Consider the following 265871-nt stretch of genomic DNA (forward strand, 5'->3'; position numbering starts at 1 on the left):
ACTGAGCTACTAGCTGTATGGCTGAGAATCCTAATTATCCATTACCAACAAGCTATCAGTACTCTATTGGAAATGCCATCAATTCCGTGCTAGCTTTTACTTCTGACTGAACTTATCATTCTCCTAATTTCAGTAAGAGAGGTGGGTTGAATTTCAGTTTTATCAGATTGTATGGTTATTGCCTCTTTCATACACAGCCTTGCATTTTCTAACGAACAGCTGGATCGTATTTTCTCTCCAACACTTCAAAAATTATTACTAATAATAGTTTCAACCTCTGACTTTTTGTTGAGCTCAGTAGAAATACGGTCTCTCTGCACTCTCCGTTGTCCTGTTTCCCTTTTAATACTATTCCAAGTTATTTTAATTGTATCATCAAAGGCGCTAACCCTCAGACATAATGTACATATTTCTGGACTTTCTATTAACTTTTCTTAATACAATGCAGTAATTTTTATAATGTTTGTTCAGAAATATTACTCCCTCTTGTTATAACATACATTTCCCATTTCTGTTTACAAAACGCCATGGCTTTTTAGATGACATCTTACAATTATATTACACTGTTTTCTTAGAGAAACTGCTTTCAAGTATAATCACAAAGGTGTCATGAAAGAGGTTAAATTTTAAATTAGCATAAGTTTCCCTGTACACTTCATCTGAGGCTTAACTGTTGCAGGCTCTCTATAAAATTGCTGTTTTGCATTGCTGTCTGGAACTATTCACATACTGTAACTACACCGAAGAGCCAATGAAACTGGTACAGCTGCTGTAAAACTATGTGGCATGGACTCAACTAATGTATGAAGTAGTGCTGGAGGGAATTGACACCATGAATCCTGCAGGGCTGTCCATAAATCCGTAAGAGTACAAGGGGGTCAAGATCTCTTCTGAACAGCAAGTTGCAAGGAATCCCAGATATGCTCAGTATGTTCATGTCTGAGGAGTTTGGTGGCCAGCGGAAGTGTTTAAGCTCAGAAGATTGTTCCTGGAGCCACTCTGTAGCAATTCTGGACATGTGGGGTGTTGCATTGTCCCACTGGAATTGCCCAAATCTATTAGAATGCACAATAGACATGAATGGATTCAGATGATCAGATAGAATGCTTGATACCTGTCACCTGTCAGAATAGTATCTAGATGTATCGGAGGTCCCATATCACTCCAACTGCACATGCCCCACACAATTACAGAGCCTCCACCAGCTTGAATAGTCCTCTGCTGATACGCATGGTCCATGGAGTCATGAGGTTGTCTCCATACCCATACACGTCTATCCACTAGATACAATTTCCAACGAGATTCGTCCAACCAGACAACACGTTTCCAGTCATCAACAGTCCAAAGTCGGTCTTGACAGGCCCAGGCGAAACGTAAAGCTTTGTGTCATGCCGTCATCAAGGGTACATGAGTGGGCCTTCAGCTCCAAAAGCCCATATCGATGAAGTATCGTTGAATGGTTCGCACACTAATACTTGCTGATGGCCCAGCATTGAAATCTGCAGCAATTTGCAGATGGCTTGCAATTCTGTCACACTGAATGATTCTCTTCCGTCGTCATTGGTCCCGTTCTTGCAGGATCTTTCTCCAGCCACAGCGATGTCGATTCCTGATATTCATGGTACATTTGTGAAATGGTCGCATGGCAAAATCCCCATTTCATCGATACCTAAGAGATGCTGTGTGCCATCTCTCATGTGCCAACTATAACACCATGTTCAGACTCATTTAAATCTTGATAACCTGCCATTGTAATAGCAGTAACCAAACTAACAACTGCATGAGACACTTTTTGTCTTATATAGGCATTGCCAACCACAGCACCATATTCTGCCTGTTTACATATCTTTGTATTTGAATGCACATACCTACACCAGTTTCTTTGGGGCTTCAGTGTAGCCATGCAATATGATCAGAAAGACCATTCTTCACAGGTAAAGTTTTACTTTGATTAAATTTATCTTGGTCTATAAAAAATTATATATCAGTGTGCTGCTTTCCTCTACTACCTGAGTAGGAAAATCAATAACTGGTATCAAATAAATTGAAAGAACTAAGTAATACTTCAGGGTCACACATTTTATCAGATTTCATCAAAAAATCCCCACCAACAATTTGCTTCCCTCTGTCTGTCAGATAGCACAAAACAGTCTCCCAGTTTCTCAGAAATAGCTGAAAATTTCCCAATGTGGATCTACACATAGCTACAATTATAATAGTACAATTATTTCTGTTTAAGCTCACACGTTCTGTATGCTGCTCTACACTTTTTTTTTTTTACTTTCTAAATTTTTCATTCTATGATAAGTTTAAACATATGTGGCAACTACTCCTCTCTCCATACTGTCTCTACTTCCATGTGCTCAAAGCTTATATCCACCTACATTTACCTTTTCCAATCTGGGACTATATGGTGTTCAGAGAGGCACAGTACATCTATTCCACCCTCAGTTTCTAAACAAAGAAGAAGCTCCTCTACTTAATTTTTTAATCCTCTGATATTCTGGTGCAATATAGCAACATTATTTCTCACTGAGCTTTTATGATAATTTTGTGATGTACTACCACTATTTTTTACAGCACTTTAATGAGAATATTGCTATATTTTAACATCTCTAGTACCGCCTCTCTGAGCTTCTCATTAAGCTTAATTTCATTCAATTTCGAATCATTGGACACTGATCTTAGCCTAAAAAACAGATACTCTTACGAGTTTCAGTCTCCATCCCCCCCCCCCTTAAATATTTTGCCATCATCCTGGCCAGTTTACCATTCCCTTTCCCATTGAGATGCTTGCCATGCCTTGTGAAGTCCCACCTACCAACAGCACCAACAGAAACCAAATCTATGCCTGAAGAAGCAGCCCCCCCCCCCCCCAACGTTACTGATCTAACTCCATGTTGACCATCCTGACAGAGCTGTTAAATTGGGGCCAATAACACTCCATGGAAGCAGGAATGAAGCCAACTTTTGTATGGTTCACTGCACATGCTATTTTTACCAGGTCACACTCAATATTGTGCCCCTTATCCCTGTCAGTACTGTTTCCAGCTGCATCCACTACCATAACATGATCCTGCTTTGTAAAACTCTTGCACAATGATCCTACAGCCTCTATCACTTGACGTGCACTGGGCTTGTTAAAACTTATGATCTGGTCCTGTCATCCACAGTGAAGCGCCAAAGAATCTGGTGTAGGCAAGCGTATTCAAATACAGAGTTATGTAAATAAGCATAATATGGCACTGCAGTCAGCAGCGCCTATATACAAGGGTGAGTCAAATGAAAACCTTAAATATTTTTTAAATATTATTTATTGTGCAGAAGTGGCACAAAGCTGTATCGCTTTTCAACATAATCTCCCCCACGCTCAATGCAAGTCCTCCAGTGCTTACAAAGTGCATAAATTCCTATAGAAAAAAATTCTTTTGGTAGTCCGCACAACCACTCATGCACAGTGTGGCGTACATCTTCATCAGAATGGAACTTCTTCCCTCCCATTGCGTCTTTGAGTGGTCCATACATATGAAAATCATTTGAGGCAAGGTCTGGTGAGTATGGTGGATGAGGAAGACACTCAAAATGCAGGTCTGTGTTTGTTGCAACTGTTGTACGGGCAGTGTGGGGCCTTGCATTGTCATGTTGCAAAAGGACACCTGCTGACAGCAATCCACGTTGCTTTGATTTGATTGCAGGATCAGATGATTTTTTAGGAGATCTGTGTATGATGCACTGGTGACAGTGGTCCCTCTAGGCATGTAATACTCCAAAATGACGCCTTTTCCATCCCAAAAGAGAGTCAGCATAACCTTCCCTGCTGATGGCTCTGTTCGAAACTTCTTTGGTTTTGGTGATGAGGAATGGCGCCATTCCTTGCTCGCTCTCTTCGTTTCCGTTTGGTGGAAGTGAACCCAGGCTTCGTCTCCAGTAACAACTGTTGCAAGGAAGCCATCAACTTCTCGTTCAAAGGGCCAAAGAAGCACAAGCATCAACACGTCGTTCTCTCATTTCAGGAGTCAGCTGGCGTGGCACACATCTTGCAGACACTTTGTGAAGCTGGAGCACATTACGCACAATGTGGTGTGCTGACTTATGGCTAATCTGTAAAAATGCTGAAAAGTCATTCAGTGTCACTCGGTGGTTTTCCTTCTCTGTGGCTTCAACTGCAGCAATGTTCTGTGGAGTCACAACTCGTTGTGCCTGACCTGGACGAGGAGCATTTTCCACTGAAGTCACACCATTTGCGAACTTCCTACTCCATTCGTAGACTTGCTACTGCGACAAACATGCATAACCGTACTGAACCTTCATTCGTCAACGAATTTCAATAGGTTTCACAGCTTCACTACGCAAAAACCGAATAACAGAACGCTGTTCTTCCCTGGTGCAAGTCGCAAGTGAGGCGGCCATCTTTATATTGGAACTGCGACGGTATGTGTGCATCTGCACTATGCTGCCACCTACAGGCCATTCTGCACGCTGTTTGTAGCACGCTTACCAACTTACAGGATAACAACGCGAAATTTCGATTTGTTATTACAAATTTAAGGTTTTCATTTGACTCACCCTCATAAGACAAGTGTCTGGTGCAGTTGTTAGATCGGTTACTGCTGCTACAATGGCAGGTTATCAAGATTTAAGTGAGTTTGAACGTGGTGTTATAGTCGGCGCACGAGCCACGGGACACAACATCTTGGAGGTAGCGATAAAGTGGGAATTTTTCCGTGCGACCATTTCATGAGCGTACTGTGAATATCAGCAATCCGGTAAAACATTAGATCTCTGACATCACTGCAGCTAGAAAAAGATCCTGCAAGAATGGAACCAGCAACAACCAAAGAGAATCGTTCAATGTTGACAGAAGTCCAATTTTTCTGCAAATCACTGGATTTTTCGTCCGCCCCCGGTAGCTGAGTGGTCAGCCCGACAGAATGTCAATCCTAAGGGCCCAGGTTCGAGTCCCGGCGGGGTCGGAGATTTTCTCCGCTCAGGGACTGGGTGTTGTGTTGTCCTAATCATCATCATTTCATCCCCATCGACTCGCAAGTCGCCGAGGTGCCGTCAAATCGAGAGACTTGCACCAGGGGAACGGTCTACCCAACGGTAGGCCCTCGTCACACGACAGTATTATTATTACTGGATTTTTAATGGTTGGACATCAAAAAGTGTCAGTGTGTGAACCATCATCGATATGGGCTTTCGGAGCTGAAGCCCCATTCATGTAACCTTGATGACTGCACGATACAAAGCTTTATGTCTCGCCTACGTCTGTCAGCGCCGACCATAGACTGTTGATGACTGGAAACGTGTTGTCTGGTTGGACGAATCTCGTTGCAAATTATATCTAGTGGATGGATGTGAATGGGTATGAAGACAGCCTCATGATTCCATGAACCCTGCGTATCAGCAGGGGACTGTTCAAGCTGGTGGAGGCTCTGTAATTGTGTGGGGCATGTGCAGTTGGAGTGATATGGGACCCCCAATACAGCTTGATACAATTCTGACAGGTGACACGTAAGCAAGCATTCTATCTGATCACCTGCAACCATTCATGTCCATTGTGCATTCCGATGGACTTGGGCAATTCCAGCAGGACAATGCAACACCCCACACGTCCAGAATTGCTACAGAGTAACTCCAGGAACACTCTTCTGAGTTTAAACACTTCCGTTGGCCACCAGATTCCCCAGACATCAACGTTATTGAGCGTATATGGGGTGTCTTGCAATGTGTGTAGTGCCTCAAGAATTTCGGTCTAAATTCTAGAAACACTCGGCCTTCAACCGTCTCGAACACCCAATATTTTAGGTACGAGTGCGGGAGAGTGAGAACGTTTCTACCGATCCACCTGTTTTTATGTGCAGGTCGGAAGTTAAATTAGAAAACTGTAATAGGGGCGTGTTACTGACGACGACAAGTGTTTGCCGCCAGCGTACAGAAGACATGAGGAGAACTCAAAGAATAATTATGTCATATTCTTTGATGTGTTAGTGTCTGTGGTGATTGTAAAAGAGACTATTGAACAGTTGAATATAGAGTGCTATGCACATTCATGTATTGCACTCGCTTGAGACTAGAGGCTTTTAAATTATTTCATGTCTTGCACTCGGAGAAGTCAAGACGCATGTTTATATTTTCATATGGTTTTTAAACCAACTCTTTTGCCTCAATGTACTTAATTATTTCTAGAGCTCGATATACAAGTGAGACGACGAAGATATGTATATGTCTATGAAGAGAATTTTGTTCTGCATAACAGTTACAGTACATCGTTAATCAATAAGTACGTTGACACTAAATTTCACATATGTGATCTACAGACTACATAAATAAGAAGACATTATTTTCTGTTGTCCGAAAACGTTAGAACATGGAGACCTAAGTGACAGGATCCGAAGAAAACGGGGATTTAAAAACAGAAACGGAATGAAGATATAACGATATTGCCATAGCAACCAGGCCTAACAAGATACAAGAACTGTTTACAGAAATCGTATTGAGTCCAATAAACAACTGGAAGAAAGTTGCGAGTGCAACATTGTAAAAGATATGAGAAAGTAATGGCAAAGAAAACTGGAGATAAGACCTCAAATTTTCGAATAAGAAGATCGAGTGTGGAGAGTAAGCAGTCTTCACACACATACATCGCTCCGACGCCGGCGTAGAAACCAGTCACCGACACCGACTGTACCACCCGTTCGCCGACGACGACGCTGAAGCCAACGTCCGATGCTGCCGACGCCAGTGCTGCCGTCCAGCGCTGAATACACGTTCGCTCACCAACGTACCTAAAACTCTACGCCGGTTGAACGAAAAACAATAATTTTTTGATAAAAGTTGAGGAGACGAGTGAATAATAAACTTTTAGTGTATTTATCATACTCAAAGGGTGAATTTTCTTTTAGATGATTACTAGGTCTAAAATCAATAAAATTGTGGATCAAGAACAACAGCAAACTTGAGGACTAATCATGGCCATGACAGTGAATAGAGACACGCCAGACTGGACTTAAGTAGCAAATTTAATCAAAGGACTAAGTCCAAAGTTAGACTCAGTAAATATTCAACTAAATGCTAGATTAGATGACCAAAGTGCTAAGTTGGATGACCAGAAGGCTGTTTCAGCCACTCTACGTGAAAAATTAAATGCTGAGAATGAAGCCCTAAGGAGAGAAATAAAGTTAGTAAAATTTATTTTAAATGCTCAGAGTGAAACCTTGAACAGTAGCAGCGAATGTAGCTCTATTAAAGATTGAATTTGACTCTTTAAATGATAAGGTAGAACATCTGAAGTTAGATTGAAAGAGTGAACTCACTAGTTCTTTGAATACTTATATTTAATTAACTATGTACTGAATTTAATCAGAGACAGAATGAAACTTTAAATATTCAAATGACAAGAATTGGTTTGTTGCCTGTCAAAACAGAAGCTCAAAGCAAAGACTCTTGTAATCGATGCAGAGGCATAGTTCTTTGGAGACTGAATGCGGTGTCAAATATAATAACAAAGAACCCAATCTTAATGAAACATTAAAATCTTGTGAAAATGTATTTAATGTTAAATTTAATTCTGTAAGACAGGAAATGAATACTTTGGGAGAGAGTACAGACCAGCTTAAGGAATTAATATCGATTATTCAATCGAAAATTCCATGTGTCAGTATATGAGCTGTTGCAAACACAGACCACAACAGAACTTCCTCCATTTCTATATTTCAAAATAACTGAATTAAGTTTCTGACGTTTGCGGGGAGCGTAGTCGCTTGCCACTGATATTTCTTTTCTACACCGACAGATGGCGGGCGAGTAGTAGATTGGGGTTTGTGTCGTGTGAACACACCACATTTGCAGCGATCTTTTGCGCCAATGTCTGCGCAGACAGATCGTTGCGTGTGGACCGGGCTTAAAAGTTGTTAACCGTTTGACAGATGGAGCGACGCTAGCGCTCCAAGCAGCGAGTTAGGTGAACGTCAGACGCGTCGTAAGCATAATGTTTGTTTTGCATCAATTTCCTAAGTATTTTACAAAATATTTGAGTTATTTTCTTGCCGCCGAGTGTTTGTATAATATCAGAAGACATACATGTTTCTAAGAATGATTCTAAAATAAGCGCAAGTATGGACAAAAATCATGAATCGTGTGGCAAGCTACAACGCATTCGTGAATAAACACTTGTGACTTTGGATGGAATTGCAGAATATAAACACACAGGTTCACACATAAGAAACACAGACATGTACCTCTACACGCAAAAGCGATCGACAGCTCGTTTATCTTTCTGTAGGCCTAATGTGTTTGTCATTCTCGCCTGTTGCCACAAGTACGACCTTCATCTTTATCTTATTCCAATTGGGACAAGCAACTGCCAAACAGTGGGAGAAATATGTTGAAAACATTATAATGAGCTGATTACATTACATTTCACACAAAACCAAATATTTGAATAATTTTCAAACAATCTGTTAGTTTAAGTTACTGGCCGCTTGGGGCGCTGCTGGCAACAAAATCGAGGCGAAGTGTCGCGACCGTTGCGTTAGACTGTGGTTCATTCTGGCATGTGAGGTGAATAGCATAACTTCCAATTAACGAGTTTATTCTATAAACTAAAGTACCACTGTGCGGGAATGTGCGCCTGAGATGTATACCGCTGTAGCCATCTTGTAATGCTCCATGGTTCACTTTGGAATATCCCTTGCTACTGCAACGAAACGAGGCGAGTTGTCAGATAGTACGTTTTGTCATAAGACAAAATGAAACCCTATCATTTTAAAACGGTGAAGAACTAAGTTTTTTTTTTTTTAATGTCGCTTTGTTCATTCTGGTATAAGACCACTCAAGTGTTTGCCGTTAGCGCCACAGAAGACGTAAGGAGAACTGAACAAATAATTATGTCGTATTCTTTGATATGTTAGTGACTGTCGTGATTTTTAAAGACTATTGAACAGCTGAATATAGAGTGCCATATTCATGTATTCATGTATTGGACTCGCTTGAGACTTTTATTTCATGTCTTGGCTACGAACAAAACACACATGTATGCCATTTGAGTATGTGTAAATGACGTGTAAGGAACAAGTTAGGTTGCAGAAGTGATTTTTTTTTTTCCTTTATTGGGTTTCGATTCCCCCTAAAGGGGGCGGGCTGGCAGCAGCTTATTACGCCGCTCTTCAGCCTACAGAATTTGTTTTAAAAAGACGAAGATAATAAAAAATAATAACAGTTGGCGATAAAATCGGTGACTTAAAGGTAAAAATGGCAGAAAATTCTGGAGTGTAAAACATAAAACACACAGGAAGCAGAAAAACAACAGACAGACAATTAAAAAAACACGGCGACAGTCTGGGTTCTGTTCGCAAGAGATATAAAAAGCACACCCAGCGACAGCATGATTTCTGTTCGCAACACTGTGGAAGGACGCACAACACCGAACACTCACTTAATTAAACACTGCGCTAAAAGTTGGCACAAATACGACATACCACACCCGAGAGCAGGTGGGGGAAACTGGTCAGACGACGGGAAAAAGGGGGGGGGGGGAAGGAGAGGAAAAGTGAAGGGGGAGGGGGGAAATGAGCCAATGGAAGAGGAGGATCCATAAGAGGGGTGGGGGGTGCTGAGCAGACGGGCCAGGGATTGGGGAAGGCAGAGGAGGGGAGTACAAAAGGACTTGGGGGGAGGGGGAGAGAAAGGAGATGATAGGCGGGGAGAAAACACAGGATGGAAGGGGGGAGGAAGAGGGAGCCCAGGGAAAGGACGGAGGAAAGGAGAGGGGGTTAAGGATCAAAGTTGATAGGAAGGATAAATGGAGGGAGAGAGGGTATCTTCCGGGAGGGGGAGCTGATGGAGGCCACCTTGTGAAAGGATATATAGGGTGTAGAGATGGAGGGTAGGGGAACTGATTATCTGTGAAATCTGAAAAATAAAGTGATGGAACAGAAAAGTATTATACGAGTACGAAAATTATTTCACGGATTTACAAGTATTTTAATAAATTCCCTTAACCAGCTATGATCTTTGGAGAAGCAGCTTGTGGGAGATCGACGTAGTTGATTAACCAGAGAAGAGGATCGGCTACACACAAACAGGCGTCAAAGCTAGCGAAATGAGGGATGCTCAACTACCAGACCTACCGATAGATGGCTCTAGCACGTGCCGGCTAACGATCATATCATGAGTGTCCGCCAGAGATCACTGGTTTCAGCCGTATCTGAATTTGGCAAAAAACGAAGTGTCAAAACACGGATGAAAATGTTTTTCGTTCTGAGTCCTCATAAGTCTTTTATATTAGATGTTCTAGATATCTACACATCAACATAATGAAGTGTTTCTAATCTAGCGAGAAAAAACAGTAACAGTTCTGCTATGAAATTCCTAAATTCGAGTGTGTTTTGGAAGTTTGACAAGCTGACCTATAAATTGTTTACTATTAATTTTATGAGTGCTTTACTTATTTGCCCGTTTTAAAACACTGTTTAAGATTCAGTGGGGTCAACAAATTACCTTACTTGCCAAAGCTTTTAACAACAGGTATAATTCGGAAAATCAAGTGTGGAAAACGTGTCTTGAAAAAAAGGTGACATCGTTTGCTTAGGGGGTATCTTTACTGGCAACCGCAATTACAACTTAACTATTAAAGTATTACTCACGTATAAACGGAACAAATTGTTATTTTTCTTTATCTGAAGTGATGCATTACCGATCTGCATATATGCTGACACTGTAATTGTAACATGCACTAACGAATTTGGCTCTCTCTTTGATCAGAAATTAAAATGCTAAGATTTTATTAACGCCTGTACGTGGTATGGTGTATTTTATTTAAGTGATATGATTGAAGCACCAGGTTTTGACAGTACTTCAGTCTTTTATACAAGACAAGAAATACATTTAAATGAGACAAATACAAAGGCCAACGTCAAGGCTCCTGTTAAAAGCATGACTTGTATCATTTGGAAGTCAAGTCTAGTAATAACATTATATTGGAATGATCCATGATGATGTAGGAAGTGAAGGAACTTGTTGAAAATAACATCGATCACAGCTGTTAGTTTTAAGGTTGGGGTGTCTTAAAACTGTAATTTTCCAGTCTGACATCCAAACAATGACTGGTACCATGGTTTTATTTTAAAATTGAATTCAAAACATGCCAATGAGCAAAATTAATTACACTATGAATTACAACCATGGAATTTTATTTCTGTGAATCTTGGTTCCAGTCTTTGACATGGTGTCAATCACTGGAATGACTGGTTGTCAGTATAGGGCCCAAGCAAAAAACAAACCTGAAAGTGAAAGATGCAGAAGCTGGCCAGACAGGCACCTCAATGGCTGCTACAATCTGTGTGAGACAAGAGTGACATTATATTGCAAATTTAGTGTAAAAAGTTCCATATTGTGTGAATTTGTCCTATACCGACAGGACATTCTAGTCCAGGTCATTTTCTTATCTGCAAAAGTACACTAGTCAATACCAGAGGCACAAAGGTAGTGCCAAATTACAAACTATCCGGTAACAACAGAAGTATGGTTGGACAATGTACAGTATTTGGAAAGAGAATAACATTTTGAAAATAACAGAGGACGCAAGTAGAGTTTTCAGTTCTTATGAAAACTTGCTTAATTATTTTTTCCCCTCTTTTTTCCATTCTCAAGGGAAAAATGTGATAACATAAAAGTGCATATGCTGCTGTAAAGCTTGCTGCTCCTACATTTTTTTGATGCCTTCAGGTATAGGCTGCCAGCCATTGTTAGTCAACACATTACAGAATATTCCTAATTTATGATACCTGTAAAGCACATGCAGGTCAAAACAAAAGCCCACTAAAAATTGTTTTACTTTTTCTGAAAAGTTAACATTTCAAAACGTATACAAAATGTGTGTGTTCTCGATATTCTTATCTCAAAAGTGCAATTCTTTTTTTAAAAAAAGTTAGTGTTACAACTGTATAGCACAGAATTGAGTGTTTCCAAAAATTTGTAGTTTTACTTAAGTAATATGTAAGTTTATTAACTATTTGAATTACAAAATCTCAATTTCGAGAAAATTCTTGGTATCTTTATAAGTCCCCACACACACTAACCCTTTGCTTTCCAGGTTTTTTTTGTCGCTCTTTTGTTCTAGGTGCAGTCTAACAGACTGCTATATTTAAATAGCCGTAAGATTACATTCAGCAATTTGAATGAAACAACAGTTTTTTATTTAAAAGGTTACTTTAATACCACACAAAAATAAATTTTAAAGTTTATTTTTACGAACATGGCGCATTTAAATAGAAAACTGCAGTAAATAAACATTAATATGATAATGCTATAAAAACTCAAAACACTCTGAAATCTAATTTTTTTGCTCTATTTTTATTGTTTATTACACATATAATAATAAAAACCACAAGAAACTCTTATAAAACATTAAAAAAATAATTACACTAGTGCTTTTTAGGTTTTTGACTTCATTCTTAAAGTTTTTTTGCACTCGCTGCAAATTTTTTTTCTAGTATTTGCAGCAGATTGGCTTCTTGCAACAATGGCAAACATACAGTGTCTTCCTCCTCTTTTTTTGTATCACATGTGGGGCATATTTTCCATTATCTAATCAGTTTGCAATGACTTCTGCTCTTGCTTCCGCTACACCCAAAACACGGCGGATGGATGCACGAAAAATATTTTCAGTTCACATAAATCAGATCCACACTAAACATCTGGATCATTCTAAGGCATTTCTTTGTTTATTTTTACACTAGTCCATTTCAGTTGATATTCAAACATCGTCAGCCACGAACAAATTCCAAACAGTAAGAGGATCTGGATTACTACCTACTTGAACAGGTAGCTGCGCTGTTGGCAAATGTGAATGATATTATGCTACCAAAAATGAAACTGCTTGGAAGCTTCTATGACCAGTGATATTTTTTTCGAGCAAATACATTTCAAGCGGAATCTTTAGCTAACGATTCAGTCTCTACAAGTCTTCATAACTTTGAGTACTTATTTCATTCAAGGAATTCACAAGTGGAAACAAATTCATCTTCACTTTCACACTGTTCCGACTCTGCATTATGTTCACTTTCAATTTTGTTGTAACCATAGCATAGAACATTACTTCATAAACTGTCTTCAAACCACTTTAAAACAGTATCCTCAAAGCAGGGTCTGTAACAGACACAGTAGTCGAATACCTGGCTACTGAATCCATTACACGAAGTCCCAGGTGCGGTCTCAGATACTGTTAGCACAAAAGAAGTGGTAATTGTATCAGTCCATATTATACACGCAAGTGGTTACTGACGGACACCATGGCAGCTCCAAGACAGAACAACAAGACAATGCCATATCTCCTATCCCACACCTAAACATTAGCAATGGAGTAACAATAAATGCCATAAAAATTTTAATAGAAGTTTCTCACATTCAGTAATCACAAAAAGATGATTAAAGAAAAATACCCAGGAGGTTTAAGAGGCGCGCGCGCGCGCGCACACACACACACACACACACACACACACACACACACACACAGGTCAGTAAAGTTACAGAGTTAGTACTGTCCTAATGGTGTCATTTTTACCAGTTCTTTGTCCAAGGAGAAAATGGATTATCAGGAGCATTCCATGCCATCACAAGTAAAAGAGGACAATGTGTAATGGGCTGTAAGACCACGGGATGATTGCCACATATTAATTTGTCTTATCTCTATCTGTGCAATATCAGTTGGACAGTATTATGAAAAGGATAGATTGCTACTCATCATATAGTGTAAATGTCGAGTTGCAGTCAGGGACTACAAAAAGACTGCTAAACAAGGAAGCTTACTTTTTTTAGCAGTATTTTTGTTGTGCCTGTGTGCGACTCAACATTTCCACTATATGGTGAACAGCTCTCTGTCATTATTCCATCCTGAATACTCAGTACCATCCGGGACTGGAGCAACTGAATTACATTCTCCGCCAGGGTTTCGATTATCCCTCGTCGTGCCCTGAAATGAGAAATGTCCTACCCACTATCCTTCCCACCCCTCCTACTGTGGTATTCTGCCGTCCACCGAACTTACACAATATACTCATCCATCCTTACACAACCCCTGCTCTCTATCCCTTATAGCTCATGGCTCATACCCCTGTAATAGACCTAGATGCAAGACGTGTCCCATAAATCTTCCTACCACCACCTACTCCAGTCCAGTCACTAACATCACCTATCCCATCAAAGGCAGGGCTACCTGTGAAACCAGTCATGTGATATACGAGCTCAGCTGCAACCACTGTGCTGCATTCTATGTAGGCATGACAACCAACAAGCTGTCTGTCCGCATGAACGGCCACCAACAAACTGTGGCCAGAAAACAAGTAGACCACACTGTAGCTAAACACGCTGCCAAATATGAGACCCCTCATCTCAATGACTGCTTCATAGCCTGTGCCATATGGATCCTTCCCACTAACACCATCTTTTCTGAATTGCGCAGGTGGGAACTTTCCCTGCAATACATCCTACGTTCCCGTAACCCTCCTGGCCTCAACCTTCGTTAGTCATTGTCTTCACCCATCCAGCCCCCTCCCTGTTCCCATTCCAGCACTGCACAGCCGTCATTTCACCGCCACACCCAGTCTTTTAATTTCTTTAATTTTTATTTTTATTTCTCTCTTTTCAGCTACTTACCCCCTCCGCCCTCCGCACCTTCCCTCTGTCTAAACTGCAACACTTCACTGTCCGCCACTCCCACCATACTATCCCTCCCCGCCCCAGGCTCCTCCTTACCCCCACCCAGTCGCCACTCCCATCATGCACTGATGCTGCCGCTCGCAGTGTAGTTTCAGCTCTCTGAGACTGCAGATGTGTGTGCAAGTTGCACTTTGTGTGTGTGTGTGTGTGTGTGTGTGTGTGTGTGTGTGTGTGTGTACTGCTGACAAAGTCCTTAATGGCCGAAAGCTATGATTGTGTGAATCTTTTTATTGTGCCTATCGCGACTCAGCACCTCCGCTATATGGTGTTTCATTCTTTTTTGGGATCAAGTAATTTAACAACACTGCAATAACAACATGTAACTGACACACAAAAAACAATCCTGTTTCAAACCAATTGCAAACTGCCCTTGATGATAAGCGTATTCAATTCACAGTTGTAGGCAGAAGTCAATGTAACTAATTCCAAATAACTCTTTAATATGCTTCATTCTACCTGGGAGTCCAACTAAGTGTTTGATGTAAGCATGACTAATCAATCAGATTGTTTTGTTCTTCCCGTTTGTTTTAATCTCTGATCACATAGGTGATCCGATACACAGTTTGTTTAACTTTACATTCTACTACGTCAGAAATGTTTGTGATACATGAGTATCCAGAAAGATAGTGATATGTTTTCAGAATCTAGGATGTATTATATCTTTTAGCCGTAATGGCTAACCAAAATCTTACATATGAATATAATAGAGGGAAACATTCCACGTAGGAAAAATATATCTAAAAACAAAGATGATGAGACTTACCAAACAAAAGCGCTGGCAGGTCAATAGACACACAAACAAACACAAACATACACACAAAATTCTAGCTTTCGCAACCAACGGCTGCTTCTTTCCTGATGAAGCAGCCGTTGGTTGCGAAAGTTAGAATTTTGTGTGTATGTTTGTGTTTGTTTGTGTGTCTATCGACCTGCCAGTTTTTGTTTGGTAATTCTCATCATCTTTGTTTTTAGATATACAAAATCATACATATTATATAAGCAGTTCTTTCCTTCAAATCTGGTAGCTCTACACAAAATTACTGCAACATTATCTGGCATACAAGTTGTACCCATAAAAAACTGGGACTTCATATTCTGTACATCACGGAGAGCACCCAAAAAAGATTGCAAGTAATTGAAGTGGAAACTAACAAATACACACAGCTACAATGTTAATATCACATGTCACAAAAATAAAATGTACCAGAAACATGTGTAGCTCATAACAACATTACAGCATCGATGCCAGATGAGGTGCATGATTTGCTGGGAGATGTTTCAACACAAATGATTAAATCTGGAGTAAGAGTAATGCGAAAAGAACTTGCAAATTATTTACAGAATGTTTGTGAAGTAAATAATTCCCCAAAACAGAAACAATGTTATAATTACTCAGCTTCACAAGAAAGGACAAAACCAAAAAATCTAGGCCAATTAATATCTTAATTGTTCCAAAAATTTACTATAATTATCACAATCGTGTAAAAATAAACTTTAGATTGTAACTGAGCAAAGTGACAAGCTGGCCTACAATCAGTAGGAATTAATATTTGCCTAGAATGCATCGATTTTGAGATAGCTTTCGATTCCTTGTATTACAACACTGAAAACTAGTTCTGGCTATTTCCATAAGTTTGTTAAAACGTAAATTGAAAACAGATCGTTAGAAACAAAGTACATCATTTTTGAAAAACTACTGGGTATGTACAGTACAACATACTGCTTTTATATATGTTTCTTTGGATGTGCTTTATTCAGTCAGGTGTACAGGGTTCAGCAGAATGATAGGATTTGAGTCATGTAGTACGGTGACATTGTCAATGCACTTGTATGAAATAAGTACATGTGCCTTGCATTGAGGAAAAAAGGCAATTTGTAATTACTGCCTTGAGGAGTTCAGAGCATTGATTATTCACCGTCGAGGCATATTTAAAAAATAACGAGTCTCCCACCACAGTTCTATGATATGACAAAGTCTGGGATCATCAGGTGATTGTACAGTAGGTACAACAGTTCAAGGCTACAGCACCTTGTGCAAAGAAGAAAAGTCCAGAGTGACAAAGGGCACAGCAGACCCCGGAGCGAGTGAACGGCTGTCAAGCTCTCATCTGAAGTCCTTGCCACTGCTGAAACACCTGCCTCAGTGGCAACAATGTCAAATTGTTCGCTGTGACATGACAATTCATGATAATCTGCAGTTCCACCCATACAAATCACAGGTCATAAAGAAGCTAAACACACAAGATAAAGTTTCCCAACAACCTTCACATTGCACTTCCTGCATGTTTTAGTAACCAACCCTCAAATGAGAAATAACATATTAATGTTGGCCATGGCCCATTTTCAACTAGACAATGGTATATATAAACAGAATTGCCATGTAACAAACATAATGCTCGTCAGCTGTGTGATAAATCCATGCACTCTGAAAACATGACATGCTTCATCCAGTATAACCAGTTCATATTTTTTAAGGACCTTCATGGCAATCTAGGAATGGTTCCTAGCAATCATTATATCCAAGTGTTAAGTGGCTCCCTCCTTCCAAGGCTGGACGACGACATATGGTTCCATCATGATGGAGCAGCTGATCATATGACCCCCGGCAGTCCATGAATGTCATTTTCCTAGTTGAATGGTTTCCAGATTTGAAGAAATTCATTGACCTGTATGGTAGCCCAATTTGACTGTCCCTGACTACTTTCTGTGGGAAAACTTGAAGCATCAAGTATACAATGTATGTCCTCATACAACAGCTAGACTCAAAGCAAGCATACATACAGCTGCGTAGGACATCCCATTGAACACTGAACATTCTGATTTTGGTGATAGAAACTTTCATTCACCACCTGGTGGAATGCATGGAATCTGATGGCGACCATCTCTACGGTGTTCTATTCAAAACCAAGTAATGGATGTATATGATAAGTAATGGCAAAAATTTTTCTTTGTTTTCAATCTATGTTTCAATAAATTTGCCAGTTATGTTCAAAGTGTTGTCCTCCTCCTGTCCCACTACACATTCTTCAACGTGGCATACACAAGTGCTATGTGAGGCGTAGTAGAAGTGAAACTTAAAAAGCTAATAGCTGCCATTCTTCGATGGCACTGGTGGTTAAGATTACAATTCTCCTTTGTGTATGATTAAAACACATATGTGGTTGCTGTGATATCTAATGATGTATAACAGGAATATTAAAATAATCTGTTGCACTTTATACATGCACAGTAGTGAGTGTCAGATAGTAAAAACATTCAGCAAAGTGTAAAGCAAGCAGATGAAGTTATACATCAATTTTGCTATAATTTTGTTTACTTCTGAATCTGGCCGACTATGACCACAAAGAACTTAAGATTTCTCCTCCCAGAACCTCTTCATCCTTTCACTTTTTTCCTCTCCTCAGAAATGATCTGTTTGGTGGTTTCTCTTGAAATGGCTTTATACTCTTAATTCTGCTGCTGAACTCTCCTATTGTGGACCATCTGTGACATAATTAAAACTTCTGTTGCATCACTCTTCACCTCACCTACCACTCAGATCTGACTTTAACTCCACATTGTAGTTGAAGATCCTTTTGGTGAGTCTGCATTTATCCATCCATAAGGCATGTTTACACCCGTGCGCCTTGTGGCTAGTTGGCGTACAGCTGTGCTTGCCCTGCACAGAAGTAGAGGCACACATATAGGTGCATAGCTCTTCCTCAATGTGTGTGTGTGTGTGTGTCGATTCCATTCACACCTGTGTTCACACTGGGCGCACCTACTTGTGTGTTGGAGAAGCTACAGCTGCACAGCGACAAGCGACAAGGTGTGATCTTTTCAGTGTTCTTATAAAGTTCCTTGTTTGTCTTCTTAAAAGTCCTGCGGTATCGATAGCTACGATGCCACAATGTAGGTCCGCTCTGCTAGGTTGGCACTACAAGAGACACCGACGACAGCACCCTCTAGCTGATGCTGTCGAGGTCTACGAGCTCCGCGACTGCTTCAGCTAATTTGTTCAGGTGCAGCCAGCCAGGACACTTCGCTTCAGCATCGCATCTACGTACAAAGTTATGTAATCATTTATCACCTTGTTTTTGCACCAGTAAACCATGTTCTTGCAGTACCAACTTGTATTACCTTTTCCCGTTCCTACCCACGCGCTGCCTCCCAGGCGGGATACAAAAAGTCCCATCAGTAGTCTTCTATGGTCTGAGTATTGTCCTCAGAATCTTTCGTCCTGAGTGCTTGAAATTCCACTTTTTTTATTTAACCCTTTGAACGGAACATCGGTCTGAGATACCGCCATAGTTGACATTAACAATGCTAACGGCGCTGCATTGTTCGTGAGGGTGGGGAGAAGCCCAGTAATCTTCAGTCGGGTCCCGAACCGCAGCTGGCCAACAACGTATTGTCGGCGCATGCATTGTTTTCAAGTAAGTAGAATTTTTGTTACGTATTGTCGGTCTGTGAGACCGTGTTCCGAAAAAATGCATTCCCCTCCCGGTCTGACAGACCGGGTGTTCCTAAAAGTGTCAAATTTTTGCCGGTCTCCCAGACCGGTGTTCCTAAAGTATCACGCATTTGTCGGTCTGTATGACCGATGTTCCACTCTTTGAACTCTTCTGTTTTCTGTGTAGCAACATTTCATCTATTTGATTGAAATTTTTGCCACCACACGATGCTTAATACTTTTGTGTTCATAGAAGAACGAGAAAAAAGTGTAACAACTCGTATTTAACGTTTTAATTTTTCCTCTTTCCGTTTTTCACACACATTCTCCAATTTACCGCGCAAACTTATTACAGCGATAGAATTATCCCCATTAAATTTCGTTAAAACTCATTTTTCCCTTTTTCCTTGCAGGTTTACAATGGAAGGTCCGAAATATGTTTCAAATCGGTCGAAAAGAATTGTAGCCCTTGCACGCTCTCAAAATTACCTTGAAGAATCAGACTCGGAAGTGGATTCAGATGAATCATGCATTCCAGATGAGGACCTTACTATCCAAGATCTTCGCAATGAAACAGATAATGACGATGACTCTCCCAATGATGATGATCGCGATGATGAAACTATTCGAGAAATATTTGAAGTCGAAAATACCGCAGTTCGCGAAGAAACTGGAGAGCAACCACAGTCTGACATAACTTCTGGTGGAAGCAGACTAATCACTCCACAGAAGCCTGCTGATGTTGCTAGCTCATCTACGCGTTCTGATGACACTCTAGATGAGAGTCGTCTTCCAGTTTCTTACTACGGAAGAAACAAGTGTTTCACATGGTCATCAACTCCTGTTCGCTCTAAGACGCGAACAGCAGCATCCAATATAATAAAGGTACGGCTATCAAAGATACAAGGGCCTGCTCTTACCGTGGGGAAAAACCCACTCCCAGGTGAAGTGTGGCGCCTTTTGTTTACTGACGACATGATTGAGACGATTGTAAAGCATACTAATGAAAAGTTGGCCAAAATTCGTTCTGTTATTGAACTAAAAGAAAGTGTAGCTTACAGAGACACTACTGTGCAGGAAGTGAACGCTGTGATTGGAGTCACAGTTCTTTGCAGCATATTCAAATCTGCGAGGGAGCCTATGACCTCGCTGTTTTCCACTTCGGTCTTGGGGAGGCCAATTTTTCGATCAATAATAACAGAAAAGCGATTAGGAATATTGCTTAGGGCATTTAGATTCGATGACTCGAGCACGAGGGAACAGAGGGAAAAATATGACCCAGCTGCTGCCATTACAGACATATTTAATAAGTTTATTTGGAACTGCCAACAAATTTATAGCCCTGGAGCGCATTTGACAGTTGATGAAACTTTGGTGCCTTTCAGAGGGAGGGTTAAATTTCGTATATATATGCCGAATAAACCGGCTAAATATGGCATTAAGGTCATGGGTCTGGCAGATGCACACAATGCATATATTTACAATGCCTACATCTACTCCGGCAAAGGCTGTGATGGAGCCACACTTTCTACAGCAGAAAAGAAAAAGAGCATTCCCACGCAGTCTGTAATCCGCCTATCTAAAGGGCTGTATGGCACAAACAGAAATATTAGTTGCGACAATTGGTTTTGTTCTGTGGAACTTGCCCAGGAGCTACTAGCTCACAATTTGACATTAGTTGGGACACTAAAAAGAAACAGACCCCAGATACCAGCAGAATTTCAAGCAAGAAGCGATCGTGAAATTGGGTCCAGCCTTTATGGCTTTACGAAAGAAATGACTCTGCTTTCTTATGTCCCAAAAAGGAATAAGGCAGTCCTACTTCTTTCGTCAATGCATCATTCCAATTACACTGACGTTTCAAATGATAAACCTGAAATCATATCTTTTTATAACGCCACAAAAAGTGGAATAGACACGCTAGATATGAAGTGCAGTGTTTATTCTACTAATCGCAAAACAAGAAGGTGGCCGTTGGCTATTTTTTACCACATGGTGGCCATGGCTGGATCAAACGCAAGTATACTTTATGGACTTTTTGGAGAGAAGAAAACCGTATCACGTTTTGATTTCCTGAAAAGAGTTTCTCTATATTTGGTCTACGATTTCGTAAAATCCCGACTGGCAATCTCCAATCTGCCTCAAGAGCTACAAAGTATTATTTCATCTTTAGAAGAAGAGGCAGCAAAAGAAAAGCAAATCGTTAGCCAACGGAATAAATTTGTTGTTCGAGTTGATGAGTGTCCGACGGACACACTTGGTAAAAGAAAAACCTGTCGATTTTGTCCATATCAAAAAAAGAGGAAAACTGCCTACAAGTGTATTTCTTGCGAAGAACCAACGTGCTTGGAGTGTTCACGAAAAGTGTGCAAGACTTGTGCAATTAAAAATAAAAGTTAAATTTTTTCTTTGCATTACATTTTAGTATTCATTTTCTTTGTGTTGTAACTATAATAATGTAAAAAAAAGTATTTCTAAAGGAGTAATGTGTAAACAACAAAACACTGCAAATTAAAGTTTTTCCTAGTAATAAACTTGAATTTACTGGTATTTTAACAAATATTATGGTTCAAAAACCTATTATTATGTTTAATTACACCTTAAAGAGAGAGAGAAGCAACGTAGAAGTGCGGAAAAGTCATAAAAATAGAGAAAAATACACTTTAAATGTCCTAGCGGTCTAGCAGACCGATGTTCCATCTTACCGCCGAGTAAACGATGTTCCGGTTAGAGGGTTAAAATAAGACAGTCTGAAGAATACAGTACTTCAGTTTGTAACACCGAGTTGCGGTGTCCAAGTTTGGCCTTGGAGAACAATGCCCATTGTTGTACTTATTCTGTGTTAGCTTGTAGGCCAGGTCTAGTTTTCTGGTTCTTCCTTTGCCTCCCTATCCAGTCCACTGCCCCAGGTATTTGAAATTCTCTGTCCTCTTAATCATCCCACAATTTACTTCCATATGTCTCTCATTTCAGTGCCTGTACTCCATATATACTTCCTTTTCATGGGAGATTTGAAGACCCGTTTTTTTGCAATTTCATGAAGACTCTCAAACATCATCTGAGTATTTTCTTAGTTGTTGGCTAAGATAGCAAGGTCGTTGGCAAAAGCTAAAAGTTTGATTTCTAGGTTCTGTCTTTCCCTCCCGAGGTGTATTTCTATTATTCTTCCAAATTTAGAGCCTATTCCCAGATTTTAACTATTTTCTCCAGTACAATGTCGAAGAGGATTGAGGATAATCCATCTTCTTGTCTGACCCATCTTAATTTCAAAGAGATCAGAAATTTCTCCAAATTTCATAATAATAATAATAAATTAAAGTGCAAGCCTAAAACTGTTAATCATCAATATGAAATTAGCTGTTGGTGACTGCTTCTTCTTGGAGGGCCCCAATGTCATGCTATTATCTTCAAGACTGTTTACTTGTGACGTTGCCAGAGCCGCACCATGAATTTGTTACATCGCCTGCAGCTCTAGTGCTTGGCGCCGGGGTCCAGCAGCAGTTCCTCACCACTCATTTACGCAAGTAAGTTTCTGAATATATTAAAATAACCACTATGATTTAATTTGCTTTGTTCATCAAGCTGTAAGTTTGACTGCCGGCTTGGGTGGCCGAGTGGTTCTAAGCGCTACAGTCTGGAACCGCGCAACAGCTACGGTCGCAGGTTCGAATCCTGCCTCAGGCATGGATGTGTGTGATATCTTTAGGTTAGTTAGGTTTAAGTAGTTCTAAGTTCTAGGGGACTGATGACCTCAGAAGCTAAGTCCTATAGTGCTCAGAGTCATTTGAACCATTTGTAAATTTGACTGTGTATTCCTATGATTAAAGATATTCATTTCCTCTAAGATATACAACAAATATCCTTTTTATGTCTTGTGTAAAATCTTGAAGCTGTTTAGGATTTCATCCTTAAAGCAAACTGCAAAATTATTTCCTGTCTGACCAGATCATAAGACCTTATTTCGTTTACTGCCAATTTTATGCTGTAATCTTGAACTAATGGTACATATAATTTGAAAATCTACAATTACCTTAGTTTTCTTAAAACACTGTGCCATCTTGTCACATATCTTGTCTTAGTATTACATAGCAATGTACATTATTTCTTACTGCTACGACTAACATAATTTTCTTTTCCCATTTAGTTTGATGTTGTTTTACATTTTTATTACTTTTTTCAGCATTCTGTTAAACATTTTAGGACTCCAACAACTACTGATATGATCATTAACGGAAGTCCTTGCCATTGTTAAAAACATAAATTGGTGTACTTCAGAGCAATATTTAACAGAGTGTTGAAATAACCTCTGGATGAAGACAAAGTTGGAAGAGAGCTAATTATTATTCCAAAAGTGGCAAAAGCTGACAGTTATAAAAGAGAATATTACTAAAGGTACAACATGAGGTGCTGATGGAAGTAGAGCTGCGAGGACAGGCTGTGAGTGGTGCTTGGATAGCTCAGCTGATAGAACACTTTGACCGTGAAAGGCAAAGGTACTGATTTCGAGTCTTGTTTTGGCATACGGTTTTAATCTTCCAGGAAGTTTCTATCAGTGCACAGTCCACTGGGGAATGAAAATTCCATTCTGTGAAATATCAGAAGCCAATAGCACAATGCTGGCAGCCTGCAGGAAGAGCATTCACCAACAGTACTTTGCCTATTGCTGTATATTTTTTTTTGTGGCTCATATGCTAAGGACAATCGTGATTTTACCACCAATGGCAGCTACTTGCTTTTTAAAATACTTGTATGCTACCTGTCACACAGTGCTTGTATATGGTACGTACATCTGACTGGATAGAAAGTATCTGAAAAAACATGGAGGTGGGAGGTTGTAATGTATATATCTAAAAGTTTTTTTTTTTTTTAAGTTATGTAGTTTGTATCGTAATTTCCAAGTAAATTATTATGTTGGAGATAAGCCTCTGTAATGAGGAAAAGCTCAAAAATAAAAAATAAAAGTTTATGTCTAATGTTTTATTTTCATATTGTTGTTTTTAGAGAATCTGGATTATGGCTATAGACAAAAGTAGTAATTAAGAAAATTAAAATTGCTGTTTTGATGGGACATTATACTAATTAAAAAAAAAAAGTGATGGACTCTTACTCAGACTGTATTTCTTCAATTGCTTTTGATCCAGTTTTAACTAAATCAGTAGTAACAGACCTTGAGCAATAAGGAATCAATTCAATTTACATCACTATTCTGAAAAATATACATGTCAATGTTACAGCTTCCATTAGACTGCAGGGAGATACTGAGAATTTCAAAATTGAAGGAAGAGTGACACAATGACATTGCATTACCACAAAAATATTCTCAATAGGCCTGGAGGAATGGATAAAAGAAGTGCTTTGCTAGATTGCAAAAATTTAGAAGAGACAGAGCTGAAACCAAGAGGAAGGTGTGTGGATGACTAAAACACTCAGGAGCAATGTGGGTATATATTGCTGAAGAGCGTAATGTATGGCAAAATGTAGAGGCAGCCTTTATCCAGCAGAGGATCTGAAATGGCTGGAACATTGTCTCATGAAAAATGTAGTGGCTTGTAAATGGCACAATTGCTCTTATTGCACTGAACTATTATGGAATCTGAAAAGTTGGTGCATAACGCAGTTTCAAAATTTGTTCAAAGTCTTCCACATTCAGATAATTGTGCCTAAATACAAAGGCATAACATACTTACCTGCCAATCAGCAACATTGAAACTTATCCATTTCTGACAAAAAAAAAGAAGGAAGTTTCAATCTCAAGCTTTTGGAATGAACGATTTCATCACTTAAAACAAAAACAGAGACAAAGGGAAAGGCACAAATTTAGTGTGCAAGTACTGCAGCACAGATCACTCATACAAAAGCTTCACAGCTACACAAAGAACAAGAAGATATTCTGAAGCAGAAATGGAATATTTCAACATGCCTTTCTCATACAATAGGTCTGTGTGGTGCTTCACTTTACTCTCCCAACAACTTACTAATGTCTAGAGTTGCCAATGCTCATGATTAATCTCTTCTCTTTGCGATTCTATCAGCATTACTCCAGATGTCATTTTTAGCATTACTCCAGATATCATTTTTTTTAAACTTAAAACAACTATGATCAAATGGAGTGGTTTCACTTTAAAACGTTAGGCCTGTATTAGCCAACAAACTCAGCAAACGTGCTGACTATTATTTCCATTTACCTCCTTCCAAAATAAGCAATTTTGCAGGATGCACAGATTCCATGATTTATTCAATATTTGATCATATTTCCAGCATGGTAACTGAAATGGAAATAATTTCCTCTGTGAATGAAGGAAATAAATATGAAAACAGTAGTAGTTTCGGCTACTTTCTCCAGAAAAATTAATGCAACTTTCAACTGAAACCCCATCCACTGACCAGTGCTCAGTTGTAATGGAACAAATAATTGATAACTGCATAGTAATGGCTGTGGACTGCAATTGCAAAGTATAAGTTGGTTAAATATTAAAAATTTTAATGTGCAGTTACAAGTAAGGACATAATTACTTTATTCAGTTTATCAGCTTAATAATTAACATATATACAAAAAGAACAAAACCATTTTTTGCTACTGTTGCTAAATTTGAGGTGTCAGCTACAAACGAATTTGTAATAGTTTGGCACACCCTACTTATATGGGTCCTTCTAGCTTAAGAGCTGTGCCTCCCACAGGAGCTTGAATGAGGCATCAAATTAAATTTCGATTTATTTACAAAAGTTTTTCCACACTAATAAAAGTCTCTCTCTCTCTCTCTCTCTTAAACAGATAGTTATATGCTACACAATACTTATAATTAAGTTTAGCACCTATACTGAGAACAAAATCAAAAGAGCCAGTAAATGATTCGGAACCATCTAATTTATTACAGTTTATAAAATTTTACTAATTCTTTCCATGTCCAAAATTACAACAATGAAATATATACATCACTTTTTAAAAGTGGTTTACGTATATACAAGGTAAATATCTTACCACATCTGTGACCAACACAAAACGAATGGAAGAGGATGACAGTAAATTTTATTTATTTTTTTACTTTCAGCACAGCTGAACAATGAAAACTGCATCTTTCTCCAGAACAATGCGCAACTGCTGAGGAGTCAACAAAAATAAAATTAAAAATCAATTGAGACCACGATAAAAGTAAGACCTACGACAGCCTACAAACTCGTAAAAGATCCTGGCAAATAAGTGTTTTTTTTATTATTTTTCTGTGAAGTAGTAATTACAGCACAAGAAAATAATTCAAAAAGTCACAGCATTGATTCAAAGTGCAGCCACTGCCTTATATCCACTGGAACTAACACTGCCTACACTGTTTGGAGGAACCTCATACATTCAAAAAGGAAAACAAAGTGCATTCAATTTTTGCAAAGGAACAGCACAGTACAACATTACAACCTGGAATGTCTTATGTCATGGGAGAAGGGATTTCGTGGCTCCCTGTTATTTTTGTACTTACCATTTGTTGTCAGTGCAGTCAAGATTGCTCGTCGATAAAACGAACAAAACAGTATGTCTATAATCTCCTGGGCCCGTCATGATATTTAAATTTCCTACATTTGAGTAGCCTATTAAGTAATAGTCCACAATCAAGCTAACAGTCAACATCATCTTTTGTACAATGGATTTATTCACACACAGAAGATATCTGAACATTATCACATTCAGTGTGCAATGTCTCAAACATCACTATGCCTCTTCATGTCAGATCGGCTGAAATATCAGCTACAAGATCCTGTACAAGAACAAACACATTGAACACTGGCCCACTGATTAAGTACAGGATATTTGTAGCCAAATGGCAGTAACAAACACTTTCACTCATAGGCAATAAATCTGTGAAGTAATTCAATGTTCAACTGGGTTCTGCTTGTTCTTGCTCTGTGAGTTCCTGGTAACGTGCAAACATCATCTTCTTAACACGGTCTTTGTATTTTTCTCCAGGTAAAACAGGAACAGCAGCAGCTTCACGTGAGCCAAGTCCTGCTGTTGGATTTCTAACATCAGTCTGCACTATAGAAGTGCGCCCCTGGTTACTTTTGCCCAGACCCATACCTTCTTGCCATCCCATTTTCTGAAGTAGACGATTTCCTACATTTTCTGATCCAATGCCAGCACGTGTTGGTTCTTCATACATTGAACGAGCCGCTTCTTCACGTGCTTTGAGGAATTTCTCTTTCAGTCGATTGGGATGAGGTGCAGCAGCTGTAGGATCTGTAGTGCCAAACTTTGAACGGCGTTCTTTAGCGCGGTCACGGTAACGGCTATTACGTTGCTGGGGATCATTCTGATCAAGACCACGAACCCTGTACCAAGCTTCCAAATTCTGCCTATGCAAATCAGACAGTTGGTTATGGCGTTGCAGGGTTTCTTTGCTTGGGAATTGCCTTTTACAAAGTAAGCATGCAAGTTTAGTCCAATCTGTGTGCAATCTTTCCTCTTGAAGTACGTCATCAATGTCATCATCTGACTCAGAGCCACCACCATATGCAGCCACCAATCCTCCAGGTCCTCCAGTAGCAGCTGGTGATGCGGGTCCAGGACCCTCTTCTCCCATGCGTGCAACGAACTGAGACACCTGTTGGATTTAAAAAAAGGTTAAAACATGTATGTGCAGTGTGCCAAAGAATATGCAACCAATGTCAAACAATTCCTTAATTGACAACATTTGATAGAAAGCTTTTTTAAAAACAAACAAATAAATAAATGAATAAATAAATACTGCAGTTTAAAAATGTTTGAGAGGATAATGCAAGCATTTTACAAACTGCATTTTTTGTTCTCTGCAAAACAGAATACCATCATTTTTAAAATCAAATACATCTCCACTAGTTCTGAAATGCGTTCAAAGTTCAAAAGTGTTCAATTTTTCTTTCACAGGCCTGGGAGTAGACAGAAACACAAAGTTTGGCTCAACATACCTGATATACACTGTGTCAGCAAGGCACATGGTAGCATGTGTGGCCGACAGAACTCTAGCGGGTGCAGTGAGAGCAAGGAATGATTTTGACACTACAAAAACAGCACATAACCATTCAGTTTCTCCACTTGCCCAGTGACACACATTAAATTCTTTGCCAGATGAGTTAGATCTGTGTGATCCTGTGAAAGTTGTGAAGAATGTGCACTTGTGAGTACAACTGTTCAAAGAAGCTGATCATCAATGTGACTAGAAACCAAAAAAATCTTTGTTTTACAGCAGAAAGTCTGGCAACATGATGATGCATGGAGTCAGTTGTTTTGCAATATCACCAATTAATGTGAAAGATATTGCCTCCATAGCTGGCATTTCCATGGCATCACAATCCTGCACGATGACTTGAAAATGTGGGAAGTAACCTCCAGATGGATACCAAAAATGTTAACTGATGACCTCAAAGTTTCAACTATGACAATTTTACCAGGCAGTGATGGTGCACGATGATGGCACGGTGTGGCTTTCTTTTCACACTCACTCTTTGCACCACATTTTTGGACAGTGAAGGCATAATCCTTATACACTGTGCTCCAATGGCCACTATGGCGAGAGTTACAAACTAAAAATATGTTTTTAAGAACAGTTTACTTGCCAGCATAGTGTGGAGAGTACCACGAAAAATCTACACATGTGCTCTTTCACTTATGACAGTGCAGCAGTGCATCGGGTGAACCGTAACACAGGAGTTTCTTCGTGTTAACACCTTTGATGAAGTCACTCAAGCACTTGCTCATCTGACCAATGTTCTATATAGCCACACATTTTCCAGTAGTGCTGCTATTCCCGCAGCTATTTTTCACTGGTCAAAATAGACTCCTAAGGAAACATCTGCAGTGGTCATGGAGTCACAGCATCAACATTGTGAAAAGTTGTGTACAATTGCACAGAGATTATACTGAAAGGTGAAAGAAGTTTCAAACTTTTTGTGTGTCAGTTCACATAGGAGACCTTAGAGCTGGAACCTACTTCAGAGCAATTTCACAGCAGGTGAACTACTATTATCATACTCTTTTTAAAAATGTTTTGTGTGTGTGTGGGGGGGGGGGGGCAGGTGCACACGTGTGTGAGCTACCACTTAAAAGCACACTACATGTAACGTTGAAGACAAACATCTGTAGACTGGCCCACCAATGACTTAAGCGCATGTATGTTGATTCAAGGTTAAATTCAAATGGGAATGCTCTACTGAAGACAGGCAGGCCAACAGATTCATGTGAAATCCAAATAGGCAACTTGGTGACATTTAAACAGGAGGATTACATTTGTAATTGGTAAAAATTCCAACACCAATCACCATATTGTCTCATTGATTTCTTCATCAGCGTAATTAGTAACAAAAACAGTACTGATGTACTTCATTTATGATGTGCACTCAAAGTTTACCTGAATTTAGATAGCCTAACACAGTCTATTCATCCTCATGAAGACAAACAAAGAGCTGTCTTCAATCAGAAGTATTCACAACATGAAAGTTGACAATCAAATCACATGACATTCACTGGGCAGTGGTCCACATAGGTTTATGTTTTACCACATACATATTCTTGTGTATTTTGTACTCTCTCATCTTAAATAAGTCACCAAATCTGTCAATGATAATTACCAACACTACAGAATACAAAGGAAAAACACACACTTACCGTTAGATTACTTTTACAGCTGGTAATATGAGGAGCTGCAATACTGAATACTAAGGAAGACACTGCAAAAGTCACTACACAGTTTTGATGCACTGTTTTTATTATCTGATTTCAGTAAAAATTAGAATTTCTTGAACACAGCCAGAAATTTATGCTGAATGTGGTCAGTGCACACAAATAAATTAATCAAATTCAAGAATAATGTCATCACATTACTGGAGAAAAGGTACTTTGTGACAACACCACATGCTGATCAAAAGCACCTTCATTCGATTGCAAGTCACAGAGTGATGTTTTGTGTTTCTGGCTTATTTCCTGCTATGCTATTTCCACTGAAGTACATAATTTTTCAATTCTGATTTCTATAAAATGGATCACCAGCCAAGTGACCATGTGTTTTAAATACTGACATTCAAGATAACGGCAGGTGAGAAAAGCAGTGATATATGCTGTGCTGTGAAGATTTTGATAGTTCAGTAGTGAGTGGTAGATGTGACTACAGCTGTTGCCAATCAATCTACTTGGAAAAGAAATAATGTATCAAGTGCTCATTATAATCCAAAGAACTGACAGTTGCATTACAGTGTGTTTTTCGCAGAACTGCACTGAACAAGTAGCATGCAAGCTGCACCAACATTGTCAGTTAACAATCATTTTAACTATGGAATTGTTAGTGGTGTGGTTATATAGGGGCGGGGGTTGCAGCTGCTCTCAGTGCTTATTAGAGATTACAAAAGGAGCCAAAAATCATGTGAAAGGAAAAGGAAATTGATTTAAATACTCAGGGCAAACAGAAAAATTAAACAAGAAATACTGCACTGTCTTAAGGCAACAGATATATGTAAAATGTTTGAAAGCAATAATTATAATAATGGTGTGTGACGAGGGCCTCCCGTTGGGTAGACCGCTCGCCTGGTGCAAGTTTTCGATTTGACGCCACTTCGGCGACTTGCGCGTCGATGGGGACGAAATGATGATGATTAGGACAACACAACTCCCAGTCCCTGAGCGGAGAAAATCTCCGACCCAGCCGGGAATCGAACCCGGGCCCTTAGGATTGACAGTCTGTCGCGCTGACCACTCAGCTACCAGGGGCGGACAAAGTATTAATTAAAATAATAAAACTGAAGCAATATGGGCAGTACTGCCATATAACAAATGGTAGCAGTCAGCTAGCTAACCTATTTAATGAATACTTCCTTGAAATAGTCAGCAAATAAACATGAATACTTGAAGGGATAAAGCAATAGGCTACAAGTGAAAAGTACTGCCACAAACACAGGCAATTACTTCATGTTCCACTACAGAAATTGCAAATTTAATTAACTCCCTCAAAACTAAAAACTCTTAGAGCTCAAATACCTCTAGTAAAGTATTAAAATTCTGTTCTCCACATATATGAAATTTTTCACTCACGGATGACATCACATCACCATCAGAGGGGATATTTCTAACCAGACTGAAACATGCCATCTTCAGCCCCCTCTACACGAAAAGAAGTAATACAGATATTAATCGAGGGTTATTCAGAAGGTACCTTTCATCCCCCCTACCTCCCCTCCTTATTTTTCCGCTTAGTTTCTAGTCACAATGAATCATTTATTGTAGCACATGAAATTTCGCAGTCATAAAATTCTGCTGCCTGCGACTGAAGCCAATCTTTGACATTGGTTTCCACACTCTGTCATTGCCAAAGTGCTTTGAGCCAAGACATCTTTTCATATGCATGAAGAGATGATAACCACTGTGTATCAAACCAGAGCTGTAAGGAGGGTGATCTAATACATCCCATTTGAACTCTCGCAGTTTGGTCGTAGTATGTTGCGCTGTATGTGTAGAGTGCTGTGATCCTACAGAACTCAAAATGCAATAACATTTGTTTGAAAGGCCCTTCTCAAGTTCATTAGTGTGTTACAATAACTTTCAATGTTAATTGTTGCATTTCTCTCCAAGAACTCCACTAGCAAAATTCCTTTTCTGACCCAAAAGACGTTTGCCATGAGTTTCCTGCTGGAAAGTGTTTGACGATACTTTGTGCATTTTTCTGGTGACGGCCCCACTGCAATGCCTGAGGTTTTGTTTCTACATTCACATACTGCATCTATGTCCTTCTCCAGTCAAAATCTGGTCAAGAAAAGCTTCAGTTTCTTTCTTGTAACACACAAAAAAGGACAGTGCTACTGCCATATATTGAGCCTTTTGTTCTTCAGAAAAGAGTTCAGGTACTCATCCAACATTAAATTTCCCGCAGCTCAAATCTTCGGTAGTCACTCTGTACTCTTTTGTACAGAAGAGTACAACTAATCTGTGGAAAATTAACACACAGCTCCAAGATGGTGACTCTGCAGTTTTCTCTACCTCTTTTGTCCACCAAATGAATCAGATATGCATTCACCTTTTCTCTTCATCACTGACATTGGTCACCCGTTTCTGAATGTGTAACACCACTCTTTTACACCATCTTCACTCATTATGTTTGACCTACATACTTCACAACATTCACGATGGATTTCACTAGCTTTACAGTTTCTTTGTCACAACTAAACTTATTACAGAATGCACCTCACAACTGGCAGGACTTGCGAGTACAGCACACGTTATGAAAGTACTTGGCTTGGAAAGGAACCAAGACATGATCTTGATTCTCCGTTGCTCACAGTGTACTGGTTTCAGGTGCATTCTACCACAAAAGCTGCGCCATTATCTCTACGCAGCATACTACAGGAAAATGGAGGTTACTTTAAGAACAGCCCTTGTAATACTAACCAGTAGCACTGTTCTTGAAGTTACTCGAGTATTAAGTATGCAAGAACCATAAAATGCCCCTCTCACAATAGAATATTTTAATAGAGTCTCTCCACAGAACACTACTTTTCAATTCGCAACTCAGATATTACTTGAGATGTGAAGAATTCACATTTTGCGATAAATATGAATAAAGATCCAGGTTCTGCTTCAAAATGAGAAAAAAGGCATTATTAAATAGATGTTGTTCATAGAGAATTCTATCCAGATAGCTTTATTTTTAGCATATAAATATTGAAACGGTAACCAGTTTCCAGTTAGTGGTATAGCACATTATCTGGTAAAGCCCAGTCTGCAAAGATAATGTGCATTACGAATGTGTCTGCCACATAAAAAGTGCAGGAATGCAACGATGTATCAGTGTGCTTGACACTTTGGTGCCATGCCAATTGTGGGCAGTTGAATGGTCTGTATAAAATACATGCTGCAGAATGCAACATACTACTTCAGCCAAGGGACCTAGTATCTTACAAGAAAGAGAAGCGTACATTACTAATTTAAGTTCAAAAATTGGTATAAAGCAGACACATTTAATGTGGCAGCTTTAGGGAGCTAGGGTTTAGAACTGTGGATGCATCAAATACAGACAAAGGTCCGGCCTGAACTACCTCATTTTCAGCACTGCCAACCTCAACAAGTAATTGCACAGCAGCTGTTACCGAATCTGTGTGTTGTGGGTTGCTCATTGTTTTCTTTTCTTATTTTGGAATAAGGGAAGAGACTAATCCTGGACTGCCATGGCTTTTGATTATGACCCTCACAACAGCAGAAGGGATTGGAGATCCCTGCGATCATGTGTCAGTTCCGCTTTTGCAGGACATCAGAACGTGGGTGCAGGATGTTTCCCTGTGAGGGGGAGGTGTGGCTTGTTTTCCCGCACTAGTCCTCACTCCTCTGGCAGTCCTAATTCTCACCTGTTTACCTTAGCAGCTGACTGCCAGTTTACACTGCCTGCACTCTGCACTATAGCGACTGAAAAACAAAAACCTTTAAACATATTTTGACATTGTCGAAATTTTTCCACTAATGTGCAAATAGGAGTTATTTTTGGTTCTATTTCTACAAGGAGAGCACTCAGTTCAACATCACGAAAACTTCGCTGCTTCTCAAAAGAAATGATCATTTGTTGAAAGAAATAACAAAAATAACAAGCAGATAACATTTTAGAAAAAGAACCACATTAGAAGTTTTCAAAAAGCAAACACTCCCACCAGAAACTTATATCAAAACATCAAGACATTGAATTCAGGCAGATGGTGTGACCACCCTTTAAATTCATACCCTACTCATTCACAAGAGTAGTAGTAGTAGTAGTATTAGAAGAAGAAGAAGAAGAAGAAGAAGAAGGAGGAGCAAATTTCACCAAATATAGATGCTACATTTTCAGGTTCCTAGCTATTATAAAATTTGAATCACAAAGTATTGTCAGTTGGTATTTTTTGTGACGTGTCAAAAGCATTTTATTGTGCAGTTCACATTATTCTCTTAGAGAAGCTCAAATATTACGGTTTCAGATCTGCTGGGTTTTCATTCTGTGAAACTAAAAGAATGCAATGTGTTTTAGTATGAAACTCAGGGAATGTACACAACAAAACAGTATCATCAGAATAGGGACTAATTTACTCTTGTTCTATATCAGTGAAAAATATTCCATCAACATAGTAAGGAAAGTTCTGACTGAATGTAAAACTCAAACAAACCTGTGCACCTACGGTGAGTCAGCTAGACACACAATCCAGCCAGTGCAACGTAAGAGAGAGAGAGAGAGAGAGAGAGAGAGAGAGAGAGAGAGAGAGAGAGTGTGTGTGTGTGTGTGTGTGTGTGTGTGTGTGGTGTGGTGGTGGGGGGGGGGGGGGGGGTTGCACGCACACATGTGTGTGTTGTTGTACTCTAACTTGTCACAGGATTTCGTCCAAAAGCTGTCAAAGTTTTCATTCTCCTTTTTTGTGTACCTGTCGATCACTCAATGCTTCTGCTATTCTGTGAGTGACCTTCCATCACCTATCCAACACTCAGAAACAGATATTTTTACAGACAACGCAAGTAACACAACCAAGCTAATGGATTACCTACAACATTTGGAGATATAAACCACATTTTCTTGAAATTTAGTGCGTGCAAAGTGCCACTGAATTGAGATAGAACACAGCACATGTCATTCAGTACTGCATTAAGTATGACTATACCACTAGAAATAATGCACAAGGTTAAATCAATAAACTTATGATCATGATCCCATCCCAGAAGTCCACCATGATCTCAGACAGCTTCTCATGGCCTTACGTCCACCCCAAAACCTGACACCTGAAGCCAACTTCCTCCACACACCAGAAATCCTACACCTTTCTACCTTTTGCCTACTTCCCAACTTCACATATCCAACTCCACAGGTCTGCCTACTTGTCATCCATTGTGGCTGGGTGCAACACTCTCACAGAACAAACTTCTGTCTTTGTTGACAAACACTCTGAACTATTATCCATAGCCTCCCATCCTACAGTCAAGAGACTGCTCGCTTCCTTCACTACCTCTACACAATTCCTCTCCCATCACCACCAGACTCCTTGTCGGCCACTGTGGATGCGACGTCCTTATACACCAACATCCTCCATGCCCATGGCCTTGCAGCCATCGAGCACTATCTTTCCCAACACCCTCCTGATACCAAACTCATCGCCTCTTTCCTAATCCTCCTAGCCAACACACCTTGACCTACAATTAACTTTTGAAGGCCAAATCTAAAAACAAATCCGTGGTACTGGCACAGATACCCTTAAAGCCTCACCACCCATAGATGCCATATGCACACTGGAAAGCAAGCTGTTGATCCAGAGCCTTTACTGACAGACAATTTACTATCTACGTCATCCATAAACGAGTCTCCTGTGCCATCTACTCATCTGACTCCAGTAAACCTGTTAACCAGCCATCAACCATACTCCTACGCAATCACCCAGGCCCTGGAAAGTTCAATCACATCCTCCGCCTAGGCTTCAACTACTTCATATCATGTCCTGACATGAGGGATACCATGCCTAAAACTCTACCCACATCCCTCAAAGTAGTGTTCCGCTGCCCACCCAACCCACAGAATACCCTTGTCCATGCCTATTCCAACCCTACTCCCAGTCATGCGCCCCATGAGTCATTCCCTTGTAGCCAGTCCAGGTGTGAGACTGGTCCCATACACTCACCCACCACCTCCTACCACAGTCCAGTCACAGGAATTTCCTATCAAATAAAGGGCAGGGGCATGTGTGTAAGCATTCTATGTGGGCCTGACAAGTAATCAACTCTCTACTTGATGAATGGCCATCACCAAACTGTGGCAAACCACAAACATGAAAATGCTGTTGCCGAGCGTGCTGCATACCACAACAGAAATGACTTCAACGGCCGCTTCACTACAAGTGCCATTTCGATACTCCCTTCCAGCACAAGTTACTTTGAACTACACATCTTGAACTCTCCCAAACGCCCTGGCCTAAGCCTCCACTAAACTGTTCCCATTGCTTCATCTCGCCTTTTCCATTGTCTCTTTTGTCTTTACCAGTCCTCCTCAATCCAGATCATGCACTGCCTTCTCCCACCCTTCTTTCTTCCACTGCCCCCACAAGCAGATATTTTCCTTCTCTCCCCTTTTCAACCCATCTCTCTTACATTCCTCTCCCCCTCTTCATCTTCCTCTCCTTCCACCCCCTCTCCCTCTTCCAACATCTCTTTCTGTTGTACTCCTCTGTGCTTTTTTTTGTCTTCTTGTGGAACTGTGGAGTCATCTGTCGATAGACCTGCCTCTTTCCTGTACCCCTTCCTTGTATCTTTCCCTATCCCCCATCTCTCTTACATTCCTCTCCCCCTCTTCATCTTCCTCTCCTTCCACCCCCTCTCCCTCTTCCAACATCTCTTTCTGTTGTACTCCTCTGTGCTTTTTTTTGTCTTCTTGTGGAACTGTGGAGTCATCTGTCGATAGACCTGCCTCTTTCCTGTACCCCTTCCTTGTATCTTTCCCTATCCCGTCCCCACCTGCATCAGCTCAAGCAACTACTTTCAATGATCAAGTATCAATAATGGGACTCTGTAGCACAGGAGTGTGCATTTGTGTGGCTGTGTGTGTGAATGGGTGTACTATTGCTGGAAAAAGAGCTAGTGCTCGAAAGCTATGTGAATGCTGTGTTCTGTTGTGTGTTACTGTGCTCCATAAATCAATCTACTATAGGCAAGTGGTTGCCTTTCCCTTATTTTATGCAATAAATGAAACACAATATTAAATTTTTGTATAATGATAAGAACCTGAACTGGAAGTCATATGTTACAAATCATCTTAAAAGTCTAAGTTCTGCAACTTTTGCATTGTGCATAGAAACAGATTTTGGAGATGAAAACTTCCAAAAAGTTGAGTTACTTTTGTTGATTTCATTCACTAATGTCTAGTAGCGTGATATCCTAGAGTAAGTTGTCATTGAGCAAATAAGTGAGTAATAAGGATAATGTGTGGTGTCCACTTTAGAATTCCTTGTAGAAACTTATTTAAACAGTTGGGCATACTGACAACAGCATCATAGTACATTTTCTTCCATACGAAGTATCTTTTCAACAATTAATAATGTTTGAAAAAAACAGTAACATTCGTAATAGTAGATGGTCTACATCTACATACATACTCTGCTAGCCACCAAGTGGTGTGTGGAGGAGGGCACAATTCGCACAGAAATCTTATTTCCCACCGTCTGTTCCACTCATGGATTGCGCGAGGGAAATACGACTGTCCAAACACCACAGTATGAGCTCTAATTTCTCTTATCTTTGAACGGTGATCATTGCGCGATTTGAAAGATGGTGGTAATAATATATGCTCTACATCCTTGGCGAAGATTGGATTTCGGAATTTTGTGAGCAGCCCCTTCCGTTTCGTGCGTTTCGTAAGCTATTTCCTTTGTTGAAGGACTGCATCGCTTCAGGATTCTACCAGTAAACCACAATCTAGAGTTCGCCTTGCCCGTTACTTGTGTAATCTGATCATTCCATTTGAGATCATTTTGAATAGTCACACCCAGATACTTGACGGATGTTACCGCTTCCAAAGACTGGGCATTTACTTTGTACTCGTACATTAATGGAGATTTTTGCCTTATTATATGCAGTAGGTTACACTTACTAATACTGAGAGATAACTACCAGTCATTACACCATGCATTTATTTTCTGCAAATCCTCATTGATTTGTTCACAACTTTCGTGTGATACTACTTTCCTGTAGACTACAGCATCATCAGCAAACAGTGGAGACTACAGCATCATCAGCAAACAGTCTAATGCCACTGTCAACATCATCAACCAGATCGTTTATGTAAATCATAAAAAGCAGCAGCCCTGTGGCACATGTGAAGTTATGCTTATTTCTGTTGAAGTCACCCCGTACAGGATGACACACTGCTCCTTGTCTGTTAGAAAACTTTCTATCCAACCACATATGTCATCGAAAGACCATAAGCACACACTTTTTGGAGCAAGCGCCAGTGCGGAACTGAGTTGAATGCCTTTCGAAAGTTGAGAAATATTGCATCAACCTGGGAGCCGGTACCTAGGGCCTGTTGTAAATCATGCACAAAGAGGGCCAGCTGTGTCCCGCATGATTGCTGTTTTCTAACACCATGTTGGTTTCTGCAGGTGAGGTTCTGAGAGTCTAGAAAGGTCATTATGTCTGAATACAAAATATGTTCCATGATTCTACAACAAATCGATGTCAGTGAAATTGGCCGGTAATTATGTGCATCTGATTTTCTACCCTTTTTATATACTGTTATGACCTGGGCCTTCTTCCAGTCCCGTGGAACTTTCCGCTGTTCCAATGATCTCTGATAGATGATGGATTAGTCAACATATAATCTTACGGGGATACCGTCTGGGCCAGATGCCTTCCTGGTGTATAAGGACCTTAACTGTTTTACAATCCTAGATAAACTAAACACTATGTATGCCATCCTCGTGTTCATTTGATAATTGAAAGGGGGAATGGTGCTGCAGTCCTCTACCTTAAATGAGTTTTTAAAAGCTAGGTTTAGAATTTCGGTCTTCTATTTATCATCATCCGTTACATTACCTGTACTGTCAGCAAGAAAAGGTATTGAATTATTTGTAGCGTTCACAGATTTTACGTATGACCAAAATTTTTTGGGGTTACTTTTAGAATCTGCAGATAAAATATTGCTTTCAAATTCAGAAAAAGAATCTCTCATTGACCTTTTGACAGCTACTTTTATTTCGCTTAATTCTGTTTGTCAGCGGGACAGTGACTACGTTTAAAATGACTGTGCAAAATTCTTTGCTTTCTCAGCAATTTCTTAATATGTTTGTTGTACGAAGGTGGATCCTTTCCCTCACCTATATTTTTGCTAGGCACATACTTCTGTAGCACATGGTGGACAATGCCTTTAAATTCTGACCAAAGATGCTCAATATATTTGTGTCCCGTTGTGAATGCTTGGAGCTGACTATGAAGATATTTATTAACGACACTTTTATTTGCTTTCCCAACAAGAAAACTCTAAGCTTTTTTTGACTTCCACTGACATAGAAACCACAACAACATTATGGTCGCTAATACCTTATTCTAGATTGACTTCCTCAAAACAATCAGGTCTGTTTGTCACCAAGATGTCTAATATGTTTCCATCTCGAGTTGGTTTTCTAACCAACTGATCAAGGTTGTATGTTGAGAGCGCTACTGGAATAGTTTCACATGAATCTTTGCTTCTGCCCCCTGTGATAACGTGTAATTTTCCCAGTCAATGGATGCCAGATTAAAGTCTCCACCTATAACTAATGGATAATTTGGATATTTACTTCCTATGTACTCAAGACTTTCCCTGGAACGCTCTGCGACATTTGTTGGGGATGCTGGTGGTCTATAAAAACACCCTAATACAATGGTCAATCCTTGTCTGATTGACAGCTTTATCCAGACTATTTCACAGTCCAACCCAGTATCGATCTCAACTGCGTTTAAACAGCTTTTAACTGCAATGAACACACCACCTCCCAAAAGCATCATCAGTCCTATCCTTCCTAAACATTGTGCAATTCGAGTTCAAAATTTCATTGCTATTTATGTCTGGTTCCAACCATCTTTCGGTATTTAATACAATATTGGCATTGCTACTGTTTATTTCGGAGAGTAACTCGGGGATCTTGCTACAGACACTTCAACAATTTACTTACATGAGATTTAGCATATTTGAATCCTTTGGAATGACCTGTTTAGGCAAACTAACTATTTTTACAGTTGGCACACCCACATAAGTGTCACGAACTGGTAATTTTTCAGGCCAATGGTTTGTTTCCCGTGGGGAGGAATCTAATCTAAAAAACTCCCATGTGCACGCCAGAGTACTGTGCTAGCCACGTAGGTGCTTCCTGTGTGTAGTGCACCCCTGATCTATTGAGGGACGTCCTACAACCTTCCTTCCCATAGCACAGGTCGAGGAATCTACAACCATTTTCATCACAGAGTTGACACAGCCTCTGGTTTAGATTCTCCACTGGACTCCAAACCAGAGGACCCCAGTCCACCCTGGGTACGATGCTGCAGATTGTCAGCTTGGCTTCCACGCCTTGAGAGATGGAGGTCGCCTTCACCAATTTAGCCAGCTGTCGAAAGGACCCAAGGACTTCCTCGGAACCCCGATGACAGGGATTGTTGGTGCCGACTTGTGCAACAATCTGCAGCTCGCTGCATCCCGCTCGCTCAATAGCCACTGGAAGAGCATCTTCCACATCCCGGACAAAGCCCCATGGCAAGTGCACTGCGTGAACATTGGACTTAATGGTGAAATGCTTTACACTAACCATCACTTAAGCCTTAATGTGACCAAGAAAGGAGTGAGAGAGCCAGCCATAAAAGTCTTTGCTCATCTACCAAGTAATGTAAAAGCATTTCACGGATAATACAATTAACTACAAATGCAAACTGCAGATCATATATGCTTGACAACAGAACTCCTAGGTCACAGAAGAATTTCTCAATATGAAGTAGTACACTTATGCGTGTCTTTAAGAGAGGGAGAAACTCAACATAGTTAAATATAATCACTGTATGCATGTAAAAATATGTACTACCACCATGTTGCCCAATTTTCTTGTAGAACTGAATAGTTCCACATCATAGTGAAAGATCTCAATTATGAACTAAGGACCACAATAACAACCTAACTTTGGGGAAAGGAAGTCGAGACAGAAAAAACAATTTTCTCTCTGCATCGTGTATTAGTACCTGTGCATCTAATGACCGCTCCTTGCGTTCCAGGATGGCATAACCAGCATCTGCTGCTCCAACAGATTTCCCAAGAGCCACAGCTGATGTCGCCACTGCAGTTGCTTGTGGATTGTCCTTCTTTTGGTTTAAGGTTTTTGCCCAGCGTTCCATGTCTTTTGCTATTTTCTTTGCTACTTTCACCTTAAACAAACAAAGTATGCAAATTTGTAATTATAACTGTATACTTCACCTTCCTCTTATACTAGCTTAGTTGTTAGCTCTTTTACATGTTATTCTTAACAGCCAACTACATTGCTTATCTCCCTGCCAACCCAATTTCTAGTGTGTGTCCCAAACCACTAGGTTCAAAACTATGCAGATGTTAGTGAATCTTAAACTAAGTAGTCTGAGATAAGGAATTAATGTTTGGAAATGAATATACAGTTTTTTTATTGATATAAACAACTTGAACCTCATAACAACAACATAAGTCTATAGCAATCTCACAGAAACAATGATTGAGACAAGCAGCTAGGATGCTCTTCAATTTCTATGGACATTTCATACACCAAGCATTTCATGACACCGCATGGGAAAAAAAGCACAATGGGCATATATAGGATACTGGATATTGTTTTTCACTGTCGCACCACCAATATCAATGTGGAAGTCAATGCACAAACAAGAGCTTCATACACAATTGTTCATTCAGGAAACATTAATTTCAGACTTCCGATTCCTCATCCCCATACACTGTGTCCCAGAAATGTTGCGACAAACTTCCACGGGAGGTGGAGCACATTAAAAGGATTATAACTGCATAGTAACCCATGGCCGCAAATGTCAGGGATAAGTGGTAGCAAATCGGAAATGAAACAAGTGTGAGATTCATTTGAAACATTTATTGAACATAATGAGTACACATAGTGTATGACATGAATTAGCTCTAAATGTTACGACAGATGTTTGAAATTTGAATCAGACACCAAGCCTGCATAACGAAGTCAGAGCACTGACTGCCACGCATACTCCAACACACCAAGAGTTTCTTCTACTGCAGGAGCTGCACAGACAATTCTTGTGATGAGATCCATTTCAGATGCCACAGGATTGGGATACATGAGATATTTCATGGTCCCCCATAGAAATGCATCACGGCTCGATAAATCTGATGAGTGTGGGGGCAATACTCTCTTGTACAGCACCATCTAGTGGTGCAAGACTATGTTTGTGGCCATGTATTGCTATGCAATTCTCAATCCTTATGATGTGCCCCTCCTTCCCTAGAATTCTGCTGCAACATTTCTAGTCACCATGAGCACTAAGTTTAGGACCAACTACCATCTATATACTCTTGACTCAAGAGGTTTGGTGACAACCGGAATAAATTCTGTAAGCACTGAACCCTGTCATTTTTCTGAAATTTCTCTTCAGTTTATTCAAACAATGGAAACTCCAGGTTGAAATATCAACAATATATGGAAAAGATAGATTGTTATCACCTGTAAAGATGACATGCTGAGCTACAGACAAGCATAATGGAAGGACACTTAAAACATTAGCTTTTGACCAAAGCATTCATCAGGAAAGGAAACACATACACACATATTCATTCACACAAACAAGTAGATCTCAAATATGTGACTGCACTCTCCTGCAACTTGGACCAGAATGCAACTGTCACGTTGAATGGAAACAACAAACTGGAGGGGATGGTGTAACGCTGAAAATGCAGGTAAATTATCTTCTGCACTATCCAAAATATTTTGCCGTTTAATATCCACTGACAACTTGTACTGTACTTCTGGTTCTGAATTTGTAAGCATCATTACAGAATCTATATTTAATACATAATGGACATAATAGTGTATTTATTTCTGAATGTATGTAATTGATTGTAATTATAATGTAAATACTGTAAATTGCTGGGTAGTGGCCAAGGGAACTGCATTTTAATGTATCGATAGTAACAACAAATGTGTGTGGAGAGTCTCGTCACGCTGCAAGCAGAGCAGCTTGAGTCACGAAAGAGGGTGAAAGTGTCAGTTGGGCACTCCCACAGATACAGTGTGCAGCTATGATCACGCCTGCGTATATGCACCAAAGTCGTTACGCCACGAGTATTGAGAACATGGTACAAGTCGAGAACATGGTACAAGTGGACAGGCAGACTGATGGTAGCAGCTGTGTTGCTGCAGGTCTTGGTCTTAAGTGACCTCGCGGCTGCCATTATATTTCCATGGAATATTTTATACAGCTGACAAACATGTTACATTTTAGTTTTTATTCTTGTGACTTTTCTATTTGACGAGAGCATTTTTGCTCTGATATTTTTCACACATGGTGTGATTATACGTAATCCTATGTAATTTTTTATTCTGATGAAGACTGCCTTAATGCATTCGAAACCATGGCCAATTTGACAATAATTTTGTGCAACCGAGTTGGCCGTACATATATCCTGTAACTAAATAACGTATGGTTGCTGGATCTCGGCCAATAAAAACGTTTAAAATTTCATATGCTACTCTAGTAATTCAAGCAATGAGGCTAATGGAACTCTGTGTCTTCCATTGTTGTATCATCCGGAAACAAAGTTCTGACTAGATATTGCACTATAGGACGCGACTCTGGGGAATTTTAAACTCTTCTGAATTTCTGACAAATGTTGGGATCGCCTTGTCTTGCGTCATCTGCAGTACTCACACCTATTCGGTCGCTTTGGCTTCAACATCGTATTCGCTTGCTTGCAGTGGATGTATATTGAATTCTGCCTTTAAAAGTTCCCAATCCACTATGTGTAGATTGTATAGTCACTCAGGCTGAATGTTAAGTGTCTACGTCGTTATGTGGATTTGTAATTGTGAAGTAAGTGGGATTATGGTCACTTCTTGTAAATCCATCACAGACCTTCCAGTTGGCAACATGGTCACTGACTTCTGAGTCCGCAAGGGTGAGACCTATGTTTGTTGCCACACCTGTGCAATTTTGTAAAGTAGGTGGGTTCACTGGCCTATTCGTGACATGAAGGTAATGTTCTTGTATAGTGTTCTGAAGGCAGAGTCTCTTTCGTCCGTTACTCTGCTATGCCACAAAGTTCTATGATAGTGTATTTTTTGTGGTCTTCCACCATTAGCTGTTGCATGCTATCACACTCTGCTACTACAACGAGTTGCTTGCTACCACACTTTGAATTTATTGAACTTTCCACTTTTTCTGAAGTTGACAGTATGTCCTCCTTTAAGTCTTCCTTGTCTAGAGATAGGCATGCCATCTGTTCCTTGTTTTCCTTTCTTTTTAGCCACTTCCAGAAACTCCACCCCTTCTCTCAATTACCATTATTATTATTATTATTATTATTATTTATTATTATTACTCGCCTTTTTATTATCGATCTCGCTGTCACCCTTGTCTGTACCTTCTTGTTCTACTCGTCACACTAGACCAGAATATTTTGGCTCTTTCTGCTGCTCATTTTCTTTTCGACCCAGATTTCTTTTTCTTACAAAGATGACAGGTAATCCTTTCCGCATGTGAAATGCACACTGGAACTCACTTGGTATCTGTACAGTTCATTTTTTGATGGCCACACACTTCACAGTGGGAGTATGTCTGGCTGTTATCCTTACAGTGCTCTTCAATGTGCCCATAGTTGTGGCAGTTATAGCATTTGGTGGCAGCAAAGTAGTCCCTCACAGTGGTTGATCGAAATACAATGTATGTTCTTCTCTGTGTAATCAACTGTGCCTGACTTTTGGATGTACCTCCAGTAAATAATTCACTATCAGCTTCTTCTGAGAGCCTGTTCTGAACCTGACTTTTGTACCTTCTAAGCATTGCTTTCTATCTGTTGTTCCCTCCAAGTTCTGTTCATACAGTGTCTCAACTAATTTGCTTTCTGGCATGGTAACTTGGACATCATAAGCTACCACTTTCAGCTTACGCTTCATAGGTGGCTCGCAAATCATTTCTTTATTTGGCTCCATATTTTGTTTCAGCTTTCTGGTTTCCTCCTCTGTTTCTGTTTCAATTATGACTACACTGCTATCTTCATTTTCTTGGGTCTTACCTTTTCTTTCTTTCAGTCAATTAGCTCTGTCAGATGTGTATGTATTTCCTCTGTGTCTTTCTTGTCCTTGGATTTCATGAACAGTGTGTGCTACCGGCCTTGGCTTGTATGGTCTCAATCCTTGATTTTGTGGCAGTTGCCTGAACAAGTGGAGCAGTGGCTGCACATTAGCAAACGAATGGACCGTCTTGTTTTTGTTTTCTTCTCTAAGCCTGGAATTTCCTTTTTCCAATTGTCTTATACGGCCAGTCGGTTTTACATGTGGTTTTGCCCAATGAGTGAGTTTGCACTTTTAACTCCAGTACTTTTGTGGCTCTATCCTTTGTAGTTGTGTGGAATTCCTCATCAATGTATTGCATTATGTACTCCAGTTTGTCTGACAATATTATTTGGTTCTGAGTGCTCGGAAGTTTTCGTGGAGGACTTTGTTGCACACACTGTGTCGCTTTTTGCCTCATCCATGTTTCGTATGTGTAGGTGGGATACCTAGGCCTTGCTATGTTGGTACTTGCACATACATACAGACTCCACTATTGCCAACACCTCTGTTGTCCCACAGTCGCCAACATCACATGCCTCCACCACCGCCAAAAACAACGTCCCTGGTGGTTGGCAGTGTGACAATTGGTACCAATGTAAGCTGTGCTCCACTTGGCCTGAATACTGACACTTCACAATCTCATGTGGCCCGGGCCACAGACAATGACTGTTACATGTAGACGAATACACTCTTATTATCACAGTAACGTCCACACAGATTACAGTCACTTACAATGAAACTGATGCCATTACATGCACTTGCTAACTAAACCCGAAAATTTGTGGATTCCAGTTTCCACCGCAAATACGTAATACAAATGGAGCATGCATTGACCAACTACCAAAACAGCGGCCACCCTGCTGTGTAACTAGCAACCAGTTGTTCGCCAGAGTGAACAGCCACTGCCAAACTGTGGCCAAGGTCAGAGTAGACCACACTGTGGCACAACATATAGCTGAATATAACAAGCTCGATTTCAAAGGCTGCTTCACTATCCAAACCATCTGGATACTACCCTCCACAGCCAGCTTTCCTGAGTTGCGGAGATGGGAGTTATAACACATTATCCACTCCGGAAATTATCCTGGCCTCAACCTACAGTAACCCACTGTCCCCACACACTCCACCCAACCGTTTCCAGCCCCTCTGTCCTATTACATCTTCCCTATTCTTGTACCTTCTCTCTCTTTGTGTGCCACCCTCTGCCAATGCACCTGACTGTCTTTCCCCCTTTTCTCTTACTCTGCTTCCTGTCCTCCAGCCCCCCCCCCCCCCCCCCTCCCTGTCCCACAGCCTTCCAATGCTGTACATTTTGGCAGTCTAGTGCCCTCATGTGCTGTCAGATGCCTCTCTTCTCTCCCCTCACCTGTACCCTGCTATCCCTTCCCCTTCCCTGCCCCCTCCAGTTTGCTGCTTCCAGTCTACATGATAGCTGCACCCTGATCTGAGCTGCAGGAGATGACTGTCATGTGTGAGCAATGTGTGAATGAATGGTATGTGTGTTTCCATTACTGATGAAGGCTTTGGCCAAAAGCTAATGTGTGTCTTTCTGGCTGCAATACAATGTGTCATCTTTATGGCAAGCAGCAATCTATCTCTTCAGTATACTCCACAGATAGCTTTCTGAATCACAGTTGCAGTACATGTGACAGTAAGTTATACCAATGATTTCAGTTCTTTACCACAAAATCAAGCTTACCTTGTCTTGTTTGTTGTCCTTTGACTTTTTGTTGGGGTCATCCTTGCCACCAGCACCAGACTCCTCTGTCGTGGTGGCACCTGCTGTTGCAGCAACACCTGAAGCTGCTGCACCCTGCACTGGAGTCGGTACATATGTCTGCCGTTCTGCATCCCAGTACAGAAACTGCTGAGTTTGCGGGTTATAGTAGTACTGTGACCCAGCATCATAATAAAGCCCAGTTGATGAGTCATAATAATAACCAGAAGTCTCATCATAGCGATATGTGGCCACATCCGGGACTGCATAACGTGGGAGTGTCGTTGAACCTGCAGCCACATATGGCATTGCTGGTGCCCCTTGTATACTGGTTGGTAGTGTACCAGCAGCCAAGCTAGCTACAGTAGCACTACCTTTGCGTCCACCTTCGGCCTTGCCAGCAGGACCTTCTACCTGCTTTTTAATTTCACGTGCTGCCTGCACTTGCTGTATTGCAGAAAGAGCGACAGCTGCTGCAGCATTTACTGAATCAGTCTGTGTCTGAGTTGCACCACCTGCCACTGAAGAGGGTGGTGCTGATACAGTTGCAGACTGTGAAGCTGCACCAACCTGGAACAATGTGCGAGACTACCTTGTTATGATTGAGCTTATTAAGAACTGAAAAAAACTATACATTTCCTTCTAACAATAAACAAAAACTAAGCATGAGCAACCAATTTCAAGTGTCATAGGTAAATGGCTAAATGTAACATAACAGTACATGAAAGACTTAAAAGTTACTTTTAAGAAAAGCAGTATTGTCAAGTTAGTTCAGAAAAATGCCAACAGAGGCACCAAGGATTATACTTGCTGAAAACAGCAGACCAAGCACAGAAAGCATTTTGTGTGCCAAAATTCACCCAGTGCCAAATGGTACCAAGTGTGCAAAGAGATTCGAGTCAAAACTATTGTCTTGCTGCGATTTCTACACTTCCATTGCCAGTTTTCTCTGTAATGCAATAGGTTACACGATGTCTTCGAAAGCGACTGAAGATATAACTTCAAATGGATTAGCCATTACAAATGCTTCAAATCAGTATGGAATTCCACAAACAACATTGCAAGACCATATAATGGGAAGACAAACAGGAAAGTGCAGAAAGGAAACTGTGTTTAATGTAGAGGAAGAAAACACCACTGCAGAATGCCAGATTACAGTTTCAAGGTAGGTATTTCCATTTTCAAAATTCAACATTCGTGTATCAGAAAAACATTATCTTGACAAAAATGTACAGAATGCAAAGGCATTGAAAAACAGTTTCCCTGTAGAAGAGTGGGTGGATGGTTTCCATTTGTTGAAATGCCATGCTGTCAAAGTGAATTTCATGAAACTTCACTGCTAAGGAAGCAAAGGTTCCTTGGTTTTGAATAGTTAGCAGCAACTGATTTTATGTTGTTTTCTGCTTAAGAAGGAATTTTTATTTTCTCTGTTCAAAATTATCACTTTTTTATTAATTATGTTTTAAATTGATGCCAACACAGCTAAGAACTATTTTGCAAACCTTGAAAAGACTCTTAGCGATCATCAGCCCTTCTAACATCCTAATGACTTTGGTGGGAAAGTTTGTATTTTCAAATGAGGAACTAAGCATCCGGAGAGAATAATGAAATCTTCTAAATCAGCAATCAGTATGATGTTTGCTGGTACAGCCAATGGTGAACTCCTGCCTGCATATGTTGTTTATAAATCCCAACATATGTGATATACTTAAGACACAATGAGAGCCTCGAAGAACCAGATAAACATGCTGAAGTCTGGATGGTTCGATGAAGTCATTTTCAAAGACTGTTTCCAGATTATTGTAAAAACCCTGGGCCAGGAAACAATGAGTAGTGAAAGCAGTGCTGAATGAAAATCTGTCTTACAATTTTTCATCAAAGGTGTTGAAAACATGTAAGGGATACAAACTTAAATTCATCTGTCTCCCTATGATTGCCAAACATTTGCTATAAATTCTAGATGTGGCATTTTATAGACCACTTAAAATGGACTGGAGGTCAGTATTAACAAAATGGTGAAGGAAAGCAAACAGAAGACTGACTTCAATTACAAAGGACACTTTCCCTGCTCTTCCTAGCGAATTAATGGAAACCAGCAATCCTAATGCAGCTGCAAACGTCGTCTGGGTTCTTTGCCTTTGGAATTCGAGCCACAGAAGTCCTTAATAAACCATCTTCACCACAATCTGGTATGACAGTCTCCAAAATCTCAATCCAGATTGGCACTGGTGGGAGAAGCAGTCATAAAACTGCTCCATGGCATGAGATACGGGAAAAGGAAAAATAGAAAGTGAACCAAGAAAGAGTGTTGCCAATACCAGCACTGAAGGCAGAACATCTCTCCCAAATGGACTCTCTCACCCTGTGTCAATTGAGAAACAAATAAAAAGAGAAGTCACAAAAATGAAAAAGTAAAGAAAACAGTAAGCATTCCAGGGTTTCAGTGACAGTGATGATAGAAAGTAATCCAACAGAGATTTGTCAGATGAATCGGTTGAAGAGGCAGATAACAATGACGGCAATTTTGATAACCCTAACTCCAGGCGAATGGCTTTTAGTGACATTACCAACTTTTCTTCAAAAAAATTAAAAATTATGTTTGTTGTATTGAGGAACTGATTCCTGGAGAAGGGCTCAAAGTTCATGCCATCAGAAAATGTGGCAGAGTCCAATTCAAATATCAGGAGAGAGGATGTGAATCTCACTGACTGTGATCGAATTGAAAGAAGTGCTTCTGTTTATATGGAGAAAAGGAGAGTTCTAAAATTTGCTGCAAATTTCCAGACTATGATACTAATTAGAAAACTTTCAGAGGTGTAAACCAAATTTACTATATTTCTCAGGAGTACTGTGTTAATTATTTTATTAATGAGTGCACTAATGTTTTGTGTAGGTTGACATAATTTTATGCCTGGGAATTCATTAAATATTTTCTATTTAATTCATGAACATGAACCTCCATAATGTAGGTCTTAAAATTCCTTTTAAAAATTAATAAAGAAGTAAATACAATTAAAAACAAAATAATCCAACAGAGACACCAATTATCAACCAGAATATGTGCTTTTTTGTTCATTTAACTGTACTTTTAATATGGTGGTAGAGTTAACACTGAGTAATCGGTTGAATCGACTGGTGTTTTCCTCAGTGACCATGGATGTTAATAAAAAGAACACAAAAGGAAACAATCTCTTAGGTGTGTATTGTAAGATACTATTTTCAGTGAAAATGCACACCACTTTGTTAGTCGCATCAAAAATTAGAAAAAAACAGTTGACTCTAGGCAGGTTGATTGCATCCATCACATTGCCATTGGCCATTTATCAGGACCGATTTTTGAAATTTTTCAGGCTTTATAACTGTCTTCTAACATGTTCAATCATCTTTTGGGCAAACGTTCCGGATTGCATTTCTTACTCTGATATTTCGGGTGATAACCTTACATCCACCTTCAAGGTGAGTTAATGGCACAATTTAAACCCTTGGCACAAAACTGTGGAGTAAATCTGTGTATGTCAGAGATAAAACTTCTGACAACAAGAGACAACAGTCTACATGTATAACAATGGAAGTGCCATCAGCAAATCCACAGCACTTATGAATTATATGGTGGATTATTAAAACAGGTGGTATGTGTTGATATGCCATGCATTGTTATTGTAGTCATTACGTTTAAGGGCTTGCACTACCTGAATTTTGTATGGATGATAGTGAAGGTCACTCTTCAAAATCCGTCTTACTGATCGATTGCTGAGACCAAGTTCTGCGCTGTGCCGTCTCGCGGATTTTCGCGGACTTCGTCCCAACGCTTTGCGCACACGATTAATGTTCTCGGGTGTCCGGATTGTTTTTGTGCTGCCGCCTCTTTTCTTTGTTGTGCTAGCAGTAGCTTCAAAGGTTTTAACCCAAAGGAGAATGGCTTTCCTTGATGGCACGGGAGCCCGTGGCGGCAGGTTGAATTAACGACGAAAGGCACGTTGAGCACCAACCACACTATCCGCGTTTTTGTAATATGCCTTTACGGCATATGCACGTTGCGCACTCGACCAACGCTCCATGGCTACTGAAACTTCCACCACTCTAGACGCCCAAGGTCACTTCCCCCACTCTCGAAACCCCCCTCCGCGCCTGACAACCACTATCGAAATCGTGCCGTTTCACTGCCTCACCCTGTACAATAATAAGTCCTCTGAGAGTGCATATGTAAACTGAGTGATTTCCATGATTCACTGAGCTGAAAACTCTTGCCGCAGTTGAGCAAATTGTCTGCTAATTGTAGTATCTTGACTTTTCTATAACCCATGGAATGGCCAGTGGAAATAAAATGTTCAGCCACTGCAGATTCGATAGGCTGTAGAAGGTGGGTGTGACAATATTACTCAATGTACCTTTCTTGTACAGTGTGTATTTTTTGTCCCATTCATCTTTTACCATAATGACAAGGAATTTCATATATGCAAGCCTTTCATAACAGTGGACCACCTTTAATAGATCTCAGAAGAGCTGTTAACTTGGTTGGTGGAAGCACTTTATACTTCATTATTCTGGCAAATTTTGAAGAAACATTTCCCAAACACAGTGGAAAGGTCTTAGACTAACACCTCGTTCTTCTTGCTCTTCCCTTGGTTGGTCTGGTGCTTTTGTTTGCAGAGCTATCTTAATTTGACTTTTTAAATGAATACCTCTTCCAAGTGTAACAAGTCATCATGTAGGCTGTTAGCATCATACACTACATGAGCTCTATGTAATAAACTTTTCAGTATGATAATAGGATGGTGGCAGCTAGGTGCCTGCACGTATAAATCGGTACGGATGGACTTACGGTACATACAATATCCCAAAAACCCATTTTCCTCATGTCCAACTAACATATCAACACATGGTAGACAGCCATTCATTTCCTGTGGTAAAGGTGAATGCTGTTTAAATGCTCTAAACTCCAGCAATTAGTCCTCCCCTTGGGGGCCAAACGATAAACATGTCAGCAACAAACCTCCAGAACACTTTTGGTTTTAAAACTGCAGATGACAGATAACCGTAAAGCAGTAAAATAGCTATAAATGAAAGTCTCTGGTTCACCCTGTACGCAGTTTTTGACAAACTAATCTTGTCCAATTCAAAACAGAGGAACATTGTTAGAACACCCCTTCACTACTTCCTTTTCTTGCACAGAACACCCATTCTTGAAAGACCGAGTCCCAATTTTATTAAATGCATAATAAAACGATTTGTTCATTTGTTTTTCCTCATCATGTGGCATGTTCAAATTTGGCAGTATCAATACTGTTCAGCCATTGCATCTTTTGTCGCCAAGAGTTCTGAGAGTGGTGGAAATATGGCATTTGTGAGTGCATGGTGAGGAAACATGCAGGGAGACAGTGCTGTGTAGCACTACATGCCACGCAAATCGTTTGCTATGGTAGAATAATATGTGTAAGCAGTTTGCATAGGTTAATCTGGCATTTTTCAACTTCTGTAGCGATCAAACAACAAACCGGATATTTATTAGTGTGTAACTCAGTCACTGGTGTTCTTTGTTCATGTTGTAGTGTGACTGACTCAGACCACGATTTTTTGTGCCTAACAGTGTACCGATACTTCATGGACAAAAAGACAGTCCCAAAGAGAAACATTTTTTAGGAAAGGAATAAAAATTCACACCTGAAGCGAGTTGATATTGCACAAAAACTGAATATTCCTCCATCAACATAAATACAATAGTGATCTAATGAAAATGATTGAGTCAGCATGTTTGAAAGGAGGAAACGGCAAACAAAAATGAGTGCGTAACTATCAGTTTCCAGAACTGAAAACTGTGCTACTGAAGTGGATAGAACAAACTTGTGCTCTGAATATTCCAATTGATGCTACTGCGGTTTGCGCTAATACATTTGGCATGAAAGTTCGGACACACAGATTTCAAAACATCCAACAGTTGGCTCAAAAGGTTCAAGAACAAATATAATTTAGTGTAGAAATGTGTTCAAGGTGAGACTGGATGTGTGTACATTGTCACTGTTAAGTCAGTGAAAAATACTCACCTAACAATGATACAAAGGCGCAATCAAAACAATGTTTTTAATGCTGGTGAAATGGGCTCATTTTTTCAGCTTCTGCCTAACAAAATTTAAGAGGGGGAGAGAAATACCATGGCAGATAATTTAGTAAAGAGAAGCCAATAATTGGGAATGTGAGAAGTCCATGAAGCTTTAAAAATGTGTGGACTTTTCCACATAAACAAGTGTCTAATGCAAGGATGGTGTTGGAAATAGGAAAATCTGCCTGCGACCAGAGTACAGCGCATCCTCAAGATATATACTACCTACACAATACAAATGTAGTTTTTTCCTCCCAACTGTACAAGCCACCTTCGGCCAATCAACCAAAGTATTGTAAGATGCCTAAAATAAAAATAACAGAGGGTTCTTATACAGAAGAGGATGGCCTGTCTTCATATTAGAGTGAGAAGTGCCTGGGTTTTCGAGCAAGAAAGCACAATCTGAAATTGCTTCAAGAAGGCTAATTTCCACTGGATACTTACAAAAGACATTAAACCAAAAAATGAAGGAATTGCAGCTGAACAACACCTACAATATCAATCTCTTGAAGCAATGGACACCGTTATGTGTTACGTACCAAGTTTAGAACTTGACGAAGATAGTTTGTTGAAATCACTATCCTTATTCAATTACCAGCAGTGATTCTCTAATGGAGTTGCTAAATGAATGACATTTTATTTGTACTTAGAAGTGTAATAAAAATTACAATTTCAGCATAATTTTATGTTGGTTACATCACACATCAGGTTCATATTGTGGATGCCGTATTTAACACATTTCTGTTTTCAATAATGTGAATTTTGAATTCTAATTTATTGAGATAGTATGTTAGGAACTGTGATGTTAAACATATTGAATATTACCCTAAATATGGTACCATTAATTCTGCATTTTCACCAACAAAATACGTGAATCATTGCAAAACCAGTGGAAAAATGTTATTGGAGCACAAATGAGGTGAATGTGCTCCTGTTAAAATGACTCTAGCTGAAAAGTGGGGCACTACCTGCTCATTCCTTCCTCAGCACCTTTGAAGATTTCGGCATGCATATATATTCACATTCTTGTTAACAAGCAACTAACTCACTTCTCACTCTCACAAGCTACCCTGACTATAACTTGCTCACACGGACTAGTCCAGAATTGTAAGTCTTTCGTTGTCATTACCTCTCAGTGTCTCTCTAACTGTCACAGTCTCCTATCTCACAGCCACAGTCTCCTTCACTCTATCCTACTACCATTGTCCCCCCTCATTTGTCATGGTCCGCTCCCTCTTACTGCTACTACCTCACTCATTTCTTCCCACTGCTGCGCTCTCTCTTCTCACTGTCTCTTTCTCGCTGTCATTGTCATAGATTCTGTCTCTCATTATCACTCACTCTAACTCACTTCCACTTTCTCTTCATTCCTCCTCCACTGGCACTGTCTTCTTCACTTTTTTTCTAGCACTGTTACGTCACTATCGACAATATTCCTCTGCCACTGTGTCCCTATTCCTCACAATGCCATTGTGTCCTGTGTGCTTTTAATATCACAACCGCTGTCTACTATCATTCAGTATTTATTACTTTTCCACCTCTTCATCATAAAAGAGAGTGAATATGTTCTCATGCCCAAATTTTTGACGGTGTTGAAGAAGGTAGAATGCAACAGCTGGTACCCCACTTTTCTGTCAAGGGTCTTAAAACAGGAGCATATTATCTATTTTTTTTCTTCTTCTTTGATAGGGGCATTTTTCCACTGGTTCCCTTCTTTTTCCTGCCATACCAGGGATGTCATTCATATGGAAAGAACTATATGGGTCTGTAAAATTCTGATAGTTTATTTACGTGAAATTGAAATAACACAAAACTCATTTTACCCTCAGACCAAATTTGCGTGCATAAAAATTCTGTAAATACTTCAGTACTACAACATGGGGTTACCAGAACCATTCTGATTATAACAGACACAATTTACATCTTATTTCTCCATGCTACATCACTTTACAAATTACAGTTTCACCTCACATCAAATTTTACATGCACAAGTAGGGTAATTTTGAACTGCTATACCTTGGAAACAAATAAAGATTCAAGAAAATTTCCTAGCTTGTTCGAGATCAAGCTCTTAGAAACACATCTTAAAACTTTCAGCCACTTGCTGTGTATAGCTGTCTTGAACTTCACAGCTTGATTTTGGCAGAAAAAAATGGTAAAAAAACGTTTTTTTGGAGGTTTTCTAAGGAACCGTCCATGAACTAATGATGGCTCCATGAACACCCCCCGCCCCCCAATTCGAACCGTAGACCACATCGAACGCAAAAAGAACCAACCAATTTGCTCCATTTGCCTAAGCGAGAGATATGTAATATTCGTATTTTGACCCTGTAGTGTAGGATAGTGGCACTAAGACAATCCTTCTGTTGGGAATACAAATGGTCCCTAGCCCAAGAGCTATCCCAAAGACTTGACTCCAAACTCTTGAGCTTACTTTTCTATCACCAACAGTACCGAAGTAGGAGCCCTGGAACAGTCCCGTTTTTATGCACTGATATTAGGTAGCACATACTAACACATGCGTACCGATTAGGTATTTTTCGGTAGTACATTTTTCCACTTATGATGTTCAAAATCTGCACTCCCTTCAAAAATGTTCTAGTGAGATTCCACTGTATCATATCTCTTTCACTGTCTTCATCCCTTTAGTATCACATTTTCCCCAAGTCTTTTAAATCGTGGTAAACTTTTTTTTTTCAAAATCGTCAGTTCTGACACACAACATTTAACTTCCCATCATTAAGCTTTTTAAAAACCTAATTCAATCTCGTCTACCCTGAACTCTTAAACCCTGAACTCTTAAAACTAGCACAAAGAAAATAATAAAATATTTTCATCCATTTTTCCATGTATAATATGCAGCTGCACAAAAAACAATTTTCACAAGGGAGAAACTAATGAAGAAAGGCGCTCTAGTTTTTTGGGCACTAAAATGTAAGAATTTGACAACTTTGCCTAATAACCAAACAAACATGGTTTGATTAAATAATTACACACCATCTCAGCCACTATCTTTAATGTATCATACTTCCTTATTGATATCCATTGGAATTTCGCTTCTGCTAGTTTATTGCTACACAGGAAAATGTCCTGCATTTTGTGACCTAAATTTTTCTTAATTCCATTGTTTAATATGGCCTAACAGTTCATACACGCTCACTTTATTTCCTATAGTGACATGTGAATATTAATGTATAGCACCAATGTGTATAAATGTGAATATTTATTGACATCAGCTAGATATTGGGAATTAAAAAATAAAAACAATATTTGGAGCAGAAAAATATAATTAACAAGGGAATGGTCACATTTGTCAAAACCTGTAGTGATTTTTTCAATGGACCTAATATCAGCTACAGATGCACAATGGGAGTTATCCAATAAAATTACATAAGAAACGGATACTCCTGGATTTGCTATCAACTGTTACAGCAAGTGTACAGCAAATGATTGGGGAATGTGGCTGTCTTATCATTGCATTGCTCATACAAGAGAAATTTTGCTTTATTCTTTTGTTAAAATGTGAGCTAACATTCATTTTTTGAATAAAAAATGAAAAACGTTTAATTTATGGCAAACATGTAGAAACATGCCATTCTGACCATAAATCACACTCCAAAATTTGTTCTGTACATTTAATCTCACAGCGCAGGTCATGTGGAAACTTGGAAGTCTTACTATTTGCTACTGAGATAGACAATGCACACCAACTGAACCCACAAACAGGAACACATGTGAAGATTAAGTGATGCACGAAACAGTGAATGGAAACTGAAGATAGTTGTTCCCATGAAGAATCTGGCAGTAATAGTGACATTTGCCTGACAACAGCCTCTGAAAGAAATGTTGGAAAGCTAAAATTTACTTCTCAGACAACAAAAATAAGGTGGTGTATTGGATGACAAAAGTGAGAAGAAATGTATGTATCCGCAGGCCTATTGTTGAAAAGAGATTTTGCTTTACAGGGCAGTTGTAATTAAACTTTCACTACCCAAGCCAGTGTAGAGGAAAACTCTTTACCATATGGGTACCAAACTTTACAGGAATTATGTTCAGGCCGTGTGTTGCATGATTTGCGTTGTTAGTATCATGACACGTAGTTGGATACCAGTACTGGCACAGCAACATAGGCCCGAAATCATCAATGTGAGCAGGGCTTTACTTGTAAAGCTGTTTTATCAAAACAACAGCAATAGTGTTGCTGCTCTTCGCAAGTATCAACGCATTACAGGAATATAGAGAGATCTTCTTCCTGCACTGGGTTTAAAGAACAAGATTCAGAAGTTTGAATTAACTGCTGATTTGGGAATTGCTGCTAGGAAAGGCCAATGTCCAACAGCACCACAAATTGTCAAGTGCTTGAAGCTTTTGTTACAAGTACAGTGCATATCAATCTAATTTTTATAGACAAATGCGCACTAAAAGGATGTTTTCACTCACAGAGGAGGGACAGGGATACTAAAATACTGTCTGTCCTCACACATTTGCACAATAATGACCGTCATCATTGTGGATGGTTCATCATTACCTGCGTGAATCAACCAGAAACTGGATTGTATGTTAAAAGATCAATGTTGAGCACAGAACAACAAGTAGTAGATTTTTCAAAAACTGGATAGTAATATGTTTTCCATGTGTCATACTTTTCTTCTGTTTTGTGGACACAAATCCTTTCTTCTTCAAGAGTCATGCTCAAGTCATTCATAATCAGCGGCTTTCTGAAATCATGCTAAGAAATACAGATATGTCAGATTCTATCTGTAATGATTCATGTCCACTGTTAAGACAGAGAATTTTTCTGTCATTGAAAAATATTTTACAGATCATTAACTGAGAAATTTATTTTGAATAGATCATGGCAGTTTTCATTCCATCACCATGACAACACCCTTAAGCTGCAATCACAAGTATTAGTCTTCCTCTCCTTAAGTCTCAAAATTCGATTAAATATGCATGGCACTCCTCAAAATACAAGGACAATATGGTGGTCTCTTTCCTAACTCTCATCCAGTTTTGTATGATGTGTTGAAGTCAGTCTGTGACTTGTATGACTATCAAATGCAGCCCGTGATGTGTAAATTACGGACAAACAAATATAAGAGGGCTGTTCAAAAAGTAAGGTGACTTTTCAAATTGTGCAGCCAATGTACATTCAATTATCGATCTTTTTTCTTGTTACGTTGGTACACATGCCCCGAACAGATGTTTACAGTTTCAAATGTACAGCATACTTTGTTTGTTTGTGACAGATAAGAAGGTTAGATGTGTTTCAGTGTGCTCGGCGATTTTCAATTATTATAAAAATGGAGTAAAGGATTTGCAAGTGCTCTAAAATGCTTGAAATGTTGACAGTGTCATGCGGTGAGTCTGCTCTAAAAAAGTTTAAAAGTGGTACAACCCCTTCCAAGATGGCTAAGAAGATGCCAATGATGAACCTCACTCTGGATGCCCCTGCATGTCAGAAACATGATAATGTCGAAGCGGTGATGAAAATTGTTTTGGAAAATCGCCACATTATGCTAAGAGAAGTTCCTGAGGATGTTGGCATATTTTTTCGGATGTTTTGGGCACGATACGTGTGTCAGCGAAGTTTGTTCCAAAACGTCTCAATTTTGAACAGAAGAACCGGCGTATGGCCATCGCTCAGGAGCTCTTGAATGACGTCAATGATTATCCTGATTTGCTCAAAAGGATCATAACTGGTTACAAAACAAGGGTTTACAGTTACGACGTTGAAACAAAAGCCCAATCGCGCATCCCAGGGAGCCAAGATGAAAAAGGCACACCAAGTTCAATCAAGTGCCAAAGTTTTGCTCACTGTTTTTTCCAATCACTGTGGCGTGGTGCATCATGAATTTTTGCCTCAAGGTCCCACAGTCAATAAGAAATATTACCTTGACATTATGCGCTGTTTGCAAAAAGCAATATGCAAAAAACATCTGGAATTGTGGAAAACAATTCGTGTCTTTAGCATCACGACAGTGCACCTGCTCATTTTTTGTTGCTTGTGAGAGATCTTTTGGCAAAAAACAACACGACAATCATGCCTCAGCCACCATATTTGCTGGATTTAGCCCCCTGCGGTTTCTACCTGCTCCCAAAACTGAAGAGACCTATGAAAGGATGAAGGAAATAAAAACTGCATCACTGGAAGTACTAAAGACTGTACCAAAAAGTGCTTCGAGGATTGAAAGAAGCATTGGCACAAGTGTATTGTATATGAGGGTGGTTACTTTGAAGGGGACAACATGAATGTTGATGAACAAATAAATATTTTTTCATAAAAATATTGAGTCATCTTATGAAGAAAACACTATGGATAAAAGAAGAAGTTGTATTTCTCTGGGAATATTAAATTATGTTTTGACTGTTTTCAAACAGTTGTTCAGCATTCATTTCTCAAACCAAAGCCAAGAAGGGCTTATCACACAGTACATGAATTTAAGGCTGTATACCAAGCACTTTCAAGTGTAGAAACCATGCAAAAATGTCATGATTATTTTGGAGTAAGAAATAACTCATTTTATTAATGTACAAATAATTTGGAACACACTGTTGATGAAATTCTGAAGAAGATAATGTGTTAGACAACATTCCTCAACCAATTGTCCTTTACCTAAAATGTGTGGTTTTTGCAAAAGTCCACAAAAATTCAGGAGCCTATCCGGAAACTATATAAATGAGCTAACAGCTGAATGTCTGCTAAGCTAAGTTCTGTAAATCAATATATTTATCCATTTGTTACAAAAATTCCTATTTGTGAACTGTGAGCACCATAATAATGTATGTTTTCAAGTGTCTCAAATGCATTTACTTACATTTCGTGACTGAACCTGTGAACTAGAAGTTCAGCATGCTTCATCAGTGTATTTTATTTGTTTTTATCTCTTGTATGATTTGTGAGTGACTAGACGGGTAATTTTGCCACATTTATCTACATCTACTTCTACATCCATACTCCACAAGCCACTTGACAGTGTGTGGCAGAGGGTACTTTGAGTACCTCTATTGGTTCTCCCTTCCATTCCAGTCTCTTATTGTTCGTGGAAAGCAAGATTGCCTGTATGCCTCTGTGTGGGCTCTAATCTCTCTGATTTTATCCTCATGGTCTCTTCGCAAGATATACGTAGGAGGGAGCAATATACTGCTTGACTCGTTGGTGAAGGTATGTTCTCGAAACTTCAACAGAAGCCCGTACCGAGCTACTGGGTGTCTCTCCTGCAGAGTCTTCCACTGGAGTTTATCTATCATCTCTGTATGGCTTTCACAATTATTAAATGATCCTGTGACGAAGTGTGCTGCTCTCCATTGGATCTTTTCTATCTCTTCTATCAACCCTATCTGGTACAGATCCCACACTGGTGAGCAATATTCAGTGGGCGAACAAGTGTACTGTAACCTACTTCCTTTGTTTTAAGATTGCATTTCCTTAGGATTCTTGCAATGAAATTCAGTCTGGCATCTGCATTACTGATGATCAACTCTATATGGCCATCCCATTTTAAAACACTCCTAATGCCTACTCCCAGATAATTTATGGAATTAACTGCTTCCAGTTGCTGCCCTACTATATTGTAGCTAAATGATAAAGGATCTTTATTTCTGTGTGTTCGCAGCACATTACAGTTGTCTACATTGAGATTCAATTGTCATTCCCTGCACCATGCGTCAATTCGTTGCAGATCCTCCTACATTTCAGTGCAATTTTCCATTGTTATAACCTCTCGATATACTACAGCACCATCTGCAAAAAGCCTCAGTGAACTTCCGATGTTATCCACAAGATCATTTATGTACGAGGGCCGTTCAGAAAGTAACCTCCGGTTGATTTAAAAAAATACACCAAGTTAAATAAAAATATTTTAATATATACATCTTACAACTACATCTTTGCACTATTTTTCTACATAGTCTCCATAGCGATTGAGGCACTTATCGTATCTCTTCACAAGCTTTGAAATTCCTTCTGCATAAAAATCACCCGCTTGTGCCTGGAGCCAGCCTGTGACCGCATCTTTGAGCTCTTCGTCGTCATCAAACCGCTGTGACCCGAGCCATTTCTTCAAATGCATGAAGAGGTGATAATCACTTGGCGCCAGGTCTGGGCTGTAAGGTGGATGGTTGATAACATCCCACTTGAAGGACTCAAGAAGGGCCGTTGTTCTGCGAGCAGAGTGAGGACGGGCGTTATCGTGCAAAAAAACGATACCGGAAGTCAGCATACCACGGCGTTTGTTCTGTATAGCCCGTCGTAACTTTTTTATTGTTTCACAGTACACGTCTTGATTAATGGTCGTACCACGTTCCATGAATTCAACCAACAACACCCCTTTGGCATCCCAAAACACCGTTGCCATCAGTTTTCTGGCAGAAAAATCTTGCGAGGCTTTTCTTGGTTTGGTAGGCGAATTTGAATGTGCCCACATCTTTGATTGTTCTTTTGTCTCAGGGTTCACGTACTTAATCCAGGTTTCGTCACCGGTCACGATTCTGTTTAACAATGGTTCTCCTTCGTCCTCATAACGCGACAGAAAGTCTAACGCAGAGGCCATTCTTTGAGTTTTGTGGTGGTCGGTAAGAATTTTGGGCACCCATCGTGCACAGAACTTACGGTAACCCAATCTTGCTGTCACTATCTCGTACAAGAGAGTCTTAGAAATCTGTGGAAAACCAGTAGACAACTCCGACATTGAGAAACGTCGATTTTCACGAACTTTTGCATCAACTGTCTGAACGAGTTCGTCAGTCACCAATGATGGTCTACCACTCTTCTCTTCATCATGAACGTTTTCTCGTCCACTTTTAAATAAACGTACCCATTCACGGACAACTCCTTCACTCATAACTCTTGGGCCGTACACGGCACAAAGCTCACGATGAATAGCTGCTGCAGAATATCCTTTGGCTGTAAAAAACCTTATGACAGCACGCACTTCACATTTGGCGGGGTTTTCTATTGCAGCACACATTTCAAACTGCTACAAAAACTAAACTAGCGCAGGTACGACGTTCACTCGACCACGGCTTGATGCCGACTGACCTGCTGAGTGCGTGAACGCACAGATGGCGTCGCTACTCCCCCCACAACCCGCACTGTGACCGATCGGAGGTTACTTTCTGAACCGCCCTCGTATATTGTGAATAGCAACGGTCCTACGACACTCCCCTGCAGCGGCCCTGAAATCACTCTTACTTCGGAAGACTACTCCCCATTGAGAATGGCATGCTGCATTCTGTTATCTAGGAACTTTTCAATACAATCATACAGTTGGTTTGATAGTCCATATGCTCTTACTTTGTTCATTAAACGATTGTGGGGAACTGTATCGAATGCCTTGAGGAAGTCAAGAAACACGGCATCTACCTGGGAACCCGTGTCTATGGCTCTCTGAGTCTCATGGATGAATAGCGCGAGCTGGGTTTCACAAGATCGTCTTTTTTGAAACCCATGCTGATTCCTACAGAGTAGATTTCTAGTCACCAGAAAAGTCATTATACTCTAACATAATACATGTTCCAAAATTCTACAACTGATCAACATTAGAGATATAGGTCTATAGTTCTGCACATCTGTTCGACATCCCTTCTTGAAAACGGGGATGAGCTGTGCCCTTTTCCAATCCTTTGGAACCCTACGCTCTTCTAGAGACCTACGGTACACCACTGCAAGAAGGGGGGCAAGATCCTTCACATGCTCTGTACTTAATCGATATATGATCGTACTGTCCTGGGAAATTTTTAACAATTCAGAAAATAAAATTTTGTTTTTAAATTGAATGAATGCTTCTCTCTTAACTTTCTTTCGCTCTCATGATACACATGTACTTTCATTCATCACAAATTTATTTCTCCTAGCACCAAGTAAAGTTAAAGATCATGTGTCCCCTAAAGATGTGCTACCTGTTTAGACAAATAGTTTGACTTACAAAGTTAATTTGGAGGAAAGCCATATAACAGAAACATTGACGAAAGTTTGCCTACCTGTACCACCATATCAGGGGAAATCTTACACTGTAATGGATGCGCAATTCTGCATAATTATCCCCCCCCCGCCCCTCCCCACCACCACAGAGTGCACACTACACACTGCAGTTGAATAAAATTTTCTTTGGGGGAAAAAAAAAGAGGAGATAGTATGTAATATTTAATGAGGTAGGACAGGCTGTATAACATCAATTCTTTGTAACATTTTAAATAAAGCCAGATGTTTATTCCCTTTAAACAAAGCAATTATTATACTGAATACATTAAAATTTTAATTCATTACTTACCTGCGCTTCATAATACTGAGTGTAATATGCAACGTAAGCTGCGTGCTCTTGTGGTGAAGTAGCGTACATAGAGGCACTGTATTCAGCTAATCTGGGGATATCCTCAGGTCCATACGCCGCAAGACCTGCAGCCTGTGCCTGCCGCCTGTCTTCATGTTGTTGTGATGGCAGTTTGCAGTACGAAACAAGAGCTTTTCGACCATCCACCTACCTTACAAAAAACAATCTCTCTCAGACTGTTTGTTATAACTTACTAAATTTTATGCAAGTACAAAATGAGTTGTTCTATAAAATATTATAACAGAAATGAAGGTCATATATTCTCAATGCAAGATTTTAATTGGCAATCATTGGTTTTTGGAAAAACTGAACATTAAATCTAACAAAATCTAGACATATCAATAAAAGGAAAAAAAAAAAAGCTCCAGCAGTTTTGCCATATTTTCATTCAGATTCCTTGGTTACGCACAATTAAAGCCAATCGTGTATGGAGAAGATTGGGATATACATGCATGGATCCAACCTCTGAATTAACCTAAGGACATTATCTGTGGACTCATGAGATATTACTTTTGAGGTAATACTTTGTAAAAGTCTTATAAATTCTAAAACAGAGAGAACTGACTGTTGGTTCTATTGTTATGCGACAGGTCTACTAGCTCAAGTTGGGATACACATCAGCAGTTAAACTGAGATATGCCTGAAAAACTTAGACAAAATATGACCTGATGTTTTCCCAGCATATTTCTAACTTGTAGAACTTTTAAGGTGACCACTTTGGTAAAATTGTAAGTTCTCAATAATATTGAAGTAAACATACTAGTTGCCGTATTCAGGGGGTTCCTGGTGAGTGCTGCTCTGTTCAACTAAGAAGAGCAGCAGTCATCAGGAACAACTTGAAGACGGTAAAAAATGTGTTCACTGAAATAGTGTGGAGAACTTATGATGTGACCTGGCAAGTACCCCAATATTCTAAAAGATAATTAAAATGCCTTGATGTGAAGTCTTGGAACATCTTTTAAATCTCTTTGTGCAATATTTCAATTAGTGAAATGTAAACAGCCTTGTATGTTCCAGCAGGAATTACTTCGTGTCATGATTATGAAGCGAATTTTAGCAGAGGTTCAATTTTTGTTTGAAATCATAAATCTCTTCCACTATACCAGGGATCAAATATATCTCTTGCTGCACTGAGAGGTTTAAAGAATTCTAACTGTGGTGTCACTGCCAGACACCACACTTGCTAGGTGGTAGCTTTAAATCGGCCGCGGTCCATTAGTACATGTCGGACCCGCGTGTCGCCACTGTCAGTGATCGCAGACCGAGCGCCACCACACGGCAGGTCTTGAGATACGTACTAGCACTCACCCCAGTTGTGCGGACGACTTTGCTAGCGACTACACTGACGAAGCCTTTCCCTCATTTGCCGAGAGATAGTTAGAATAGCCTTCAGCTAAGTCCATGGCTACGACCTAGCAAGGCGCCATTAACCATTTCTAGAGAGAGTCTCACTTGTATCATCAAGAACGCTGTATACAAATGATGGATTAAAGTTAAGTATTCCAGCAGCTACGTACTTTTCTTTATAGCATTCATTACATATCCTGTTTCAGACCTCACGCCCGCCTGCTTGAGTTTAACGCGTGCATTTCGGCCTTCTCTAGCTATACAACACTAACAATAAATGTTGATCTAAAGTGAGGTGAACAATCCACTGAGAGTTCACTGGGGGTTCTTGTTTTCTTTTTTCCCTCATCTCTTGGTATGTTGCAATCTCATACTGGTCATCTATGCAGCTGCTGCCCTAATGACATTCCAAAAAGTAATTTCCTTCCCTCCCAACCCAACCCAAAAGACTGTGGTCAAAATTTAAGCCCTTTGTGTCATTTCCAAATGATACGAAAAAGTAAACTAGCTCCCACTTCTGACTGAATTATGTGGCTTCTCCAATTGTCAGCTTTTTGGATATCTGCATATACATCAGCATACAGAATGTTCCTCCTAAGAGTTACCACAGGCATTTACTCTGCAATGTGTAAATGGAGTCGGGCCAAATAATTATAGCTCATCGTGTCTTTCTTGCAATGCTCAGCATTGACAGAAAGTGTCAGTTTCTTTCCCACTGCAAGATAGACGATTTTTAAAGTGGAATTTTACATGCCCAATTGATAGAGTGGACCCAAATTAGTCTTACACGATATCTGTTTTATCATGACAGTATTAATAGGGACAGTAAAACAAGTAGAATAACCAACAATCCAGCAGCAACCGAGCAGCACTGCTGCATAGGTAGCAGTCAGCAACAGGGCATGGTGGTACTGCCACTGCTAAGAACGGGTTTTTCTCTGTGTTTTATTGTTCCTGCAAATATATATATATCAATAAAAAAGTATCACAATCAGTGGGCACTGAGACTAAGAAAAATACCAAATTTCACCTTCCTGAAATATGGATATGTAAACTTTTCAAAAACTGGCCAAAAATGTGTGAACGGACTCTTTTTAAATTGTCCTAGGAGCTGCCCTAATTGAGCTAGAGAACTGGGAAAGGTGTCATTTTGCAGCATTTTGCATGCTCTTTCCAGGGATATACAACAAAACATAGCTTCTAATTAATAACCTTTTTCAAAATGCCAATTAATATTTTGATTTAATTTTAATTTTTTTTTTACAAAAAGTACATAATTGAAAATTTTCAAAATATTTTCATAACTACTTCATACAGTTGTAAATCACATGGCAAAATGTAAATCTGGGATGATGATGGGTTCATTGTTAAAAAAAATTATTCCGCACTCTTGTTTTTCATTAACGGCCCGAGTATGACCAAATTGACCTTTAACAAACAGGAATCTCTTTAAAATATACTGAAAGGTAAGTAAAAAAAGTATTAGAAATATCAAAACATCACCTTATTAAACCAAAACTAATCAGCATATTTTATAATTAAGTTGATTGCTTATTTTAATTTCATACAACTTCACTAACAATATATTAACCGATATAACAAAAACAAGAAATTGAGCATTTAACTACAAACTGAAATAAAGTATGAATAAGTACAAGTATTTACATAATAGCTCTGGTCCATGATGTTTGAAATGGAACTATTAAACAAATTAAATACGTAATGCTTGTTTTTGAGTAACAGGCATCTGTACATAGCTAAATTTAACACAATAGGTACTAACAATAATTTTGAAACAACTTTCTATAAAATATACATTAACATTAACCTGAGACAAAAATTAAGTTTTGAGTTGAAAGCAGTTTCCCAATAAATTGTCTTGCAACTTCACATATTACATTTTAATAAAGCTGACTGGGTTTGGTTTACATCACTTTCATTAAGAATGTATGTTCTCCCTGTCAGAGTAAATGGATTCACTTTTGTGAGAACATCCACAACTGACACCCACAGGACATCTGCATGTGGAGGATAAGAGAATGACTTAGCTGGTCCACATGGATGAAGAAAAGTTATTTTCACTTCATCAAGTTGTTGTTCTTTTTTTCTAAAATGTACCCAACCAACCAGTTTCTGCCGTATACAGTGGTGACATAGCCTGATACATCTTGTAACTTCAGTTTGTCTGGTGATGTAGTTACTTCCCTCTCCCAACTCTGCATATCACCTGAGAAGTATTTGACTATTAATTTTGATGTAGTGTTGGGAATGAAAGCGTGAAATTGCTGTGTTCCTTTGATTGTCAATGCCTCTTCAAGTCGACTTTTTAAGAATATTTCTGAAGCAGCGTAGTCTTCTTGAGTGGAATATGCAAAATCAACATTTGTGATATTATCTACTGCCCACTCAAATAGATCTCGTGCGGTTTGGATCTGATTTTGGTATGGCCTTTGCAAACTTGCACGAGCTGCCAGTCTCTTTACTGAACCCACTACTCCATCACAAGGCTCTTTCCCATGTGCTGTGGCTGAAAAGTGCCACTCAGCTTTTATGTTGAAGTCTTCCTCATGAAGGCAAAGGTTCAGGAAGTTTTTCTTATTTTTATACCGAGCGGCAGAACTGTCAGAATAATAGTATATCTTTTTTGGAATCTTTTGAAATTTATTTGTTAGATATGAAATTAGCTTCTTTTGAAAGGTGTAAACCGCAGTTGTATTGTGCTCCAGGCAATCAGAAACAATGACAAAGGTCATATGCTCAATTTTGTCTTCCTGTTTATAATATATAACGTAAGGATGAATGGTAATCTGTTGTCTTGTCCAGTGGAAACTCTGAGCTTCATCTTGTAGAACTATACTATTATTTTCTGAAAAATCACATATGGCAACAAATTCAGATTCCATAAGGTTTTCTCTTGTGGAGTTAACAAATGTTCGTCGTTGCTTGGCAATGAAGTCATGCCAATTCAAAGTCGACATCTTACTACAAAATAAATCTATGAATTCTTCAGAAGTTTTCTGAACAATTTCCACATTACATCGGTCAACTGACATCCACTGTCAGAACTGAACTTGTTCAATTAAGTTTTCATGAAAAGAGTCTTTTAAAATTTTACGTATGACAGTTTCTCCTGGGCAGTATTCATAGTTTCCCATGTTGCAATCAACTGCTGATGGGTTGCAAAGCATATTTGCAATGCACTGCTTATAATTGTTTAAGCTGCTGTTTGTTACTGTATTTAGTTTGGCATTTTCTATCATTAATTTTTGGTGAGATGTGCACACGCACACAGTGTGTGTGCCACTCCAGCCAGCTAATACACAATGTTTTGGTCTCAACTCAGAAAATTTAGAGAAACCTATTTTTATGTTAGGAAACTTGTCTTTAAAATGCTTGTAAGCTTCTTTAAGGTTACACAAAATAAGTCTTTTTGATATTTTTGTTTTATTTCAATTTGTTTCTGTAATTGTCACACAATCTTTAATACCTGGCATTGCCCTACTAACTTCATCATTTTCATAAAATGAATGTACAGTTTTGACAGTTTCTGTTGGTAAACACTTCCCTGGTTTTGGGTTTGGACCTTCCATGAATCCTTTCTCTTTCAAAATTATTTTGGACTGCCGAACAATGTAATTGGGAACATTAAATTCCCTCATTATTTTCCTGACACTCAACTTTTCAGGTAAACTTGTAAGAATCATTAGTTTTTTTGCTCTACTTATAGAATTTTTAAAGTTTCTTTTAAGATTTTCAAGAACAGATTCATCAGTATCAGTTTCAGGAGCAACAAAAAGTTTACGTGTCATTGATGAGATTTTCTTCACTTTTGATTTGGCGTAATGCCTAGATGTTAGTTTTTTCTTGTCAATTGGGGACTCACCTAGTTCTTGAAGTGTTGTGTTAAATGTTTTAACAGCTACTGAAGTTGGAGTGAAGTCAGGATCTTGGTCGCGAATGATTGTCTCTGATCCAGAAGATTCTTCTTCAACACTTTCATCACTGATGGGCTCTGGTGTATTTTTCAATTTGGTTACATCTTTCCTGCATTTATCACAAATCTTGGCACCACTCGATATTTGAGGAAATAATTTGGGCATCGATGTTGTGACATTTCTCAGATTTTTCTGTCTCTAATAAAATGATTTGACTTCTTCAATGGATTACAACATTGCACTCTTACAGCATTGCACTTTTTACTTGGTTCCATATTTATACAAAAACCACTTATAAACTGCCCTTCAATGTATAGATTCACTTGAAAATGAACTATTAAATATAATAGATACAGACTGGTCAACACAGAGATAACAATTGATTTGCACTAAAACTACAGTGCACAATAATGCTGTAGACACACAAAGCCTTAGAAGATAACAATGCAGACTACATCATCTGAACAATGGCTCCAGTCTCTGAATTATTGTGTGTGTGGATATCTCAAGCCCTATGTATACGGGCCTCTACTGATGTACTACCTTAAAGGTCAGTTTGGTCAAACTAGGGCCGTTAGTGAAAAACAAGAGTCCGGAATAATTTTTTTTTTTTAACAATGAACCCATCATCATCCCACATTTATATTTTGCCATGTAATGTACAACAGTATGAAGTAGTTATGGAAATATTTTGAAAATTTTCAATTATGTACTTATTGTAAAAAAAATTAAATCAAAATATTAATTGGCATTTTGAAAAAGGTTATTAATTAGAAGCTATGTTTTTTTGTCTATCACAGGAAAGAGCATGAAAAATGCTGCAAAATGACACCTTTCCCAGTTCTCTAGCTCAATTAGGGCAGCTCCTAGGGCAATTTAAAAAAAGTCCGTTCACACATTTTTGGCCGGTTTTTGAAAAGTTTACACGACCCTATTTCAGGAATGGTTTGAGGTAAAAAATTGAAATTTTGTATTTTTCTTAGTTTCAGCGCCCACTATAAGTATACCAACTTTCAGCAAAATCTAAGAGGGTGAGGTAAAATTTTTATTTAAAGTGTGTTGATTTGACGTGGAATGACTCACATTGCAAAAACAAAACTGCAAATATCTAATGGAACATCACAGAAGATGTGCCTGGTGACTCTTAAGAGAGACACCTTGTATACGCACTTGCATGAATATTAAGAGCTCAGATGGTAGTAAGCCCACACTAAGCAAAGAAGGCAAGGCTGAAAAGCAGAAGACCTGCATACGGTAAACGGAGAAGAGGGAGTAAATGAAGATGACATGGGAGATACAATGCTGTGAGAAGAATTTGATGACTGGAATTTGTAAATCAAAACAAGGCCTCAGGAGTAGATCATATTCCCTCAGAATTACTGTCTGGAGAACCAGCCATCACAAAACTGCTTGCCTGGTATGCTACATATTTCCTTTCCAAGTGCTGAAAGATGTGAATACACTAGTGAACAGCCATTTTGCATCTGGGATGTGATACAGCAACTAGTACGTATTTTGGTGTGTAGAATCCGAAAAACCTTTCAAAATGTTCTAGCATGTGCCATTTTTGAGTTTTTAAAGGTTTCTTATTTTTCATATTCAATATTTCGCTTTTTGCTGTTTTCTGTTTTGATATTTAATTGTTTGTTTTTGATTTGCAGAGAAGAGCTGGCAGAGTTACAAATCGTCAATAATGGATGGTGTGGTAACCCAGTGGTGTGAAAGAGGTCTTTAGTGAGTGTTTCCTGTGTTTAAAACTTACACTAAGGAAAATGGTAGCTAGTAAATCTCGTTCCTGTCTATAAAACACCCCGACAACTTTTGTTATATGTGAGGGAACTTCACTCCAAAAGCCCAAAGAAAACCAGACACTGATTTGGTTAAGGAGACATATAAATTGTGTTTTGATTGTCCTGTTGGTGATCAAGATAAAATTTTTGCACCTCATGTAACTGGTTGAAAGGAAAATGTTGAGCCATGCCATTCACTGTTCCAATGGTGTGGTGTGAGCCTAACGACCATTATTCAGACTGTTACTTCTGTCTTACAAATATTTTGGGACATTCAAGCAAAACTAGACATAAAATAAAGTATCCAAATGTATCTTCAGTGCATTTGCCTGTGCCCCATGATGAGGGGTTGCCTGATCCTGTCTGTAACTTGAAAGCCACAGAACCAGACACCATGTCAAGTGAATCAGAAAGTATTGAACACACAGAAGAGTACTGCCCTCAAACTCATGACATTTCACCTCAGCTCTTTAATCAACTATTTGGTTCGCGATCTAAAACTTTCGAAACAGCAAGCTGAACTCTTGGGGTCGAGATTGCAACAATGGAACCTTCTACCTCCAGGGACAAAAATCCCCCATTTCACTTCAAGAGGTGCTTCCTTCATTCAGTATTTCGATATGCAGAATTTAATGTTTGTATGTAAAGATGTCAATGGTCTCCTGAAGCAGCTTGGTGTACAATGTAATACACAGGAGTGGTGACTAATGACTCCAGTAAAACCAGTACTACTGCATAATGGCAATACATTTCCATCGGAACCTTTGGCTTATGCAGTAGACACAAAACAAAACTTACGAAACCGTGGTTTTGCTGCTAGAGGCGATCAAATATAAGGATCGTGTATGGCAGCTTTGCTGTGATTTGAAAGTTGTTGCACTCCTTACAGGTTTACAAGCTGGATTCACAAAGTGCTGCCGCTTTTTGTGCCTTTGGGACAGCTGTGACACCAAGAACCACTATACAGTCAAGGAATGGCCTATGAGGAAGTCATATTTTCCTGGAAATGTAAATGTGAACATTACCCCATTGGTTGAGCCTGATAAAATCATTTTGCATCCCCTTCATATCAAGTTGAGCCTTATCAATAACTTTGTAAAAGCTCTGGATTAAGAAGGTGAGGCTTTCAATCACTTACAAGAAAAGTTTCCCAAATTAAGTGAGGCAAAGCTGAAAGAGAGTATATTTGTTGGACCACAAATAAGAAAATTTACGAAAGATGCAACATTTGATACAAAACTCACAGATATCAAGTTAGCTGCTTGGTCTTCTTTTAAAGCAATTTTGAAAGGCTTTTTGGGTAACAGAAAAGACAAAAATGTGTGAATGATCTGTTGGACAACTATAAGAACATGGGGTGCAGAGTGTTGTTTAAAATTCACTTTTTACATTCTCACCTTGATTTCTTCCTGGAAAATTTGGGAGCCGTAAGTGATGAGCATGATGAATGCTTTCACCAAGACATTTTTACCATGGAACATCATTACCAAGGCCATTGGAACCCTTCAATGACAGGTGACTACTGCTGGAGTTTTGTAAGGGAGAGTGATGAAACGGCACAAAAGAAGAGCTCCATCGTCACATTTTTCAAAAACCAAAGATGATTAAAGGTGAAAATATATTCTGGGCCTTTTATTGGCATCATGCCCATATACACATACAAAATAGTACTGATTTCAACGTTCTGAATGTGTATTTTTGTTTCAATTAATAGTGTCAATTTTCGCTATTACCATTTTTATTCTGCTGTGTATCTAGGAAATGTGAAGTCACAGAGAAAAACTGATTTTAGCAAGTAAATCCACCCATTTACAAACCAGATGCAGAAAAAATTTAAATTTCTTAACTAGTGATATTATTAACCATCAGTTTAAAAAGTCATGGTTGCAAAACACTTAAATGAATTATTTACAATACAATGGATAAGCTGGTAGAAGCTGACCTTGAGGAAGATCAGTTTGGATTCCAGAGAGATATAGGAACACGGGAGGCAATAATGGCCCTAGATTTATCTTAGAAGATATGTTAAAGGAAGGCAAATCTATGTCTGTAGCATTTGTAGAGTTAGAGAAAGCTTTTGACAATGTTACAAATACACTCTATGAAATTCTGAAGATAGTGAGGGATGAAATGAGCAAAACGTTGTCTACAACCATAGGAATCAGACTGCAGTTATAAAAGTAAAGGGACAAAAAAAGTAGGTGGTGGTTGAGAAGGGAGTGAGACATGGCTGCAGCTTCTTCATGATGTTATTCAATCAATACACTGAAAAATCAGAAAAGGAAGCCTATGACAAATTTGGAAAGGGAATCACAGTCCAGGGAGAAGAAATAAAATCTTTAAGGTTTCTTGATGACATTGTAATTCTGCCAGAGACAACAAAGGATTTGCAAGAGCAGTTGATTGTAATGGGTAGTATTTTGAGTGGAGGTTGTAAGATGAATATCAGCAAAAGTAAAACAAGGTTAATGGACTGCATTGAAATTACATCAGCCGATGCTTAAGGAATTACTACTGGGAAATGGGGCATTAAAACTACACGAGTTTCCCTTTTTAGGTAACAAAATAATTGACGATAGCCAAAATATCGAGGATATAATATGCAGACTGGCTATAGGAAGGACGGAAGGAAGGAAGGAAGGAAGGAAGGAAGGAAGGAAGGAATTTCTGAAAACGATCAATTTGTTAACACTGAATATGTTTTATGAATGTGATGTGAAATTTGGATGATAAACAGTTCAGACAAGAACAGGAAAGAAGCTTCTGAAATATGGTGCTACTGAAGAATGCTCAAGATTAGATGGGTAGAGCAAATAACTAATGAGGTAGCACCGAATCAAAGTGGGAAGAAAAGAAATTTATGGCACAGTTTAACTGAAATACAGGATCGTGTAATGGGACACACCTTGAGGCATTAAGGAATGGACAATATGGTAACCGAAGGAAGTATGGAGAAGGCGGGGAGAGGGGGGGGGGGGGGAGAATTTGTTAAGGGAGACCAAGGCTAACTTGGTGATCAGACTCAAATGGAAGTAGGTTGCAGCAGTTATACTGAGATGAAGACTCTTGCTCAGGATGGACTATTGTGGATAGCTGCATCAAACCCCTGTTTGACCAAAGACCACAATACACCACTAATTCAGAACATAAATCTTATGCAAGACAATTAATACCGTGACCATACTGGTGAGCACATGATAAAGCTGGACAGTTTAGCTGACATGCTGATAAGGCAAATGACTTCTCTAGTGGTGTCCAGCTACAATCTTGCTTTTCCTCCTCAGCACTCTGCCCATTCCCCTCAGTGTTCAGAGTGTTGGGCAAGGACATAGCAGAAATGCACAAGCCACAGAGCATTAAGTATTGCTATCCACCTACCCTTCCTAGTTAAAGTTATCTCATTTAACAGCAGATATTTTCACTTATGACATGCCTAAGGTCAATAAGAGAATCATAAGGTCAATAAGAGAATCATAAGGTCAATAAGAGAATCATAAGGGCAATAAGAGAATCATAAGGGCAATAAGAGAATCATAAGGTCAATAAGAGAATCATAAGGGCAATAAGAGAATCATAAGGGCAATAAGAGAATCATAAGGGCAATAAGAGAATCATAAGGGCAATAAGAGAATCATAAGGGCAATAAGAGAATCATAAGGGCAATAAGAGAATCATAAGGGCAATAAGAGAATCATAAGGGCAATAAGAGAATCATAAGGGCAATAAGAGAATCATAAGGGCAATAAGAGAATCATAAGGGCAATAAGAGAATAAATTACATGCATATCAATGGCAGACTATTAGAATATTAAAAGATGCTGAAAGAGAAAGAAAAACCATGTAGAAACCCACAACATAAGAGACAATAAAATACATTATGTAACAGTATAGTAAGGAGGAGGAAAAGGTACAGCATTCAACAAGAGGTAGAAAGCACAAATTCATTTTTCTATACCTCTCATTTGTTCACTGAACATTAAGCAGCAGCATTCTACTTTGTATGACTGTTAATTTTTATCTGCTGCCATTAACTTTATGATCATTACTTTTCAAGTGTGTCCAATGTATATCTATTTATGTTGAAGCTATTTTAACTTAAGCTGTAAAATACTTCTGGTATTCACCATACAAACAGCTTAAAACAACCTCACAAATACATGCTAACAAAGAATTTTAATACACACAGACTGATAAATTTACGAATATGCCAGTAACAACCAGTAGATCTCTTCCTGTGAGACAACTACTGCTTAGAGATAACAATGGGGAGAATTTCACAACATGGCTCCTTTGTTTGATAACCATTACGGAACCAGTACAATTCTCAGTCTAATCTATTGAAGGTCAGATATATTCTGTCGCTGAACAGTCTGGTATGTTTAGACGGAGTGGATAAATATTAGCACATCCCTGAAAAGAATACACAGTGATTCTAACTTTCTGACAATTTCCAAATAAAATGTGTCACAATAATAACAAACTGAATGGACACAAGTGTGTGTTCCACGAACAGTTTCTACTACTTCTTACAACTTATAATAAAGTTTATAGCACAATGTACATGGATCTCAAAAACATGGGAGCAGATCACTCTCCAGTTTATGACATACTACTGCCCTCACACCATTAATGTCAGCTGTGGACATATCCATTTGCTTAACACAATGAAATGGTGACCTATAAATATCTTTAGGTCAGAGATATTGTTGTTTGGATGACATGCACATTGTTCTACAACACTGAAATCAGATTCAGTATGTAGTACACTGAGTGATTGTTGTGAACATATGTTAATGATTTACGCAGAACTGCTTGGTCAGGTGTGCCGCTGAAGGACCAGTGTCGAGAAATCAGACATGACAACCTAGGTGCACATTATTGGGCTGGACCAACCACACTATGTCTCTTGGCATACTACTGCTTTTTAGCAGTACATGAAATGTCAATAAATGTGGCGAAGACCCAAATAAAAAAGTGGATCAATAAGGAGTATATAAATTAGCCAATGCTAATAATGCAACAGTATTGCCTCAAAGTTAAAATCCTGAAATATCATTTTCTCAATAGCATCTTTCTACACTCTTGTTTTTAATACATTTTGCCTATCTAAGTAACATCTAAAATAATATGTACCACTTATTCTACACATGATCAATTCCTAAACTCATCCCCACCCCCACCAGCCAGTTAATTTTAGGAAACATTGCTAATCTTGCATTGTAACAATTTACTTCTTTTTCAGCTCGAGCATCAACAAATATTCACAATCACGCTAAGAAGCAACAAATCCAACTTTTGAATCTATCAATTACCAATTATATGAATTAGTTAAAGGCAGACTGGACCCAAATAAACCCAATTGACTATTAACACTGTAAAATTGCAAAGACATCCATGAAGTACGTTAACATAACTGGGTTTCAAGGTTTGTATAGTAAAGAGTTGCTTTCAATATAGTACCATTATTATGTGGCCCAATTTGCAAAGACTTCAACTCCCCCCCCCCCCCTCTCTTAATCACTATTTGTAAATAAGCTATGCTATATGAATAAATCATATACATGTGACGATGTAAATAGCATACTGAAAGTTTAATTGTGAGGTGAGCTGGGATGTGAATCAAGACATCTGCCTTTCATGAACAATACTCCTTCAACTTTTCAATCTGGTTACACTTGATAGAGCAACACACTGTTTCAGTCAATCGAAACCTGTCTCTCTTCAACTACACCACACTAGCATACGGTTTCACTGTATCACAAATGTTTAAAAGTTCAAGTAAAAAATGAACTATAATTTTTGTTTCAATATTTTTTATGCATAATATTGGACAATACTGTCTACACACTTCATGCAAGGAGGAAAAAATAGACATGGAATACAGATTAGAAAAAAAGATTCTCATAAATAAAAGTAAATGATAATTTGAACAGAGTATTTAATCACCATCAGGATCACAATATAAAATGTTGGTACTACTGGTTACCTTTAATGAGATCATTCTTAATGAATAGACATATGATCGTAATGGAAGACATAATCTGACCCAAAGGTGGTATTCTAAAAGCCAGACATCATTAACACAAACAATTTACGCTGTGATCCTCAAAATGAAAAAAAAACAGTTAAAATAAAAAGTGTTCATGGGTCTTTTTGGATAGAAAATTATGTCTAATTACACAGTACATACCGTAAGTCGACCTTGTAAAGCACCATGAAGTTGCACAGAATCAAGGACAGAGTTCAGCTCAATGTAGCATACACCTCTTGATGTGTTGGTTAATGGATCACGCCCCATCCGGATACTCCGAATTGCTGTTGAGGACAGACCTTTGATGGCACCAAGAACTGCTTCTTCAGTTGACAAAACATCAAGATTTCGTAACAACACTGTGTTTGTTGGATGTGGGCTCACCTGTAAAATTTGACATCATTTTTGTAACAAACATTTTTTGAAGTCATGATATATATAACCTGAAAATTCATTTCATAAAAGAATTTAAACTTACTGGCTGTTAACAATTGGTTTCTGTAGTTAATAACTTTACTCAGCAGCTACCAACTCAAAGAGAACTGTCAGCCCAAACAGACTGCTAAAAATGTGTTTATGAATCATAAAAAACCCATTGTCAATTACACTTAGAAAAATTTCACAAGAGTGTTCTGAACACAATACTGTTTTACCAGGAATCACTGTATTGGGCCGCTGTCTACTGAACTTTTTCACCAGCAATGTTGTAAATGGTGCTACAGTTTGACATGAAACGAAGTTCAGATACCTACGAAACCAGATATAAATATTGGTGCCTTGTCTTCTATATGCATGAGTGGTACTTGGTGTTATTAATTTCACAGGCCTGAAGATTATGTGATTGGAACATTTAAACTGGTTGCCCAATAAAACAACATCAAAACAACAGCTGTTGGTGCAGTATTATTACATTTCATTTTAAAAATGGATTAAAAACAGTCTCAACCACAATAAAACATTTATTTACAACTGTTACCTGTTTCGGTCGGAATGCAAACATCTTCAGACCATTTCTACCATGATGGTACGCAGCAGCAGTGAACAGAGCTGGCATTATACTCCACAAATGTCAACTGCTGTGTTTGTTGACGTTTGTGCAGCCATAACACCGTTCACTGCCACTGTCTACCCTCAAAGTAGAAATGGTCTGAAGATGGTAACATTCTGACAGAAACTGCATTTTTAAAGTAATTTTAGCCAGACTGCTGTTTCTCCACGAGAAATGTTCTCAAAAGTTACATATAAAGTATTGCCAGAGGAAAAAAGCATATTACTTGTGATTAAAAGACCCTTCTAGCAACAGATGATGAAACTTTCCACATTTGAAACATAATTCAATGATCAATATCTTAGTAACTACATAAAAATAAGACTGAAAGCTGAAGATGTAATGCTCTTACAACAATGGAAAGTATAGGATCAATATTAACAATGACAGAGAGGGCCATGCAGCTCATCATTCCAAGATTTTAATTATTGTGGCATAACCCCCCCCCCCCCCCCCCCCCCCGAACAGCACCTTTCAATTGCACAGGTGGCAAGTGCCCTTCTCTCAACTTTACTGTCCTCTCCTGCCTTGTATCTTCCAGCCTTCTCCGTTAACGTTACAATATTACATGAGGATGGGCCCTAACCTTTCTAATTGCTCTGTTCTAGGATTGTTGGTAATTTTTTACAGTTTATTCTTTCCTCAGGACACATTCTGTTGTGCTTTGGGTCAACTCCTTCCCTTGATAAAATACGAGAAGGAACACTTACAGCAACGTAGGGGAAGAAAGATTGCTACTTACCCTAAAGAATTTGCAGACAGGCATAATTAAATGACACTTACACAAAGCTTTTAGCTACAGCCTTTATCAGCAAAATAGAAACACATCACCACTCATACACAAAAGCAAACACACACAAGATCTTGCACCCACAGCCTTCATCACCAAAATGGAAACACATTACCAATCACACACAAAAGCAAGCACACCTCACGTCCACACGACCACCAACTCTGGAAACTTGGGAAGGAATGCAACACTCACGTGGGATGGAGGCAGTAATCTGAAGGGGTCGGGGAAGTGTTAATAGTGAATAGGTTGAGGCAGGGGAATACTGTCTGGTGGAGTGCGTAGGAACTAGAATGCCAATAGGCGCAGCGCCAGGAGGTCGTGGGGCAGGGAGGTGAGAAAAAGAGGAGCAAAAAAGGAGAGGAGCAGGGAAAGATGGGCACGTGCATTGGCAGAGAATGGCAAACAAAGAGGGTAGAAGATGTGAATGGGGAGGAGATGATAGGACAGAGGCAGTGGAAACTATTGGGTGACAGATGTGGGTACAGTATGTTGTCAGGACAACTCCAATGTAAACAGTTCAGAAAAGCTGGTGGTGGAGGGGAGGGGAGGGGAGGGGAGGGGAGGAACCAGATGGCTCGATTTCAGTGGCTGCTTCACTATTTGAACCATACGAATCCTCCCCCTCCACCACCACCTTTTCTGAACTGCGCAGGTAGGAGTTATGCTTACAACACATTTCCTGCTCCGATAATTATCCCGGGCTCAACCTACATTAACATACTGTCCCCACACCCTCCACCAACAGTTTCCACCTCCTCTGTCCTATCAGCTGCTCCCTATTCTCGTCTCCCATGCTCTTTGTTTCTCTGCAAACGCACCTGCCTATCTTTCTCACTCCTCTCTTTTTTCGCTCCTTTTTTCCCCACCTCCCTGCCCCACAACCTCCTGACACTGCACCTGTTGGCATTCTAGTACTTGCAAACTCTGCCCCCCCCCCCCCTGTACACTACTATCCCTTCCCTTTCCCTGCCCCCTCCAGACTGCTGCTTCCATCCCACGTGATTCATGTGCGCATGAGATGTGCTTGCCTGTGTGTATGAATGGCATATGTTTCTCTTTTGCTGCACTTATGCAAAGCTTTTGGCCACAGCCTAAGTGTCTTATTGTGCCTGTCTGCACCTTAACATATCTTTATGGTAAGCAGCAATCTAACTTTTCCTACATTGGTAATATTCCAATCTGAGTTTCCATTTTCCAGAAGGAAAACTTAAGTAGAAAAGGATTTCTGAAATAACAATGTCTAACTTTAACACAACATTTAATATTAAATTAAGTAGACATGATCCCCCAAACCTTAGCTTTAAGAACAAAGAAGGAACATAGTATATGGTGACGTGGAAAACTGTCTGGTCTTGGCCAAGTACTGGATGATCAAAAAGTCAATATAAATTTGAAAACTTAATAAACCACGGAATAATGTAGATAGAGAGGTAAAAATTGACACACATGCTTGGAATGACATGGGGTCTTATTAGGGAAAAAAAAGTTCACAAAAAGTCCGACAGATGGTGCTGGACAGCAAAACATCAGAGACAATTATGTATAAAAAGAGCTGTAATGAGACAGAGAACCAGATGCGCCAGCAGTCGCGGCATGTTGACGTTACCTGAAAAGGCGCTTTCAGTGAAACTGTATTATCAGAATGGGGAAAGTGCTAGTTCAGCGTTACGATCCTATCGCCATAGGAAGGGGATTCGAACGGGTAAAGGTCCATTGACAAATGCAGCTGTGGCGAGAATGATTTCGAAGTTTGAAGCCACAGGTAGTTTAGACAATAGACCCCATAGTGACCGACTGAGCACAAGTAGTAATGCTGCTGAGACAGTTCAGGAAGAAATGGAGACTGTAGCAGGTTCGTCTACGCATGGGCAAGTCAGCGCTTGTGCAGTCGCACGGGCATTCCACACACTACTGTTTGGTTGGCACTGAGGCGTACCCTCCGATGCTATCGGTACAAAATCCATTGGCATCATGAACTGTTGTTGTTGTGGTCTTCAGTCCTGAGACTGGTTTGATGCAGCTCTCCATGCTAATCTATCCTGTGCACGCTCCTTCATTTCCAAGTACCTACTGCAACCTACATCCTTCTGAAACTGCTTAGTGTATTCATCTCTTGGTCTCCCTCTACGATTTTTACCCTCCATGCTGCCCTCCAATGCTACATTTGTGATCCCTTGATGCCTCAGGACATGTCCTACCAACCGATACCTTCTTCTAGTCAAGTTGTGCCACAAACTTCTCCTCTCCCCAATTCTATTCAATACCTCCTCATTAGTTATGTGATCTACCCATCTAATCTTCAGCATTCTTCTGTAGCACCACATTTCGAAAGCTTCTACTCTCTTCTTGTCCAAACTATTTATCGTCCATGTTTCACTTCCATACATGGCTACACTCCATACAAATACTTTCAGAAACGACTTCCTGACACTTAAATCTATACTCGATGTTAACAAATTTCTCTTCTTCCAGAAACACTTTCTTTGCCATTGCCAGTCTACAGTTTATATCCTCTCTACTTCGACCATCATCAGTTATTTTGCTCCCCAAATAGCAAAACTCCTTTACTACTTTAAGTGTCTTATTTCCTAATCTAATTCCCTCAGCATCACCCGACTTAATTCGACTACATTCCATTATCCTTGTTTTGCTTTTGTTGATGTTCATCTTATATCCTCCTTTCAAGACACTGTCCATTCCATTCAACTGCTCTTCCAAGTCCTTTGCTGTCTCTGACAGAATTACAATGTCATCGGTGAACCTCAAAGTTGTTATTTCTTCTCCATGGATTTTAATACCTACTCCAAAATTTACTTTTGTTTCCTTTACTGCTTGCTCAATATACAGATTGAATAACATCGGGGAGAGGCTACAACCCTGTCTCAATCCCTTTCCAACCACTGCTTCCCTTTCATGCCCCTCGACTCTTATAACTGCCATCTGGTTTCTGTACAAATTGTAAATAGCCTTTTGCTCCCTGTATTTTACCCCAGCCACCTTTAGAATTTGAAAGAGAGTATTCCAGTCAACATTGTCAAAAGCTTTCTCTAAGTTTACAAATGCTAGAAACGTAGGTTTGCCTTCCTTAATCTTAAGGTCAGTATTGACTCACGTGTTCCAACATTTCTAAGGAATCCAAACTGATCTTCCCTGAGGTCGGCTCCAACCAGTTTTTCCATTCGTTTGTACAGAATTCGCGTTAGTATTTTGCAGCCGTGACTTATTAAACTGACAGTTAGGTAATTTTCACATCTGTCAACACCTGCTTTCTTTGGGATTGGAATTATTATATTCTTCTTGAAGTCTGAGGGTATTTCGTCTGTCTCGTACATCTTTCTCACCAGATGGTAGAGTTTTGTCAGGACTGGCTCTCCCAAGGCCGTCAGTAGTTCTAATGGAATGTTATCTATTCCCGGGGCCTAATTTCGACTCAGGTCTTTCAGTGCTCTGTCAAATTCTTCACGTAGTATCGTATCTCCCATTTCATCCTCATCTACAGCCTCTTCCATTTCCATAATATTGTCCCCAAGTATACTGCCCTTCTATAGACCCTCTATATTCTCCTTCCACCTTTCTGCTTTTCCCTCTTTGCTTAGAACTGGGTTTCCATCTGAGCTCTTGATATTCATACAAGTGGCTCTCTTTTCTCCAAAGGTCACTTTAATTTTCTTGTAGGCTGTATCTATCTTACCCCTAGTGAGATAACCCTCCACATCCTTACATTTGTCCTCTAGCCATGCCTGCTTAGCCATTTTGCACTTCCTGTCGATCTCATTTTTGAGACTTTTGTATTCCTGTTTGCCTGCTTCATTTACTGCATTTTTATATTTTCTCCTTTCATCAATTAAATTCAATATTTCTTCTGTTACCCAAGGATTTCTACTAGCCCTCATCTTTTTACCTACTTGATCCTCTGCTGCCTTCACTACTTCATCCTCAGAGCTACCCATTCGTCTTCTACTGTATTTCTTTCCCCCATTCCTGTCAATTGTTCCCTTATGCTCTCCCTGAAACTCTGTACAACCTCTGGTTTAGTCAGTTTATCCAGGCCCCGTCTCCTTAAATTCCCACCTTTTTGCAATTTCTTCAGTTTTAATCTACAGTTCATAATCAATAGATTGTGGTCAGAGTCCACATCTGCCCCTGGAAATGTCTTACAATTTAAAACCTGGTTCCTAAATCTCTGTCTTACCATTATATAATCTATCTGATACCTTTTAGTATCTCCAGGATTCTTCCATGTATACAACCTTCTTTTATGATTCTTGAACCAAGTGTTAGCTATGATTAAGTTATGCTTGGTGCAAAATTCTACCAGGCAGCTTCCTCTTTCATTTCTTAGCCCCAATCCATATTCACCTACTACGTTCCCTTACCCTCCTTTTCCTACTACTGATTTCCAGTCACCCATGACTATTAAATTTTCGTCTCCCTTCACTATCTGAGTAATTTCTGTTATTTCATCATACATTTCTTCAATTTCTTCGTCATCTGCAGAGATAGTCAGCATATAAACTTGTACTACTGTAGTAGGCATGGGCTTTGTGTCTGTCTTGTCCACTGTAATACATTCACTATGCTGTTTGTAGTAGCTTACCCGCACTCCTATTTTTTATTCATTATTAAACCTACTCCTGCATTACCCCTATTTGATTTTGCATTTATAACTCTGTATTCGCCTGACCAGAAGTCTTGTTCCTCCTGCCACCGAACTTCACTACTTCCCATTATATCTAACTTTAACCTATCCATTTCCCTTTTTAAATTTTCTAACCTACCTGCCCGATTAAGGGATCTGACATTCCACGCTCCGATCCCTAGAATGCCAGTTTTCTTTCACCTGATAACGACGTCCTCTTGAATAGTCCCCGCCCAGAGATCCGAATGGGGGACTATTTTACCTCCGGAATATTTTACCCAAGAGGATGCCATCATCATTTAACCATACAGTAAAGCTGCATGCCCTCGGGAAAAATTACGGCTGTAGTTTCCCCTTGCTTTCAGCCGTTCGCAGTACCACAACAGCAAGGCCGTTTTGGTTAATGTTACAAGGCCACATCAGTCAATCATACAGACTGTTGCCCCTGCAACTACTGAAAAGGCTGCTGCCCCTCTTCAGGAACCACACGTTTGTCTGGCCTCTCAACAAATACCCCTCCGTTGTGGTTGCACCTATGGTACAAATATCTGTATCGTTGAGGCACGCAAGCCTCCCCACCAACGGCAAGGTCCATGGTTCATGGGGGGAGGCATGAACTGTTACCTGGCGATTTAGTGAAGCGGAGGGCATTTGCGGTGTGGGCGTTTCAAAAGATGGCGGAAGATGACGATTGGTTGAGCAACGTGTTGTGGACCAACGAAGCTCATTTCATGCTCCGAGGGTCTGTCAACGCCCACAACTGCAGAAATTGGGCTCCCGAAAATCCTAGAAGTGTCATGGAAACTCCATTGCACGACATGAAAGTCACGGTATGGGTTGGATTTACCACATCTACCATTATCAGGACTTGTTTCTTTGAGGAAATGCGTGATTCTGGTTTTGGAACTGCTACCGTGACGGGTGAGAGGTACCAGTACGCCGATATGTTACAGAATCGCATCATCCCCAGCCTGGCTGATAAACACCTGCTGGAACGTACGGTGTTTATGCAGGATGGCGCTCCACCCCATATTGCTAGACGCGTGAAAGATCTCTTGCGCGCGTCGTTTGGTGATGATCGTGTGCTCAGCCGCCACTTTCGTCATGCTTGGTCTCCGAGGTCCCCAGACCTCAGTCCGTGCGAATATTGGCTTTGGGGCTACCTGACGTCGCAAGTGTATCGTGATCGACTGACATCTCTAGGGATGCTGAAAGACAACATCAGACGCCAATGCCTCACCATAACTCCGGATATGCTTTACAGTGCTGTTCACAACATTATTCGTCGACTACAGTTATTGTTGAGGAATGATGGTGGACATATTGAGTATTTCCTGTAAAGAACGTCATCTTCGCTTTGTCTTACTTTGTTATGCTAATTATTGCTATTCTGATCAGATGAAGCGCCATCTGTCGGACATTTTTTGAACTTTTGTATTTTTTTGGTTCTAATAAAACCCCATGTCATTCCAAGCATGTGTGTCGATTTGTACCTCTCTATCAACATTATTCCGTGATTTATTCAGTTTTCAAATTTATACTGACTTTTTGATCACCTGGTACTATGAAGAGCTCCTAAACTGAGAAGTGCCATCTGAGACAGTCAATTAAAATCGAAAAGAACAAACTGCAGAAGAGGCCGGGACAGGACATTCACAAATATCCTGGTGAAGCTGGGATCATTGCAGAACTCTAAGTATGCTAATGAGAATAAAATCATCGAAATGACACATATTACACATAAAATTTGGGAAGACGAGCAGCTTCCAGAAGTATGGATGTTAGCACTACATGCAAAAAAGGAGCCGAGAAGCTGGAACATGGGAAACACAGAAGAATATCGTTAATGCCAGTGACCTATACAACATTCTCATAAGAAGTACTGAACAGAGATGAGAAGCAACTACTTTCACAAATTTGTGAATAAGGAGGAAGCTTCAGAACTGGAAGATCATGTGCAGAACAAATACCTAATCTGAAACTGGTAACTGCATATCAAAAATAGAGAAGTAAGAATTTTATGCTAACATTCATAGACTTCAAGTAAGCTTATGGTTTTGGACATACACCAACACTGTTCCAAATTTTGGAAGAGATGAGTTTGACAAAAAATTGAGTGGACTGATTAAAAAGACCTTATGCAAAACATCCAAGATCATGTCCTGAAGGAAGATTCATACTACTTCAAGATCAAAACCAGAGTCAGACATGGGAGCAGACTGTCCCCTATGCTTTTTAACTGCACCCTTGATTAAGTTGACCAGGGAAAAGCGACAGAAATGAAAGGAGTGGAACACGAATGGGATGCAAGAAAAAAGGAATATGAGGAAATTGTCTCGCATTTGCAGACGATATTGTGATAATGTCAGAATCATTAGATGATCAAACCACACAACACAGAGACAGACAGTTAAAGCAGGTCGCTAGTTCTCCATCGAGAAGATACAATATATGACTAACATCAAGATACTTCCACGATGGATAACAAGAGGAGGAGGTAAATTCAGAATGAGGAGAAATTCAAACTACTTATGAACATCTACAACAGGAACACTCTTTCGATCAATGCAAAATTAACATTTTTACCAGACAGTAAACCACACGGAATCCTCATATGCAGCAGAAAGTCTGTATCTTGTAAAACATGATTAAATTTGAGGGTAGAATGTGTGGAATGAAGGATTCTCAGTAGTATATTGGGACTTTGAAGAACAGGAGATGGTCAGTGTAGAAGACCAAGAACTGTGTACCAAGAAAAGGAGGAGCATATTCTTTGGACACGTCCTTAGAATGACCCAGGGGAAGTTGTCACATCAGATAATATACTTTCAATTATGCAAATTAAAAGCAAGAGGAGGATAAAGGAAAGGAAAGGAAAGGAAAGGAAAGGAAAGGAAAGGAAAGGAACTCATGATATAAGCTGCATCAGGACTTCATGTGGTATCAGTGGTGATGAGTAAAAATGTGTGCTGGGCAGATGATTAACCACTGCAATAACCCAGACACAGTGTTAATCGCAAATGCGCAGACTATCTTGGTATGTTCCTCAGTTGAGCCATATTCCCACCTAGCACCACCATATACCTGCAGTTCTTGTACGTGTCCTCCATGCTCACTAATTTTAGATTCCCACTGGAGGTTGAATGTAAATGTGCATCTGCACTGGCAGTAGTTGATTCATAGCCGATTGAGATGTCCAAAAGAACAGACACTCCATTCATATAATTGATATGCCTCAATGGGATATGAATCCACAACAATGAGTGATGCACATTTATTTCCAACCTCCAGCAGGTATGTAAAATTAGAGAGCACGGACACTGAGGGGGCTGTGGATACGTGGTGGCACTAGGTGGAAATTTGGGTCAGCCGAGGAGCATGACAAGATAGCCTGAGCATTAAGAAACGTCCTGGCACATTACAACTGTGTGCCGGACTGAAACTCGAACTAGGGACCTTCGCCTTTCGCAAGGCAAGTGCTTTACCATCTGAGTTACCCAAGCATGATTGATGGCCCATCCCCACAGCTTCATTTCTGCCAGTACTTAGTCTCCTACCTTCCAAACTTCACAGTAGCTCTCCTGTGAACCTTGCACAACTAGCACTCCTGAAGCTGTGGGAACAGGCTGTGAGTCATGCTTGGGTAGCTTAGATGGTAGGGCACTTGCCCGCAAAAGGCAAAGGTCCCGATTGAGTCTCGGTCCAGCACACAGTTTTAATCTGCCAGGAAGTTTCATACCAGCGCACACTCCCTTGCAGAGTTAAAATCTCAGCCTGAACAATTGCAATTAACATTGTGTCCAGATGGTGCAGCGGTGAATGCAGCTGCCTAATAAGCAACAGATTCCGGGTTCGAACCCCAGTCCGGCATGTATTTTCACTCATCACTAATGATTCAGCATAAAGTCTTGATGCAGATGACATCAGTTCATTCCCTTCCCTTACCTTACCTCTCCTCTCCCCCCCCCCCCCCCCCCCCCACCTTCAATTTACATAGTATATATCACAGCTGTGGATTCAGTGTGGTGTCTGTTCTTTCAAACATGTCTGAAAATACAGACACCACACCTTCATATAATACAGTTTCTTGTGAACAGGATGTAACACATTATACATTCCTAAGTCTGCCACACGGCAAGAAACACACATTTGACAGCATAAGGCCAAAAACAAAGAAAAGTCGAGTAGGAATTAATGGGTAATCAATCAAGTGCAGACTCGGAACCTTTGGTAATGAACAACCCAATGGTGTATTCATAACTTCCCAACCAATTTTATGTAGAATTATTTGAAAATTTGGAGGCAGTAGAAGCTTCTGCAGTTAGTTTTAAATGTTGGATCTTTAAACTTTCTCAGCAGCATTTTGTGAAAAGAATGTAGTCTTCCCTCCAGGGATTCCCTTTTGAGTCCACAAAGCTTCTCCATAATACTTACATGGTGATCAAACCTACCAGTAACAAATCTACATCTACTGAAATTTATAATATCAATGGTTTTTGTTTTTGCATTTTTTGGATGTGCTGGGTGTTTAGAATCATGTGTGCTTCATTTTTGGTATCATGTTTGTTTTAGAATGGTGTCATTATTCTTATTGTAACATACATACTTTGTCCCAGCCCAAACGCCACTAGTACCCATGTGGACATCCCATTACTTTAATTTTATTGCTGGGGTTAAATATTCTATTCCCCCCCCCCCCCCCCCCCCCAAAGGTGTAATGATTGACTCATGGTCACCATGTTGTATACACTTGAAACAGGGGTGTCCAGTATCTTGATGACCTCATGGATCAAAGCAGACATTGCAATTGCAACTTTCAGTAATCCCAAAATTTTATGACATAAAAAAAAACATATGCTTCATGTACCAATTGGCTTTCATGTGTCCTGTGATGATGGATTTAGCAATTGGAGTAGGAATGATATCATGGAGAATTGATAGCAATAGACTCTTCTCTACAGAATAAAAGACTCAATCTCAAAATAACACACTGGCTGTGGTCAGGCCATTCTCTGTGGTACTGTCACACTGTAACCAGAATCTAGATCAAAACAGAAGGCAGAGTTGTCAAGTGAAGTACTATTCTCAGCACAGCCAGAACAGAAGAGAACTGACTCCTGGAGGGAGATATCTGTTATTTATAAATACAGCGAATACTCCAGAATATACAAACATATGCAATTTCAAGAACCTTCCAAAAATGATAAGCATCAAATAACTACTAGTGATAGGATTTGAACTGGAAACCTCCAGCACAGCAACCAATGACTTTATCCAATATACCTCACTGTATGCAGTACAGCTTGCAGCACTGCTTCCTCTGTGAAGTTCTCATTGGAGCCAACTACAGCACCCTGGATGTAGAACTTGTCAATGGGCCCTGTATATGGCAGCACTAGAGGATCCTCACATTCTGGTCAGGTTGTCACATCATCTTCACTATTAAGAAGCATTGAAACTAGCACCCTTATCAAAGCTTCACGTTCATCATTTCCTTGAACGAGAAGCCCCCACAATCAATCTGTGCCTCAGGACTGTAATCACAGATCAAACTTCTGATAATCCCAAAATTTCTCATTATTACATCAAGTAACACATTTGGAGGACACAGATAATGTGCCTGCACTTTTGTCTTCTTGATGAAGGGTCATAATCCTCAACTTCGTATGTGACATCTGACAACTGAAATGATATGGCCCAAAGTATCACTTTAGGGACTTTACCAATCCTTGTGATGAAATGTTTCACATAGTCATCCTGTCTATCATCAAGTTAAAACAGTAACAGTGTATCCATTGTCAATTCAGTCTCACAACCATGGAGCAAAAACAACTGTATGAAATCGGTATTGTCTAGCTTTGCTGTCTTGAATGTGAATGTCATGATGGGCAATACTGTATCCTCTCTCTGCCCGATATCAAGCATACATCGAGAGCATACCTGCAAATGCGTTATTAAAGTGTTCCGTGAGATCATTTGTCTGTGGGTGGTAGGCAGTTGTCATCCTGTGGATGAAGCCAGTGTGATGTTACCTTTGACATTTGTCTCGACATGTAAACTTTTCCACAATCAGAGACCATCACAAAGGGTGCTCCATGCTTCAAAATGGTAACTTCTACAAAGAACATTGTAATTTCCACAGCTTCATTAGTGGTCACAGGTCTGAAGACAGTGTAGCAGATAAGGTAGTCAGTGCCGACTACAGTCTATTGATTCCCATTTGTCGACTACAGGAAACTCTCCAAGAGGTGAATGCTGCAGGTGGAATTAGTACAAGGTGCCCCAGAGGTAACTGTGGCAAGCATTTCCGCCATTCGCATTTCCTGCAGTGCTCACATAGTATTTAACAGATAGAAACCTGACCAGTGACACTCAAGTCTGATTCTATCAAGAGACTTCACGAATCCCCAGTGCCTAGATGCTGGAGCATTGCAAAAATACTTCAGTATAGTTTTAGACAAGCTGGGATGAAGAGCAACTTCTCTCACTCCATCACATCATAGTTCTGTTTATTCACACTTTCATTGCTATAGATGTGTTTTCTGCATTCTGTGGTAAGCGCAGCTTTGTTGTCGATGTAATGCTCACCAAACGAGGCTACCAGTGTTGAGAGGTGGTGTTCAGGCCACTACGAAATATTTATCACCGATTTTAAGAAAACTGTTCAGTGAAAAAAAAATTTGATTTTCGCACATCTTTCAGTCTGGTATCTTCCATTGGAACTGAATTTCTTTCCATTATTCATCATAGTTACTGTGCTGCATCAAATTAAGTAAAACAATACACAATATTTTCAAGAGTTTGCAGACATAAAAACACTTGCATAAACTTTGCGTACGGTTGATTTTAGCTCATACATTTTTGGGTATGAAATGTAGATAAGATATCGCAATTTTATTTAGAGCTGAAAGCAGAATGATATTTCATTTAATTCTCTAGTTACTTGGTTTTTATATGCCCTGGATGGTCACGCATGATGTGTCTACTTCCATTCCCAAGCATCAGGAATCATATGGTCATAACAATTATCGTATTTCTTAAATTGTTGAAGATATCAAAACGAGGTTTTTTGCAAATGATTGCATACAAAAAGGCACATATATTCTATGATAAATACTCAAATCTTTTAATTCAATGAGATATGGAAGAAGCTTGTCTACAGCAGTGAGAGGTTGGCAGAATGGGATGCGCAAACACATCTATACAGCTTAAAGTAAATTTCAGAAGCTGTGTTTAAACTCATCCTCAGGGCCTAGGGAGTGGCGAAATGTGACAAGTGAACTCTCCCACAACATTTGGAATTCTGCCTTAAACAGTTCATTTTCTGTTCAAAACTTCTATAGTTTTCAGCAATGATGGATCTTCCTTCCCTTCAGTACCAATATCATTTAATGCAGCAATAACTTAAACTTCATTCAAGCTGCTGTGTTCTGCTGTAATATTCCTTAAAAGGTAGTTGGCATCCTTGTGTTTGCTTCCATTTTTGTATACTATCTTGCCAGCTGACCCAACAGGTCCTTCAGGCTTTTCAGCCAGAAAGAGAATTCTGATCTGTCACAACAGTGAATTGTTCAGCAAACATATACAGCTGGAATTTGCTGATGGCCCAAGCAACTGCAAGACACTCCTCCTCGGACTTTGAGAGTACTCTGGAAGCATAAGCTACCACCTTTTCACAATCTTCCTGGATTTGTGATCAAACTGTTCTTATTCCATAACTGCTAGCATCAGTGTGAAATTCTCTCAGCATTCATGTCAAGTCTCAACGAGAAGGGAAGATCTTTCTTGCATTTTATTCCAGGAAAATCTGGTGCCTCCCTGCAGCAGTTCTTGCAAGAGGTAGCCCTTAATACAGAATCATTAGTAGTATGGGCACATTACAAGAAAACTTCTCACATTACAAACGTGCCATTGAATAGGAAAATGTGTAACTGCTCTTATCATCTTTGGATCGGGGAGACAGACTCCACCGCCATTTACTTAGTGTACCAATACTAATGTCTTGGGCAGTAAAGAGGCACTTTTTCAGATTCCAGCAGTGTAATAACTTCAAGTTGAACAAATATATTTCAAGGAAGACACAATACATGAAAGTAACAGATCAAGTGAACAGAGTAAGACGTGTGTACACTTTAACAGTCAAATTATAACTGACTCAAAGGCCAGCGGCTGCTGGCTGGCTGGCCGCTTAGGTGGCGCTGCTGCTGCATGGCTGGCAGACAGCGCCACATGTAGAGGACATGCGTAACTGCGCAGCGGCACTTTGAAAGATCGGCGAGTCACAACACTTTTCCTCCTTTTGAATTTTTTGCACAGGTCTTGATGGAGGTGGCCTGTAGATTGCTAACGTCCATAGGTGTTGTTTGACTGGGCGTAAATTCTCGAGGAGGCAGCTTCCCCTATGGACGGAAGTGTTCCCGATGATAACGGGTCGAGATGACAGGAGACGTGGTGGTCCAATCTGCTGGGGGCCTGTGCACCAATCTGACCGTTGCGGCAAGTCCGGTTGTTATAACAGGAGACATGGGCAATGTGTCCACGTCCGTAGGAGAAGGAGGCGAGTAGAGTTGCTCCGACATGATGGTCATCTGGTTCCTGCATGGGCACATCTGCTGGTGGTGACAGTTCTTGTGCTGGCACCGATATGATGGTGAGAGGACTGCGTCGTGAGTAATGAGAGATTCCAGTATCCCGAGAGTCAGGTAGAGCCGAAGGTGGTGTAGAGGCATCTGGAACAGGCGTTGCTGGCACACGAGGCCGAAGCTGGTCCGAATGATGCACTGCAACACGTGTGTCCATCAGAATTTCATACAGGCGTTGGCCACAGTGTCGTAAGATGCGGCCAGGACTCCATTTTGGTCGCCTGCCATATCTCCGTACCCATACAAGGTCGCTGGCGGTGAACCGGCCAAGCGAAGGCACCCGCAGCCATGAGGTGGAAGGCCGCAGAAGATGAAGTAGCGTGCGGGGCTGTCGACCATGTAAGAGCTCAGCCGGGCTGTGGTCGCCCATAGGGGTGGAACGGTAACAAGCCAGAATTTAGAGAAGCGCATCATCAGCAGAAGTCAGGAGTTTCCTCATCTGAGCCTTAAATGTGCAGACCAGTTGTTCAGCCTCACCGTTTGACTGTGGATGGAACGGAGGGGCCGTGACATGCATGACGCCATGGCGGGCACAAAAATCCGCAAAATCGGAAGAGGCAAATTGCAGACCATTATCAGTAACAAGAGTAGAGGGAAGGCCTTCCAAATAGAAAATGCGAGCTAGAGTATTGGTGGTTGCCACGGTGGTAGGCGACGTGCAACGGACAATGAAAGGAAAGTTAGAGTAGGCATCAATAACAAGAAGCCAATAAGCACCGAAAAAAGGTCCTGCAAAGTCATCATGAATACGCTCCCAGGGCTTCTCAGGCGAAGGCTACGGTGACAAAGATGACTTCGGGGCGGCGGCCTGTGACGCAAAAGGGCTGCCAGCAGCGATTATGTGTGTGATTTCAGAGTCGATGCCGGGCCAGTACACATGACAACATGCCAGAGATTTTGTGCGAGAGACACCCCAGTGCCCTTGGTGAAGGAGGCGCAAGATCGAAGGACGCAAAGACGCAGGTACAACAACACACGGCGAAGCATTGTCGGTGGAAAGGAGGATAACACCATCTAAATACAGCGTAAAACCCGGGAGAGGGTAGGGTCAGAACCCGTAGCAGCCGCCAGCCGATACCCAGTGATGGGGAACCCGTCCACAACCCGCTGCTCGGCAACATCCAGGTGGAAACACAAAAGTTCATCCCTATCGAATGCCAGATCAGGACCCATGGGAAGGCGAGACTGTGCATCAGCATTCGCATGTTGAGCAATCGGCCGGAAATGAATCTAATAATTGAAACGAGACAAGTGAAGAGCCAAATGCTGGAGGCGGTGTGCAGCCTTGTCAGGAAGTGATGTCGATGGATGAAACAAGGAAACAAGTGGTTTGTGATCCATAACAAGATGAAATTTGGATCCATAGTGAAAAAACACCAAACTTATGAAGAGCATAAATAATGGTCAAAGCTTCTTTATCAATTTGGAACACTTTTGTTGGGCATCCGTGAGCGTTTTGGAGGCATAAGCAATGGGTTGTTCAGAACAGTCAGAAAAACGGTGCGCAAGGACTGCACCGAACACGTATTGAAAGGCATCCGTGGCAAGAACAAGATGTTGGCCAGGTTGATAAGTAGCCAGGCACGGGGCCTGTTTCAGCATAGTCTTCAATTTCTGGAAAGCCACATCGCATGACGCGGACCAGTGAAAAGGCACGTTTTTATGCAACAGGCAATGCAACAGCTGAGCCACCGAAGCAGCAGACGGTAAAAACTTGTGATAGTATGCTATTTTCCCCAAGAACGCCTGCAGTTCCTTAACAGATGTAGGGCGAGGAAGGGCATCGATCGCAGTGACAGTTCTGAAGCAGACAAATACCATCCCGAGAGAGTTGAAGCCCCAAGTACGTGATAGATGCCAGAAAAAATTTTGATTTCTGAAGATTACACTTAAGACCGGCAGTCTGTAAGACATGAAAAAGTGTGTGGAGATTTTGAAGATGTTCGTCAGTGGCGGAGCCAGTGACAACAATTTCGTCCTGGTAATCTATACACCCAGGGACAGTGAGCAATAATTGTTCCAAGAATCGCTGAAAGAGAGCAGGAGCCCTGGCAACCCCGAATGGCAATCGTTGGGTAATTGATAGAGGCCGGAAGGTGTGTTAAGGACCAGAAACTGCCGGGAAGCAGCGTCGAAAGGAAGTTGATGATGAGCTTCTGACAGGTCAAGTTTAGAAAAATACTGGCCTCCAGCAGGTTTAGTGAACAATTCTTCAGGTCGAGGCATAGGGTAAGTGTCGATAAGGCATTGAGCATTTACAGTGGCTTTGAAATCACCACAGAGACGAATATCACCATTTGGCTTAGCAACGACAACGGCAGGAGAGGACCACTCACTGGAAGTGACAGGAAGCAAGACCCCTGAAGTAGTGAGACGATCCAGCTCCCGTTTGACCTGATCACGAAGGGCCACAGGAATGGGCTGAGGCCGAAAAAACTTAGGCCGAGCAGAGGGTTTGAGCGTGATATGAGCTTCAAAGTCGTTTGCACGGCCTAACCCAGGAGAAAAAAGGGACGAAAATGTCGTCGACAAAGGATCCAATTGAGCATAAGGAATAGCAACAGAGACAATATTGACAGAGTCATCTATGGAGAACCCAAAAACGCGAAAGGCATCGAAACCAAAAAGATTCTCCACGTTACTATGGTAGACCACAAATATGGGAACAGTGCGAACGACAGTTTTGTAAGATATCTCAGCATCAAATTGTCCCAAGAGAGAAAGCTGCTCTCAGCATCAAATTGTCCCAAGAGAGAAAGCTGCTGTTTATTGTAAGTCTGTAATTGTCTAGTGACAGATGACAGGATTGGAGAACCCAACTGAAGATATGTCTGAGAATTGATGATAGTGGCAGCAGAACCAGTATCCACCTGCATGCGAACATTTCGACCAAGTATTTGGACAGTGAGGAATAACTTCCCTAAAAGGGAAGTAGTACAATTGACAGACAACACAGAATCAGAATCAGTGACACATTCATGAACATCATGTATGCGGTTGGATTTGCAAACGGATGACACGTGACCCTTTTATTTGCATTTGTGACACACGGCCCAACGTTGTGGACAATCTTCTCGTGAATGTTTCGTAAAACACCGCGGACGTGAAGGAAGTTGCCGTGGGTTTTGCTGCAGTTTCTTAGAGGTTTGTTTACGGTTAGGCCGAGGCTGCGCTTGGGAGCATACAGTGACCACGTCGGCCAGCGGGGACACGCCACACACTTCGTCAACATCGCACAGAGGTTGTATTTCCCTGATGTCGCCCCATGCCTCGATTTGTGCTCCAGCGGCGCGAGAAATTTCAAAAGACTGAGCGATGGATAGGACTTCATCAAGAGTCGGATTTGCCAACTGAAGGGCACGTTGCCTAACTTCTTTGTCGGGCGCCGATCGGGTAATAGCATCCAGTACCATGGAATCGGCGTAGGATTCTTTGTGAACTTCAGTAACAAATTTACACATTCTACTGAGGCCGTGAAGTTCAGCAGCCCAAGCGCAATAGGATCGATTCAGTTGTTTCTGACAACGATAAAAGGCAACACAAGAGGCTACCACATGCGTTTGCTTTTGAAAATAGACGGACTGAAGTGAGCACATCTCAGCAACGGACAAAGACACAGGATCTTTCAAAGGAGCCAATTGCGACAACAACCAATACATTTGAGGTGAAATCCATGAAAGGAACATAGACTTACATGTTTGTTCGTCCGCGACACGAAATGCCAAGAAGTGCTGTCGAAGACTTTTTCGTAATCAGACCAGTCTTCCGCCATCTCTTTGTAAGGAGGAAAAGTAGGTAGACAATGACGAGAGACGCCCCGCATTTGATGCTGCGACAAAATCACGAATCACATTTGTGAGAAGCGTCTGCTGTTCTATGAGGCCTTGCAATAGTTGCTCTAAAGTAGCCATGGAAACATGTAGGTCAACGATAGAAAAGAAAAACCCCATCCTCGTTGCCAATTGTAATAACTTCAAGTTGAACAAGTATATTTCAAGGAAGACGGTATACATGAAAGTCACAGATCAAGTAAACAGAGTAAGACGTGTGTACACTTTGAGAGTCAAATCATAAGTGAGTCCAAGTCTAGCGGCCGTTGGCTGGCTGGCCGCTTAGGTGGCACTGCTGCTGCATGGCTGGCAGACAGCGCCGCATGTAGAGGACGCGCGTAACTGCTACTTTGAAAGATCGGCAAGTCGCAACAGGCAGATGCCTGGAATCTGAACACTTTAACATGGTTGTCAGAACCTCTACCCACACACAAATGTGCATGAGCATAACTTTTAACTCAGAGAGACCACCAATAGTTATGAAGTCAAGTCTTTTCGCAGTAGGCCTTGTGAATCTCAATTCAGCAGTAGCCTGTCTGCGTGACCATACTTGCTTTGCTCCTCTCAAGCAGTCTAGGGTATCATCAATGCGTGGTATTGGGTAAACATCTTTTTTTGTGATTTTGTTCAGTCAGTGGTAGTTTACCACAAAAACCTTGTACCATCCTCCTCCTTCAAAGGACCAAAGGAGAGTACCAAGGAATCTTTGAAGGTTCCATGACATCTTGGCAGTATCTTCTTTATTCCCTCCCAGATTGTGTGCCGTTAACCAGTGATACTCTACACAAGTGCTTGCTAACTGGTGGTGTTCCCCAGTGTTGATTCAGTGTTTGACCTTGGGGTACTTGGTCTTCCTTTTTTCCAGTCTGGATCTGACAGCATCTGAAGTTACCACAGAACTACTAACACTTACATATGTTGTTCCTTGGTCAGGCTGAATCATACTGGCAGGCTGACAGTAGCTTCCTCCCCTACTTTGTCTGTAGTGGCAGTGGAGCACAATTCTTTGTTGATGATACTAAGCTGCCATTCCTGAACTGCTTCAGCAGTCCCTAGGCACGTATCTTAAGGGATGATTTGTGGCTACACATGACAATCAGTGATACAAAGTTTTCATCAGTCACCTACAATACTTACAATTGTTGCTGGCAAGCGGATTTCTTTTGCAAGAATGAGCAGCAAAGCTGCTTCACAGGTAAAATAAGCATCTCAATTAATGACTGGAACTCTTTTTGTTGATGACACTGGGATAACAACATCTTCAACGACAAACAACCCCCTCACCAGACTACATTACAATAAAATGTTGAATCTGAAGGGTGCCTATGCACTATCATTGATAGCTGCAATACATGTTCCTATCAGCTGTACTTCTTTTCCATTTGTGACTTTCAGCATAATCGCTTTCATAACAGTCTTCTTTAGTTGGTGGTGATAACCATTCAGTATTACAGAACATAAAGCCCCCCCAGGGCCCACTAAAGGCTGGAGAGGCTGTCCGTCGATAATGACATTAATGTGACTTCCCGACAATGACTGTTGCCTGTGAAGGATTAGTATCTGTAGCACCCTCACCTCCTTAGATGGTCTCCATGCTTAGTTTTCCTGAATTCGTTAGCTACGTGAGTAGCTAGTCTACAGTAGGGGGACTGGCCTTGTCCAATGACCTAGTCCACAGGTCAACTATAATCGTCTGCAGTTTTATTTACTTACATTTATTCAGTCATAGAATGTCTCATAATAAAATAGGACTTGTCAAAGTAATACAATGCCCACCAATAGCCAAAATACACTGAAGTGCAAAAAGGAATTGGTATAGGCTTGTATATTCAAATACAGAGATATGTAAACAGGCAGAATATGGCACTGTGGTCGGCAACGTCTATGTAAGACAACAAGTGTCTGAGCAGCTGTTAGATCGGTTACTGCTGCTACAATGGCAGGTTATCAAGATTTTGAGTGAGTTTGAATGTGGTATTATAGACAGTGCACAAGTGATGGGACACAATCTCCAAGGCAGTGATGAAGTGGAGATTTTCCTGTATGACCATTTCACGAGTGTACTGAGAATATCAGAAATCCAGTAAAACATCAAATCTCAGACATCACTGAGGCTAGAAAAAGATCCTGCAAGAACGGAACCAGCAACAACCAAAGAGAATCGTTCAATATGACGGAAGTGCAACCATTCTGCAAATTGCTGCAGATTTCAATGCTGGGCCACCAACAAGTGTCAGCGCGGAAACCATTCAATGAAACAGCATCAATATGGGCTTTCGGAGCTGAAGGCCCACTTGTGTACCCTTGATGACTGCATGACACAAAGCTTTAAGCCTCCCCTGGGCCCATCAACACCGATATTGGACTGCTGATGACTGGAAACATGTTGCCTGGTTGGATGAATCTTGTTTCAAATTGTATTGAGCAGATGGACTTGTATGGGTATGGAGACAACCTCGTGAATCCATGGACCCTGCATGTCAGTAGGGCACTGTTCAAACTGGTGGAGGCTCTGCAATAGTATGGGGCATGTTCAGTTGGAGTGATTTGGTGCCCATGAGATGTCTAGATACAGCTCTGACAGCTGACACGTATGCAAGCATCCTGTCTGATCACCTACATTCATTCATGTCCATTGTGTATTCCAACAGACTTGGACAAGCTCAGCAAGATAATGTAACACCCCACACGTCCATAACTGCTCCAGAAACACACTTATGAGTTAACATTCACTGTCCACCAAACTCCCCAGACATGAACATTATTGAGCATATCTGGGATGCCTTGCAACTTGCTGTTCAGAAGAGTTCTCAACCCCCTCGTAGTCTTACAGATTTACAGCACTATTCACATGGTGTCAATTTCCTCCAGCACTACTTCACACATTAGTTGAGTCCCTGCCACTTCGCATTGCTGCACTTCTACGTGCTTGCGGAGGCCCTGCATGATATTAGGCAGGTGTATCAGTTAATTTGGCTCTTCAGTGTGTAACACACAGCACGAATAACATGCTTTAAGAGAATAGGACAGGAGCCTATGCAGACAGGACAGGTGTCAGACGTGGCCTTGATTTACAGATCTGCCCTGGCATTTGCCTTAACTATCTAAGAAAACATGGAAAACCCAAATCAGTATCGTCAGACAGTTGCATTGTCTCGAATATGAAGTCCGTGCTCTAAAAACAGCAGCGCTGCTTCACTCTGTAACTCTCTATCATAGAGGCATGAATAGAACTGTTGTGATGGCAGACATCTGGTGGTATAGTTGTTCTGAAAATCATCATCATCTCTCTCTATGCAGTAGTGTACAATTTGTCCAGAGTATCCACAATGCTTGGTTGATTGCTGCAGCGCATGCCCGTGTTGGTGGAGTCCATTCTTCTTTGCACATTTGATGGTGGCAGAGATTCTTATGAAAGATTGATACACATCTTCGTCAACATCCTCTAATACCACTTGATGTATGGGGTATCTCTATAACCACCTGATGTATGAGATCAATATAAATGGCTGCTATCTCTTGCTTACTTGGTCTGACTGTTCTGGCTACCATAAAATGCTGTACTACTTCTCTTACATGGCATATGCGAGAAGCAACATCATGGTGGTCTTCCACAATTGCTATAGAAATCACTTTTACGAGTGGATCACACCTCTTCTGTCCAAATCATTTCTGTTACACTTCCTCAATGTACTAGTCCTGCTTGAATTCCTCAACTGTTGTGACATCCTTTACCAGAAGAGTTAGTTACACATCTTCTGCAATTCCTTTCATCAAAGTGTGTGTTTTTATCAGCTTAAGTCATATTCGGATTTAAAATGTGGCATACAGCTAAAACTTTCTGTATATAAAACTGTGGCACTTCCCTGTGACTGTTCTTTGATTGTTCTTCTCCTAAACGAACTTGGCATCGACAGTTGACGAAGGTTGTCGTCATTTTGACCAACAATTTTTTCCAGCTATCAGGCTGCTCTTCATTGTTCTTTAACCACCGTGGGGGCTGTGTCACCCAAGTAAAAACAGACATTTGCCAAACATCATGTCATCTCACCACTTGTATTTGGTGATTCAGTCTAATCCTTTCAGCCATTTCGACCAGCATCACCCGAATACACTGATGGGTGCCTGATGTCCCGCTGAATTACTGATGTTTTGGAATCCATTGATCTACTGAATATGCAGGTCACAAGAACAATGAACTGCTTGTAATCTGGTTCCTGCCCATGTAGATGACGGCTTTCACACTTCCTAATTGGAGCCATGCTGGTGTAGAGGTTTGAAAGTAACTGACATCTCCACCAAACAGTTTCACATCGAAACCAGAATCAAATCTAAATCTGAAATTAGAGTTGTCAATGAATACAACACTTAGCACAAAAAGCATGTGTTTTACGAATACCTATGTACCACTAGAACAGATAGGCCTGAACTCCTGGACAGTGTGCGCTGCTTTTTATATAAACACCGAATATTCTAGAATATATAATCATTACAAATGTAAGAAATTCAGAGAACCTTCCAAAAATAATATGTACCAAATAAAAAAATACCTTGGTGGTCATGTTTGAACCTACAGCCCACTAGCCAATGACAGCTATGCCATGCTGCATGTACTTGCAAAGATTTTTTTCTACCAGGTGTGCGTGACTCCTAGGCAACTATGAGAACTTTTGCTGTTCGAAAAAGAAACTTGAAGACTAAAGCTGCGAAGCGGATCACCAAAGACAAAAGGTCATGATAACCCAATCTGGGGCACACAGATTTAATGTCTTAGGAATAAGTTAAACAACATATTTAATGCTGACAAGCTCAAGTTGAGTGCTAGTGATAATCGTAGAATTGGGAAAAGCACAAATGACTCTTGTCTATAACAAGAGTAAAAGAATGGACCCACAAAATTACAGACCAACACCCCCAATGCTGTTTTGCTGGAGAATTTTTGAACATATTCTCAGTTTGAATATAATAAATTTCTTTGAGACGGAAAAACTTCTGACAACAAACTAGCACAAATTTAGAAAGCATCGCTCATGTGAAACTTGGCTTGCCCTTCTCTCACACAATATTTGTGAACCACATGTGAAGGGTAACAGGCAGATTCCATATTCCTAGATTTCCGGAAATCATTTGACACGGTGTCCCACTGCACACTGATAACAAAGGTAGGTACGAGCATACGGAGTAGGTTCTCAGATAAGAGAGTGGCCCAAACTTCTGAAGTAATGAAACTCAGTACATTGTCCTGATGGCAAATGTTCATCAGAGTGTGATATGATGACTTTTATTATCTATATACATAAATGACCTGATGGACAGGGTGAACAGAAATCTGTTGATGCGGTGGTGTACCGAATGGTGTCGTCATTGAGCGAATGTAGGAATGAACAAGATGAATAGACAACATTTCTAATTAGTGTGATGAGTATTGAACCAATTCTATGATGACTGACTTTGTTGTTTGTTGTTTGACACAGTCATATTGATTAAATACATGTAACACTGCAAAATAATATGAAAAGGAACGAGCACGTAAGGACAGTAGTAGGGAAGGCGAATTGTCAACTTCGGTTTACTGGGAGAATTTTAGGAAAATATGGTTCATCTGTTAAGGACACCTTGTATAGTGCACCATTGGGATCCTCATCAGATGGGATTAAAGGAGGGCATCAAAGCAATTTGGAGATAGGCTGGTAGATTTGTTACTGATAGGTTTGATCAATACACAAGTATTACGGAGATGCTCAAATGGGAATTCCTGGAGTGAAGATGACCTCCTTTTCAAGAAACACTGTTGAGAAAATTTAGAGAACCAGCATATGCAGTTTCTGTGGATGATTCTACTACTGACAAGATACATTTCACCTAAGGACCATACAGATAAGAGCAATTAAGATCCTACAAAGGCATATAGACAGTCTTTTTCCCTCCCTCCATTTATGAGTGAACCAGGAAAGGAATTGGCTCCTGGTGGTACAAGGTACCATCCACCATGCACAATATGGTGGCTTGCACAGTATGTACGTAGATGTAGATGGAACACCAAAGAACTGACACACACACCTTTGAATTACAAGTATGTCACTGAATTAAATTGCCTAGCAAGCAATCTTACCTTAAAACGTGTATGTGAAACAAGTTCTAAAACAGTGAACAACAATAATAAAATTAAAGGCATAAAACATCTCCTGTTACACTAATATTGCTGAAATAGCCACTAGATCACTGCAAATATTTTTTGTACTCACCTCATCACTACCTTCACCTCCCTCTTCACTCTCCTTGCGGGATGCGCCACATTTGAAGCAGGCATCTCGTCTTTTGAAATTATTCGCGCCGCATTTCACACAGTGCCAGTCCTTTAATTGCACAGCACCTCTGTCTCCAAAACCAGGTGGGTCCTTTGGGATACTGTAGTACATTTCTGCTCGATATTGGTCTTGAAGAACTAATGTCCCACCCTTTCGTTGCATCCATTGGGTTGCTTCAGCTACTGTATTAAATTCAACAAAAGCAAATCCCCGTGACTGACCAGTGTCTTTCTTACGGATGAGACGGATGTCCCTTGGCATTAAATTGCACTGAAGGATGTCCTTCCGGATATCATTTTCAGTTATATGGTATGCCAGGCCCTTAATCATCACAGTGTTGTTGGGAGCTTGGTTTCGGTATGCGTCCGAATCACGACTGCTTCCACCTCCCCTGCAAACAGGCAGATTTACTTGTTATGTGCTGTAATTACTCAACACAAAATATACAAATATTCAACTATGCAAGTACCGCAGGGAGACACACTAATATGAATGTTTAATACTATACTTGCTTAACATAATGTCAAGCACGGCTCGTGGTTTCGATCCTGGGGAAGACTGGGACATTTAAGGATTGGAACTAACCTAGAACTTGGGCTACGCTACAGATCAGTCTGTCACAACCAAGATTTTTCATGAGGGAGGGGGATGGGACAGTAATATCACACTCTAGTAAAATATTTATGCACTTTATCTTCTTTCCATTTAACAACAAACTCCTAAATAACATCAAAAGCTAACTCCTAGATAAAATCTAGAGGCAGCTTATTTAACCCCCAACATTGTATTTCCTGACAGTTTACTACTACAAATTGTATTAGAGATGTGTTTTGGAGAGATCTTTAGTGCCGTGTGTGTTAGCTTTCCTACATGCCAAATGTTTTTGGTATTTTCATTTCTAAACTTTATTAAGCAATGTTTTGTGTGCTCTAACTGCAGCTTTTACGATCTCATGTGACGAAGTGATGCTTCCATGATGATATGGATCTTGTGCTGTGACTGGCTGACCTGAACGATCTGATCACTGTGGTGTTTACGAGGTCATGTGATGAAAGTGATGTTTCCATGATGTCATGGATCTTATGCTGTGACTGGCTGACGTGAGTGACCCAAGCAACAACCATGCCAATTTAAACCACAATTCCTACTCACCATTGTTCATTATTCTGTTAAAATTGTGTGTATACCTTTGCTTGGATTTACTCTGGGCCTTTTTTTATAAAAAAAAAAGGAAAAAAAATATGTTTACATTGGGTCTGGATGCACTAAGTTCATGTTCATCCTAACCGCATGTTCCAAAATTTTACCTTATAAATTGCACACTGAACTCATATTGTGTTGTTTTCAAACTTAGGGTATACTGCTGTTATCTGCAAGAGAGCAAAACTCACTAAACTCATGCGTAATATACTCACAAAAAGAAACTTGGCAATAGAGCACATTACCAGCATTCAGCAAGCCAGGAAACGAAAATAACGGGACATATTTTGCACACAGGGTATATTTTGTGCGCTTTTTCCTCCATTCATTTGTGAAACTCTTACTCGGTGGTGATACTTATGTTACCATACTGTAGTGCACTCTGATGAGACATTTGCAAACTCATCCAAACGGTGGACGGAATAACCAATGGCAGAAAAAAAATAGTCTAAAACACTATCAAAACGATAATACTGAATGTAGATTAATGACACAATAATGCCTAATGGAGACATACATAGACATAGATTTGATTGCAAAGTTTCAGCAACTTTGTTCATTTTTCTTTTGATGTAAGCAGTGGAACATGAAAATTGTGTACAGGTTGATAGGACATGCTTAGATTGAAGCATAAGAGCCATCAGGACACCCACAAGAGATTTACTCGGTGGAAGCCATGCCCCAAAAGCTCTGAGCTGAGTTTCATTTCAAGGTGCAACCTTAAGGTTGGCTACTATCTGTTTATTTATTTATTTATTTATTTATTTATTTTTGGGGGGGGGGGGGGGGGGGGGGACATGATATCATATATCAACAGTTCCAAAAATGTTGATCGGCATTACTTAAATTCACATGAGAAATTAAAAAAATGTAATTTCAATTCTGTGTTATGTTACTGAGGAATTTATTTTAACATATATTTTGGGCAGTCACATGGGGAAAGTTTAGGACTATAGGCAGGTGCCTATGATATGGTGACAAGTGTTATAATGAAGAATGTTTGGTTTGGTTTGTGGGATTAAAGGGACCAGACTGCAACGGTCATCTGTCCCTTGTTCCAAAATGTAAAAACACCCACACAGAGTAAAAAACGGATAATGGACACAACAGACGACACAGGACAAGAAAACCTCAGACAAAGAAAAGACAAAACGAATTAAAAGCTCACAGAGTGTGACAGTGGTTGGCCGACCAGAGAGACAAAAAAGGAAAAGCCAACCACTGAGAACACATTAAAAATTCAGACTACAAACGTAGGCCAAAGGCCAGACTCGACACAAAATATAGACAAAATGTTAAAAGGGCAGGAAGCGTATCAGGCAGCGCTAACGTATGCCTGAGCACAGCTAAAAGGCGACACTCCAACAAAATGTGGACCAGTGACATAGAGGGGGGTCCTCATGGCACAATAAGTGGCCGTGCGTCAGCCAAGTGTGCCCAATGTGCAGCCGGCAGAGGACAAGACTCCTTGCGAGAGACTCGCATGGATGACCGCCACACAGTCATCATCTCCTTGATAGGACGGAGTTTGTTTGGCACGGGCAGGTTGCGCCATTCTGTGTCCCATAAATAGAAAATTTTGCGGAGTAAGATTGCCCACAAATCAGTCGCCGGGAGGCCAATCTCCAGAGATGGTTTACTGGTGGCCTCTTTCACCAGGCGGTCAACAATTTCATTGCCAGGTATCTCAACATGGCCAGGGGTCCACATAAAGACCACAGATCGGCCGCAACGGGCAAGAGTATGCAGGGACTCCTGGACAGCCATCACAACATGAGAGCGAGGGAAGCACTGGTCGATAGCTCATTAACTGCCCAGGGAGTCGCTACAGATAACGAAGGACTCACCTGAGCAGGAGCGGATATACTCTAGGGCACGAAAGATGGCGACCAGCTCAGCAGTGAAAACGCTGCAGCCAGCCAGCAATGAACGTTGTTCGGAATGGTCCTCTAGAGTTAGAGCATAACCAACATGACCAGCACCCATCGAACCGTCAGTGTAAACAACGCCAGAGCCCTGATACGTGGCGAGGATGGAATAAAAGCGGCGGCAGAAGGCCTCCGGAGGGACTGAGTCCTTCGGGCCCTGTGCCAAGTCGAGCCGAAGGCAAGGGCGGGGCACACACCATGGGGGTGTACGCAGAGGATAATGAAGAAGCAGCACCTCTTGGCACACCATTCCACTATGGAGGTTTTCTACAGTTATGCTACCCATACACATTCTTTATTCTCAGACGGATGTCTACCAGTGTTTGTCCTTTGATAGCCAAGAACAGAACATCACATCACATCACATTGGTCTTGTTTGGACACATTTGGTAATCATGTTGCCGTACGCCACCTCTCCAAATTTACTGCAAGCACCTGTCAGAAACACACAAATGCCACACCAATCCCTTGCCTAAATGTATGGTTGGATCGGAATCGCAGAACATTGCAGCAATGCTCTCAAACAGAAACTTTTTGATCCTTCCTTATAACTAGAGTATTTTGGTAGACAAATCTACTCATAAAAGAGATGAACTGAACTCAACAGAAATAAATTGGGGACAATATATACTACAAAGCAACTGATACTCATTAAAAGGCAACTGGTACACTCTAAAATTATCACATCACACACAGAAAAAATTAGATGCAAAACAGGCAAAGGAATGAGTTATCCATGATTTTAGAAGTGGATAGGTCACAGTGGACTATTTTGAAGATGTGAATGAAATCAAACAACAATGTAATGAATGTGAATAGCCGCTCTGACTACGGTACATACTTTCTGAGAAAGATTTTCACTCAGTTTCAACAAAATATGTACAAACAGAACTTGAGAAACATGGCTTTGATTCAACATACGTTAGCATACTAAAAAACATATATATCATTAGTGTAAATTTTATTGGACTAGATCCACACAGTGAGAAATTTTGAACTAAAAAGAGGGGTCAGGTAGCACATTATGTTTACGTATGAAAGAAAATTTAATTATAAAAAACTGAAGAGGGCATTAGGCAATGAAAAATGGAACCCAGTTTACAATGCAACAAATGTGAATGACAATTGGAAAATTTCTATTAACTGTTCAATAAAAATTTAAATGCAACATGCCCTTTAGTAAAACAAGTAAACAAATCTATTAACACAAAGCTGAGAATTTCCCACCAAAAATCCTTAAACTGAGAGAGAATATGAAAGCCTGTTATATACTCTCAACAGATACTAAATTACAATACTAACTAACAAAATAAAAACTGCTCAGGACAAAAAGAGACATTCCTTGACTAACCTTAAAGGTCATAAATGTGCCTATCGAATAAGCAATTCAACCTGTGTTAGTTAATGAGTATGGAAAATACTGCATAAATAATGTGGGAAACAGCAATCTCATGAACGTATCAGCATAATGTTGACAGAAAATGATGGTATAACAAATGATCCAAAAGAAAAGTGTGAGAAATTCATACAGATGTTTAATACAACTGGCATAAAGAACATGACTGGGTGGCCAACTTAAATGTTACAAAGACTAGCCAATCTCTTCTCATCCACGGCATTACTGAGAGGGACATTCCAGCAATCATTTCAAAACTTTTAGTTAAAATGTCTTGAGGCTGGGATGACATTTCAACTGCACTGCTAAAGGAATGTAGAGGAGAATTAGTAAAGCCTCTGACACATCTAATTAGATATCTCCCTCTGCCATGGAGAATTCCCTGATCTTTTGGAAATCACTGAAATCCTACCAATGTATAAGAAGGGAATAAAAACTGGTACAGACTATAAGCCAATATCATTAACTTCAAAGCTTGGGAAATAATTAGAGAAGGTAATATTAAATCACTATGAGGAATATTTCACCAAACATAATCTATTTAACAATCTACAACATAGTTTTAGAAAAGGAAGATCTACTGTAACAGCAGTAGGAATTCTTATACAGTAACTAGTAAACAAGCTAGATGAAAGAAAAAGTAACAGGCACCTTCCTGCATATGAATAAAGCTTCTGATCCTGCGAATCATAGAATTCTATTGCATAAATTAGAAGCATAATATGGGACGAGAGGGACAGCATTTCCAACTACTTACCTTCTATTTGAAAGACAGGAAACAGCGTGTCAAGCTAACTTATAAAAGAATAAACAGTTGACAACAACCAAATCAACCCACAAGATACTTCAATGTGCTGTGTCCCAAGCAAGTATATTGGGGCCTTTTCTGTTTTATGTGAACGTTAACAATTCAATTGAACCCCAAAACTGCAACATTGTAAGGTACGATGATGACACATCTTTTTTCAGCTTGGCCAATATAAGCAAGATTCTACAAACAGTAGTGAAACGAATTATAATTTTCTGTCTAGTTATCTTTCTGCAAATAAGCTACTTGTAAATAAATATAATACAGTGACAATGCAATTTATGCTTAGCTACAATCAGAACATAAATAGAACTCTATTTACATCTACAATGGCCCTTTGCTACACAAACAAACACAAATTTTGATGGACACCTGTCATGGAAAAAACACATAGACCATACTTGTAAGAAAATCATTACCAATGCATATCTACTGAAACTTCATAGACCATGGTAGCCTGAGACAAATATACTCCGAAGTGATATTTCCGCATTTTCAGTACATTATTGAGCTATGGGGTGGGGCACCAGCTGTTTATACAGTCAGGCTCCAGCGAACGGGACCGGGAGGGGGGGGGGGGGGGGGGGGGGCAGTAAGAGTGGTAGCTAAGGTAAACAGAAGAGGGCCTTTTAGAGAAATCTTCAGAAAATATAAAATACTAACAATCCACTCTATGTACATCCTGCAGGTTGATAATCATTGTGAAACAAAATTCACAATATAATGTAGCAAACAGTAATGTAGATAGGTATAATACAACGGGAAGGAAAAGATTTCACAGAATCACAAGTAAAAAGAAGGCTGCAGACTGTAGTCCACATACAATAAGAACCATCTTTTATAAGACTTCCATCTGACCTCAAGACTGCTAATTTACACACTACAAACAATAAACTTAAGCATTTATTAATAGAGAAAAGCTGATTTTCAGTGTAAGATTTCAAGTTGTAATATCCCTTTGTAAACCAGTGTATACAGTGTAAGCTTTGTCTTTCAACACAAAAACTGCGACCAAAAAATGATAATTTCTGACCTTAACTGTTACTGTTATTGTTATTGTTGTGGTCTTCAGTTCTGAGACTGGTTTGATGCAGCTCTCCATGCTACTCTATCCTGTGCAAGCTTCTTCATCTCCCAATACGTACTGCAGCCTACATCCTTCTGAATCTGCTTAGTGTATTCATCTCTTGGTCTCCCTCTACGATTTTTACCCTCCAATACTAAATTGGCGATCCCTTGGTGCCTCAGAACATGTCCTACCAACCGATCCCTTCTTCTAGTCAACTTGTGCCACAAACTCTTCTTCTAACCAATCCTATTCAATACTTCCTCCTTAGATACGTGATCTACCCATCTAATCTTCAGCATTCTTCTGTAGCACCACATTTCAAAGGCTTCTCTTCTCTTCTTGTCCAAATTATTTATCGTCCATGTTTCACTTCCATACATGGCTACACTCCATACAAATACTTTCAGAAACGACTTCCTGACATTTAAATCTATACTCGAAGTTAACAAATTTCTCTTCTTCAGAAACGCTTTCCTTGCCATTGCCAGTCTACATTTTACATCCTCTCTACTTCACCCATCATCAGTTACTTTGCTCCCCAAATAGCAAAACTCCTTTACTACTTTAAGTGTCTCATTTCCTAATCTAATTCCCTCAGCATTGCCCGACTTAATTCGACTACATCCCATTATCCTCGTTTTGCTTTTGTTGATGTTCATCTTATATCCTCCCTTCAAGACACTGTCCATTCTGTTCAACTGCTCTTCCAAGTCCTTTGCTGTCTCTGACAGAATTACAATGTCATCGGCGAACCTTAAGGGGCTCCGGAAAGGCTCAAAATCATGAAAAGTTCAATTTTTACTTTTTAGCGGTTTCTGAATCAGCAGACTATTACCTTTTAATAGATATATAATCTATCCTCTGAAGGCTTTTAAGAAAAGAAGAAATGTTGGAAAGCCAAAGGTATGTGTTATTACTGTAAACAATAAAGACGATAACCAAGTGAGTGAACCTAACCTCTCAAGTACACCTGCCCATAGCAGTCAAAGTGGGAAAGAAAATACTTCACAGAAGAAGCTCGGTTCAATGGGTGAAAACTATGAATGTTTTATGGGCGAATCGGATGTGAATGAAGTATTTGATATGTCGGTTCTCCCGGGATTGGAATGACTCCTTACCCTCTCCCTTAAAACCCAAATCCTTTTGTCTTTCCCTCTCCTTCCCTCTTTCCTGACGAGGCAACCATTGGTTGCGAAAGCTAGATTTTGTGTGTATGTTTGTGACAGTTTGGTAATTTTCACATCTGTCAACACCTGCTTTCTTTGGGATTGGAACTATTATATTCTTCCTGAAGTCTGAGGATATTTCGCCTGTCTCATACATTTTGCTCACCAGATGGTAGAGTTTTGTCAGGACTGGCTCTCCCAAGGCTGTCAGTAGTTCTAATGGAATATTGTCTACTCCCGGGGCCTTGTTAGGTCTTTCAGTACTCTATCAAATTCTTCACGCAGTATCATATCTCCCATTCCATCTTCATCTACATCCTCTTCCATTTCTATAATATTGTCCTCAAGATCACCACCCTTGTATAGTCCCTCTATATACTTCTTTGCTTAGAACTGGGTTTCCATCTGAGCCCTTGATATTCATACAAGTGGTTCTCTTTTCTCCAAAGGTCTCTTTAATTTTCCTGTAGGCAGTATCTATCTTACCCCTAGTGAGGTAAGCCTCTACATCCTTACATTTGTCCTCTAGCCATGCCTGCTTAGCCATTTTGCACTTCCTGTCGATCTCATTTTTGAGATGTTTGTATTCCTTTTTGCCTGCTTCATTTACTGCATTTTTGTATTTTCTCCTTTCATCAATTAAATTCAGTATATCTTCTGTCACCCAAGGATTTCTACTAGCCCTCATCTTTTTACCTACTTGATCCTCTGCTGCCTTCACTACTTCATCCCTCAAAGCTATCCATTCTTCTTCTACTGTATTTCTTTCCCCCCATTCTTGTCAACTGTTCCTTTATGCTCTTCCTGAAACTCTCTACAACCTCTGGTTCTTTCAGTTTATCCAGGTCCCATCTCCTCAAATTCCCACCTTTTTGCAGTTTCTTCAGTTTTAATCTACATTTCATAACCAATAGATTGTGGTCAGAGTCCACATCTGCCCCTGGAAATGTCTTACGATTTAAAACCTGGTTCCTAAATCTCTGTCTTACCATTATATAATCTATCTGATATCTTCTAGTATCTCCAGGGTTCTTCCATGTTATCAACCTTCTTTCATGATTCTTGAACCAAGTGTTAGCTATGATTAAGTTATGCTCTGCGCTAAATTCTACCAGGCGGCTTCCTCTTTCATTTCTTAGCCCCAATCTATATTCACCTACTATGTTTCCTTCTCTCCCTTTCCTACTCTCGAATTCCAATCACCCATGAATATTAAATTTTCATCTCCCTTCACTACCTGAATAATTTCTTTTATCTCATCATACATTTCATCAATTTATTCGTCATCTGCAGAGCTAGTTAGCATATAAACTTGTACTACTGTTGTAGGTGTGGGCTTCGTGTCTATCTTGGCCAAAGTAATGCGTTCACTATGTTGTTTGTAGTAGCTTACCCGAACTATTTTTTTTATTCATTATTAAACCTTCTCCTGCATTACCCCTATTTGATTTTGTATTTATAACCCTGTATTCACCTGACCAAAAGTCTTGTTCCTCCTGCCACCGAATTCCCACTATATCTAATTTTAACCTATCCATTTCCCTTTCTAAATTTTCTAATCTACCTGCCCGATTAAGGGATCTGACATTCCACACTCCGATCCGTAGAACACCAGTTTTCTTTCTCCTGATAACGATGTCCTCCTGAGTAGTCCCCGCCCAGAGATCCGAATGGGGGACTATTTTACCTCAGGAATATTTTACCCAAGAGGACGCCATCATCATTTATCCATACAGCTGCATGCCCTCGGGAAAAATTAAGGCAGTAGTTTCCCCTTGCTTTCAGCCGTTCGCAGTACCAGCACAGCAGGGCCGTTTTGGTTAATGTTACAAGGCCAGATCAGTCAATCATCCAGGCTGTTGCCCCTGCAACTACTGAAAAGGCTGCTGCCTCTCTTCAGGAACCATACGTTTGACCTTAACTATTTATAACAATGTGTGAACGGACTTATGTATGTTAACAAGACATTTGTACATGTGAACTAAAATCTATGACAATATCTGAAAACTGATTGTTATATGTAAAAAAACCATACATTCCAATTCACCTAAACTATTTTCAGAAGTACCAGAGGAAGTATACAAATTGTTAAGCTGGTAAAGCAGAGAAGAAGTGCATTGTTAATGAAATGTATCTGAATCACCATTGTTTTGCTGATGACATGTATTGTTTGTCCCTAGTGAAAATAAACTTCAACAATGAAGGGAATAAGTTAAGAGCAAGAGAAAGTAAGCCTGAACACAAGAAAACCGCAAAGTATAATGAGTGCATGAAAAAGACAATAGAAAAAACTAAAAAGGAACCAGTTGATAAGCTTTTGTATTCAGGGCAATTAAGAACAACCTGATGGTCAGTAAAAGAAATAAACAGAAGATTAAAAATGGCATGGTATACTTTTAAGCTATTCAATAGGTTTTCAAAATTAAGCTCAAGTTTGTCTATAAGGACTCCACAATAAAAGTGTATTACCAGTTTTAATGTATGACTGTGAGAGACAAATTTTAATGCAAAAATAATTCAGTAACTGAAGGTTGCTCAGCAAGCAATGGAGAGATGCATATTGGGAATTACCAGAAGAGACAGGAAAACTATCAAATTGATCATGGAATTCCTTCATACAAGAATTTTGAATGAAGAGGAAGGCACAATTTATTATGGCTGTAAATGAAAATTACATGTAGGTGGACAGAAAATGTAATAGATGAGCCAAAGAACTTCTTTACTGGGACCCCAGGCATACAGCTGAAGACCACAATATGTGTGTGTGTGTGTGTGTGTGTGTGTGTGTGTGTATTACCCATCATCTATGTTCTGCTCTACCTCCCCTTTATTGCAAATGTAGCAATAGCCATGACTAGTGGTTGTGTAATCTTCTTTACACAAAAACAGTAAAATACTATTAAGACTGCTTATCTTATTAAGAAAATTTGGCATGTAAGTTGCTAAGGCAGTCTGCTTCTAATCAACAAAGTCTTGTATTTCACTACAACTGAAGCATCAACTATTCTCCATTCAAAGGAAAATGAACAGAAATAATCTATTTTTGTCGTATCTTAAACAGAATATTGTATTTTTCGACACAAATCTTATACAATTTTAAATGATAAGAGAGAGAAGTTTGAAAGCTTCACAAAGCTTTTATGTCACATAGTAAAAGTGTACTACCATTATAATAAAAGTAAATATGAAACATGGAACTGGTACACCAGAAGGGCATGGATATCGAAGAGAGATACTATAATCATCAAGTCTTATAGAACAAATCGGAGCATCTGACCCACAAAATTCTATTAAGATAGACGAGACTGGCAGCTACTTCAACTTTAGTATGTTAGACTGTGAGTGTGACGAAGGGAAGAATAAAACCAGTTACAAAAGATGAGTAAAATATTATAGGATGGGAGAATATATACAGGACAAAAACAGCCAGTGGCCCACTGAAGTTGTCATGGGGCTGGAGGCATACCTTCCACATCGGATAAGGAGGCCCTCTCAGTCACTGTAAAAACTGGTAAGAAAGTTATGTTCACAAAATGGTAGGAAGAGGCAAGATGAAACTTTTGGATTCTGGCTATGAGAAATCTACAAGTACAAATTAAAATGTTAGGGGATTACACCTCCCACCAAGCAGGGGCAGTTGGGAGCCTAGCCACATTTGTCCAGAGGCCAGCAAGCAGAGCAAATAGGACGCCTTGGAATGATTAATGGAAATGAATTGAATAACTTACCACAAACAAATTATATAACGTAAGTTGTAACTAAATTAATGCTCTTCATTCATTTTGAAATGTGACCATGCTGAGGACCATCATCACTTAAACATTAGTCTACAAATAGTAGGAATATCGAAGGATGTCCTTGCTGATTATTTGTCACCCAACTGTCACCGACTCTATTTGAACATAAATTAATCCATGACCTCTTATCTTAGTATATTTTTCTAGGTTCAGAATATTCCACTGATATATTCGTATGTCCCTACAAACAGAAATCGGTCTTGTTTTTGTCTAGAATTTGAGATCAGCAGATACTGGGCAATTCAGTGGTTGTTTTTGTGAGTTCTCCATTCATTATTATCTCCTCTACAGTTTTCATATGATCAAAAGGAATTACATACAAACAGTTGTTTGTAAATTTCAAACATGTTAGAAAGTAATGATTGTTCTAGCAACTCAAAATATCTACTTAAGCCTTTAAAATAAAACCTGTTGTGCAGATATTTAGTTCTGCCATATTTTGAATTGCATTTATCAATTCACCTATCCTTGTCACCGTATGAATGATGCAGTCTTATCCATTATGATGGAAGAAAAATTAACACAACAACAAATTCAGTAACTATCATATGGATACTACATGTCAATGATTGGATCTAAAAACTGCAAACACACACAGAAACACTAAAACATTATGATAAACATTTACCTTCCATATCCATCACTGCTTCCACCTCCGCCACGCCCACTATAGTAATCATCAAATGAATCCAGGCTTTCTGGGCTATGATCACGTCGATAACGTCCTTCTTCATCAAAATCTACCCCTCTGCGATCATACCGACTGCGTCGATCACGGTCACCAGATGAACGTCGATCTCGGTAATCACGACGAGGTGGTGGTGGATCATCCCGATCATAACCTCCTCCTCCACCACCATAATAGTGGCGATCCCAATCACCACCACGGCGAGATGACTTGTAGTCAGGTGGGCTGCCTCGATGCTTTCCCCCACTCTTGTATCCATTCTCATCGGCATATCGTGATCGTCTGCGATCCCAGTCACGCTCTTCCTGACGTTTGTAGTCCTCATGATCAGAACCATCCCCATCCCCCCAATCCTCCTGCCACGCCTCACCATCATAGTCAGAGTTACGGTGTTTCGATCGACCACCGCCGTACCCTGAACCGTCCATGCTGGCACGTGTCCTGTGGGCAGTACGCAAAAATTAACATATATGACAACAATGCACATTATTCTCAAGGTGGTACGCAGGTAGTATGGTCACAGTGGTAACCCTTCAAATTTTCTTCTGCCTGTGTCAATTTTCACAATAGCACTATCATGCTTGAAGTCTCCTAAATTAATGTTCAGAAACTGAAATCTTTTTATGTGTATGAGATATAAAATCATAGTTAATTCCGAGAAGCAAAATATTTTAAAATATTTTTTAGAAAGAAAAAAAAAGTCTAATCTGAGTAACTTCAAATAACAAATTTCATTTGAAAACCATTTCTCAAAATTAAGTTCTTTCACACCTACTTCTTCTGATAAAAGAGCCTGTATACTGCACTTCATTAAAATCAAACCATCACAAATGCTACTTTACTTAATATTGCAGAGTTTTGTTCAGCTTATCCTTGTGATACTGATATTTCTTGTTTCAATAAATTACACATTTTAAGGTGCCTCAAATAGCTCAAACTTTCAACAATGCATCTAGCAAAACAAAAAAATTCCAGCTAAGAGATCAATCTTAATGCCTGACTTTTTTCCTTGGCAATTATTAAGTAAACAAACCTGGACACCCAAATAACAGCTATTTTAAAACTGTGAAAATCTCTGCAAGTCTTTTGAGTGATCTAAGGTAGCTTTATTGTCATGCTTCAATGACTACCAGCAAAGCTTTATCCATGCAAAACGTGGCTCCATATTCAGGTTTCAAAATTTTTTTATGCTAGAAAAATTACATAATATGCAACTACAACAGCCACAGATATATTGGGCTGCTGCAGTAGGTTACCTGTGTGTCTTTTGAGTCAATGTAGCCTGCAGACTGTTCTTTTTTAAAATCAAAAGATCTCATCATTAACGACTGTATGGCACTAGCCACAGAAAGTTCGCAGACTCTGTCTGCCATCTGTAGGTAACTACAGCATTTTGATCCTCCTTTTCTGCTTATAACTGTGTCTTGCAGTATGTTACTCTGCCCAAATAATAAAATAAAAATATTCTTTGCAACAATCTCCTACATTCATTGAGTATAGTTTAGACAAATTAGCAGCATTTTATGAACTGAATCATCAATTGGTTGAAGATTACAAGTCAGCTTGGGGGTACAAGCATGAACCTTAATTATGTCAATTTTTTACACAAATCCAACTCTTCAACATTTTCTGATTTGCTAACGATCTTCTTCAATTTCAAACAATCATTTTCAGATACCCTGTTGCAGGAGAGGCAGTGACTGAGATACAATTTAATCAAGATGCATTACACATCTAAAATGTATGTATGTGCACAAAGTAAAAGTGAATGTAACTGAATGTCAGGTCCATGATACTGGTGCAACTAGGCTCTGAGCTGCAGTGAACAGTGATAGGAATGACACACACATTTGTCCTGTAGATGGTGACACCTGTAGGACCTTACACGGCTATTTTTTCTCTATTTAACGGTCTGAGGAAAGAGTAAAACTGAAGGGATAGAAGAAGTGAAGTTTTCATGTGATTTTTCCACTTTCACCTTTATGTAAAATACTGAATTGAGGATACATACTTACTATAAAGACATTCAGTTTATGCCATTTCGGAAGCATTTTTCATTAACATTTGCCTACATTACTTCAAACATAACAATTTATTCAATACCACCTACAGTCCTATGAACACTTATGAAACCTTACATATGCCAAGCAGAATTCCTAAAAGTTGCCAAGGAATTATGATTGGAACTAGAACCACGCCATCATGTTCCTCAACATCCAGAATTTTTTTAAAAGAAAACCTTTCAGAAAGATTAAAAATGCATTCTGAACTGGGCTGCAAGCTCAGACAAAGAGTTGCTTTTGGAAGAAAAGAATCAAAGTTTGAGTTTCAGTTTAGTGCCCAATTTCCGCACAAGAGCTGGCTAAGACCCCTTATTACAATGTTAACTACATAAAAATAAAAAAAGTTACTTTCCAATTTAATCACAAATCCCTATCAACAAGAGCAACTGTAGAGAATAATTCAATGAAAAGGTTTCACCCTCCAAGGATGACGTTTAATGCATGCACTGGCACATTTGTTAAGTACTAGTTACTGCAGTACCAACCGTAGTTACTATTAGACTTGGAAATAAAACCAGCCAACTAGTTGCTTTCAAGTATTGTCCATTTATTATATATTTACCTCTAGGATTGATTTTGAATGGTTATTTCCTTACCATTAGATGCCAATGGAATGCCGCAGTCTTTAAAATCATACCTTTTAGATCTCCACATCTTTCTGTGTGTATCCAAGAACTGAGAGGTTCACTTATTTGTCTCTCTCTCTCTCTCTCTCACTCCAACTTGATGCCTAAATTGCAGCAGTGCTGGCGTCAGACTGGAGACACACAAGACAGTGAAGCGTATAAATGGACAACACTTAAAAGTAAATAATGGACAAAGTTTTGTTTTTAAGCCTAATAACATTTAGATTCAATTTGGAACATAATGAGTAAATGTTTGCACAATGAGGTATAGGCAAACACTATGCATAGGTCACTGTAAAATTTATGTTTCCTTTCTCCCTGTGAGGTGAAAGTCTGTGACCTAAGAAAATAACAACTTCTTTAACATCGTATTTATATTATTTTATCATATTACTATGCCATCAGATACAAGCAATATAAATTCATAACATTAATGCTGAAGAGTAGGTGTAACAATCACAATTACTTGAATTACATAGCAGATATCTCACAGGATACCATACTAATGTAATCTGGTACTTGTGAAAGTTGTGGCACTATGAAGAAATCACCACAAGCATTAAATTTATGCCACATACAAGTAGAGGAATTAACTACCACTCAAAAATCAAGACACTGAATAGCAGAGACATATTTACAAAAAGCAAATTTGCAGTTGGACTTCTTGATAAAGTTCTTTGCCAGAATGTGCTCTCTCTCTCTCTGAATTTAACAATTCTCAAGTACTTATGGAAACAGGACACTTGTGTTCCACATGCTTATAACACAAACACGTTAAAACAGCATAGTGACTAGCAATGGACAGGCCATAGCACAAAGAACATTTGAAATTATGTAGGTAATATGGCTCTTTTTGGAACATGATGCCTAAGAGGTGAAAGAAAGGGCATGACTCTGGCTTCACTAACTCCCTCATATAACTGTTAACGAGTGTCCTTTTTTCTCAAATTAAGAATAAAACAATGGAAAATCCAGGATGGAGGGCAGCCAGAGACAGTGGTCATGCATGTGCTAGTTTGTGTGTGTGTGTTTTTTGTTTACTGTAGAAGAAGGCCTTTTGGCTGAAAGCTCACTTGTTTAGTGGTCTTTCAGTTGTACCTGTCTGCAACTCAATATCTGCACTATACAGTAAATTGTCAATTTAAGAATACACATTTATACTTCGCATTGTCATTGACGTCACTCATTTAATATGATGTTTAAAAATGTTACTAAATATTAAATTAACAGAGACACACCTGTAACTATAAACTGTAAGCAACCCACATGCAATTTCTTCAGATAAAACCCTCATTGTGGATTGAGGGCTCCATGCATCAACTAACATGCATTAGGAGCACAACAGCAAACATGTGACATAAGTGTTGGGTTTGTACTGGTGTAAGAGAGATGATATAACGTCTGGGTTATAATTACTATATTATACTGACATGATCACTTTTATTTTCATAGACTACACAATTTAATAGGTTTTGGGTCATGCCATTATTGAAAATCTGTTAGATACAAAAGAAACAAATAAGGATTTTTTTGTACACAAAGTATATAATTTTACTCATGTATAAAAAGAAAACATGTCACATTAAAAAGACATAAATATGTAATATCTCTGAAGATTTCTAGATACCAACAAACACCATGGATTAGTGCTGTCTGTTTATTCATGTAGCCTATCTATATAAAACAAATTTTCTGATTACAGTAGTGCTAGTGCAATACTCCAGTCATCTTAAAATAAATAACATGGCATTTAGCCACACCACACAAAAAAGTAATGAAATTTAGTTTGTGCTATAGTGAGAATGGAACCATTTTAACAAAAGCTGTAATATTATACAATTAGAAAGCATAACATTTAAATTATCTTCCGCTTCCACTGAAAAAATAATATACACTAATTAAAAAAAAGGGGATTATAAAAGATTTAATATAGAAACATATAATTAGGGTATTAAAATACTGACATTAAAATAGAACGTAGGTCATTATCATCATTATTATCTTTTGGTTCTTTGCTTACAATGGATGCTGACATGGGTCTTGTGCTCATACATGATGGGGCTTGCAGTCAATTCTCACATCCTATGGGACACGGTCTGCCATACTTCCTATACTGTTACAGCAATACTTCTCGGAATACGTCAAAACGTCAGTTTAAACCAAAATCATTTAATTCATTTAGCACGAGTTGTGGCACCCTATTACCATAAATAAAGATTTTCATTTCTTTTTAGTTCATTTTGAAACCTCTGAAGACTTATTGGTGTAGCAATACAGCAAGTGCAGTCAGCCATGTCAGAGTTAAATCTTACCTGTCCTCTAGAATGTGTACATTGAGTACACTGTGGACATACAGTGCATATTGCCACAACCATAATATAAACTCCACAAGTGGCTTTGAGACGGCAACAATACCAATTTAACACACCACTCAACCTGACCCACTCACATTTCTTTAAAATTTAGTAAAAGATGGAAATCTATCAATTTGAAAAGGTCTATGGGAATTGTGAAGAAATTTACAGGTCTACAAAGTTGAACTTTTTGTGAAATTTAAACGCATCTGTTGCTATGTGAATGACTATAATTCTGGTTTTAATACATATACAGCAATGAAACTTGTATCATTCAAAAGCTACTGATACGCAACATCAGGTTTCTAAGGATTTTGACATGAAAGGTCACTGACTTTAAGCTTTTACCTTGAATATCTCAGAACACCCGACCCTCAATTTTTTTGAATGAAATGTATTGTACTGCTCCAGTATGTTACTATAAACATGGAAAATATCAAGATGGCAGACCGAAGGAGTCATGTCCACAAATTTATTTCATCAGAAGCAGTACAATAACAAAATAAAGTAAGCGACTGTGTGTTCAGTTTTTTCCTGAACAGCAGCCAATACCAGTCACTATTATTCTGACCAAATATTACATCTATTACTACCAATTATTATTATTATTATTGATTATTACATTTATTGCTGTGAACAGCCAGAGAGACATTTATTTCAACCTATCATTAGCTTGTTTCATGGGCGTGGCTGGTTTACTCAAACTGCAGTGCACATGTGTTAAAAAGAGACTTCAGCAAGAGAGAAAGTACCCACAGCAAAAACTGAAAAAATGCTGGCTCGGCACTGCCACATACTGACAGGGCACAACTGGAAAAGGAAGTGAATGAAAAAAGGTGGAGGCCAAGAAATCATTGCCCAGCTGGAACTAAAGTTTCGTGATTCAGACAAAATGTGTGGCAAAATATAAATTTTGCTTTTACTTCCATAAAACATGAATATCAGGACAAACAAGAAAAATTACATGCTATGAAGAGCAACACGGTAAGCAGCAGAACATGATATATTAGTGACATCCAGTCCAAAACCAGGTAAAACATTGTGTGAGAGAACCGTTACAATGCGTGCAAGATTTCTACTGTGATCAAAATGCAAGCTGGGTGATGACAGGAAGAAAATACTATGTATCAGTGAAAGAAACTGGAATTAGAGCATATACGCTGAAGCAACTAGTGTTGCACAGTTTTAAGGAAGTTTATACATATTTCAAAGATACATGCCGAGAAATAAACATTGAATTCTCAATATTTTGTAAGTTGCAATCATAGCACTCTCTTTGTGTGTGTGTTCCAAATGCCCAAGAGTATTAAAACTAACTGACTGGTATGAACAGTACTGACAAAACTGCTTACAAGTGTTTCTTAACTACAGGCATAGTATTTATACAGACCATAAAAAAATCAAAAGACAATTTCATTAAGATGTTTGCACCAAGTTTACAACAGCTCGTACAACACCAACAGCTCCTACAACACTCATTATCACCCTGCAGCAGTCACTGTTCTTTAATATCAATAAAGAAAAACTCAAGAGTAAATGAATATTTTGTTATTTGTGATTTTATAGAGAATTACTCTTTTACCATTCAGGGTGAAGTACTGGGAATGCACTGCAATATACCACAACTCACAATTCTCCCATCTGAAGCTTACTAAAGAGATGCAAATACTAATGAAATACATCTTGTGTCGTATGTGGAAATATATTGCTGCTTTCAACGTGTGTATTCTTCCCAGCATAATTTCACCAATTTCTTAAAATGCTACTTTCCAAGTCCAAAGCACATTTATTATATTACAGATGGATGAGATTTTAATGTTACAGCAAAATGTTATTTTTTGCTACAGCACATGATAAAGTAATCTTGTGATAGGGTTTTGGAGACTGTAAAGAGATTAACCACATCTGCTAGCCTCAAGTGACCTCACAAAAACCATATTTTGACACTATGACAGTTGTTTCAGTGGTGCAAAGAAAATATTCATTCATGTGCTTCTCACTGTAGATTGGCTTCCCGTCGTGGTAAAGAAAAATTGTCAACCTGAAACAATGTATCAAGAATACAAGGACATTGCCAGGTACCCATGAGCTTCACTGTTTAATACCTATTAACAAAGGTATACTGGACAGGGGGGGGGGAGATGGGGAGGAGGAGGGGGAGGAGAGGGTGAGGAGGGAGGGGGAGAGGGGGCAAGGGTGGAGAGGGATATGAGGGGGAGGGGGACGAGGGGGAGGGAGAGAGATGGGGAGAGAGAGATATGGGGAGATGGGGGGAGAGAGAGATATGGGGAGATGGGGGGAGAGAGAGATATGGGGAGATGGGGGGAGAGAGAGATATGGGGAGATGGGGGGAGAGAGAGATATGGGGAGATGGGGGGAGAGAGAGAGAGAGAGAGAGAGAGAGAGAGAGAGAGAGAGAGAGAGAGAGAGAGAGAAAGAGAGATATGGGGAGATGGGGGGAGAGAGAGAGATGGGGAGAGAGAGAGAGAGAGAGAGAGAGAGAGAGAGAGAGAGAGAGAGAGAGAGAGATGGGGAGATGGGGGGAGAGAGAGAGAGAGATGGGGAGATGGGGGGAGAGAGAGAGAGAGAGATGGGGAGATGGGGGGAGAGAGAGAGAGAGAGATGGGGAGATGGGGGGAGAGAGAGAGAGAGAGATGGGAGATGGGGGGAGAGAGAGAGAGATGGGGAGATAGAGAGAGAGAGAGAGAGATGGGGAGATAGAGAGAGAGAGAGAGATGGGGAGATAGAGAGAGAGAGAGAGAGAGAGAGAGATGGGGAGATGGGGAGGGGGAGAGACAGATGGGGGAGGGGGAGAGACAGATGGGGAGGGGGAGAGACAGATGGGGAGGGGGAGAGACAGATGGGGAGGGGGAGAGACAGATGGGGAGGGGGAGAGACAGATGGGGAGGGGGAGAGACAGATGGGGAGGGGGAGAGACAGATGGGGAGGGGGAGAGACAGATGGGGAGGGGGGGGAGGTGGGGGGATGGGGAGGTGGGGGAATGGGCAGGTGGAGGTTGGGGAGGGGGAGGGGCAGGGGGAGGCGGGGGAAGGGGATTCCACTTCTTTAGCTAGCTGAGAGGAGTCGGTGATTGCTATGGTGAAGAAAATGCTGTTAAAAGACATATGTGGATTTGTTGCCAGTGTGTATAGCAGCTCTTGGTGGATGCATATGTATTAATAATTTTTGGAAAAAAAAAAGGATTAAGTACAGATCGGCTCCTTGCTTCTTCATCGACCGCCTCTGTCATCAGTGTTTCCAGCCAAACGAGAAACTTGTGTCATCATCAAAAGAGAGACATTTTAATAAGACTGAATCCAATTACACCAAGTGGAAGGACAAACAATTTAATTGGAGACTTGGATGACACATTGCAACAACATTCCCCCCCCCCCCCCCCCTCATTGAAGCTACACTGTAAATAGTTGGTTATACCAATAAAACTATATAAACTACATTTTCGTACAATTTTACTTAGGAATTGTGCTTTTTAATAATTTTTGTTTCACATTTATGCACTATCTTCTGCATTTTCAGAGTTTACTGATGCTGACAAAATAAATTTTTGGGCAGGATGACTTTGGTCTGCCATCTTGATATTTACCACGAGAGTGTTCCGAGATATTCAAGGTATAAGGTCAAGTCAATGATGTTTCATGTGCACTCATTATATTTTCATTGATATTGTGGTCATTTATGTTGGGGCAGATGCACATAAATGTCACACAGTTTCCAAAATGCTAGATTGTTACTCACTGTAAAGCTGTAATGTTGAGATACAGACAGGGACAAAGGAAAATCTGTTACACATTCAGCTTTTGGCCAATGACTTCTTCAGAAATAAACACACACACACACACACACACACACACACACACACACACACACACCAGCGCGCGTGTGCCCCCCCCCCCCCCCCCCCCCCCACACACACACACGCACGCACGCACACACCCTTCTTCTCATGCATACACAATTGCCCTCTCTGGCAGCTCGGCCGAAAGCTAAATGTCTGACAGTATTTTCATCGAGCCTGTCTGTGACTCAACATGTTTCCTTCACAGTGAGTAGCAACCTATCCTTTTCCTAATACTGTTGATATCCAAGCTGGAGTTTCAACAGTTTGACACAATTTCTAAACTTAGATGGCCCCAGTGACTTTCTTTACAACTGTCATATGTGTCTGCAAATTGATAGTGATCTGGTTCACTGACTGCACCAAATTTGAAATAAATCTGAGGTGGTCAGGTTACAGTTATTTTCCAGGTTTAGCACCTTTGCCACATGACGTGTTATCAAAAAATGCAGTGAATAATTTTATTAGAAGAAAATGCTTGCACGAAATTTGATTTTATGTCCTTCAAAGTACTGTCCTTCGCTAGCAATGCACTTATCCTAACACTGAATCCATGACTGGAAAACATTTCCGGAGTGCTTCTTCTAGATGGGCGTCTCTCACTGTCAGGAATGGTGTGAAAATGTTTTCCATTAAGCACTGTTTTAATTTCTGGGAAGAGCAAGGAGTGTTTTGTGCTGAATCTGGTGAGTAATGTAGATATGGACAGACTGAAAAACTTTTTCCAGCCAAAAGCTTGGGAATCAAAAGTGGGGATTGTCATGATGGAGAAGGAAGCCATAGGCCCATTATTCTGGTCTCTTTCTCTGTACAGTTTCGCTAACATTGCAGTATGCACTAGTAAAATTCAGCATTTACAGTTGTTCCCCTTGTAATGAACTCTGATTGCACTATGCCCCCAAAATTGGGAAATGGGCATGACTTGGATATCGATTTTGACTGACATGCCTTTTCAGGATGAAAAGATGCACTCGTTTTCCATTGGGAACACTGAATTTTCATCTCATCTCAGATTCATACCCATAGACCCAAATTTCATCTCCAGTTACAATTTTGGACATGAAGTCCGGATTTGAATGAAGGCAATCCTTTGATTCATTTCTGCTTTTAAATCGCTCATACCAGTTGTAAACAGTCTTTGGAGTTACACCATTATCGACATACACCAATTTCCACATTTCATGAGTTTTTTGGCACTTTTTTGCAACTTGAAGCAGAATTTAATGTTCACATGATTTTCAAAATCCATGATGAATGACAGACATGGTAAACACAACCTCAGTGTAGTGTCTCTGGATGCTGACTGACAAGTCAGAACATGTTTCAACTTGACACTGCCTGGTCCCAGTGGATCAAGCTACTGGACATTATCGTAAATGGTTGTAGCATCAGCAGCTGCTGCTAAAAAATTCATTCATCATGTTTTTTAATAACACCTGCTATTTTGTAAGAATTAATGTTGTGTGTTTTAGAATCCCTATTTTTATTTATGTATTTCTTTTTTTTTTTTAATTTACCATGTAAATTCTACATACTTTCACACCAGAAGAAGAGAGAAAATTGAATGTCATATTCTCTCACGTAATATTACGACTAATGTTAAATCAGTTCCATCATCACACTAATCAATACTTTTTGTGTAACTTATGTGCAAATTTTAATGTGGAAGGAGTATTGCACATTCACTGCCTATCAGCAATTTGTTTTATTTAAAGCAGGCTATCTACTGAGGCAGCCTGAATAGTTCACAGCATTTTTTTTTTTTTTTAGTATGCAGATATATGAATGAATACTGTGTGCTGATTCTTTTATAGCCAGAATGCATTAAATTGTGTAGTCTACGAAAACAAAAATCAATCAATACTAATTGGTGCTATTATGATCACATATCATATCGTGATTTTTTGTCAATCAATGACAAAATTACCATCTAACACCTACTGCTGACAAGGTTCATCACATTTTCTGGTCATTATTAGTATCCTTTAGAAAAGGACTGACTTTTCATAGGTGCAGTAATTTAGACAAACAACACTGAATCAAATTTCTATCAGGTTCCCCTAAATACAAGTCCAATAATGTTTTGTAACGGACTACTACAATTCCTTAATCTCATGAATACTTTAAATACATCATTGGGAAAAAAATCGCAACACCAAGAAGGAATTGTGTGACACAAATAAAAGTTAGTACGCGTGTTTGTATATATGGAAGATGACGTCCAACCAAATTTCATTCCACCCACATAAGAGTGGCATTACCAGTATCACTATGAGGATGCAAATCAGGTTTGGTTTAAATACTCGCTGTAACAATCACGAATGTGTGTTAGGGGGGTATTATATTATCATATTTCTTTGTCAAAGCTGATATGTCTAATATTTATGTCAAATAAATTTGATGGTGTAACAGGGAACTTTGTCGAATCTCGCCTGTCGTCAAATAAGTGTGATCAAATCTAGGGCCTCACTGTAGATTTGATCATAGAAGTCACTTGTCTCCTGTTCACTGCAATGTGAAATGTTACCACTTTAAGCACTTGCATCGTTGCAGTGTTCTGTCACCAGTAGTGTGTTTGTAAACATGGCTGCGTTAATTTTTGTGTGCCGTCAACTACAAAATTAATAGAAATGTATGAAGTTGATGAGGCACTTTACAACCTGAGGCACCCTGAGTACAAAAATAGATTATGAAAACAGCGCGGGGCAAGGGTGCCCCCCTGCTGGCGACATAAAAGGAAAATTAATGGCCGCGCCTCAAGCTAATCTCACGAGAAAGAAAAAGTAAGTAGACACACACACACACACACACACACACACACACACACACACACACACACACTCTCTCTCTCTCTCTCTCTCTCTCTCTCTCTCTCTCTCTCTCTCTCTCTCAAGAATGGATGAGCATACATTTCAGTATTTGCTCAGTGAAGTGTGTCACAAATCACGAAGCTCAATACTCACTTTAGAACTGCTGTATCTGCAGAAGACAGGCTCACAGTAACACTTCGATTTCTTGCTATAGGAGAGAGTTACACTAGCTTACAGTACAGCACTTGAATACCACAGTGCACTTTAACTAAAATAATACCTGCAATGAGTGAAGCAGTTTATAAATCAATAAAAGACCAATATCTGAAAGTAAATAAATAAATGTTCAATACATTTTATGTGCATTAAGAACTATTTTTATTGTAGATCAAAGTAAGAATTACATTTTGTGTCCCACAACTACAAAATTAATAGAAATGTATGAAGCTGATTATATACACAAAGATGATGTGACTTACCAAACGAAAGCACTGGCAGATCGATAGACACACAAACAAACACAAACATACACACAAAATTCAAGCTTTCGCAACCCACGGTTGCGTCATCAGGAAAGAGGGAAGGAGGGAAGGAGAGGAAAAGATGAAACGATGTGGGTTTTAAGGGAGAGGGTAAGGAGTCATTCCAATCCCGGGAGCGGAAACACTTACCTTAGGGGGCAAAAAGGACAGGCATACACTCGCACACACACACATATCCATCCACACATATACAGACACAAGCAGACATTTTGTTTTTAGATATATTTTTCCCACGCGGATTGTTAAGCAGAGGGAAAGACGAAAGGATGTGGGTTTTAAGGGAGAGGGTAATGAATCATTCCAATCCCGGGAGCGGAAAGACTTACCTTAGGGGGAAAAAAGGACAGGTATACACTCGCACACACAACCATATCCAACTGCACATACACAGACACAAGAGGACATTTGTAAAGGCAAAGAGTTTCGGCAGCGATGTCAGTCGAGGCAGAAGTACAGAGGCAAAGATGTTGTTGAAAGACAGATAAGGTATGAGCGGCAGCAACTTGAAATTAGCGGAGGTTGAGGCCTGGCGGATAACGAGAAGAGAGGATATACTGAAGGGCAAGTTCCCATCTCCGGAGTTCTGACAGGTTGGTGTCAGTGGGAAGTATCCAGATAACCCGCACGGTGTAACACTGTGTCAAGATGTGCTGGCCGTGCACCAAGGCATGTTTAGCCAGAGGGTGATCCTCATTACCAACAAACACTGTCTGCCTGTGTCCATTCATGCGAATGGACAGTTTGTTGCTGGTCATTCCCACATAGAAGGCTTCACAGTGTAGGCAGGTCAGTTGGTAAATCACGTGGGTACTTTCACACGTGGCTCTGCCTTTGATTGTGTACACCTTCCGAGTTACAGGACTGGAGTAGGTGGTGGTGGGAGGGTGCATGGGACAGGTCTTACACAGGGGGCGGTTACAAGGGTAGGAGCCAGAGGGTACGGAAGGTGGTTTGAGGATTTCATAGGGATGAACTAAGAGGTTACAAAGGTTAGGTGGACGGCGGAAAGACACTCTTGGTGGAGTGGGGAGGATTTCATGAAGGATGGATCTCATTTCAGGGCAGGATTTGAGGAAGTTGTATACCTGCTGGAGAGCCACATTCAGAGTCTGATCCAGTCCCGGAAAGTATCCTGTCACAAGTGGGGCACTTTTGTGGTTGTTCTGTGGGAGGTTCTGGGCTTGAGGGGATGAGGAAGTGGCTCTGGTTATTTGCTTCTGTACCAGGTCGGGAGGGTAGTTGCGGGATGCGAAAGCTGTTTTCAGATTGTTGGTGTAATGGTTCAGGGATTCCGGACTGGAGCAGATTCGTTTGCCACGAAGACCTAGGCTGTAGGGAAGGGACCATTTCGTAACCTGTTAGTTCACCCCTATGAAATCCCCAAACCACCTTCCCTACCCTCTGGCTCCCACCCTTGTAACCACCCACGGTGTAAAACCTATCCCATGCACCCTCCCACCACCACCTACTCCAGTCCTGTAACCCGGAAGGTGTACATGATCAAAGACAGAGCCACGTGTGAAAGCACCCACGTGATTTACCAACTGACCTGCCTACACTGTGACGCATTCTATGTGGGAATGACTAGCAACAAACTGTCCATTCACACGAATGGACACAGGCAGACAGTGTTTGTTGGTAATGAGGATCACCCTGTGGCTAAACATGCCTAGGTGCACGGCCAGCACATCTTGACACAGTGTTACACAGTGCGGGTTATCTGGATACTTCCCACTAACACCAACCTATCCGAACTCCGGAGATGGGAACTTGCTCTTCAATATATCCTCTCTTCCCGTTATCCACCAGGCCTCAATCTCCGCTAATTTCAAGTTGCCGCCACTCATACCTCACCTGTCATTCAACAACATCTTTGCCTCTTTACTTCCACCTCGACTGACATACCTGCCCAAACTCCTTGCCTTTACAAATGTCTGCTTGTGTCTGTATGTGCGGATGGATATGTGTGTGTGTGTGTGCGCGAGTATATACCTGTCCTTCCCCCCCCCCCCCCCCCCCTAGGGTAGGTCTTTCTGCTCCTGGGATTGGAATGACTCCTTACCCTCTCCCTTAAAACCCACATCCTTTCGTCTTTCCCTCTCCTTCCCTCTTTCCTGATGAAGCAACCGTTTGTTGCGAAAGCTTGAATTTTGTGTGTATGTTTGTGTGTCTATCGACCTGCCAGCGCTTTTGTTTGGTAAGTCTCATCATCTTTGTTTATATATATATATATATATATATATATATATATATATATATACCTAAAAACAAAGATGACGTGACTTACCAAATGAAAGTGCTGGCAGGTCGACAGACACACAAACATACACACAAAATTCAAGTTTTCGCAACCAATGGTTGCCTCGTCAGAAAAGAGGGAAGGAGAGGGAAAGACAAAAGGATGTTGGTTTTAAGGGAGAGGGTAAGGAGTCATTCCAGTCCCGGGAGCGGAAAGACTTACCTTAGGGGGAAAAAAGGACGGGTATACACTCGCACACACACACATATCCATCCACACATATACAGACACAAGCAGACATATTTAAAGATCTATATATATATATATATAAAAAAACAAAGATGATGTGACTTACCAAATGAAAGTGCTGGCAGGTCGACAGACACACAAACGAACACAAACATACACACAAAATTCTAGCTTTCGCAACAAACTGTTGCCTCATCAGGAAACAGGGAAGGAGAGGGAAAGACGAAAGGATGTGGGTTTTAAGGGAGAGGGTAAGGAGTCATTCCAGTCCCGGGAGCGGAAAGACTTACCTTAGGGGGAAAAAAGGACGGGTATACACTTGCACACACACACATATCAATCCACACATATACAGACACAAGCAGACGTATTTAAAGACAAAGAGTTTGGGCAGAGATGTCAGTCGAGGCAGAAGTGCAGAGGCAAAGATGTTGTTGAATGACAGGTAAGGTATGAGTGGCGGCAACTTGAAATTAGCGGAGATTGAGGCCTGGTGGATAACGGGAAGAGAGGATATATTGAAGAGCAAGTTCCCATCTCCGGAGTTTGGATAGGTTGGTGTTAGTGGGAAGTATCCAGATAACCCGGACGGTGTAACACTGCGACAAGATGTGCTGGCCGTGCACCAAGGCATGTTTAGCCACAGGATGATCCTCATTACCAACAAACACTGTCTGCCTGTGTCCATTCACGCGAATGGACAGTTTGTTGCTGGTCATTCCCACATAGAATGCATCACAGTGTAGGCAGGTCAGTTGGTAGATCACATGGGTGCTTTCACACGTGGCTCTTCCTTTGATTGTGTACACCTTCCGGGTTACAGGACTGGAGTAGGTGGTGGTGGGAGGGTGCATGGGACAGGTTTTACACTGGGGGCGGTTACAGGGGTAGGAGCCAGAGGGTAGGGAAGGTGGTTTGGGGATTTCATAGGGATGAACTAAGAGGTTACAAAGGTTAGGTGGACGGCGGAAAGACACTCTTGGTGGAGTGGGGAGGATTTCATGAAGGATGGATCTCATTTCAGGGCAGGATTTGAGGAAGTCTTATCCCTGCTGGGGAGCCACATTCAGAATCTGATCCAGTCCCGGAAAGTATCCTGTCACAAGTGGGGCACTTTCGTGGTTCTTCTGTGGGAGGTTCTGGGTTTGAGAGGATGAGCAAGTGGCTCTGGTTATTTGCTTCTGTACCAGGTCAGGAGGGTAGTTGCGGGATGCGAAAGCTGTTGTCAGGTTGTTGGTGTAATGCTTCAGGGATTCCGGACTGGAGCAGATTCGTTTGCCACGAAGACCTAGGCTGTAGGGAAGGGACCGTTTGATGTGGAATGGGTGGCAGTTGTCGTAATGGAGGTACTGTTGCTTCTTGGTGGGTTTGATGTGGACGGACGTGTGAAGCTGGCCATTGGACAGGTGAAGGTCAACATCAAGGACAGTGGCATGGGATTTGGAGTAGGACCAGGTGAATCTGATGGAACCAAAGGAGTTGAGGTTGGAGAGGAAATTCTGGAGTTCTTCTTCACTGTGAGTACAGATCATGAAGATGTCATCAATAAATCTGTACCAAACTTTGGGTTGGCAGGCCTGGGTAACCAAGAAGGCTTCCTCTAAGCGACCCATGAATAGGTTGGCGTACGAAGGGGCCATCCTGGTACCCATAGCTGTTCCCTTAAATTGTTGGTATGTCTGGTCTTCGAAAGTGAAGAAGTTGTGGGTCAGGAGGAAGCTGGCTAAGGTAATGAGGAAAGAGGTTTTAGGTAGGGTGGCAGGTGATCGGCGTGTTAGGAAGTGCTCCATCGCAGCGAGGCCCTGGACGTGCGGGATATTTGTGTATAAGGAAGTGGCATCAATGGTTACAAGGATGGTTTCTGGGGGTAACGGATTGGGTAAGGATTCCAGGCGTTCGAGAAAGTGGTTGGTGTCTTTGATGAAGGATGGGAGACTGCATGTAATGGGTTGAAGGTGTTGATCTACGTAGGCAGAGATACGTTCTGTGGGGGCTTGGTAACCAGCTACAATGGGGCGACCGGGATGATTGGGTTTGTGAATTTTAGGAAGAAGGTAGAAGGTCGGGGTGCAGGCTGTCGGTGAGGTCAGGAGGTTGATGGAGTCAGGTGAAAGGTTTTGTAGGGGGCCTAAGGTTCTGAGGATTCCTTGAAGCTCTGCCTGGACATCAGGAATGGGATTACCTTGGCAAACTTTGTATGTGGTGTTGTCTGAAAGCTTATGCAGTCCCTCAGCCACATACTCCCGACGATCAAGTACCACGGTCGTGGAACCCTTGTCCGCCAGAAGAATGACGATGGACCGGTCAGCCTTCAGATCACGGATAGCCTGGGCATCAGCAGTGGTGATGTTGGGAGTAGGATTAAGGTTTTTTAAGAAGGATTGAGAGGCAAGGCTGGAAGTCAGAAATTCCTGGAAGGTTTGGAGAGGGTGATTTTGAGGAAGAGGAGGTGGGTCCCGCTGTGACAGAGGACGGAACTGTTCCAGGCAGGATTCAATTTGGATAGTGTCTTGGGGAGCTGGATCATTAGGGGTAGGATTAGGATCATTTTTCTTCGTGGCAAAGTGATACTTCCAGCAGAGAGTACGAGTGTAGGACAGTAAATCTTTGACGAGGGCTGTTTGGTTGAATCGGGGAGTGGGGCTGAAGGTGAGGCCTTTGGATAGGACAGAGGTTTCGGAGTGGGAGAGAGGTTTGGAGGAAAGGTTAACTACTGAATTAGGGTGTTGTGGTACCAGATTGTGTTGATTGGAATTTTGAGGTTTAGGAGGGAGTGGAGCTGGAAGTGGGAGATTGAGTAAATGGGAGAGACTGGGTTTGTGTGCAATGAGAGGTGGTTGAGATTTGCTGGAAAGGTTGTGAAGGGTGAACGAGTTGCCTTTCCGGAGGTGGGAAACCAGGAGATTGGGTAGTTTTTTGAGGTGAAGGGTGGCATGCTGTTCTAATTTGCGGTTGGCCTGTAGGAGGATGCTCTGAATAGCCGGTGTAGATGTGGGAGAGTAAAGATTGAGGACTTTTATTAAGGATAGGAGTTGACGGGTGTGTTCATTGGCTGAGTTGATGTGTAGGTGAAGGATTAGGTGGGTGAGGGCAATGGATTGTTCAGTTTGGAACTGGTATAGGGACTGATGGAAAGAAGGGTTGCAGCCAGAGATGGGAACTTTAAGTGTGAGGCCTTTGGGGGTTATGCCAAATGTCAGACAAGCCTGAGAAAATAAAATATGCGAGCGTAATCTGGCTAGGGTGAAGGCATGTTTGCGGAGGGAATGTAAATAAAACTTAATGGGGTCGTTGTGGGGGTGTTGTGAGGGTGACATGGTATTAGAAGGTGGAAAGTTTAGCATGAGGTTGAAATGAAAATGAAAGATAGAAATATATGGGGAGAGATAAAGGTGAACTAGAAAGCAACTGGAGATCTGGTATCGAAAAAGTGTTGGTTAAGTAGATCCTGTGGTGAACTTGGGTTGGTAGACAGCGATGTGCATAAAGGTTAGGAGGTTGTGTTGCCGCTAAATCACGTTAGAGGACGGAGAAATTCGGGAAAATTTCGAAAAAACGTATTAAAAGGAGTAGTGTTGTGGTGAAAGATTACGAAAATGGGGCTAACAATTGTCTGACGAAGAAATAATGACGTTAAAACCTGTGGGGAGCAGCTAAAATGATCAGTGATGTGCGAAAAACAGAAGTGGAAATAAAGTGAAAGTTATTAGAACTGGCCGAAATGGTTGTTTAATACGTGAAAGCAACTGTAATTGAACTAGAAACGGTGGATTTTATAGCAGCGGTAGTGTTGAAAGCGGAAAATAAAAATTTTTTGGTTATGGTTTGGAAGTGGGTTACGTATTATTGAGCATATATAGGCGGGATAAAATTGTATAGTAGATTACGGTAAAAGGGGAAGGTGAATACAAAGTGAGACTACTGGTAAAAACAGAGAGAGAAAATAAAGAGAAAATAAGACGACAGGAAAGATTTCGAAATGCAACAGCGACAATAACAAACGTAATTGTTGGGTTCAAATTAATGATATGGTTATAATAGAAGGAAACATTCCACGTAGGAAAAATATACCTAAAAACAAAGATGATGTGACTTACCAAATGAAGGTGCTGGCAGGTCGACAGACACACAAACGAACACAAACATACACACAAAATTCAAGCTTTCGCAACAAACTGTTGCCTCATCAGGAAAGAGGGAAGGAGAGGGAAAGACGAAAGGATGTGGGTTTTAAGGGAGAGGGTAAGGAGTCATTCCAGTCCCGGGAGCGGGGAGGGGGGGGGGTATACACTCGCGCGCGCAAACACAAACATACACACAAAATTCTAGCTTTCGCAACCAATGGCTGCTTCGTCAGTAAAGAGGGAAGGAGAGGGAAAGACGGAAGGATGTGGGTTTTAAGGGAGAGGGTAAGGAGTCATTCCAATCCCGGGAGCAGAAAGATTTACCTTAGGGGGAAAAAAGGACAGGTATACACTCGCGCCGGTAGTGCAAACAATATTCGTATTTACATGTACACTGCCACTTGTGCTTCTCAGTTTCCAACTTGTTGACAAGCCTATACTTTGGTTTACCCTGAATAGGAGACCTCTTGATTGGTTACGTTGGCGTCCTTTTGCGTCTATTCTTAAACGTATTGTGGAAGGTAGGCCAGTTACCGTTAATGTAAAGAACAAACCTGGAATGACAATTAAACATCGTGGACTTGTTATTTTTGTTGCACACACACACACACACACACACACACACACACACACACACACACATATCCATCCACACAGCTTCATACATTTCTATTAATTTTGTAGTTGTGGGACACAAAATGTAATTCTTACTTTGATCTACAATAAAAATAGTTCTTAATGCACATAAAATGTATTGAACATTTATTTATTTACTTTCAGATATTGGTCTTTTATTGATTTATAAACTGCTTCACACATTTCAGGTATTATTTTAGTTAAAGTGCACTGTGGTATTCAAGTGCTGTACCGTAAGCCAGTGTAACTCTCTCCTATAGCAAGAAATCGAAGTGTTACTGTGAGCCTGTCTTCTACAGGTATAGCAGTTCTTAATTGAGTATTGAGCTTTGTGATTCGTGACACACTTCACTGAGCAAATACTGAAATGTATGCTCATCCATTCTTGAGTAATTTATGTATCACTTCACGTCCTTCACGTCCTTCACTAGAAGCTCATGTTGAGCTGATGTTAGTCATGAATGCCTTTAAGGTGACAAATACTCCATTATGAACACCTCACTGAGTTTGAATGAGATCATGTAGTATAGCTACAAGAAGCTGGATGTTCTTTCTGTGATACGGCAAAAAGACTTGGCAGCAATCTAGTCACTGTACTTGGTTGCTAGCAGCAGTGGACACGTGAACGTAAGGCTGCAAGAAGACCAGGCTGCAGACAGCCACATGGCACTACCGAGAGGGAAGACCATCATGTTCAGCATATGGCTCCCGTGCATCGTACTGCATGTACAGCAGCAATATGAGCGGCAGTTGACTCCACAGTGACACAATGGACTGTTACAAACTGGTTACTTGGGACAGCTCTGAGGCAGATGCTCTGTAGCATGCATTCCACTGATCCCAAACCAATGCCACTTACGACTTCAGTGGTGTCAAGCAACAGCTCTTTAGAAGGCGGAGTGAAGGTCTGTTGTGTTTTCTGATGAAAGCCAGTTTTGCCTCGGTGCCAGTGATGGCCGTGTATTGGTTAGGAGGCGGCCAGTTGAGGGCCCGCAACCAAGTCTGCAAGCTAAACACAATGGACCTGGGATTATGGTGTGGGGTGCAATATCATATGACAGCAGGGGCACTCTCATGGTTATCCCATGGACAGACTGTAAATTTCTTCATCAATCTGGCGATTTGAATGGTTGTGCTGCCATTCATAAACAACATACCTGGGGCTATTTTCCAACAGAATAACACCCACCTACTGCTGTTGTAATCCAACATGCTCTACAGAGTGTTAACATATTGCCTTGGCCTCTCAATCACCAAATATATCTTCCATTGAGCACATATGGGAAATCACGGACAGAAACTCCATGGTCACCCACAAACAGCATTAACCATCCCTTTATTGACAGGCCAACTGCAACACACATGGAACTCCATCCCACAAACTGACAAATGACACCTGTACAATGCAATGCATACATATTTGCATGCTTGCATTCAACATTTTGGTGGTTACACCAGTTTTTAATTTACCAGCATTTCACATTTGCAATGGCTATCTTGCGTGTATATTAACATGTGATCTTGCAATGTTTATCAGTGAAATATGTTACTTAGACAAGTGTATTCCCAAAATTTCATTACTCTAGACTGATTATTTTTTGGTGCTCCAACTCTTTTCCGCCAGTGGCAATTAAAAAAGAAATCAATTTTTGAAGAAAATGTAAAAACACAGACTGTCTATGATGTTAAGGTGTTTGTCATAGTGCATTGAAATGGTGTCTGTCTTCAGAAATTAAGTTGACTGAACTATTGTTGATGATCACTCACTTCTGCAGCAATGGGTATCAAAGAGCTGTAGAGTCTGTTTGAAGCACTTGGTGTGTCAACACCTCTGGGGAATATGTTGTTCCTCACAGATGTGTTCTTGATTATTTAGAATTTTATATTATTTTGTCATTTTACTCTACGTGTCCAAAAAAGGTAGAATTAAAGTAGTAAAGATTTGAGCCTTTGAGTTATTAATTTTTAGAATTTCCAAAACTGTGCAACTTTTTTTTGCATTCTAACACCTTAGAACGTTCATATCTCTTGTGAACTATTTTACTTACAGACTTCAAATTTGCTTCATTTTATTCATTTCTTACCAGCTTTGAAAGTATATACTACTTGATCACAGTCCTAAAAATGCTAAGTTTTTCCAAACCAATATCTTTTAAATATTTAAAATTTAAAATTGAAATTTTTATGTTGAAAAACATCTATGTTTTTCATACACTGTTTATTAACGCGTGTGCCAAATTTCATAATGGTATTCCTAAACAATGAAATTAATTTGATTTTACTGCAATTTGCTACGATAACTGTACCGCAATCGCCAATGGCTTGCAAGCTGAATCATAAAAGCACAGCTAAAATGAAATAATTGTGCACTAATTAAGCACACTTCAAATTCTCATCTTAAAAATGTAGTAAATCGTGCCAAACAATGACACGTCTAATTAATGGTCGGGATATTACGTATTTTTCATTTTATATAACATTTCATTTAAGTTTATAGTGCTACCAGTATGTAAAAAAAATCTTCATGTTCACTTTCACTGAATCAGTAGAGATGATGATGATGACGAAAAAGTTTTGTGGGTACGACAGCAGCAAGATCTTTAGCACCTGCTCAGAAGTATAATGAGACAAGTGTATAGGAAAACTGTAAAATTACTGAAATGAGAACTGCAAATAAAAAAAGTCCTGAAAAAACACACACACACACACACACACACACACACACACACACAGGAACAAAAATCATGACGGCTGATCAAAAACACAGTAAAAGGAAAAAACTGTAAAGAATTAAAAGAAGACAGCAGACACCTACAATTGACTGATCACTGGAATTAAAGGGGAAGAGAAAGCCACTCTGCAACACAATAACACCTCCACAGCCTAAAAGCTTAGGGCAGGGTCCACACGTATTGCAAAATTCATACTTGTCTCATCATCAGATATAATAAATAGATCCCCACCTAGATTCACCTCTGCTGGCTTGTCTCAAAATAAAATGCACTCAGTTAAAATGTGGCATACACTGACTTGCACACCACAGACAGGGAGGTCTTCTCGCTGGAGTAAAAAGGGGACAGAGCCCAATTCTGAGGCACGTCAGGTCAGGGTCACCTCATCTCGCCACAGCGACTGGCCTGATGATATCCACAGCTAGGCAGTTGACTTCACTAAGTGCAGCTTATTGTCCATCACTGCCAGCCACTCCTCCCATAACAGTATGGATCTGTGACTCGTGTGTAAAATGACAGCCTGCAGGGGAATGGCGTATTCTGTAACATATTATGTTCCCTGAACGCCTCCTTGGCAGATTCACTGGCTTTTTCATATCCCAAATCCCCACATGCTCTGGTACACAGCACAGTGATACCTTCTTCACCCACCACTGTGGGAAGTACAGATGGTCATATATGAGTTGGACCAATATCTCTTCTGGGTAAACGTGCTGCAACAATTGTACTGTACTAGGGGAATTGGAGCAGAAGAGAAACTGTATCCCCTAAAGACACCTCACCCACTCCAATGCCTCCAGCACAGCGTGGAGCTCTACAGAAAAGACAGTATACATATGAAGAAGGCGAATCCTGAAGATACAGTCAGGGAATATGACTTAACAGCCAAAGCACTCCCCTTGTGAATCATCTGTGTACACAACAGTACAACTGTGACACCTATCATTTGGTTAAAAAACAGAGACTGAGTCTCGACATTCAGAGTGCAATCTATCTAAAAATCTGTCAAAACTAAAATTTGACTCTAAACTTACATAGCTGCCACAAATGTGGATAAAAAGTGGGCAGGATATTGTTGCAATCCTTTAAAAATAAACATGTACTGACCGAGTGAGGATGTTAGGAAGGAACTTTTCAGATTGACATAACCATGTAATAAAGAATGCAAGAATATCTGCACTTTATGTAAATTAAAATTATCTACAGAAAGGAAACCAGGCTGTTGAAAAATGAAAGCAAAGAATCTAATAGAAAAGTAAAGTAAGTTTTAGCAAGTGATAAGCTTGTCTAAAATGGCTTGCGTTTGCTGAACGCCTCCGATTCCAAGAGGGAATCCATAGTAATAAAAGGAAACCTTGTACCAGTATAGAAAAAGAGTTTAGAATAAGCAACTACACTGCAAGAAAAACAAAACAGAAAACAGAGGAGGAAAAGGGCGCACACTCGACTTCTGATCCTAAGTGTGGTCAGAACTTGTCTTCAAGAAACAGTTCTGTTAGTGATGAAAGAGTCTTACTGTAATGATGAGACAAATGCTTGGCAAAAACGATTACATTTCTATGGGAAAAAAAGAGGGTCTGTGCATGCCTGCACTTGTTCGAAATGGATTAATTCTAGGGAACCTGAGAGAAGTGTACAAACTTTAAGTAATATATTCATGGTCTTTATTGAGCATGTGTTGTTATGGTATACATTAAAATATTTTCACAGGTAACAGGAGGAATTCAAATCTGAATTCAAACTGAAATGTATAATAACTAATAATGTTATGAACTGACTGTCACCAAATAAAAATAACCATGATTTGACATTCGCATGTGTTTTTTTTCTTTTCTTTTCTTAACTTATTGCTAAGGCTAAAATACTAGGGACTAAGTGCAGGATGCTTTGCTTACTAGCAAAATAAAATTTATGTTAATATGTTCCCACTGGAATACCATCACGGTATTAGCACATAAATTAGCAAATAGTGTAGGACTAACATAATTTTTGCTCATAAAAAAAAGAAACCTGATTTTGATATTTTAAAAATTAAAAAAAAAAATGGTTTCAGAAAATTTAGCATTTTATGTATTTGTTCAAGACATAAATATTTTCAAAGCTTATATAAACTGAATAGAATGGCACAAAATACAGGTTTTGAGATATGGCCATTTTAAAGTTTCAAAACGAGGAAAAAAAATAGCAATTTTCTAAATTCAAAAATTAATATCTCAAAAATGAAAGGTCCAAAAATTATTTAATTTGGGATTTTTCATGCAAACGACTACAACCACAACTTCACAAAAAATCTGAGATGTCATGAACCAGACCATTGGCTGATTTTGTGCATCTTTGTGGCACTTTGTAGTGGCATAAATTTTATACTTTTATGACAAATCCTTTGTGATGTTATGATGTTCACAAAAGTATTTCATGCAGTAAAAAGATGAGGAAACGGTGGATAGATGTGAATTACATACTAGATCAATTATTTATATTTTTGTAGTTATCACACTTACTATTCTTATCATATTTTAAAATAAATGTCGCACAATTTCACACAAATATTGCTCGTCAAGTTGCTAATTAAGAGCACAGTGTTATCAATAAACAACATAAAATAATTTTAATGTTTCTCAAAGCGGGTTTACCTCCACTGAAAATTTTAGTGTGTATACAGAACTGTCACACTACTGCAACAATCTGATAAATTAAAAAAAAAAAGAAGTTACTCAATAAGAGCCAGCAGTGTGATGGGCATACACATTACTGATTCATTAGCTTCCTGAATGTCATATTTCTGGGCAAAATGTGTATGAAAGATCTTGAGAAATCGACTTCCATATGAGACATAGTTCAACCAGGTCTACTGTTCAATGTCCTGCACAAATTTCCTACACCAGTTTTAGAACATCTTAATTCCTTGTGTGTGTGTGTGTGTGTGTGTGTGTGTGTGTGTGTGTGTGTGTGTGTGTGTCAACTTAAATGCCAGTGTATTGTGTTGCAAACTTTATGCTACCTGTATTTCAGTATAGAAAAAAATCGATATGCAATTTTCCTTTGCAACTGAACTATGTTGCAATTCTCTAGCACCCAAATAATGAGCATATGAAATGAGCAAGTCTTGTATGCTCTCTGGAAACAAAAGCTTTTTCTGTAAGGCTATATACCTAATCCACAGAACCATTGTTACAAAATTTCAGTGCAGTCATTCAACAGTTTTACTAATAAACTGCATACATTTAAAACTTAGAAGCCTGTTTCTGAATATGCTGGGCTTGATAATGAAAGTGAGACTTGTCATACACAAAGTCCATCATTGTAACACTAGAGTTGCATAAAATATGAATGCACAGACAAGAGTATAGACCTGACCAGGAATTTACCAAACTGATCTAATTTTCCCCCATATTATGTGCACACGATACCAATGTTTTATTCATAAAAGAAAATACACGCAAAAAAAGAAAAAGGAAAAAATGGAATAAAATATAATTAAATAAAAGGCTGACATCACGGAAAGGCAAATTAAGAGCTTATATAGAATCTTAAATTAAAAAAAACCTAAATAAATTACACAGTTAAATCTGTGAATACCCAACTTTCACAGTAACATACGGCACACTATTATTAGACATCAACTTTCCAGAAGCCCTAGTTTCAGTGTAGTATTTCAGAACAGCTTAAAATTGTATTTGTTATTGTCCTACTACACATCCTCAATTACAAGATAATTTTTTGAAGTTGTATGTAACTGTGATTTCCTTACATGACTTGCAAAAAGGACCTATATTAAAATGTTACTAATGTTCTGAAGCTAAAGCAATAAATACTTCATTTTTTACTTACGTACTGGAAACAGTAGTGACAATGTCTTCTGTCCAAAGTTCTCTGACAGTCAAATTATTTATGCTGAGTATGTGCGGTGCAACAATCCTGTATGAATGTTAATTGTTAACACTAGTATAATTGCAAACAAAGCTTCACATATATAAGAACTGACTCAGTAGAAAATCTGTCTCAAACGGCATACAGTATAGAATATGGACTACAGGATAAATCGTCAGTGTTATCACACACCACCACCATCACCAGCCACTAAAACTGCAACTGAAGTTCACAGTCATGGTTAAAATTAGCTATCTGAAACTCTACTGGCCCAATATTTGATTTAAGAGTCATTTTGAGTTAAAGAAAGGATACAAATTTAAAAATTTAGCTTATGCTGAGATAAGGGCCTTGACTTCAATTCACTGATGACATTACAGTTCTTTTGTTTTTATGATTTTGAAACAGGGCACCAGCATTTTAAAAACCTATGCAGCACTACACTGTGTGTCAGTGACAGCAACATACAGCTGCATGGGTAATTTTCCTCTTCTACTAAAGGCAACTGTACATAACACATTAATCACATGTGAAGGGTTATGAGAAGAATGCACATTGCATTTCAACCCTGCAATCTGAGCTTATTCCCTATCTCTCTTAATAATAAATGATGGTGCCTTTTACTGTATCCAAGAAAAATGGCTTAAAAATAAGCAATAAAATTAACATCTAAGGAGAGAGAACTGGGTGCAGAAAGTGTGGGATCAAAGTCTGTCAACTCTATACAGGAAAGTAGGCTGATCCATGCAACACTAAAACCGATCAATTCTTACCATATGGCAAGTTTCCTGTTTAGTGGAAATAAAGAATGAGACTATTTCCAACACATTTCTGAAAACTGTGCAGTGCATCCATTAGCACAAATATTATGTAATGTGTTTGTACATTTTCAGGAGTTGCACACTCTGTACACATGGTTGGGATGTTTTCAATTTGTAATATTATTTTTTTACATAATTTCATCCATTCAAAATCTGAAAAAGTTGTACCATCCTAAATTCTACTAATGGTATCCATCTTACCTTCCAGATTTACTTGAATAATTTATAAATTATGGGTATCCAGGTGAGAATATCTTCACAAAGCTACCCATAACAATATGCACAAACTGAGGAGTTTCTTTCACGTCAGCCCTGTATCACCAAAAGGTTAACTGCAACCGAAAAAGTTATTATTTGTTTCAGTTCAAAATGGGAAACAAATGTCCTTATATCCAAAACAACAACAAGAGGGATGAAATTAAACTGCATAAACACCCAAGAAATGCACTGGCATGTAACAAATGTCCACTTTAATCAGAAAGCTGGCACACCCAATTGTGGATTGAAAGTCTTGTATAAGTTTCCTGCCCTTTCACCATAGATACTGGTAACTCAATTTAAGGTCCACTTCTCTTTCTCTCAGATTATGCACAGGCATTCATAACATAGGTTTCTTTATTTTCTCACTGTCTCTTGTTTCCATTTAAAACATCCATGTCTTTTCCACATGTACTGTTATTAATTAAAGAGACCACAATACAGAACTTCAATGAGGTTTCAAGAAATTAGTCTTCCATTCACCGCTGTCCACACTTGTTTTAGCTAGCAATTGACCCATTACAAGTTCCAGTGCTTCTAGCACATATGTGCGACTTCTTGCAGAATGTCACCATTTGCTTATAGCATAAGTAGTCATAGCATGTGTGTTCCCATGAGGTCCAACTGTTGAGGCAGTGATGATGTACAGGAAGGCCAACTTTGTAAGCTGCAAGATGCATTGAGCTACTGAAGTCAAAACTCTGCATAATAAAAGAAGCATACTCTTGCAGTAATACCTGTAAAACTATTTCACTTCCCTGTGATGAGCAAAAACAATTTGGTTTATGAACTCTGGATGTATATCTTGTTTTACCTTAAAATACACAGATGTAAAGACACTACCAAATGACTGCACACCATGGGTCTGTTTAAATGTTATACAGTAATTAAGTTTTCTTATGAAAATATCTAAATGTTACAAACATCATTGCTGTAACCATTTATTATAAAATAAAATATTTACACATTAGAAAAACAGAATTATAAATAACAATTGTAAATCACATTACTGTTTCTAATAATATCATTTGCAAAATACTTTTACTACCTTTATGTTATTTGTGAACAACAACAACAAAGAATCACTAAAACAAAACTAAAAATGATGGTTGCACAACAGTACTGTATCATATTTGACAATGTTTTCTATCATAGTTCAGAACTGCTATTGTTCTGCCTGCAGCAATTACGATAAAAATATTTCATGGTTTCTCATGTCTGTGCACTCAACAAAAATTAAAAGCCAATAATAAAGAATATTTCATAGACATAGATTACTCATGCAATCTGCTGAACAGACAGGCAAAATGCCGATCTCAAATTTAATACACACAACTTAAAATCTGCAGATAACTCCTATACCATCGTGCTTCGTAATGAGAGGCCATGTGGCGAGGACTAACACAATGGCATGAATTGCTGCCTTCATCTTTTTTTATGGTACCCACTACAAACTGACTATGGTAATCATGTTGCTAATTGACAAAAAAATCTCTAGTGAAATATCAATGACAGACATGCAGAGATCAGGAAACAAGCAAAATCGTAAATAGTAGATGTAGAATCATATATTATGAATGACTTCTGAAAAAAAAAAAAAATAAATAAATAAATAAATTTCATAGTGTTTCTGTTCTGAGACACAGTAATATATTGCTTAAGTGTTTCACCCCCCCCCCCCCCCCCCAAAGATCTAGTGACTCCGCTATCTAGAACAACAGCTTTGTTTTGTAGAACAAAGGGATATGCAGAATACTCACTGCAGTATTCATTTGGCACTTTTGCCATTGTTTTAATAACTGTTGGGAAATATTTGTTTATGATCTCACATCTGGGATACTCAGCTAATTTTGTGTGTCTTATAATGCAGAATGTACAGAATTAACAAAGATAACTCCATATTTCTCATTAAACACTGTACTTATCAAATATGCCACTAGATTTCATAAGGCAATGATTTTCGACTGTGAAGTACAATGCATCATTAAACTACCATATGTAAAGGATATATTGATACTCATCATCATACAAAGGGGCCACTGAGCCACAGACATGTTCGATAAAAAAAATACTTTTTTTTTCTATTTTCACTGTGCCCTATCTGCATCTCAACACCACCTCTATATGGTGAAGAGCAATCTATTCTTTGCATATTGTTATTATTCCAACTTGAACTTTACGTATTTACTTAGTCACAGATCTCAATTACCATTTTAATGTAATCACAAACCACAACAGATAAATAAAGAATGTCAGCTTGTTGTCTGCTGAAGTGTAAGTCTCTCTCCCCCCCTCTCTCGCTGCCACACTGAAAATATTTTTTCCTTATTCTGGTAACAAAACTGAAACTTTGTTGTAGTTACTAAGCATTCAATTTATTTGAATATATATTAGCCCAGACTCAGTTAATTTGTTTTGACAATGACAGGTAGGCGTGTTTATTAATGTACTTTGGATCAACTATTTCATACTTAGATAAAACAGACAATAGAGTGTAAAGAAATTGATAAACATGAAGAAGAGAAGTCTTAGTACCAACTCATGGTCTACATAATGCTCGTGTCATGCTCATTATATGGGTGCCAGACCTATCAAAGTTGTTTACAACGGTTAAAAATACATCGCAGCAAGTGTTCTGCCAAAAACAGAACAGAAAACATTATATTTTATTAAAAAAGAAATGTAGCTCACTTAACCCAATACGTGCAATCATCAACCCCAGAAACAGAATAATTTTAAAAATAAGCACTGTAGTAGTTCCCTTCGACAAGTGCTCTAGCGAAACATGTAAAGCAGTCATTAACCCCAAAATGGTTTTGAGTGCCACAGTATTTTGATTTTGCAATTCTTACGTACCTCCACTCTTACTACTTAATCCATTAATGACTTGTAGAAGGGGTGGGAGCTAAGTTTAACACGAAACAGAAATAAACCGTGGCTACGCAGTTTTCACATACAATCTTGTAAAAAGTAAATGTCACTTAAGTGTCACAAAAATGCTTGGTCTGACAGATTACTGTATGCCAGGAAATCAGATCGCTAAACTAGCATTTACACGACTGAATCCTTTCTGTTTTTAATGTAGCATTCAATACACTGTCAACAATGAATATGGTATAGACGGACCACTATCTCACTGAATCACAAACAGAGTAGGAGTGAACAGTGGTCTTATAGAAATTATTTTGAAATTCACTTGAACCATTGAAAGGATGAATGAAATAAGTATCAGTGTCACTGGTACTGAGAAGAGGCTAAAAGTGTTAAAACTGAACAAAGTCCCAGGGCCCGAAGAAATCCTTGTCAGATTCTATGTTAAGCTAGTCCCTCTTTTAGCTATAATTATCGTAGACCCCTCGAACAACAAACCATATCCAGTTCTTTGAAAAAAGCACAGATCCAATATCCTTGACATTAATTTGTTATAGAATTCTGAGCTCAAAAATAATGAGGTATCTTGAACAGAATACGACCACCTCAATGCCAATCAGCAGGGATTCGATAAGGTGAAACCTAGCTCACACTTTCCTCACATGACAAGTTATTTTGCTTTGGATCAAAGCATTCAGGTAGATGCCATATTTCTTGGTCTCCAAACAGCATTTGACCAGTATCATACCTATGCTTATTGCCAAAAGTATGATCATATGCGACTGGAATGACGACTATTTGGCAGGGAGGATGCAACATGTTGTCTTGGATGGAAAGTCATTGTCAGATGTAAAAGTAACTTCAGGCGTGCCCGAGGGAGGCACACACCTCGCTTGCTGTTCATGTAGTATATCAATGACATTGCAGACAATAAAAACAGTAACCTCAGACTTTCTGTAGATGATGCAGTTACTTATAATGAAATACTGTCAGAAAGAAGCTACATAAATATTCAGTAAGATCTTCAGTAAGCTCTTGATAAGATTTCAAAGTGGTGTAAAGATTGGCAACTTACTTTAAATGTTCACAACTGTAAAACTGTGCACTTCACAAAATGAAAAAACATAATATCGTATGACCATTATTATCAATGAGTCACAGTTGGAATAGACCCACTCACACAAATACCTGAAAACACTTTTTAAGGATATGAAAGGAAACATTCTCAAAGGCTGTCATTGATAAAGCAAGTTGTAGAGTTTGGTTTGTTGGTTGAATATTGATGAAGTGCAATCTACAAAGAAGACTGCTTGCAAATCACTAGTGTGACAGGTTTTAGAATATTGCTCAAGTGTGTGGGATCTGTACCAAATAGGACTTACAGGGGATATTGAGCATATACAGAGAAGGACGGCACAAATGGTCACAGGTTTGTTTGATACGTGGGAGCAGAGGTAATGAAGAAACTGAATTGGAACACTCTTTAAGATAGATGTAAGCTATCCTGAGAAAGTCTATTAACAAAGTTTCAAGAAATGGCTTTAAATGAAGACTCTAGGAATATGCTACAACCCCCTATGCATCGCTCACCTAGAGATCGTGAGGATAAGATTACAATGATTACTGCATGCATAGAGACATTCAAACGATCTTTCTTACCACACTCCATACATAAATGGAATAGGAAGAAATCCTAATAACTGGTACAGTGGGACATAGTCTCTGCCAAATGCTTCATGGTGATTTGAAGAGTATAGATGTATATCTGCTTTTACGAGATTGTAGAAATCTTCTTCACAGACTCTCAAAAATATACATCAGTGTTACCTCTTACTATATCACAACTTTGAGATGGAGTGTACATGGAATGCTTTCAATGATTTTTTTTTCTGCTGTTTGTTGCACTCTCTCCCTCTGTACTGTCCTTTTCGTTTATATTCAGCTAAAATATATAAGTTTCTGCAAGTACTATAAATTATACAATTACACATTTTTGCTAGAAGCAGGTTGCTTATTTAGTTTCCTCAGTCACTGCAGCTTTTCTTAGGTTGAGCTACACAAGTACTGTGAAAGCCACATATTTTACTTGAAAGTTACACAGTTTCGTATTTCTCCTACGACGCAATGCCTCGGCATTTGTAACAACTGAACTGATATGGCCACTCCACCTTGCACAACTTTGAAAACTCAGATAAATGAATTTGAATAACACTAATGACTGTAGTGCCTTTTCATCTGATACAACAGTGAATCTCTATTGAAGGTTTTCTTCTGCGAGTACATTATATTATATTTGTTTGTATTGAAGTTTCCAAAAAGGAACATGATGCCGAGTACTTTCTTGAACTATAATTCTAATCTGAAGTGTTTATTGTGTGAAGCAACCTCAATCATACATTATTTTCTTTAATTTAAAAATGTTAAAAAGAATTTAGTATAGCTCAACGTCTTTCTTGGACACTACTTCGGCAACTTGTGCCACAAACCTACCCCAGAAACCCTACTGGGTAACAGGAAGGAGTCATTAAAGTTGAAGGTGGGATCAGGACCAGATGTAATTCCTGGGGAATATTCACATCACTGAGAGGTGAAGGCTAGGTTAAACGCAGACTGAAAAAATCTATGGCGTGACTGCAATTCAATTCCACAAACTTTCGGTTTCCAGGCACGCGCTTTAGTGCCTGGACACCAGACCAAACATTAAAAAGTGGTGAAATTGCTGCTAATATGATTTGTCTCAATATGTAAACCCTGACAATTGGAACCATTACATCCACTGACTGATAGTTGTATTGCATGTTGAAGAAGTAGTCACGCTGAGAAAGGTCAGAATTTTGTTCCATAAGTAATCTCCAAAAATATTTACAAGAAACACGGCAAACAACTTCCGATTTATCTTGGTCTTACCGCAGATATCTGATATAAAAATTTTAAAGTACCTTTCATTGTTATTTTCTTTTATTTATTATTTTTTTTCAGAAGGGGGAGGGTGGTGAAGAGTGAAGAAAAACTGTGAAGTCTATTTTTGTACAAACTTCATCAATTTCCTCAGCACCACAGAACCATTGGTGGACTGTACACAAAAATGTTTCATTGTTTGACATTTCTTGTGTTTGCATATTCATGATATGGACTGAACTCCAATGGCTCCTGTTCCATGAGAAACCCTAATAGCATTTATTTCAACAGAGCATAAAAACTAGATCAGTCTACATTATGTCAGGACAGCTGCTGCAAAAGGAGAATTGTCTGGCCTGAAACTATAAAGTCATTAAAAATAAATAAATAAATAAATAATAATAATAATAATAATTAATAGTAATAGTATTTATAGCAACTAGCATTAAGATTCTACAATAATTCTACACTGATATTTTCAAAACTGAGGCATTTACAAGAAAAATGTCACATAGGTAACTCAATCTTTGGTAGATGAATAATTTTTATGTTCAAAATTATTATAATCTAGATCTTGCCATAACATTGCAAACATCATTTCAGTTCCAGGTAACCAAGGCACCTCATTATGCGGCAGTTTCAATTCCACTGGCAATTTCCTTTTTTTCCCAGGATTCATTAGCTCTTTGTTCTGAAAGCTTTATCTCTGTTCTTGTACATCAACTTGTACCAATTTGGCATACAGAAGTGTTTCCAAATCTTAATTTTTTGTATGATGTCCTTTCTTTATACATTTTATTAATAAATCTGTACTAGACTTTTTTACAAAATTCAAAAACATTTTTCTGAGTTGTAAAAGCGCACTCCCAATAAGAGAGAGAATTTTCTTGCATAATATGTCACTGCTCCAGTCAAATTATATTTACACCCACTCCTCCTTATTTACATACAGATGGGCAATTTCAATAATCCTGTTGTTTGATACTGATATATGGTAGATCTGCAAAAGCAATATTTCTATAAACCTAGGCACAGTGCGCATTTGTCAGAAACTACTTCAGAAATAGGTACAAAAGCTATCACAGAAGATTGACTAAGTTTTGAACCCAGAAAGTACAATACATACTATCTGTAATTTCTACCTGACTATAGTTGAGAAATTTGATACATTCAAACACTTTCTTGCCGTAACTGATAGTTATTATATTTCATAGACATGTCACTCATATCTGGTTTTTTTTTTTTTTTTTTTTTTTTTTTTTTTTTACTGCAATTTTGCATCAAATTGCTTAATTTTTATTGCGTACTCACCTGTGTTACAGAAAAATCTATAATCATCACACTGTATTGGATATACCCAAATATTACACTAAGGGCATCAAGGTATTACAGAGATACAGAAACTACATTGATGATAAAAATAATTACAGCTAAGTTCTGTTATCATCTTTCATCATCAGATTTCATTCTGCTAAAGTACAAAAATTAAAATGTGTGTTGTCATAAAACTATAGGAAAAGAAATATTTAGATGTCAATTAAAAAAACATCTTAAGGGCTCTTTGAAATAGACGACTGAATGTAAAATTGATTATCCGATTCCCATGTCAACAAAAGTATAAATCTATAAGGGTTGGGACATGAACTATCTTAATCGCAACATTCATTTGTGAAACAAGACTTTTGGCATAGCTACCTTTCGTATGTTAAACAAACCCCTCTGACAATACATGTCTGGTTTACAGGAGTACATTGTGCAACTGTATTTGTTATTATCTCCCTAGTGGCTCCGTAGTCCAGTTACCCTATGTACTGCAATGATAAACATATTTTATAGCTCTTCAAACTCTTTCAGTTACAGTTATGAATGGGGGCAACCATGGTGCATTCTATCTACTTCATTGAGGTTGACAATGCATGTTGCACATAGCCAATGGAACGCACAGGTAACCAATGACAGCACAACATGCTTTTCCTCTATGGTACACCTAATGTCAACGCATCTGCTTTGTATAATAAATGGAAAGATAGTTTCAGATGGCCAATGACCTGCAAGAAGAAGCTTTAGACCACACGCGATTGAAACCATTCAATTACTCATCACAGAGTAGGTAGTGTAAGATGGCCTTAATGCTTTCCCCTTAATTCCCTTGTCCCCAGGAGCACTGCCCCATTATAATCCTCATACTGCTGAAAAGATGAATGAAATCAGTATTAGTGTCAGTGGTGTTGAGAAACAGCTGAAATTGGTAAAACTGAACGAAGCTCCAGGGACAGATAGAATCCCTGTCAGATTCTATACTGAATTTGCAGCTAAGTTAGGCTCTTTTCTAACAACAATCTATTGTAGATCACTAGTGGAAAAAAAGACAAGAAAAAAGAAATGTCCCCTGTTCTTGGAAAAGAGCTCAGGTAACATCTGTCTACAAGAAGGGTGGTAGAAGTGATCTACAAAACTACCATCCAATATCCTTGACACTGATTTGTTGTAGAACCTACAACATATTCTGATCTCAAACGTAATGCGGTATCTTGAACAGAATGACCTCCTCAATATCAACCAGCGTGGATTACGAGAACACTGGTCATGTGAAACCCAACTTGCACTTTCCACATGCGACATACTGAAAGCTGTGGGTCGAGGCAATCAGGTAGATGCAGTATTTCTTGATTTCTGAAAAGCATTTGACTCGATCCCAAATCTACACCTATTGTCAAAAGATCGATTATATAGGGTATCAAGTAAAACTTGTGACTTGACTGAGGAGTTTTTTGTTGGAGGACAAAGCATATCATCATGGATGGGGAGTTATCGTCACATGTAGAAGTAAATGCAGGTGTACCACATGGAAGTGTATTAGGACCCTTGATGTTCATGCTGTTTATTAATGTAATAGCAGACAACATTAACACTAACATCAGGCTTTCTGCAGATGATGCAGTTATCTATAATTAAGTACAATCTGAAACAAGGTGCATAAATATTCAGTCAAATCTTGATAAGATTTCGAAGTGATGCAGAGATTGGCAACTTGCTTTAAATGCTCACAACTGTAAAACTGTGCATGTCACAAAATGAAAAGCATGGTATCCTATGACTAAATCATGGTTGGAATTGGCTAGCTTATACAAATACGCGAGTGTAACACACTGTGGGTATATGAAATGGAATGATCAAACTGGCTCAGTCTTGGATAAAGCAGGTGGTAGACTTTGGTTTATTGGTGGAATACTGGGGAAGTGCAATCAGTCTACAAAGGAGATTGCTTACAAATTATTTGCATGACCCATTCTAGAATACTGCTCAAGTGCGTGGGAACCGTACCAAAAAGGACTAATTGGGGGTACTAACATGCAGAGAAGGGCAGCACAAATAGTCACTGGTTTGTTTAATCCATGGAAGAGTGTCACAGAGGTACTCATAGAATTGTATTGGAAGACCCTGAAGATAGACATAAACTATCCCGAGAAATTCTATTAACAAACATTCAAATGGTGACTTTGGGAATATACTACAATTCTTTAGTTATCAGTCACATAGGGATCGTGTGAAAAAGATTAGAATAATTACTGCACACACAAAGGTATTCAAACAATCATTCATCGAGTGCTCCATACATGAATGGAACAGGAAGAAATCTTGGGTTAACGGAAACGTCCGATTCCACCTGTCTGCTTTGACCAATGACATCACCAATATGGCAGAAACAACCACTCACAACTCCCATATCACAATTGTCATTACGTAAACATGACAACAAACACAAAAATAGATCGAAAAATCATCAAACACATATTCCTCCAAAAATATAATGAAACTAAAGGGACAAGCAGGGGAAATTGGGGGGTTTTGGGTAGGGACAAACTAAAAATAAACACACGCCACTAAACCAAATGACAAAAACGATAAAATAAAACAACCAGAACCTTCCCAAAATCAACTAAATACAATCCACTGGAATCGAACACTTCCCTTGACCTATATAGATCAACAGAAACTACCGATACCATATCAAGAAACCCAAACGACAACTATGTCTACAATCATAACTACTTCAAAAAGCACAACAAACCAACACAATTGGAATCAAACACTTCCATTGACCTACATACGTCAACAGCAACTACTGATACCAAATCCACATCCACAATCATCACTGCTTCAAAAAGCACAACAAACCAACAAAATTGGAATAGAACACTTCCCTTGACCTATATAGATCTACCGATGCCACACTATAAGTCTCAAAACTTTCACCACCACTGCACTAAATCCTACCACAAAAGAAAACACCTACGAAATCAAAATTGGAATCGAACGATTCCCTTGACAAGTTATCCATATGACATCTCTACATATAGCCGTCCCTAACCCAAGCCGCCAGAACTTTAGCAAGCCTCATTTCTTCATGACACACTGAATACTTCACGACTTCAGCCAACAGGCCGAATAGCTGAAGAAATTTTATTAGAGACAACGCACTGTCTCCCATCATCGCCGACAACCGAAAACTGTTGGCCTTGTCAGTCATATTTATACCTGCCAAAGACATGAACAAAGAGATTTACCAAAATTCACTCACGACAAACAGAAAAAAACTACAATAACGTTGACATAACAAAACCAAAATCGTTAACTCACTGAAAAATATTCCACTGAAAGCACAGTCACCACCAATACCATACACGTACAACGCTAGCACGCAAGTGAACCCCATATGCCACATAACACGCTAACCATAAAACACACCACTAGAGAGAACCACCGACCGCAACAATACCCTACCTATGAACATGCCACACAAGCAAACTAAACCAAAAACATCACCCATCACACAGCACGTAGACACACCACCAGAGAGCACCACCGATCACATCAAAACGACACCTACAAACATGCCACTCTCACAAACTAAACTCCGTGCCGTCGTGACGTCACACAACACAACAGCCTTATGTCATGGGTCAAAGCCGACGGGTGGAATTGGATGCTTCGGTTGACCTGAAATCCTAATAAATGGTACAATGGTACACACCCTCTGCCCTGCACTTCACTGTGATTTGCAGAGTATTGATATAGATTTTTTTTTTTTTAAAGGATGTTTTGATGACTGATGATATATTTCTAAATTCAGTCAGTCAGTGACAATCTGATGGAATGAACTGAAACTTTCAATCCACAGTTTTACCAACTCAAAACCAAACCGTCACCTTTCACCCTAACCCAGGCATCATGCTATAGTACAGTACTTTCAGACAATTAAGATTTCATATTCATGTTCATTTTTCAGTGATCTGGTCTCTCTCTGTTTGTGCACGTAATATGCCACACAACACATCATCATTACATTTTGGGCAACACCAATGTTCGAAGGTTTCATTAACCCATTTCATGAGATGGAGAAGCACCAAATGTTATATTGTGAGATACAGCTCAGCAACAGTAAATAAACTGTTCCAAGTAAGGATTTCAGCTATATACTGTGTTTCACATATTTATTTTTATTGTTCTGGCAAATACCTTGCAAACTTGCAGGATTGCAACCACCTTTTTTCCCCCCAAATACACAGTTATCTCATGGTTATCATCACATCGTGATTTAGGACACTACCTTCAACTCGTTGCTGATAAACACACTGCCTGTCTGTTGCTCTCTCATTCCTCCCTTGCAAGCAGTAGTTGACACATACAGTTTCAATCCAGTCACTCCTTGTAGCGAGTACTGTGACACTGATCTGCTCAAGCATGCAAATAACACCACTATTCCTTTCAATGGTGCCCGCAGTTTATTCTACACCATCTATCACTTTTTGAAATATATAGTACTCAGCAAGACTGGGAATACATTGAGAGACAATACCTCAGTTTAAGCTGTTGCCACCAAAGTTAACATGCTAATTTCTGCAGGTTGCCTACCACAGATTTTTCAAATTCAATTCACAACCTGAGGTAGTGGTTAAGTTGATGGTAACCATCACAGCAGATGTATAACCATCCTGAAATAACTGTCACGTCTCCGATTTCCTAAATTTCAATCAGGACATGAGAGATTATAAGAATTCACTGCAACCAAATGTGTTGTCCATTTATTATTTCCTCACTGGTTACTCAAAACTCCCTTGCTTTCCCAACACACTTTATAGCAAGAGCTTGCAACACTGCTACATGAAACATTTAAGTAACAGCATTGTCCGTAATTGTAATTTTAACATTTAACAGTAACCTTTATGTCTTATTCATCATTATTTCAACAAGACACAATTCAAATATGAACCATCTCCAAGGCTTTGCTTCTTGTATGATACAAGAAAATCTGTGAGAATAAGTTTGAGCAACAAGATGTTTGTAAAATAGATGTGAAAAAAAGATGAGAACATTTAATAAAAACCATCGGTTCTACATGAAATGGGGGAAGGGGAGATGCCAAAGCCGCAAAAAATGACAAGTAGAAATCAGAAATAAAATATGAATGAAAAATCAACACTTTGCTATGCTACAAGCATCAATATGAGAGATGTTTCAATTAACCATACCTCTGAAGATTGTATCTGTGACTGTGAAACTGTTAAAAGAAGAACAACACTCCATACCAGTCTCTAAAATTCATCTTCATTAGTCACAGCACATACTGTACAATTGTTTATCTTCTAGTGACAATGTTGGACTTCAGATCACACAGCTTCCATGAGCAAGAAATTATTTAAATTCTTGGCAAATAACACAGAATAAAATTAATCTGACAATGCAAATAGACTGCATGATATTTTCCCCCCTTTACTCCTTCATAAAGCAAACAGAATAATGGAAGAAACTTTCACAAACTGTTTGTAGCAGCAGCAGTAAGTGCTTTTATTTTGTCATAAACTATTAATAATCATGCATGCCTTTGCCTCTGAAAATTTTCTTCTTAAATTTAAGAAAGAATACAGCCTTTAAAAAAAGAATGATATATGACAACATAGCCATTCCTCAAACAGCAAGTAATAATATCAAGAAGACTTCGCACTATATTCAGATAACTGCAATGCAGAATTTGTGTATGTTGTTCTTCAAGCTTGATGAACTGTGACTCGATTTTTGTGCAAGGTTTTTTGACCATATGGGCACTCAACAGCAAGGTTATCTGCACGCTGACACATTTTAAAAGGAATGAATGTGCTGGATTTTCATTACAAATTGTTCTCAAAGATAACATAAGGATAGCTGATGCCAAAAATTTTAGATGGGGTTCAGGTCAAAGTGCTCAGAAGAATTGTGCAGCAAAACCACTTTCTACTGCTCCATGGATAAATGGCAGTACTATTTGCATCATTCTAAGTGATACTGCGCATGTTCTGATAAGTGGTTCCACACAGCAGTACGACCAAAATACAAACACAATCTTTGTTTTAAGAACAAGCTTATGCAATAGCAGATACAGATGACAGACAACTGGTTTCTATAGTACATTTGGTTTTGTACTATATGAACATCTTCACATCTCAGTAACAATGGATGTGGATATGAAAGTCCAATCTTTGAATGAAAACTTTTGAGCCTCTTCAAATTCAATTCTCATTGTAGACTGTTACTGAAATTACACTGATACATTATGCCTGCCATTATTATACCTGGATGAATAACCTGATACCACACAGCAGGGGGGCTTAAGTCTAGAACAGGGCCTGTGGGAACCAAGGCCGTGCTTCTCTACTGCTCACAGGTTGACAATTCATCAGCTTTGCGTACTCAATGACAGGCGAGAAAGTGTCTAGCACCAAAATAGAAACCAATCTCTTCTTCGCTGTTATCATGAACATTTGACCATTTTTCTCCAAATATGTCACAAATTAAGAGAGTGTGGTTAGGGTGGAACATGCCAGTTTGGTTATGAGTTGACAAAGTCAATGAATGTAAACAAACTGGTTATGGTGATATATTAATCTGTGGCTTAGCCCAAGGTTAAGGTTGGATAGGATTGGAATGTGACAGTTTGGTCATGAGTTGGCGAAGCCAATGGATGTGAAAACTAAAATACCTGGTTGCGATGACTGGCTGAACTTTATTGAACCCGAGGCCTAGGTTAGGTTGGGATATGATAGTTTTACTTGCAAAAAATACATTAATAATCTTTATTGTCATATTTGTTTTTATACTGGTTAGGTTGGGATCTGACAGCATCACTTCAATTAAATTAATAATCATTATTAATCAAATTGTGTGCAGGGACTGAACATAGACAATCAGGAAAAGAACAGCAATTGATTGCAACATCCATCGTTTTATTACAGCAGATCTAGATTTCAACTGACAGTCATCTGCAGTGAATAAAACAACAGGTGAAATTTGTCCAAACATTGGCAGGTGTACAGTGTACAGGAGTCTAGCCTGTATGCTCTACACCAACCAATATTATTCACTATGTAACAGTTTGGAACAATGTCAGCTGTTATGTATATTGAAATGTAATATGTAATAAAACAACAGATTCTGAGATCAACAGTTGTTGTTGTTTTCGCCATTGTCAATAATCTTTAATGTCAAATACTTGCCGGTTTCTTCCGAATGTGTTACAGTTTTGTAGGTAGTATGTCTTTGAAAGCAGTTGTGTGTCCACTGCTGTCTCACTGGCTGCATAGATCGAGCAGCTGACACATTCTTTTTCCTTCCCATTACACCTCACGGCAAGAGCCGACAGAACTGCTGCATGAGATGCACAGAATAAGTACACAAATGGCCATGATGTAGGCTTTTACAGCGGAGTGTAGTGAAGTTTGTGATACTGCAGTTCTGCTTGGATGAGTGGCTTCAGTCAGAACAAGTGTATCGAAATAAATGATTGGCAATAGATTGATCTGTAGTGGAAGCCGAAGTCTAGGTAAGTCACAAGAAGGTCGAATAGCTTAGTTGTAACTTGGCAAACCCAATGAATGTGTCATGCCAATATAATAAATTTTTTTACAGTGATCTGTAATAATATTAATGTTCCCATTTTAAATTATTTTTCTACTGCAGTGTGCCATTTACGGGCTTTACGCGTTTCAAGAAGCAAAGACCAAGTACATTTCTGTCCAAAATTTCTTTAACAATAAGAGGATCTTAATAGTTTCATATTTAAACTATTTGATCAAGATGGCACCAATAGGAAAGTGTAGTGGCACTTCTCTCTCGTTAAAAAGGTAAAAAATGAACAGTTCTTCGTGGACAGAATGTGAAAAGCATGTGATGCAGGGTATACTGTGTATCAAATGCAAACACTGCGCGAAAGTAAATCTAAAATTCGTCAGCGATGATTTTCCGTTGACATGTCACGGCTGTTTACGTGATAAAACGGCTGATCTGTAAGTGCAGTTGATACAAAAAACGAAATTATAAAGTTACTACAAAGTGACATTGAGGCATTAAAATACGAACTTTCGGTCATCAAAAAAGAAAACTATACATTAATACAAGAAAAGAAGTCCTGTGTGTGTAAAAACCATCAAATGGAAAAGCAAGAAGATCCGAATGAGTGAATGATCAGACTTTAAAAACAACAACATTTCAAGTGTTCCCGCTGATGTGTCGGTAAACTCAGTAAGCCAAAAACTGGAAGATAAATATAAATGGAAGTGGTGACATACAGCAAAAGGAAAAACAAGGCGACTGATATGCAACAAAAGGAAAATGACTTTTTAATAATTGGTGATTCGCTGCTGAAGAATATCGCTGTCTCCAATTGCAAGATCAGCGAATGACCTGGAATTAGAACGCAACAACTCGGTAAATATTTTAAAATATAGTAAATACAAGACATGCTACTACAGAACCAGATTCTGAAACCAGACATAAATATTAAGAGGTGTTTATACATGTTGGAAGGAATTCGTTAAGGAGCAGCAGTGAGGAAGAAATGGCAAACGAAACAAGAAACGTGATTCATTCTGCAAGAAATATGTATGTAGGATCTCGGCTGATACTTGGCGGAATCATAAACAGATGGTCAGTAAGTGAAAAATATATCGCTAAAATAAACTGTGCTCTTAAAGAACAATGTGATCAATTAGGGGCAGTTTTTATAGACTCAAACAAATTCCTGTGTGAAAACCCACTAGCGAAGGATGGCTTGCATTTAAATGGACTGGGGTCTGTAACATTCAGCAGAATGTTTGCAGATGTCTGCAAAATCATTAGAAGCAAAGGAAACTAATATGGCCTGAAGGAGGTGAAAAATTGTACACTCTAGCTGGAAAAGAAAAATATAAGCACCATACAAAAAAAGATGATGCTAAAGAATCTGCCTCAGAATACAGCTCACAACATGTAAACCAACGAAAAAAAAATTAAATAAAAGTACTTCATCAAAATACTCAATACTTTGGTAACAAAAAATTAGAAGCAGAAGTACTCCTGAGTGAAGTAAGACCAGACATATTATGCATCAGTGAACATGGACTAACTGAAAGTAAAATAGGTAATGTTGCAATAAAGGACTACAAACTAGCTAGTTACTTCTGCACATGTAAATATAAGGGTGGTGGTGGTGGTGGTGGTGGTGTGGTGTGTGTGTGTGTGTGTGTGTGTGTGTGTGTGTAATATTAAAACAGGTACTTTCCTAAAGAATGTAAACAGTGAAACTGCTACATTGCCCGTAGCTAGATAAAAAGACTGAAGTTTCTGGTCAAGTGACAGAGGATTCTAGTGTGTACAGATCTCCATGTGGCAATATTAGTATCTTTCTGGAGGGGGGGGGGGGGGGGGGGGAAGCTAGCTTATTGAAAATGAATATGAAGAAAATCCTTATTATATGTGGAGACTCCAACACTGACATGGGAAAAAGACACAAAAATAAGACAGGATTATGAAGAATTGTTGATACAGTATAACATGAAAGTAACAATAACTGCACCAACAAGAGCGACTTCACAAAGTGAGACAGTTATTGACAACATAATTACTCATATGTGTAACCATGAGTCACATGTAGTTCAGACAGAAATATCGTATCATCATGGACAACTAATTAGCTTTTGCAGAAGTAATGATACAGTATCAGATACAGTACAGTATCAGTATCAGAAGATGAACTATGGGAAACTATACAGAAACTGAAGTCCAAGAAATCAGCTGGTGGTGGTGAAATATCAAATCATGTAATAAAGCTGGTAGGCCTAAGTGAGCAGATAATAACACCACTGCTGAACACAGCAAACTGCTGTTTCAGAGATGGAATTTTTCCAGAAAAACTGAATATAACGAAGGTGGTGCCAGTGTACAACAAAGGGGATAAGGATGACCCCAACAACTTCAGACCAGTTTCACTTTATCAGTTTTCTCAAAAATCCTAGAAATGCTTATGTATACCAGATTAGTTAATTATTCGGACAAACATAACATTCTCATACCCTCACAACACTGTTACAGAAAGGGTAAATCTACAGAATCAGCAATTGCCAGTCTAACAGAATACATTTTATAGTTCTTAGATGAAAAAAAGTTTTCTCTGCAATGTTTCTGCATCTTTCAAAATCATTTGTCACCACTGACCATGAAATGATGATACAAAAATTAGGCAACTATAGCATTCAAGGGCAACCAAGTGAATGGATAAAATCATACTTATGGAACCGCAAGCAGTATGTATCATTAGGAAACTCATACCAATCAGAAACCAAACCCATCAAATATGGAGTGCCCCAGGGTTCGGTACTGGGGCCATTGTTATTTAATGTGTTTGTTAATGATATAGCTCTTGAGAAGGAAGAAAAGGAAATACTGTATGCTGATGACATAACACTAAATAGTGACCAAAATACGGAACAGCTTGAGAGAAGAGCATACATATTTGCAAATGTTACAGCTCAAGAAGTACGGAGCATACCCCACCGACTGGCAATGCTAGAAAAAGGACCCCAGTACTCTGGTATCAGACTACTTGACAATGACTTTCCAAAGAAAACTTAAAGACTATCTCATTGAAAAAGAGTTTCAAAGTGCTGCAGAATACTTACGCCATTAAATTTGTATATATTGTTATTCATTACCAATTATGTAAAAATGTAAGCTATAGGGGTAGAAATATAAGTGATAATTAATGTTACTACTTTGACATGTCCTATATTACACGTACATTTACTGTATAAAATGTAATCTTACAGGATCAAATAAAATTCAATTCAATACAATTCAATTCAAAATGTGAACAACTGTGTGTTGTCATAGCTGACAGTGGTTATGTAGTGCTATGTCGATAATGTCATTAGTAAAAGATGAAGGGTGGTTGTCATATTCTTCATTACGCCAACACAGAGTACGTTCAGTGTGTATTGTCCGCAGACTTCGGGCATAATAGTCTCTCACATATGGCCTGTTAAAGGCCTATAAACCCTCTACACTGATCCACATCTCTCTGAATATGTGGTTGTAGAATAATCCACACCATTCCATTAAAAGTAGGATGGCAAAGGTGTAACACACAGACTGGACGTAACAGGAAATCTGCTCATCCAGGGATGGATATAAGAACTGACAAATTGTGTGTACAACAAACTCAGGAGAATTTCACGTTCTCGTTAAGGTGTCCTATTGATATCTGGGCACAATGCCCTTAAAACATTTAATGCATTGCAATAATTACGCACTTCACATAAGAAGCTACAGCAGGCAACACCCACACCTTGACATTCACCACATAAGCAATTTCAGTGACTGGTTCTTCACTTCTGCTGAATACGGGATATATGTAAATAACTACCTCCTAATCAAAATAGTTCAATGAAATTCAAATACACAACAAAAACCAACCTCCTACCCATTTTGTGAAAATTTATATGCTATTCCTACAATTCTCAGTTAAACCTAACACTAGCGGTTTCCACAGATTGTAAAGTAAATTTTACTTTACATGACAGAAGCTTGCCCATGTCGATAATATGTTTTCAAAACAAAATAAAAATCATATTTGGAACGAAACTGGCAAAATGGAGTCCTAGCGACGCACGGCGCGCATAGGAACCATTTTTAACACCGCCAAGAGAATAGTCCTTCAAAATAAACAGAGATTGTTGCGCACAGGTTAACAATAATTACGTAAGGAATTTATATGTAAAGTACCTTCATATTTCGAAGACATAATACGCCCTTTTATTCGTCCAAAACACAAATATTACGCTTCTTCAACTCGCTGAACCACAATTCGTCCGCTTAAGATACAGTGACGTCACATGGTAGATGTATATTCTTTGCTTCGATTACATGATAACCAATAATATCGAATGGTTGCGATTTTATTTTATTTTTTGTGTTGCATTTCGCGAAGAAAAGCATCCGAAGGCTTTCATTACACAGCAGTAAAGGGCTATTCCATGACAGGATCACAATTTCTGTGCAGATTCCCAGACTAGAGATCTGCAGTGAGCTCATCTTTGCTTGCACATTGATCTCTGGAATCGAATTATTATTATTATTTTTTTTTTTCTCTTTGACCAATGTGTATTATTGAGCACTGTACGAGTCTGTTGTTGACCACCGTGTTTTGTTACGTACAAAGACGCAATCGTCAGTGACAGAGGAAGTGTGCTATAAGTTTCAGTATGTCAGCAACTAATAACAAACAGTAAGTATTTAAAAAATAGCAACTTGTGTCATCTAGTTGTAATTATAATTTAATTAGGATTGTACGTTCTTCACCATATCTGTAAACAGAAACAAATAGTGAACTTGAAGAGTGCCATTCAAAATAAATACCTTGTACAGTTGTCATTGTAAGTAATATAACGCGCTCTCTAATTGACAGGTATGGCCTAATAGTTCCAAAAAAGCCAGGTCAGTCTGGATTACAACCTCGACTCTCGGTATTTAATGACAATAGTGATTCTGGAGATGAAGGAGGTGACTGGGTAAAACGAGCCTTGAAGGTAACAAGATGGCATATATATCAGGGCGAGAATACGATTTTATACACATTCGCATCCCTTGTTGCTGTTATTTCCGAATCATAAATTAAATATACGTTCCATGTAATTTTACTGTTCACAGCGAGATTCTCAGAAGAGTTTACAGAAGAAACAAACAAAACTTGAAATGGAAAGAGCATTGGCCGTGGATCCTACTGTTTATCAGTACGATGAGATATACGATAAAATGGAGGAAAAGAAAGCAGAGGAAAAAAAACTGAAATCAACTGATAAGAAGGTAAGAGTTTCAGGACCAAATAGGCCCCGTGCAGATATCATTCCTGTATCATTGTGTGTTTCTACATGATAATACATGCAGCTAAGTCTTCTTCTTACCCTAGTAGCCTGTTCACCCAAGAGACTCGGTACATTTTTATTAAAAAAAAAAAAAAAAAAGGGAGGGAGGGAGTGTTTTAAGTTTCTTTAGAATTCTTATTACTTAAAATCACTTAAGGTCAGTATGAAAGTGACTGAATATTTTCATTTTACCGATTCTGTATGTCAGGTTAAATAGTAGACCAATGTAATTTCATTCCTGATGTTATATTTATGACTAGTTGTAAATTGCAATTGTACTTAATCATGACTTTATGATTCAGTTGTTTTCAGTTAGTATTCCAAGTTGGGGTCAGTTCACGCATTCAATATCACTTGTCTGCTTTGATCCGTGACATAACTGTGTGGTGTTGTTTGACATAGTGGTGGTGTGGCTTATTTAATTTTGGGAAATACAGAAGCGTCCGATCCTACCCGTCGGCTTTGACCCATGACGTCACAAATATGGCGGAAACGACCATAAACGACAATTCCAATATGGCGGATATATAAACGTCGCATACGTATCATAAAGACGAAAATACATAGAAAAACAACACACACACAGGTTTCACAAAAAGCCTAATGACTCTAACGGGACAAGTGTGGGAAATTGGGGTTTTTGGGTGGGGAGAAACTAAATATACACAAATTTAGCCACCCACCGCCATACAAAACCACGCAAGACGACGAAAAAAATCGACATCACAAAACTCACCAAATACCACAAAACACATTCTTATCCGGAATCGGACACTTCTCTTGACCTATATAGCTCAACAGCATCTCCCGATCCCATCCCCCAATACAAAAATCTAAATACACCGCAAAACATTGCGAACAAACACTTCCCTTCACCTACATATATCTACAGCAGCTCCCGACCCCATAAATTGGGATCGAACACTTCCCTTAACCTATATAGCTCAACAGCAACTCCCGATCCCATCTCCCATTACAAAAATCAACATACTCCACCAAACATTGAGATTGAACACTTCCCTCCAACTATATAGCTCAACAGCAGCTACCAATCCCATAACTTAGGATCGACCACTACCCTTGACCTATGTAACTCAAAAACATCTCCCAATACGAATACCAAATATGGCGGATATAAAAACGTCGCATACGTATCATAAAGACGAAAATAGCCCTCAACCGAGAACTATTAATCCGGTCTTTCATATCCATTCCTGAACAAAAAACCACAACCGAATACACTTAATAACAAACTCAGCTGACGTACAGCAATCATCATTACATTAACCATCACACAAAACCGTTAACTCACTAATACAAATTCCGCTTCAAAAAGACGCACGCAGCACTCACAACTGACCAACAGCAAACTGAGCCCAACACACCAAACAAACGAAAACCATGAACATACCACCAGAGGGCACAACAAACAACAACACATCTACAAACACGCCACACTCACAAACCAAACTCCGCGCCGTAATGACGTCACACACCACAACACCCTTACGTCACGGGTCAAAGCCGACGCGTGAGATTGGATGTTTCTGTTGACCCTAATTTTGTATTGTTTGCAGAGGATGTGCTGGAGTATGAAATGGTACACTTTAGTGTGGTTTGTTTGTGTTTCTAAATTGTTTGCGAATCTTGTTAGTGATATTAGACTCTTGACTACAGTTGTGGTGAAAATAATGTTGGGAGAGTTTTTGGCAATTTGTTATAGGGTGGTTATAATTTAACTTGAGTGCAGCACCCCCCCCCCCCTTAAAATATAACACAAAAACATTAAAAGAAAACAAAACAATAAAACCCATCTGTTAATTAAATAACATACAGTATGTTACATAGTTAGCCTTACACAAAAAGAGCCATCTTATTAAACTAATGCAGCTATTTACTATTACAGTAATTTGTTTTTTGATACTAGAAAAGCAGTCATATAACATTTACACATCCAGAAAACAAACTTATGTAAGATTGTAATAACTGTAAAGTACAATATAGATTAAATACAGAAATCTGTAGGTAGCTACTAATTCGTGGATCTTTTCCTTTTTTAATTATTTCTTAGTTTTGACCAAACAAGCCTGTAGGTGAAGGAGGTTCACTCAGTGGATGCTTCGCTGGCAGGGCAAGAAATGAGGCACTAATGAAATAGTTGTATAAATGGGTTTGTCTTGTATAAATTAATCATAGCAATTTAAATTGAACTTCTTAGTTGTTAATAAAGAAAAAAATGCAAAAAGCAATAAAAAGGAGCTTTTTTACTGGGTTTTTCTCAATCCTGGTTTATTAGTGGATTATTTTAATGTTGGAAAGCTTGTGCAATAGATTAGTTTTTTGGGTTTTGAATTATTAGTTCAGTGTGTTGTTTATGGTTGGAGATTTAATGTTTTGTTTTGTTTTATGTTAGTTACAGATGTAGCATTAGAGTTCATAAGTAGATCCCTGCATTTCACAATGGTGGATGATGTGTTGAGCATAACTGATTTCCTGTAGGTATTCAGTTTAATTGGCAACTAGGTTAAGTGTTAAGTTTGTGAAGAAGGTATGAGACCAACCAAAGTCGCTGCATCTCTGACTGGGGAGTAGTATATGTGGCTAGTCGACAGGACAACATATGACATTCTATCTAGAGGGATTCCTGGTTTGAGAAGCCTAGGCTTGCTATTTGAGAGGTTGTATTGATGTTGCCATTACCAGAAGCATCTGATTCCATCTGTCTACTTTGACCCATGATATCACTATATACGCACGACAACAAACCCAAACAAAAATAAAAATGACACACTAACTTCTCACTCCAAAAATAAAATGAAACTAATGGGCCAACCACAGAAAATTGGGTTTTAGGGCGGGGACAAGCTAACTATAGAACAATATATAAAATAAAAAAACACTGCACAATCCCAAAGCAAATAATATAAAAAAATTTAAATTACAACCCTTGGCAACACCAGCAAAACTGCAGGAATTGAACATTTCCCTTTACTTAGGTAGCTCAACTGCAGCTGTCGATACCAAAAAACCAACACAGACAACTCCAAAAAGTGAAACCAAAATCCCCAACAACTCAAACACTCTAATAACCCATATTCACTCATAAATGAACAACACACAAAACATCACCGTTATTATAAAATAAAACCAAAACAAAAATTATTTACCAACAAAAGCCCCCAGTCACACGCACACACACAAACCCTCAGCTCACCACCCTCAGCCTATGCATCCTGCCCACAGCCCTCAAAAAATACAGAAATGCTCTGGGATGCTCTTCTGTTGGCAGTGCTCATGTAAATGATAGTGCTCATGTAAATGAGAGTGCAGGTTGGAAGAGCAGTTCTTCCCCTTCTCTATAACTGATTTAATTGCCTCCCAAAATCACTCTACAGTGTTAATAAAAGCCCTAGTTTCATAATCATTAAACTCAGTACTGTGAGTAACTGCTAAATTATTATAATCCCTCTCCCTACAAGACAAAAACGCATCAGAAATTATAGTACTACCCTCCTCACTATGTTCCTCAATCAGACCTGCTAATTCCCTCTTACTATGACCCTGCAAAACCCTAAAAATGCAATCAGCACCCCCCCCCCCCCCCCTCTGTAATAACAACCCCACAAACTAACCCGAGAACTGCCCCTCCTTTACTTCCTCTTACCAAACTGTGTTTCATCAATTTCAACAATCACCCCTGGCCCACCCAACTTCCCCAAGTACTTCACATACTCAAACAACCTTCTTGATAAAAGGGACCAATAACAAAAATAAGTGAACAAGGGAATCTCCCTCATGGCCAACCCACATTTCTCAAACTGGGTACCACATCTTGTTGCCAGATATTATCGTGCCAACTACACCACATAGACATGTCCCTGGACCGAGCTGCCATAACTCTTCTCAACCTCATGTTTGTTGCATATTCAGCAGTAAGACCAAACATCTCCAAGAACTATTTGACAGACATCATAACATCACCCATCTCAGAACACCCACAATGATATACTCGTGAACTTCACTGTCATACCCATACCTAACAAAAACGCAATTGAAAAACACCGTACTAATCAAGTTTAACAAAAATGCCAAACACACAAAAAAAACCTTAATAACTTGGTGAAAACACTTCCACAATCTACGTTACCACACTAACTACTTAAACTCAAAACCACGTTAGCATGATGACAACCAAAATTTAAATGAAATACCACACATTAACCCCCTGTGCCCCCCCCCCCCCAACCATCAGGGATATCAGTCCCCACTTCTGCGCCCCCGGAGCAGTTTAAGTCTTCTTCGGCTCCTCTTGCCAGGAAGGGGTCCCTTGGATCACTTCCTTCCCAGGTTTCTGCTAATGGGAAAGATGACACCCACCAGTGGCTGAAGAGCCCAAAAGCAGCTGGTCGTAGGGCTTCACGCTCATCCTCAGTTCCGGAGACTGAATGAGTGAAGTCCTCCCAGCTAGGGAAACCCAAGGAGCAGTGAGAGAAATCCAAAAAGAAGATCCTCAAGACCAAGGGAATTGCAGTGGCGCCCACACTACCGCCACATACAAGCTCTGTGTCTGCAGATGAGGTGGAGATTCTGGCGTCCGCTGAGGACCAAGATATCGCCAGACCCTCGGACACAATGGATATAGACTGCTCAGGCACTCTGTGGCAGCAGGTTATCCTGAGGTGTAAACTGACTCATTGAATGTTCCATGCCTTTCCAGTCTCACAATGATGTCATCCTCCAATGGGATTGAGGCGGTTTTTTCCACCACCTGGCTGAGCTACGGCAATTGTTAAGCTTTACACCTGTTATCTGCATTGCTCTCCAGGAAACCTGGTTCCCGGCAATGTGGACCACTGTCCTTTGTGGCTGTAAGTGATATTACAGGAACTGTAGCAACTATAATTGCGTGTCAGGTGGAGTTTGCGTTTATGTCCTAAGCTCAGTCTGTAGTGAAACTGTGCCCCTTCAAACCCTTCGGAAGCTGTGGCTGTCAGAATAAGGACAATGCAGGAAATAACAGTCTGCAATGTATATCTTCCTCCAGATGGTACAGTACCCCTGAATGTATTGGCTGCACTGATTGATCAACTCCATAAACGTTTCCTACTTTTAGGAGATTTTAAAGCCCATAATCCGTTGTGGGGTGGCACTGTGCTTACTGGCCGAGGCAGAGATGTTGAAACTTGACTGTGTCAGATCGTCCTCTGCCTCTTAAAGAGTGGGGCCGCCACACATTTCAGTGTGGCTCATGGTAGTTACTCGGCCATTGATTTATCAATTTGCAGTCCAGGACTTCCCCCATCCACTGGAGAGCGCATGACGACCTGTGTGGTAGTGATCACTTCCCCATCTTCCTATCACTGTCCCGGCGTCAGGCCCACGGACGCCTGCCCTGATGAGCTTTAAACAAGGCGGACATTGAATCTCCCCCACACGGGAACATTGATGTGATGGTTGAGCATGTGTCTACAACAATCCTTTCTGTGGCAGAAAACATGATCTCTCGCTCTTTAGGGTGTCCCCGGCGAAAGGTAGTCCCTTGGTGGTCGCCGAAAGTCGCTGAAGCAATTAAAGGAGCGTCGATGAGCTGTACAGCAGCATAAGCAGCACCCTTCCCTGGAGCACCTCATAGCCTTTAAATGGCTCTGTGCCTGCGTTCGCCTACATATCAAACGATGGAAGCGGGAGATTTGGGAGAGATACATGTTTACCATTGGGTGCCATATGTCACCTTCCCAAATCTGGGCAAGGACCAAACATGTTTTTGGACACCAGACCCCAACAGATGTTCCCATTGTTAACATAAATGGCATGTTATCTACCAATGCTATCATGATTGCTGAGCACTTTGCTGAGCTCTATGCTCGAACCTCTGCATCAGAGAATTACCCCACAGCCTTTCACACTCACAAATGGTGACTAGAAGGGAAAGTCCTCTCATTCACTACAAGCCACAGTAAATCCTATAACGCCCCATTTACAGAGTGGGAGCTCTTTAGTGCCCTTGCACATTGCCCCGACACTGCTTCTGGGCCAAATCGGGTCCACAGTCAGATGATTAAACATCTCCTCGCCATCTTCAACCAGATCTGGTGCGATGGCGTCTTTCCATCGCAGTGGCAGGAGAGCACCATCATTCTGGTGCTCAAACCCGGTAAAAAACTGCTTGATGTGGGTAGCTATTGTTCCATCAGCCTCACCAATGTTCTTTGTAAGCTGCTGGAACGTATGGTGTTGGGTTGGGTCCTGGAGTCACGTTGCCTACTGGCTCCATGCCAAGGCAGCTTCCGCCAGGGTCGCTCTACCACTGATAATCTTGTGTCCCTCAAGTCTGCCAAACAAACAACCTTTTCCAGACATCAACACCTGGTTGCCATCTTTTTTAATTTACAAAGAGTGTATGACACGTCATATCCTTGCCACATTATACAGGTGGGGTCTCCGAGGCCCACTATCTATTTTCTCCGCTGCCTGAGCAACACCAACTTTGATGCAGATCACTCTACGTTGCTGCAGCTCTATAGAACCCATGTTCAATCCCACCTTGACTATGGGAGTCTGGTGTATGGTTCATTGGCGCCCTCTGCGTTGCGTTTAGTCAACTCAGTGCACCATTGTGGTGTTCCCCTAGCGAAAGGAGCTTTTAGGACGAGTCCGGTAACCAGCGTCCTGGTGGAGGCTAGAGTCCCTCTATTGCAGGTTAGGCATGCACAACTACTGGCCAGTTACGTTGCACATGTTCGTAGTTCTCCTGCGCATCCGAATTTCCATCTCTGTTTCCCACCCACGGCATTTCATCTCCCGCATCAGCAGCCCAGTTCAGGGCTTCAATTGCAGTTTGTGTCTGATCCCTTCTTTCCGAACTGGAGTCGTTGCCTTTACCACCTATACTTGAGGTCCTTTCACGTACACCTCCAGGGTGTACATCCAGACCGAGGCTTTGCCTGGACCTTTCACATGGCCCTAAGGACCCAGTTAACGCCGCAGCTCTCCATTACCAATTGCTTTTCATTCTGCGCCAAGGGCAGGAAGTAGTTTACATCGACGGCTCATTGGCTGATGATCACGTCAGCTTCGCGTTATGTTCATGGAGGACATTCCTTGCCTGATGGCTGCAGTGTTTTCACTGCCGAGCTGGCGGCTATATCTCGTGCTCTTGAGCACCTCTGTTCTTGCCCTGGGGAGTCGTTTCTCCTGTATACTGACTCCTTGAGCAGCCTACAAGCTATTGACCAGTGCTACCCTCGTCATCCTTTGGTAGCGACCATCTAGGAGTCCATCTATGCCCTGGAACGGTCCACTCATTCAGTGTTGTTTGTCTGGACCCCAGGTCATGTCAGAATCCCAGGCAGCGAACTTGCGGGCAGGCTGGCCAAACAGGATAAATGGAAACTGCTTATGGAGATTGGCTTCTCTGCAGCTGTCCTGCGTTCAGTACTACGCCGCAAGGTTTCGTGGCTTTGGTAGACAGAATAGCATAACCACAGTACGCACAACAAACTGCGTGCCATTAAGGAGACTACGAATGTGTGGAAGACCTCCACGCGGGCCTCTTGCAGGGATTCTGTGGTTCTCAGTCAGCTCTGCATTGGGCACGCTTGGGTGACTCACAGCTACCTGCTGCGCAGTGATGACGCACATCAGTGTCGATGCGGTGCCATGCTGACAGTGGCCCATATCTTGGTGAGCTGTCCTTTGGATGCCCTGCGATGGACTCTTCAGTTACCGGACTCATTGCCGTTAATTTTAGCTGACAACGCTTCATCAGGTAATTTAGTTTTACGTTTTATACATGACGGTGGGTTTTATCGTTCTATATAAGTTTTCGCACATGTACTTTGTCCATTTGTGTTCTCCACTCTAATGATTTTAGGCGGTATGTTTTAATGTGTCGCAGAGTGGCTGGCTTTTCCTTTTTATTCTCGTGGTCGACCAGCCACGCTCATCTGCTCTCCAAAACAAGGGACCAATGACCTTGCAGTTTGGTCCCTTCCCCCCCCCCCCCCCCCCCACCCCCCCCCCCCCCCCCCCCCCCCCCCCCTTCCATTAAACCAACCACACATTAAAGTCAGCACATCCACATCCACCACCAGAGGGCACCGTCAAATACAGCAATATGACATCTACAACCAAAATCAACTCAAACTCTACGCCATAGTGATGTCACACACCAAACCACCATTACATCACAGGGTCACAACAGATGGGTGGAATCGGACACTTACGTTGACCTGTTGATATGGCATTGCTTTTGCACTCACAAAATTGATAGATTTATAATTATGTCGGCCAACTGTTGGTACGTATGTACTTATTGTTTTATTTTTTTTATTATTCAAGTAAGTGTGGTATGCGTGTTTATGTGCATAATTGTGTGTGTCTCATGTATCGAAATCAAAATTGGGGTTAGTACAGTTGTGTGTGTGTGTGTGTGTGTGTGTGTGTGTGTGTGTGTGCTGCGCGCGCGCATGCGTATGAGAGAGAGAGCGAAAGAGAGAGAGAGAGAGAGAGAATGAATGTTGTTAGAAATTATCTTGGATTGTAAGTGATAGGTATCGTGAAGTTTGTTCTGCCTACATTGGTGAGGTTTGGTTTTTGATGGTAGTTATATGAGCAAGTTTTGGGTTTTGTGGCACTGTGGAGAGGTTGACTGATGTTGTCGATACTGCGTTTTGTTAATGTTCATGATTTTTTGGCTTTCTGTCCCATGTCTATTGGCCATTTTATTGCAATTTGTTTTTTTTTTAAAATTGGGATTGGTCTTCTGAGTTGATGTGTAGGTCAATAACTATTGTCAAAACCACTTTTCTTTAGTTTTTACAAATTTTTGCTGCGTGTTTTGGCTTTGCTTTTTGGCTTTGTTCAGTACTACATGTTTTAGTGTTTTTGTAGTGCTGTTGGTGTTTCAAGTTGAGCTCAAATGCTGTTTTCAATACCAGTTACAATTTGCTTCCCTTTATTGTACATTTTTTTTACTTTTTTGAAACTGTTGTTTTGTCTTATTCTTTATTGCATTTTGTATGTTTTAATATTAATGTGATTTGCCATTACGTTGGATTTTATTTGGATCCTGCTTAAAGCGCCACTTTCCTATGGTAGTCTGTTAGCTTCAATATTTATTATTAAGAACTTGTAATACCCTGTACATGATGTGCATATTTTCATACTACAGAAACACTTAAGGTTGTTGGTCATTGCCTTGAGATCATGTTTGTGTTGCATCTAGGGACTTGGTATGACATCATTGATCAAATCAAGCTGGTGATACTGTACTGGCACCATGGTTTACCCACAAGTTGCTTCAGCAGGTTTCTGTACAGGACACTTAAAAATGTTTTTTTGTTTGTTTTTGTACCAGACAACATTGTAGAATTTATGCAAAATATTTTTTCGCATGGCATAGACAAGAGACTGTAACCTATACAAATTAAACTAATTTCTTGACATTTGGATCACCAAAATCACAACAACTCACCCCAAATATTGTTAAATTCAAGTGTTCAACAAGATTTAGAATGAGCAATGAACTACTAACATTTGAAGCACTAGACCTTTTGTGCTTGCACTGTTCAGTCAATTTGATAGTTTTTGGATTTTCATGTTGCAGGAGTGATAAAAAAGATGATAAATGATAAAGACAGTTAGGTTTGTGGATGATAAAGCAGTTCAGACTGAATCAGAGAATGAAGTTCGATTTATACTGGAGAGGATCATAGAAGTGGGAAAAGAGTATGAAATGAGAAAGAATGTAGACCAGATAGAAGTGATCAGAATCAGCAAATGTGAAGATTTCGTCAAAGTATAATTGGAAGGAAAGACATCAAATAAAATCTTATAGGTACTTATGAATTTTGGTAATAAAAAATTGAATCTGTGTGGGGCAAATGAGGAGAATATCTAAGGGCGAAATGATTCCAAAAGGTGGAAAAAGAAAGTTTTTGGATGGTTTTGAAATGTGATTTTGGAGGAATGCTTGAAGTGAAATGGACTGACAGAATGACAAACGAAGAAGTACCTCTGAAGAGTAGGAGAAGAAAGAAAATTGGTTAACCTTATCTTTTATCCCCCCCCCTTGAACCACAGACCATCCAGTCAGTGGGGTTGCTTGTGTGCCTCAGCGACACAAATAGTTGTATCATACGTGCAACCACAATGGAAGGTCATATGTTGAGAGGCCGGATAAATGTGTGGTTCCTGAAAAGGGGCAGCAACCCTTTCAGAAGTTGCAGGGGCAACAGTCTGGATGATTGACTGATCTGGCCTTGTAACAGCAACCAAAACGACCTTGCTGTGCTTCTAACTGTGAATGGCTGAAAGCAAGGGGGGAAATACAGCTTTATTTTTCCTGATGGCATGCAACTGTACTCTAAGGTTAGCATGGAGAGCTGCATCAGACCAGTCTTCAGACTGAAGACCACGACAATGTCATCTTCTTTTTGTGAGTATTATAGAACACATTACTGTTTATTGTTTGAGTGTAATTACAGATAACAAAAAATTGAAGCTGTGTGGTGGATATTAACATCAATACTGTCCACACTGCCACAGTAAATACAGAAATTTATTTTCCATCACAGCTTCTAGTAAAACTTTATATGGGGGCCACCCACACTCTAACGTTGAACTGTGTGTTGGTAATGCCCTGCATAAACGGTCAAGGGATGTTACGGAAGCAGAAAGGCTGACTGTATTGCCAGTCATGTAACAATGTTTTTGTTGTGATTGCAGGAAAATATTATGTATTTAATGTAACAACTGCTTTAATGTATTAGATGCCAGAGTGCAAACAACCTGTAATTTCAGGGAACAACACTTAGTTTTCATAGGAAAATACAAACAAACATATTATAAACAACTTAACAAAGAGTGTTCATTATCTGTTTTTGCCACACCATGGTGCTGCAGTTATATTGCCGCAGGTTGTGGAATGTGCATGTAATGTTTATGATTTCTGCAAGTTTCTTAAAATATCTTATATATTCTGGAATATTTGATGTTTGTATAAATAGCTGCACTCTCCATCCATTCAGGTAGATGCAGTATTCCTTGATTTCTGAAAAGCATTTGACTCTGTACCACACCTGTGCATATGTTCAAAAGTTAGATCATATGGAGTATCAAGTAAAACTCGTGACTGGATTGAAGACTTGCTGGTAGAGAGGACATATCATGTTATCTTGGATGGAAGTCATCAGCAGATATAGAAGTAACTTGGGGTGTGCCCCAGGGAAGTGTGTCAGGACCCTTGATGTTCATTAATTTGGTACAAAAGCTGTGTTTATTAATGACATTGCAGTCAATATTAATAGTAAGATCAGGCTTTTTGCAAATGATGCAGTTATTTATAATGAAGTACTATCTGAAACAAGGCTGCATAAGTATTCAGTCAGATCTTGAAAAATTTCAAATTGGTACACAGATTGGCAACTTGCTTTAAATGTTCAGAAATGTAAAACTGTGCATTTCAAAAAATGAAAAAATGTAATATCCTATGACTGTAATATGAATAAGTCACTGTTGGAATCGGTCAGCTCATACAAATACCTACCTGTAGCACTTTGTAAGGACTTGAAATGAAATAGAATGATCACATAGGCTCAGTTGTGGGTAAAGGAGGTAGTAGGCTTTGGTTTATTGAGAAAATATTGCGAAAATGCAATCAATCTACAAAGAAGATTGCTGACAGATCACTTGGGTGATTGATTCTAGAATATTGGTCAAGCGCATGGGGCCCATACTGAATAGGACTAACAGTGATTATTGAACACATATAGAGAAGAATAGAATGAATGGTCACAGGTTTGTTTGACCCATGGGAAAGTGTTACAGTGATGCTCAAGAAACTGAACTGGCAGACTCTTGAAGATAGACGTAAACTACACTGAGAAAATCTACTAACAAAGTTTCAAGAACCAGCTTTAAATGATGATTCTGCAAACATACTACAACCCTCTATGGATCACTTACATATGGATTGTGAGGAAAAGATTAGAATAACTCCAACAAGCTCAGAGGCATTCATACTATCATTGTTCCTATGCTCCATACATGAACGGGAAGAAACCGTAATAACTGGTACAGTAGGATGCACGCTGTGCCATGCGCTTCACTGTGGATTGCAGAGTATGGATGTAGATGAAGAGATAAAGAACTGGAGTACAAGTAGTCAATCATTCCTGAGATCCATATATTCAGTAGGCATGCAGATTCCAAAACAGCAGTAAATCAATGACACATCAGGCATTCATCAGTGCTTGTGGGAGAAATTGTTCAAGCCCTAACAAAATGTCAAAAAGGATTCAACTGGGTCACCAAATACAACAGAATGGATGATATGATTTGTTTGGCAAATCTGTGCTTTTACTAGGGCAGCACACAGCAGCACATGATAACAACAGTGAGAAGCTCAGTAGCTGGGACATATTCAACGCCAAACTGAATGACAATTGGTGACAATCGACGGCAAGTCTGCTTAGCAAAAAAACAAGTGTAGAACAGGACCCAGCATCAAGATAAAATGGCTGTCATACAGAAATTTTTGCCCTTTACAACATTGTGATCCTAGTATGACAGACATTGACAAAATCTCACATTTGATGAAAGGAGCTTTTGTACCAAGCTCTTCTGGTAGAAGGACAACAACTGAGGACTTCATCAAGTTGTGCCAGGGCTTTGAGGAAGTGCAAGAGTAAAAGAATCTGAAGAAAGAGCAGCGATCGACCCTGGAATGTAGACAAGCCGTTAGCACTAGGATTTCACCTGGAACAAGTCCTGCCCTTTAACCTCCTCCTTGCATATCCATAGTTTAAGCCCCGCCCCAACTAGCCACCAATTCCACCCACTGGAAGTTACATCAGAATTCTTAGTGTCACAGATATGTCAGTCAAAGACACTTCCTTGAAGGATTCTTTTTTTCCCCTCCACTTCACCCCACTCTTAAAAATCTTCACCAGAACTGCTCAATGAATAACATACAAAAACAGCTTGTATCGATCTAGCAAGACCAAAGTAATCTGGCTGCCTTTTCGAATTACAGTCAAAATTGGTTTGTTTCACACATACTGTCTGAATTCTTGACTTAACTTTCAACTATGCTGTGGTTCTACTTTCTCTAAGTTCAAATTAATGTTTGAGGGTATGTTTTTTGATTTTAGCATTGGATGACTTTTCTCGCACTGAAGTCTGTTTCTTCGTATGATATTCACCTAAACACTGAGTAAGGAATTGAGTGCTAAGCTGTCTTCACCTGCGATTGCCATAGAAGTACCTGGCACAGGTGGACCATTTCAGCAGGTGCTTAGTGATTTAGCAAAATTTATCACCTAGTAAGATACTAATTTAACATTCACTCCCAAAAGTATTAAAATTCCGCTGTACACTTGAATAACTTTGAAATATATTGTAATTTCAAAAGTATAGCCTAAAACCAATGTTTTATAAATTGAAAAAGTACTGAACTGTACGTGTATACTTCACTGCAGTGTGACTAAAGAAGCATTTTCCTTATTTTATTGTTTGCTGTGATATGTTAGCTGCTGCCACTGTGTGCTCTGGCATTGGATACTCACAACTTAAGTATAAAATTAGTTTCACTGACCAAGTGCTGATGACAAGGTGTGAGGGCATTTAGGTGGTATAATTTAAAATTTCTACAACATCTATACACATTTCCACTCTTATGGACATAACATTTGTACAATTGAAGTTGAAGAATTAACACGAAAATAAAATCTGAGAGCTATTAATTTTTGTATAGATAGAGCTTCACATGAACAACATAAATCAATATTTAATGATGCAGTCCATGTTCATTTTCTATTAAAGAAATTAAAAGTTAGTGTTAATATAAGACATTTAACTCATACTGCTGGCTCTGCTGTGGCATTGTGGCAGTCAATGTGTTAAATGTTACAAATGTAAATTTTAATGTCACAGGCATAACACTTCCACTATCTTACCGTGAGGGACTGTACTTAAAAATTATAAAATAATTGTGCAGTGTCAAATTTATGAACGTATGAAGAGCATTAAGATAACAGTGAGAAACATTTAATTTCAGTACAGAAAAAATTAGGCTTTCGCAAGTTTCCGTGATGGGTTCTTGCCAACTTTACTTGTATCATCCCTTTCTGGCCATACAAATTTATTCCCTTTGCTGTCAAGCAATTGAACTAAATTTTTCACCTTGTTTCCAGGCAACTTGTACAATAAATTAGTTCAAATGTCCGCATTCAGAATCTAGTCTAACAATAACACACTGCACATTAAATGACGAAAAGTTTTCACTACTGGAAGAGCCAATCAAAGACTCTATGAGTATTTTTTCTTGAACACACTGGTTTGCATTAGGTATTAACTGGAATTGTGTGCCATTCCCAGACAACAATCTCGTTTAAACTGTATATCTCCTGATCGTGTGGAGATTGTGCACTTGAATGTTTGAGGAGATCTGACATTACTCCAGTGCATCTGTACCTGGCCAGCATGGCTTTGTCACTTCCTCCACTGAAATTTATTGTTACAATAACTTTCATGTAGGGATTTTGTACATTGTAGAAAAGATGTGCCATCAGTAATCAGGGTTTGTCTAGCTTTCACATACTGCCAGACATTATGCTTTCGTTCCATCAGATAGTATTTCCACCACTTTATGATTTTTTCTCATGAAGTATTTTTTTCTGATTAAAAGCATGAACACCTAGTTTATCATGTTGCAGTTAATTAGATACTCTGGTACTGAAACTGGAGTGGTAACTATGTAAACCACTGCTATGTAAATAGTGATTTGTTCTCACTCCTCGTCTCATTCTGTTGATCAATAAAAATCTCAGTGAAATTAATTTGGAAAGGAAATATTACTTTCTTTCACAACAGATTCAGTGATGCGTTTTCACTACCGCACTGGTGGGCAAACAGCTTCAGGCTCTGCTGTGGCTGTTGGCAGTCACCATGTTAAATATAAAATTATAGGAGTAAATGAGGTAAATGAATTATTTTGTTCTTTTGTTTCTAAAATAGAAAGAGGTGTTTCCAAATATTGTATGAAACTTTTTGGAGGACTCTAAATGATTTACTCAAACAATGAAACAGTGAGGTAACATTTCATACCAAATACAATGTACCAAAAGTCATGATTTTTTATCAACTTTTAGTAAATTTTCATCAGTCCATTTTCAGTAAAAATTAAATTATATATCATTATGGAATGACATATTTCCAGCTTCAGAAATTGTACATTATGACTTTCGAATTGATATACAGGAAGACAAAATCTATTGCATTTCAGAATTCAGCATTCTGATTTGACTTTTCATAGAATTGGATGTGTAAATTAACATTGAAACCACACAAATCGGTAGCTATATCCATTATGTATTTAAGAAAATAAATTGATGAAAAGACAGTTACTTATTGTACTGATGAAAATGGAAGTGAAAGATTTCATATACTCTTACGTGTTATACTTATTGTACTGATGAAAATGGAAGTGAAAGATATCATATACTCTTAAGTGTTATTCTATTAAAGGAAACCAGGGCACAACAAACTGAAATTAACAGAGGTTCCACTGCATTCCTGACCATCTTGATTGTTGGCTGGTAATGGCGTGGGGTTGGGAGGGAAAGAGTGAGAGTAAACTGGAGAAAGTAATGCCATGTAAAAAAACCCTGCAAATTTATTTTTCTATAATAAGAGTTCCATTGCTGTGCATGGATTGGAATAATAATAGTCATTTATCCAGAGATGTGTTAATTTGTTTCCAAACTTTGCAGACTAGTAACTTTCCACAAAGTTGTCATATACTTCTACAGACTTTCAGTTTTTCATCTCTAACTACGTCACTGAATGTAGCAGATGTGAAAGAAATCAAATGTTTTAATTGAAAATGTATACCTTTTTTGTTGTTTATACAGAATGAACCATTAATATGTGTGTTCATTACATTGACCAAATACCCACTTCCAACCCATCTGATCTAAAATAATCCTCTGGAAGTTAAATAAGTTGTATCAACATTTGCTCTTGTAGAAGCTACCACTTTTGGAACAGCTGCTGACTTTCAAGGTATTAATGAATTATTGGAAGGTGCTCTATAGTGATATACATATACCAGTAAATGCACAAGTTAATACATACAGTGGGAATATACTCTTCCTCTGACATGTACATTGAAACTGGGGCTTAACAATGTTTTCTACAGACCGATAACTTTGTAGGGTGGCTACCAATTTATGACATTAGGCCTGTTTTAAATGTATATGGGTTCAAAATTCTAATATTTATGTGTACTGGAAGTTTATTCTCACACAATATAAACACCAGCCTGGAATTTGAATATGAGTGGGAAGTCTATGTGAATCACATGATTGTCAGGATTATATATTTCATAATTTATCTGAAATTTACTGTAACTAACAGACACAAACATCACAAATATTGCCATTTCCCTTCGGCTTTTTCATGATGTTCCAAGTGCCAAAACAGTGTTGCTTGTTAGTGCTAAAGTGTAAGATATGTATATTGTAGTAGATTTAGTACATTTGCAGTTAGTAAAAGATTTCAGGAATATCTAAATCTTTAGTAATCAGGATTACATCAAGCACCACCTAGATCATAAAAAATGGGGTCTTGTGTAGCACCCCCATTTCTATGTAGCCAGTGAGACTACCATGTGGATAAGTATTTGGAAAGAAAATTTTTAATTCTATATAGCAGTATACTTCTGGTGAGCAGTATACTTCCAGTGCAAGAATACAAACACATCTCATAATTCATGAGTACATGAACAAAAGCTCTAACATCCATTTATTATTATTTTACTGCACATTGTGTCATGCTAATCATATGACACTGACTGACGGAAAGAAATAGTTATGAGATTTTTTTGTTGCCCAGAATGACAGTACTTACAAAAATAAGTGTCTTCGGATACTACTGTCTTTTTATGCAGAACAAAATCACAAAGCTGTTACATTATTGCAGAAGTAAATGATTGCATCCAAGAGATCTTTCTCACCTGGTATAATAAAGCATATCTGAATTTGTGTAATCTTATATGAGAATTCATAATATTACAGTTCAATATGAAAAGTTTACCAAGAGAATAATAAACCAATAGTTAAGTAAAACAATAAACTGGTAACTAAGATTTGTTTTACAAGCATCTAGATCACTCCCACATTAGCACAATGTGCTCCCTAAATAATATTTAAGTGTTGACAGAGTCCCCTTGAAAAAGAAAAGATAGACTGCTTTTACTGTATCAACACAAAATTAAATTGAAATTTCAATAGCTCCACCTCAAATCTCCAGCACAGTGACTCATTTGCAAGAATGTGAAATGAGCAAGATAATAAATATAACAAATTCTATAATGACCTACTTTTATTGACTCAGTAAAATTCTTGTAACTACTTAACACACCAGAATGAAACAAATTTGGGAAAAAGTTGTAGGTGACATACAGGTGGATAGCTGATAGGTCAGATTGTCAGTTGGCTTTGGAAGTGTGATATGCTCAATGGTAATGATAAAGTTCAGTGGTTATGGGTGATTTCATCCTGCTAACTGTATTATAAATGATTAAAAGACCTTCAGTGTTTACTATAGTGAAACAAACTCTATCTCAAGGAGACAAAAACATGTGTCCCAGCGTCATACAAAATTTAAATCTTCCTTGAATGTTTTGAAATAAGTTATAAACCCAATTTAATGATTACTGTTGTTTCAGGGAGCCAACTATTATGATTGGTGCACTTTCCAAAAATTCAGTGAGATTAGTGGGGTTTAAGCAATGAATGGAATGTGTAGCACATTCTATTTCTCTTTCCAACTTAAAAATTTGTCTTCACTGGAGAAGTCTAGGTCTGATTTCACACATAATTCATGTGGGAACTGGAAAGGATCCATCCAGCACATTTCATAATCAGTTTCAAATGCACACAATGTACGTTTCAAACTTTTCTGTTGCCTCTCCCTACAAATATTTTATTGCTGGTATCATAAACTACCTTAAGTAAAATCCTTATCACATAAAGTAGCACTAGTAAGGAGATGAACGTTCGTTATCTGTGGCAGGAGGCGTTATTTCACTCAGCTTCTATCTGTTGCCTCTCCCTACAAATATTATATTGCTGGTATCATAAACTACCTTAAGTAAAATCCTTATCACGTAAGTAGCACTAGTAAGGGGATGAACGTTCATTATCTGTGACAGGAGGCATTATTTCACTCAGCTTCTATAGGTTCGCTGTGGAAATATCCCACTTCAGAGGTCTGTGGTAATTGTACTCGTTTCCTCAAGTTTCACATTTAAAAGCACATATTCCAAAACACTGTTGCAACGTGGAATGAGAAGCGGTAAAACAGTATTACATAAAGCAGCAAACACTGTAAAAGTCACAAAGGAAACACAAATACTGCTACAATGCACAAGTAGAAGCAATAAAGCACTGCTAAACGTCCAATGAAATGCGTTGAAAATACAGATATTGCAAAGCAGTAAAACACTGATCGCTACTGTTATGTGCGAACAAATGCAGTAAACCACGTGGGTCTACTGAAAACCTGTGATGAAGACCAAAGAATACGCATTCTATGGGAAGATCCCAAAGAACATATTTGGGTGCACTTAGTCGCTGTGGAGAGGGTGAAAGGGTGGGACTTGTTCCGGTACTTGTCCCTTTCTGTAGAGGAGTGCGAATGGGCGGGATCTGTTCTGGCTGAAATCCTGGTGCTAATGATTCCTCAAATGTAGCCCATATGGCAATTGTGGAAGACCACAATGGCTATGCTTCTTTCATACGCCAGGTTGTAAGGGAAGAGATACAACATTTTATGGCTATCGTAACTGGTGGACTGAGTACACAAGAGATAGTGGCTGTTTTTTTTTTAAATATGTACTATTTTGAAATAAAAATAAAACAAGTAGACTTTTCTTGACAGTTTTATTTCTTCATGAAAGCCTGTATTTTAACCTACTTTCCTACAAAATTCCCACAAATATTAAGGCACTTATTGTAACATACAGCCAGCTTGTGAATGCTACCGTTGTAAAAATCTGCTACCTGATTATGTAAGCATTGCAGCACGCTCGTTTTGACATACCTTGGATGGGGACACTCCTCAACTCACCATAGCCGTTCGAGACCATACAGAGGTACCAGCCGCTTGCATAGCCACAGAATTCAGGAAGACTGAGTAAGATGACCATCTATGGAGGTGAGGCTGCCACAGATGAAAATCCTCCACAGATAACAGTTACCAAGATGACAGGAAATCTCAGTGACTTTGTTATCGATGTCTAACCAGTCCAGGTGCTAGTAAATGTGGGCATATTGTCACCCATTATAGAAGACTATGTTCTGTGATGCAAAAGCGATTCTATTGCAAGTTGCTAATGGGAAATATGTCCAGCCAACTGTAACATGCGTTGCAAGAATAACTATCAGCAACAGAATACAGACTTTGAACTTGTCACTTTAACAGAATGTAGTCATGATTTTATTCTCGGATGTGACTTTGTGCATGCATCTCAAGCACTCACAGACTGTAGAAGATCTGAGCTGCAGACTGAAGATGCTGTTCCAACTGTTGTTGTTGTTGTTGTTGTTGTGGTCTTCCAGTCTTGAGACTGGTTTGATGCAGCTCTCCATGCTGCTCTATCCTGTGCAAGCCTCTTCATCTCCCAGTACCTACTGCAGCCTACATCCTTCTGAATCTGCTTAGTGTATTCATCTCTTGGTCTCCCTCTACGATTTTTACCCTCCACGCTGCCCTCCAGTACTAAATTGGTGATCCCTTGATGTCTCGGAACATGTCCTACCAACCGATCCCTTCTTCTAGTCAAGTTGTGCCACAAACTCCTTTTCTCCCCAATTCTATTCAATACCTCCTCATTAGTTATGTGATCTACCCATCTAATCTTCAGCATTCTTCTGTAGCACCACATTTCGAAAGCTTCTATTCTCTTCTTGTCCATACTAGTTATCGTCCACGTTTCACTTCCATACATGGCTACACTCCATACAAATACTTTCAGAAACGACTTCCTGATACTGAAATCAATACTGGATGTTAACAAATTTCTCTTCTTCAGAAACGCTTTCCTTGCCATTGCCAGTCTACATTTTATATCCTCTCTACTTCGACCATCATCAGTTATTTTACTCCCTAAATAGCAAAACTCCTTTACTACTTTAAGTGTCTCATTTCCTAATCTAATTGCCTCAGCATCACCAGACGTAATTCGACGGCATTCCATTATCCTCGTTTTGCTTTTGTTGATGTTCATCTTATATCCTCCTTTCAAGACACTGTCCATTCCATTCAGCTGCTCTTTCAAGTCCTGTGCTGTCTCTGACAGAATTACAATGTCATCAGCGAACCTCAAAGTTTTTATTTTTTCTCCATGGATTTTAATACCTACTCTGAACTTTTCTTTTGTTTCCTTTACTGCTTGCTCAATATACAGATTGAATGGCAATGGGGAGAGGCTACAACCCTGTCTCACTCCCTTCCCAACCACTGCTTCCCTTTCATGTCCCTCGACTCTTATAACTGCCATCTGCTTTCTGTACAAATTGTAAATAGCCTTTTTTTCCCCTGTATTTTACCCCTGCCACCTTCAGAATTTGAAAGAGAGTATTCCAGTCAACATTGTCAAAAGCTTTCTCTAAGTCTGTTCCAACTAGCGCACAACAAAGATTGCTCTGGGTGGCTGTTTGCTGTTGAAGTGTTGTTTTCCCAGCACCATCAATGAGGCAAGTTTAAGTAATAAACCAAGATACACAGTTAAATTGTAAAGCTTTTGTTGATTGCAAAAAGCTACTCAGGCTCACAAAAGAAATATGCATTTCATTGTTGATTGTATGTATAGCAGGTGATAAAGGAGAATGTTGGATTGCTGATCGTCACGAGCAGCCCCAACTCATTCCTAAAGATGGACATAGGGATGTCTAAATGAGTCCTAGTAGGGCAGCTTAGTGTCATCAACAAAGATTCGTGCTCTACTGTCACTACACAGTGCAGGGGAGAAGCTATTATTGAACTGTCAGTAAGATTCAGCCTGGCCAAGGAACAATGTCGAAGAGTGTTAGCCGTTCTGCGCCAATTTTTTTATGCTGTCATATCTGTAGTGGAGAAAGGAAAGACCAACTGTTCCAGATAATATACTGTTTCAGAACTGGGGAATGTCCACCAATTAGCCAGCAATCATATAGGATGTCACTGCCTGAATGATGGGTAATCTGTGAGGAAGTGGAGAAGATGACATCATTGAACCATCAGAGATTGCTCGGTCTTCTCTGGTGACCCTTTTGAAGGAGGATGGCACATTGGAGTTCTGTGTTGACTACCACCAACTCAACAAAATCATGAAGAAAGGTGTCTGTCCATTGCCGCGCATTAACGACACTCTGGACTTGTGAAAGAAGCAAAGTACTTCTCAATTATGGACATGCAGATAGGCTACTGGAAAATACATGGTTGACAATGTTACCTGGAAAGAGTCTGCCTTCATAATTCCTAATGGCATCTGTGAGCTCAAAGCCACTTTCAAACATATGATGGACAACATGCTTCACACCAGATCTTGAAGTTTGTTCAGACTGCAGCTATCAGCCTGAAACTGAAAAAATGTTTCTTCATGGCCTAAGATGTAAAAATCTTGGACCCTCTATCTAGTGTATTATGATGGAGCTCTTCCCGATCCAGAGAAAATAAGAGCTTTCACAGATTTTCCAATTACTCAGCACATTCATGATGTGAAAAGATTTCCAGAAGGTGCTATACTACCAGTGATTCATAAAGGACTTCTGTACCAAGCCACTGCAAAACTTATGCAGGCAGATGCTATATTTTCCTGGAACAAGGAGCAAGAAATGTCTTTCCTTGTCCTTTAGGTGGTGCTAATATCCACTCCAGTTCTAGCATTGTGAGACAATAATGCAAAGATATAATTTCATGCTGACATTAGCAGTTTTGGGATAGGGACAATTCTGGCACAATTTCAGATATATGCTGAAAAGGTGATAAATTATGCTTCCAGAGTACTTCCCAAGTCCAAGAAGAATTGCTCTAGAATCAATAAGGAGTGCCTTGCATTTGTTAGGTCATCAGCAAGTTCTGAACATATTTATTTGGCAAAATATTCACCATTGTTATGGATCACCATTCATTATGCTGGCCAGCTAGCATGAAGGGTCTGTCTGGTCAGATGGTCAGGTTTCAGGAGTCACAACAATATACAAAAATGGTGCAAACACAAGGACACTGACTGCCTTTCAGGGACTCCTTTGTCGGAACACAGCAATGTGAATGAAATCTCAGTCATTGGTGCATTAAATTATATTGCTGCTGTACAGAGTAAGGAGCCATTGTTGCTGAAAACCATAGAAGTCTTGAAAAATGAGAAGCCTGCCAAAGGAGGATTCCAGTTACGAGGAACCATGATCCGTGGGACGAAAATGGATCCTCGTCATCCCAGTTCATCAGTGACCAACTATCCTTAAACGTTTCTACAATGCTCCACTATCTTATAACCAGGGATTCATGAAGACTAGACAGAATCAGATGTACGTATCACTGACTAGGTCTCCACCAATCTGTTGGACACTATGTGAGCCACTGTAAGGAATACCATGCCACAATTATGGCGACTAACTGAAAGAGCCATAGAGTACTTTCCTTAGAAAATGGCCTATTTTAAATCAAAATCTGGGTGGTTATGACCTTAGCTGTTTTGCATTCAAAAACTTGCCAAGGTGGTTTATATAACTGTTACACCCAATTCTGCTAGTTCATGACTGCCAATGGTTGATGGTTGGGACCCTGCCACTATGTTAATGCAGCTGGTAACATTTAAAAGGGAAACATTGTTAGCATAAATCTCGAAAAGTTCTTGATTGATTTAATTCAAATTTTTACTCAATCTCCTAATAAACATTGGGATGAACTTAGGCTATGCTCTTTAAAAGTTAGTCAAGAAATATAGACATAGGCTATATATTTTGTAATAAATGTTTGAAACCAGTTATTGAGAAAATTATTTAATTGAATAGATAAAAAATCTACTCATCAAGTGGCGGCAAAACACACACATAAAAGACGGGTGTAATTGGGAAGCTTTCAGAGCCAGTGGCCCCTGCTTCAGGCAGAAGGGTTGTAGGGGAAGGGAAAGGACTGGAGAGGTCTAGGAAAAGGGGTGGTTTTCGAGAAAGTCACCCTGACCCGTGGTTCTGGGTGACTTTCCCAAAAACTACCCCTTTTCCTAGACCTCTCCAGTCCTTTCCCTTCACCCCTTTTCCTTCCCCTTCAACCCTTTTGCCTGAAGAAGGAGCCACTGGCTCCGAAAGCTTGCGAATGACAACCGTCTTTTATTTCTATGTTCTGCCACTGCTTGGTGAGTAGTAAATGTTTGGATAGACATGTTGTTGTTGTTGTGGTCTTCAGTCCTGAGACTGGTTTGATGCAGCTCTCCATGCTACTCTATCCTGTGCAAGCTTCTTCATCTCCCAGTACCTACTGCAACCTACATCCTTCTGAATCTGCTTAGTGTATTCACCTCTTGGTCTCCCTCTACGATTTTTACCCTCCACGCTGCCCTCCAATGCTAAATTTGTGATCCCTTGATGCCTCAAAACATGTCCTACCAACCGATCCCTTCTTCTAGTCAAGTTGTGCCACAAACTTCTCTTCTCCCCAATCCTATTCAATACCTCCTCATTAGTTACGTGATCTACCCACCTTATCTTCAGCATTCTTCTGTAGCACCACATTTCGAAAGCTTCTATTCTCTTCTTGTCCATACTAGTTATCGTCCACGTTTCACTTCCATACATGGCTACACTCCATACAAATACTTTCAGAAACGACTTCCTGACACTTAAATCTATACTTGATGTTAACAAATTTCTCTTCTTCAGAAACGATTTCCTTGCCATTGCCAGTCTACATTTTATATCCTCTCTACTTCGACCATCATCAGTTATTTTACTCCCTAAATAGCAAAACTCCTTTACTACTTTAAGTGTCTCATTTCCTAATCTAATTCCCTCAGCATCACCCGACTTAATTCGACTACATTCCATTATCCTTGTTTTAATTTTGTTGATGTTCATCTTATATCCTCCTTTCAAGACACTGTCCATTCCGTTCAACTGCTCTTCCAAGTCCTTTGCTGTCTCTGATAGAATTACAATGTCATCGGCGAACCTCAAAGTTTTTACTTCTTCTCCATGAATTTTAATACCTACTCCGAATTTTTCTTTTGTTTCCTTTACTGCTTGCTCAATATACAGATTGAATAACATTGGGGATAGGGTACAACCCTGTCTCACTCCTTTCCCAACCACTGCTTCCCTTTCATGCCCCTCGACTCTTATAACTGCCATCTGGTTTCTGTACAAATTGTAAATAGCCTTTCGCTCCCTGTATTTTACCCTTGCCACCTTTAGAATGTGGAAGAGGGTATTCCAGTCAACATTGTCAAAAGCTTTCTCTAAGTCTACAAATGCTAGAAACGTAGGTTTGCCTTTTCTTAATCTTTCTTCTAAGATAAGTCGTAAGGTTAGTATTGCCTCACGTGTTCCAACATTTCTAGACGTGGATAGACATAGGCTACATATTTTTTAATATTAACATATAGTGAACAAAAATCTTGGAAAGTTCTTCACCAATTTATTTCATATTTTTTCTCAATGTGGTAATAAACATTAGGATAGACATATGCTACATCTCCTAAGTGGAGGAAGAGGAGAAGAAGATAAACAATGATAGAGGAGAGGATATGGACAGAGAGATCAGGAAGAGGCAAATTAGAATGTATTCCAATTCCCATACATATTTAGCAGTTGTGAAACATTGTTGGGTTTGCTAGTTATCTATATTTTCACAAAAAGGTCTTCCATCACACATTCAGAAAAAAACTTTGAGGTTAGTAGTTTAAGAAAATCTACAATATGTTCCATTTATTTACTATGTATAAACCTGTTTTTTGGGTGCTGAACTCTCTTGCCCTGAATTGATAGAAGTCGGAAGGCTTCAGACCACTAATGTTGGTACATCTAGCAATTGTTAATTTTAGTGGTCTATTTGCTGTGCAGTGTTGTGTTAGTCATTACATTGTAAGTGTCATGAGTACTACATAGGAAAGATATGACTTGCTTGCCTTCTGCATCACTCCTTCCCACAGAGAAGTCCTCGGGCCTAATGGAGTGGGCTGCTTCAATTCTCTTCATCCTGTTCTCTTTACAGTCAAGAAAAAGTTTACAAAATAAAGATTTTTTCGTTATCCACGAACAAATAATTAAGTATTTGTCTTTACCTCATGATTTTTTCTTGTGTGCCATTATCAATAAATGATTTATCTTGCCTCATACAAAACTGTTTCAGTTAAGCAACAGTGAATTCACAGGAAACTAGAAAAATATTTTAGTGGAAATTTCATGTTTCATTCCTTTTGTTTTCATTTTTCATTCCTTTTGTTGTGGTTTATGTCATCAGAAGGACAACTGTTTCCTCTTCATAATGTGAGTGATAGGACAGAGCCCTATGGTGTGTTGATTATTATTTGTCCCTCATTGGTGATGCATTCATATAAAACTCGATATCAAGACTCTGCTTGCTAATGGCTAAAGACAAGAAAAATGTGATTGTGTAAATCAGATGTGCTAGATGTAACACAAAAATTATAATTTGCATATTTTTTGTGTGTGTGTGTGTGTGTGTGTGTGTGTGTGTGTGTGTGTTGAGATGTCAGTGGAAAGGCAGTTTTGGAATTCAAATTATGATTCACCTCTCTAGTACTTACTAATGAAACTATCCCATAATTACTAACATAAATTGTTGTGCTCCTATTTCAGCCAAAATACATTCAGTCTCTCTTGAAGCAAGCCGAGCGTCGCAAGAAAGAACAAGAACGTCGATATGAACGTGAAGTACAGCGAGAGCGAGAGGCAGAAGGAGAACAGTTCAAAGATAAAGAGTCATTTGTCACTGCTGCTTATCGAGCAAAGCTTGAGGAATTTCGCAAAATGGATGAACAGGAAAAACATATGGAACATTTGGAAGGCAAGTCTAGTTGCTGTCATGTGTATGTCAAAAGCTATTGCTGTAATTAACGTTCACTGCAGACTGTTTTGGTCTTGAATCTATGATGACTCTGAATCTGAGGCAATTGTTGTAACTTACAGAAACACCTTTATTTTCCTAGGGTCATTCTAGATTTTATTTTCAAAATCTAGTTTTCATAACTAATGGAATACAATAGGTTTTCTTATGCTTATGAACATGATTTTCCTCCTCCCACTTGCTCCATTTAACAGGAATAAGAATCTTGTGTGAAAAGTTGACTTCCTGTTAATCTCAGTTTAAGAAGAATGTAATAATTCAATTTCCAAAGAAAGCAAGTGTTGACTGGTGTGGATATTTCTATCGGTATAATAAGTTGTCGCTGCAAAACACTGAATCAATTACGGAATGATGGTGAAATCAAAGCCATCATTGGTATCAATCAGTGCAGTTTCCAGAGAAATGTAGAAACACGTTAGGCAATATTGACCCTGTGGCTTACCTTATTAGATAGACTGAAGAAAACAAATATATATTTTTAGCATTTGTAAATTTAGAGAAAACTTTTTACAGTGTTGACTAGACTGCATTTTTTGAAGTTCTCAAGATAGCAGGGACAGAATACAGGGAGTGAAAGGTTATTAGCATCATGTGTAGAAACCAGACTGTAGTCAAAAGACATGGAGGGTAGTAGTGGTTGAGAAGAGAGTCAGTCAGAGCTGTAACCTCTCCCCAATGTTACTAAATGTGTACAGTGAGCATATAGTTAAGGAATTAGTGGTGGAATTGAAGTTCAGAGAGAACAAACAAAACTTTGAGTTTTTTTATAAAATGTTTAAGGGTTAGTAACCTTGCCTGAAATATTTGTCAATTGTCTCAAGTGCAGTTTTGTACAGAAGTGAAACGAGGTATGAAAATGGAAGATAAATAGATCAGACAAGGAAGAATAGAAGCTTTTGAAATGTGATGCTACAGAAGAAAGGTAAAGATTAAATGGGTAGATTGTGTAACTAATGAGGTACTGAATTACATTGAGGCAAAAAATAAATTTATGGCTCAACTTGACTGAAAGAAAGGATTCTTTGATGGTACATGCCCTGAGGCATCAAGGAATTGCCAGTTGGTAATGGAGGAAAGTGTGGGGGTTAAAAATTCAAGAGAGAGGCCGTCTTTGACTGTAGTAAACAGGTTCAGATGGATGCAGGTTGAAATACACTACCAGAGAGAAAAATTAATACACCCTTTAGGAGGTTTCTAATTCACTCAAGATTTATTTTTGCAGCAGTAAATATGGAGTCCATAAAATGATTACACTTACAGAACAATAGTGCAAGCAGTTCTGATGTACCAGGCATCAACCCATGCTGGAATACCCACATTAATATGTGGTGTAACCTCCATGGGCAGCAGTGCATGCACTGACTCTGGCATCCAGTCGATTATACAGATGGCAAATATGTCCTTGGATATGTTATCACATGCCTTCTGGACCTGTTTATGTAGTTCTCTGAGAATTGTTGGTTGACAAGTTGCACAAGTCACTTCTCACCCACCATGTCCCACATGTGGTCAATTGAAGACAAGTCCAGAGAACATGCTGACCAGGGAAGTTTCTGCACATCCTGCAAAGCACATCAAGTTTCATGAGCAGTGTGTAGGCGAGCATTATCCTATTAGAACAACAAATCACCATCCTGCTGCAAATATGTCAAAAGGACTGATCTAACAACATTCACAACACATACCCTCCAGAAACACCAAAGGTGAACAAGAGTTGTAGCTTATAGCAGCCCCGACCATAACACCTGGGGTGTGGCAGGGTATCTTATGTGAATGCACTCTGTGAGACAGTGCTGACCAGGTCTGTGTCTTATGTGCATATGACCGTCACAAGCATGCTGGCAGAATGTACTTTCATTCCTGAAGACCACGACAGGGCTGTCAAGCAATGCATGTCAATGCTGTGGTGGGAGCAGAAGAAGGGGTGGAGATTGCTTGCTTGTAGTCCCACTGCCAATAATAGCTTCTCAGCAATTTGTGTTGACTTGTCTGGGCTCACAAGCCCTCTTATCTGTGCTGTGGTAACTATATGACCTGCCACTGCTGCCCTTAACAGTATTATGATCCCAGCTGGCGTCTGTGCTGCGTGGATGTCCAGAACATTGTCTACGGGAATGAAAATGTTCATGTGACCACTGATACCAGCATTGTTACACAACTGAAACAGCACTTCCAACTTGTGTGGCCGTTTTCTGAAAGGATTGGTTGTAGGTAGCATGAGTGCATCTCCGTGGCATGGTTGTTTGCTTGCTTCACATGTTTGCACCACACTGAGTATAATGGCTGTGAACGTTCCCTATTAAAGGGTAGACACAGTGGTGCTTGTGGCAGCTTTGCTACTATGCTGTGTGTCTGCGGACAATGCTGAAAACATTATCACTACATCTACTATCCTTCATGTGGTGTATTCCATTATTGGATCAAAATCAACACAGGATGCTGCAAATGTACACTAAATTTTTGTGAACAACAAAAATAAAGAGAACGAGGAGTGTAAACAAAAGAATTTTGTGCAGTTTCTTCACTGTAAGTAATCACACTCCACAAAAACGTGAAGGTGCAGCCAAGTGTGCATCCATGTGCTTACAGGGTACCTGTTGTTGTTGTTGTTGTTGTTGTTGTTGTGGTCTTCAGTTCTGAGACTGGTTTGATGCAGCTCTCCATGCTACTCTGTCCTGTGCAAGCTTCTTCATCTCCCAGTACCTACATCCTTCTGAATCTGCTTAGTGTATTCATCTCTTGGTCTCCCTCTACGATTTTTGCCCTCCACGCTGCCCTCCAATACTAAATTGGTGATCTCTTGATGCCTCAGAACATATCCTACCAACCGATCCCTTCTTCTAGTCAAGTTGTGCCACAAACTTCTCTTCTCCCCAATCCTGTTCAATAGTTCCTCATTAGTTATGTGATCTACCCATCTGATCTTTAGCATTCTTCTGTAGCACCACATTTCGAAAGCTTCTATTCTCTTCTTGTCCAAACTATTTATTGTCCATGTTTCACTTCCATACATGGCTACACTCCATACAAATACTTTCAGAAACGACTTCCTGATACTGAAATCAATACTGGATGTTAACAAATTTCTCTTCTTCAGAAACGCTTTCCTTGCCATTGCCAGTCTACATTTTATATCCTCTCTACTTCGACCATCATCAGTTATTTTGCTCCCCAAATAGCAAAACTCCATTACTACTTTTAAGTGTCTCATTTCCTAATCTAATTCCCTCAGCATCCCCCGACTTAATTCGACTACATTCCATTATCCTCGTTTTGTTTCTGTTGATGTTCATGTTCATCTTATACCCTCCTTTCATGACACTGTCCATTCCGTTCAACTGCTCTTCCAAGTCCTTTGCTGTCTCTGACAGAATTACAATGTCATCGGCGAACCTCAAAGTTTTTATTTCTTCTCCATGGATTTTAATACCTACTCCAAATTTTTCTTTTGTTTCCTTCACTGCTTGCTCAATATAGAGATTGAACAACATTGGGGAGAGACTACAACCCTGTCTCACTCCCTTCCCAACCACTGCTTCCCTTTCATGTCCTTCGACTCTTATAACTGCCATCTGGTTTCTGTACAAATTGTAAATAGCCTTTCACTCCCTGAATTTTATCCCTGCCACCTTCAGAATTTGAAAGAGAGTATTCCAGGCAACTTTGCAAAAGCTTTCTCTAATTCTTCAAATGCTAAAAACGTAGGTTTGCCCTTCCTTAATCTAGCTTCTAAGATAAGTCGTAGGGTCAGTATTGCTTCACGTGTTCCAACATTTCTACGGAATCCAAACTGATCTTCTCCGAGGTCAGCTTCTACTAGTTTTTCCATTCGTCTATAAAGAATTCGCGTTAGTATTTTGCAGCTGTGACTTATTAAACTGATAGTTCGGTAATTTTCACATCTGTCAACACCTGCTTTTTTTGAGATTGGAATTATTATATTCTTCCTGAAGTCTGAGGGTATTTCGCCTGTTTCATACATCTTGCTCACCAGATGGTAGAGTTTTGTCAGGACTGGCTCTCCCAAGGCCGTCAGTAGTTCCAATGGAATGTTGTCTATTCCGGGGGCCTTGTTTCGACTCAGGTCTTTCACTGCTCCGTCAAACTCTTCACGCAGTATTGTATCTCCCATTTCATCTTCATCTACATCCTCTTGCATAATATTGTCCTCAAGTACATCGCCCTTGTATAGACCCTCTATATACTCCTTCTACCTTTCTGCTTTCTCTTCTTTGCTTAGAACTGGGTTTCCATCTGAGCTCTTGATGTTCATGCAAGTGGTTCTCTTATCTCCAAAGGTCTCTTTAATTTTCCTGTAGGCAGTACCTATCTTACCCCTAGTGAGATAAGCCTCTATATCCTTACATTTGTCCTCTAGCCATCTCTGCTTAGCCATTTTGCACTTCCTGTCAATATCATTTTTGAGAAGTTTGTATTCCTTTTTACCTGCTTCATTTATTGCATTTTTATATTTTCTCCTTTCATCAATTAAATTCAGTATATCTTCTGTTACCCAAGGATTTCTACTAGCCCTCGTCTTTTTACCTACTTGATCCTCTGCTGCCTTCACTACTTCATCCCTCAAAGCTACCCATTCTTCGTCTACTGTATTTCTTTCCCCCATTCCTGTCAATTGTTCCCTTATGCTCTCCCTGAAACTCTGTACAACCTCTGGTTTAGCCAGTTTATCCAGGTCACATCTCCTTAAATTCCCACCTTTTTGCAGTTTCTTCAGTTTTAATCTACAGCTCATAACCAATAGATTGTGCTCAGAGTCCACATCTGCCCCTGGAAATGTCTTACAATTTAAAACCTGGTTCCTAAATCTCTGTCTTACCATTATATAATCTATCTGAAACCTGTCAGTATCTCCAGGCTTCTTCCATGTATACAGCCTTCTTTTATGATTCTTGAACCAAGTGTTAGCTATGATTAAGTTGTGCTCTGTGCAAAATTCTACCAGGCGACTTCCTCTTTCATTTCTTAGCCCCAATCCATATTCACCTACCAGGGTACCTAATGTATCCCAAATCCAGGTACTGTTTATAGTTTAATGCTCTGAAATGGAGCAGCCTCAGAATGTATATTAAAATATATTTCACAATAATGGATTAAACCTACAGAATTTAAATTATCAGGATGCTTTTCAGTTATTTCCCACACGGATTCACATAAGAACACTTGAACTTTTTTGGAACTGTTGATATTGAGGTATGTTTTGTGAACAGATGGTAGTCAGTAATAAGGCTGTGACTTGAAATGCTGGTTAGCTCCATGTAGGAGACGTAGGGGGACCTGGTTTCTGCACAATACTGCTCTTATAGGCTATTGTAAGCTCATTGTTCAGTCTAAGGCTGTCCAATCAACTTCAATATGATTTTCCTATTCTGATGCCTGCAGTAAAAGGGAATCAGCAGAGCTGCTGCACATTTGCTATGGAATCACCCTCTCTATGTATATTTCTATTATGCTTTGATGCATTTTGATAGTTTTGAAGATAGGTGTTCTAATTTTGTAAATGTCTCATAGAATGCATTAGAATGCCATAACATAAGTGGCACCACTTAAGCAAGGGTTTATGAACAAGGAAAAAATAAGCACGTGAAACATGTCCCATTACCTTTAGTTACTAAGAATTTCCTTGCTTGCTGACAGCATTTGGGAGGTAGTGTTTTGTTAGCAAGTCTCTTTTTGTGAGTATATTGCACCTCAGTTCGTGTTTGTCCTATTTTCTTGTGAATAACTGTTGCACACAACTAGTCTGACTATAGCACAATATCAATTCATTATGCAGTTTATTAGCAAAAATGTGGAACATGAGCTTATGGTGTAAATGATGGAACTTACTGCATCAAAACACTAATCAAGAACAAAATCTGTGTAAATGCAGGCAAAGGCATATAGGAAATTTCACCAGGGCATTGTACGATGGTATGTTTACTTGCAAATACTTAAAAATCAAGATGGGGCTGTTTGCTTGCATCTGTCATCCAATCATAGCATAGCACCTGTGATGTCCTGTAACAGTACCATTTCATTGTGTGAACTCATAAATGGGATGGACTGAATACACATGAAAAACATTAAATATCTTAAGTTCATGGTTTGAAACATGAGAAATAGTCAGCCCGCAACAAAGCTAATATACACCACATTCAAGATGTCTACAAAATGCTTCATTTTAGTAATGCTTGTTGTGATAAAGTGTCAGGAAATGTGATGTCAGTGTCAAAAAATGGTACCTTAAGACTTTATATTGGAATTAACTTTTGGTGTTATTTAGCATTTGTTTATGAAAAGGAAAGGAGATAACAGTTTGTAAACTTTTTAGAGATCCCTGACACCATAGTACAGATTAGTAAATCTTGCAGCCTTACCCAGTATGGAAAGCATGAGCTGCGCCTTTCAGAACCCATAAACTTCATAATACACCTCCTTGCTCAGACCTGGCCCAGTGCCATTTCCTTCTGTTACATAAATACATCATTCGTGGACAGTTTCAAGAAAGGCAGATCTAGGAAGCACCTGGATACAATTACCAACAATGTTGAACTTCCACTAAATAATTTGAGAGTATACACCAACTCATACTATTAGAAAATCACATGTGTATTGAGATGATGGCTGTGTAAGTTTTTATTATGACAGAGTCCATTTCTTTCTTAAAAGTTCCTGAATAATCTTGATACATGATTTGAAAAATAATTTGGTGATATATTCAAAGGAATAAAACTGCAAGAAATAAAATTTTAGTCACAGTGTGCATGATAAACAGTAGAATAGCCAAAGAATGAAGACTTTGTGCTCATACTAATTTATTTTTAAGACTCAGATGACTCTCCTTTCTTCAGAAATCCTGCTGTGATTATTAAGTTTCTGATATTGGTATTGCTATGCCATTTTTGTCTATTCTCTCTGAATTTGCATTGTGCTGATATAAAAGAATGTTCTCCTATTTTGAAACTGAAATTTGTACTGTAATTTCATTTCTGTTTAAGAAATCATGCAGAATATGCCCAGTGATATAACTTTGTGTATTTAATTTCAGTTTCCATCAGCGGAAATATTTATATGTGCTTTTTTTTGTACAGCAATAATGGATGTTTCCAAGCAGAAGGATCTCAGTGGATTTTACAGGCATTTATATCGTCAGGCAACTGGTGAGTCTCCGGCATCCAATTCAAATGTAGTAAAAGTTAAAGAAGAACCACCAGATCCTTCTCCCTCTTCATACAATGAGGAAGGTGACGTAAAGACAAAGGAGAACAGTAATAAGGCCATTGCAGAAGGTATGAAAGATTTCTTTCAAAGTGTCAGCTAAAAGTATAATTTCAATTATTTCATGTTTCACATTGCCTTTGCCTAAAACCAATTTCAGACAAATTACATTGTAATTTGTGCTGTCAAAAATGTGTTGGCTGCTGAGACAGTTAAAATTGTGTGTGTTGTTTGCCAACGGTGGCATTTTGGGATTGGATCTGTTTTGAGATGGGGGAATCATGTGTGCATGTACGCTGCAAATATGTGGAGATACACATTTACATATAAACTGGCTACTTTTTCTTTTGCAGTGCAATGCTGTACTTCACTATTTCAAACATTTCAGGTTTTACTTTAATTTCAGTAAGACAGAAAATACAGACGTGCCACAAGTCTTGTCGATTTCCAGCTTGGTTATTCTATGTTTGTACAGCCAAAGACAGTTTTACTCTGCCTAATGCTGTGTTTCAACTTAATGTTTTCATATCATACCATGTGGAGAGCCATGCTGTGTATGCAGCAGTAGTAACTTCTTTGTGGACATGACAGCTAAATCAAATGCTACTTCTGTACACATCCTCTGATAATCCAAAATACCACAGCCCTAACCAAGACTGAATGCCACCTCTTGATGCTGCCAGTGTGTGATACACTAGGGAAAGTACATAAGCAGCACATAGATGAATGGAGAATCATTCTACGTAAGATATGGGGATGTTTGGGGAATCCACTGACATAAGCAAATTTGACAAAGAGCAGATTGTTACTGCCCAGCACTTGAGGATGCAAATAGTGAAGGTGGGTGGTTGTTTGCCTGCTGTTGTTGATAGCTCCTCTGAAAAGTTGTTGATAGACAGAAAAACCATGAGTATCTGGGTGTAACACTCTGTAGGTATGTGAAATGTAATGATCACATAGGCTCAGTAGTGGGTAAAGAAGGTGGTAGACTTCGGTTAGTTGTAGAATACTGGGGAAGTGCAGTCAGTCTACAAAGGGGATTGCTTACAGATCACTTGTGTGGCCAGTTCTAGAATATTGCTCAACTGTGTGTGACCCTTACCATGTAGGAGTAATGGGATTGAACATCTACAGAGAAGGGCAGCACGAATGGTCACAGGTTTGTTTGATCTGTCGGAGTGTGTCTGAGAGATATTGAAGACACTGAACTTACAGCTTCAGATGTACTCTATCCCAAGAAATTCTACAAGAAGTTTCAAGAACCGGCTTTAAATAATGACTCTAGGAATCTGCTGCAGCCCCCTATAAATCGCTCACATAGGGATCATGGGGACAAGATTAGAATAATTACGGCAAGCACGGCGGCATCCAGACAATCGTTCTTCCCATGCTTCATACATGAATGGTATGGGAAGAAACTGTAATAACTGGTACAATGGGACGCATCCTACGCCATGCACTTCATGGTGGTTTGCAGAGTATACATGTGATGTAGAGTAGGCAGCAAGGTATTGGCCACCCATGTCTCCTCACAGAATGAGGAACGAGGAGTTTGCCCTCTCTGTAAAGCAGGACAAGTGGTGGTATATGGCAGAACTGATGACAGAGCAAAATGTTGTTGCAGGCACAAATGTTTCTGAACACATGGTTCAGTGCATATTGTGGAACTTGGGGCACCTCAACAGGCACCCTGTACGTATTGTCGTGCTCACCCGATGACGTACTCAGTTATGATTGCAGTCACGAGATCATCAAGATTGGACTGTAGATAAGTGGAAATGTCACCTGGTCTGATGGATCACATTCTTTGTTACAAATATATCTAAAAAGAAAGATGATGAGACTTACCAAACAAAAGCGCTGGCAGGTCGATAGACACACAAACAAACACACACATACACGCAAAATTCTAGCTTTCGCAACCAACGGTTGCCTCGTCAGGAAAGAGGGAAGGAGATGGAAAGACGAAAGGATTTGGGTTTTAAGGGAGAGGGTAAGGAGTCATTTCAACCCCTCTCCCTTAAAACCCAAATCCTTTCGTCTTTCCATCTCCTTCCCTCTTTCCTGACGAGGCAACCGTTGGTTGCGAAAGCTAGAATTTTGTGTGTATGTGTGTGTTTGTTTGTGTGTCTATCGACCTGCCAGCGCTTTTGTTTGGTAAGTCTCATCATATTTCTTTTTAGATATATTTTTTTCCACGTGGAATGTTTCCCTCTATTATATTCTTTGTTACAAATGGTTGATAATTGTGTCCAGATGCGTTGTCATCCCAGTGAACAGCTGCACAAAACAAATACTGGGCTATAGATGCAGGCCAGTGGGGACAGTATTATGATATGGGGGGCATTCACCTGGGCTTCTATGGGACATGTAGTAGTACCGTATTTACTCGAATCTAAGCCGCACTTTTTTTCCGGTTTTTGTAATCCAAAAAACCGCCTGCAGCTTAGAATCGAGTGCAAAGCAAACGGAAGTTCTGAAAAATGTTGGTAGGTGCCGCCACAACTAACTTCTGCCGTCGAATATATGTAGCGCTACACAGGCATGCTTTGTAAGCACAAAGATAAATACTGGCGCCAAAACCTCTGCGTCAGTTAATAAATTTTAACAAAAAAAGGTGGAAGACGAGCTTTTTTTCTCCGCCCCGAGTTTCGACCACTGCATTTTCATACATTATCCAATGAAGTAAATACAAATTCCGTATTGTTCATCTTCGAATGTAGCAGAATTTCAATGTACTACGAAAATCTGACTGGCAAAACTGTTTGGGATGTTTGTCAATATGGCCAACTCTACGTTCTGAATTTTTTCCTACCTGTGAGAAGAGATGGTTGCTAATAGGAACCTGATGAAATGTGAATCACATGCATTATTCTCTTCACCATAAGAATAATACGAATATAAATATTATGCCATGTATTCTTTCGTGTTTGCTGCTATCTCATTTAAATCCTGTCTGCCTAATAAACTACGAAACTAGAGTGAGACACCAGCAAACGCGGAAGAATATACGTATCGTGTCATGCTTATATTCATATTATTCTTATGCCTAATAGTGATACAGTCAGAAATGAAGCACGGCAACTGACTAGATTTTTAAATCTAAGATGACTAATTTCTGTGCAGAATTTGATGTACTAAAGAAGCGGCCACAAAGATTTTCAAACGCAGAAAAATTTTCGCCTAACTCTCATTCAGAACATGTTCTAACTTACGCAGTCTACTATTTTTTGTTCTTGTTGATCATTATCAAAGAAAGCAGCACTGTAAGTAACAACAAATAGCAGTCTCTTGCCATTGTTTCGCTAATGAGACGATTCCTCACTACTTCTTCTTCTTCTTAATTGTAAGCCGCGGTAGCGCGCACAAAAGCAAGCCATGCCGCGAGCGGCGACAGGCCGTAAACACGCACTATCAGAATGCGACAAACAATGCATGACACAGTACAGTAATGCATTTTCAGCTTAGAGTGACGTAAACACCTACAACAAAGAAAACGACAATTATCAGATCAAAGCAATATAAGCAATCGATTCAAACCAGACGAAGCGCGTGAAAAAGGAAGGGTACCGGTATAAATACGGACGGAGTGCCTGACGTATAGCAATGGCTACCTGCTAAAGCTTAACTGCTAAGCTTACGACTCGAACCAAACTACTGTGGCTGTATCGTCATTCATTCAACCTAAATTGTGTTTCATATTACAATGGACCAACTTTGTTTCGATTTGGAGGTGCGGCCTAAAACTTTCCTCTCCCCTTGAATTTCGAGTCTCAAATTTCAGGTGCGGCTGAGATTCGGGAAATTTTTTTTTCCTTTATTTCGAGTCTCATTTTTCAGGTGCGGCTTAGATTCGAGTGCGGCTTAGATTCGAGTAAATACGGTAACTGAAAGCACTGTGACAGCTGTAGACTATGTGAACATTATTCTGGACCATCTGCATCTCTTCACACTTGATATCTTTCCCATTGGTGATAGATAATTGTCCATGTCACTAGCACGGAATCATGTTACATTTCTTTGATGAGCACTATAGTGAACTTGTGTTGATGTCTTCAGCATCAAATTTGTCTGAGATGATCCTGACAGAACACCCGTAGGATGCCATTGGTCATAATCTCCACACTCACAAACCACCAGTTTGTAATTTAAAGGATTTTCGTGACCTGTGTGTAGATCTCCAGTAATATTGTACCTTCAGAAATGCATTTTCATACATTATCCAACGAAGTAAATACAAATTCCGTATTGTTCATCTTCGAATGTAGCAGAATTTCAATGTACTACGAAAATCCGACTGGCAAAACTGTTTGGGATGTTTGTCAATATGGCCAACTCTACGTTCTGAATTTTTTCCTTCCTGTGAGAAGAGATGGTTGCTAATAGGAACCTGATGAAATGTGAATCACATGCATTATTCTCTTCACCATAAGAATAATACGAATATAAATATTATGCCATGTATTCTTTCGTGTTTGCTGCTATCTCATTTAAATCCTGTCTGCCTAATAAACTACGAAACTAGAGTGAGACACCAGCAAACGCGGAAGAATATACGTATCGTGTCATGCTTATATTCATATTATTCTTATGCCTAATAGTGATACAGTCAGAAATGAAGCACGGCAACTGACTAGATTTTTAAATCTAAGATGACTAATTTCTGTGCAGAATTTGATGTACTAAAGAAGCGGCCACAAAGATTTTCAAACGCAGAAAAATTTTCGCCTAACTCTCATTCAGAACATGTTCTAACTTACGCAGTCTACTATTTTTTGTTCTTGTTGATCATTATCAAAGAAAGCAGCACTGTAAGTAACAACAAATAGCAGTCTCTTGCCATTGTTTCGCTAATGAGACGATTCCTCACTACTTCTTCTTCTTCTTAATTGTAAGCCGCGGTAGCGCGCACAAAAGCAAGCCATGCCGCGAGCGGCGACAGGCCGTAAACACGCACTATCAGAATGCGACAAACAATGCATGACACAGTACAGTAATGCATTTTCAGCTTAGAGTGACGTAAACACCTACAACAAAGAAAACGACAATTATCAGATCAAAGCAATATAAGCAATCGATTCAAACCAGACGAAGCGCGTGAAAAAGGAAGGGTACCGGTATAAATACGGACGGAGTGCCTGACGTATAGCAATGGCTACCTGCTAAAGCTTAACTGCTAAGCTTACGACTCGAACCAAACTACTGTGGCTGTATCGTCATTCATTCAACCTAAATTGTGTTTCATATTACAATGGACCAACTTTGTTTCGATTTGGAGGTGCGGCCTAAAACTTTCCTCTCCCCTTGAATTTCGAGTCTCAAATTTCAGGTGCGGCTGAGATTCGGGAAATTTTTTTTTCCTTTATTTCGAGTCTCATTTTTCAGGTGCGGCTTAGATTCGAGTGCGGCTTAGATTCGAGTAAATACGGTAACTGAAAGCACTGTGACAGCTGTAGACTATGTGAACATTATTCTGGACCATCTGCATCTCTTCACACTTGATATCTTTCCCATTGGTGATAGATAATTGTCCATGTCACTAGCACGGAATCATGTTACATTTCTTTGATGAGCACTATAGTGAACTTGTGTTGATGTCTTCAGCATCAAATTTGTCTGAGATGATCCTGACAGAACACCCGTAGGATGCCATTGGTCATAATCTCCACACTCACAAACCACCAGTTTGTAATTTAAAGGATTTTCGTGACCTGTGTGTAGATCTCCAGTAATATTGTACCTTCAGAAATCTCAACAAATCCATACCATGCAGAATTGCTGCTGTATTGCATCCCAATATGTGCTACTGAGCAGGTAGAACAAAATTGACAGATGTGAAGGTAATTTCAGGGGTACACCAAGAAAATGTAATAGTGGGGTGGCGATTCTTCTGGAATTGTCGGGGAATTAAATTTCACATGGAAAAATTGGGGAAATCTCAAAGAATTTCAGGAATTTTGTAAAATCTCAACGAATTTGTGTTTTGAACCTAACATTGAACCTAGGAGTAACCATCCAGAGAAATGTTAAATGGAATGACCAAATAAAAAAAGTAGTAGTAAAAGTAGAAAAAGCATATGCTAGACTGAGATTCATAGAAAGAATAACAAGGCAATGTAACTCATCCACAAAAGAAATGGCTTACAAAATGTTTGTTCAACTGATTCTTGAGTATTGCTCATCACTCTGGGACCCTGAACAGGTAGAAGTAATAGAAGAGATAGAGAAGATCCAACAAAGGGCAAAGTGTTTCATCACAGGGGCATGTAGAAAGTGCGAGAGTGATCCATTGAAGCTCATCAAACTCGAGCAGCAGAGGTTACCACAGAGGCATTGTGCATTGTGTAGTCGTTTACTGTTGAATTCTGAGAGAGTACATTACAAGAAGAGTTGGACAACATATTACTTCCTACTACATATATTTTACGAAATGGCCACAATGAGAAAATTAGAGCTGCCACATGCCATCATGTGGCTTGTAGAGTATTAATGTAGGTACGGTCATAATGTTTTGGCTCATCAATGTATATCAATGTCTCGAACAGTTTTTTCACACTAGAATTGATCAAGTTCAAGTTACAAATGACAGGAAGATTCAGTTCACTATGCACTCAATTACAGATTTTAGAAAACAGTGACATCCAGGATTATACATAAATGATTTTAATCATACTGTGAAATGTTATGGCTCATTTAAGCGTTGTAACTGTGTCAACAACTTCACTAACAGTATGTGGCACTAATGCTTTTCGTGATAACGTTTACCTGCATTTTTCCTTACAGTCATCTTCTCATAGTTTCTTAAAGTTGTCGATGTACTCTGCAATGCCTGTCCTTGTACCATGTGACTTCTTTTCCATCTGCAGAGGATCAGAGGCCATAAGAGAGCTCACATCTATGCCATCTCGCTACAAAATGACATAAATGCTTTTTGAATAACCTTACAACATTGGGTGCACAGATATCTTATCAGGATAGCATCTCTGAGGTGAATCCCACTACAGACCAGAAGAGAAAGTAATGACATTTCTCTTCAGCTTCTTTCAACTGTTTCTGGGCATTATCATTGTAGGCAGCACCTCTTGTTCCCTGCCTTCCAAAACACCGCCAAGCCATGATGCCAAAGCATAGGCAACCACTTCACAACAGGTGAACACATCAATCGCTGTTGTTCCTTGGTGATGTTCTGTGTTCACATGTTTTGTTTCAACGCTGTACAATCATCAAACCAACTCATGCACTGTTGGAAGAACCAAGTACAAGATGTACATAAAGTCTGGGAACACTTTCAAATATTTATTGCTCAAGTACCAAACATCGTACAGATATCATACATATGTCATTTTGAAGAGAAACCCTGAAAGTAGTAGGGTGAATGACTCCTTACCCTCTCCCTTAAAACCCACATCCTTTCGTCTTTCTCTCTCCTTCCCTCTTTCCTGATGAGACAACAGTTTGTTGCGAAAGCTTGAATTTTGTGTGTGTATGTTTGTGTTCGTCTGTGTGTCTGTCGACCTGCCAGCACTTTCATTTGGTAAGTCACATCATCAGGAAAGAGGGAAGGAGAGGGAAAGACGAAAGGATGTGGGTTTTAAGGGAGAGGGTAAGGAGTCATTCCAGTCCCGGGAGCGGAAAGACTTACCTTCGGGGGGAAAAAAGGACGGGTACACACTCGCACACACACACATATCCATCCACACATATACAGACACAAGCAGACATATTTAAAGGCAAAGAGTTTGGGCAGAGATGTCAGTCGGGACGGAAGTACAGAGGCAAAGATGATGTTGAAAGACAGGTGAGGTATGAGCGGCGGCAGATTGAAATTAGAAATTAGCGAAGATTGAGGCCTGGCGGATAGCGAGAAGAGAGGATATGCTGAAGGGCAAGTTCCCATCTCCGGAGTTCAGACAGGTTGGTGTTAGTGGGAAGTATCCAGATAACCCGGACGGTGTAACACTGTGCCAAGATGTGCTGGCCGTGCACCAAGGCATGTTTAGCCACAGGGTGATCCTCATTGCCAACAAACACTGTCTGCCTGTGTCCATTCATGCGAATGGACAGTTTGTTGCTGGTCATTCCCACATAGAACGCTTCACAGTGTAGGCAGGTCAGTTGGTAAATCACGTGGGTGCTTTCACACGTGGCTCTGCCTTTGATCGTGTACACCTTCCGGGTTACAGGACTGGAATAGGTGGTGGTGGGAGGGTGCATGGGACAGGTTTTACACCGGGGGCGGTTACAGGGGTAGGAGCCAGAGGGTAGGGAAGGTGGTTTGGGGATTTCATAGGGATGAACTAAGAGGTTACGAAGGTTAGGTGGACGGCGGAAAGACACTCTTGGTGGAGTGGGGAGGATTTCGTGAAGGATGGATCTCATTTTAGGGCAGGATTTGAGGAAGTCGTATCCCTGCTGGAGAGTCACATTCAGAATCTGATCCAGTCCCGGAAAGTATCCTGTCACAAGTGGGGCACTTTTGGGGTTCTTCTGTGGAAGGTTCCGGGTTTGAGGAGATGAGGAAGTGGCTCTGGTTATTTGCTTCTGTACCAGGTCGGGAGGGTAGTTACGGGATGCAAAAGCTGTTTTCAGGTTGTTGGTGTAATGATTCAAGGATTCCGGACTGGAGCAGATTCGTTTGCCACGAAGACCTAGGCTGTAGGGAAGGGACCGTTTGATGTGGAATGGGTGGCAGCTGTCATAATGGAGGTACTGTTGCTTGTAGGTGGGTTTGATGTGGACGGACGTGTGAAGCTGGCCATTGGACAGGTGGAGGTCAACGTCAAGGAAAGTGGCATGGGATTTAGAGTAGGACCAGGTGAATCTGATGGAACCAAAGGAGTTGAGGTTGGAGAGGAAATTCTGGAGTTCTTCTTCACTGTCCTACACCCGTACTCTCTGCTGGAAATATCACTTTGCCACGAAGAAAAATGATCCTAATCCTACTCCTAATGATCCAACTCCCCAAGATACTATCCAGATTGAACCATGCCTGGAACAGTTCCGTCCTCCGTCACAGTGGGACCCACCTCCTCTTCCTCTAAATCACCCTCTCCTAACCTTCCAGGAATTTCTGACTTCCAGCCTTGCCTCTCAATCCTTCTTAAAAAACCTTAATCCTACTCCCAACATCACCACTGCTGAAGCCCAGGCTATCCGTGATCTGAAGGCTGACCAATCCATCGTCATTCTTCCGGCGGACAAGGGTTCCACGACTGTGGTACTTGATCGTCGGGAGTACGTGGCTGAGGGACTGCGTCAGCTTTCAGACAACACTACTTACAAAGTTTGCCATGGTAATCCCATTCCTGATGTCCAGGCGGAGCTTCAAGGAATCCTCAGAACCTTAGGCCCCCTACAAAACCTTTCACCTGACTCCATCAACCTCCTGACCCCACCAACACCCCGCACCCCTACCTTCTACCTTCTTCCCAAAATTCACAAACCCAATCATCCCGGCCGTCCCATTGTAGCTGGTTACCAAGCCCCCACAGAACGCATCTCTGCCTACGTAGATCAACACCTTCAACCCATTACATGCAGTCTCCCATCCTTCATCAAAGACACCAACCACTTTCTCGAACGCCTGGAATCCCTACCCAGTCTGTTACCCCCGGAAACCATCCTTGTAACCATTGATGCCACTTCCTTATACACAAATATTCCGCATGTCCAGGGCCTCGCTGCGATGGAGCACTTCCTTTCACGCCGATCACCTGCCGCCCTACCTAAAACCTCTTTCCTCATTACCTTAGCCAGCTTCATCCTGACCCACAACTTCTTCACTTTTGAAGGCCAGACATACCAACAATTAAAGGGAACAGCCATGGGTACCAGGATGGCCCCCTCGTACGCCAACCTATTCATGGGTCGCTTAGAGGAAGCCTTCTTGGTTACCCAGGCCTGCCAACCCAAAGTTTGGTACAGATTTATTGATGACATTTTCATGATCTGGACTCACAGTGAAGAAGAACTCCAGAATTTCCTCTCCAACCTCAACTCCTTTGGTTCCATCAGATTCACCTGGTCCTACTCTAAATCCCATGCCACTTTCCTTGACGTTGACCTCCACCTGTCCAATGGCCAGCTTCACACGTCCGTCCACATCAAACCCACCAACAAGCAACAGTACCTCCATTATGACAGCTGCCACCCATTCCACATCAAACGGTCCCTTCCCTACAGCCTAGGTCTTCGTGGCAAACGAATCTGCTCCAGTCCGGAATCCTTGAATCATTACACCAACAACCTGAAAACAGCTTTTGCATCCCGTAACTACCCTCCCGACCTGGTACAGAAGCAAATAACCAGAGCCACTTCCTCATCTCCTCAAACCCGGAACCTTCCACAGAAGAACCCCAAAAGTGCCCCACTTGTGACAGGATACGTTCCGGGACTGGATCAGATTCTGAATGTGACTCTCCAGCAGGGATACGACTTCCTCAAATCCTGCCCTGAAATGAGATCCATCCTTCATGAAATCCTCCCCACTCCACCAAGAGTGTCTTTCCGCCGTCCACCTAACCTTCGTAACCTCTTAGTTCATCCCTATGAAATCCCCAAACCACCTTCCCTACCCTCTGGCTCCTACCCCTGTAACCATCCCCGGTGTAAAACCTGTCCCATGCACCCTCCCACCACCACCTATTCCAGTCCTGTAACCCGGAAGGTGTACACGATCAAAGGCAGAGCCACGTGTGAAAGCACCCACGTGATTTACCAACTGACCTGCCTACACTGTGAAACGTTCTATGTGGGAATGACCAGCAACAAACTGTCCATTCGCATGAATGGACACAGGCAGACAGTGTTTGTTGGCAATGAGGATCACCCTGTGGCTAAACATGCCTTGGTGCACGGCCAGCACATCTTGGCACAGTGTTACACCGTCCGGGTTATCTGGATACTTCCCACTAACACCAACCTGTCTGAACTCCGGAGATGGGAACTTGCCCTTCAGCATATCCTCTCTTCTCGTTATCCGCCAGGCCTCAATCTCCGCTAATTTCTAATTTCAATCTGCCGCCGCTCATACCTCACCTGTCTTTCAACATCATCTTTGCCTCTGTACTTCCGTCCCGACTGACATCTCTGCCCAAACTCTTTGCCTTTAAAAATGTCTGCTTGTGTCTGTGTATATGCGGATGGATATGTGTGTGTGTGCGCGAGTGTATACCTGTCCTTTTTTCCCCCTAAGGTAAGTCTTTCCGCTCCCGGGATTGGAATGACTCCTTACCCTCTCCCTTAAAACCCATATCCTTTTGTCTTCCCTTCTCCTTCCCTCTTTCCTGACGAGGCAACCGTTGGTTGCGAAAGCTAGATTTTTGTGTGTATGTTTGTGTTTGTTTGTGTGTCTATCGACCTGCCAGCGCTTTTGTTTGGTAAGTCTCATCATCTTTCTTTTTAATTATATATATAGCCACAGAGTTGATTGGTAATTTGCCGATAGTCAGTGCTAGTCACAAACAAAGCAAGTTCAGGTGCGGAGCAAGCTTTCTGTGTGTTGGGAGTTAGACAAAAACAAGTGTGCTACAGCTGTTCAACAGATGTTTAGAACAAAGTACAGTGAGAAGCCACCAACAAGGAAGGCCATTTACCTCTGGCACAACAAATTTATTATGACAGGTTCCATGTGCCCGGCAAACAGAAGTGGACATCCCAGTGTGAGTGAAGTGAATGTGGAGTGTGTACGAGTGACATTCATAAGGAGTCCAAAGATATTGGTGCGTCGTGCATCCTGTGAACTCAAAATGGCTCCAATGACTGTGTGGAAAGGCCTGAGACAGAAGCTGTCTATGAAATCATTCAAATTGGAGCTAGTGCAGAAGCTCAATGACGACGACAAAGACGAGCGTTTTGAGTTTTGTTCACAGTTGCAACAATTGAATGAGGATGAGGATGGCATTGTTGATTGCTTAATTTTTAGTGACGAAGCCACTTTTCACACTAATGGGAAAGTGAACAGGCATAAATGTTGAATCTGAGGTACAAAGCATCCACATGAATGCATTGAATGTGAGCATGATTCCCTAACAATAACGTTTATTGTGCCTTATCACATCAAAAACTGTAGAGGCCATTTTTCTTCCCCAAGAGCGCTGTCACTGGATATTCCCACTTGGACATATTGCAGCAATGGTTGATGCCTCAAATGCAATCAGACTCTGCGTTCATCTTTCAGCAGGATGAGGCTCCACCCCCTTTTCATTGTGAAGTTCATGGGTACCTGAAAAGGGATCTGCTGCATCGATGGATCGGCCGTGCTACAGAATGGGACAGCTGTTTCGTGAAATGGCCTCCCCGATCACCAGATCTCATTCTGTTTGACTCCCTTTTTTTTTTGTGACACATTAAAGATCTGGTATATGTACCGCCTGTGCCACGTGATGTAGCAGAGCTCCGGGAGAGAATATGGAAAGCGACTGCCACAGTTGATGATGCCATGCTGGGATGGGTATGGCAAGAATTCGATTATTGTATTGACGTCACTCATGGTTCGCATATTGAATGTTTGGAAAAAAACTTTCAGAGTTTCTCTTCAAAATGCAATATGTATGACATCTGTACACTGTTTAGTTCTTGTGCCATAAATAATTGAAAGTGTTCCCAGACTTTATGTACACCCTGTATATTACATTTTATGCATGATCATATTTTATCTGATTGTGAAGAAGAGGTGAAACATGTATTTCTAGATGAGTAATGTATTCCACCACAACTGTTCAACACAGTTAAAGATTACACCCCTATCTTCTGGTGGGATCAATTTATATTGTATCTATATCTTCTTTAAATTATTAAATACTTGTTGTACAGTGTGATTCAAAAAGAATACCACAACTTTGAAAATCGAGAACTCTACAAAGAAGAAAAGGAGAGCTACTCTCTTTCTGTCATTGATTGAAGGAAGCTCTGAAGTTTCATTTGTTTGCTCATTTGGTCACTAGGAGTGCTGTTGGCCACATAACCTTATTTCTTTTGTCAGTACAAAGATGGCCCAACAAGAAGCTTTTTTTGTTATTGAGTATGGCAGAAGGGAAGCGACGGCAGTTGTTCAGTGTGCATTTCAAATCAAATATAATGTTCAGCCTCCTGGATAGGTGCTGTATTGTACATTGGTATAAACATTTCACAAAGAAATGGTGTTTGTGCAACGGGAAAAGTTCCGGACGGCCACGCACGAATGGAGAAAATGTTGGCTGCATTCAGGAAGCATTTGCTCAAAGTCGACCATTTCGAGAATCCTAAGGAAAAGGTTAGTATTGAAACCTTATTGTCTACAATTGTTTCAAGTCCTTCCTGAAGCTAAAATGGTGAAAAGAATTGAGTTTTGTGAGTTTGTTCTTGAGCAAATGGACACAGATAACCAGCGCATTTCGAAGCTAGTGTTTGGTAGTGAAGCAACATTTCACACTGTAGGGAAAGTCAGTCAGCACAATGTCCATATATGGGGCCCTGAGAATCTGTGGGAAACAAGTCAGCTTGAAGGTGATTCACCTAAGGTGAATTTTTTCTGTGCCATTTCAGCCAGTGAAATTTTTTGTCCTTTTATCTTTGAAGGTACAATTGTAACCGTGCAAACCTATCTGGAAATGTTGCAGAATTGGCTGTTCTCTCAACTCGAAGAACAAGCAGATAAATTCATATTCCAGAAAGATGGTGCACCACCCCATTGGCACTTCCCTGTATATGCCTATTTGAATGAAAGGTACCCACAGCAATAGATCATCCACCAGGCAGCTTGTGACAGAGCACTTCATAACTGGCCTTCAAAAACCTCTGATCTCAGCCGCTGTGAATTATTTTTCTGTGGGTTATGTTAAAGATATGATGTTTCGACCACCTCTACCAGCTAACACTGTGAAACTAAAAGAAGGAATAACTGGAGCTATCTGGAGTGTTATCTTGGAGATGCTACAGAGAGTGTGGAACAAGTTCAAGTATCAGGTTGAAGTCGCTCGAGTGTCTGCAGGAGGTCATAGTGAACATTTACGAACTCATTTTCTACTGAAAAAGATCTTTAGTAAATACTCTCACCACTGATTAATTATCCAAGATTCCCTCTGTGGTGTCACCGCCAGACACCACACTTGCTAGGTGGTAGCCTTTAAATCGGCCGCAGTCCGTTAGTATACGTCGGACCCGCGTGTCGCCACTATCAGTGAATGTAGACCGAGCGCCGCCACACGGCAGGTCTAGTCTAGAGAGACTCACTAGCACTTGCCCCAGTTGTACAACCGACTTTGCTAGCGATGGTTCACTGATTACATACGCTCTCATTTGCAGAGACGACAGTTTAGCATAGCCTTCAGCTACGGCATTTGCTATGACCTAGCAAGGCGCCATATTCAGTTACTATTCTGAACAGATAATATTGTGAATCATGTACCGTCGAAAGCAACGTTCATCATTAATGGATTAAAGTTAAGTATGAAACTAATTACGTCCGATTTCTGAGTTCTAATTCCTTTGCGTGTTCCAGACCTCATATCAGTATAGTTCTTCCCTCCTCATGCCAGCCTGCGTGAGCTAAAATGCGTGCATTTTGGCCTCCATTCCTAACACGGTGTTGGCTCTTCTGCCAACTACAACATTAATATGGCACCTTGCTAGGTCGTAGCAAATGCCGTAGCTGAAGGCTACACTAAACTGTCGTCTCTGCAAATGAGAGCGTATGTAGTCAGTGAACCATCGCTAGCAAAGTCGGCTGTACAACTGGGGCGAGTGCTAGTGAGTCTCTCTAGACTAGACCTGCCGGGTGGCGGCGCTCGGTCTGCAATCACTGATAGTGGCGACATGCGGGTCCGACGTATACTAACGGGCCGCAGCCGATTTCAAGGCTACCACCTAGCAATTGTGGTGTCTGGCGGTGACACCACACCCTCATCCTTCTTTGATTAAATACAGATTTTCAAAGTTGTGGTATTCTTTTTGAATCAGCCTGCACAAAGGTAAAACCTCTCATTTATGAACTGGAAGAAACAGTTTCAGATGTTTTTCCATAAAGTATTTCTGTAATTCACTGTTAGCTTTTAATAGCTCTTTAGATAAGTTTTCAAGACACTGTGTTTATTGCTAGTATAAAATCTGCATGTGGAATGCAGTGCTTACTGGCATTATGGAAAATCCATGAAATAACTTATATTAATTGAGCACAAGAGAAAAATAAAATATCAATGTTACATTTGTTTCGGGGTGAGATTCATTATACTGTTTAGTCCATGGGAATAAGAGCATGATAATGGATGTACCATGTTTCTTATTGGGACTAGAAATAAAGAACTTGTTTGGTTGTACATGTATACCAACCAGAGACAAAATAACTGCACTATCCCACTGAATCATTTGTCATGACTATTTGGATTTGTTACCAACTCTATTCATCCTCCGCATTCCAATCTAGGAATTAATTACATGTCAAAATTTTATATTAATTAATAAAGAAGGAGCATACATAAGTAAACACTTGTAGATGTTTGCATAATGTGGCTTTTTCTCCATTCATCATTAGTACTCATTCTCAGGTGTTACATATATACCATATTTCCAATATTTCGGGTATATGTCTTCCTGTTACACAACAACCAAATTTGTGGCAACTGATGAGCCACTTCATGAAAACTCATGTAAGTAACCACCATATTTTTTCTGTTTTTATGATCATCCTCTCCATCTTCTAAGTATGCTACCTTGAGGAGTATTAATTGTAGGGACTCAAGACCGTTGATCACCTCTCATGTCTTGAAGCCCAGAAAAGCTTATATCCCTTATTACTGGTATTGAATTTTGCCAATACTGTGGCCAGGAAATCATTCATACCTCCATCCATACAAAGCTGCCTACTGGTAGATGCAAAAGAAAATTAGCCCACAGGAGAGATATTCCCACCCCCCTTCAGTTTCCTACAGCACCATTTTCAGGGATGTAGGCTCCCTCCACGTGGCTGGAGAAGTAACATTCACATCAGGCATCTACCGGTGACAGGGCTCCCTTTAGGGAACCCTCTCCTTGGGAATCTATAGACCCAAAAACAGCCAATGGGTGATGGTGATTCAGAGAGGGTGTCCTAGGGTTGCCTGCTTGATAAGATTGCCACCTTACTCCAACAACCCCCTCCCCCCTTTCTGCTCCTTGGAGATTTCAGTGCACACCATTCCCTGTGGGGGAGTACTGTGTCATCTGGTAGGAGCTTCCTGATTGGCCAACTTCTTTCTGATTTTAATCTGTTTCTTCTCGGTAATGATACCCTACTCATTTGAGTGCTGTCAATGGCATCTTTTCAGCATTTGACCTTAGAACCTCTTCTCCCAGTCTTGTGGCTTCACTACAATCATCACTACAGAGCTATTACAAATGATTGAAGCGATTTCATAAATTCACTGTAGCTCCATTCATTGACATATGGTCACGACACACTACAGATATGTAGAAAAACTCATAAAGTTTTGTTCGGCTGAAGCCGCACTTCAGGTTTCTGCCGCCAGAGCGCTCGAGAGCGCAGTGAGACAAAATGGCGACAGGAGCCGAGAAAGCGTATGTTGTGCTTGAAATGCACTCACATCAGTCAGTCATAACAGTGCAACGACACTTCAGGACGAATTTCAACAAAGATCCACCAACTGCTAACTCCATTCGGCGATGGTATGCACAGTTTAAAGCTTCTGGATGCCTCTGTAAGGGGAAATCAACGGGTCGGCCTGCAGTGAGCGAAGAAACGGTTGAACGCGTGCGGGCAAGTTTCACGCGTAGCCCGCGGAAGTCGACGAATAAAGCAAGCAGGGAGCTAAACGTACCACAGCCAACGGTTTGGAAAATCTTACAGAAAAGGCTAAAGCAGAAGCCTTACCATTTACAATTGCACAAGCCCTGACACCCGATGACAAAGTCAAACGCTTTGAATTTTTGGCGCGGTTGCAACAGCTCATGGAAGAGGATGCGTTCAGTGCGAAACTTGTTTTCAGTGATGAAGCAACATTTTTTCTTAATGGTGAAGTGAACAGACACAATGTGCGAATCTGGGCGGTAGAGAATCCTCACGCATTCGTGCAGCAAATTCGCAATTCACCAAAAGTTAACGTGTTTTGTGCAATCTCACGGTTTAAAGTTTACGGCCCCTTTTTCTTCTGCGAAAAAAACATTACATGACACGTGTATCTGGAGATGCTAGAAAATTGGCTCATGCCACAACTGGAGACCGACAGCGCCGACTTCATCTTTCAACAGGATGGTGCTCCACCGCACTTCCATCATGATGTTCAGCATTTCTTAAACAGGGGATTGGAAAACCGATGGATCGGTCGTGGTGGAGATAATGATCAGCGATTCATGTCATGGCCTCCACGCTCTCCCGACTTAACCCCATGCGATTTCTCTCTGTGGGGTTATGTGAAAGATTCAGTGTTTAAACCTCATCTACCAAGAAACGTGCCAGAACCGCGAGCTCGCATCAATGATGCTTTCGAACTCATTGATGGGGACATGCTGCGCCGAGTGTGGGAGGAACTTGATTATCGGCTTGATGTCTGCCGAATCACTAACGGGGCACATATCGAACATTTGTGAATGCCTAAAAAAACTTTTTGAGTTTTTGTATGTGTGTGCAAAGCATTGTGAAAATATCTCAAATAATAAAGTTATTGTAGAGCTGTGAAATCGCTTCAATCATTTGTAATAACCCTGTATAAGACCATCTTCGTGACAGTGATCATTTTTCAGTGATCCTGCCACCTCTTTATCGCTACTCAATAGGTCCATTGCCTCATTGGGCTCTCTGAAGGGCCAACTGTCAGCTGTATGTCTTTACCATCACCTGTGTCTTCACGCCATAATATTGTATCAATGAGATGTTGGAGACATCTATGATGAAATAACCCATGCTGCTGGAACTGTTATTCCCCTTTTTGGGGACCCTGTCCACTGGTGGTAGCATTGTTGACCAAAGGCATTGTGACAGCTGTTTACCTATTCAGGACCATCAGAAAGCCCAGAAATGTCTCAAGTGATATCATTCATAGACCTTCCGAATTACTTTTAGGCGGCTCTGTACAATGGCTCACTACGTAATTAAATGCAGGAAGAAAGAATGCTGGGGACACAACATCTCATTGTAGGTGGTGTATGCATCTTCATTCCAGGTGTGGGCTAAGCTCCATAGTCTACTTGGCCACCAGAGTTCAAAAACTGTTCTGTTTCATGGTGATACTTCTCTCCATGCATTGATTCTGGCTAAACACGTGATTACTCACTGTGTCACAGTGTCATTGCCCTTATCTTGATTGGCTACCTTTCAGATATACAAAAGACAGGATAGCTCTTCCCCCTTCCTGTAACCCTGAGTTATATAATAAACCTTTTTCTGATTGGTAACTGCTTCAGACTTTAGACGTGCCTCATTATGCAGACCCTTGCATTGATTGGATTCATAGTCAGTGGGCCAACATACTCAAGATCTCAACTCATATTTGGCTAGAAGACATTTTCCCTTTGCAGTAGAGAGATACTGTCATCATCCCAACCCTTAAACCAAACTTCACGAATGGACATTTGCTGACGTTCAAGAAATGTTCTAAACAAACAATTATCTTGCATGAACACTGAATGAAAAATGGCACACCACTGATCACAAAGGTTCACTCCATCAAGATCAAAGGTGAACTCCTTGAGAATTACAAACCATGCAGGATTCAGCTAGGTATCCACTCTTATGAGAATGCATGTGGAATCATGCTGGTGTAATGGGTTGATGAGAACTGAGAGCTTAAAGGTGGAAGACAGGTCAGTACACAAGACAGAGATTACTATTAAAACATCGTGCAACAAGTTAATAAGAGTGGAAAGCTAAGTGAATTGTAAGTAACAGAGGTGGGAAGAGGGCAGTTAAAAATAGATGGGAAACAAATGAAAGATGTAGAAAACTAAAATGGAGTGAAGCGAATAGCAGTTACAGTGAAGAAAAGCTGAGACAGAAGAAATTAACGTAAATTAAGGCCAGATGGGTGGTGAGAACCAAGGACATGCAGTGCTAGTTCCCACCTGTGGGGCTCTGAGAAACTGGTGTCTGGAATTGATTGTTTTCGTTGTTAGCATGAAATTGCCTATCCTTTAAGATGAAACGGCAGATAGTATGATAATATGTTTTGTAGGTATTGAAAAAAAGTCCAAAGGCTGAATTTGTCCAGTGGTTCCAGTTGGTATGAATTGGAGTGTCACTTTTTGGGAGGAATAGTTTGTGCTAAAGGAGTATGATATTTATAAGCAGAGCAGGGGCCAGGCAAAAGCAATTACTTTGACCAGCTATTAGCCAAAAGCAGTGCTCACGCAATAGTTGTAGTTCTCTTATGGCTATTTTCCCATCTTACTTGTTGTGACGTAAATATTCCCTACTGGCGTTGCAAGAAGGAATCATAGGGGCAGAGCACCTCCAACTTCTAGCAGCACAATAAATAACTTTTCAACCAATTTACCATCCAGAGTAATGGTCGGCATAATTTTATATGATTGCATTAAGACATTGATGTTAGTTTATCTTGATGCAGCTCTCTTGGTATCTCAGATTTCCAAGGTTCCTTTCATATTTGTTTGCTCTTCAAATCCCGATTAGTTGGAGTTGAAAACAAATTCCTTACTTAATGATGAGGTAAGTTTGTTTATCTCATCTACAAATTTTTGGGCCTATTCCGCAGTTTGTTGTGCATTGTCAAATCGACGCTTTGTTCGAAGTTTTTTTTATCTTTGTCGTCTACTGCTTACCTTGAAATCTCTGTAATTTATGTTGTGCACAATTTCATGTGCATAACACAGTAGGTCACTATCATGCACATGCTGTAAATTGAATCAGGCATCCTTGAAATGTGCAAATATCAGTTTTTGTTACAAGTGCATCCCTTGAAAATCCATAGTTTTCATATGCACTACACAGTCATTGCTGCGGATTTATTCAGTTTTTTTTATTAGTGGCAGCCACTGAGGCAGTCCATTGGCAGGGCCAAAAAAACTTCGTTTGGTGGTATTGAATGTATTATGAAATTTTGTGAATAATTCATATATTTAATAAGATATTATATCAAACAAAACATATAGGGAAGGGTATGTGCGAACGCTTTTACATGACAGTTGTAAGTCGGGGGTGTTTTGATGTATGGTTGCATAAGAATATCGGTGGAGGTCGGGCCTGAACTACCATGCTAACGACAATGCCAGTCTCAGCTAAAAATTGTGCTCTAGCAATTACTGAATGATTTGTGTACTCCTCTTTGCTCTGAGTTGTGCTTGTTGGTTTTCCTTTCCTTATTTTGAAATGAGTGCAGAGAGCAGTCTTGCTCTGTCACAGGGTTCGAATTCGACTCTCACAACACCAGATAGAATCAGCGATCCATATGTCCATTATTATGTCAGTTCTGCCTTCCCAGGAGCACAGAACACAGACGTAGGCTGCCAGCCCTGTGGGAAGTAGGTGAGGCTTGTCCCCCCACACTGCTCTTGTACCCTGGACAGCCAGAACTCCTTGTTTGTTTAAGTTCTTAGCCGACTGCCAGAAAAGTGTCCAATCAAGATGAGTGCCAGTATGAGAAATAATAGAGAGTACATAAATTATTTGAACTTGTAATCTGGAGTCCGGGAAGCAAATTTAATCAAATTACCAACATTTAAAACTAAAAGCATTGTACTCACTAAAAGCAGCAGCTCCATGACTTTGGGAAGACAGCTTCAAAATAATTAGTAGGAATGGTATTGGAAATCTATTTGTCACTCCTTCTTGTTGACAAATCTATTACTCTTGAAGTGAAATATTCAGTCTTACACACAAATGACTTTTTACAGGATTGCATCCCTAAAGCACTCAAGTCATTCTTCTTTCATGGTGTTTTGTTGAAACGTCTTATTCTCTTGAGCATTGGAAAGCACCACTCAGCTTCTGATGTCGAGATAGACATTGTGATTAGCAGTTTCAAAACTTTGTCTCCTCAAAATGATTACAGAGCTCATTCTCTAAAATCAGCAAAAGAAACAGAACTGTGCCAGAAACTGCCCTCAACTCAGGCCTAGCATAGAAGACTTGAAGCTCACCCTTCAACTTTCTTCTTTCCAGAAATGTATAAGTGTCTGTAATTTCAAGGTACTTGTCTGGAAAATTTGTGACGTATTTGTCAGACTGGTTTACATCAAATAAGTTGGCTGTAGTGAGGTGTCCAGTAAACTTAAAACTCAATTGTATTACAGAAAGGATGGCATCGCACACTTCCAAAGCATCTCTTTTTTTTTTTTTTTCCGTGGCTTCTTGGCAGGCATTGCTTCATCATTTTCAAAATTAACTTGTTAATGATGGATTCCGTACCATCACTGCTTCAAAGTTCTGGATGCCTTGTTTTGCTTTGGTCAGTTCAGTTATCTTCTTCTGAAACTGATTAAAAAGTATGTCTGCATGAAGCGTTATCTTATAGAAATGTGATAGCCAGAAAATGAATTTGTTTTCTTGCAGTCTTTGTTTGTATGAACCAGCTTCCTCAATGGTAGAAGATAATTTTGTGCTCTCACTTTTTTCAGTGACTTCCATAGCAGTAATAAGATCTTCCTTGTTTTCATAAACATGTTTTACTACTCGCGAGTGGTAATTCTATCTTGTGAGACAGTCTTACGGGAAAAGCTTTTTTGAGTAATGCCTTGCAACACTTTTGATCTCAGTGGCGAGTTAGAAAAGAAAGAAGAAATACATGAAAGATGTACAAAAAAGATGTGGCCTTTGCGATTAACACAGGGTGCCATAGACATAAGTACGTTGAACTGGTGCTCATAACAATGGATGTAGTTTGCATTAGGGTATTTGTCTTTCATTAATTTCTGAACCCAATTCGATTTGCCACTCGTCTACTAGTTTTGCTCAGTCATCATCAATTAATGATTCAGATTCACTCATATTTCTCTCAGATATCGTATGAGCATTCTGACTTTCTGGATTAACAAAGCTTCCTCGACAACATAACATAAAACAATAACCAATTGAAATTTGAAAGTCACACCTGTTTCTTCAATCACAATTATTGCAACATAATTCTCACATTTTCTTTCATGGTACACTTCGTCGAACATGCATTGCAGTAGTTCGTTCTGAACCATTTTAGAAATGCCTTTGAACACTGATACTCGACAGAGGTGGACTTGAAGATCTTTATCCAGTTCTGCACTGAACTGAATTAGCTCACAAAAAAAACCCTTATTTTGAAAGGCATCAGATTTGTCGTGGCCCCTGAGAGCCAGTTGCAAAGTGGCACAGAACCAAATACAGTTTACAATTAAATAAAGTATAAATCCTTTTCTAGACGTTTGTTGTGGCTGTCCATTGTTTGTCTACATTGTGAATTTAATTTCGCTGAATATTGGTTTTGCCTAGAAATGAAAGACTAAGTGCATTATTTATGTGTCTCTTTGACATTTCATGGACTTTCATTGTAGACCATATATACCCAATATCAGATGTTTTGGTCTTAACACCACTAAACATTTCCCCAAAATAACTCACAAGGAAAACAAAAAAACAGTATTGTTTTCTTCCATTTGCTCTTTTGGTAAATTTCCGAATTGAATGTACGGCATCAATTTTTTGTTTGCTAGTGCAGATATAGGGTCCAATCGCTAAATGGCATTTTTAATAACTCACTCATTTTGTTCATTTTGCTACTTTCACATTTAACTGAATTTTCACTTACAGATAACAATGTACACACAACCATACTGTTTCAGTTACCAGTCATCACAATAACTACAATGTGTTCATACAGAACTGTATTAAACGAACACAATTAGTATAAACAGAAATACTACACTGTTGTTTGGAAAATTGATTCTCAATAGATGGTAAATACATTAGTTTTTTTGTTCTGTACCAATAGCCTTGCTGTTGTGAAGTATACAAATATTGAAATAATGCCTCTTAGTTTCAGAATCTAAGGGCATAATTGTATTCAAATTATAAGTGGCTATTTATAATTATCTTTAAGTGTATTATTTCTGTATTTGATTTAATTAAGCATTACTTTGCATTTACGAATGCATTGGCATTAATTTGCAGAAAGATTGTAACATTGGATTACAAGAAGTTTGAGCCCCAATATCTTCCAACATGGTCGTTAGATAGGGTAGAAGATCATGCTTCTGTAGCTTCTGCACTTAACTGCTCTCTGGCAGGAGGAATACAAAGCTCTAAGTCAAAGCAGCTGTGACTCCACCTCTGCCATAAGAAGCATGTAGAAACTGATGGCCGAGCCTTTCACACAGTGCTTGTTAGGGCAGACAGTGCCAATCTGCAGTTGACTCCAAGGTTCAGAAAACTAACATGAGAGCAGGCATGGCAAAACAATGTTTGATGTGCAATTCACATAGATTTCTCTCTCTCTTTTTCAAACAAGTGGTGCCATGGCACAGTGGCGCTACCTCAGAAGCTGCCCCAGCTGCGGATGATCTTCCATGTACGTAATTATATTTAGTACCCGTTCCTTGTACAAGGATTGTCCTTCATTGGAGACAGGATTGGTAGCTCCCTATCCAGCAAAGATGATGAGCTATATGGCTTGATAACATGTTTCAAACGGCTTGATAACATGTTTCAAACCACTTTTGCTTGTTAAGCATGTATCGTCTTCAATACCTTCGCTGCACAGTGCCGATGGTACTGTTACCGACGACTGTGCGGCTAAAATGGAGTTATTGAACGCAGTTTTCCTAAATTCCTTCACCAGTGAAGACGAATGGAATATTCCAGAATTTGAAACATGAAGAGCTGGTAGCATTAGTTTCTTAGAAGTAGATACCTTAGGGGTTGCGAAGCAACTCAGATCGCTTGATACGGGCAAGTCTTCAAGTCCAGATTGTATGCCGGTTAGGTTCCTTTCAGATTACGCTGATACAGTAGCTCCCTACTTAGTAATCATATACAACCGCTCGCTCACCGATAGATCTGTACCTACAGATTGAAAAATTGCGCAGGTCGCACCAGTGTTTAAGAAGGGTAGTAGGAGTAATTCATCGAACTACAGACCTAAATTATTGAAGTCGGTTTGCAGTAGGGTTTTGGAGCATATACTGTATTCAAACATTATGAATCGCCTCGAAGGGAACGATCTATTGATACGTAATCAGCATGGTTTCAGAAAACATCGTTCTTGTGCAACGCAGCTAGCTCTTTATTCGCACGAAGTAATGGCCGCTATTGACAGGGGATCTCAAGTTGATTCCGTATTTCTAGATTTCTGGAAAGCTTTTGACACCTTTCCTCACAAGCGACTTCTAATCAAGCTGCGGGCCTATGGGGTATCGTCTCAGTTGTGCGACTGGATTCGTGATTTCCTGTCAGGAAGGTCGCAGTTTGTAGTAATAGATGGCAAATCATCGAGTAAAACTGAAGTGATATCAGGTGTTCCCCGGGGAAGCGTCCTGGGACCTCTGCTGTTCCTGATCTATATAAATGACCTGGGTGACAATCTGAGCAGTTCTCTTAGGTTGTTTGCAGATGATGCTGTAATTTACCGTCTAGTAAGGTCATCCGAAGACCAGTATCAGTTGCAAAGCAATTTAGAAAAGATTGCTGTATGGTGTGGCAGCTGGCAGTTGACGCTAAATAACGAAAAGTGTGAGGTGATCCACATGAGTTCCAAAAGAAATCCGTTGGAATTCGATTACTCGATAAATAGTACAATTCTCAAGGCTGTCAATCAACTAAGTACCTGGGTGTTAAAATTACGAACAACTTCAGTTGCAAAGACCACATAGATAATATTGTGGGGAAGGCGAGCCAAAGGTTGCATTTCATTGGCAGGACACTTGGAAGATGCAACAAGTCCACTAAAGAGACAGCTTACACTACACTCGTTCGTCCTGTGTTAGAATATTGCTGCACTGTGTGGGATCCTTACCAGGTGGGATTGACAGAGAACATCGAGAGGGTGCAAAAAAGGGCAGCTCGTTTTGTATTATCACGTAATAGGGGAGAGAGTGTGGCAGATATGATACACGAGTTGGGATGGAAGTCCTTAAAGCGAAGACGTTTTTCGTCACGGCGAGATCTATTTATGAAATTTCAGTCACCAACTTTCTCTTCCGAATGTGAAAATATTTTGTTGAGCCCAACCTACATAGGTAGGAATGATCATCAAAATAAAATAAGAGAAATCAGAGCTCGAACAGAAAGGTTTAGTTGTTTGTTTTTCCCGCGCGCTGTTCGGGAGTGGAATGGTAGAGAGATAGTATGATTGTGGTTTGATGAACCCTCTGCCAAGCACTTAAATGTGAATTGCAGAGTAATCATGTAGATGTAGATGTACTACTTATGAACATTGTCAGGTGTATATGGCACCACACATTCCACTGACACATCTTTCATAAATGCTAATATTTCACCTGCCACTTCTTTCTCACCCTGAGAGATTCCTTGAGTTCCTTTCTGATGAAATGCCAACTTTGGCAACTGTTGTTGATATAATGGAATGTTTGTTTTGTGCATCATTGGCATTGCTCTGCTTTGTATCAACACCACTAGCACTGTAGCACAGTTGTGAGTTATTCGTAGACTAAGTAGTTCAACTATACTCTGTAGCCTCATGCTGTGCTCACCATTGGATACCTACAGTCCCGCCTCATGTTGCCATTAGTAGCCAATATTGTGGTTTCTTAGTAGGCAATATGTAGGCCTTCGAGTGCTGTGAACGACATTGGCCTTTTGCAACCTCGCACTTGAGGTGTTTCTTGTTAGCTCTACAAATAAACTCAAGTTTTTGGGTGTTATTGTGGGTGAACAGATGTCGTGGAAAGAGCATATAGATCATATTTGTAGGGAAGTCTGTACAAATACGTACTTACTGAAAAGAGCCTTCCTCGACCATGGTACCTTGAGGCAAATACATATCGGTTTGATAAATCCAAATCTACAGTATGGTTTTGAGATGGAGCACCAGCAGCCTATACAGAGAGGCTTTTTTAGACTTCAGAAAAGGCAGTGAGAGTGGTAGCTAAAGTAAATGAGAGGGGGTGGGCAGGGGGGAGATGGGGGGGGGGGGGGGGAGACTTGCAGAGAAATTTTCATGAAATATAAAACACTTCCCATCTACTCAACACACATCCTGCAGGCAACAATGTTTGTGAAAATAAGTCCGAAACATAATATAATGAAGAGTAACGTACATAATTACAGTACATGGGGAAGAGAAAACTTTCAGCTAATTACAAGTAATATAAAGGCTGCAGACCATTGTCAACATAAAATAGGAACAACTTTTAATGTAATCTTGAAAGAAACTGTAGTGTGTATTAATGAAAAAATGCAGTTATTCAATAGGATATTTTAGTTTGTGATGACTCTTTAGCATATGTAACCATTAAGTTTTTTAACAAAAAAGAATAATTTCTGATCTCTGATCTTTACTCTTTATCTCAGTGTGTGCATTTATCTTTCACTGGTTTGAGAAGTACAATTAGTACACTCTGAAAAATGGTATATGGACAGCAAAACAATCAATAAACAAATACAGTAGAGCATTGAAACTTCCTGGCAGATTAAAACTGTGTGCCGGACCAAGACTCAAACTCAGGACCTTTGCCTTTTGCGGTCAAGTGCTCTACCATCTGAGCTACCCAAGCACAACTCACACCCCATCCTCACAGCTTTACTTCCACCAGTACCTTGTCTCCTACTTTCCAAACTTCACAGAAGCTCTCCTGCGAAACTTGCAGAACTAGCACTCCCGGAAGAACGGATATTGCAGAGACATGGCTTAGCCACGGCCTGGGGGATGTTTCCAGAATGAGATTTTCACTCTGCAATGGAGTGTGTGCTGTATGAAACTTCCTGGCAGATTAAAACATTTTTAAGGAGTGCATGTTGTGCAGGAGAGCTTCTGTGAAGTTTGGAAAGTAGGAGACGAGGTATTGGCAGAAGTAAAGCTGTGAGGATGGGGCATGATTCGCCCTTGGGTAGCTCAGATGGTAGAGCAATTGTCCGCAAAAGGCAAATGTCCCAAGTTCGAGTCTCGGTCCGGCACACAGTTTTAACCTGCCAGGAAGTTTCAGCGCACACTTCGCTGCAGAGTGAAAATCTCACAGTAGAGCATTGATCATCTGAACCATTTGAGGGCATGGGTGTTTGGAACACCAGTTTATTCTCATAATCGAACTGTATACTTGTATTTACCAATTTACCAACAAAAAGTTCATATATTTATAACAAAAAAGAATCTCTTTTGTTATTACAAAAGCAAGTGCAATAGGAGTTGTGTAATATAGCCTATTTAATGAAATATATGTTACATGTATATATTTGGCATGTCCAGTAGAAATGTATGGCCTGTCGAAGCAAGCCCAGTCACTCACAAGCAGCTAAGTCACATATTTTTTCTGAAAAGATATCTGATACTGGTCACTTTCATTTTGAGATTCAAATCAACACAAGACAGTATCTAAACATGTAAATGCTTTTGGAGCAGCTGAAATATTTTCATTTCCTGGACCAATAGTTGATGAGATACTGGTGGCATCAGTGCATCCTGCACTGAATTTGCAAACTTATTTCAGTGCTGGACAGAATAGCCAATGGTAGAAACAAGAAAACTGCCTAAAACACTATGAAAACAGTAATACCAACTGTTGATTAAAGACACATCAAAGCATAATAGAGATACACTGAGACAGGTGTTCGATAACGAAGTTTCAGCAACTTAGTTAATTCTCCTTTGATGTAAGCAGTGGAATGTGAAAATTGTTGCAGATTGGTAGGACATTCTTAGGCTTAAACACCAGAGCCTTCAGGATGCCCATAAGGGCGGTACTCTGAGGAAACCATGTCCCCAAAACTCTGCTGCTTTGAGCTGAGTGGGATTTCAAGGTGCATATCCTGTGTTCACATATCAACAGTTCCAAAAATGTTGACCGGCATTATTAAAATGGGAAATATGCAAAATCCTGTACTAATCAGATTACCTTTTAGAGAACGAAATTTTTCAACCACATTTTTACATAATTTCTATGTCTGTTACAGGTGATGCAAAGCGCATGATGGTTCCTACTGAAAGACAATACAGAAAACGTCGTGCCTCTTCTTCTGATAGAGAAGATACTCACACCAGAAAGAGAACAGTACCAACCTCCAATGGTGATAAAAATACTCTTGAATCGGACAGTTCGAGTTCCCCTAGTGATAGCTCGAGTGATGACTCGAGTGATTCAGAAGAAATTTCCGAAAATGTCAGCAACAACAAAGACAAATGCGAAGCTGATAAAGTGGAGGCTGTTGCAAAAGACTCAAAGGAATTTGACACAAGCAAACAAGGAGATAAGAAAGTCGGTGAAGAAACTGTAGAGACTACAGAGCCTGTTCCAAAGTGCAACATTTGGGAAAAACGTACAGTTGGACCCCTATTTGAAGCTGCATTGGAGCGATACTACGCTAGGAAAGCAGCAAGGCTTGCTGGGTGATAATCTTTTGTGTTTTAAAACATGTGAAGCTACAGCTGTTGTAGATATTTCTATGCACAGATTTGAAATTTGTTTTGTTTCCTGTTTTTGTGCGTGCTTGATAACTGTTAAGAGACAACATTGTAAATGACCGACTGGCTGGTGAATACAGGGAAAAAGTAGTTTTCCCATTACAAACAGCTAGCGGTAACATGACAATTTCAGTTCCTTCTCATTTACTATTTTTTTACCTACAGTAGTGTTTTTTTTTTATCTGTCGTCCCAGCCCCAGAGTACTTAGCATGTTCTCTCATGCTACCTCTATCTTGGAATGCTAATTTTAACAAGTGCCTTCAGAAAATATGTCTGATCTTGACTTTTATGTTGACTTTATAACTTTTCACATCTGACTTTGTTTCTTTTTCCATAGACACTTACAGATCTTTTGTATAAACCTTGTAATTAATTCTGTATAAAAAATATACATTGTCTTTCTCTTCTGTTATTTTTTACTGTATTTTGATATATTTCATCATTACCTCTTAATTTACACTGTTACATGCTTTTTACTGGACCTAAAATTTTCCTCATTCTTTTCTTTAATACTTCTAGTTTCTCTAATTCATTTCTAGGCATTCTGGTTTCACTGCTGCATTGTAATATGTTACTTTTTGTGTTTCTTAATATTCAATGTCAGTTGTTGATATTTTTAGTTATACAACACTGTTTTCATGTTGTGTGTTCTTTCATCTATCTGTGTATTGTTTCGGTATTTTGTCTCACTGCATTGTTGCAAGCAGTTGTGCCAAAAGAAATTCTGCCAAGTCAGTGGAAAGATTTCACTAAAGAATAGTACAAAATGTGATCTATATTGTATGTCTTGTAACATATCAAATTAATGAAGAAAATGTACAGAACATAGATGTTAATGAAAATTGCTTGTTTTTTATTTTTGTTGCTGTACTACATTTGATAAACAAAGAAGAATCATTTTTTTGTTATGTTACAATCTAATGAAATTAAATACAAACTATACCACAGATATCGCGTGTCAAAAGATAAAAACTGGGAATGAGGTGCAGAAAGTGGAAAGAGGTAAGGGAACAGATGAAGTCCAAATCAACTATATCACAAAGCAAGCGGAACTCAAGCTTTTCAATCAGTCAGTTATTTTTCAATCAATGACTACTAAGTAGATTAGCATAGATAAAGAGCTGTTCGAAGATGATACAGGTATGCAAGAAAAAATGAAGCCAGTCAGATTGTGTTTCAGTGGTTAAAGAATCCCGACTCCTCAGTGGAACACAGTGTCCAACAGCTAGTTGGGTTTATCCATCAAAAACAGTAATAAAGAAAATGCCTTATTGGTCGAGAAGGCAGTATTATGGTGGAGCTGTAATAGGTTGTCAGCTTATCAACCACCTTAATTAATACTAGTGTCTTTGAAATTTGGGGAAGAATCTCTCCTCACAGAGCCAGTAAAACTTGTATTGCAGTTCTTTAAACACTGTGTTAAATTGTGTTTGAAAAGCACACATCATCCCTACTTTATAGACTGTATCAACAGATTTTTTTGAAGGCTGTATTTAAGGGGCTAGGTATTACATTTGTTGTTACATTATGTAAAGATAATTATAACTGGAAAGTTCATTTGTGTGCACAGGTAAGTGGTAATTTTGTTTCAGACAGCACTGAATGCATGAATATATAGGTTTTGGTGTTCAAGTGTGATGTACAGGGTGATTATAATTAAAGTTAAACTTTCAAATTGCTTTTGAAATAACACCACTGGTCAGAATGTCATCAAATTGCAACGGAATATTATCGGAGAGAGTGGAAAATGTGTGGTAGAAGAAAATTGATAGTGTGAAAATTGATCAGTAGATGACACTGTATGTGTCAGAATACGTAAATGAAAACACTTCATGCGCATGACCCATTGACATTGGCATAAACACGCCAGGTATACGGCTTTTCCTTCTTTCACATCTGCGACGTTCGACATGACTCTCTCAATGCAGGATCCTTCTCTGCTTGTTAAGTTGTATTACAAGAATGATGACCGTGTGCACGTCGCTCAGCAGACTTTCTGGACACTGAAGGGTTTGAAAAAAGGCATTGGTCAGATGATTGCCATAGATCTGGAGAAGATGATTCGGATATTCAAAAAGATGGGTTCTTTTTATGTGCAACCTGGTAGAGGGAGGAGTCGAATTGATTTGATGTCAGTGGAAGCAGTGGCCACAGCAATGCAGGAGGAGATGAGTGGCTGTGTGCAAACATGTAGTGCACAAATAATTGCCCAAACATTGGACAAAACCCGTGAGCATGGTGCGTAAAATCCTACGAAACATCCTTCTTTGCTATCCATTCAAAATTACCCATATGCACAATTTGCTTCCTGTTGACCTGCCATCAAGAGAGACCTTTGCTTTAGAATTTCTTGCTTGCTTGGAAGTAGACAATGATTGGCCGTGAAAGATTTTGTGGACAGACAAAGCCCACATCCACTGACAGGTTGTCAGTACACAGAATTGTCGAATGTGGGCAATGGAAAATCCACATGCAAATCAACCAGTACCATTTCATCCTGAAAAGGTCAGTGTGTGGCACGGGTTTATGGCATCTAGGGCCATGTTTTTTCGAAGAAACAGGTGCTTCCAGTCCTGTTAACTGTACCGTCACTGGTAAGTGCTATGAGTGTCTTTTGCACAACCACGTCATTCCAGCTCTCCAACAGCATGGATGTGTGGATGGGATCATTTTTATGCAAGATGACGCACCTCTGCACATTTCAAATCCAGTTAAGCAGCTGCTGAAGTGAAATGTTATTATCAGCCACCATTTCCCTACAGCCTGGTCATCCCAGTCACTTGATCTTAATCCGTGTACTTCTGGCTGTGGGGCTATCTGGAAGATGTGTGCAGTGTCCCAATTGCAAACTTAGCTGCACTGAAGGCACGCATTGCACAACACATTCTGAATGTGACCCCGGAAACACTTCGATGAGTTGTGAAACATGCTGTTTCTCGATTTCAACTTTTTGCAGAAAACGGTGGACAGCATATTGAACATGTTTCGCACCAGTCACATGGCAATTAATAATCCGACTTAATTTTGATTGATGCTTTTCATATGGTTTTTCGCCTCTTCAATGAAGATTAGGTAATGAAATTCATTTGGAATACGGTACAGAAAATGTATAGGAGTAATTGTGGGAAGTGTCACATGGTAGATAATGATATTACAGTTAAAAACCGACATGATTGATGCTTTTTATGTGGTTTTTGGCCTCACAACAATTAAAAACTGATGAGAGTGATGCTTTTTATGCGGTTTTTGGCCTCAGGACAATTACAAACTGATTTTTCCCATCTGATTTAATATGACCTTGCCGTGGTGGATGGGCTTATGTAACTAACAGTATAACACCTGTGCACCTATGCACACTCAGTAGTACAGTTTAACATCAAACATACACCTTAGGCTTTGTTGTATGATTCATTTGTCATTTGTAGTCGACCAGTATTAAACTATGATGCTTACAGCGCCATCTGTTCCTACATTTTGTAACTATTTATGTTTCTTCTGCTATACATTTTCCCCCTTCTCCGATAATATTATGTTGCAATTTGATGTCATTCTGACCAGTGGTGTTATTTCTATAGCAGTTTGAAAGTTTAATTATAATCACCCTGTATTTTCGACGACATATGGCCACTACAAAGGTAGATTATAGACAAATGACAATTTTTAGACCTGGCAGTCTGAATTGTTAAAAAAGTGGTGTGTCCTAACAGAGCAGTCATACAATAACTGTGAAACATCCATCCCCTTCAGTGAAGATTAGGTAATGAAATTCATTTAGAATACAGTACAGTAAATGTATGGCAGTAATTGTGGGAAGTGACACATGGTAGATAATGATCTTACAAAATACTTTGCTGTTAAATATATGCCTACAGGAGTTTGACAGTTTTTCTTATTCAAGTGATTGATAATTCAAACAAAAATGATAAGAAATAGTTGTTAACATCAAATGTAATATTGCAGGAAAAGAGAAATGTGCTTAATTCAGGGGATAAGTTGTTATAAGTACTGGAACTGCAACTGTAACTAGTAAGTCCAGGAATCAAATGCATATAATATGCACAAAATTAAAACAAGAAAACAATGAAGCAAAAATAATCTCGTATATTATTAAATGTTAAACAAAATCTATGACACAAAATTAGATGGAATTACGTGAATTTGGCTGAGAGAACTATACTCCTGGAAATTGAAATAAGAACACCGTGAATTCATTGTCCCAGGAAGGGGAAACTTTATTGACACATTCCTGGGGTCAGATACATCACATGATCACACTGACAGAACCACAGGCACATAGACACAGGCAACAGAGCATGCACAATGTCAGCACTAGTACAGTGTTTATCCACCTTTCGCAGCAGTGCAGGCTGCTATTCTCCCATGGAGACGATCGTAGAGATGCTGGATGTAGTCCTGTGGAACGGCTTGCCATGCCATTTCCACCTGGCGCCTCAGTTGGACCAGCGTTCGTGCTGGACGTGCAGACCGCGTGAGACGACGCTTCATCCAGTCCCAAACATGCTCAATGGGGGACAGATCCGGAGATCTTGCTGGCCAGGGTAGTTGACTTACACCTTCTAGAGCACGTTGGGTGGCACGGGATACATGCGGACGTGCATTGTCCTGTTGGAACAGCAAGTTCCCTTGCCGGTCTAGGAATGGTAGAACGATGGGTTCGATGACGGTTTGGATGTACCGTGCACTATTCAGTGTCCCCTCGACGATCACCAGTGGTGTACGGCCAGTGTAGGAGATCGCTCCCCACACCATGATGCCGGGTGTTGGCCCTGTGTGCCTCGGTCGTATGCAGTCCTGATTGTGGCGCTCACCTGCACGGCGCCAAACACGCATACGACCATCATTGGCACCAAGGCAGAAGCGACTCTCATCGCTAAAGACGACACGTCTCCATTCGTCCCTCCATTCACGCCTGTCGCGACACTACTGGAGGCGGGCTGCACGATGTTGGGGGCGTGAGCGGAAGACGGCCTAACGGTGTGCGGGACCGTAGCCCAGCTTCATGGAGACGGTTGCGAATGGTCCTCGCCGATACCCCAGGAGCAACAGTGTCCCTAATTTGCTGGGAAGTGGCGGTGCGGTCCCCTACGGCACTGCGTAGGATCCTACGGTCTTGGCGTGCATCCGTGCGTCGCTGCGGTCCGGTCCCAGGTCGACGGGCACGTGCACCATCCGCCGACCACTGGTGACAACATCGATGTACTGTGGAGACCTCACGCCCCACGTGTTGAGCAATTCGGCGGTACGTCCACCCGGCCTCCCGTATGCCCACTATATGCCCTCGCTCAAAGTCCGTCAACTGTACATACGGTTCACGTCCACGCTGTCGCGGCATGCTACCAGTGTTAAAGACTGCGATGGAGCTCCGTATGCCACGGCAAACTGGCTGACACTGACGGCGGCGGTGCACAAATGCTGCGCAGCTAGCGCCATTCGACGGCCAACACCGCGGTTCCTGGTGTGTCTGCTGTGCCGTGCGTGTGATCATTGCTTGTACAGCCCTCTCGCAGTGTCCGGAGCAAGTATGGTGGGTCTGACACACCGGTGTCAATGTGTTCTTTTTTCCATTTCCAGGAGTGTATGATAACAAAAGCTTTGTGTACAAATTTCGGTGAACTGTTTGTAGCATTGATAGAAAGCACAGGGATTAAAAATAAACAGTTTTGATTAAAATTCACTGGGTCTTCTCAGGCAGGCACCACAGGCATAGGTTTTTTCAAAGTATCAAGCAAAGGATTATAAAGAATGTTTTTTTTTTAATAATTTTAATTCTTGTATTTATGCGCCTACCTAAGAGAGTATTTAACTTATTTGATAACTTCACAAACCCATTTTGAGCTATCTTGGCAGTCAGTCAATGACTTTAGGGGAGTTATCAATAAAAGCTGCAACTGATTTGTGGCCCAGTTCGAAACTATTAAATGTGTCTCAGGTGTCATATGACCTGTCACTTCATTGGCAACTAGTTCCGTCTACTGTCTGGGTTTCAATTCCTGTTTTGGTATTAATAAAACAAATGACGGCATGTGGAAGTGAGAATTCTCAGTTTCTTGAGCTACCTCGTTTTGTCCCAAAGGGGAATGGTAAGTTGTATGTTAAAGCAATGTTGGTAAATAGTGTTTCTTTCACAAACAAGAAAATTTTACAAATTATGCAGGGATTTTTCAACTAAAAGTAATAAATAATTGCATAGATTCATAAAAACACATGAAATGAACTGGTGTAGTGATAGTGTCCTCAGTGAACAACTGCCACAAGAAATGGTACCGTAAGTGTTGAACAGAAGAGAATATTATCTTCTGACAATCAGGAGATCCTGGTGGTTCAGTGCTGTGTTGCGGGGGTCAATGGTATTTCTTGGCGAACAGCATTGAAAGCCTTTTTGGGAATAATAGCAGGATGAAAACAGTACTGTCAGATAGGATAAAATTTCCTACCATTACTGCTGCACTTAAAATGGCCTAGACAAAATGTCAAAATTTTTAATATGGCTGACAGCAGCAATTGCATATAGATTTTCAGTACACAGTCAACTGTTTGCATAAGTTTAATGTAAAAAACCCTGGACAAGGTTTCAATACTACTAAGGATATCTTCTTCAGAAGGAAAGTCACCTACTTTAAACATATTTTATATGTTTATTTTATAAATGTGTAAAACACTTAATATTTGACAACATTGAAAAGAAGTACTTGGAATAAAACTGGTACTTACATGATGAGCTAAGAGTTAAAGTCAGACAGTAGAAAATATGGAATAAAGTTGTCCATGGAAACAATAAAAATTGTTACACAGATACAGCTTCTTAAAGAGCAAAATGCTATACATTTCCTAATGGTATGAATGCAGTTGGTTGTATATGAAAATGTAGGCAGAGAAAAATACATCACCAGAAAAAGACCTACCAGTACTTGACATACAAGCGACTTCCAACTCAGTGCAGTGGTTAACTAGTATTACTGTAAACCTGCCAAGAATGATGTATGATCAAAGGGTATGGAGAAATCTCTACATATATGGACTTAACGGCCAGCAGTAGTGCAAATCTTGCTCATGGATTTGCATTATGACTTGTCTGAATACTGATTTGTTGCAGTTCTCCATGTTGTTGTCATAGATAAGTCTCGTAGCCTCTACATAACTACTACAACCTACATCAATATGAACCTGCATACTATAGTTGATCTTTGCCCCTCTCCCCAACAAGCTTCCCTCCATCACCAAATTGAGTGTTCCTTGGTGCCTCAGGATGGTCTTATGAATTGAAACCTCATTTTAGCAAGTTGTACCCTGAATATCTTTCCCCTCCAACTCAGTTCAGCACTTCTTCATTGATTGTCCTGTATACTCATTTTTTTAACAGCATTCTTCTGTAACACTAGATTTCAAAAGCGTCTATAGTCTTCTTGTCCATATCATTTATCATCCATGTTTCACTTCCTTAAAAGGTTAACCTGTAAATACTTTTAAGAAAAGTGCTCTGCATTTTATATCCTCTTTACTTGTGTCTTCTGTTGGTCTGCTCCTCAAATAGCAAACCTTGTTTATTACCTTTAGTGTAAATTTCCTAAGCTAATTTCCTCAGCATCACCTTATTCACCTACATTCCATTACCCTTATTTTATTTTTGTTCATGCTCATCATATAGTATCTTTTTAGACCCACAAGGTATTATATTCATCTGTTCTTAAAAGTCCTTTGCTACCTCAGGGAGGATTACATTGTCATTAGCAAACATCTAGGTTAAAAAGGAAGAGCAGGTCACTTAGCAAACATCTAGGTTAAAAAGGAAGAGCAGGTCACTCAGACTCCAGGATGAGACAGACTTACCTGTACCGAGGTTGGGATTGTTCTACCCTCATCCTCATGACAGATGGAACTTCCTCAACCTGGGGTTTGAATGACCCGCCCTACCCTCTTTTTAACCTTCCCCTTCTGGCCAGCAATTGATTCATGATTTATTACGTAATGCAGTCTTTGTTTATGTGAGAGAGTACCCATTTGTAATACAACCCATCTACATCGATACTCCACGATCTGCACTGTGGCATATGGTGGAAGGTACCCCATACCACTACTAGTCATATCCTTTCCAGTTCCACTTGCAAATAGGAGAAGGGAAAAACGACTGTCTATATGCCTCCATATGCGCCCTGATTTCTTTTATCTTCGTGGTCTTTACGCACAATGTACATTAGTGGCAGCAGAATGATTCTGCAGTCAGCTTCAAATGATGGTTCTCTAAAATTTCCCAGTAGTTTCCCTACAAAAGAATGTTGCTTTCCTTCCAGGGATTCCCATTTGAGTTCCTAAATCATCTTCATAACACTTGTGTGTTGTTTAAACCTATAAATCTAGCAGCCCGCTGACTTGCTTAAATGTTTTTCTTTAATCTGACCTGATACGGACACCAAACACTCAAACAGTGCTCAAGACTAGGTCACACTAGCGTGCTACGTGCGGTCTCCTGTACAGGTAGAATTCTCCCAATAAACCGAAGCCGATCATTTACCTTTCCTTCCACAATCCTCACATGTTTGTTCTATTTCATATCATTTTGCAATGTTACACTCAGATATTTAAATGACATGACTGTGTGAAGCAGGACACCACTAATCCTGTATCCGAACATTACGGGTTTGTATTTCCCACTCAGCTGCATTAACTTACATTTTTCTACATTTAGAGCTAACTGCTATTCATCACACCAACTAGAAATTTTGTCTAAGTCATCTTGTACCCTCCTACAATCACTCAACTTCAACACCCTACTGTTAGCGGTCCAGATTTAATAAGAGTGAAAGGCTAAGTGCACTTTATGCAACGAGTTGGGATGGGGGACGGTAAAAAGTAGACAAGTCAGAAAATGAAAGATGTAGAAAACTGAAGTGAAGTGAAGAAAGTAGTAGTTACTGTGAATAAATGCTGAAATAGAAGGAATTAACATAAATTAAGGCCAGGTGGGTGGTAAGAACTAAGGACATGTTGCAGTGCTATTTCCCACCTGCGGAGTTGTGAGAAACTGGTGTCTGGGGGAAGAATCCAGATGGCGCATGTGGTGGAACAGGCACTGAGGTCCTGACTGTCTTGTTGTATAGTGTGTTCTGCAACAGGATATTGTGTGTTGCCCGTATACAATGTCTGCCTATGCCCATTCATCCTGAGTGATAACTAAGTAGTAGTCACGCCAATGTAAAAGGCTGAACAGTGTTTACATAAAAGCTGGTAAACAATATATGCCATTTCACAGATGGCTCTCCCTTTGTTAGTATATGTTTTGCCAGTTACAGGGCTGGAATAGGTGGTGGTAGGAGGGTGCATAGGACAAGTCTTGCACCAGGGATGATCACAGTGGTAGGAGTCATAGGGCAGGGAGATGGATGCAGAAGGAGCATAGGGTCTGACAAGGAAATTGCGGAGATTGGTAGGGCGACAAAAAGTTATTCTAGGTGGTGGCCAAAATCTCAGACAGAATGGATCTCATTTCAGGGCATGATTTTAGGAAGTCATGGGGCATTGTCAAAGTAGCCGATTCATATATTCAAGACCAAGATAACACTGGGTGACAAGTGGTGTGCTCCAAAGTTGTCTTTTTTTTTCTTTTTTTTAAAAAAAGGTTGCAGTACCAGGATTGGATGTGATGGACTGGGAAATCTGCTATTGAAGTAGGCTGTTGGGATAACTGCATCCAGTGAAGGGTGAAGTGAGACTGGTGGTGTATTGCTGTAAAGAGTCTGCATCCAAACAAATATGTTGCTTCGAATGCCAAGGCTGTATGGGAGGGAACATTTGACATGGAAAGGATGGCAACTGTCAAAAAGTAAGTACTGTCGTTTGTTAGTGGGTTTGATGTGGGTGGAGGTGTGTAATTGGCCTTCAGTTAGGATGAGATCAACATCAAGGGAAGTGGCATGGGATTCGGAATAGGAGCCTGTGAAATTTAATTGGGAGAAGATATTTAGATATTGCACAAATTTTAACAGGTCAGCCTCACCGTGATTCGATAAAGTCATAAATGTGTCTAAACCAAACCAAGGGCGGAAGACATGGATCCCAGGAAAGCCCTCTCCAATTGACCCTGAAAAGGTTCACATAGGAAGGAGCCATCCTGGTTCCCATGACCTTACCCCTGATCTGTTTGTATGTCTGTCCCTCAAAGGTGAAGTAATTGTTGGTAAGTATAAAGTTGATTAAGGTGAGCAAGAAGAATGTCATAGACTTGGAATCAGGTGAGCGTTAACTGAGGAAATGCTCAGCACCGTATAGACAATGTACTGTGTGTGTGGGGGATGTTGGTATAGAGGTAGATGGTGACAAGCAAGGTGAGTGGTGAAAATGGGACGGGCATACATTTCAAATGATCTAGGAAATGGTAGGCATCTTTAATACACGAGGGAAGTCTTTGTACTAAGATCAACTAAGGCAGATATACATTCAGTGGAAGCTTTGAAGCCAGCAACTATAGAACGACCATAATGATTGTAGATCTTAGGAAGAAGGTAAAAGGTGGAGGTTCTTGGTTTGGGCGGGGTAGGAAATTCTGGGGATTGAGATGTAAGTCCTTGTGAGGGGCCTGAGGCTTTTAGGAGGGACTGCAGGTCAGTTTGAATCACAGTGATGGGATCTTGGTGGCAGATGCTATATGTAGAGCTGTCAAACAGCTAGCGTAGACCTTCACTAACATAATCCTGGTGGTCAAGTAACACAGTGGTAGATTCTTTGTTTGCTGGGAGGATAATGATGGCATCATCAGCTTTTAGGGGACATAGAGCCTGGAGTTCTACAGAGGACAGATTAGGGTCATGTTGTAGGGACCTGAGGAAAGGCTGTGAAGCAATTTTGGATGTGAGGAATTCTTGGAAGGCTTCTAAGGGGTGATTTTGAGGTAGTGGCAGTGGATTGAGTTGGGATCATAGAACTGTTCAAGGGAGGGTTCAATGTCAGATTTGCTGTTGGAAAGGTTTCGGGATTGGGTTGCAAAGTGATATTTCCAGTTGACAATACCTATAAAGGAAAGTAGGTCCTTCACCAAAGCACAGTTAAATGCAAGTTTAGGGCTGAAAGTGAGACCCTTGGATAACACTGATAATTCAGGGAGGAGATTGCTTTGGGCGAGAGGTTGAGAACACTGTACTGTTGTGACTGGTTCTTGTGATTATGAGTTATTACTGGTCTGGGAGGAAGTGGTGCAGGCTGAGGGATGTTACGGAGGTTTGTGAAGCTCAGTTTGTAGGAGAGGCGTAGTGGTTGATAAGGTGGTTTTTTGAGGAGCTGTAGAGGTACAGGAAGAGAAACATCACTGTTGAAGTAGATTAGGAAAAGGTGGGCATATTGTTGGCATATTGTTGTTGTCAGAGGTTGGCTTGTGATATCATCCAGGGAAATATGAGAGGCAGATAATCTGTAGGATCTTGTAGAAGGAGAGGAGTCCGGTGGGGTAGAAATTGGCAGATGAGGCATATAGGTCACAGATTAGTCGGGTAAGTGTAAGAGATTGCCCCTTTGAGGGGCAGTCTTACAAATAGATCCGGGGTACGGCCATGGGAACCAGGATGGCTCCTTCCTTTACCAATCTTTTCATGGGTCACTTGGAGGGGGGCTTTCCTGGGATCCATAAGACTTCAGCCCCTGGTTTCATTTAGATATATTGCTGTATGGACTCATGGTGAGGCTGATCTGTTAAAATTCATGGAATCTCTAAATACCTTCTCCAAATTAAATGTCACATGGTGCTATTCCAAATCCCATGCCAGTTCCCTTGCTGTTGATCACATCCTCACTGAAAGCCAGCTATACATTTCCATCCACATCAGATCCACTAACAAACAACAGTACTTACATTTTGAAAGTTGCCGTTCCCTCCATGTCAAATGTTCCCTCCCATACAGCCTTGGCATTTGAAGCAAATTTGTTTGGATGCAGACTCTTTACAGCAATACACCACCAGTCTCACTTCACCCTTCACTAGATGCAATTATCCCAACAGCCTAGTCCAGAAGTATATTTCCCAGGCCATCATATCCAATCCTAGTACTGTTGATCCCTCAAAAAAAAAAAAAAAAACAACAACTTCAGAGAACACCATCACCCAGTATTATCCTGGTCTTGAATGTATCAATCAGCTACTTTGACAAGGCCACGATTTCTTAAAATCCTGCCCTGAAATATGATCCATTCTGTCTGAGATTTTGCCCGCCATATCTAGAATAACCCTTTGTCACCCTTCCAATCTCTGCAATATCTTTGTCAAATCCTATGGCTCGTAACCCTGTAACTGTCCCCCATGCAAGACTTGCACTATGCACCCTCCTACCACCACCTGTTCTAGCCCTGCAACTGGCAAAACACTATCAGAGGGAGAGCCACTTGTGAAACAACACATGTTGTGTACCAGCTGTTATGTAAACACTGTTCAGCCTTTTACATCCACATGACTACCACTCATTCACCACTCAGGATGAATGGGCATAGGCAGAGAGTGTATGCAGACAACACACAATATTCGGTTGCAGAACACGCTATACAACATGACAGTCATGACCTCGTTGCCTGTTTCACCACACTTGCCATCTGGATTCCACCCCCAGACACCAGTTTCTCAGAACTCCGGTAAGCTCCCAGGTTTTCAAATCTTGTCTGGCGCAGTCCCCATCAATGTCTTTCCTTCTCATCAGTGTCTTCCCTTCTCATCATCTAACCCGGGGTGATTTTTCTAAACTGTACCCCTTTCCCTAAACCTCTTCAGTTCTTTTCCTTCAACCCTCTTCCTTCCCTTTCAGCTCTTCCGCCAGAAGGAGCCACAGGCTGCAAAAACTTGTGAAAGTTAAATCATTTTGTGTGTGTGTTCCCCTGCTGCCACTTGGTGAGTATCTTTTTTATCTGTCCATTTACATTATATTATCAATAACTGATTATTTTCGTTAGTGTATCTATATTGTTGGTGGTGATCTTAGAACAATTAAAATCGCCAGTGTTCTAAGACACTTAAAAAAAACATATTGTTTAACTTCTGTGACTTAATTTTCGTCATATTTCTGAGCTTTGTAAATGTAATATAATGTTACAGGATGTCCATCAGACAATTTTTTTTTTTACAATGAATGCATGCCTTTTTTGCCTTGGACAGACTTGACATATTCCACTGGGTTCTTCAGTCTCTGAAACTTCAGTTTCATTGGTAAATATTTATAACTTGCTGTTGAGGATAAAGCAGATTTTGCATTGTACTCCTACACACAATTTGTGATCTTATTAGCTTCAGGGCTAGCATTTTCAGGTATTGTCTCCTAATAATAATCACATTTGTATTTACTTTTGATATTATTTGACTATTTATGCCAGTAATATTTAAAATTAAAAAAAATAATCTCAGTGGCCAACTGTATTCTACTCACACCACAGAATATTCTTCTTTCAGACAATGCACCACATCAACACCTCGTTTTGTTAATATGTGATGATTTCAGGTTTTGCGTGTTCCCCAGTAGCTGGACAAATCTGGTCATTGTCAAGGAGCATACTAATTAAAAGCATAACTTACTTTCTTTTCTTTCTGTGATATATAGAAAACCAGAACCTTGTCCATGTGAAAACCAAAGAGACTATTGGGTTTTGGTCTTTTTTTAATATCTAGGAACAATTGAGGGATTTCTTTTTTATTCTTGCTGAGAGTAAAAAATAAAGTTGTTCGTTTGTTCCTCAATTCGTCAACCAGTGGACTGGAGTTGAATAATTATCAGTCTTTATATTTCTACCAGTTCACAATAGATCTTGAGACAAATGATTGATGACAACAGATGCAGTGTTATCGGATTTGTATAAGCCATTTGGTTGCTTCTGATTACTGTTCCATTTTGGTTGTGGCCGCCATGTTAACTGTCTGTGTAACTTTCAATATTATTGGCTCTTAACAGATGCTACTTCAACATATTCTAGTCATCTTCGTCCAGCCAAACCAAAATTCTTTCTTCTTGTTCATCCATCTATAAAAATAGTTTACTCATTTCATATGTATTTGTTGTTGTTGTTGTTGTTGTTGTTGTGCTCTTCAGTCCAAAGACTCGTCTAATGCAGCTCTCCATGCTACTCTACCCTGTGCAAGCCTCATCATCTCCGAGCAACTATTTCTTAATCTGCTTAGTGTCTTCATCTCTTGGTCTCCCTCTACAATTTTTATCCCCCATGTTTCCTTCCAGTACTATATTTTTGATCCGTTGATGCCTCAGAACGTGTCCTACCAGCCGACTCCTCCTCCTAGTCAGGTTGTGCCACAAAATTCTTTTTTCTCTAATTCTGTTCAGTAACATGTGATCTACCCATGTAATCTGCATTCTTCTGTAGCAACACATTTCAAAAGCTTCTATTATCTTCTTGTCTAAACTGTTTATTGTCCATGTTTCACTTCCATACATGGCTACACTCCATACAAATACTTTCAGAAAATACTTCATGACACTTAAATCTATACCCATTGTTAACAAATTTCTCTTCTTTAGAAATGCTTTTCTTATCATTGCTGGTCTACATTTTATATCTTGTCTACTTCAACCATCATCAGTTACTTTACTATCCAAGTAGCAAACCTCATCTACTACTTTGTGTCTCATTTCCTAATATAATTCCCTCAGCGTCACCTGATTTAAGTCAACCACATTCCATTATCTTCATTTTGCTTTTGTTGATGTTCATCTTATATTCTCCTTTCTAGAAACTGTCCATTCCGTTCAACTGCTCTTCCAAGTCCTTTGCTGTCTCTGACAGAATTACAACGTCGTCGGCACAGTTCAGAGATTTTATTTCTTCTCCCTGGTTTTTAATTCCTACTCCAAATTTTCTTTTGTTCCCTTTACTGCTTGCTCAATATACAGATTGAACAATGTCGGAGATAGTCTACAACCCTGTCTCACTCCCTTCTCAACCACTGCTTCCCTTTTGTGTCCCATTACTCTTATAACTGCCATCTAGTTTCTGTAAAAATTGTAAATAGCCTTTCACTTCATGTATTTTACCCTTGCCACCTCCAGAATTAGAGAGAGAGTATTCCAGTCAACATTGTTAAAAGCTTTCTCTAAGTCTACAAATGCTGTAAATGCAGTTTGTCTTTCCTTAACCTATCTTCTAAGATAAGTCATAGTATCAGTAATGTCTCGCATGTTCCTACATTTCTGTGGAATCCAAGCTGATCTTCCCCAAGGTCAGCTTCTACCAGCTTTTCTATTCATCTGTAAAGCATTTGTGCTAGTATTTTGCAATTGTGACTTATTAAATTGACTTAGCCGTCATAAATAATTAAAAGACCACAAAAAAACCAAGAGCAGTACACACAAAATGACATTTAAAAAAATATGACTTGCGAAATATTTACTTAGGTCGACACCTGTGCTATGAGCTATGAGAGCTATCCAGAAAGTAACAGACATTTTGAAATAAAAAATTAACAATACGGAAAAATCAAATTTTGTTTTATACATTTTCAAGGCACACTCCTAAGCTATATTCATAATTAATAGCCATTGAATTTGAAGCACTTATAATACTGCAGCACAAATTTCTCAATACCATCTCTGTAGAAATTTGCTGCCTGCAGTTGCAAATGCTGGTTATACTGACATGCAGTTTAGTGTCAATATCAAAGTGTTGTGTAGCAAGCCATGTCTTCATTGCTGTGAAGAGATGGTAGTTGCTCAACACCAAATCTGGGCTGTTTGGTGGGTGATCAAACACCTCCCATTCAAAACACCATAGGTGCTGTTGGGTACAATTGGACAGACATTTTCGTGGAAAAACAAAACTTTTGAGCTAATTTTTCCTCAACATTTGTTTTATGTCGCCTACCTTAACTTTGTCAATGTTTAACAATACCTCTTTAAGTTAACTGTTGTGCCATGTTCAAGGAAATCAATGAGAATCACTTCCAAATCAATGAGAATCACTCCCTTAAGAGTCCCTTAACATAGTAGCCTTGATCTTTCTTTTGACAGTGTTTGCAATCTCTTCCTTGGTTTCTGGGGAGAATTTGTATGTCCCCATTCCATCGACTGCCCTTTTGTTCACAACTTCCATGCTTCCCCCCAGGTCTCATACCCTGTTATGATATGATTGAAAACTTTGTTGCCATTTTCCTCATGAGCCTCAAGGAAGGTCAGTGCTACAGCCTGTCTCTGTTTTTTGTGGTCTTCGTTTAGCATTTTGGGAACCCATCTATCACAAAATTTGTGATAACCAAGCTTCTCCACCACAATGTCATACACCAAACTCCATGAAATCTGGGGAAAATATTGTGAGAGTTCCATTACCATGAAATGACGATTTTCATGAATTTTGTCATTGATTTTCATCACCAGTTTTTCAGTTACAAGGCTAAGTCTACCACTCCAGTCCTCATCGTTAAAATTTTTGTACAGCAATTTTTAAAATCAATGCACCATTGCCTCACTTGACATTAATTCGTTATTCCTTTTTGATACACACCACAAATTTCAGTTGGTTTGCACTTTTCTGCCAACAAAAACTTAAATCGCAGAATACACTTCACAAGTGGTGGGATTTTCTGTTGCATATCACATTTTAACACATCACAGAAAGCAAAGTAGCAGGGACACAGACCACATGCTGCAACCAATGTGTACAGTACATAGAAACATTATGGCATCAAGATGGTAGCTGTAGCCCTGCCCACTGTCACAATGACTGGCCCTTGAGGTGACGTATAATACAAGCTACTGAGTGAACAAGAACCATGGAGGCATTGTTGACAAAATGCCAACTGTTTTAAAATGCTCACAGTACGAGTGCTCATGGGTTAATGCTTTGTCCTGTATCAAGACATCAGTCAGTAGCAGCTGGCTGACCACACTAATGTGACATCTATGTTCATTGTATCAGTCTTGCACAGTGTGACACATCTGGACAGTGTACAGTTTGGCCTCAGTAAGTTTACCCTTTGTGCAGTGCTTGTGGCAGTACACTACTTAACCCATAAAAATGATTTTGATAACTTCCCAAATGTAACAAAACTGACATGGTAACGAAATAAATATTATCGCAGAAAAATAACAAATACTGTAATCAATTAATATGATCCGCAAATGTAATTGCAATCTCTGTTCCTTTTACAAAAGGATCGCTCTCTCTTCCCTTTTGTTTCTGCCTAGTATAAGAAGCCATTTTGTGACGAGGCATGAAAACGTGTAAGTTTCGTGTAATATTTAGCTTAAATATAATCAAATATTACTTAAAAGTATTGCTAATGTTTTACTGTAACAGATCCTACATTCATGAAGAGACTGACTTAAAAATGCTTTATGCAAATTTTATAGGGGAACATTGGTGCAAAGGTCAGCGCCATTGTTCTAAATGATGATGGCCCAGAGTTGTAATAAATATGTTAGTATTCACTATTGTTGACAAATACAAATACATGTAAATGTAGCAGATTACTCTTGATTAGTGGTTCTTCCTTTGAAACAGTAAAAGTAATCAGTTTTTCCGATATCAAATCATAATTGAGTAAAGTTACTTTTAAGTAAATTTTTTTGATCCCTGCTAAACGAAATTGCAAAAATTTCCTTAGCGTTGCATTTTCATATAAGTAATTAAATGATTATCAAAGGTTAATTTCTGTAACAAACTAAGAAACACAGCCATATATTTCAAATTCTGTGTGTTGGTGGCGCCTTTTAATATGAAAACTTCATGTTGGCCAACTAACTGCGGGAAGTACCACAACTGAGTCAGTGATGTAAATAATTTTCCAGTTGTGAAGCAGCCAGAATAACACTGACTCCAACTTCTCATGGCATATAACTACCAGTACATAAAAAGAATCACCACATTCTGTCAGAAATAGCCATGAGGTAGCCCCGTATTAGGACTGCCAAGAAGAGAGAAGCAGTGAGGGGAGGTAAGCATTGTCTCTTGCCCACAGTACTGGCATTGTAGCCGTATTTTGTGCTGATACAAAAGTGAGGGTGACAAACTTGGAAATACTGTCTGCTTAAGTGATATGTGTATCAGAAAGGAAATCACTTTGTTTGATGACATATTCAAGGAAGATAATTTTACCTATAAATTATGTGTTATTCATTCATTGAAAACAATGAAAAATGGAAGTAGGTTATCCATTACAATCAATGAATTTAATGAAATGTATTGAGAATATGCTGGCCAGTTGCTCACGTCCTTCATTAAAGCACACCCTCTTGGCTTCTCTGTGTTCGCAGTTACTTTTATCTACAAAAATGAATTCAAAACAAAAGAAAGATCATGGATATTAGAATGCAGTGAAATATACAAAAATCATTATTAACATTGTGGCATGTTAGTACAGGTGAATTTAAAAACTGGAAAAGTAAGACGATTCTGCTGCTCACCAAAAACATAAAAAAGATCTTATAATTATTAATCTCATTCAACCTCAATTTTCTCAATGCATTTCGTGAGTGAATTTTTGATGCTCATTATACCACTTTTCCATTCATCTTTTTTCCTTCTGCAAGAAAGAAAATATATGAATTCCCATGGCATCAGCATCTTGATCATTCAAAATTCTAATCAGACTTAATATTTCACATTTTTATTGAGCAGTCAATAATATTACTCATTATTACTGTACAGTAATATTGCCAATATTACTGTACAGTAATACTGCCAATGCTCAGAGATGAATATCTTTCAACTAGTGTTGAATTTCTCTGTTACTGGCAGTACCATGATGGACAAACTGCGTTATTTCCCACACTGACATGGAAACTCTGGTACCAAGTGCTGCGGGTTTCGAATCTGTGCCAGACGGCATGGACCTTGATTACCACTAGAGGTCTCTGCAGCCGACACGCCATAAGCCATGGCTGCGCGCACTGCAGGCCCGCGTATAATGTGAGGGCGCCACGATGGAGCACGTGGTCCCAGCGGCCAATAGCGACATACCCTATCATGTATTTATTCGCATGAGTCTATTGACATCTTTCCTACAGACAGCGCATTTACTTTGCTTGTTTCCGTGTACGAGTGGATGTTGTTGATTCGTAAGGTTTTTCGCTTGTGACCCTGTTGCTTCTTGCGTGTTGTTGTTCGTAGGGTGTTGTTGTTCGGTCATCAGTCATTGTTCGTGTCCATCCTTTCCCGTTGTCCATTTTGTTTAATCGCGGGCCGCTCCTGTTCGGTCCCGCCGCACTTTCGTTCTCGGTAGCAGAACCTTGTATATACAACAGAACCTTGTATATACAGGTAGTACTGGTCTTCTTAGACCTAGATTATCCTTTACAGAACTTAACATAATTTACATTCTTGACAGAGGATGGGAGACACATTTTATTCAGTATTTTTTGAAGAGCCAGCTAATCTCGAAGTATACTCTGACTAAATCTAAATCTACACAAATACTCTGCAAGCCACCATGTGGTTCATGGTGGAGGATACCATGTGCCATTACTAGTCATTTACTTTCCTTTTACACTCGCAAATAGAGCGAGGGAAAAGTGACTCTCTGTACGAGTCCTAAATTCTCCTATCTTAGTTGTCCTTATGTGAAATGTACATTGGTGGCGGTAGAATCATTCTGCAGTCAGCTAATGCCAGTTCTCTAAATTTTCTTAATAGTGTTCCACAAGAAGAATGTCACCTTCCCTCCAGGGGTCCCTATTTGAGTTCATGAAGCACCTCCGTAATACTTGCATATTGACTGAAGCCACTGATAAAAAAAAATGTAAAGCAGTGCTTCTGAATTGCTTCAATGTCTTCCTTTAATCTGACCTCAAGGGGATCCCTAACACTCAAGCAGTAACCAAGAATGGGTCACACTAGTGTTCTATACATGGTCTCCTTCACAGAACCACCACACGTTCCTAAAATTCTCCCAATAAACTGAAGTCAACCTTACCTACTACCATCCTGAACAGCTTGTTCCATTTCATATTGTTTTGCAACTTTCTATTTAATTGACGTGACTATCTTGAGCAGTATGCTACTAGTGCTGTATTCAAGCATTATGAAGTCGTTTTTCCTATCCACCAGCATTAACATGAATTTTTCTGCAGTTAGAGCAAGCTGCCATTTGATACACAAACTAAAAATTTTGTCTAAGTCATCTTGTATTCTCGTAGTCACTCAAATGACACCTTCTTGTGAACTACAGTGTCATCAGCAAACAGCTGCAGGTTGCTGCTCACTGTCTGATCGCTTATGTATATAAAGGATAAGAACAGTCCTGTCACACTTTCCTGGGACACTTCTGACAATACACTTATCTCTGATGAACACTCACCATCAAAGACAATGTACAGGGTTTCATTACCTGAGAAGTATTCAAGCCACTCACATATCTGGGAACCTATTCCGTATGCTCATCCCTTCATTATCAGTCTGCAGTGGGGCAACATGTCACATGTTTTTCAGAAATCTAGGAATGTGGAATCTGCCTGTTGTCCTTCGTCTATGGTTTGTAGGTTATCATGAGAAAAGGGCAAGATGAATTTCGCATATGCCATGCTTTCTACTTATGTCTCAAGGAGATTTATAATAAGGTGGGAAAATCATGCTAGTGGAGTTCTCCCTGTCTCCTGGCTAGTATTGAGGTTTAATGCCTGCTAGTCGAAATGCTTGGCAAATCTACTTATTGGAGTCACTTTGGCAGCACTAAAGTATTGTCGAACACAGACAAACAAATTCAACTAGATCACATCAATGGGATATTGACGCCAGGACGACAAAGCTGGGCTCCAACACTTTGTCTATTTGCAGAAACTGGGGTCTGAGGCTTGCAGTGGGTTTTCCTGTGATGTGCATGTAGAGTCTGGAATGTTTCTTCAGCATGTGACATTGGATATCAATATCCCCTACAATGACATTATAGCCTTGTATCTTGGTACTTGGGTTTTCAAGCAAACCAACTTATAAATTGGTGAGCCAAAGCAACTAGCCACAGTCACACCTTAAGATGAGAAGCAGTCACTCTGTAGAAACATTGTGCAGTTTCTAACGCCACCATCTGGCACAACGCCTGAGAGCCTTCCGCTTGGTGTAACCAACCCCCACCACTCTTTCTGGGTTTAGAGCTATCAGTCAGATATCACTTACCTGCATTCTCCAAGTCTATTCTTTCAAAGAAATTGCTATTGGCTAGTTAGTGGTGTTCAAGACACTCAGTCCTGTGTGACACATAGCTACTGAAAAAACTGACGCTTCACAACTGCCGTGCCACAGAGCTTGATATAATCTATGGCAATTTCTGTAAGTAATAGGTATAAATGTAGCATAGCCTATTGTTTAGCAGAAAAAAATTGATACCACCATTAAAGAAGGTGATATTTCCCAAGTCCTTTATGCTGTTTTGTGAAATATTGAGTTATTTGGCCACTGACATGTATCAAAATTATCTGTTCTATGTATTAAACCTCAGTTCCAGAGAAAAAACATTCCCATCCACCCTCTGCTCCTTTCATCCCTTATGTAACAGTTATTTCACCAAGAAACAGATAAACAATATATGTTTCATTTGACAGTAGTTCATAATTATAGTTTAATTCTTTACAAGTGCCCCCATTCATAAATTTTCAACACTTGCAGACAAATGCTTGTTTAATTCTTTACAAGTGTCCTCATTCACAAATTTTCAACACTTGCAAACAAGCACTGCAACAAGTACTATAAATATTACTTTTTTTTGACCAACATATAGTGTGAACACATTAATTTACAGGATTAGTGACAAACTCAGAGAAACAATATGCTTTGTAAAGAATTGTCGTTTCCTGCCATGGGCACATGTATTGTGAAACACTGTGTAGTAGTATTATGACCCAATCTGAATCACACTGTCCACATTTAATTAGGCTATAGTAGGTTAGAAATAGCTAGTGCACTATACAGGATGTACATGAAGTCCAGAAACACTTTCAATTATTTATTGCACAAGAACTAAACATTGTACAGATGGTATACATATTGCATTTTGAAGAGAAACTCTGAAAGACTTTTTTTGCAAACATTCGGTATGCGAACCATGAGTGACCCGGCAGACGTCAATATGGTAATCGAATTCTTGCCATTACCCGTCCCAGCATGGCATCATCGACTGAGGCAGTCGCTTCCCATATTCTCTCCCCGAGCTCTGCTACATCACGTGATAGAGGCAGTTCATACTCCAGATCTTTAAAGTGTCCCCACAGAAAAAAATCACACGGAGTGAGATCTGGTGATTGGGGAGGCCATTTCAAGAAACAGCTGTCTACCTCTGTAGCACAGATGATCCATCGATGCAGCAGCTCTGTGTTCAGGTACCCACAAACTTCTCTATCAAAATCGGGTGGAGCCCTATCCTGCTGAAAGATGAATGGAGAGTCCGATTGCATTTGAGGCATCAGCCATTGCTGCAACATGTCCAAGTAGGAATATCCAGTGACAGTGCTCTCGACGAAGAAGAATGGCCCAAACAGTTTTCAACGTGACAAAGCACAAAAAACATTTACCATTGGGCAATCGTGCTCAAATTCATTGCATTTGTATGGATGCTTTGTATCCCAGATTCGACAATTAAGCCTGTTCACTTTCCCAATAGAATGAAAAGTGGCTTCGTTGCTAAAAATTAAGCAATCAACAATGCCATCCCCATCCTCATTCATTTGTTGCAACTGCGAACAAAACTAAAAATGCTTGTCTTTGTTGTTGTCATTGAGCTTCTGCACTAGCTCCAATTTGAATGGCTTCATCGACAGCATCTGTTGCAGGACTTTCCACACTGTCATTGGAGCCATTTTGAGTTCATAGGATGCACGACGCACCAATTTCTTTGCGCTCCTTATGAATGTCTCTTGTACGTACTCCACATTCACTTCACTCACACTGGGATGTCCATTTCTCTTTGCTCTGCACAAGCAACCCATCGTAACGAATTTGTTGTGCCAGTGGTAAATGGCCTTGCTTGTTGGTGGCTTCTTAAAGTACTGGGTTTTAAACATCCGTTGAACAGCTGTAGCACACTTGTTTTTGTCTAACTCCAATACACAGAAAGCTTGCTCCACACCTGAACTCACTGTGTTTGCGACTAGCACTGACTATCAGCAAATTACCAAACTACTCTGTGGCAGTATACATGAAAAAAACTTTCAGGTTTTCTCTTCAAAATGACACATGTATGATATCTGTACAATGTTTGGTTCTTGTGCAATAAATAATTGAAAGTGTTCTCACACTTTATGTACATCCTGTATATCAGTTCATGCTTAAAATTTGGAACTGAGGATATTTTTTGTCATGTTATTCACATTGATTGATGTATTCTTTAACAAGCAAAATTACATTGGAGAACAGTCAGGTCTTAAATTACATAATGAAATAAAATGCGGGTATTACGTATTCTTCTTAAAATGACCTCGAGGACAGGTGTCAGACATTATTCAAAATGAGAACCTTGAACTTGCTTACATTCATTACACTGTTTTAGTAGTGATTGTTGGAATCTTTGAAATACTCAAGTTTCATGTGAAATTTGTTAAAATGACGTAATTCTGATTAGAATCTATTTGATGTTAAGTAGATTACTGTACATAACACTTTACCCACCAAAGTACAGAACAAAATTTTGGTGCCTGGCATCAGGTGATAAGACTAATGAAGCAACAGGTTAATCTTTCCTGAATGAACCTTTCACTCTACAGCGCAGTGAAAAGTTCATTCCGGAAACTAATGCCTGGCTGTGGCAGAGCGATTTTCCATAATTTCTTTCTTCTTAGGAGTGCTAGTATAGCAAGGTATGCATATCTTCTGTAGGATTAGGAAAGAAGAGAAGAGATGCTGACATGATTGTAGTGGGGAGACTGCTTATGGGTTAGACTCAGAAAGCTCAGTTGTAAAAGCTTTGCCCATGAAAAGTTAAGGAATGTATTTGAGTACAGGAGTGTAAATTTCTGGTCCTACTTTCCTTAGACACCACTTATCACTGATGCTGTTCAGAAGTGTGAATTGGGAATGAAAGTAAAATATGTTGTCAGTTTGTTTAATGTTAACAATGTATAAAAGAATCAACAGAAAAAGTATATTAACAATTTCATTGACAGTAATCCAAACAGAAGTGACATATTTCTTATATCTTTAGCTTTTTTAATCTTTATAAAAATTCTTTCATTATTGGAATGAAAAGGTGGTAAACAGCCATAAAAAAATTCTTTCATCATTGAAATGAAAAGGTAGTAAACAGCCATTGGAAAGGTCAATTTGTGAAGGAAGTCACTACAAATCTTACAGAGAAAAACTTCAAAGAATTTGCTGAGCATAAATTGGTCCTGTAGTATTTCATATACTGAAGATCATCACAAATATCCCATTTTAGTTTTCCTATTTTGGCCCAGGTGAAATACACTCCTGGAAATTGAAATAAGAACACCGTGAATTCATTGTCCCAGGAAGGGGAAACTTTATTGACACATTCCTGGGGTCAGATACATCACATGATCACACTGACAGAACCACAGGCACATAGACACAGGCAACAGAGCATGCACAATGTCGGCACTAGTACAGTGTATATCCACCTTTCGCAGCAATGCAGGCTGCTATTCTCCCATGGAGACGATCGTAGAGATGCTGGATGTAGTCCTGTGGAACGGCTTGCCATGCCATTTCCACCTGGCGCCTCAGTTGGACCAGCGTTCGTGCTGGACGTGCAGACCGCGTGAGACGACGCTTCATCCAGTCCCAAACATGCTCAATGGGGGACAGATCCGGAGATCTTGCTGGCCAGGGTAGTTGACTTACACCTTCTAGAGCACGTTGGGTGGCACGGGATACATGCAGACGTGCATTGTCCTGTTGGAACAGCAAGTTCCCTTGCCGGTCTAGGAATGGTAGAACGATGGGTTCGATGACGGTTTGGATGTACCGTGCACTATTCAGTGTCCCCTCGATGATCACCAGTGGTGTACGGCCAGTGTAGGAGATCGCACCCCACACCATGATGCCGGGTGTTGGCCCTGTGTGCCTCGGTCGTATGCAGTCCTGATTGTGGCGCTCACCTGCACGGTGCCAAACACGCATACGACCATCATTGGCACCAAGGCAGAAGCGACTCTCATCGCTGAAGACGACACGTCTCCATTCGTCCCTCCATTCACGCCTGTCGCGACACCACTGGAGGCGGGCTGCACGATGTTGGGGCGTGAGCGGAAGACGGCCTAACGGTGGGCGGGACCGTAGCCCAGCTTCATGGAGACGGTTGCGAATGGTCCTCGCCGATACCCCAGGAGCAACAGTGTCCCTAATTTGCTGGGAAGTGGCGGTGCGGTCCCCTACGGCACTGCGTAGGATCCTACGGTCTTGGCGTGCATCCGTGCGTTGCTGCGGTCCGGTCCCAGGTCGACGGGCACGTGCACCTTCCGCCGACCACTGGCGACAACATCAATGTACTGTGGAGACCTCACGCCCCACGTGTTGAGCAATTCGGCGGTACGTCCACCCGGCCTCCCGCATGCCCACTATACGCCCTCGCTCAAAGTCCGTCAACTGCACATACGGTTCACGTCCACGCTGTCGCGGCACGCTACCAGTGTTAAAGACTGCGATGGAGCTCCATATGCCACGGCAAACTGGCTGACACTGACGGCGGCGGTGCACAAATGTTGGGCAGCTAGCGCCATTCGACAGCCAACACCGCGGTTCCTGGTGTGTCTGCTGTGCCGTGCGTGTGATCATTGCTTGTACAGCCCTCTCGCAGTGTCCGGAGCAAGTATGGTGGGTCTGACACACCGGTGTCAATGTGTTCTTTTTTCCATTTCCAGGAGTGTACATATAATACTGAAGACTGATTTTTCTCGTGTATTTTATGAATTTGTCTTGCGCGTATTTTTATGTAATTTATGCATTTTTACATGTTTTTATCAACCACCATGTATTCTTGCTCCTTCAGTCTGCACCAATACAGAAGAGCTGCCTTATACCTTGCCACAATCCAGTCCCACATACTGTTTCTGCATTGTTGCCTAGCTCGTAGAATTCTCCCAAATGACCTTGCCATCCAATTACCCATGTTTGGCTGCAACCCCTCTTTCCACAATGACCTCTATTTGTTCAAATTTCACCAGTCCATAGCTCTGACCAACCTAGCCCTAAAACACCACATAAATCAAGCCCAAACCTTCTTGCAATACCTCTTCTCTATCCGTATAATTCTCCTGCTCTGCAATCCAAAATTTCTGCATCCCATTTCTCATACTAAAACACTTACCATCCAGAAACTAGAGCAGCACACACAATGCCACCTCAAAAAACTCCAAACTGTTAAGCTCCTACTCTCACCTTTGACTATCACTGTTCATCACCTCTACAACAGCCTCCATATTCCACATCTCCTCATAGCCAAAAAATCTTGGCTCACAGACTACTACATTTGTCACATATCCAAGAACTCCTTCCCACTACCGTACAGATTCCCGAGCCCAAAGAGACCCAAAACATTGTTGTGAACCTTTCCTCCAAAAGCCTTAGTCCCATAGAAGTATCATTCCTTTCCAAAGGCCTTATGTTCTGTCCCACTCCCAACTTCAATCATGCTGGAGTTGTTAACAATCTTCTCTCCTTCTCCAGGTCCCTACAGTGGAACCACTTTTTTGCCACAAACACTGTCAATCAGACACAATACAAAACTAATATTGTACCCTGCCTGTTGCAGTTCATTCCTCCATCCAACTGTGATCCATCCCCACTGTCACGAAATCACCCTACAGTAACATTCCATGGGTCCTAACCTCAGACCTTGCTTCATCATCATTTCCCAAATTCCTCAAAATAGAAACTAACCTTACATATGCAGAAAGAAACCCCACCACTTAAAAAATAATCCTGACCTTATAAGCCTACCTGTCCACAGACTTCACTGCTGTGGTTTCAAACCAAAGTGATTACCTGGCTGAGGGACTCGGCCAGCTTTCAGATTTGTCCGCCTACAAGTCATGCCACAGTGACCCCATTCCAGAAATCGAACAGGATCTCCAGTCTCTCCTTAGGTCCATCACAGAACCTCTCTCTCTCTCGCTCTCTCTCTCTCAATCTCTCTCTCTCTCTCTCTCTCTCTCTCTCTCTCTCTCTCTCTCTCTCTCTCTCTCTCTCCCCCCCCCCCCCCCCACCCACCCTTAGCACTCCCTGCAATCCTCCCTTCTACATTCTTCCTAAAACCCATAAACCTAATTTCCTCCACAGACTATCCATAGTTCCTGTTCCTTTCCCACATGGTGCCCTACTTGTCACTACTGATGCCACCTCCCTCCATGCTAACATCTTTAACACACATGGCCTTGTCACTGTTGAACACTGCATTTCCCAAAACCTACAACTTCCTTCCTGATCACCATGATCAACTATGTAATCACCCACAATTACTTCACCATTGGAGGCATCACCTACAAACAAATTTGTGGTACAGCAATGGGCACCTGCATGACACCACCCTATTCATGTGCTACCTAGAGGAATCCTACCTAACCACCCAGAGTGCTAAACACCTCAACTGGTTCAAATTCGTTGATGACATCTTCATGATCTGGACTGAGGGAGAGGGCACCTTGTCTACATATCTCCAGAACCTTGACATCTTCTCCTCCATTTGCTTGACCTGGTCATCCTCAACCCAAAAAGCCACTTTCCTCGACGTTGTTCTTCATCTCGCGGATGGCCACATCAGTACCTCTGTCCACATCAAACCTACCAACCACCAGCAATTACCTCCACTTCGATGACTGCCACCAATTCCATACAAAAAGTCCCTTCCATACAGCCTTGCCACACATGGCTGTTGCATATGTATTGGTGAACAGTCCCTCTCCAAATATACAGACCGAAATTACCCTCCCAACTTTGTACAGAAACAGATTTCCTGTGCTTCGTCTCTCCAGTCCCCCACCACCTTTCATATTCTCACCATCCAGCCGGAAAGGAACATTCCCCTCATGACTCTGTACCACCCATGACTGAAGCTACTGATCACATTCTGCACCAGGGTTTTGACAGCTCCTCCTCTTGTCCTGGTATGAGGAATATTCTATCCACTGTCCTCCTCACCCTTCCTACAGTGGTATTCCACCACCCACCGAAGCTACACATTATTCTTGTCCTCCCTACTCCACCCCTGCTTCCAAACCCTTGCTTCATTGCTATATCTGTGCGATAGACATTGATGCAAGACCTGTCCCATACATCCTCCTACCAACACCTACTCCAGTCCAGTCACAGGCATCTCGTATCCCATCAAAGACAGGGCTACCTGTGAAAGCAGCCATGTGACCCACAAGCTCACCTTAACCACTGTGCTGCTTTCTACATGGGCATGAAAACTAACAAACTACCTGTCTTTATAAATGGCTGCCAACAAAATGTGACAAGAGACAGCTTGTCCACTCAGTTGCTGAACATGCTGACCGACACTATGTGCTTCACAGCCTGCACCATCTGGATTCTTCCTACCAACATCAGCTTTTCTGAATTGGACAGGTACGAACTCTCCCAGCATTGTATCCTACGTTCCCATAACCCTTCTGGTCTCAACCTTCACTACTCACTGCCCTCCACTAACCTATCCGCTTCCCTGCTCCCACTCTAGCACTACACATCCTTCTATTCTGTCAATGTGGCCACTAGTATTTTCCCCTTTGTCTCCTCTTCCTCACTTGACCTAGCAGGCCTGCCCTGTTCCCGACACATCCCTGCATGCACCCATTAGCAGCACTACACACTCCCCCACTCTTGCTGTGCCATCTCACCCCCTCCCCACCCCATTCCTCCTCCTCATTGCCTCCACCACCCATAATAGATTGATGCCCACAGTGGCCGTATACAGTGATCATGCTTATGTGAGTTGTGAATGTGTGTGTACTCAATTCACGAAGAGGGCCATTTTTCCGAAAGCTTAAATGTGTAGCCTTTTTTGTGCTGTCTGTGACCTTTTCCTCTATATGGTGAATAGCAATTTATCCTTTTCATATTATTGTTGTTATTCCATCCTGGACTTCCCTCGTTCGATTAAACCCAGAAAATAGATGTATTGAGCAAGTACCTCACTTGCAATATCTTGACTGTGACATAATATATGACATTCATGTCAAACTTGGTGAAAAACTGAATAAGCACCAGGCCATTTGTGCAACAGTCTAGACATTTTATATCTACGAAAACCAGAAAAAAACCCAAGAGATTTTATAAAGTGATGTGTTTGCTATCTTCGTTTTACAGCTCGGCGACATGGGGGATGAGTGCTAAACTTATCAATATGATGTAGATATCAGAAATGAGGGCCTGAGATCAGTGAAAAGCTGAACAAGGTGGGATGGACTTAAAAATGGCAATATGTGGAGAAAACCTAATATTTTTGAAACTACAGATAGAGTAAAAAAAATAATAAAATAAAAATAAAAATTAAAAAAAAGAGGAAAGATGGCTCTCAACAACTGAATGAAGGAAGACCACAAAAAGTTTTATCATAGACTGAATGGCAAAAGAGACATTGGAAGAGCAAGGAAATGTTTGCAATAACTTCCTCTGTGGCCTGAACATAAGAATCGTCTACTTTTTTTTTTTTTCAATGGCCACTGTTGTTTATTCACTGAAAAACATACAGCCACGGACATTTCAACATTATTGCTTGATTTGATTTGAAAAGACCAGTTATCCAATTAAGTGCAGTTCTGTGTGACTAAGAAGTTCATTATAGAGGATTTGAGTTGCAGGTGGGCACATCAAAAAGACCATCAAATAAGTAAGCTTTTGACCAAAAGGCCTCCTCCAAGTTAGCAACATAAAACAAACAAACACACTCTCTCTCTCTCTCTCTCTCTCTCTCTCTCTCTCTCTCTCTCTCTCTCTGACTGCCAAGGCCAGACAGTGGTCGTGTGTGAACTGTAGTTGTCTCTCTCTCTCTCTCCCCCTCCCTCTCCATCTCTGTCGTTATTCCATCCTCGATTTCCGATTATTTCATGATAGAAAAGGTACATTCCATTTACAAATGACAAAATATTCATTCATTGTGGGAATAGACTAAAGTTTGATTACAGGTATCATTAACATAAAATTATTACGCAATTTGCACTTTTTTTAAAAATGTTTTTTTTATCTAGAGACAGACGAAACTATTTAGCATGTTGACTCCTATGTGGCTCTGCTGCACCGCTGCTGGTCACATGGCAGTCAATGTGTTAGAGACTAGCAAAACTATTTCCAGTCAGTCACATTAATTTGGAAACACTGACATGACCAAACAAGGAAACTATAATTTATTTTTAACATGTACAGAAAAACAAAACTAACTATATGATTTACTCAGATGCTGACTGAGGAAAAAATTACTATCATAATTACAGAGAGCATTGCAGCCTGTTCTGTGATCTACATTGTTAAAAAAAAAAATATTTTTTATGTTTACGCTACAAACTACATCATCTGTATAGAACTACTGCAGATATGACGAAAGCAAAAAGATGAACTGTCGATTTCTTCTAAGTGTGACTAACATTTCTGCACAAGATTCGACGAGAATTTTAGCTCATGAAAATAAGAATTACTATGACGATCCTACCTCTAATGTGCTAAGTGTTTCAAACTGCATTTCAGTGCTAATTAGAACAATTCTGAATAGGTTTCTGTTTAAAGTGAAATACACAGAACTCAATATATTCACAGTTTTCAAATAGCTCTGTCCCAGACCATGGGCATAGGATGTAATTTGCTATTTCATGGCTACAGAAACCAATATATACATTTATGTCTTTTATTACATGGTAGGTGCTGTTTCACAACAAGAAATAGACTTTATTAAAATCAGTTCTTTTCTAGGCAACACACATTCTTGTTGGATTTAGTGCTTCCCCCCCTCCCCCAAATTATATTCCTTTGGCACATAGTAGAAGTTGTATATTACATTGCATACTTATTCCTCTGTTAATTGTATTGCTGTTGTTTTTGTCTTTTTGTGTTATGGGTGTTTCTTATAGTTTGATCTTATATAGTGTACGCTGAGGTAGACAAAAGTCATGGTATAGAAGGAAACATTCCATGTGGGAAAAATATATCTAAAAACAAAGATGATGTAACTTACCAAACGAAAGTGTTGGTATGTTGATAGACACACAAACAAACACAAACACACACACAAAATTCAAGCTTTCGCAACCCACGGTTGCTTCATCAGGAAAGAGGGAAGGAGAGGGAAAGACGAAAGGATGTGGGTTTTAAGGGAGAGGGTAAGGAGTCATTCCAATCCCAGGAGTGGAAAGACTTACCTTGGGGGAAAAAAGGACGGGTATACACTCGCACACACAAACATTTCCATCCCCACATATACAGACACAAGCAGACATATCAAGCTTGTGTCTGTATATATATCAGTAGTACTATGTGCACAAGGTATTAAAAGGGCAGTGCATTGGCGGAACTGTCACTTGTACTCAGCTATCATTTTCACATAAATCACCCGAGTCCAAATGACATGGCCACATGATGGGAATTAACAGACTTTGAATGCAGAATGGTAGTTGGAGCTAGACGCATGGGTCACTCCATTTCAGAAATTGTTAGGGAATTCAGTATTCCAAGATTCACTGTGTCAAGAGTCTGCTGAGAATACCAAATTTCATGTATTACCTCTCACAACTTCTTACAGCACAACATCACCTCTCCTGGGCTCATGACCACATTGGTCAGACCCTAGATGACTGGAAAACCGTGACTTGGTCAGATGAGTCCCAGTTGCAGTTGGTAAGAGCTGATGATAGGGCTAGAGTGTGTCACAGACCTCAAGAAGACATGGACCCAAGTAGTCAATGAGGCACTGTGCAAGTTATTGGTAGCTCCATAATGGTGTGGGCTGTGTTTACATCGAATGGACTGGGTCCTCTGGTCCAACTGAATTGATTGTTGACTGGAAATGGTTTTGTTCAGCTACTTGGAGACCATTTGCAGCTATTCGTTGGACTTCATTTTCCTAAACAGTGATGGAATTTTTATGAATCATAATGTGTATGTTACTGGGCCACAATTGTTCATGATTGGTTCAAAGAACATTTTGGACAATTCGAGCAAATGGTTTGGCTATCGAGTCTGCCTGACATGAATCCCCAAGAACATTTATGAGACATAACCAAGAGGTCAGTTCATGCACAAAATCCTGCATCGGTAGCACTTTCGCAATTATGGACGGCTGTAGAGGCAGCATAGCTCAGTATTTCTGCGGGGGACTTCCAACGACTTCAGTCCATACCACGTTGAGTTACTGCACTATGCTGGGTAAAAGATCATCTGTCATGATATTAGGTGGTATCCTATGACTTTCACCACCTCAGTGTATGCTCAAGAACGGTTTTCTATGTGAGTGGGATTGAGGTGGGCGGCTACAACATTGTGCTATAACTTATTCACATTTATTTAGACCAGGCTTTGTTTTGCTTTTTACTATGCTTAGTTAGCCTTATCAATGCAGAAGTGCCGTAACCATAGAATTAATAGGGTATATTGCCAAAAATATGGATTGTGGCTTGGAATACTTTGTGCATCACCTCTGACTTGCGTAGTGGCCTGTGTATCACCAGTCACACTCAGTATTTTCTCCAGAGAGCCAGGTGCAACTAAAGCTTCTAGTGGCATGTAGTGATGTTATTTAGCTTGGGTTCAGCATGTAGTTTCTGAGCCATAGAACTGTATTATGAGAAAAAATTGGTTTCAGAAGCATATGTTGACATCAGTTAATGGTTTGTGAAATGTATGAGATTGGTCTCTTGTGTGTTCTACCCCATGGCTCTTAAAAGTTCTGCCAAAAAATACTGTCTTCTGGATAGTGTTTCTGAATAATATTTAATGCAAGTTATGGCTGTTGTGCTGTTTTTATACAAAGTAAAATTCAACTTTGTAAGAATTATTTGAGAAAAACACAGGTTTTAAAACTAATGCAATCTCATTTATTTGCAGCATTAATGCAAAGGCTACAAAGACTTAAATAATATTCATATATTAGTCATATTTTTCATCTTCCATAATTCATTTCTTGTGTATTGCCCTGAAACGAATTTTGGTGGTCCACAAGGACAATACATACATACAATTCTTAATATCACTACTACTAATGATATTTTAAAATATAGCTTTCACACTATGCATAAAAATAAATAGTTTCAGTACATTATTTTTTTCTAATTCAAGTACACATTTCCATAAAGGCACGACATTCTGCAGACGCCTGCATAGGACTTACGATGTAAACAATAGTTAGGAAAGTAGAGCCACATCTGCACCACAATACAAAAAACTGTTCACAGTCTGAGGAGATACACACACACACACACCTGTATGTGTGTATGTTCTTACATATATGCACATAAATACATACTTATGCATTATATGAATCATAGGATTCTTTCAAGCTTCATTTTGACAGCTGTTTGTCCAAAATCAACAATGAAATAATAGGACTGTCAAAGGAGCAAAAATCAAAGAAAGGTACATAAATTTATGCTGCTACAACAGCATCACACTTCACTTTGGACTAGTACTCTAGCAATAACCAATGGACAGTTACGTTTTGGTACATGCAATATCACAGACAAAATTCCTGCATTCATATGAATAAAAACATAATTTTGAGTTTTTATTTAGACAAAGCAGCCAATGCAAATTATGAGTGGATACATGAAAAGCAGAAACAATGCTGAAGCTCACACACCCATAAATACATATAAATAAAGAATTACTTGTATGTACAAATATTTTAAGTTTCAAAAATATTATCTAGAGTAAGATGTTTGGTTAATTTTTTAAAAACTATACTGCTTATTTTTGCCCAGCAGTACATCGTCACTAAGATGTACAGACTGAAAATGTTGAAGCATCCAATGTGCAGATGAAGCTACAATAAGTTTCTGATACAGTTTCTGTGCAAAAATAAATGTAATTCATTTTGTTTTTATTTAGGTTAGGTAATGTACATGAAAGAGCTTTGATGAGCCAGCCTATTCTGACCTCACTTTTAGTGATGTTGATAATTGGTTAGCATACTGGCTCCCATCGCCAATTTGTCCAAGATGTGTGCAATGATTTTAAAAATATACAAAAGGTAACTGTTATCCGTATCACGCTCAGAATTCTTAAAAATTGTGTGGGTTAAAGTCAGACTGGCACCCAGGTTAATGCCTAGTTCCAGAAGGCTTTTGACACAGTTCTGTACTTTTGCCAAAGGGAAAAAATACAAGTTTACAGAATATCAGATGAGCTGTGTGACTGGACTGATGAGTTCCTAGAAAACAGAAAACAGTGTGCCATTCTTGAAGGAGAGAAATCTTTGAATTAAACATAGTTTTGGGTATATGACATCGGAAAGTTATAGGATCATTAATTTTCATAGTACCTAATGGATAAAATTCTATGAGACTTTTTATGAATGGTGCTGTTTTATACAAAAAAGTCACAGTGCTAGAAAACTGTCACAAAATATAGGAAGACCTGCAGAGGATCAACACTTGGTGCAGGTATTGGCAGTTGACCCCAATACAAACAAGTGTAACGTATTGTGCATAAATATGCAGAGAGGCCTATCATTTTATGCAGAACAATTACTGAAAGCAGTCACATTGATACAATATCTAGGAGTATGTATACAGAGTGACTTAAAAGTGGAGTGACCACATAAAACTAATTGCAGGTAAGGCAGATTGCTAGATTGAGATTCACTGGAAGACTCATCTGGACATGTAGTCGAGCACCTATAAAAGAGGAAGCTCACAAAGCCCTCATCTGAAGGAACTTCTAACACCTCTCATCAGTCAGAGATCTGTACTGGATAGGACTGGAAAAGAAAGAAGATCCAGTAAAGAGTTTAGTTGGTTGGTTGGTTGGTTTGGGGAAGGAGACCAGACAGCGTGGTCATCGGTCTCATCGGATTAGGGAAGGATTGGGAAGGAAGTCGGCCGTGCCCTTTCAGAGGAACCATCCCGGCATTTGCCTGGAGTGATTTAGGGAAATCACGGAAAACCTAAATCAGGATGGCCGGACGCGGGATTGAACCGTCGTCCTCCCGAATGCGAGTCCAGTGTCTAACCACTGCGTAAAGAGTTTAGTTACAGGGTTGTTTAGTAAGCAGAAAAGCATCACTGAGATGCTCGGGCAACTCCAAGAGAGGCATTGTGCATCATGGTGTAGTTTGATGTTAACATCCTGTGATCGTACATTCCTGGAAGAGTCAACCAATATATTGCTTCATCCTACAAGTATCTTATGAAAAGACCATAAAGGTAAAATTTTAGGGATTTGAGCTCACACAGAGAGTTACTAAAAATTGTCCTTTCAGTGGAACCATTTGCGACTGGAAAATGAAAGAGAGAAGGATAGTGATACTTTGTATCATCCACTGCACACCAGAAAACGGATTCACACACGTGATACCACTATCATGCTTGCATTAATATCAAGTCGTCATTAGAGGATCTGTTTAAAAGGAAGGAAAAGGGGGGTAGTAACATACTAGGGATCATAAGCTGCAAATCCCTACATATAAAAACACATATTGTAATACGCTGTACAGTAACTTGCCCACTGAAAAGGTCTGGAAAAGCGCTCTCTACATAAATATACCTTCTCTCCAATTGTTGTAACTCAATGATGAAGTTGGCTGTGGAATAATATAGAGCTGGTAACTCTTGCACTGCCAACATAAGATTAAGAATATTTACACTGTAAAATAAAATGTGTGATAAAGACCACTTGAAATGAAAACTTGTAAAAAAAATTACTTAACTAATGGTGTTACATAAACCAGACACACATTCTCACCTGTGGGTGCAATTAGCAAACTAGTATCTGGCAGCTGCAAGTGCATGATAAACAACTGGTATGAAAGAACTGATAAAACAGGCTACTATTAGACAAGTGTGAGCTGGCAGAAAACAGAGAAGAGGCATCATTGACACATAAGAAAATACTTCGAAAAAGGCTTTGTTACAGTAATAGTTTCGTTCATTAAATAAGTCATGTGGGTACTTTTTATAAAATTAGTAAAAATTTCAAGCTCTTGAAGTTTATGCAAATGGCATTTCTAAACATATCATCTGATGACTTGATAATAAGTCAAACCAGGCAATAATACTAATTGTATGAATCAAGTCTGAAATATATAATAAAAAATGTAATTCAGCTCTGAGTTTATCAATACTTCGTTTCATTGCTACATTTAAATGTCTAGAAATGTAAAACTGTGCACTTCACAAAATGAAAAAAATGTAATATCCTATGACTATAATATCAATGAGCCACTGCTGGATTTGGCCAGCTCATATAAATACCTGGGTGCAAGATTTTGTAGGGATGATCACATAGGCTCAGTTGTGGGTGAAGGATGTGGCAGACTTTAGTTTTTTGGTAGAATATTGGGGGAAGTGCAAGCAGTTCACAAAGGAGATGGCTTACAAATCACTCATGTGACCCATTCTAGACTATTGCTCGTGTGTTTGGGACCTGTACCAAATATGATTAACATGGAATAGTGAATGTATACAGAGAAGGACAGCATGGGAGAGTGTCATGGTAATGCTGAAGAAACTGAACTGAGAGACTCTTGAAGACAGACATATGATTAGAAAGTCTACTATTGGGATGGGATGAAGAGGTTTGTATGGGCACATGACGGCAAGGTCTTCAACACCCATATTTTTTATTATGTGGAAAGAAATACTATATGGATAAAAACTACCAAGCTCCCACTGGTGTGGAGGTGGAGGTGACAATGGTGCGATGGACAGGGAAGGTGAGTTGGAGATCGATAGAGAGAGGGAGGGAAAGAAGAAGCGGGGAAGAAAAGATGAAGCGAGATAGAGGGAGAGAAGGAGGTAGAGGGAAGGAGGGGGGGGGGGGGGGAGAGGAGATGGACGGAGACATGGGGGATGGATACAGGGTTGAGTAGGAGATGGCTAGAGAGAGGGGGAATAGAAGAATAGAACATAAAGAGGAGGGAGGAGATGGACTAATAGAAGACTGGAATAAATAAATATCAGGGCAAAGCTGGTTTTGTTAACTAGTCGCAAATAAAAATACCTGGGAAGATGGAAAACCAATAAGAGTCCTTGGTTTTGATGAGAAAATGATAATGGTCCATTCTTCTTTCTTTTCTTAGAATAGAATCTTTTAGCTATGGATTGTGTGACTGGTTGGTGATTTTCCTTTGTTTCTTGTTGAATTCAATGAAAGGTCTGTTGACTTGATAATTGTTAGTGAAGCTGTGTTACTAACGTCTGTAGTCACAATGTGTGAAGATTGCTGTAAAAATGGATTAAGATACAAGTCCACAACTGACTCAGAATGTTAAGAAGAAGCAAAAGCACAGTAGATTATCGGTCATAAAAAAAAAAGAATTATGGTACAAACACATGAAACAGGTGAGGACTATTGAGTCCAATGCCTCACCTGAATGTGATGCACAGAGGATATATTTAAGTGGTTTTGTTGACATGAAACTTATACAGAGAAGGCATCCTTGAAAAAGTCCTAGCAAAGCTCTTCTTCATGATAATACGTACACACACAAACGAAGAATGAAGAAAGATAACACTATGAGGGAAATTCCTGTTTGTTATAAAGCTTTCCTGGCACTTCATGGGATATTGCCTAGAATTTTGTAGACTATACACAAAAAGTTACAAGAATGTTTCAGAGTTGTATCATACGGAATGGCAAGCACAAAAATCGGCCCTTGCTTTGAGCAATGACATAAGGAATACAACTGATGAGCACATTCAGTCACTTCAAGGCTGCAGTTGTACTATTCTTTGAAACTTACCTTCCAGAAGATCTCAATAGAAAGAAGCTCCAATCATATGTGCATGGATAAATACCCCAACAATCAGGTGTCTTATGACACATATTTGTGAATTTTTAATGTGCAATAAAATATTTCATTTGGGTATCCCCAATCAGTCAGTGTGATGCCATGAGTGCATAAGGGGTTCAAATACAAGGACGACTGGCTTGTTTAGAAAAAATATGAATGATCCCGTATTTAAAGAATAACTGACTAAGAAATTGAAAAGGCTGAAAGCAGACAAGGAACTTCATTTAAGGACAGCCCATATGTTTAATGATAAGAAATGTCTCCACAGGCGACAATGCGCTAAAAGCAAAGAAGAAGATGCTATTGTAATGGATTTTCAAAGGAATGTGCCAGTTCCAAATATAGCAAGTAACATGGTATACAACAAACATCAGCTGATGGTACATTTGTTTAGCTGATGGTACATTTGTTTAACATCCACGTTTTAGCATCGGGGAGTCAACATTATATTGTTATGATGAGACTGTAGCAAAGAAAGGTGCAGATGAAGTTGTATCGATACTTCACCATTTTATATTTCACATTCTTTCACTTGATGTAAAACAACTGTACATATTCTGCGATTCATGTGCTGGACAAAATAAGAACTTTCCTGTTTTCAGATACATTCATTACATTGTGAGTCTGTCAGTGCCTTGAAAAAGTTATGATGATATTTCCAGAAAGAGGGTACTCCTACCTAGAGTGTGACAAAAATATGGGGTTCACATCAAAAACTGCTAACACGGAGATGCTAAAAGACAGGTGTGATATCATACGTCACAGTTGGTTAAAACCACATCCATTTCAAGTTGTGTGTGATCAGTCACTGTTTCTACAGTGGACATCATTCTTTTTATTTAACAGATTGTACAAAAGGAGATCACCTGTACCTTCGAGACCACTTAAGGAAGTAAAGGTAGAGGCTAATCAGCCATGCATTATGTCACTGAGGTCTGAAACAGTTTGTGGGATACAGTGGTAATCATAAAGGTACATAAGAAGAGTTCATCAAGTCTCTCAGAACGAAAGTTCTCACTACCGGAACAGTCCACTTGATGGACTTGCCCATTCTGCTCCTAAAATGGAAAGATTTGCAGGTATGTCTAATGAATATTTTATAGACTTTTAGTAACTACTACTACTACTACTACTACTACTACTACTACTAATGCAACAGTAAACTCTACAAACTTTCTTTGTACTGGCTTTCAGGAACTGTCCGCACTTCTAACAAAAGAAGAATCAAGTCCTTTATAAGAAGTTTCAGCACTATGGGTGAATGAGAGACTTAAATTATGGTGTTATGTGTCAGTGTTAAATTGAAGTACCTGTGTTTTAAAGACGTATGAGTTCAGTGGTGTTAACTGGAAGTTACGTGTAAACGAATTAGAGTAGATTCATCATTCTTCCTGCTTTGGTTGGTCACTGACATCACATTGTCGCATTTTCTCCATTGTTATGGGTCAGACATTCCTGAAACTTTTTCACGACATTGTTAGAACCCTGAGGTTTGCTTACTACTAATACTACCTTCTTATTATGTCGATCATGGGTAACAAAGCATTTCAAACTTAAAAATTCAAATATCTCACTAATATTAAAATGTGACATACATTATTCCACCCAGGTCTTTCATATCCAAATCTCTAAAAATCACTTGAAGGAAATTGCTAAATGATTTTGTAACACAACTCTTATGGGCTACTAAAATTTTTCCTTGCAGTTTTACTATTCGATGTACTTTACTATGAATCCAAGTTTGTAAATAAGTATGCTAATGTTTATATGGTGAAATGAAATATTTCCTCTTTGAAGTAGTGAAGTTGGCTTAGTCAGGGCGATACAATATTGTCAGAGAGTGCAGTGAACTGGCAACTGCATTATCTGGAAGTGCAAGTGTGCCAGCAGTTGAGTACAGTGCAGAGGAGAAAGCAGAGTCTTGAGAGAGACAGTTGAGTCAACGAAGGCTCTTCTGTTGAGAAATGGTTGTAACACAGTGGTGCAAAAGTATGTAATGGTTCGGTGACTAATTTGGTGTGGACAGGTGAAGTATATGGCATTAAATGGGCACAGTATAATTGCTGCAAGAGGATGCAAATCAACATGAAGAGTATTGTGGGCCCAATTTCATTTGTTAAGGAGTTACAAGATGAAGAGCCTGTGTCACACATTGTCAACAAACCATGACTTACATTGCACTGACAACATCTTAACCTGAAATGAGATCCAGATAATTACTTGGTCGGTCTTGTATATGGCTAGCCAGCATCAAAGTTCATTTTGTGTTTGAATAATACTGAATTATACTAAAGTGTTGACCTTCAATTTTAACTAAGACAAAATACATAAGTAGGATCTATCCTATCCATTGTTGATGATCCGAGAGTCCTGATGACTACCACAGTATTTTATGAAAGAAATAATAGCAATTAAAATTTCAGTTATTTGCAAAAACTACAATAAACTGAAGTGCTCAGGTCTAGTAAACAGTAATTTTAAAGACAGTACTTAACAGAGCGAGATTCAGTAAAAGGCATTTTTTGTGTATTTTTCATGGATAAATAAGTTTTCTGTCTTATGCAACTGCAATTAAACAGGAATGCTTGTGGAAGTCTTGGGCAAATAATAGTAGTAATTGCACAAAAGATTAGCAATAATTGTTAATGAATAGTAATAGTAATAAAAGTAAGAGCTGCATGAAACCAATAGGTCAGTTGAATCATATCACAAATTTAGCCATTCTTTTAAAACTGAAATTCTGACTTTGCAAATTATGTAACGGTAACTCACAGGTAAGTGATTATTGAATGACATTATATCATAACAATAATTTTCAAGTTAAATAACAGCATTCAGTACTGAATAAACATAAATAATGTTTGAGTAAAATCAGACAGTAAGCAATACAGTGAGTGACATCACAAAATTTTTGCATTTACGTAACCATTTTCTACTGATGGGATTCTGTTGTTCTTTGATTATTACTACTTAATTTATGTCTGCCTCGATAGTTGAGTGGTCAACGCGGTAGTCTGTCATGCCAAGGGGCCCAGGTTTGATTCCTGGTTGGGTCAGATATTTTCTCCGCTCAGGGACTGGGTTTTGTGTTGTCCTCATTATCATTTCAACATCATCAGTAGAAGGCAATGGGAAACCACCACTGGAACCACTTTCCTAGACACTCATGCGGTGGACCTCTCTGACGTGGCTTCCCCCATGATAAGACCTGCCATAAGGCAGTGGGGGGGAAAAATTCATTTACATGAGTTGCTAATTAACTGAAAGGTAATTGTTCACTGTGACATATTGATTTGAAATCACGCTAGAGCAATACTTATCAATTTTGTGCTATTTTCGCCTTGCAACAAAACCAGTATTCTTATGTAAGCTTTTAAGTATTAACAAACAGTATTTTTTAAAAAAACTAATTTTAGCAACATAGTGAGCTGGCAACCATTAATTGTCACTGACTCATTAATTAAATTTATAATAGTTTCAAAATTTAATTCCATCCAGCCCAGTTTTATACTCATTTACTTTAACCGAGTTTTACTTTCTTGTTGCCATTATTGGGAGTACTGAGCATTGGCAATTCAGTTATAATTGCACCTATATTTCGTTTATTCTTTTGAGTAGATGCCTTTCCTGCACAACAGGAAACTTTAGGTACATGTTTCATTTAAGTCCTAACTAACTGGAAGAGTAGGGGGAGGCTATAATTTTCTGAATGAAGATAAGGAAATTTGTATTTCAGTACATGCCAAAACTGAACGAGTGCAATGCTTTTAAGGACTTAACTACTGATATGACAAAAAATGCTAATGAGACAGAAGTATAACATGGAAGGGTAGGGACATGTGTATGCAGCTTAGTGAATCACCATTTCATCAAACCTGTAATGTCACATCTAATAACCATATTCCTAAACAGTATAATTTGCTAGAACTCATGTTCTACCTTCATGGATATACATCAAAATGAAGACAGAAGCTTATTGTACTAATATCTGCACAGTGGAAAAAATTGTTCAATCCAAAATACAATTAGGATGTCAACATACCATCGCAGGATGTACACTTTCGATAATCTTCAACTTATAATAACTTTTGTTCACATCGGATGCACATCTTACAACTACAATGACAGTAATGATAGGAATGAAATGTTTGTACTACCGTTCATGCTTAGGACCATGACTAATATAATCTTCCTGATTAGTGATGATATTCCCTAAATTGTCCTATACATTGTCATCTGCCTCTATATATTACATCAATTGTTTTTCTGCACACCCACCTGCTCTGCTGGACATAATTCTCATCATGATTATCCTATATTACCGCCAGATGAACACAGACTTATATTACATGATACTACTAGAAATGTCATTTTAGATTATGCAAAAGCTTTAGAGGCTTTTTGTACGTGCAGCAGCTTACTGCAAATATTTTAATCATAAACATTTCACAAATACTAAAATATCTAAAACAATGGTTCAGCCTACAATGAATACAACTAGGGTGTCATTCTGCACATACATAGACTCAAATTTCATATTAGCATAAATACTATATATATTCTGTCAAATATAAAATGGCTGCATATTACACACAGTACTATTTTTAAGTTGCAGGACATACTGTTTGAATATAATTTCTGCCTATAAAAATAATTTTCTCATTTTGATTCTCAAGAGAGCAAATCAGCTAACATTTTATTTTGAGTCAGCTTTGTGCCATTATATTATTAGTTGATATGCAGCACATGGCTATGGTTTTCTCCTTTCTAACTTGGGAATAATTGTACAAGATTTATGTTTTCTTAGACATTTCATTAAGTTACACAAAAAATTATGTTAGAACCAATACAGTAGCAAAACAAATAATCTCCCTGCTGCCTTTTAATTATGTCAGTTATTTCCATCGCTGTAGTGGCACTATGGCTCCCTCATACCTAAATTTATTCTTACACACCAGAATATGTCAGTTCTACCATTCAAACACATCTGCTGCTTTTTGATTCAAAACGAGGTCTAACAATGAAATCTAATACAAATTTTAAGAAAGGCTAGAGGTATAAAAGATAAACTATGGGCAAGTAATGACAGAACAGTTAATAATACAATTTAAAAGAAATAATCAGCATTAATTATTAGATTCTTCAATGTACTACAATACACTTTAATCCAACCTGACATTAGGTGCGCACTACCGTATTTTTTGTACTTTTGCTCCCTGGGGATTTCCAAACCCATCATTAAGGAATTTTGCCCTGTAAGTATCAAATAAATAGAGAAACACTCACGTTAAAAACTACCAATATGAAACTTTCGATATATAAAGGTAAAGACAAATGGCCCACATTGGTAGGTTGTAACAATATACAGCCACAAAATCGGGTCTATAACATAACTGCAGCAATGTGCTAACATTGTGTGCAGTTTTCCTTGATGCTTCTGCTCTCTAATTCTGAACTGGTACAAATGGGAAAAATTTAGTATTT

General features: G+C 39.7%; 2 protein-coding genes across 11 annotated transcripts; one reads left to right on the forward strand and one right to left on the reverse strand.

Moving 5' to 3' along the window:
- Positions 1–25632: 25632 nt before the first annotated feature.
- LOC126100110 (RNA-binding protein 5-like) lies at positions 25633–159627 on the reverse strand. Of its 10 annotated transcripts, none has more exons than XM_049910633.1 (11): positions 159522–159627; positions 140625–140755; positions 139568–139650; positions 116202–116321; positions 113442–113942; positions 101387–101840; positions 76349–76573; positions 63027–63233; positions 46641–47228; positions 40851–41033; positions 25633–27738 (listed from the first exon to the last, which is right to left on the reverse strand). In XM_049910633.1, the coding sequence occupies exons 4-11, from the start codon at positions 116216–116218 to the stop codon at positions 27016–27018; spliced, it is 2898 nt and encodes a 965-aa protein (XP_049766590.1). In that variant the 5' UTR covers positions 116219–116321; positions 139568–139650; positions 140625–140755; positions 159522–159627; the 3' UTR covers positions 25633–27015. The 10 variants fall into 10 exon arrangements, with proteins under 10 accessions (XP_049766590.1, XP_049766588.1, XP_049766592.1 ...); XM_049910631.1 differs by having other exon boundaries at positions 139564–139650; XM_049910635.1 differs by lacking the exon at positions 139568–139650.
- Positions 159628–159871: 244 nt separating this feature from the next.
- Positions 159872–222937, forward strand: LOC126101156 (nuclear speckle splicing regulatory protein 1). The gene is made up of 6 exons (XM_049911849.1): positions 159872–160023; positions 160204–160324; positions 160446–160601; positions 186523–186730; positions 193882–194079; positions 222024–222937. Exons 1-6 carry the CDS (start codon positions 160001–160003, stop codon positions 222458–222460), a joined length of 1143 nt encoding a protein of 380 aa, XP_049767806.1. The 5' UTR covers positions 159872–160000; the 3' UTR covers positions 222461–222937.
- Positions 222938–265871: the final 42934 nt, after the last annotated feature.

The sequence above is a fragment of the Schistocerca cancellata genome, chromosome 9 (assembly GCF_023864275.1).
Source record: "Schistocerca cancellata isolate TAMUIC-IGC-003103 chromosome 9, iqSchCanc2.1, whole genome shotgun sequence".
Taxonomy (NCBI): Eukaryota; Metazoa; Arthropoda; class Insecta; order Orthoptera; family Acrididae; genus Schistocerca; species Schistocerca cancellata.

What these genes read in the sequence shown, in the direction of transcription:
- LOC126101156 (XM_049911849.1), top strand. Translation starts at nt 160,001, where the DNA reads ATGTCAGCAACTAATAACAAACA. An exon ending in ACATATGGAACATTTGGAAG is followed by an intron (nt 186,731 to 193,881) that starts GCAAGTCTAGTT and finishes TTTTTTGTACAG; the next exon opens with CAATAATGGATGTTTCCAAG. An exon ending in TAATAAGGCCATTGCAGAAG is followed by an intron (nt 194,080 to 222,023) that starts GTATGAAAGATT and finishes TGTCTGTTACAG; the next exon opens with GTGATGCAAAGCGCATGATG.
- LOC126100110 (XM_049910632.1), bottom strand. An exon ending in CTCAGTATTATGAAGCGCAG is followed by an intron (nt 47,229 to 63,026) that starts GTAAGTAATGAA and finishes ACATTGTTCCAG; the next exon opens with GTTGGTGCAGCTTCACAGTC. An exon ending in AGCGGTCATTAGATGCACAG is followed by an intron (nt 27,739 to 40,850) that starts GTACTAATACAC and finishes TAAATCCAACAG; the next exon opens with GTGTCTCAGTTCGTTGCACG.